This window comes from Balaenoptera acutorostrata, chromosome 3 (assembly GCF_949987535.1).
Source record: "Balaenoptera acutorostrata chromosome 3, mBalAcu1.1, whole genome shotgun sequence".
Lineage (NCBI taxonomy): Eukaryota > Metazoa > Chordata > Mammalia > Artiodactyla > Balaenopteridae > Balaenoptera > Balaenoptera acutorostrata.
Window position 1 is genome coordinate 155,302,719 of NC_080066.1, and position 269,957 is coordinate 155,572,675.

The 269,957-nt window shown below is 49.4% G+C and overlaps 6 protein-coding genes, 1 long non-coding RNA gene and 1 pseudogene across 14 annotated transcripts; 5 read left to right on the forward strand and 3 right to left on the reverse strand.

The window, feature by feature from the left end:
- Positions 1-19: 19 nt before the first annotated feature.
- Positions 20-3,706, forward strand: LOC130707510 (uncharacterized). The gene is made up of 3 exons (XR_009007405.1): positions 20-81; positions 426-530; positions 3,470-3,706. It is a non-coding gene; the product is annotated as an uncharacterized LOC130707510 (long non-coding RNA).
- Positions 3,707-37,580: 33,874 nt separating this feature from the next.
- On the forward strand, positions 37,581-55,656 carry CIPC (CLOCK interacting pacemaker). Of its 3 annotated transcripts, none has more exons than XM_007184522.2 (4): positions 37,581-38,276; positions 43,926-44,113; positions 48,539-48,708; positions 52,074-55,656. In XM_007184522.2, the coding sequence occupies exons 2-4, from the start codon at positions 43,978-43,980 to the stop codon at positions 52,965-52,967; spliced, it is 1,200 nt and encodes a 399-aa protein (XP_007184584.2). In that variant the 5' UTR covers positions 37,581-38,276; positions 43,926-43,977; the 3' UTR covers positions 52,968-55,656. The 3 variants fall into 3 exon arrangements, with proteins under 3 accessions (XP_007184584.2, XP_057399001.1, XP_007184585.2); XM_057543018.1 differs by lacking the exon at positions 37,581-38,276 and adding an exon at positions 38,348-38,370; XM_007184523.2 differs by lacking the exon at positions 37,581-38,276 and adding an exon at positions 40,168-40,316.
- On the forward strand, positions 55,141-191,003 carry TMEM63C (transmembrane protein 63C). Of its 3 annotated transcripts, none has more exons than XM_007184516.3 (23): positions 55,141-55,228; positions 155,148-155,310; positions 155,861-155,940; positions 156,353-156,434; positions 160,582-160,619; positions 165,472-165,614; positions 167,019-167,067; positions 168,883-168,991; positions 170,411-170,484; positions 171,098-171,178; positions 171,291-171,414; positions 172,169-172,302; positions 173,759-173,881; positions 174,325-174,478; positions 175,689-175,795; positions 176,803-176,889; positions 177,467-177,532; positions 180,032-180,194; positions 180,431-180,536; positions 180,902-181,069; positions 183,304-183,413; positions 184,800-184,868; positions 188,079-191,003. In XM_007184516.3, the coding sequence occupies exons 2-23, from the start codon at positions 155,161-155,163 to the stop codon at positions 188,277-188,279; spliced, it is 2,418 nt and encodes an 805-aa protein (XP_007184578.1). In that variant the 5' UTR covers positions 55,141-55,228; positions 155,148-155,160; the 3' UTR covers positions 188,280-191,003. The 3 variants fall into 3 exon arrangements, with proteins under 3 accessions (XP_007184578.1, XP_057398999.1, XP_007184582.1); XM_057543016.1 differs by lacking the exon at positions 55,141-55,228 and adding an exon at positions 132,584-132,669; XM_007184520.2 differs by lacking the exons at positions 55,141-55,228; positions 155,148-155,310; positions 160,582-160,619.
- On the reverse strand, positions 69,943-80,132 carry ZDHHC22 (zinc finger DHHC-type palmitoyltransferase 22). The gene is made up of 3 exons (XM_007184521.2): positions 79,977-80,132; positions 77,643-78,182; positions 69,943-72,283 (listed from the first exon to the last, which is right to left on the reverse strand). The coding sequence occupies exons 2-3, from the start codon at positions 78,166-78,168 to the stop codon at positions 72,018-72,020; spliced, it is 792 nt and encodes a 263-aa protein (XP_007184583.2). The 5' UTR covers positions 78,169-78,182; positions 79,977-80,132; the 3' UTR covers positions 69,943-72,017.
- Positions 108,548-109,208, forward strand: LOC103006301 (transmembrane protein 230-like; annotated as a pseudogene).
- A 5,936-nt stretch (positions 191,004-196,939) lies between the features above and the next one.
- NGB (neuroglobin) lies at positions 196,940-202,142 on the reverse strand. The gene is made up of 4 exons (XM_007184525.3): positions 201,865-202,142; positions 200,217-200,328; positions 199,473-199,592; positions 196,940-198,060 (listed from the first exon to the last, which is right to left on the reverse strand). Exons 1-4 carry the CDS (start codon positions 201,951-201,953, stop codon positions 197,926-197,928), a joined length of 456 nt encoding a protein of 151 aa, XP_007184587.1. The 5' UTR covers positions 201,954-202,142; the 3' UTR covers positions 196,940-197,925.
- Positions 202,143-206,604: 4,462 nt separating this feature from the next.
- POMT2 (protein O-mannosyltransferase 2) lies at positions 206,605-254,870 on the reverse strand. Of its 3 annotated transcripts, XM_057543064.1 has the most exons (22): positions 254,428-254,555; positions 253,953-254,181; positions 246,402-246,486; positions 241,446-241,550; positions 239,580-239,688; positions 237,304-237,412; positions 235,912-236,071; positions 234,441-234,547; positions 233,561-233,643; positions 231,387-231,496; positions 227,391-227,457; positions 220,572-220,641; positions 218,467-218,545; positions 217,161-217,312; positions 216,621-216,712; positions 215,475-215,551; positions 211,917-211,988; positions 211,575-211,634; positions 211,377-211,482; positions 210,379-210,519; positions 210,086-210,200; positions 206,605-209,240 (listed from the first exon to the last, which is right to left on the reverse strand). In XM_057543064.1, the coding sequence occupies exons 2-22, from the start codon at positions 253,976-253,978 to the stop codon at positions 209,135-209,137; spliced, it is 2,031 nt and encodes a 676-aa protein (XP_057399047.1). In that variant the 5' UTR covers positions 253,979-254,181; positions 254,428-254,555; the 3' UTR covers positions 206,605-209,134. The 3 variants fall into 3 exon arrangements, with proteins under 3 accessions (XP_057399047.1, XP_007184590.3, XP_028022887.2); XM_007184528.3 differs by lacking the exon at positions 253,953-254,181 and having other exon boundaries at positions 254,428-254,870; XM_028167086.2 differs by lacking the exons at positions 253,953-254,181; positions 254,428-254,555 and adding an exon at positions 248,031-249,505.
- Positions 254,871-255,019: 149 nt separating this feature from the next.
- GSTZ1 (glutathione S-transferase zeta 1) lies at positions 255,020-265,674 on the forward strand. 2 transcript variants are annotated; one of them, XM_007184527.3, is made up of 9 exons: positions 255,020-255,174; positions 258,186-258,237; positions 260,071-260,138; positions 260,685-260,765; positions 261,136-261,261; positions 262,243-262,321; positions 262,869-262,921; positions 263,683-263,732; positions 264,504-265,674. In XM_007184527.3, exons 1-9 carry the CDS (start codon positions 255,160-255,162, stop codon positions 264,628-264,630), a joined length of 651 nt encoding a protein of 216 aa, XP_007184589.1. In that variant the 5' UTR covers positions 255,020-255,159; the 3' UTR covers positions 264,631-265,674. The 2 variants fall into 2 exon arrangements, with proteins under 2 accessions (XP_007184589.1, XP_007184588.1); XM_007184526.3 differs by lacking the exon at positions 255,020-255,174 and adding an exon at positions 257,827-257,882.
- Positions 265,675-269,957: the final 4,283 nt, after the last annotated feature.

Here is a 269,957-nt window from a genome sequence, read left to right on the forward strand (position 1 = left end):
GAAAGTCCTTCTTTCTAAAGCCAGAGCTCAGGAATGAGTGGGGCCTCTGGTGTGAAAGCTTTCCAGATGGGGGAAGGAAGGGTAAGTTTTTGCCCTCTGGGTAGATTCCAAAAAATCGCTTTGGGGAGGCCAACTATTTTGAAAGTGCCTTTAAAGCAAACAGCACAAATGTTTATACTGACCTGGAAAACCCTTCCTTTTTCCTTTCCCTACAATCCAAGTCTGTTCCCTTGAATATTAATCAACAGGAACGTTTGCCCAAGCTTTTCTCCTCCCCCACCTCTTTTATTATTATTATTATTATCTTTGGTTCAAAAAACTTTTGGAAGCTTTTCCAGGCTGGAGCTATAGAATGCTTGCAGGAAAATGCATAAGGAGTGTCTGTATTCTGCGTTTCTCTGGAGGGGGTTAACCATGTTTTTCAGAGAGACTGAGCTGGGGGCAGCCAGGTCTTGTGCAAGAGGCCAGCCAAGCAAAAGGGCAGACGGTACCAGAAAGATCTGTGCACATCCAAAAGCACTGAAACGAAGGTACAGTTTAGCTGGCCCGCCTGTTCTCTTCTTTCAGTCTTTTATTACCGCAGCTGCCTCCATGTCAGTTTGTGCGAGAAGCACCCCATCTCCAGTAGATGACCTGAGAACAGCTGGGTGTCAGGGTTTGAACTGCATTCTCAAGTTAACAGCACTTGTAATTTCTGCCTAAAGAACACTTGGAAATTTAGCTGGAAAGGTGCAGGAGGTCAATACTCACCCAGCAGGCAGGGATCCCACCCAGGCATGGAATGTAATGGGCATAAGGTGTCCTGGGGCTCTTGCTGCCAAGGGTGGTGTCAACCTCCAGCCCATGCCAGCACAGCTCCCCTTGGGCCCAGAAACACAAACACAGCTGCATGCATGCATGTATCGGAAACATCTGTACACAAAACCAGAAAACGCGTACATGAGGCCCGAGGGGGATGGGGACTCACAGGACCCCTCACTGGTAGTCGCAGCTCTTGAAAGCAAAGGCAGCCGGGCTTTCCTGGAAATACACTCCATTTAGGCTGGTTCATGAGAAAAGGAGCAGAAATAGCTCCATAGGAGGGCCGCCCCAAATGAGGGCAGAGCTGCCCCAGCCACTCTCCAGTGCAAAGGCTGCTTCCTCCTGGGTCATCCCCTGTGGCTCTGAGGGCCCAGAGACCTCAGGAGAGGAAGAGGCAAGCAGGGGTCTGCAGTGCTGGAAGCTAGAGGACACAGCTTCGGGCTCTCCTCGGCCCATGAGCTTGAAGATTATTTACCAGTAACACTGTCATGGTTCCTGCAATAAAATCTCTTTCCTTTCTGCCCACGGGACACAGTGACTCCAGAAGGCATCCCACCCCGCAGCGGGTTGGGAAGGTGCTTAACAGCCCAGACTTTGGAATATTAATAACAACGATGATAGGCACAGCTAACATTCATTGGGAGCCTCTTCTGTGTCTGGCATTGTGCTGAGAGTTTTAATGCATTCTCTATTCTAATCCACACCTAATGAAGGGGTTCCGTTATTTTCCCCACTGTATAGATAAAGAAAAGGAAGCTCAGAGAGGTTAAGCAACCTGTCCCAGGACACACAGCTAGTAAGTGGTGGCTGCAGTTAGAACTCAGGGTTGCCTTACTCTAGAGCAGCGGTCCCCTACCTTTTTGGCACCAGGGACCAGTTTCCTGGAAGACAATTTTTCCACGGCCGGGGGGAGGGGTGAGGTGGTGGTTCCGGCGGTAATGCGAGCGATGGGGAGCGGCAGATGAAGCTTCACTTGCTGCCCGCCGCTCACCTCCTGCTGTGCGGCCCAGTTCCTAACAGGCCGCAGACCACTACCGGTCCGCGGCCCGGGGGTTGGGGACCCCTGCTCTAGAGTCCTTATCAGACAGACCTGAGTTTGAATCGTAAGTTGGCTTTGTGTGATTGTGTGACCCATGCCAACCTCCAGGTTCCTCCCCTGTTCTCATAAATTAAACACATCAAATACTGGCAATTTCATGTAATTTAGCCTAAACCTTCTTTATTAGATTGTTGTAAGAATTAAATAAGATAATGTATATAGAGTACTTAGCAGAGTGCCTAGAATATAGTAAACACTCAATGCTACCTTTTAGTAACAATCTCAGAGTCAGTATGTTTGTTCTGTATGGATACATTAATCAAGTTATTCATAGTCTCTGTGGGTTTTCTCAAGCCCTTGGAAGGTCCCGCACATCCCTGTGTGGCACATTGGGCCCCAAGAACAGCTGGACGCAGTGCTGATGAGGGGAGAACTCCTTCTCGTTCCTCCTCTGTGACTTAACTTGTGTCGGGATCCACACGTCTGGAGCACACATCTGTGTCTTACACGTTGATTCCTCTCTTCCACGTTGCCTACTCACGTTCACTTGGGTTCATTAGGGGTTCCAAGTCTTCAAAATCATTCAAATCTGATTGCTTTACTTTCCTGCTTAAAAATCTTCCAGGCGCCTAACAGAATCAAGACAAACTCCTTAGTTTGGAACGCGAGGCCCCTGGGAAACTGCCTCCCACCCGCCTTTCTATCTCTTCCTGCCCCGTGCCTTTGCAGGGCTCTTTTCTCTGCCTAGAAAGAATGCTTTCCCCTCTGCTTCTTTGAGCAAACTTCTGTGTATCTTTCAAAACCCAACTCAGTTTTTACCTTTCCTGTGAAACTGGTCTCCCACATTTCGCTGCTCTTACTTCAATGACAGTCTGCATGTATCACAAAGAACTGTAGTTATCTGTTCATACAACTCCCCCACTGGGGACTCATGAAGTTCAAGTCTAGGGCTTACCCTTCTATCCTCAAGTCACCTAGAAGGCCCTAAGTAAATGCTAATAAATACCTACCTTAATGTAAACTCTTATGACATAACTTTATTGTCAGTAAAATAATATATGAGTGTATCTGTATATTATTTATACCCTCCCTTGTTTCAGCAAGAATTTGAAGTAGATGTGCATATAACAGTCTTTCTTACTCACAAGCAGATGTAGAATAGTGCTTGGTGCATCCTACAGTAGAAAGAGCTAGGACTTTAGAGTCAAACAGTTCTGGGTTCAGATCCTAACTTGGCCTCTTACTGTGACTTTAAGTCATTGCTTCATCTCTCTTAGCTTCAGTTTTCCCATCTGTAAAATGGAGATAACAGTAATTATCTGTGTGGCAGACATTGTTGATTACCACCCAATAGTCACTCCTGCTTTCTTCCTTAGTGCCCTAAATTTTTTTTTCAGGAATCCACCCCTCTTCCTCATGCCCAGGGTGGGAAAGGGGGAAATCCTGATGAGTCTAAACAAATCTTGGTATAATATTCCCCTTGTCAGTGATTCTTTTTGGGATGGATCTGTGACTCAGTTCTGGTCAATGAGATGTAGGGAGGGATCTTTGAGGGGTTTGTCTAGAGAGTTGTTCTAGGAAATATTCCCCTCCTCTTGAAACATGAGAGAAACAGTTGTCCTTCTGCAGCTGGATGTCATGTCTGGAGTGATGGCTGGGGCCACAGCAGCCATCTTGTTGTGATGAAGGCAACTACTCAGAGAGTCAAGCCAACACACTAAAGACGACAGAATGGAACCGTGGAAAGAACTGGGGTCCTGGTGCCACATTCAGCACCTAGAGCCACCCATCTCTGGACTTTTTCCTGAGATCATCAGTTCCTTCACTGTTCAGTGAGGGACCCCTAGCTCAATCCAGTATTATTAAGGTAGCTGTTACTTGCAGCTAAAAGGATTCTAACAGATCAACTTCATGGAGTTGTGGTGATGACTAAATAAAATAAAGTTGATAAAGTACCTAACACAGTGCCTGGCATGTTTGGTTCTTAACAAAGATTAAAAAGCTTCCTGCTGAGACATTCCAAGGTGAATGCATGAATGACCCCAAAGACGTGGCAGATGGTAACGCAGTAAGGTTTAAAGCAGTGCAGAGGTGGGTGGGTACTGGAATGACAACGAAGATGACGATGACAGTGAAATTTAAACATTATGTTAGGAAGTGTCCTGATGGAGCTTCTTGGGGCTGTAACCGTGGTTTTCCTTTGTACTTCTCAGGCCTCCTCTTACTCTGGTCAGAGTTAAACACTGCACGACACAGGCTTTTCTAATTGTAGGCGACCACACTTGTGCAATCAGGGTGGTCCCTGATTACCCTGGGGCATGGAAGCCCTGCTCCGGGATGAAGGCTAGAGTGTAATTGGTAGCTCCAGGAGGAGCCGAGATTCGGAAGCAGAACTAACATACCCACACCGTGTAGAACATGGCCTACCACTGACAAAAGGCACACAACACCGCTCCCTCCAAGAATGTCCAGGGAGGCCCCACAGACTCCTGCAGCTCGAAAGGCCTGCCTTTGGGGGCCTTGGGGCCGGGTGTCCCACCTAGCTTTTGGCCGGCTGACCAGGCCAGAGTTTTCTTCCACACCAGTGTGTGGAGCGCTCAGCCGCACCAGTGTCTACCAGACTCATGTCCGCCCGTCTGCGTGGGCGGCCCTGGCAGCAGGGTACGGAGCAGGGTTTGTGCGAGGACACTGTGGCCCCTGCAGCAGGGTTATGGGGGAGGCAGTGTCACCTCAGGGGCAAGCCAAGAGGGAAACTGGAGGAGGCGGGGAGCAGAAAGCTGCAGACGCAAGGCATCCTCGGCCCCCTTTTCGAAGGCCCTCTTCCCCTTAGAGGCCAGTTCCAGGCCCCCTTTCCCTCCAGCTGCCCTCTGGCTGTTTTCTTCCTGCTGGGCCCCTCCCCTGCCCAGCCAGGTTCAGCACGGTCCTGCTTCCTGGCACTGACATTCATCCTGTCCACCAAATATTTATTTAGACTATTCTATGCAAGATGCCATATTCCTGCTAGCGACTGGGGGGTGAGAGAGATACAAAGAATAGCAAGATTAGACTAGAAAGGACCTCAAAATGGTTTTCACACTTCTCTTGGCCTCAGAACCTTCCCCCACTCCCCCTCACAAAAACCCAAGTATTTAAGAAAGAAATAAAAGCAAGATTGCTGCAGTTGAATCTGGGGCAGGGCCCCGTCCACTCTGGTCAGAGGCAGACTCCACGGACAGAGTCTGAGAAGTCCTGATCTAGACCAGAGGGGAAACTGAGGCCCAGGGAAGTGACCTCCCTGAGACACGCTGCAAGTTAGCAGCTCAGCCGAGTTCAAACTCAGGTGTCTGGGTGCCTGGCCCAGTGCCTTATCCACTGTACTGCCCTACCCCTTGGCACTTGTCTCAAAGATCCACTGCAGAGAAGAGGCAAGTCAACCCAGAATAGAATGCATGTGCCACAGGCCAGTTAAAGAGCGATGGTTCCAACACAGGGAGAGAAGCCCTCATGGCAGAGGGGCAGGAAGCCGGGCCTCGATCAAGATGGGCAGGGTTTGACATGCAACATGGCAGGGATGTGGTGGGCAGTTGGGTGGTGGGAAAGAGGCAATTCCAGGCCCCAAATAACATGGTCACCTAAAGCCTGAAGAAAGCCTAGCAGCTCAGAGACCTGGGTTCCAGCCCTGGCTCTGCCATTACAAGCTGGGTGACCTTGGGCCAGTGGCCTCCCCTCTCTGGGTTTGTTTCCTTGCATGTAAAATGGCAGAGGGGGTGAGCTAGCTTGTCCACTGTGACATGCTCTGATGCTTTCTCCCCTCCCATGAGGCTGGCCCTCCCCTCCCCACCATCACTACCAACGTCACCACCCAGGACACTCGCCAGTGTGTGCCAGGTGGCTGGAATTGACACCAAGAGGAAGTGTCCCTGGGTGCTCCATCAGAGCAGCACGGAGCTGGCAGCCCTGCTCAAGGGGCCCGCCCAGAGCTTTGGAGAACAGTGACAAAACACGAGGAGGCTGGAACCCAGGCAGATCTGGGGCAGGAACCATTCCTCTTCTGGGAAGAGTTCTTTCTAATCCAGTCCTCTCTGGAGGCCCAGGCCTCAGCCAGTGCCCCCCATCGCCACCCCACGCCCACCACCTTGGAGCAGAAAGGGGAGGTCTCAAGGGTAGCCACTTGGCCCCAAACCTCAGTATTCTTGCTTTTAAAATGAGGTAAAAATAGAGACTTAGTATTTTTTTTTAATAATTTTTTTAAACATTCTTTTTTAAAAAATTTATTTATTTTATTTATTTATTTTTGGTTGTGTTGGGTCTTCGTTGCTGCGTGCAGGCTTTCTCTAGTCGTGGCGAGCAGGGGCTACTCGTCGCTGCGGTGCACAGGCTTCTCATTGTGGTGGCTTCTCTTGTTGCGGAGCACGGGCTCTAGGTGCACAGGCTTCAGTAGTTGTGGCACGTGGGCTCAGTAGTTGTGGTGTGCAGGCTCTAGAGCGCAGGTTCAGTAGTCGTGGCACACGGGCTTAGTGGCTCTGCGGCATGTGGGATCTTCCCGGACCAGGGCTCGAACCCGTGTCCCCTGAATTGGCAGGCGGATTCTTAACCACTGCGCCACCAGGGAAATCCAAAACTTAGTATTCTTATTTGTAAAATTGATCATGCTTGTCAAGTGCCTAGCACGGTGCCTGGGGTAGGAACCACTCAGTAAATATTAGATCCTATGCATTGCCAGGGTGCTGCCTGCTGGGGACGACTGCACAATTTGAAGGCTCCTGACATTAAATAGGCTGCTTCAAGTAGGGCCCCTGTGTGTGCAACACACGCTCAATCACAGGAGGGGAGAACCGCAAAGGGCACCTGGGGAGGTTGGTGAGAAGCCCACTAGAAACAATGTGTGTGCGCCCCCTGCTGGCTGGGAGCAAAGGTGCATGCCTGCAGGCTCAGGGTGCTGGGGCCGTGAAGGGGGATCCTTGTTAGCACAGCGTGCTGCTGCCTGGTAGATTGAACCCAGTAGTCACAGAGCACCCATGAGGTGTCACCCACCTGGCAACGCGCCAGGTTGTTGGAAGGATGGCTGACAGTGAGTTACAAACAAAATGAGTGACAGGGAAGCTCGGTTTTTGGAGCCAATTAATTTTAGAGTCAACCAGGCATCAGTTCAAGCTCAGAGACCACCCCAGAAACCATCTGTGTTGGATACAGCAGTGAGCAAAATTCCTTGCATCTTGGACTTGTAGTGGGTGGAGTGACCTTGGACAGGCCACATAATCCCTCTGAGCTTCAGTTTCCTCATCTGTAACACAAGTCTTCTCTACCCCTTACCCCTATACCAGAGGGTAGGGACCCTAGGTGTGGATCTCAAGGACTCTGTCATTTGGGGGGAGTTGAAAGCCATCACCAACAGCCATGTCTTCTCAAGGAAAACCTCATCCCTTTGAACCTGGGCTGTGGCTCTGGTTCATTCGGAAGGGACCCTGTCACGCTCCTGTGGCATGCCAGGCTGCCCAGCTTCTCCCACCCACCAGGTACCCAGGCAGACCCCTAGCTCTAGACCTTTCCGCTCCAGGATAATGATGGGGCCCTAACCTCTAATGAGAGACCATCGGAGTGGATGTGGGAGGATCGTGGGCATGTTACTGGGATGGCAAGTCCCCACACTGCACGATCCAGGCCACAGCGGGTATTTCTCCTTGAGTTAATTGGGCTGCTTCACCTCACAGTGTCACCTGGTGGGGGCCTTTGCCTTCCCGGATCCCTGTTCTCTCCCAGACCACTGGGCGAATCTGGTCTCACGTGGTATGATTTTGAGGGCTTGAGGAGGATAGGGAAAGATGTTCTCAATGAATTTTTATTAAGATCCATCATCGCTACCACAATCAACAAGTTTCCATTCCCCGTGGCCTTTACTGTAGAAGTGCACAGATGCACACACATGTGCGCACGCACACACACAGAGCAAAGGTGAGGGCTGAAACCAAATGATACCAGAGGAATGTTTTAACACCCGTCTCAAAACTACCCAAGTTGGGTCCGGTTTATTTTTTAAGGGTGTCTGTAGTATCATCTCACACTCTGTGTGTATGTGTGCTTTTGCATTCATTCATGTAACAAGGTTTTATTGAGCTACTGCCAGGTATTGAAGCAATGGCAGTAAATAAAACAGACACAAATCCCACACAGAGCTTACATTCTACTATGTGTGTGTGTGTTGACAGAAAAATAAATAAGCAACTGGCACAAACATGACATTTGCTGGTAATATGTGCTATGGAGAAAACTAAAGCAAAAGAGGGGGTTTGGGTGCCCCAGAATAGGGGGGTAATTTTAAATGGAGTGGTCAGGGAAGACCTCATTAAAAAGGTGACATTTAAGTAAAGATCTAAAGGAGGTGAGAGAGTGGACCACGTAGTTATTTAGTAAAAGAGGCTTCCAGGCAGAGGAAATGGTGATGCAAAGGCCCTGACGCAAGAACATGCCTGATGACAGAGAAGCCGTCCTGGAGAGAACAAGGGAGGGGAATAGGACATGTGGTCAGAGAGGGAATGGGGAGGAGCAGGTGGTGTTGGGCTTTGAGGGCCATTGGGCGGGCACTGGTGTTTACTCTGAGTGAGGTGGAGCCATTGCAGGGTTTTCAGCAGACGGGTGACATCATCCGTCCTGCATTTGAGCAGGATCATTCTGTCAGGAGAATGGCGGGAGAGCTGGGGGACCAGGCTATTGGAGGGATAGAGGCAAAGGGATGGTGGCTGGAACCAGGCAGGTGGTAGCAAGGTTAGTGAGAAGGGATCCATTTCTGGATGCAGCCTGAAGGCAGGGCAGGTTGCACCAGTTAGACAAAAAATCATCTGTTTTGATTTCTATAAATATTTCTCTTGCATGTTTTGTTATTAGTCCCTAAGGTATGTGGGGAGAAGGATTAGTGTCCATACACACAAATACGCTTGACACAGCAACGAGCGAGTGTCCACTGCGAGGCCCCATCCAGCTCCTAAGGTAAGGACCCTCACAGCCCACAGGGGGAATGGTGACAATGGTCCTTCCCTCACAGGTGTGTTGTGAGGACAATACATGCAAACTACTTAGCAAACTCTTTGGACTTGATGAAGAGGGGTTATTTTTATTAATGAAGCATGCTCAAGGGTCCTCCACACCCTTTTTCCAACCTGTGTAGGTAATTTCATCCCTCTTCTGAAAGTTCAGAAATTAGCACCTGCCTTGTGTGTGACACGACAAAACACTACTTAGAGACATATGGTGGGGAGAGGTTAATCAGGGTAGGCTTCCTGGAGGAGGAGCTTGGCTGACTTCCTCTCTTTTCAGGCAAAGAAACTAAGGCTCAGTGACATTAAATAACTTGCCTGAGGTCACAAAGCTAGAAACTGGCAGAAAAGGACATCCATGCTTTTCTGGCTCAGAAGCCACTGCTCTTAGCCAGTGTGCTGCCATGGTGACAGGCCATTCCCATCAGAGGAGAATGATGGCCGTTCATGTGAGGACCTGGGACAAGAGGATCTGAATGGCCGTCGCTCAGTCTGGGTGGAGCAGAGGTATGGGAACCTTGGCACGGCTTCAGTAATAATCATAGATTATGATTATCTGGTGAGCAGAGCAGTGTGCCAGGCCCTGGGCACCAGGTTTGAGATGCATGATTTCATTTAACCCTCATTTTGCGGAGGAAGAAGCTGAGGTCTGACAAGTGTACTGGTCTCACCTATGGGTGTCAGAACTGAGACAAGAACCCAAGTTTTTCTTTTATCTACTGCTGTGTGACAGTGGACTTGAGATGTTAGTGGCTTTAAACAACAACGCACTTGTTCTTATGATTTTGTGAGTCAGGGATCTGGGCAGGGCTCAACTTGTCGGTTCTTCTGCTCCACGTGGCATTAGCTGGGATCATTCTGCATTGGCAGCTGGACTGGGAGGGAAGGGCCGAGAAGCCTTATTCACATGCCTGGCAGCTCAGCGCTCCTCAACCTGGCCTCCCCCATGTGGCCAGCATGGTGGCTTCAGGGTGGTTGGTTTCTTACATGGCAGCTGGCTTCCAAAGGATGAAAGCAGAAGCTGCCAGGCTCCTTAGAGGCCAGCTGTGGAGCTGGCATAGCGTCACTTGCACTGAATTCTACTGGTCAAAGCAAGTCATGTGGCCAGTCCAAGTTCAGGAGGAAGGGAAACAGATTTCTCCTCTAGATGGACACAGCAGCATGCTCACCCTGGAATGCGAGATGCTTGTGGCCATGGTGAGAGACTAACAAGCATCCCCAGCTTCCCCACTGGCAGTCTTCCTCCCGTGCCTAATCCCAGGAAGCTCTCATTTCCAGGGATTTGCTAAAGCCCACAAGGCCCCCACCACAAGGCACATGCCTATGTTTTGTCTTACCTGGCCCTCCAGCCCAATCACTGCTTCATGCTCTGTGCCTGGCTTTACAAGAATTTATCTTATCTTGTTTTCTGCAAGGCAGGCACCATTTTCCCCTGCTTCCCAGGGGCCCCATCACCTGAGTTAGCCTGAGCATGTCTTGTTCTCAAGACCCTAAAAGAACCGAACATGTGACTTGCAGTCAGCCGCCTGAACAAGAGTGGGATGGATTCATCTTTGCAGAGCCAGCACGAGCACTGAGCTTTCCCCAGAAGCAGAGCTCCGTAAACAGGACTTTCTGGCACCAAAATTCACACGCTTGGGCCTTGAACAAGGAAAAGAGAGTCTTACCTCTCCAGGACCATCATCATCATCATCACCTGGAAATGTGTCTAGGGTTGCGGCCCTCCCATCCCCACCTCCTGAACCAGGACTTGCATTTTAACAAAAGCCCAAGTGATTCATATGCGTGTTCAAGTTTGAGGCAATCGAGGTAGCAGTTCCCAAGGTAAAGAACAGGAACAGGCTGGGAAGACAGATGCCAGTTGAGCCCATCTGGAATGATACGGCATGGGTCTCACCCTTGGCTGATGGTTAAAATCACCTGTGGTCCTTTAAAAAAAAATCCTGATGCCCAGTGGGCACCCCAATCAATGAAGTCTTACATCCCTGGGGGTGGAGCCCAGGCAACAGAATTTTCTAAAATCTCCTTAAGTCTTCTCGTTGTGCAGTCAGGGTGGGGAGCCACTGGTTTAGGGTATCGCTTCTTTTTTTTTTTTTTAATATTTATTTATTTACGTATTTATTTACTTATTTTGGCTGTGCTGGGTCTTAGTTGAGGCATGTGGGATCTTTTAGTTGTGGCATGTGGACTCTTAGTTGCAGCATGCGTGCAGGATCTAGTTCCCCGACCAGGAAACGAACCTGGGCCCCCTGCATTGGGAGTGCAGAGTCTTACCCACTGGACCACCAGGGAAGTCCCTAGGGTATTGCTTCTTAAAGTGTAGTCTGCAGATCATCTATGCCCAAATCACTTGAGACACTGATTAAATATGTAGATTCCTGGGTCCCACAGCCGGTTCTTGAGTCTAAATATCCGGGAGCATGACGCAGGAATCCACATTTTTAACCATCTCCCTAGATGATTTGAATGTGCACTAAGTTAGAGACCATTGGTTTAGGGCCCTGACTAAGCGACAACAATGGCAATGGTGTTTCTAAATGCTACAAAGTATAATGTGCAAAAATTAGAAGATATAGGTAAGTAAAAGTAGGAAACAAAAAAATGTCTGTACTCCTTCTGCCTAGGGATAATTGGGGGCCCCCTCGGCACCCACTCTAGAGAAGGGAAGGAGCCTCCCTCCCCTAGAGAAGCTGCCATCCATCGCTGGGTGGGCTGTGATTTGGGCTCTGTTTTGCTGGCAGGGTGGATCCTGTTCTCTGGCCCGGACAGAATTATTGCCTCAAATTACATGGTTGATTATCAATTACTTGTGTCCGTGTGAGAGCATGTGTGTGTGTGTGTGTGTGTGTGTGTGTGTGTGTGTGTGTGTGTGTGTGCGCGCGTGCGCGCATAAGTGTCTTTGCAAATCATTAAGGGTCGTAATTCTGGATTATCGTTGATTAACGAGAGGGAGGCCTGGTACCTCCAGCAGCCGGGATGGCAGCCCCGCAATTATGTCCCAGCTGATCAGTAATTGGTGCATCACAAGATGATTTCTCTCTCTCTCGGCTGCTCCTCCCAGCCTCTCCTGCCGACTCCGCAATTAGCGCCATTGCTCATTCCCTTCCAGCCTGGGCTGAGCTCAGAGGCCTGCTTTCTGGCAAGTGGATGTGGTGGGGCTGGCTTTGAAGACCAGCACCCAAATGGGGCTCTGATGGTGATGTGCAGGGTGGTGGCAGAGGCTGCGTGGCAGGGGTGGGGCGGGTACGGAGCAGGCAGGAGCTCGAGCGTGCTACCTGGGCCCGCCTTATCGTTCATTATCCTTCCCAGGAAGCCCAGGGGCCATTCTCTGAGCTCCCTGCCTCTCCCCCACTGCATGGACTGCGAAACTGAGACCCAGAGAACGAAAATAGCAAATTAGGAAAAAAATATCCAAGACCACTAATTCAGAACAGCACGGTAACATGAATCCAGGCCCACAGAGCCAAGGAAAGAGCAAAGTTACAGAAGGAACTCCTCCCCACCATCACTCCCATCCTGGTGAGGCTGTCACCTTCCAAGCCACCACTGCTTGTCTCAGTTTCCCCGAGCAACGCAAGCTTTTGATACCCCAGCTCCCGGGGTTTCGGAGGAACTGCCCTGAGGAATGTGTGGTGTTAATTCAAGGCAGCAGTATCACCCACCTGGATTATGGCAATGGCCTCCTAACTGTTCCCCACACTTCTACATGGGGCCCCCAATATCCATCACGCTGGAGACAGAGGGATCGTTATAACGCCTGGTCTTACTGCTGATGAGATACCATCCCTCCACGCGATGTTACTCCCCATTGCCCTCAGGATAAAGTCTGGGTCCCCAGTCCCCTTTCTTGCTCCACCCCACCTGCTCTCTCTGCCCAGCACGGACCCCTCAGTGCTCTAGCTCCCTCCCACCACCTTGTCCTTCACCCAATCTGATCCCTCTACCTGGTACCCTTTCCCCTCCTCCCATCATATTTCACCTGGGCACACACCTGTGGGGGAGGCAATGAGGCTTACACTCATACTTGGGCTCCATTGCCCAGAAAGGGGTTCTGCCCTCACTGGGGACCAACAGTGACAGAAGCAGAAATTTTAAGGATGGCTTTAGTTAGTTTAGCAGGGGTGCGAGAGGATGGGGAAGGCGGGGCTGTTCCGGAAAACTTCCACATGAAAGACTCTCCCGTGGCTGCAGAGCCACCAGGCAGTTTGTTTCTGAGCCTTGCAGCTGTCTTGGCCATTTTCATTTTTATCTACTTAGGGTGGTCAGCAGGTCATGGCAAGCGGGAGATGCAATGCTAATGACTCTGGCTCCACGTGGCAACCATTCAGGAAAAAGCTGCAATGTTCTCTCTGCCACATTAATCAGAGGAACACATCAAGAGCTGTTGCGTGGAGACAGCTTTCCTCCCAGTACCTGCCCTGCATACTAATCACCACCCGCTCCTGGCGGTGAGTCAGCTCCATGCCAGGCAGGCAGTGAGGGAAGGTCAGAAACGCCCGCTCCAAGCACGTGGGGACAGGCAGAAGGGCGGCAGCCATGTCCCCACCCCCCAGACACACACTGCCCGCAACTATCATTGAGCCCGGGCAGGTGGGCACAGCAAATTCTGGGAAAGTCCATCCAAATGCAGACTCTGGGTTAATTCCTTCGTCTAGGTCTTACCCAAGTCTACCAGAGGGAACTCTCCAGAAGCTGATCCCTGGACAGAGTCTGATAAAAGCAAGAAGGGCCTCACTGCCAGGCACTTTGATAACAATAAGACATAACTTTAGATAGCACTTAACATGTGGCAGGCATACATGTAAGCATTCTAGATGGATTACTCAGTTAATCCTTATATAACCCTGTGAACTGGGTACCCTTACTAGTCCCATTGTATAGATGAGCAAGGCAACACACAGAGAGGTTAAGTGACCAACCCAAGGTCACACAGCTAATAACACCAGCTGGGTTTGAACCCCTGCAGCTGTGTTCCAAACCATTTCCCTCCGCTTCCCCTCACTGTGCTACTAGAGCCCAGAGTCGCCTGAGCCAGTGGTAACCACGACAAGCTTCTGAGTGTCTTTTGCATGTATTCATTCATTCACTCATTCATTCATACAGCAACTATTTGTTGAGCACCTACTATGTACAAGGCACTGTGCTGGGCACCAGGGAGACAAGGGGAAACAAAACAGACATACGCTTAAGAGGGAGACTGGCATCAATTTAACATTTTCACAAATTTATAGTAATTGCAAAATGTGATAAGTGCCATGAAGAGAAAGCACATGGTGGGGAACACTCATGTCTCTTGGAAAAGTCCAGGAAGGCTTCCCGAGGGAGTGACAGATGAGGGGATGGCTTACACCTGCAATTCTCAAAGGGTGGTGCCTGGCTGGGCAGCATGAGATCACCTGGGAACTTGTTAGAAATGCAGATTCTTGGGCCTCACCCCAGACTTACTGAATCGGGGACTCTGAGGGTGAGGCCGAGAAATCTTGAGTAATCCCTCGGGGGGATTCTGATGCCCACACAAGTTTGAGACCTACTGGCTTATGCAAAGGCCCCGAGGCAAGCAGGAGCAGGCATGCTGGAGCAACTGCACGTGGTGTCGGGGCAGGGGATGGAGTGCCTAAGATGAGCTGGACAGGGTTTGGGTCACCTTGGCCTTGTAGGCATCCTAAGTGGTGCAGCCCTGCATCAGCTCCCATCACCAAAAAGCCCAGTCAGAGGGTTCCTCGGCCCTGGGGACCCTCAGGAGTAGCAGGTCACCCAGGTGTCCAGTCTGGCTGAGGCGAGAGGACGGGAGTGGCTGCGTCATATGGCTTCTGACCAGTCACCTGACCTCTTGCCAATGTTTTAACTTTCAGGAAGCACTGGTGAGAAGGCGGATCCTGTGGCTGGGGAAGTACCTCCATCCTCAATGCCGGGAAAGGAACTTAGGATAGAAACTTCTCCTTATCCTCAAGAAGCATCCCAGTAAAACACCAGCAAAAGCAGGTGGCTATGACCCACTGAGTCGCGAGCTGGCTGGATGTCAACACTGCGAGCACCTGAAGCCATCACAGGAGAGGGACATCACAGGAGAGGGACAGGGTGAAGTTCCCTAGCTGAGCCTGGACGAACTGGATGTGGTCGCACCTGCTTGCAGAGGTGTCAGCATAGAATAGATCAGAGCTGGTGATGACCAAACAGCCTTGTTGGGCTCCTTCCCACGCACCTCCCCTGCTGCAGGCCGCCCCCCTCAGAGGGGCTTCACCCCACAGGTTGTCTCTGCAGGGTCTACTGGACAACCTGGCCACCAGAGCAGGGGATGCAGGTCAGAAGGCCAGGATGGATGCTGGGCTGTTATTGGTCCGCACCAATGTCACAGCGGCCTTTGATATGGATCCAGGTCACGTCCAGCTCTCCCAGCCAGGGTTCCTCCTTCAAAAGAAAAAACTAAGAGACCTTGGAGGAACTCACTGTCCCAAAAAGTACAGTAAGGAGTGGGAACTTGCAGAAGTCTCTGGTAGATGAGGGAGTTAGGCAAGGAGCACAGAGGAAAGGAGGGTACTTTTCTTTCTTTTTTTTTTTTAATATTTATTTATTTGGTTGCACCGGGTCTTAGTTGCGGCTCGTGGGCTCCTTAGCTGTGGCATGCAAACTCTTTAGTTGTGGTATGCATGTGGGATCTAGTTCCCTGACCAGGGATCGAACCCGGGCCCCCTGCATTGGGAGCATGGCATCTTATCCACTGTGCCACCAGGGAAGTCCCGGGTACTTTTCTTTACACTAGTTTTTTTCTCTCCATAAAAAAATGTGAACACAGAAGTAAAAAGAGAAAAAGTGAAAAGTTCCTTTTTTTCCCATCTCTCACCAATATCCCTGCTTCCTTAGCAGTAACCTATATTAGCAGTTGGCTGTATATCATCCCAGACCTTTTCTGGGCATTTACACACACACACACACACACACACACACACACACACACACACACTCATGTGTGTATGATGCCAGGATGTTTATTTTTCTTTGCTTTTACATAAATGGGATCAAGCCGACCATATTGTCCTGCAACGTCTCCCCCATAACAATATATCTTGGACATTTTTTTCATGACCACATATACGGAGTATCCTCGTCTGCTGTGGCTTTTTTTCTTTTTTCTAATTTCTGCTTAGTATTGCATGTGCGAATGTAACAGTTGATTCAACCACCCCCTTCCCACTCACTCCCTCACTCAGGGTCCCTGTTGCGGCCCGACTCTGGGGAGCACGGGTCAAAAGGCGATTGTGGTAAGTGGTACTGCTGCACAATCCAGGGGACCCCATCCACACTCAGACTGCAGCCGCCCCTCCCACCTCCCATGAACAGATTTTTTCCCATGCAAACAATTCTACAACCAGCATCCTTGCCCATGCCTCTTAGTGCACACATACAAGTATTTCTGTGGGTGCTGATACCTCGAGTGGGTAGAAGTGCGCGCCCTGCCAAGGAGTGGGAGGGTGCTCACAGCCTCCTCCGCCCCCGTCCCCCCAGCACATATCCAGCACTGGCTGCTGGCTGGGCCGCCGCTTCCAGGAAATCAATTGCACAGACTGAGGATTGTCAGCGGCTCACACACTGGGGGCCATCCAGGGAGTAGATGAAACTGTAGGAGAAAATCCTACCCGGCTCAAGACCGCTCGTAATGCAGACCCCTTGGTGACCTTTCTGGAGAAGGTAAAAGAACGCAGGCAGACACACTCACCCTCCATCATCCACCGTCAGTCCGCCTGCCGGGAGCACAGCCCTCTGCCCCTGGAGAAGCCGCTCCTCATTAGCAGGCCTGGTGGGAAGGGAGAGGCTGGTCCAGGGCCCAGGCCGCCGCTGTGCAGGCCAGGAGGCCAGCGGGGGCGCCTGCTTCCCTGGAGGGTGAACCCAGTGGACCACAGGGCCCTTAGCTGCTCAAGGTCAAGGTACCTGCCCCCTTCCGCCGCCCCCTAGAGAGACCATCTGGCAGCCAGGCAGCGATCCTCCAGGGATTCCCCTCCGCCCAGTCCCCAGGCCAACGGATCCTGCGGCTGCATTCAGCCCTCCTTCCTCCCTCTGTTCAGAGGCGCCGGCACCGCGGCCTCAGTTCTTATTATCCAGCTTGACACCCTTGCCCTGCACCTCCAGGAGGAGGGGGCCTCTGAGCGCAGTGCCGGTGAAGGAGGTGCCGGTGGACAAATCCAACATTTTCCTTACCCGGGAGGGCGACCTGAGCCTTTACCTGGCTTCACAGCAGCTAGGTTCATAATTCCTCACCCTCCACCCCTCACCCCCGTTCCTCCCCTTCTTGATTCCACCCACCCACACCCACACCTGGCCCCACACAGAAAACCCAGCCATAGCTGTGAACGTGGGGAAATATGCAATTGTTTTCTGTATGCAGCTGTCTCCCAGCTCTCCAGGCCTATTTACCTGATAATGACTTAAAAAATAACTCTAGCTACATCTATTGGGCAGTGTGCCAAGCGCTTTATGTATATATCTGACAATTTTCGCAAACTCTACATGGTAGATACTGCTAATGATTTACAGGTGGGGAAATGGAGGCTCAGAGAGGCTAACCGATTTGATCCAGGTCACACAGCTGGTGAATGCTCGAGCCAGGACTGGAAACCAGGTCCCCATCATTCTCCAAGGCTATGAGCTTAACCGTTGTGCTACCCTGGCTCCCACTTACTTGATTTCATTCCTTCTTCTGGGTTGTCCCAAAGACCGGGTTGAGCTGGCCAATTTCCCAGGCTGCCCCCCAGACTAGGTGGGGCTGCAGCTTCTGGTCCCTGGAGCTGTGTGGGTTCCTGGCAGAGGAAAGACTCTCACATCTCCTCCGTGTCCAGATTCTCCGACTCTCTTACGAGCACACCCAGGCCCCCTCCAGGCCAGTAAAAACTGACAGGCCACCCTGCCTGCCAGGAAACACTTTGGATGGCCTGGCCAGCTCAGCCTGAGGACGGTGGAACTTCCTCTGGGCAGCACCTCACCACCTGGACCCAGGTTGGGGCTGGTTTCAGGGCTGCCCATCCACAAGCAGGCTGGGAGGCAGGAGAGGGATGCAGCCCCCATTCCAGAGGGGCTTTTGCTGCCCTCGTGTGGCCTGGGCCCACAGCCCTGCATCTCCCTCCTCCCTCCTTCCTCCTTGCTGTTCTCCAGCCTTCCCAGCTGCCAGGGACCCACACCCAGTCCCGGTGCAAGTGTCCAGGTTATTTTGCGGCTGAGGAGAGGGAGGCACGAAGGCCAGGGAAATTCTCAACCACCAATTCGTACCCCAGAGCCAATAACATCGATGGAGGTGAAGTTTACATATCTGTTGACCTGAAAAGATGTCCTAGTATATTGCGCTGTTAAAAAAAAAGGGGTGGGGGAAGAAAGCAGGTTTTAAAGCTGTGTACAGTAAGAGAACATCTTATTAATTAAGCAAAAGTATTCTCTATGTATCTAATCATAGAAAGAGGATATTTGCCAAGATGTTAACAGATGATTTTTGTTTTCTTCTCTTGGCTTATCTGTTTTTTCTATTTTTTTCAATGAACATCAATTACCCAGATAATTTTAAAAAGCCATAAAAATAAACCAATCCCAGACTGATTGTACATCTTCCTGTCCTCCTCCCTACCCCCAACAGCTCTCCAAAAAAGAATCACAGATCCATATTCCCCGACCTTCCCTTCTCTCTCCTGGCATTTCCACATCTCAGTCGGCGTGTGTTGGTTGGAGGTGGGGGGAGGATTCCCACCTGCTCCAGGAAGCCTTCCCCTGATTTGCCCAGGGGGCTTTTTCTCACTGACCCAGCTCTGCCCAAATGCACAGTGCCTGGAGGCCCTCTTCCCTCCCTCTGGTGCCTTTTCACGGAGGAGGAGGAGGAAATGCTCTGCTTTCTACTGCATTGTTTGCTCCTGCAGGCTGAGCCGACTTCCCTGAGGCTGAGATTCTCAGAGGCAGCCCAACCCTCCATCACATGGACTGCAGCCCCAGGGCAAATGGTTCCACTGTCGAGAGGTGATTATGGCAAAATGAAGAGTGAGGGAAAAGAAGTGACAGAAGCTCCTGATCATCAGAAAAGAAAAGAGCAGTGCTTCAGGAGAGGGCTATGCTGCCCCTTCCAGAAGGATCTGAGGAAACTAGGAAGGAGATGGGAACGGAGATTCCTGAGCACTTACTATGTCCACACAGTGGACCCTCCAAAGACATGCCCTTGCCCCTCACTTTGTGTGGGTGAGGCCACCGAGGCAGAAAAGCGCCTAGGCCTTAGCTTCCTGCATCTCTGGTGCTTCACACCACTGTGTCTCACGACAGAGTAGGCTCCTGAAAAGGTCTCTGGATGGAGAAATTAGTGTTGGTGGGCAGTGTCTTCTCCCACCCACCCCTGCCATGTTAGCCACTGCCTAGGCTCCCCAAGAGCCACAGACACCCCTCTGCTCAGGAGCAGCAGCTGGGACCAAGCCCTGTCCTGAAGGGGCCGGCCCTCTGAGGGCCTTCTAGTTTAATGATGAAGGCTGCTAATGTCATTGTTCTGGCCATTAGAATAGCAGCCATCAGAAAGGCAGCCTAGAGGGCCCAGAGAGCTAGCCGGCAACCCAACAGAACCTAGGGTTCAAGGGAAAGGAGCAGAGGACCTTTAGTGTCACCCTGAACCCCCAGCCTTCAAATCACTTTCCCTGAGGTGGCCATCCCCAGAGACTCAGGAACCGGGCTCCCATCCCTGCCAAGCCTCCACACACAGGACAAATGTGGCAGTTTGAACACCTAATTGGGAGGCAGGAGACCCTCCCTGGTACTCTTTGAACTCTGTACCTAGCCACCTGGGTCACCTAGGCCAAGTCACTCCTCACCACCACACCTCCCCTTCTACCTACACGGTGTTGTGGCGTTAAGAAGGGCTTCTAAGGGTGCTGCTGAAGAATGCTCAGCCCCTGGCAGCGTCTCCTCCCTTAATGGGGGTCTGGTAATGAGTTCCATGCCCTGAGCCTCTCGGTTTGTGGACAGGTAGTCGAAGCGTGATTGATAGCGACACCCTGTGGACACAATGGGTAACTGCAGCCACCTGGACGGAAGCCACAGGAAGACATTCAACTTTCTTCATTATGTGGAGAGGAGCTGATTGCAATTAATCACACTCATCACCTTTCACAGGGAGCTGTCTTAGAGCTGAAAAAGAATCCTTCCCCAAACCAGAAAACAACCCTCCAGCCACACATTTCCATCAGCCTCCAGCTAAACACCTGTTTCGTTTCAACTTGTCCCTTTTCAAATATTGACCTGATAGAAGTATCTAGTGGCCATGGAGGGAGAGTAATGCCAAAAATAATATTAATAGAGGAAATATGTAAAGGGCTGTTTACTTGTGCCATGAATTTCATGCATTATCTCCTTTAATCTTCCCAGCAAACCGTGCAGGTATGTGCTCTTACCCCCAACATTCAGAGGAGGAATCAAGAGACTTGGAGCGTAAGGGGAAGCTAAGTTTCAAACCTGGGCAATCTGGCATTGGACCCCATTCTCTTTAACCACCAGCCTGTGCAACCTCACTTCCCCCAGTGTCTACCCACCATGGTAATCCCTCGAGGCTGGAGAAAAATCCCAATTCCTAGGGCACCGGCTTGAATCCTCAGACTGGATGCCCCTGAGTCACCCTCTGGGGCAGTGAGAGGCAGGTGGACATGAGGGGCTTTAGGGTTCAATAGGCCTGGGTTGGAGTCCCAGCTCTGTCCCTCATTAGCTATGTGACCTTGGGTTTATTCCTGAATTTCACTCTCCTGAACTGCCAAACGTGCGTAATAATCCCTCGTCTTGGAGGGTGCTGTGAAGGTTAGAGAAATCATTTGGTCCTTAGTGGATGCTCCAGAAATGGTGGCTACTCTTATCTGCAGGGTGTGCCCGTTGACCTTGGGAGGAGCCAGCCTGGAAGATTTCCGGAGGTGGCAAATTCTAATTCAGCCTCTTTAGAAAATACCACCACTAAGAAGGGCTAGGATGAAGGTGAGGGTCAGCTTTCTCACCCTTAGGCTTGTCCGATTTCAGAGGGAGCAGCTCATGGTCATGGTTCAAAGGATCCCCGAAGGGACTGACTTAACCAAGTTGGCAGAGCAGACACAAGATCCTGTGACCTTGGGCCCAATCTTTCCTCAGAGACCCCATTATGCAAAGAACAGCGTCCCGGCAGGATTCAGGTCCATGCCTCTAGGTATCTGCAGAGACTCTGGTGCCATGAACCAGCCAATGCCCCATTTGTGGTACTTTGTCACGGCAGCCCTAAGAAACTAACATGGTCATGAGAGAGACTGTGACTTCCCCCTTGCTCTCCCTTGAACCCCTCATCCTGGGGGAAGCCAGCTGCTATGCCATGAGGCTACTCAAGCAGACCTATGACAGGTCCACGTGGCAAGGATCTGAGGCCTTCTGCCAAAGCCAGCACCAGTTTGGCACCCTGTGGGTGAGCCTCCTTGGAAGCAGATCCAACAGCCCCAGTCAGTCCTTCAGATGACTGCAGCCCTCCTAAGAAGCCTGGAGCCTGGGACTTCCCTGGTGGTCCAGTGGTTAAGACTCTGCACTTCCACTGCAGGGAGCATGGGTTTGATCCCTGGTCAGGGAACTAAGATCCTGCATCCTGTGTGGTGCAGCCAAACAAAACAAAACAAAACAAACAAACAAACAAAAAAACCCCACAAAGGAAGCCTGGAGCCAGAACAGTCAGTTAAACCTTTCCCCAGTTCCTGGCCTACAGAAACTGTGAGATAATAGATGTTTATTATTGTTTGAAGCTACTAAGTATTGGAGTAATCTGTTACACAGCAAGAGCTAGCTAATACTCATATTTATCATATTGGGGCCCCAGTATAACCTGGAACAGAGAGAGCTTCATTTTTCAATCCTCATACATCACTTGAAATGGATCAGGGGCCCCAGCGCCATTCTCTCTGGGGATGTTTCCAACACTGGGCTCCACAGGTATACCTGTTATTCATTTCCCCGTGAGCACCTTCCATGTGCCAGACACTGTGTTACCGGCTGCGGCTATAGATGTGAACAGTCATGTTCATGGCCAGTGGCCATTATGGCCATAGGTCTGCTAGTAGACAGATATGTGAAGAAGGACAGCGCTCATCTGCAGAGGCAGGAGGAGGAGGGGGCGTTGAGACACTGAAAGGAGAAGCCTTCAGTGGTGTGACCCTGCAGAGGCAGGAAGAGAGCCAGGTTCAAGGGTCCACAAGAGCAGTGGGAGGTAGAGGGAACTAGAATCCAGACTCCCCACTTCACGGCCTTCTCCCCTGTGTCTGTCTGTTCTGTGTCTCTCTTATAAAGATACCAGTCATTGGATTTAGGGCCTGAGCTAATCCATTACAACCCGTAATTACATCTGCGAAGACCCTACTCCCAAATAAGGTCACGTTCACAGGTATGAGGCAGGGTTAGGACTTCAATATATACCTCCTGGGGTACACAGTTGGCCCACAACAATGACCTAGCCTTGGAAGTCACATACCATCATTTCTTCAGTAGCAAGTGGTTACAAGGGTCAGCCCTGTTCAGGGCAGGAGGAGACCACACAGAGGGTGAACATCAGGAGGTGAGGATAACGGGGGGCCACCTTGGAGGCTGGCTCCCAGGAGATCAGATGGCAATCTGAGCACAAGACCCACCCTCAGGTGCAGTATTCACAAAGGAAACAATGGAGAACCAGTTGCACAGCACTTAGGCCCCCCTATACAGTCAAGAATATACAAAGGGGCAGAGTGTGGGGAACAGAAGGGTCTGGAAATGGAAATCGTCCAAGAGAGTAAACCTATGTGTAGAGCTCCACCTCCATCTCAAGTCTTGTGATGGGGGCTTCCACAAAGCCATTCATAGCCATCGGCCCCCACGGGCCTGGCCAAGAGGATGGGCTGCACTGGGATTGGGCAGGGGTCCTGTGAGTGCTTCTCGGGGCCTCTGGGGAGAGAGGGCTGGCGTGGCATCATTTTAAGTCCTGTAGCGCTTCCTAATGGGCAGGATAGAAGGTGGAGGGGGATGCTGGATCCTTGGGGCTGAAGATGAAGTCACCAGCCATTACCCGGAAGGGAGACGAAGATCAGGAACCTCAGTGGACAGCCTCAGAGACGGGAACTTCTGTAGAACCCAGGGGAGCCCCTGGGAAATAGCGTTCACCATCTGTCAGGCCCAGAGGGCTGGCAATTTTGCAATCATATAAGAATTGCCCTATTCCTCTGTTCCCTCATTTCTTCTCCCCGCTCACCCCTCCCCCTTAGACCCTGCAAACATCAGCATGTGGGGAGCAGAGGTGGTCAGGTGAGAAAACAGACAAAAGCCTCCCACGGCCCAGTCCCTGAAGGCCGGCACCCCAACTCCAGACCTTGGAGCAGAAGGGGGAAGATTGGTCTCTGAAGGAAGATGAACGTGTCAGGTCATGTCTATAACCAGCTGCTTTAAACCTCTAAATCGATCGTGGATTTTATGACGTAGAATGACCATGCCTGAGCCTGACCAGAAGAGACATGGGGTCAGCTGGGCTTTCATCCAAGGGGGGTGAAGGGGAAATGCCTCCTTCATGGAAAAGTTCAAGTGGAGGGAATTCCCTGGCGGTCCAGTGATTAGGACTCCGCGCTCTCACTGCCGAGGGCTAAGATCCCACAAGTGGCGTGGCTTGGCCAAAAAAAAAAGTTCAAGTGGTCAGTGAGAGGCACAAACTGAGCTGCATTTTGATTACGTCCCACATTCGGGGATTGGTTTCACTGAGCTCGAGCTTTCTCAAGGCAAGTTGGGCCTTATATTCCCCACTCTTGTCACCCCCGGGGCATAGCCTTGATCCACAGGGAAGTTCCTGAAGAAAAGTCCGTCTCAGCTTTTGTCCAAAATTGAGGAATGTTTACTCATTTTTCCTTCCTATTGTCTGGAAATGACACCAAGAACAGGGGGGAAAATAAAAAAGGACAACTTGTCCCCATGCAAAACACCCACACCCTCTGAACTCTTCACCCTGCTGTGTTCTGACTTCACCCTGGGATGGGGAGGTGAGGTATGAGGTTGGCAGAAAGGCTCCTGGGAGGATACGCTTGGCTTGGGAACAAAAGCTGTTTTTCTGAAAGCTTTGTGCACTTCAACTAAGTGAGGGAGGGGTCTGAGCAAAGACAGGAGAGAGCATCAGGGGAGAAAGTTCTGCTAAAAAATTTAAATTCCCCAGGGATGTTGGAGCTGTGATCTGATCAGTCCTTTAAGTGTCTTGTTATTATTGAAAAAAAGGAGGTTGGGGCTTCCCTGGTGGCGCAGTGGTTAAGAATCCGCCTGCCAGTGCAGGGGACATGGATTCGAGCCCTGGTCCAGGAAGATCCCACATGCCGCGGAGCAACTAAGCCCGTGCGCCACAACTACTGCAGCCTGTGCGCCTAGATTCCGTGCCTCACAGCAAGAGAAGCCACCACAATGAGAAGCCCACGCACCGCAGCGAAGAGTAGCCCTTGCTCGCCGCAACTAGAGAAAGCCTGCACGCAGCAACGAAGACCCAATGCAGCCAAAGATAAAAAATAAATAAATAAATTTATAAAAATAAAAAAAAGAAGAAGATGGCGGCTGCTTGTGAATTTCCCCTCTCTCACTGTCCTTGCACCAAGCTTGGGACCAAAGCTTCCTTCCTTCTTTAGGAGTCAGGCTCTGAAAAGAAGGGCCCTCGAGATTAGGCACTAGGACCGGGCAGAAGCTGGGGCTCTGCAGCAAGAGTCCAAGGTCTTCAGCTCACAGGCCTGCAGATCAGACACCCACCAGGAAGGTTCCAGCTCCCAGCAAGGACCCAGCCGAGCAGAGGCATGGGCTGGAATACAAGTGGGGATGAAAGCCTGGAAAGCAGGGGCATTCCACAGTCAGCGATTCTAGAAGTCTGTCTTCCCCAGCACAGAGGCTGCAGGGAGTAGCGACTCTGGTTCTCTATATTTCAATAAAAAGCATTTATCGTGCTGATGATGTCAGTGATATTTCAGGACCTAAACAAGCCTAGTTTTTCACAGTCTGTTAGGACAGGGGGCTCCTAACACTCTTTAAAAGATGCTAGACCCTAAATAAAATCCCTTGTCACCAGGCCACCCATTTCTCTCTCCCCCGGGCCCTGGTGCCAAGAAACAGTCACAATCCCCCATCAGCCAATGGCAGCACTCTTGGATCAGTTTGCCGAAGAGCTTAATCATGAACAAATTGCTGTCACTTGGCCTGGAGCTGAGAAGCCCAGGAGAGTCTCAGGATGAGGCCTTCCCTGGTGAGAACACAGCCCTTCTGGGAGCCTCTCTTCCTCAGTGCATGTTTGCACTGGGGAGTAACTCCAGAGCACTGAGCGCCATGTGGGGTGAGCAGGGCTTTTCAACTTCGGCACTAATGGCATTTGGGCTGGATAGTTCTTTGTTGTGGAGGTGGTCCTGTGCCCTGTAGGATATTGAGGACTATGCCTGGCCTCCATCCACAAGATGACAGTAGCATCCCCTCCCCACTCCTCCTCCATCATGACAATCAAAACTGCCTCCAGACATTGCCAAATGTCCTCAGGGCCAAAATCATTCCTGGTTGAGAAGTACTGTCTAGGAGCAGTGCTCATTCCATGGCTAGACAGCTAAGGAGATCCAGGGTAGAGCTGGGCCACCCATATCTCAAGGGAATTTTCACTCCAGGAAAAAAGAGACCAAGTCTACACGCCCTTGTATCAGTTAGTGCTCTGTTGCATGCAACTCTAAATGACTTACCAAGGGTGAGGGGTGGATGCTGTCTCTTGTAACTGAGAAGACCAGGGATTTAGGCGCATTGCTGGCTCAGGCCCAGCTTGAACCAGGACTCAAGCAATATCACCAGGACTTGATCCTGGATTCTGCTTTTCTACAGCTTTGGAATTCTTGTAGGGGCAAGATGGCTGCCAGCGCTCCAGTCCTATATCTTCCTAGGTTGGCGGCTTGTGGAAGAAAAAATGGGAAGCGTTTTCCTTTCTGCGGTCCTAGTGGAAATGTCATTGCATTTTCTTGGCTCCAATTTGGTCAAGAGTCCGTCACCAAGCAAAAGCAAAACACCACGGCCAGGGAATGTGCTGGCCTAGTTGGCCAAGCTGTAGTCACATGCCCACCTCTGGATCTCGGAGTACAGTCAACTCTGCATACAGGACACCAAAGACGGAAATGTGAGGTTTCCCAAGAGGAAAATCAGGGTACAACTACCAGGGGACAGGTGAAAGGATTCCAGATGACAAAAAGCAACAGGTCGCTACCACAGTCTAGACCAAAAAGAAGTTCAGAAGCTCATCCATCAAGGTGAGAGGTAAGAGTGTAAGGACTTCAATGAATGGCAGTACAAAGGTTGTGCCATGACTGTCCAAGTCAACCTCCAGGTGACAAACAAAACCCTCTTAGGTGTCTCTAGGACAAACTAGCAACTGACATGATTCATTCAATTGCTGCCTGAAATGGAGACCACAAGAGTTTCACCAAGATCCTTCCCCCCTTCTTCTATAGTAACATATTTGCAGTTGGGCCCATAGCTGCCCAGCTGGGCACAGCATTTCCCAGCCTCCCTTCCAGTTAGGTGTGACCATGAGACTAAGTGAACATTACAGGAACAGAAGAGATGGTCAGACCTATGCGTTAAGATAGTGGGTGTCTCATCCACACTCTTTCTCCTTGCCTTGAACCAGAACATGAACTTTCCTGAGGCCCAGGGTTTGACCACACAAGAGAGAATGATGCCTTAAGGATGACAGAGGAAAATGCAGAGGAATCTGGATCCCTGAATAACCAGGTGGAGCAGAGCCTCCTGCTAGCCTGGAATGGGTACCTCAAGTGAAAAAGAAAGAAATGTCTGTCTTTTCTAAGCAACTAAATTGTTGCATTTCCTCTATTTTAAGATGCAAGTTTTTTTCATATTCTAATATCTCCAAAATCCATGACACCATTGGCCAGGCAGTGGCCACCCTTATGTCAGGCCCCAGGAAAATATTTTTGTGAGGCTCTTGTCTATATAAACAAATTAAAATTAACATAGTACAAAAATTCATAAGTCCATGTGAGATATAGTGATTTATCAATGAAGATTCAGAATAACAGGTAGAGAAGAGCTGCTTATGTATTTGTTTATTGTCTCATCAATGCACATGATTCTTCCTCCAGGCCAGACACCATCTCTTCCTGTTTAGATCCAGGAATCTATCTCCTCATAATTTCAGGTCTCCCACCAGGAGAAAATAGTAGTGACACATCATTATGTTGACTAAATACTGGACACATAATATTATTTTTTTCAGAACAGAGTGACAAAGTTCTATGTCAGCCTTTACTTGCCTTTGTTTCTGCCATTGACCATTTGATATTTATTGAGGTTTCGTCTCCATTCTGGAAATTGCATAATGTGTGGAAGTGATATTCTGTGCTCATTTGATAGAGATCCTATATGTTTCTGGTCCCTGATACCCTCGTTGGCCAACGCTAATGTTGAAAGGGATTTTTAAACAAGTAACAGTGATAACGGAACATTTGGGTTTTGAATTTAGAATACATTTAGACCATAAAAGCTAGTTTCTACAGTTTCTTTCACCACTTGAAGGTGTAAAGTGAGTTGCTTACTTGCTTTCCAGACCTTGGGCAGGTCCCGGCGCCGCAGAGTCCGGTTACTCTAGGTAGCAGAGAGCACGGGTCTGTGCCCAAGTCCTAAGGAGCACGGTGCTGTGCGCGCCTGCGCAGACGCAATCGGGACGCCCTGGCCCGCCACGCCCTTTCTCCGCACCCCTCTAGGTGCTCCGGGTACACGAGGCTCTTGGACTCGCACGTGCCGCGGACGGAGTGGTGAGGCGCCTAGGTGGCTGGGACTGACTGTGGGCCTGGGAGTTTGACCTTGGGGGTGGACATCAGGAAGAAGATGAGAAGAGCCTGGAGAGCAGGGGTGCGACTAGGGGCGCTAGAACGCAACCAGTTGGGGGAACCTGCAGGGCGACAGGACCCTTCCTCCGCGCTGGCTCTCCCCGGGGCTGAGACTTTCACCTTGGAGGCTGGTGCAAGACCAGCCAGGAGTCAGCAAAGGAGCCGTGAATGGGTGAGCCACAGGCCACATTATACAGAAACAGCATAAGGGACAATGTTCTGAGTGGGAAATGGCAGATAATGGGACAAGATCCTGTGTCAACAGAACCTTTGTATCAAAATAATGTAAGTCGAATCCTTTAGGAAAAAAAAAAAGCTAATCCATCTACTACTATAACTGCAGTCATCATCCAATGTCCAGAGCTTCACTTAGGTTCACAGATCTGGGCCAAAAGTTTGGGAGGTGCATGAGGGATGCCTAGACTTGCAGCAGCCTTTGCTGCTGGGGTTAGCTCTTTGGTGGAGGCCAGTCATGTCACAAAACCTTTGTTAATACCAAAGTCATGACCATTTAGTGACACAGGCTGGACTTTCCAAGGATATGATGCAATACAGCATTCCTTTTTTATCATAATAAATCTTTGTGCCAATGGTGAGTAGACTCCAGGCAAGGGCAGGGGCTCTGCTTTTCCTGGTACTGGTGTTAGTCACTATGCTGGATCCTTCTGGCAAGATCAAGAAAGTGTTAGCATCAAAACCCAAAGAGTGTCCCTACTTTGGAAAAAAATCCCCAAAGATAATAGTGAAATACTCTTTTAAGATAAGCAGCATCAATCACCAATGCTCTTGACGTGAAGAATGATGTTGGGGAAAATGCAGCAATGATTCTGAGATGGAAAGTGGTTCAGAAGAGTTGGCTTCTGATGGAGAAGAGGATCGGATGCTTGACGTCAGTGAGCACACACATTCACTAGTCACGGTCAGTTCCATCATCTCTGGTTCTAGGACTGGCCCTTTGGGGGCTTCCCTGGTGGTGCAGTGGTTGAGAATCTGCCTGCTAATGCAGAGGACACGGGTTCGAGCCCTGGTCTGGGAAGATCCCACATGCCGCAGAGCAACTAGGCCCGTGAGCCACAACTACTGAGCCTGCGCGTCTGGAGCCTGTGCTCCACAACAAGAGAGGCCGCGATAGTGAGAGGCCCGCACACCGCAATGAAGAGTGGGCCCCGCTTGCCGCAACTAGAGAAAGCCCTAGCACAGAAACGAAGACCCAACATAGCAATCAATCAATCAATAAATCTTTAAAAAAACAAAACAAAACAAGAAAACTTCTGGATTATTTCAAAAAAAAAAAAAATCCTGTCTTTAGTGAAGATGCCATGAAACGTGCTTACAGTACAGACTCCTTCCAAGGGCAATTCTCCCACTAGCTGATGGCCCTGCCTCCGCCCACCCTTCTACTGAGGGCCCTAATAAGGGGGAATCGTAGGGCAGCAGCTGGAGAAGTCTACCTGCAGAGTTTGGGGCTGGGAAGAAAAGAAATAACTCTTTTCTATGTTAAGGTAGAGCACCAGATATGATTTGCTAAAGGCTTCTGAGTGACGAGGTTATTAGGCAAAGATTTTTGCTATTTCAACTGAAGTTGGAATGAGAGGATCTGGGGGGTAGGCTGCAGCGTGAAGGATTTAGATTAGAGCAGTAAAGAATTTCCCAGCATCAAAGGGAACTGATTCTCTGCTCTAGGCCCATGTTTAAAGGTAAATAGAGAGGCCTCCCTTGTCTGTCAAACTTCCAGATCTTGAAATGGCTCTCTACATGTCTTTTCCTGAACTCCCACCCTCTTCCTGAGTTCACTGGTGTTCCATCTGTGTTCTACATCCTCATCACAGCACTTAACAACACTGAGCTGTGAACTTTCCAGGGGTAGAGACTGTGTCTTATTCTTTAATGTGTCCTTGACCCTTAGGAGTTACAGTAAATGTTGGTCTGATCATAAGGGAAAAGCTGCTAGGAGACTGGAGGATACGTCAGTACTCGTTAGAGCAGTATGTGTTCACACTTTTGAGCTTCACATGGGGAATGGGCCGTGAGGGGCTACTGGAAGCTGTCATGAGGACGCAATGAGGAAGCATCAGGAAAAACATCTCTACAATGCCTGGTCTCATACAGTCCCCTTCTCCCCTCTGTCCCCTTCCTTCTGCCTGACATTGGGTCTGGAAGCAAAGGTCAGGCGCTCTATGTGAAGATGGGAGGTCTGAATGATTTCTCAAGAATGGCAAAGGATCTGAGGGAACTGGATGGCAGAGAAGATGAGCAAGCTGCAGGTCCCGCCCTGGGATCTGGGACGGCAAGCAGAGAAGCCAAGTGTGCTAACAAAAATGGGGGAGGGGGGACAATTCTGGTGCCAGAGTACGGCTGCCCACAAGAGCTACCTCCTTCCTCTGTGATCCAGTCCACTCAGGAGGGGCAGTCAGTGAGTGTGCACAGGGTCGGGCACCAGTGTTGTCAGGAACAGATCCTTCACACCATGGCCTGGCACCTTCCTGAGGAAGAAAACATGCCAAACCAATCCCCCAGAGGAATCAACTCAAGGGAAAGGGGCTAGTCAAACCCCAGGCTCTGTCAAGCCATTGTCTCCCTAGTGGGAAAGAACTTAGCTCAAGGGATCAAAAGACTCCTTAATGCAAGATCTGGAACATTCCAAAGTCCCTCCTTAAATGGAGGGAGGCTGATGGCACTGCTGCAAAGTAGACAAAGAAAAGCAAGGGACTTCTTTTACACTGAAACGTGTAAAATAGAGGAGGGTGGGGGAGACTGTGAACACTGGGGCAGCAATTACGCAGAAAGAGTGCAGTACAGACACAGGGCAGTACCATCCTACCCGACAACACTGGCAGTGTCATACTCCAAAAGAGCTGTTTAAAAGCTGCTAATTACTGAGATTCCGATAAGAGCTCTGTCTTAAAAGTGATTTCAAACTGATTGCAGCTTTTTGAACTGATCGCAGCTGTAAGCTATAAAGGAAGGAATCTAAATAAAAGTGAAAAATCCTTTGATCAAACACAAAGGAACTCTTCCAAATAAAAATACCTTTATTTTACATACACATCATAGCTGTCTCACATGTGTAAACAAATGATTTATACACATCTATTAAACACATAAGTTCCCTGAGACAGGGACCATACTTGTTCATCCTTGTAACTCCTGACAGTATTTAGCATAGTATCTGGCACATGGAAGATGCTTACTGAATTGAATTTAATCAAAGCAATTGCTGTATTAATGATTTAATCAGATCATTGTCATTTTTTACAATAATGGGCTACTATAAAATGAATACTAGGGTAAAGCAGTACAAAAGGCCATTGTAATAGCCTCAAATCCAGGAAAAACATACCTATTTTTCCAGAAGACCAAAAGAAATATGCAAATACAGTCGTTCTCGAAAGGCAAGTCAACCACTCTACATTCCACAACAGAGACCGTGTTGATTGTGCTGTGTGAGTTGCTAGGCAACCACTTGGTAATTCCCCATGTAATAGAGATGAACCTGTCATCTGCTTTCTTGGCTATATGTGACATGAGGAGACAACAGGTAAAGGACAGCCAAGAACACCTACACCTGGATGACACAATCACTCCTGAAGTGTGATGACACTGGAGAAAATCCCCATGCCCTGCAGAAAGTGCTGGAGGGAGAATTTCATTAAACTATTAGCACAAGACATCCGGTGAATTTTCTTGGATTTACCCTGTGGGTAAATCATGCGGGTGATCCTGTTATCCCTGTCCACAAAGCCAGGGACCAAAAGCCCTGAAGTTCAGCATGTGGATGGCTGTCAATCCAATAAGGCCTCCAGATCAGCGGGTTCCATGACTCCAGCTGGGATGAAATTTTACCAGATAAAAGCATCCTTTTAAGTCTTAAAAGGGACACTCAACATCTCAAAGAAACCCAGGTTCTGGGTGAACAAACCATACTCTTTTATACCAGAAAATGCTCTTAGTAATTTCTTTGGACAAGATTTCCCAGACATTTTAGGCAAATGAGCTGCCTTGTAAAGACCCCACTCCACTGTACGTACTGACATCGCTGTCTTTGAAATAGGCTGAAAACCCAATAAAGCATTGGAGAATGAATGTATAAGGAATGTCTGAAAGCTTCTCTGACATTAAGAACTTAAATTTAAATGCCACTTCAAATTTGGAAGACTAAGAGTACTCATCTTTTTCATACGAATTTCAAAAGGACCACTCCCCACATTAAAAAAAATAGAAGGGCTTCCCTGGTGGCGCAGTGGTTAAGAATCCGACTGCCGGGACTTCCCTGGTGGTCCAGTGGTTAAGAATCTGCTTTCCAATGCAGGGGATGCAGGTTTGAACCCTGGTCGGGGAACTAAGATCCCACATGCCGTGGAGCAACTAAGCCCGTGCGCAGCAACTACTGAGCCTGCGCTCTAGAACCCTCGAGCCACAACTACTGAAGCCTGTGCACCTAGAGCCTGTGCTCCGCAACAAGAGAAGCCACCGTAGTGAGAAGCCCGCTCACCACAACGAAGAGTAGCCCCCGCTCGCTGCAACTAGAGAAAGCCTGCGTGCAGCAACGAAGACCCAACACAACCAAAAATAAAATAAATAAATAAATAAAACAGGAATATTTGCCCACAACCTATTCCCACAAATATCATATTTAAGTCTTTTCTGGAAATTACTTGCTTCCGTCTCTTGTTCGAGATTTAAGACCTTGGACCTGGGATCAGGCAATCAGTTGGAGATAAAATCACCAGTTTTGATGAACAACTGGTCAAGGCTTTTAACCTAACATCTGGTGCCAACCTGATTTATTCAACCTGTTGAGATGCTGACTGAAGCCCAACTGGCCAACCCTGCGGCGTGAAGGCTGTCAAAAGCACCAGCCCTGCCTCTCCAGCGCTGGAAAGGGGAGTGCTGGTTGCGAAGCTCCTGGGCACGTCTCCATCTGCAAAGGAAAGCCACGACATCCGTCATCTCTACTGACTACCAGGTTTTACAAGGGTCTTCATGGAATTCCGAATAGAATCAGCCATGAACCAAATCAAATGTGAGGAAGGAGGATTCAAGGGCATTCTTGAACAAATGCTCAAAAGACCCTCCAATGACTGGGCTTGGGGTGAGGTGACGTTGGAGGAGCAACAGAGACCCTGGAATTTCTTTGCCAGAATCACAAGTATGGAGAAAAACCTTTCGGCAGCTGCCTTCACTCCATCTTTTCAACATGACACATACAGTCGTGTGCAGAAGGCCTGGAGGTGGGAGAGAGCAGAGCGTGTCAGGGAACCGACAAAAGAAAAGGGGATGTCCATTCGTCCCTTGCACCAGTGGCCTCGGAAGCCACTCAACCTCCTGGTTGGTGGCATCTTCCTTCTCTGGAGTCCAGTCAGTGATGGGTAACCCCACTGTTAAATTTTCAGGAACCTGGGGTCCCACTGATGTCAGGTTGGTTGAACACTTACTACGTAGAACTTGCTTTGTGGGAGAAAAACATTCAATATAATCCCTGCCCTGAAGGAGCTTAAACTCCAGTGGGGGAGACAGATGGGTACCCAAGAAATTATAATGCAAACCAGTCTGGATTAAGGCACAAGAGGCGGAAAGTATTCAATTCGGGAATAATGAATGTCTGTGTGGAGGCTGCCCTTGATCTTGGACTCTGTAGCCAGCTTTCTATTACCGGAGTTGTAACAGGGAAGAGCTAAGTCAGACTCCATGTTCGATGTGTTTCTTTGACTTTAACCTTTGCTTTTCGTTGCTTTTGTTATTATAATCATACATAATGGTCTGCCTCAGGGAACCCTGCCCACCTGTGAATGGCTGCAAGAAAAAAGAAACTAACACATGCCCTCACCGAGGCTGATCATTCCAGGAGATATTTTGCAAGACTGATGGCCCTTTTACTTTACTTCCTCACCACCTCTCGCTCTCTATTCTGTCTTTTTACTTTAATTCTTCACCACCTCTCCCTCTCTGATTCTATAAAAGAAACTGGCATCCAGACCCAGGTAAGATGGTTTTTCAGAGACACTAGTCTGCCATCTTCTCTGTCTGCCAGCTTTCCGAATAAAGTCGTATTCCTTGCCTCAGCACCTCGTCTCTGATTCATTGGCCTGTCATTCGGCAAGCGGAGTCAGCCTGGACTCGGTAACAGAGCGTCAGGTTCCACTGAAAAGCCTCAGCTCCGTCTGGCTTTCTGCTGTGGTGGCCTGTATTTCTTGCCTTTGGGTGAGCCCGCGGTGGGGAAGTCAGCTGATCCAAAAGCTGTTTACAAATGGGACAGAAGCCCACTGGGCAAGATACGAGGCCAAGGAGAACCTCTGTCAAAAATCAAATGGTTCTACACAAAGGGACAACTGAACAGCTTTCTGAGTCATCTAGAGAAAGAAAAAAGTTGTGAGTTTAAATCAAAGACTTCACATTCAGTGGGGGGAGATGACACTTTAAAAATCTTTCCACTAAAAAGATTCTAGATAGGGGATCTAACAAGTAAAAGGCAGCTGCTGAGTGGTTTGGAAAGATATGTGGGTTGAAATCAGCATATACCCTGTCACACACAACAAAATATCTCTACCATGTGCAGAGTGAAAGAGAGGATCAGATGGAGGTGTTCTCTGCACTTTGCCTTTACGGTGCCCAGCCTCCATTCCTGGCAACCTTTCCCACACAAGTGCTTGTACCCAGTGCCTTCCAGCTCCACTCCCCTCTGGCCTCCTGCTCAGCACAGCAGGAAAGGGTGTGGCAGCACCATTTCCACTGAACACGCAGCCTAGCAGAGCGGCCAAAAGCAAGGATTCTGGAATTCAATTCCTGGCTCCACCACTTACCACCAGTCACCTTGGAAAGTGACATGGCCTCTTTACCTTAGTTTCCTCCTCTGTAAAACGAGGATAATGATACCACAACCATGTCACAGGACTGTGGGAGGATTAAATAAGTAAATCCGGGCAAATCACTTAGGACAGTGTCTGGAAATAGCACTCTGTGTCAGTTGTTATGAGAGAATTTGTCTTGGGTTCTGGAGTATTTGCACGTCGAGCAATTATTCTTAAAGGAATTTCAGGTTTGGGCAAGAAGATGGAGAGCTATTAGGGAGGGGTTTCCATTGTCCCTGAAATCAAACCTGTGCCCATATATCAACACCCTGACTGTCATCCAGATGCCTTTTTATTGTCTCTGCTCTTCTAGATAACCCTAAAAATATGAGCTAAGAACTAACCTGGCTGGTGGGTGCCCAGTCACTTGGCTGCTAAGGAAACAAGGAACATGCATCCTGCTATCACCCACCTCTGCCTCTGCCAGCCTGGGACCTGTAGGTCCCTCTCCCCACGCACAGGCTGGAGCTCCTTCCCTCTTGCTGGAACTCTGGGGCATACACATACCTACCATCCCATCAAATCATCTTAAAAAACTGTGAAGTGGTCAGCAGTAATGCTGGATGCCAGATTCAGACTAGAGGATAACTATGGTACAGACGGCCAAACTAAGGTTCAGGAAAAAAAGGTGGTTCTCAACTGTCACTCCAAGAACGGATGCCAGTCCTTGTGGTGACATTTTCACTGATCCTCGCCAAAATTGGAAAAATAAGAATAGCAATGAGTTTTTCATAAAGCAGAAATTATTCAATTTTTGAATTGTGAGATTACGGCCTATCGTCCTTCCTGTGTCTAAGTGAGAGAAGATGTTGAAATGCCCCATCTTTTATAAAATGATATCGATAGGAGCTGGGATTTGAAACTAGATCTTTTGCATACTTTCACTGTTATTATACTATTTTAATTACTTTAAAATTATTTAAAAATAACTTTAATTTTAAATTCAACTTTAAATGTTAAAATAAGTAGTAAAGAATTATTTATAAATATTGTAAATTATATACTAGATTGGATACTTGAAAATATCTTCAAATAAAACAGCACAGGGTTAACTCTTTGTGGCATCCTATGCAGGATTGAAAACTCAAATCGTCACATGGACAGGGCCGCGAAGAACTTAATGAAGTAGGCTGGGCAGAGGTGCAGTTTCTGACCTCCAGTCTGTGACACTCTGTGAGGGCAGAAAGGAAAAGAAGCCTACTTGCAATTCCCGAAGTGTAGCATTTAAAGGAGCAGGTCTCCCCCTGCTGGCAGCGGTGGTGGCAAAATGAGTCTTGAACCACAACTGGCAGTGAGGACTCAAACAGGAAAGAGTTCTACAGCAAGAAGCAATGGTGCTTGGAAAACCACTCTCCGCCACGGAAACCTTAGCCTAAACAAGAGTGTGACAGCAAAGACTGAAAGAACTCGCAGCACTCTGATAAGAAACTATCAACAGAGATGCTGATTTACAAACCCTGGTGAATTAGCAAAGAAAGAAAAATTTTTACATTCGTTTGGCTCTATAAAAAGATTCATTACCCATTTTCATGATTCATTACCCATTCATTACCCATTTTCATGAATTGCTGATTCTATGTATCTAATTTCATAGGACCGTACAGTAGCTCAATTAAAATTACGCCTATGAGTAAATTAGTCTGATTCATTTGGTCCCACTACCGCATTTGTCTTTGAAGTTCAAGTTTTTGATACAGCATGGCCGTCTGGTCATAAGATAGCTAAAATCAGGGAAGTTTGACTTATTTGCACTTTTGGAGGATTAAAATAATCCTTATGCCTTTGCTTATTTCATTTATTCTCTTTTGGCTGGTATGCATTCTGCTCTCACCCGCTTCCTTTACTGGATATCCTACTTTTACCTGTCCTTCTTACAGTTTTATTTCCTGGTCTCTTCCTCTTTCAACAACAAACAGAAAACAAGCAGAAGGTTATTTTTCACTCCCTTGATTTTATTAACTCGATTTTGTTCAGAATCCTCTGACATTTATCACATTCTCTCTCATACTATTTATTAGAACATGTCTTTTTCCCATATCGGATTCTAAGGTATTTGAGGGCAAAAACTGTTTTATTCTGCCTCAAAAAGATCCAGGGCTTAGCAGTTTTGTCATCATGGACATAAACTTCAGTGCCCTCATCTATAAAATGGAGACGTTAATAACAGCGACCTCATTAATTTGTACAGTCATCATAAGAGAATGCATGTAAAGCTGCCTGGCTCTTAATTACTAGATAATTGTTAACTATAGTTTTCACTCCCTCCATCCCCTAAACAAAAGCCTTACATGCTGCAGGCATTCAATTATTATTTGCTGGTAGAGCTTATGCTGATAAATACATTCATGCCGGGTAATGCATTAGCATTATCTGTGTCTGGAGGACTAATGTGATTACTTATGACCTAGCAGCACTTAGCAAGGCTTGGATTACCAACATAGGGAGAGTTTCCCCTGCCCCACCATCTAGATCCAATGTAATTCTCTGTGATGCTGGCAATGTGCTGTACCAATAAAGTAGCCATTAGCTACATATGGTTATTGAGGACTTGAAATGTGGACAGCGTGAATGAGAAACCCACTTTTCATCTTATTTAATCAGTTTCAATACCTCCTAGTGACTAGTGGCTAACCTACTGGACACGTCAGCTCTAGAACTTGCCTCTACCGGTGAGCAATCTTTACGTTCATCCGTGTCCTCTTTTCCACCTGTGAAGGAATTTTTCTAACCTAAGAAGTAACCTTCACTGATTCAACGCATCAGAACTTTAAATGATCCCAACCCCTTTTTTTCTTTAGTGTGTTCGTTGTGACACTTCAAGAACTGGCGTGAGAAACAGGATCCATGTGAAACTCAACATCTCGGTCAGTCGCACAGGACAAAGTGAGTCATACATCAAATGACATGAAATCATCCCACAAGAAATGCTGATTGCGTCCCTGCCTCGTGAAGCACCGTCTGGAGGGATGGTAGGGGACGCAAACCAACCGCCCCGACAGGCGTGGCAACAAAGTGAGCAGCGCGCCGGGCGGTCCGGGCAAGCCTCCTTCGGGCCGAGACAAGGCAAGGCTGCCAGCCTCCCCTCCCACGCCGGCCGCCTCCGCACGGGCTCGCGTGCAAGTGAGCATGGCCTGTCCCGGTCCCCAACCCTAACAACACTAACGGCGTGCCGGTGTACAAACTGAGAGAGCTGTTTCCCCCGACCGACTTCCACCCACGCCCCCGGGACAATTACTCCTCCTGCCTTGTCCGCTAGAAGCCGGCCCGCCGCGGCTTCTCCGGACCCCGCCTCTGAACCACGCCCCCCAGCAGCTCGTTGCTCAAGATCCCCGTACAAAATGGCGGCTGGGCCTGGAGAACCAACCATAGAGACGCCCACCTTCCGCGGAGAGCGCGCCGACCTCTTAAGGACGCCCGCGCCTCCCTGAGAGGCGTGCCGACGTCGTCTTCCGGCGGAGACGAAACAGCGGGCGCCGCCGAGGGCCCTTCTAGGAGAGCAGCGAGCAGTCTCGGTGGTGCCGGGTCATCCGAGCCGTGTCACGTGGCTGGCGAAAGCAGTCGCGGAGGCTGGGGGGAGGAGAAATGGGCGGGAGGACTGGGGGATAGCTTGAGACCCGACGACGACGGGGTTGTCATGGAGCCGCGGGGCCGGGCTCGCGCATGCGCCACTCTACTCGCGGGTCGTCCGGTCGCGGAGCGGCGACCCCGATCCTAGGTGAGAAAAGGAGGGCTGAGGGTGAAGGGGGAGGGTTTGGGCGAGGAGCGTGGGAAAAGGAAGTGGGAGTAGGGGAGAGAAGAAGGGAAGCAAGGTAGGCAAGAGGCAGAGCCGGGACTTTCGGGGGACAGAGGGCCAAATGATGGGAGCAGGGGGTGGTGCGTTCCTCCCCCATTTAGTTGGTCGGTTTTGCTGCGAGGGTCAGGACTGCGTGGCAGAGGAGGTCGCGGGTGAGGAGGGGGCTGTGTGTGGGGAGCAATCGGGGTAAGACTGTTAGGGCGGGTGAGCCCTGGTCTAGCCCTGGGGGCAGCAGTCGGCTGGGCATCCCGGCGGGGGAGCGCCTGGAGGCCCGCCGTGCTGGGAGCAGAGGGGCAGGGAATGGGCAGGTGAGTGGGCGCGGGTGCTGGTAACCCTGTGAGGGTCCTGGGCCTCCCGTTTGGGGATGAGGGGTAGTGCTCTGTCTGGGCCCGGGGCACAGGTGTGCTGTCTTTTTCAGAGACTTGCTGTCACCCACTTTACTGGTTCTTTCCCCTGGGTGACCAGCTTGCCAGGCGTGGTGCCAGGGGGTGGGGAGGTGGGAGAGAAGGTGGGCATTGCCAAGTAAGGAGTTAGTGGTTAGTGTGGGCGGGTTCAGAGGAGCTCTGATCCAGGCCCAGGGCACAGGCCGCAGCCAGGTTCCCTGTTATTGCCCAAGTCCTGGCAGTAAGCGTTGCCTGGGCGTTTGCCCTGGGAGGCTGGTGGTATGCCAGTCACAGCACAGTCCTAGGGTCTGCCCAGTTCTGCCCTGCTGAGCTGGCAGGCTGGTGGATGCCTGGAGGGCTCTCCTGCTGTCTGGCACAGATGTATCGTGGGCTGGTGCGAATGGGGGGTGGGTGGGCACTGTTAACTGTGAACCCTTCTCCAAGCAGGGGATTTGAGGAAGTTCTCTAATCTTATCTCCTCTTTGAAAGAGGAGAGTGGAGTTTGCCATACCAGGTTCCAAACAGAGGACATTGTATGTTCAGGATCTTTGACATGAATTTGCAGCCAAGCTGGAGCATGGAAATGGATGTGAAGGGGAAGATGAATATTAGAGATTTAGGTAGATGGGGTTTTTTTCCTCCTTTGTTAAAAAATCCACAGACATTCCCCCAGAATGGTATCTCCGAATATGCAGACCAAGAGAAAATGACTTCAGAGAAAACCTAGTAATGTATTTATAATTCCTAGTAATGTATTTATAATTCCAGCAATTACTCATGGCTTTCTGGGTGGTAAGGTCTTAATTTTCTATGGCCTTGTCACTTTACTGTATTTAAGCCTCTGCTTCGGCTTTCACCTCACACCTCTGTCCATGCATGCCTGTTAAACACATGACACATTTTTTTTTTTTTTTTAATTTACATTTATTTTTGGCTGTGTTGTGTCTTCGTTTCTGTGCGAGGACTTTCTCCAGTTGTGGCAAGCGGGGGCCACTCTTCATCGCGGTGCGCGGGCCTCTCACTATCGTGGCCTCCCTTGTTGTGGAGCACAGGCTCCAGACGCGCAGGCTCAGTAGTTGTGGCTCACGGGCCTAGTTGCTCCGCGGCATGTGGGATCTTCCCAGACCAGGGCTCGAACCCATGTCCCCTGCATTAGCAGGCAGATTCTCAACCACTGCGCCACCAGGGAAGCCCACATGACACATTTTTAAAAGAACTTGAGCTCTCAGGAAAGTTGCCAAGTATCTAAAAGGAGAGATCTGTGAGCAGCATTTCAGATCCTTCCCTTGTACACCTTGGGTCTCCTTTTTCTCGTAGGCCTAAATCTCCATAGAGATTGTGGATTAGACCAACCTCTAATTTGGTTGCTGGATTTACCCCTGAGGTTTCAGCTTAGAATAAGGGGTGGATGAGATACCTGTTTCCTGCAGGAGACCAGACCTGGACCCGAGGTGACCATGGTGTTTGGAAATGCAGACTCTTGACCTTCAAGGTGTTCAGGTATTTTGGTGACAGCTCAGCTGCTAGGGCTGTCAGCAAGACTCAGCACGACAGAAGAGTTGTTGGAATTTATTATTCTGTGAGTACCTCACACATTAATTGTTGGGCGCTGAGGTTGCAAAGATGAAAAGACAACCCTTGAGGTTGAAGAGACGAACAGATAATTAGACTCTAATGTAAGAAGTGCATAAATAGAAGAACCAAGTGCTGTGGAGCACTTGTTAGAATTTTATCTTATACCTATTTACGTAAACCTCTAGATTTATTGATTCACTTTCCATTGTGAGTTTTAGTGTATATTGTTCTCTGTGGGAACCTTTTGGACAGTGTGTTACATGTGTGCTTGTAAGAGGCCCATTTCGGGTCAGTCCAAGCTTAACTTGGAGTCCTAATGCAGAGTTAGGCTCGTGAGGATCTAAGATGTTTGTAAGGCAGTTGTAGTGGTTTCCAGTTTGTGCCAGGGAGCAGAGATGGCACAGTGGGTATGAGCTTGGTAACCCATTTTCAACCCCTGGTCAGCTTATGAGCATCCAACTTTATTGTAAAATAATACTGAAGAGGCAAAAAAAAATCTTGAGGTTTTCAAACTTCGCTATTGGTGTGGCCCTGGGTTTGAGAGCACCAGTAGTAAATGCCATCACTCTGCCTCTCTCTTGTCGAGGGCCTCGTCTGGTGCTGTGTATGAATGGGTCTGTTGTTCACTGGCTAATTGACGTCCTCAGCATCACTCCCAGGAGGGAAGTGCCTCTTTCAGGGAGAATAGGTCAAGTTGGCACGTAGCCCTTCATTCTCTTTCCCACTTGAACTTCCCTGGGACACTAAGACTATCTGCTGCTTGAAGAGAACTTTACTTAGGACAGAGGCTTCCACATCCAAAGCACTCAGTTTACTATTCTAAAGTAGATTATGTGCATTCTTTATTTCCAGTTGCCACCAATTCCCCAGGATCTAAAATTTTAGCATCTGTTCTCCTTTTAACGTCAACGTTTCAGCATTTTGATTCCACAACCAATATTGTCCTATTCTCAGATGAGCCAGATAAATTCCTGTGTATTTTCTGTAGCTCCATTGACTACACTTTAATAACAGTAGCAAGACCTTGTTCATTGTCTTGTCACAAGGATTGTAGAAGTTGGAGTGCTTTATCTAAAATGCCTGTGTAATAATCCATTTCATAAGATAATGTGAAACTTTGTCAAGGTCTTAATTAGTTGCAACTAACATGAGCTATCTTCCTAATCTAAGTCAATAGTAGGGTCAGACTTGAATTAAGTCTAATTGCCCGTCCACCACCGATGTTTGCTTCCATTTTTGAAAGAGCCCTCTATTCACTTTCAGACAGTATTATTTCAGGAAAATGAAGCTATGTACATTTGTTGGGTTTCATACAAAAGGATCCTGATTTAACTAGAGATAGTTTTACATTTTATTCTGCTTTTTAAACTGGATTGTCCATGCTGTCAAACTTCATAGCCGTCCAGTAGAGAGATGTGCTTTTGCATAGTGCCATGCAAGATGTGACAGGGCCATTGTTTATCTTTCGTGCACATCGTACTAAACGTGCTCTGTCAAAGAGTGCTTGGTTGACATGGGTTGAGTGGGGAAGCCAGTCCCCTTAAATGAGTTAGATATGGTACAAAATAATTTTTACTTGGAACTGAGTTTAAAATTCTGATCAGTGTGCATTCCCTTTAGTCCACTTCTACTGTATGCAAAAGTATGAGCAAGAGGGTTTCGCAGGGATGCCTGTAAACCTCCTTGTCTTCTGTTTAATTTTATATTGAATCCCTCCTCTGCTTCCGGAGTGGTTAATGTTCTTCCCTAGATCCTGTATTAGCAGCAATGTTCACACTCGGCATTTTCAGGGTATTTCAGATACAGTGCTGTTTGGCAGGGGGCCATGTTTCTCTCTACTCAGAAGGACAAATGGATGGAGTCGAGAATGGATTGTGAACAAAAACGCCACTCACTGGGTGTTGCTTAAACCTACTATCTTAGTCCATGTGGGCTGTCATAACAAAATACCGCAGACTGGGTAGCTTATACGCCACAGAAATTTATTTCTCACAGTTCTAGAGGTTGAAAGTCCAGTCTCAGGGTGCCAGCACGGTCCAGGGAAGGCCCTCTTCCAGGTCACAGACTTCTCACTGACTGCGGTGGAAGGCGCTGGGAGCCTCTCTGGAGCCTCTTGTAAAGCTCTAATCCCATGAGGTGAAGCCCTCATGACTTAAGCCCCACCTCCTAATACCATCATCTTTGGGGGTCAGGATTTCATATATGAATTTTGGGGGGACACAAACATTCAGACTATCGCACTTTGCAGTTCCATTATTATTACTGTTTTCCCTGTTGGTCCCCTGTTCTCTTTATCCCTGCAGTATCCTTACAGCTGGCATCCCTTGGCGATTCAGAGGGCCTTGTTAAAATATCTTGAAGGGCTCGTTGCTCCCATACTTTGCACTGTTAGCCTAGTTCTGGATCTACTTTGGACTAGCTGTGTGTCACTGGATCAAATCTAGGCTTCTTTCCAGGAAGTGGGCGACCAGGTCTGTTTGATTCACTCTAAACCCCCATTCCTAGCACGATGCCTGGTTCATAGCAGGCACTTGATAAATATTTTTATTTATTTATTTATTTTAAATTATTTATTTATTTATTTTTGGCTGCGTTGGGTCTTCGTTGCTGCGTACGGGCTTTCTCTAGTTGTGGCGAGCAGGGGCTACTCTTCGTCGCAGTGCGCGGGCTTCTCATTGTCGTGGCTTCTCTTGTTGCGGAGCACGGGCTCTAGGCGCACGGGCTTCAGTAGTTGTGGTGCATGGGCTCAGTAGTTGTGGCGCACGGGCTCAGTAGTTGTGGCTGACAGGCTCTAGAGTGCAGGCTCAGTAGTTGTGGTGCACGGGCTTAGTTGCTGTGCGTCATGTGGGATCTTCCTGGACCAGGTCTTGAACCCGTGACCCCTGCATTGGCAGGCGGATTCTTAACCACTGCACCACCAGGGAAGTCCAATAAATATTTTTAAATGACTGAATGTAACTTATCTGAGCCTCAACTTCCTCCTCTGAAAAATGGGATAGCAACTGAGGAGGACATTGTGAGGCTCAAGGAAAGAACCTTAACAGCAATAATGTTATGGGCGTTTGTGGAATCAAAGCACTATTATATATGGTCTTATGTGTGCATAGAAGTGCTTTTTAAGCCAAAATGTAGCATGCATATATAAGGAGTTGTTTTTACTCTGTTCACTACCTCATCCAAAGAAGTGGAAAGTTAATTTGAGAAACTACACTCTGGGAGGTGGCAGAAAGTCCGGGGCCTGCAGATGTATCCTGGGAAGCAAGCCTGGTCCGAGGTGGGCATCCCCTCTGCTTTCCTCCCTCAGGGAGCATTCCAGAAAGCCTAATCAAATGTGTCTTTGTTAGCAGTTTACAAAGCTTCCACTGAGAAAGTGGTTTGTGTGCTTTGCATTTGTAATGGAATTAGAGGGCAGTGAGAGGACAGTGAACCTCCTTTTGGGTGGAAACCATTCTACTGTTGAGTAAACTTGTAGCCTTTGTCAGCTGAGACCGCTGAGAAAGTGCACACACAGCAAGTGGGCGCACCGGTGTTCTTTGCCCTTAGTTTACTCACCATTTGCCTCACCTGTCTCAGCTCTTCAGGCAATGACTTCTTATGTGATTGTTTTTCACAGGGCAGTCCAGATGAAAAGAGTACTGATGAATGCACTTCCAGCCCAGTAAAACATGGAGAGGAAGAACCCATCCAGAGAGGGCTCTAGAAGGCTCTCAGCCAAACTAAGCAAAGGCCCAGAGATGAAAAAAGTGTCTCGTCAACTCGGCATGGCAGCTGCTGAATCAGATAAGGACTCTGGATTTTCAGGTTAAAAATACCTTATCATTTCTACATTGTAATGAATGATTTGCCTGAAAAACGTCCTCCGTAAAAACTCATTTGTGTGATAAGGATGGGAAGATTTCACCCACAGGAGAAATAGTTTTCTGATCTCTTCAAATGGTAATTCTGTTGCCATATGGCGGGGTACTCATCCCAGTCATGGTGGGGTTAGTTCTGAAGGAATGATTTGACATCTTTTTTCCACTTAGACTCTCAACTTTAAATCTTATATTTCCAACTGTGGCAAGTGGTTACTGGAAAAATATATTTAAATACTCATAATTCTATTGTCTTACCTCCTTTTTCATAGGAATAGTTACATTCTAGGGAAGAAAACCTGCATGTTGTCACCACATATAACAAATTAAACAAAAGTAGTATATAATTTGTTAAGATAACTTTTTTGCTGAGAAAGTATTTGCTGTGTTTAAAAACATTTCCCCCCATAACCCATCCCTGCCAGTATTTGTGCCTTTTGTATTTGGACTATGAGCCTCCTGGCCCAATTCCAAACTTGAGTATCTGTTAGAGACGAGAAAGCAAGACAGTTTTCCTTATTGGTTTGTCTTATACTTCATCTGAAAGGACTAGTTGCATACCCAGTAAATCTTTTAATTTTGTGCCGAGGCTTTTTTATTTCCAGGTCTGAGAGTAGTGGCTTAAATATGGCTCTAGTGTCAACATTTTGGCCCAGGGGATGCAGAGGGGTGATGCCGGGGGATTCTGGCTGGGTTAGCATCCTGAGAGTGGAGCCCTCTCCTGGAGAAAGGTTTATATTATCCAGCCCACAGAGACTTACCAGTCCACCGTGTTGATTTATTAATTTGTAGTGAGAAATGCAGCTGTTAGGAAAACTAGAACTCTATCATCCTTAGATTGGTGTATTTTCTCCCTGTAGGTATGCTGCACGGGAAGCCAAATTATAAATAGACTGTTGCTCAGAGGAACAGAGCACCGTCCTAGGGATTCGAATAAGGACAGTTAGGGAAGGGAGGGTAGGTTTATAGCCCTTTGGGTTTTTCTTCTCAATCTTTTTTTTTTTTTTTTTTTTAATTTATTTATGGCTGTGCTGGGTCTTCGTTTCTGTGCGAGGCCTTTCTCTAGTTGTGGCAAGCACGGGCCACTCTTCATCGCGGTGCGCGGGCCTCTCACTATCGCGGCCTCTCTTGTTGCGGAGAGCACAGGCTCCAGACGCGCAGGCTCAGTAATTGTGGCACACGGGCCCAGTTGCTCCGTGGCATGTGGGATCTTCCCGGACCAGGGCTCGAACCCGTGTCCCCTGCATTGGGAGGCAGACTCTCAACCACTGCACCACCAAGGAAGCCCCCTTTTCTCAATCTTCTAGCAATTGTTTCCCAAGCTTGCCTCATCATAAGGCTCATCTGAGGCATTTGTTAAAAATACTGATCACCAGACCCCTCTTCTGGAGACTGTGATATTGAGGGTCTGGGGGAGGACCTGGAATGTGAGTTTTATATTTTTACAAGTGTCTCTGGTGATTCCTGTGATCAGACAGGTTTGGGAAACTTTGCAGGCCTAGTGTCTTTTTTCTTCTTTCTTTTAATATCGTGTTTGGTTTTTGTCTGTTTTTCATATCATGAAGGTAATACATGCTCATGGTAGAAGCTTAGAAATTTAGGTACATGCAAAGAAGGAAACAAACATTAACCATAATCTCACCCCCTGTTATTCTCAATACTGTGGCCATTTTGGTACTTCTTCCAATAACTTCAGTTCTGTCAGGCCAGCTGTTCTGTAGCACGTCCCAAAGTCTGGATAGTTTTTCTGAAAGTTTCCTATTCTCTATGCAGAAGTGCCTTAAGAAGTATTGTGCTGTTCAGACATAAGGCAGTATCAAAATTCATACTCAAATTCACTATGCTCCAGAAAGTGGCCCGTGAATACCTTCAGCCACATCTGGGCCAGGTGCCAGTGGTTTCGTCACTGCCTGAGTTATCGTTCCAGTTACCTTGGGATGTGATGTAATTTGCAATTATTAATTAGCTGCAGTCCATATTGAGATTTTTCCCATTGTCCCAATAGTGGCCTTTATAATTGTTAGTCTTTTTGTATATTTGTTTGTTTTGGGTCCAGAACCCAGTTGAAGGCTGTGCATTTCATTTAATTGTCCTTGTCTTTTTTTTTTTTTAATTTTAAAATTTATTTATTTATTTAATTTTTGGCTGCGTTGGGTCTTTGCTGCGCTGGCTTTCTTTAGTTGTGACGAGCTGGGGCTACTCTTCGTTGTGGTGCGTGGGCTTCTCACTGCGGTGGCTTCTCTTGTTGCGGAGCACAGGCTCTAGGCGCATGGGCTTCAGTAGTTGTGGCACGTGGGCTCAGTAGTTGTGGCTCGCGGGCTCTAGAGCACAGGCTCAGTAGTTGTGGCGCACAGGCTTAGTTGGTCCACGGCATGTGGGATCTTCCCGGACCAGGGCTGGAACCAGTGTCCCCTGCCTTGGCAGGTGGATTTTTAACCACTGTGCCACCAGGGAAGCCCTGTCCCTGTCTTTTAAATCTTATTTAGTCTAGACCAGCTCCCTCGTCTTCCCGTTCTTTTTTTTGGAACATTGTCGTCTTTAAAGGAGTTAGGCCTGTTGTTTTGTAGAATGTTTCACACTGGATTTCTCTGATAGCTTCCCCATTATCAGAAATAGGCTAAACATTTTTTTAATAGAAAACTAAATTTTTGATGTTACATCCTTCTCATTGCAACACATAAGGTGACTCCTAAGTGTGTCTTATTCTTGGTGACACTCTGATTAAAGGAGTAGGTGTATACCAGATTTCTTTATTGCAAAAGTACTCTTTTCTCTTTGGAATTAATGAGCAATTTATGGGATGATACTTTGAGATCGTGTGACTATCCTGTTCCCCAACAAACTCTTGACTAGTGATTTTAGCATCCATTGATGATCCTTGCCTGAACCAATTACAACATTTGTGGTTTGAAAATGGTGATCTAATTCTATCATTCCTTGTACATTTTATTAGCTGACAGCCTTCTCTAAAGAAGTACTTCTCTCCTCTGCCCCCTTTTTTGAGCATCATTGTGGATTCACGGAATTTTTTTGTGATTTTGTTTGTCAATCCATTATCATTATTCTTTTTGATACTCAAATTGTCCCACATTTGGTCAGTGGGAGTCCCTTCTAGGTGGCGCCTGTGTCTTTGACATGTCCCCATTTGTGTTGGAGCACTTCCTTGCTTTCTGGGACAGTAAGATGTCCAGGCTCATCTTGCACCTTCCCTGCCAAAGATATCAGCCATTTCTCCAAGGAGCCCTGGTTTCCTTTTTGTGCAGAATGGCATTTAGAAACCAAGATACATGTACAAGGTACGCACTTTTCTTCTGAAGTCCTTTGTTTCTGGCCTAATAGTTCTTAACTAGAGGTGCACATTTGGATTACTTGTAGTGCTTTGTGAAAATAACACGTGCTTGGACACCAGATAAATCAATTCAGTAGAGTGAGGGGAAGACCCCAACACCAGTAATTTCTAAAAAGCATCTTTGGAGAATCTGATTAAATGCAAGTGTTGACAGTTGCTCTCTTCTAAATTATAGTCACATTCCAGTCCTGCCTCATCCAGACGACTCTGAGATTCTTGATGAGCATTTAGGGTATTCCCAGACTCCTCACTGGCAGGGTTACTGCAGTCTCTTGGCTTACTCCAGCAGGGAGCTAATTAAGCCCTTTCTGTATGGATTTCACTTAGAGCAGCCTTCTTTTCTTTGTGGCGGAGAGTATCTTTCCATCACCCATTGTGCAGAACCCCCAGTGGGCACACTCAGCATGCATTTAGGACACTAACAAAGGAGGTGCTTAACTGGGTGGAGGAGGAAAACAAAGAAAGACACATTGTAAACCTCATCTTGGTGAACTTATCCAGAATTTTACAATTAGAAAACTTAGGAGGAAGCTATTTTAATTTCAGCGTGGAGGTAAGTCTTGAGGTTTTATAGGTTGGTTTTGTTTTTGTTATTATTGTTACATCATGTAGTGCCCAGAGCCTCTAAAGGTCTTATTAATCTTGCCCCAAGTCACACGCACACTCCTCTTCCCTTTCAACAACAGATTCTTAAGAGTGATGAGCTAACTATGAAGGCTTTACCCACTTCTCCTGTAGACTGGTGACGGTTACTTTCTCATGAACCCAAATGGATGCAGGCTTTTGTCTGTAACAGAGTTAGAAGGGAAGTCAGCTGTCCTAGGGCAGTGATTCTCAATCTTTTGGGGTGGGAGGGATAATTATGGCTCCCATTGAGAATCCAGTGAAAGTTAAAGACCTACTCCTCAGAAAAATTCACAAAAACACGTATCGCAAATGTTCCATTCCGTTTCAAGGGGTCCATGGCTCCCCAGGAGGACTGGTTAAGAGCCTGAGTGAACTGACCATTTTTCTGCCCACCAGATGGGAGCTCTGAATGCCTGAGCTCGGCAGAGCAGATGGAGTCTGAGGACATGCTGAGCGCCTTAGGCTGGAGCCGAGAAGACAGGCCAAGGCCGAGCGCCAAGCCTGCGAGCGGTGCCTTCCCAACACTGGCCCCCATGGTTGTCATGAAGAACGTGCTGGTCAAACAGGTGAGGAGGACTGAGCTCTCGTAACTTCTTTGCACACTAGAGTTTCTGAGCTTCCTGTGCACAGAGCTTCTCCCTCTCTGCCAAGGAGAGATGTGAGAAGCAGACCACCGGCACCACACCAACACGTGCTTCTGTGCTGGGAAGAGGTTGTGTCCTTTCAACTACTGACGGTGTTTGAAAAAGGAATACAAGAGTCATCACATGTGTTCTCATTTTCCAGACAGTAAGACTATTTTATTTCTGTATCCCTAGTTTGTCCAAAGTGATCTGGAATACTTTAGTCATGTTTAAAGGAACCAAGCAGAAATGTCCTAACTTCTATAGTGCATTCTAAGATATGACAGAATTTAAGGTAGAAACAAGAGGATCTCTTTTTAATTTGACTGAGACTTTTAGAAATATTTTTTTGAGAAGTAGAGGCAATTTCCCTGTTTCTCGTGTTACATTCTGAGCACTTTCTTAGTAATCAGCCTAAGCTATGTCATTAGTGAGAAAGGAGCTCTTTGGGTTAGGTATGGCTATACCAGCAGACTCCACACAGCATTGTTGAGGAATTGAAAAATAACCCTGTTTCAGGCTTTCTTATATAACTATGCAAATTATGTGATTATTGTCTAGATAGGAAAGAAAAGAAGATGTAGATAAAAATCTAAGCTAAGCCCCAGTGTTTGAAACAAACAACTCAATCACATGAACTTAAAGAACATGTAACCTTACCCTACTTTGCTCTAAAGTAGATCAGTCCTCGAGTGGGCCCGTTGATGAGGTTACTCAAAGCTAGTGAAGTTTGAAATCTGGCTGCTGTATGTTGTTGACCTTCCCCCCTTAGGTAGAAGAACGTGGCTGTAGCCTGACAGGAGACCTTAATGTCTTAACTATTACCTAGTTATTGCTGAACAACACAAACTGATTTTCAACAAGGCAACCTGGTGAGTTGGGAAAAAGAATTTGCAGATATTTGCTTGGCAGATCACATCTCAGCTGGAAGCACAGCTCTCCTCACTGAAGTGAGGCGAGAGAATAAAGACATGAAATGGAGCCCAAATGAGATTGTCCAGGCCCCACCAGTGCTTCTCGGGGCTTCCTGTCTCCTGCTCTTTCCTCCCTGCCTTCCTCTCTGGCCCCCTGGTCACTCTTTCTTAGGCATCTTCGTTGATTGTTGTGGGCGAGGCTGGCAGCTCCAGAGGGCTGAGAACAGCCCGCAGTTGCAGGGTGAGTAGGTGGGCCCAGCAGAGCCATCTTCTTCAGGACAAAGGCCCACTGGGAAGGCTGCTGGGCTTGATCAGGAGACAGGAGGCTTGGGGGCAGACTGACCTGATGGAGGAGTCTAGGAGTTTTGTTTTCTCACATATGCTAGAATCCAGCACATTCCAAATTTAAAAGCATTATACACTTTTTAAAATCTCTGCTTATTGCATAATGTCTTAGTTATTGCTGCTTGGTTTTAGGATTTTTCTTTTGAGGCTCTGATTCCAGTTCTGTCACCAGACTGCGTGATCTTACACACAATTACTTACTTAATCACTGTGAACTTCATTTTCCTCATCTTTAACATGAGGCTAGGATTGATTCTAGAGATCCTATCCAAGACCCTATGATTCTGAGATCCTATCCAAGTCTAAAATCTTGTCTGGTATTCCCTCAGGTGATTTCAATAAGAATGGTACCTTGTAAAATCTAAATTAGAACAAATAAGCTAAGTATCTAAGTGGGCATAACAATAGCATTAGGAAGAATAATCCAGCGAAATCACCTTGGGAAAGCAACGAGTTAGGTATTTTCTGGATCCATTTGCCTTGTAGGTCAACCCTTATGGCATGAGTGAGCAGGGGGACAGCCTGAAGTTCTGCTCTTGACTGATCTGGACTAGGCTGATCTCTTCTTTGAAAGACCCCTGATTTTTGTATCTCCTCTGACGGGGGAGTGTGGTTGCTAGGCCCAGCATTGCTTGCTTATGGACATCCCAGAGTATATTTGAACACCAAGAGGGCTCCAGAATGGACTCTCCAGGTCATCCCAGCCTTTGCACAGGAGATGAACTGTAGTTGAACTTGGCCAAGAGTTCCTAAGCAGGTATCCAAGAAGCTGAAATGTATGCAAATCAGGTGCCGGTGTGGGAGCAGAGTCCATCGCTGTCCTCAGATAAATCACATGACTGCACTCAGGGTAAGAGCCTCTGTCAGGCTCTCTCTGCCTAGCCTCATCTACACTCATATCTTTGGGCCTGGGTTGGAATTGGACTGGCTTTTAAATATTAGAGACAAGTTCATGGAAAGTCCTTGTAATAAAGAGTCTGAGTCCATCTTTTAAATGAATAAATACATGAGAAAAGTAGCCATGCCCTTCTTTATTAGATTACTATCTGAATCAGTACTTTAATTAAAAAGTAAAATGTATAATTGAGGAGTAATAGAACAAAAGCAATGTAGCAGAACGGTTTGGATGGGTTTTAGAGTCAGAGGATGGAATCCTATCTGCACCACTTAGTAGCTTGGGGACTGAAAGCAAGTTATTTCAACTTCCTAAGCCTCAGTTTCCTGTTTGTGAAAGGAAATGATAACTACCTCATGGGATCATTATGGCGATTCAGTGAGACAACGCATGTGACACGTCACACACAGTGCTAGCCTGTGGTAAGCACCCGTACACGGTGGTTGTTCCTGCCTTGCAGAGCTTTGTGGTAGTCGGGCGTCATTGCCTTAAATACGGGGGCCCATGGACTCCTGACAATATGTAACTTTTTAATCAAAAGTTGTTTTCAGGTAAAAGAGGTTCCAGATGTAACTAAATGAAGGTAGACTGGTGTGAAGTCACTTTTATAGTATTGAGATTAGCACATTTTAACTTATGCCGGCAAATTGTACTATCCATTGTTTTTTTAAAAAAAAATTTTTTTTTTAATTAAAAAAATTTTTTTTAATTTTAATTAATTTATTAAAAAAATTTTTTTTGTCACATTGCACGATATGTGGGATCTTAGTTCCCCCTCCAGGGATCGAACCCGCGCCCCCTGCAGTGGAAGCGTGGGGTCTTAGCCACTGGACCACCAGGGAAGTCCCCTGTCCATACTTTTATTGCCTTCCTTGTGACCTTAACTATGTCACTACTTCACCTTCCTACAGTTTCTTTTTCTCGAGTGATAGCACTTGAATAAAGATAGCTATTTCCTCCAGTTTTCCCTTAAGCAAAAAAATACATGATGTCAGACCCAAATGTAGTTTTAAGCCACACCTCCAGTCATGTTAAGAAGGGCTACCCCGTGTGTGAGGGAAGCTCGGTACTTACATCTGAGCGTTTGCTTTGCCTCTTGGACAGCTGCAGGTGACACGTCGTGTGCTGCTCTTTTCCTTTGCTTTTTCCTTCAGGGCGGCAGCTCGCCGCAGCTCCAGTCGTGGTCTGTGCAGCCCTCCTTTGAAGTGATCTCAGCACAGCCCCAGCTCTTATTCCTTCATCCACCCGTACCGTCTCCTGTCAGCCCGTGTCACGCTGCTGAGAAAAAGTCGGACTCCAGGAACTACTTGCCCATTCTCAACTCTTACACCAAAATAGCCCCACACCCAGGCAAAAGGGGCCTTTCCCTCAGCCCAGAAGAAAGAGGAGAAGGTGGAATGCAGAAGAAGATCTGTCCTGAGAGACTTGGGCCAAGCCTGTCTTCTAGTGAGTCGACCAAGACTGGTGCTGGCCCATCCGGGCCCCCGACTCCAGCGCCCCCCAGCACCAAGCTTGCCGAGGACTCAGCTCTTCAGGGTGTGCCCTGCCTGGTGGCAGGTGGAAGTCCACAGACGCTTCAGCCAGTGTCCAGCAGCCATGTGGCTAAAGCTCCCAGCCTGACCTTTGCTTCCCCCGCCAGCCCTGTCTGTGCGTCAGACAGTACCCTGCATGGGATGGAGAGCAACTCCCCGCTGTCCCCGCTGTCAGCTAGTTACAGCTCCCCTCTGTGGGCTGCAGAGCACCTCTGCCGCAGTCCAGATAGCTTTTCAGAGCAGCAGCAGAGCAAGCACAGGCGCTTTCAGAATACCCTAGTAGTCCTACACAAATCTGGTTTGCTGGAGATCACTTTGAAAACCAAGGAGTTGATTCGTCAGAACCAGGCAACTCAGGTGGAACTAGACCAGCTAAAGGAGCAGACCCGGCTATTTATCGAGGCCGCCAAGAGCAAGGCTCCTCAGGCTTGGGCCAAGCTGCAGGCGTCTTTGACATCAGGGTCAGGTCATACTGGCAGTGACCTAGAAGCATTCTCCGATCAGCCAGACATATAACATAGAAGGCATATTTTCCTGTTACTTGAGTGGTTCTTTTTAACTCTTTTACCGTTATCTACTCCTGTTTCCCAAAGCTTATGTAAGAGCTTTCCTTTTAAACTTAAACTGTTCAGCGGTTCACTTACGAAGCCACGTGCCAATACCTGGCTGCTGTCTTAACCTGTGGTCTGTGCACAGTTTACCTTTGTCTCCGTTCCACTGAGGACCTCAGATTTGGGTGTCCACGAGTCCCTCTTCCTTAGCCTGCAGGCACTTCGATGGATCACGGGGCAAAGCGGGAAAGATGCTTGTGGGGGGCCCTTCTAGCTGTCACTTCCCACCATCCCACTCACCGCCATCAGGGATGCAGTGACACAGACAAGCATACAGAGTGACACCTGCCAAGCCAGGGAGTCGGTGACATGAGGAGCCCTTCGTGGATCTTCCCTTGAAGGTCTCAGTCACAGAGGAAAATACAAGAGGAGGGTGTTTGCATTCCACGAGGCATTGTGCCATTTGGGGGAAACCTAAAATGCTTTCAGATGCTTTGGGCACACATTGGTCCTCGGATGCAAGCACTTAATCACTTAAAGCTTTGTTTCTTTAAACTCGAAAGTCAAGGGGAAAGGGTAGTACCATTAACTCGTACACTTTAATCATAAGCCAGATTTCTGTTAAACTGGTAGGTGAAATATTTCAGATTTGAAAAGTATGGAATGGATTTAGGACCATCTGGAGCTACAGTTGATGAACTGCTTTTTTGACTCAGAGTGTAAAGAAAGGAGAAATGGCTAGCATCTCTTGGTTGAGAGCTGGAAGATTCTGATAATTTATGCTTTTTACTCTCTCTTTCTTCTTTTGAAACAATGCAAAAGAAGATTTTCTTATATGTGAAAATCCTGAAAGAGAGCTTCATGGTTCCCGATTGTGTAATGCAAGTCAGCCCTCTGCTACCATCTTTTTTCCCCCTTTTTTTTTTTACAAAAGAGGAAAGAAATGATTATTAAGCTTGATAAACTTTGAATTAAAATCATCATAAGGTTATGACATTAAGTCCACAAAAAATTGGGAAACGTTCTTACCCATTTTCTTTCCACATCCAGAGTTTTCATTTGTCTTATGTCACAGTGATGTGGAGCAGAGTCTTCTGTGTTTCTTTCGTGCATTGGATTTGGCTGCAAAGCCAAAGGTGTAGTGGGTTATGTGAAGTCCATCTAGAAATGGAGAGTGTTATGAGAACTTGCAGATGACGCACACTCTTTCAGCCTCACTGTAAACTAGATTTCTAAGTAGTAAAGTTGCCAGCTTTTTATCCTCCCATTTAAAAATTTCATCCTCTTGAAAATCTTTGTACCAGTTACTTTAGTAAGAAATTCTGTATGACCAACTTCATCTTTTCTGCAAGGAAAATGTTCTTGAAGTTCTACCAAGGCCAGAAGCTAATGCTCATGTTTGCTAGGTAGTTGTAACTTGTAACATAGTTTTAAAATTACAAGGCTTCAGATTGCCTGCATTTTGTTCTCAAACATGTACAATTCAGATATGACCAATTTAGAAGTAAACAACTCAGTAAAATCTTTAGACTCTCCTGGTAAATGCAGAATTATTACCTGCCATTTGCTTTCTGAAAGATTTCAAAAATCAGAGCAAATGTGTCTTTAAGCAGACTCTGCTGCTTTTAATATTTTTCTCTTGGCCCACACCCTTTGCCTCTCCTGAATCTGTGTGGTGCTGCAGGAGCTCTGCTCTGCATGCCATGCTAGGAAGCTTCCTTTTTGGCAGAGTATGTTTGGCAGCAAAGCTCTAGAAACAGGTGCCTTCAGAACAGCCTGGGCACCAGTCATGAGTCTTACTGAGTCAAAAATCTGAACACACTTGCTGAGAACCAAATTTATTCCTTCAGAAAAACCCTCTGTGGAGCTGTATGCGTCTTGGACTCTTCTTCCTAGATTAAGGTTTGCATTCCCTCCTGTCAGGTAAAAGACGATGAAAGCCGTCATTGATCCTCACTGCTGAGAGACAGGGAGAAGCAGCAATCCACCCCCCCCCCGCCCCCGCCCCCAGCTCTTCTCTGATGTTGTAACTCAGTGTGGAAGTCTCTCTGGGCTCTTAGCATGGGTGCTCTTTACCTAGTGGAGCAGTAAGCAGATGAAGCCACTTAGAGAAGCTGGTCGTGGAAGGAGAGACCCACTGAGGCTAGCAGACATGTGGAGCCAGAAGCCAGATCGGCAAATGGAGGAACCTCGGAGTTGAAGGATCTCCGTTGGTTTCACAAGGCTGTAAGTAGTAATGGTTTTAGTGATGCGTGATTTGATCTGGTATGAAGTTCTGTGGCAAAGCTGCTGTTTTCTAAAAGCCATTCTTGGCTCAAACCAACCCTTAAGAGAAGTTTTGGCAGATTGTGTTGGCAGTATTGAAACATCTAGAAAAAGCTGCTGATTGAATTGGTTATGGGAATGGAGTTTGGTGACATTTGTAATTTATTACACTCATTGCTTTTTATCGATTGTGGTATTGTCTGACTTTACTATGATTCCTTCAGCAGAAAAGTAACTCTCGTGCATATATTGAAGTGTTTTTCCAGCTATGAATTCTTTAGGGTAGAGATTTATTTACCAAATGTGAATTCTTTTGAGGAAGTATGAAGTTTTGTAGAAATTGACTGTGAAATGTCAGAGAAAAATAAAAGTCACTTACTTGAAAACTATTTGGCCTTTGGGCTTTATAACTGCTTAAAATGCTAAGTGAGATCAAGAGTAAATGTTTGATTGATTTAGGTTTCATACATATGTACTCGTGTCATTTGGGGATACTGGGATTAGTTACTGAACTTGTGGAAATTCATTGTTCAGACAGACTCTCACCAGTGTGAACTTAAAGGAGATGCAGGCACTCTTAAGGCAAATGGATAGTCCAACTTTCCCTAGAGTCATGGAGGTTTATATTGGGTAGGTTGGGAGGAGAGAGAGGAGAATACAATCCAATGATTTCTTCCATCTGATAACGACACTTCCACAAACAGAAATTTTAAGTGACAGAACCACTACAGTTGTCTCCTGGGATAAACTAAAGCCATATCAAGTGAAGTTCTTTCTACCACAGAGAGGTCCTTAGCAAGTTCATCTCCAAGGCTTTTCCTTCATGCTTCTCCGAGTTGATTCCTAAGGCTCTGCTCCTCATCAAGGTTCACCTACAGAGTCTCAACAGGGAGATGTGTAGTCTTCCCTGCTCTCCGAGGTCAGTCAGGACACCCCTCCTGGGGTTTTTAAGTCACTGGGAAAATAAAAAGCTTATCATCATTTAAAGGCCTGTAGGGTTGCCATAGTCTAATTCCTACAGCATTATTTCTGTTCTACACAATTTTCTAAGTAACTTTTTAAAAGATGGCTGTAAGACCACTAAAACGAACAAAAATGAGTAAAGATGGCTAGAAGAGGCCCCTCCTGAAATAGAGAACCGCCCTCCCATAAGAGATGGAATCTAGAGACGCGAGAGCCACAGAGTGGATCCTGCAAGGCTTAGGAGAGCACTGTTATTGTCGTCCCTGGCCCTTGGACATGATTCCTGTACGTGGAAATACCTGCCCGTTGCAAACATGTCTGTTTAATCCTCGTCTTTTATGACATCATTGCAGATTGTAGCCTGGTGCGGTGGGGTCTAAAGACCTCCATGCACCTGTCACATCTGTCACTCATTAACTTGGTGACTTTGGATAAGTCGCTGAACCTCTATAGGTATCACTCCTCTCAGTTGAATAATAAAGAATTGAAACTGGTTCTCTCTGTGGTGCTTCCCAACTCTAGCCATTTGTAAGATCTCTATCTGTGTTACAGGTAAGGCTTAAAATTACAGATCTTCCTCATTTTACAGTAGGGTTACATCCTGATAAACCCATCATAAGTTGAAAATATCCTAAGTCAAAAATGCATGTGGTACACCTGACCTACCGAACATCATAGCTTAGCCCAACCAACCTTAAACTTGCCCAGAACACTTACATTAGCCTACAGTTGGGCAAGATCATCTCACACAAAGCCTATTATATAATGATGTGTTGGATAGCTCATGTAATTTGTTGACTGCTGTACTGAAAGTGAAAACAGAACGGTTGTCTGAGTACAGAATGGCGGTAAGTATATCGGTTGTTGACCTTCGTGATCGCATGGCTGACTGGGGGCTGCCCAGCATCACGAGAGGATCCTACTGCACATCACTAGGCCGGGGAAGAGATCAAAATTCAAAATTTGAAGTAGGGTTTCTGCAGAATGCCTCTCTCTTTCTCACCATCATAAAGTCAAAAAATCCTAAGTCGGAGACTGTCAGTAATCAATTAAATTTTAAAGAAAACCCTGGGTGCCTACAGAGTAGGTTCCTAGTGCTCTGGTTAGTTGATTTTAAGGTGTTCTGTCAGATTTTAAACTTATTATATGTGACCCTAGGAGAAGCATTTTGCCAGCCTGCATTGATTTTGATTACCTAGTTGCAGCTAACATGGATTTACTAATTCCCAGATAAGAGACTGCCCTCGAATGAAGACTCATTCGCCCCAAAGGAGAATAATTGGGGATTAAATCAAATTATGTCCTTTCCTAGTCAGTCATCTGCCAATAGCTCTTTCATCTGAAATGAAGGACATAATGGGTCTTTATATTTTAGAGAATATGTCAGTTTGCTTTTATCTTGTTCCAGATTTCTCTCCCCATAACCTTTTAATATTCTTCTCTTGGCCCCACTCCCTTTGCCTCCCCGGAATCTGTGTGATGCTGCCTCAGCTCTGCTCTGTGCACCGTGGTAGGAAGCTTCCTTTTTGGCAGAGAAGATGTTTCTGCGTGTTTTCTAAGGAGGCTCTTAGGTTGGTTTAACATTATTTTAATGGTAAATAGTCATAGACCATGTAGATGTGGTGGTACTTTGTGAGGACTTTATTCAGGCCCCAGGCTCTGGGTATCATCTTTCATCCCCACCGGGAGCGAGGTAAGAGATGAGAAGAGGTCTGCCTGGGCGACACAGCACGAGCAGAGTGGCTGGAGGGAAAGAGGCAGCAGAAAGCAGCTTTATCTCAGTTCCCTTTATTATAAGACAAGGGGAGTAGTCCTTGCCGTCCACTTGACATCCTGGGATTATGGTGAAGTACAAAAAAATGATGTCTCTAAAGTACTTTGAAATTGCTCCACAGAGCAAGACAGCCTTCCTGCACAAAAGCCCAGCAATGGAATTCAAGTGATGGCCTTCCACCCCTTAAGGGTTGTCATTTGCTTGGAATAATTAACAGTATTTTCTACCAAAATCACACTGACAACTAATGGGAAGAGAGCAAATCTCAACCCAGCCTTTGACTGGTTTCCTGGAAGGAGATATTCTGTGGGTCCATGGACTCCTGTGACCACTTCGGCTTTTTCCTCTCTTCGTTCTTACGACACGTGGCTTTCCTATCTGTTTCTCTTTCTGAAGGATGGTTATGCAAGGCATGAGAGAATTGCTTGAAAGAACAGTCTGTGTGGTTCCTGCCTCACATTACAGCATCTGGAGGAGATGAGAAAGAAAGAGAAAAGCCTGTGGAGTAACAGTGAGTGGGTGGAAGCTGTTAGGAAATGAAAGGGAATAAAAACTGAAAGTAGGATCCCGAGGCCAGCCCGCGTGAGGGCCCAAGTCAGGTTGAATGATGAGCGTTTGGAGCAAGGCCTTCAGAGTGGCTTGAGAGCATGAGAGTAAAAATAGCTGCCTTTAATCTTCCTAAAGCCTCACTTTATCTCAGGAATTGCAGGGGCCTTGGAGGACTGCTTTCTAATTCTGGTAAATGTCTGTATTACAGAGGTGGGCCAGGGCCTCTGTTCTCCAGGGGTACCCACAAGCCTTTGGCCTCTGGCTGGGCAGATGGGGGTGCTTGGCTTGGAGCCTGTCCTCCGTCTGGGGCCGAGAGCATGGCAGCTCCTGAGCCCTGGCCAAAAAACCCAGACCTGCTCCCACTCGCAGATAGTAAAACCATAATACCCCTCCAGAGAGCTGGGCTGAAATCACCATCTTTTCTGCTCACCCCTGATACAAATTCATAAGTCGCCCCAGAGTCAGGGGAAGAGAAGAAGCTTAAAGATACCCACAAATAAAAAACTGCACCTTCAGTAGGCCATGCATCCTATTTAACAAATGCAGGAAAGTCTGGTTCTGGAGGTCAGGTGGTCCCCCTAGAGAATGATTAATTCTGACTCCCCTCTGTTCTCCAGCAAGGCTTCTCGCCTGTCACTGGGCTGCTCGGGAAATGCAGGTGTGTGTTCATTTAAGCAAAACACACGGAGGAAGGGCAGTGAACCATCAAAACCAACAGCCCAGGATGCCCACAGCTGACAGGGCAGTCCCAGGCCTGGTTTAGAGGGCGTGCTTTCACTGATGGTCCCGGAGATCCAGCAGGCCAGAGGCACCAGGGTAACTTAAGGTGAAAGCCTTTTTTTAAAGCCTCAAGCCGATGCTTGTCTAGTCAAGATGTATTTGGAAGTTTATGCTCCTTGCGTTCTTGAAGCATTTTCCAGGCTCAGTTACACTGCGAAGCCCCTAGCTAGTCAGTTACCGGAGTTGCCAGTTGTACTCGTCAGGTCGGGCCGCAGTGACAGGACTGGCCTCCTGACCCCGCCAACTGCAGGGCATAGGGAAACGTGGGAGGGCATGTACCCGGCCGTAAGTGTCTCTGTTGCACTGATCTTTTAATCGAGGGAAACAAGCATTCTGGGACCCACAGACTCAGAGGTGAGCAGGCATCTGACAGCACAGGTCAGCCCCATGGTAGGTCCCACTTTGGGGACCTTTAAAAATCCTCAGACGTGGTCCTCACTACTCAGATTTTTCACTCCCCCTACCCCCCCCTAAAATTTATACTATTCTCAAACCCTGATCATTTCCACTTCTGAAAGCTTTAATGTTTCCTGAAGCTTACCTGACCAAGACATTATCGTTGTTACTTCAGAGTAACAAATACATAAAATTGTCCATACATTTATGTCCCAGGTGCTGACCTAGTTGTAGGGTATGAAATGGTGAATGAAACAGACATGTTTCCTGCTTCTGTTCTAGTGGGAGGGTAGCAATGACCATCAGTTAGTCAGTCTTCCCTTTGATGGTTTGGGTCTCACCAGGTCTTGTACATCCAGAGTTGGGTGTGTGAGCCTGGGCAAGGTGATATGGCCTACTCACTTCTACTTTTATTTCAAAGATTAATGTTTTGATAATTTTTGGCTTTAGCATCCTTTGATTAGGGCAAGAGTCCTTCATGTTAAACTACTAGTTGAGAACAGAAGCGATGATAGAGGTGCAGTATATTAATTCGTTGATAAGTTCACTCCAACACCCAGCACACTAGGAGAGAGTTCTAGAAAGTGGATTATCCTGTCTGGTGACACCTTCAGACTTCTGGGCTCACCCACAAGAGAACCTGCGTCTGCTTTCCTCAGCACCACCACCCCCCCCCCCAGCTGCTGCCAGCAGAAGCATTCACACGACCCCAAGCAAGCCTGAGCACCTCCTTAAATTTTGCACCATAGGCACCTCACTTGCCTCACCCGAGGCCCAGCCCTGGCAGCACCAAACAGTTCCTGAGACCCAAGTCCTACAGAAAGACAAACGTGGTCTCCCACCTTGGGGCCCTCACAGCTGAGCCAGGAGATGTGACTCACTGGGAGAGTAGCAACGGCAAGGTAGTGTGGCTGGTGCCCAAGGTCAACTACAGACCAGAGTTGTAGGAGCTCTCCAAGGTCTCGAAAGGAACACAAGGCGAGTTGAGCTTTGAGCTCAGCCTTGGCGTGGGGTGGAGTTTAGATAAGCTGAGAGAAAGGGGAACAGCATTTTAGCCAAAGGAAAGAGTCTGAGTAGAGGCATCATGGTGAGATGGAAATACAACTTTGGATCTGGATCTGGTTTCTGTGTGATCCTGGCAAGTTACATACCCTCCCTGGGCCTCCTTTCCAAGTTTGTTAGATGACTGTCTCCTCTAAAGGGTTCCTGTGCCATAAGGTGTAAAGTGTCTGCTGCAGTGGCTCCACGTGGGGAGGGGGAGGGGTGCTCAAGAAGCGGTAATCATACAATCGATCGCTGCTGCAGGTAAAGCACGAAGTTCGAAGCTCGAGGGGGTAGGATGGAGCCAGCTGAGCTGGCCTCCGTCCAGGGTCAGCCTTTCACATAGTACTGAACGGGCAGTGAGCAGCCAGTCAGCCCAGCTCCCACACCCTGCTGCACCGAAAACAGAGCCCCTCCTTAGCACACACACTTGGCAAGCACGCTCTCCCAGCCTGTCCTAGGCCTCACCCCTCTTTAGGCCTATACAGCCAGGGGGCGGGGAGCTATTGAGGAATCCCTATTGATTGCAGGCCCCACCCTAGCCAGGATCCTAATCTCACACGTGGCCCAGAGTCCTAGCTGATGACTCAGCCTCCAGTCTCTGCACATTCTGTCCTCACACCTGTACGGGGTGAACTTCTTCAGACCCTCTTGCTCACATTACTGCCCTGCGCAGGCACCTCCAGGGCAGCGGGTCTAGCCTTGGCTGCATAGTGGAAGCCCTTGAAAATCCCGATGCCCAGGCCGTACCCCAGACCAATTCTGTCAGATTCTCTGGGAGGTAGGACCTCCCCTTCCCTATCCCCATCAGTAATTAAAGCTCCTCAGAGGACTGCGAATGTACAGACAAAACTGGGAACTCCCGCAATGGCTCCCCATCGTGGGCTTGGGTTTAGGGCTGGGGCCGAGGAGAAGGGACTAGCCCTGCACTGTGCAGTGTGATCGTAGCATCGCCATCCCCTGGAGCTTGTTAGAAATGCAGAATCAGAGGACTAGCTGATCGTGAATCTGCATTTTTACCAGGTTCCCGGGTGATTCCTGCACACTGTCAAGTTCGAGAAGCACTGGCACCAGCTTTTACTAGACGCTCACAGTGGTCCAAGTGCGTTGCCAGGTATTTACACATGCCATCTCATTTCAGCCTCACAGCCTCTCAGCTGTTAGCGCCCCCTCTGACAAACAAGGAGATACCTGCCATTCGTTCAACAAATCCTTCCTGAGTGCCTAATATGAGAGAAGCTCCGTACTAGGGACTGGGGATCAAAAAGGGAGCTCCTCTGCTGAACTAGTGCTCAGAGACCAATGGGGTATGATGTCAGCGTTATCACTTAACAGCTGTATGTTCATGGGTGACTTCCTTGGCTTCTCTGAGCTCCAGTTTCCTCTTCTGCAGATCTGGGCTGTGGTCATGATTCAGTGATTTCCCCTAGGCCAAGTACTCACCAGAAGGCTTGGATCTAGCGAGAGCTCAAGAATGGTTGCTATTGTTTATACTGGTAAAAATACTACCAGGTTGTGGGGAGGAGGGGGAGTGGGGTAGAGGGACACCAGGCCACAGTGGTGGCTGCGGAGAGGCGGCAGGGATGAGAGCGAGGTCGTGAACGCCAAGAACCTCCCAGGAGGTGATGCACGGGGGAGGAGCCGGGGTGTGGTCAAGGTTGCCCTGTCCTCGCACTGCCTGGCCTCATTTCTCTGGATCAGGCTGGTTCTTCCCACTTTTCTGACGAGTAGATGAATCAGACCACTAGAAGCAGCATGAGTCTGGGCCTAGATCTCGCCCTTGGCCCCTTGAAGCCCTTTGTGGTTCCTCGAGGCAAGACACCGAGCAGCCCCTCCAGACCCGGGCTTGATTCGCCCGAGGTCCTCTCCTGCGCCCCACCTTGGCCTGCGGAGCGCGGGCGCCCCCTTCCGGCGGAGCCGAGCCACGGCAGCGGGCCCTGGCGAGTCCCAGGCATGCCCAGGGCGACGGGGAGGCGCAGCCAACCCGGCTGAGACCCCGTCCCGCGCGGCCCTGATCCCACGGGGTGGGGCCCCGGCTGTGGAATTGCGGCCCGGGCCCGCGCAGGGGTCGGGTCTGCGGAATCGGTTTAGGGGTTTCGTGTTCCTCGGAGTCCCACCATTGTTTCCTGTAATTTAATTTTCTCTCCTGAAGGCGTTGCTAATTAAATCCTTTCTCCGAGCCGTCGTCCCCCTCCCCTGCTCCTCTGTTTATTAATTACCCAGCACTTGCGAGGGAGCTCTCGGCCCCAGCTGCCAGGCGCGCTCAGGTGGATGGGCCTAGCTGCTCGCTCTACTGGCCGCCTGCTCGGCTCCCTCCTCGGGTCTCCCAGGGCTCTTTCCACCTGGACCATGTGAGCAGTCCTTACAAGTCTGATTAAAAGTAGGAACAGCCCTTTTCCTGCTGCTGCTGACCTCTGCTGGCTTGGAATCCATCAAAATCCAATTCATGTCATTTCACCTCCCCTGTCTTTCCAACTCTGAAATCATACTCCTCACTGCTTTTTCCCCTAAGCACTCTTCCTGCCTTTCCCCCCACCGTCCATTGCACAACATGCTAGGCAGAGGTTTGCCACGCTGAGCCCAGTGGCTTGTGGAAGGTCTCACGGCTTATCTAAGGCACAACTGGGACTAGATCTCAGCTCTCCTGAAGCTTAGCCTCTCAGGGGTCACGAACTCAGAAGGCTGCAGGGGCCCTATGTGCCGCACAGTGGGGAGGGGTGGAGTCTGCGGCAAGGGAGAGCTGTGCTTGCCCCTGTGGGGGGGTTCATTCGGTGTGCCCCACTGAGGGCCGAGAATGTCCACTTCTTGATAAGTCTAAGAGTGAGTCCAAAGAGGGTGTGGAGAAAAGGGAAGCCTCCTACACTGTTGGTGGGAATGGAAATTGGTGCAGCCAAAAACAGTATGGAAGTCCCTTAAAAAACTAAAACTAAAGTTTAAGCAATTCCACTCCTAGGCATATAATCTGGAAATGGTGAAAACTCTAATTCAGAAACATACATTCACCCCAGTGTTCATAGCAGCACTATTTACAATAACCAAGACATGGAAGCAACCTAAATGTCCATCGACGGATGAACGGATAAAGAAGATGTGGCACATATATACCATGGAATATTACTCAGCCATAAAAAAGAAAGAAATAATGCCATTTGCAGCAACATAGATGGACCTAGAGATTATCATACTGAGCGAAGTAAGTCAGACAGAGAAAGACGAATATCATATGATATCACTTATACGTGGAATCTTAAAAAAATGATACAAATGAACTTATTTACAAAACAGAAACAGACTCACGGACATAGAAAAACTAATCATTACCAAAGTGGAAAGTAGAGGAGATGGATAAATTAGGAATTTGGGATTAACAGATACATACTACTCTATATAAAATAGGTAAACAACGAGGACCTACTGTATAGCACAGGGATCAATATCTTGTAATAAGCTATAATGGGAAAGAATCTGAAAAAGAATATCTATCGATAGGTAGATATACATATATATCTACGTACGTATATATGTACAACTGAATCATTTTGCTGTACACCTGAAACATTGTAAATCAACTATACTTCAGTAAAAAATTAATATTGCATATTTAACTATAAAAAAGAAAAGAGTGAATCCGATGTCCAAGGATGGCAGTGACCGGAACCACTGGGCACTTTGGACTCACCGGGTGGTGATCTTTCCAAGATGCCACTTACTGCTTAGGGGACATGTGAGCCCCACCCCCATGCCTGCCCATCCAAGGCCTAGTTCTGCCCATGCTGTGGAGAAGGTTCCCAGGCTGGCACCCCTCCCACCGCTCATGCAGGGCCCCCCTTCCCCTCAGGTCTCCCCATGTCTTGGACGCCACTCTCCCCTCCTCTCTAACTGAAATTCCCCATTCAGACCGCATCTGGCCCAACTCTCAGCCCTCTATCAGGCAGAAAAAGAAGGCAGCTCGAGCGGATCCCAGAATTTGGAAGGAGGAGTTGTGGCTGGGTGTGTGTGTGTGTGTGTGCTGTCTTTAAGGAGATACTGGTGGTGGGGATTTCAGGCATCAAAGGAGGCCAGAAAGGGGCATTTGGGGACCGGGACTCTGGGAAGGAGCCCACACACTGGACTGCCTCCCCTCTGGAAGCCTCCCAACTCTGGCTCTCGGCTGCCCTCGGCTCAGAGTTTCAGGTCAGTGCCCTGCTCCCTGCCTGCCAGCTTCTGGCTAAGGCTGCCTTCAGTGGGGAGGACATTAACATGGGATCTCGCTTCGCCAGCTATCCCTTTGGCCCCTCCGGAGGCTTCTCTTTTCGAATAGGTTGTAGATGAGCTTTGGTGTCTGTGTCTCTTCCTCCTCAGAGCCCACTCCATCTTAGGGTCTTTGGTGCCTCCCCTGCTCTGGTCTCTGTGGGAAGGGGTGTGAGAGGTGCCTGGCTGTGCTCGGCCTTCTGGAAGTGTCCCTCCTGCAGGTGCCCGGATACTGCCTGGGAGGGCAGCAGCCCGGAAATAACTCAGGCCTTTCCCCCTGGCTAGGCATTGTCCCTGAGCCCTGGAGGATGGCCTCAGCCCGGGCTGTTCTCAAACCCGCACAGTCAGTCTCTGGTAGAAGCTGCTTCATCCAGGGCAACTCGCCATCATCATCAGTCTGGGAGGAACCAGATACACCTCATAGTTCCTGAAATCAGCCTGTTTTCACCTGCACAGTCACCTTAAGCAGCTGACTGTCCGCTCTGTGAAGAGAGAGGCTGAGCCTTGTTCTTCTCTCTGTTCCCACCAGGGCCTATCACATAGTAGGTGCTCAATAAATGTGTTGGATGAATCAGTCAGTCAATGAATTGATGAATAAAAATGAGACTCCTTGTTACTTTTCAGCAGGGAATTTATTGGATGTCTACAACAGTCCACATAGAAAGACAATCTAGTGTCTGGGTTAAAAGGATAAAGTCAGGAGCAGGCAGCCTGGGTTTGAATCCCAGCTCTGCCACAAGGCTTTGGGCAAGTTATATAACCTCTCTGGGCCTCAGTTTCTTTATCTGGAAAATAGGGGTAGTAATAAATCATACCTCAAGGGGTTGCTATGAGGAATAAATAGTGCAGGTAAAGTGTGTGTACGACAAGGGCCTGCCATGCAGAGAATGCTCAGTAAGTGTTGGTCATTCTCACTCACGGTAGAATTACTGCGACAGTAGTGTCAGTGGACTGCACTCTACACTAGGAAGGGGGAAACCAGGGCACTCCATCATCTCCATTCCTGCCCTCTAAGGTTCACAGTAGAGTTGGGAGACGAAATCCACAAGGAGGGAGGAAGTTAGAGCTGCCAGGTGTAGGGGAAGATTGCCCCAGGGCTGGACTAGTTGAGGAGAGGCCCTGTGGGATGTAGTGGGGCTGGGAGAGGCCTAGGCTGATGGAAGAGGCATGTAGTTGTGGGGTGTGAGGTCACCCACGAGGGGGCAGAGGGCCACAAGGGGGATGGGGACCTTGCCAGTCAAGTCAGGAGATTGTACATCATGCAGGTCATCCCTACATTTCAGGGTTTTCAGCTTTTCAATTCTACTCTAGCTCCTGGAGGCCATCTTGGCAGAAACAGTTCCCTTCTAACCCCATTTGCTGAGTCTGGGTGGGAAGGAAAGAGTGATGGGGAGCTCCCAGAGGCCCCTCTTTGGGCCCAGGGTGAGGTCCAGGGATCTCCAATGGTCCCAATTGAGTTTTCCAGCAGCTTCAGGCTGAAACTCTGGGCAATAAACATGACCCCCTGCCTTTGGTCTCCAACCTGGAGAACCCTGCTGATCTAGACATCAGTTTGTGCCTGATGCACCCAAGCAGGACACCCTTGACCTAGGATGAGCCAAGGGTTTGTAAGAAGTGATCAGAGGGAGGAGACAGGGGGAGCGTGCCCTCAGGACTAAAGTCTTCTCTGACTGTGGTTGCATACTCATGCTCGCATCACTCCTAAATGGAGACTTGAAATTCCCAGAAATCAGCTGGCATCCCTGCCCCTGGATAGTCCTTCCCATCCCCACTTCCACCCACAGCTTTGCTTTTCTGCCTAGCCAACTCCTATTCATTCTCTGTGACCCAGATGTCACCTCCTCTGGGAAGTCTTCCAGCCTACCCACGGCTGAGTGAGTGCTCTCCTCCAGGCTTCCCTAGCACCCTGTCCTCCTCCTTCCATCAGCCCTCTCGTACCACAGGACCGTCTGTGATTGGTCCTCTTCCTTGTGACCTCCCCCAGGTCAGGCAATGGGTCTCATTCATCTTTGCCTTCCTGGTTTTTGGCACCATGCCTGGCATCGAGTCAGCATCAATGAATGTTTGAGGAATGAATGGAGAAGCTGGGCCAGCACCACCCAGAGAGAGAGGAATAGGGCAGAGGCAGAGGCCAACACCAAGAGCAGCTGAGCTACCCCAGACACCGCCTGCCCCACCAGCAGGCTCGCCTGGCTGGTAAGCAGGTCCAAGGTTCTGCCTCATCTCTAAGGCACCTGGGATAAGACAGGAGTCAGGCATCCTTGCTCTCTGCCCATCACCCCCTTTTCTCCCCAGCAGGAGGGGCTGCTTCCCAAGCATCCCTGAGAGCATGCCCAGAAGCAGGGCAGGAGGGACATGAGGGGGAACAATGAGGCCAGTTGGAGGACACAGGGTACAGAGAGGAGCCAGGGCATTTGGGGGACCGAATACATGGAGTGACGGGGACAACCATGTTCTTAGTGGAGGAGACTGGCTGAAAGATGGCTGCCAGGACCGAAGGACTGGGCTCCTCATTATAGTGGAGGGGGATGTGGTTTAGGTCTCCTCAAGTACATCCTTTCCCCAAAGCTCCTTTGGTTCCCGAGCGCCGGGGAGCCCAGTATCTCACTGTGTCTGACACTGGGTGTGGAGACCAGAGGACCTATGACCTCTATTGCCACAGGCAGATGGTTCCCCACGCCCCGGCTTTGGGAGTCAGAGCGCTGTGCATAAAAAAGCTCTGAACCCCTTCCTCCACTCAAGGTTGCAGAGTGGTTATTGAGAGTGACACCATCAACTGCCAACCAATGGGCCAATGACAGCGGCGAGCGCTGCGGGGGCCCTGCACCCTGCCCAGGGTCATGTTCTCCTCCCAATTCCAGTGCTCCTGATGGCCTGTCCTTTGAGGTCACACTGGTCACCCCACCTCAACCTTCAGGATCACCTTGGATCCTTTCGCCAGTGCCCCTTCCGCGTCTGTGAAGTGCCTCTGATATCTTCCCTTCCTTACCAGCCTACAGCCACTACTCCCCGCTAGACCCTGGTTACATCATACGCAGATCATAGCAAATGCCTCTTATCTGGTCCCTCCCACTTCCAGTCTACCTGCCAAGGCTCCATTTTCTGAACTCTAGCTCTAATCAGGTAATTCCCTTGCTCAAAACCTTCAGTGGTTCCCTATTACCGGTCAAATTTATTCCAGATCTCTTCTTAGCTTGGCATTCAAGGCCCCTCTGCTAAGGTCCCAACTCTTAGCCTTAACTCCCTCTGCCTCACTGTGATGTCCCCTATCCTAACTGTTCCACAATCATTCCAAGGCTCCAGGCCTGCTCCCTCCACCTGGACAGCCCTCTCCATCCCTCTCCACCTGCAGAGATCTCATCCCTCCTTCCAGGCTCTGCCCAAATGGAAGCTCCCTGCTCCCTACCTCTGGATGTGCTCTCTTCGTCCTCTGAGCCCTCCCAGGAACCTCTCCCAGGATGTGAACCCCTGGAGAACAGAGCTGCCTCATTTGTCTTCCAGCCCCACTGTGTGCACAGCCCAGTGCTGTGCACATCAGGGGAAGAAGAGGTATGGAGCGAGTGAATGAGCACTGATCTGTGCAATCATTGAGCACCTACTATGTGCCTGGTCCCTGCCAGGCATCCAGGGTACAGTGTGAACAAGGCAGGTGTGTCTGCCCTGTGGAGTATGGATAACTCACACTCTAGAATGTGCTGAGGATTAGCTGCAGCTCCATTCATCCCTTCCCGCCGGCCCCAGCATATCTCGGGGCTGCCTTGCTGGTTGCCCCTTGGTGTGTGTTCAGGGAATGCCGACCCATATACAACACTGGCCTTGGCTGAAGGTTCTTCAACAGCCCAAGTAGAATGAGCACTTTGCAGCTGTGTCCTCCATCAGTCCAGGCCTGCACATCTTTGGATGCATCAGAGGTTATGCCCATTCACCTGCTCAGGGACCACTCCCTCCCTGCAGGGCTCAACACCCTCCCAGCTACCAAGGTGTCCACGTATTATAGGAGCCAAGAGGGCAGGGGGCCCTGGCTGATCCTCAGTGGTGGTCAGTTCTGGCTGAGACGGAGGACGAGGTGGACTCCCCTCTTCATTCACTCCCCAGCTGTCATGGGAAGGAGTGGGAGAGGAGGATTGGGGGAGGGAGGAGGAGGCAAGTTCCCAGGTGGGACATTCCATCCCTGGTGCCTGTGGGTCCACAGATCCCAGCACGTAGACCTGCTACCAACCAGGGTTGGTACCCACACTTTTACCAACCACACAGCACAGTCCTGACCACTCAAAATGGACACTGGCTGATGGGCTGGAGCAGGACCCTGGGGGCCCCACACAGCTGCCAAGCGCTGCCCTTTTCATCGCTGGATGCGAGGTGAGCCCGGAATCCCAGGGAAGGAGCAGGAGCAGCTGGGACAGCAGGGCTGGATTGCTCAGGGAGTCTGGACAGTGGTTATTTACCTACTGGAACAGAAGCGTTTTGAATACTTACCTTAAATATTTTAGCAGCTAGTATGACTGTGTCAGTGTATTCCAGCCTTGCCAGCCCTGCTACCAACCACAGTGCCAAAACAATCACATCAAGTCCAATTTAAAACCACATATTTTATTGATGTTCTTCATCGACAGTATAGGGCCATGTGTACAAATATTTCTCAAGTCCTCCACCTGGCAACCTCCCCACTGTCACCCCCACTGACCAGTCAGCCAGGAGATGACTCCCGGCACATACCCCTTTTGCTCCCTCACAATGCTGGGCCTCCAGGAGACTGAGCGTGGCGGGGCTGGCTTCCAAGCTTGAGCTTCAGGGTCGGGAGTGAGCCAGGCCCTTTCCCTTCTCCATTTCCACTCCCACTGATTCAATATGGTCAGAACTGAGGGTGAGGAAGCCCCCCCCCCCGCCCCAATGACCCCTCCATCCAGGAAGCCTGGGCTCCCCTTCAACCCTCTCTGCCACATCCCTCCCCTCCAAGTGACCCATCCTGCTGACCAGCAAGAAGGCAAAGTGACTTTTTCAGGGGGTGGGGACATGGGGGCAGCAACAGGATGCTCTTGGTGGCAGGGATTTCATCTTGTTCACCACTGTATACCAGTGCCTGGTGGAGACTTGGCACATAGCTGGTGCTCAGTAAATACATGTAGGATGAATGAATGAATAATATAAGGGGGAGAAGGATGAGCAGGTGGCACCATTACTACATTAGTTCTCTAGGGGGCGTGAAGGCAGAACCAAGATAAAGTCCTCCCAAGCTTGCTCAAGAACTCGAGGTGTTGTGCAGTGTCGTGTGGCAATGGTTGGGGTCACTGTGGCCACCAGCTGGACACTGCAGAGTGTGGGCTCCAGCAGACTGGATGGCAGAATGGCCTTGGGACCCAGTCAGGAGGGGGCACTTGTATTGTCCCCACTCCCTCATATGCCCCAGGAGTCTGGTCTTCTGGGTCCCAGAATGCAGAGCAGTGCCCCCATCCAGAGCCAGTCAGGGCTGGTCTCCCAATTGCACCCCTATATTCTGGTGTCCCCATTCCTGAGCCTCAACTCTCCCAATCTCACTCCTCAGAGTTGAACATGATTTTCCAGCTTTGCTCTCCCCACCACTGCCCCGACACTGCTCCATCTCCCTGTTCTCAAAGGCCAACCTCCTCAACTAGCATTAATACCTAGTAGTCCCATCTCCCTGGTGGTCGCGTAGGGTCCTGAAAGTTTGCATCATGATTTTCAGACCACTCCATGCCCGCCCCATCCTCCACGAAAGCAAATAATTCACAGGTATCCCTGCAGATCTTGCCTCTGGATCTGGCAATCATGAAGAAGACACTGGCATCTTGGGGTGGGAAAGGATCTTCTTTTCCCTGACCCTGTGCAGAAATTCTTTCCACAGCATGCCTGCCAGATGACTGCCTAGCCCCTTCTGGAATACCTCCAGTTGTGAGGCACTCACTACCTTCCCAGGCAACTATTCAAACACTGAACAGCTTTAGCTGCTAGAATGTCCTTCAGAAATGAACCCATTTGCCCCTTTCATTCTCAGTCCCCAAATATCCCAATGCCCAATCTCTGTGTGACCTTCTCTCTTTCCATTCTTTCTCTATTTTCATAACAACATTCCTCACCACTTCTCTCTCTCTCTCTCTCTCTCTCTCTCTCTCTCTCTCTCTCACACACACACACACACGATCACATGCCCCCTTCTATATGGTTGTGCAATCACATACCACTCTCATTTATCAGTATCTCCCTTTCCTTCTCTCTTCTTCCTTGCCTTCCCAGCATCTAGCAAAGACCCAGAGGCTGGGGACCAATGGGAAAGGCTGGAAGAGTGCCAGGGAAAGGAAGCATCCAGCCAGGTCCTGGATTGGACTGGGTAGCCAGCTGGGGCGGGGTGGAGAGGGGACAGCAGCTAGAAATCCCAGGCCATTAGCTGCTGTCTCCCAGAGAAAGGGCCTTGCAACTTGAGGGCTGGGCAGCAAGCTACTGAGTTCTTTTTTCCTTCCACCGTTAAAAATTCCACAGAGGGGATGAGGACACACACCCCTCCCTTCCCAACCTCACTAGCAGCTGGCAGAGCTGACTTGGGTGCCTCTCGCACATGGTAATTTTAAACGTTTTTGCCAGACTCCAGGTCCTGGGGAGCTTCATACCAGCAGCAAGAATCCACTCCCCACTCCTAACACGGGGCTGAGAGGAAGCGCTCTAGCAGATAGCAGTGATGACAGGAGACTTGGTGGAGCGTGGGTGAACCAGGCAGAGGGGAAGAGCAGGCACCCCAATGGGGAAGAAACAAAAGCAGAGGCTCTGCACAGCTAGCAGCCACCAGGCTGGCTCATGGGGAACCTAGCAGTGCCTCGGTGGCCATTCTCCCTCCTCGTCATGATCCACCAGCCAACGCTGTTCTCTGTGTGTTACAGAGCAGGGGTGGATGCTAGGACCTTACCAGTCCAAAGTTGTAGTGGGCCATGGGTGGAGACGGGGTGTTGTGGTCTTCTGTTCACGAGGAGTCAATACACACACAGAGAGAAATGACGGGAGTGCCCGCTACTTGTCCCGCTGCTTGGAGCTCTCACTTCCAACATTGAACATGGGGACCAGCAGGCCCAGGAGCCACCTCTTTCCGAAGACCTCCTGTAAGTTCTTGCGCCAAGGCCGGGCCCTCACTGCCACCCCCTTCCGCGCCTGGTGGCGGGTCTGCCCCCGGAGGATCAACAGCAGCTGATGGCAGCAGAAGCCAGCGCAGGCCAGGCCGATGGCAAACCAGAGGTAGAGCATGAGGATGACGAACATTTCAGGACCAAGGACAGCTCCTGCAGGGGGCGGGAAAACAACAGAATCATTTTACAGCCAGGCCACGCACTGAACTGCCATCCAAGCAGGCGCTTTCCACTAGGGGGGGAGATTAATGAGATTGAAGCTACATCTCAGCTCTGCAGCGAGAGAGAGGAACAAGTTGTCCTAACTTTTTCTTAGTGCTGATGGCTCCTGAGGCGAGAGAGGAGAACTGAGGACGTGGAGGAGAAAGGAAAGGAAACTTCTATGGGCAGTGCCTAGATGCCAGCATTTCCTCAGGGTCAGTGATACCATCTCTCTCTCTCTCTCTCTGCCTTCTCTTTTGGGGCTAGAAACAGGGAGAAGGGTTTTTTTTTCAGGAGGAGAGAGGAGCGAGCTGAGGACCCTGGAGAGGGAGCTGGTGCCTGGGCAGCTGTCTAGACTGCAGTGCCTTCTCTTCGGAGCTGTGAGCACTGGCTGGGAGGACTCGGGAAAGTGACAGCATGATGGAGAACAGGGCCTAGTCATCAAGAAGAATAAATCACGAGTTTCAAGGCAGTGCAGAGGATAATTCAGTCATCAATGTTAAAAAGAGGACAGTATGGCCACTGGAACTTTCAGCCAGAGCCGTCCTGTCAGAGCTTGCTAAGGCTGGAAGAGGCCCCCAAGGTCATCAGTCTAGGTCCCTGCCTTGAGCTGGACCTTCCCTAAACCCCTCTACACCGGCACTCTCCATGGCTGGTTTAAACATCATTGAGTAAGAGATTCCCCACTCTTCCTCCGAGCTGGGGTGGTCGGTCCGTGCTAAGCTTGAATCTCCCAGCTCTGTGGTCTTGCAAAAGTTTCTTAACTTCTCTGAGCTGCAGTTTGCTCATAATGTAAAATGGGTATAACAACAATGATTCCATAGGGTTGCATGATTCAGAGAAATTGTGTGCGCAGTGGCCAGCATTCTGGTTCACACTCAGCGCGGCACTCCCTGCTGGGCATCCTTCACAGATAAGGAGACTACCTCCAAAAGGGGCTCAATTTAGCTCTTAAGACCATCACGCTTTCTCCTTCTCCTTTCCAGGGCTTGGAGATCTGGCTGGGCTACAACTTTAGCAGCCTTGACCTGCCCAGCAGCCAGGGCAGTGGGCCCTGGAGAGAACTCAAAAGCCCTCCTCAGCCCCTCTCCCCAGCAGGGCAAGCTCACCATCACTTCCTCCAGTGAGATGCGGGTACCTGCCAGAGACCCTACCTTACAACCTATTCAACCTCTGCAAATCTCAACCCTATTCCTCCCTTCTCCAGCTTCCCCTGGCGCCCATGGACCTCTTCTCATCTCCCCACGTTTCCATTCCCAGACCCCTGAGGGTTGGGCTTTTAAAACTTTTCCAGGGACTTCCCTGGTGGCGCAGCGGTTAAGACTTCACGCTCCCTATGCAGGGAGCCCGGGTTCAATCCCTGGTCAGGGAAGTAGATCCCACATGCATGCCACAACTAAGAGTTCACATGCCACAATTAAGCAGCCTGTGAGCCTCAACTAAGGAGCCGGCCTGTCGCAACTAAGACCCAGCGCAACCAAATAAATAAACTAAAAAAAAAACTTTTCCAATCTGAGCAGTGGTGGACTCAGTGGCCAGGAGGATGTGGATACGATTCAGGTTTGCTCATTAGCATCCCGCTCTTGCCCTCAGCCCTAGGAGCTTTGATAGCAGGTTTCTCTTTGCAAACTTGGGGACAAATAAAGTCCTGCTGCCCGGGGGATGGAAAGTTCAGTCCAGCTGGCTTGCACGGGGGGCAGGGGGCAGCAACGGGACAGGGCTCACCTTGGGCTGTGCCATGCCTCTGACCCACTTCTTCCTTGTCAGCACAGGTTAGCTCAGGCAGCCATGTGCGGGATGAAGGATCCTGGGGCCATGGTGCCCTCTGGGGTGTAGGAATGCTACAGGCAAAGATGGCCTTCAAGCTGGGATGTGCAAACATCAGAGCTGTCAAGCGCAAGCCTGCCTTGCAACTCAGCCTCAGGGACAAGCCTGGGCTGATGGAAGCTGTTTTCCACAGTCTCTTTTTTTCTGGCGCTAAATCAAGGCATGCAGAAAAGACCTTGTGGCCTTTCCCCGGCCCCTTGCAGCAGCTACAAAAGGCTATTCTGGGGACATGCTTTCTCTCAAAGTGTTTGAAGCTGCCTAGCCTGGCTGCCTCAGCTCCTCTGAACTATTTAATAATAGTTCTGCTTTTTTAGAAAATCACAGAATTTTCCTAATGGGCCTGAAGGGTCACACCATCCAATCATTCCACCCCGGCTTTCCACCAAGCACCTATAGCACCTCTGACAGATCATCACCCAGCATCTTTAATATACATCCTGGGATAAGAAGCTCTCTCTCTCCCAAAGTGGCTCATTCATCAAGAAGCAACTTCAGAGAGGCAGTATTGCGGGAAGAATGTGGGCTCTGGAGGCTAGCAGCTCTGAGTCCAAAGCTTGGGCTGGGCTCATACTAGCTGTGTGCTTTCAAAGCAACTTAACCTTGTTAAGCCTTTGGTTGCTGAGTCTTTCAAAATGATATAATAATACCTACCTCACAAACTTGTCCTGAGGATTGGATGAAATGAGACCTGCACAGTGGTTAGCACATAATATTTGCTCAACAAATATTAACCCCTTTTCCCTTCTACTGGACTTTCTGGCACCCACCACACTGGCGTACTTTTCCAAATGCCATGACACAGGTCAGATGGTGTCACCTCCATTTCCCAGATGAGAAGAATGAGGCTCAGAGAAGTGACACAACCTGTACTGGTCCCACGAAGCCAAAAGAAAGAACAGCTTCTAAAGTCTAACTGGCCAGTCTCCTTCCTCTCTGGCATCAATGGAGGGCATGTGGGTACAGCCGCCAGAAGACCCCTCCCACTTCTGGCTCCCGGGGCCCACACACAGCCATCCCGTGCTCTGGTGGCAGATCTGCCTTAGGGGCAGTGCCACAGTTGGGGACAGCTCAATCTAGCCAACGACTTGCCCCTTTTTACACCCTCCTGTGCACCTGGCCTCCGGAGCAGATGAGAGGGCGGTACCCTCAACCGTTTGGGTTGAGAAGAGAGGGAGAAGGGACAGGAAGGGAGAAGCTGAACAGGTGAGGTGTGTGTCAGGGCAGGCGAGAGAAGGGCTGCCAAGGGGAAAGATGAAAGGCCGGCAAAGGAGGAAGATGAGATGGGAGAGTTGGAGATTAGAAATCATGGCCTCGGGACTTCCCTGGTGGTCCAGTGGTTAGGCATCTGCCTTCCAGTGCAGGGGATGTGGGTTTGATCCCTGATCGGGGAACTAAGATCCCACATGCCATGGGGCAACTAAGCCCGTGCACTCTAGAGCCCGCGGGACAACTAGAGAGCCCCCGCACCACAACTACCGAGCCCGCGCGCCCTGGAGCCCGAGCACCACAAGTAGAGAGAAACTCGCGCGCCGCAGCGAAGAGCCCATGAACCGCAACAAAAGATCCCGCATGCGACAGTGAAGATCCTGCGTGCCGCAGCTAAGACCCAATGCAGCCAAATAATAAAAAGAAAAAGAAAAAGAAATCTTGGCCTCCTTTTCCTAGTGGGTCTGGTGAGGAGGTAAAAGATAGTGGGACTCATGTTTCTGCTAGAATAGGGACCTGGGCCCCAAGACAGGCACTGACTGGCTCTGTTCCCCCATCAGATCAAAGCAAGAGGTTCCTCTTCTTTACCTTCCTGTCTCCCACCCAAACCTAGCACATATGGACAGGCCTCAAGCCCAGGCTTAAATCAAACCATTTCAAGATCCTCTCTTTGGAAGCACCCATTTTTATGTGATGAAACTACTTGGAAAAGAAAGTGTAATCAGTCTCTCTGGCTCTCCTCGTCTCTCCACCTGCCGGTGTCACACTCCACCCGCTAGCCCGCCCACTTACCCTCCCCCGTCCTGGTTATTTCAGTCCCAGCAGCCTCCTATGCTGGCGCCAGGATCCAGAAGGTCCGAGAGCTCTGAGTTCCGGGCCCAGCTCAACCACCAGCCCTCAAGGCAACCCTCATAGCTGGGTCCTTCTTCCAGGGTCTCTGTGTTCCCACTGCCAAATGGCACAAAGTTTTACGCCTGCAAAGGACTGGGCTGAGGCCCCAACAAAGACCAAAACGATGGCTTCCCCCAGAGTGGGGCAGAATTTTATGAATGTCCAGCCCAGGCATATCAAGACAATTTGGGGTTCTCAGTGGAAGAAGCTGCACTCTGTCTTTTTTGTCCCTGAAAGGTCAACGGGGTATGAAACATGCTGCATTCCCTCTGCTGCTGTGCGTTGTCTAAAGACCTGGGAGGCAGGCCAGAGGCTGCTGCTAGGAAGTAGTAAGATCCTGGGCAGCCATTTAACCCCATCTGAGCCTCAGTTTCTTCATGAGAAATGGAGATAACATCACACACACACAGCTACGTGTCCATATGTGCAGGCTACTAATTGTAAGAGCCAAGTCAGTCAGAGTCAAAGGCCAGGGTAGGTGGAGTGAAGGAAATGAGGTAAGGGCAAGTTTCACGGCCAGGTAGGGTGGTTCCTGGCTGGTTTCAAGGGCTGGTTCCTGCCACCAGGAACCAGGCCCCTCTGGGCCTGGTACCCCATTCTCCTTGGGGTATGCTATATAAAGCACAATCCTCACCGGGGGGCATAGCTGAGCCCCAGTGTGAAGGTCTACATGCCTGGCTCCTGCAAGTGTAAGAGCCTCCTGGAGGGTCAGATCCCACACCAGTCCCGTGGCTCTGTGGTGTGAAGATGGAGTCCTTAAATATGGCTGCATCTCCAACCAGGACGTTCCTTGCTCTGAGCCACCTGCAGACCGGAGAACAACCTGGAGGGGGTCAAATATAGTGGGTAGGAGGGCGAGGGTTAGCCTTCTGCCGGGACTGGCCCGGCACCCTGGTCGACCTCACTGTGGTTGATCAGCAAGACCTTGGGAGGGCAAAGTCCTCGGAGGAATGTGTGAGCAGGATTGGGGTCCAGGCAGAGGAAGGCCATAGCATGGGGGTACCTCGCAGGCTGCACAGAGGGATGGCCAGCAATCAGCCCCTCCTGGCACAGGGCAGGTGTATTGCCTGGTTTGCCACCATTCTATGAGCAAATGGACAGTGGTGAGCAACGAGGAGAAGATGAATGAGGATGGGGGTGGGGAGGGAGGTTGCCAGGTGACATACAGCAAGCCCAGTTAGTCTGAATTTCAAATAGATAACTAAAAAAATTTAGTGTAAGTATGTCCCCTGCAATATTCAGGAAATACTTATATTAAATAGTTATGCATAGCTTATCTGAAATTACAATTTAATTGGGCATCCTGTATTTGCTAAACCTGGCCAACTTGGGGTTGAGGTAGGAGGTCCTTGCATAGGGCCCAACCTGCCTGCCAAGGCCCACTCACCGGAGAAGAACTGGCTGATGGAGGTGGGAAGGAGCGTGAGGAAGGCCAGGGGGTGGGCGAAGGAGATGGAGAGGACTGCGGAGATGTAGGCCACGCCGGCCACCATGGAGTAGAGGCAGGCCAGCGAGGTGTAGAGGCAGAACAGGATGAAGTTGCGCATGTTCCTGCTCCCGATGCAGTTGCCGGTGAAGAAACAGTGATGGTCGTGCCTCAGGGTGACTCTGGCGCACACTCGGCAGAAGTGGGTGCTGGGCGGAGGGCACAGGGCCCTCCTGGCTGCGGTCCCCTGGCAGGCGTCCAGGTCGTCTGGGGAGTTCTGGATGACCAGGACATAATTACCCAGGGCGTTGGTTGAGAGGAACAGGAAGAATGCCCCATGGAGCAGCGCAGGTGAGAAGAGCCGGGCGGCCGAGGGGTCCTCACGCATACTAGGCAGGAAGAGGAAGAGCTGCAGCACGAAGGTCACCAGGGAGATGCACAGGAAGTAGGCGGGGGCCACCAAGTTGAGCAGCCTCAGGGCCAGCATCCTCGATTACATTCCTAAGGGGCCCAGGGTGAGAGGAAGACTCACTGCAGCGTCCAGAGGGCTCCCTAGGGCGCTCCCCGGCGCTATCTGTCCGTCCTGCTCCACGCAAACCCATGTCCCTCGGATCACCCCTCCTCTCTTCCCTAACCCGTGACCAAGCAGGCGTGAGACCCCGAGATCATGACAGCCTCTGGGAGCCAAGCCCTACCTTCTGGTGCCCACCTCCTCCATTTTTGAGCCACCTCGGCTCCTTGACGCCCCGGGGGTCAGGTACAAGGAGGGCGAGGTGGGGACTTGTTCTCAGTCCGTAGGAGGTGGGTGCGGGTGGCGGAGCGGGGGCTGCCTAGGGCTCTGCTTTTTTATGGCAGTGGAGACGTACCCAGGTTTGGGATTCCTCCTTCAGACCCCCTAGGAGGAGAAAGCAGAAGATTTGGGGTGGGGGCAGATAGAAATGACCTACTGGAAGTACTGTTTCACCTCCCCTTTCTCCGTGCCATCCCCCATATTGGGCAATACTCAGGGACCCTACCCATAACGCAAAGAGCTTTGGGGATATGTGTGCTTGCCTGTGTGTGTGTGGGGGGGGGGGTGTTCCTTGTGTGTGACTTTGTATGTGTAATCTGTGTGCGCCTCGGTATCTGTGTTTGTGTATGTGTGTATCTGTGTGTACACACACGCAGCCGCTGCCACCTGGCTTTTTAGAAAAAATCAATTACAACAATCGATACATTCCCACAAGCACTTAGGCAATGGGTGGGCTGGGGGGCGCAGCAGGAATACCTGTGTCAGCCGGTTCCGGTCAGCCCATCTCTCCGAAGCTGGCTGCCCTAGCTATTTCTTGGCAAAGAGCGTTTTCATTTGAGGCGACGAAATTAAAATCCCCCCCTCCTCCACGCTTGCCTCCCGCCCTCCTGGAGCGAGAAACCCAAACAACCCCGATGGCGCTGAAACCCCTTCGATGCCAACAAGCTCTCCCTGGGCGCAGGCGTGTATGCTTGGCCAGGTTTCCACGGGATCGACCCCCGCCGCTGAGCGCAGCCCTACCACAAATTTATTCCACCCCGCCCCACAGCCCCGGTTCCTGTCCAGCTTCGGAAGCCACCTAAAAATAGGATTCCGGGCGCCCGCGAGAACTTTTCCAGGGGCTAAGGAGCAGGCGAGCCCGAGGCGCGAGAAAAGTTCTGGGAAGGCTGCTGCACCCAGGACGGGCGAATGCCACTAGGCCTCCGTCCAGGCTGTCCCGTCCCCACTGGGTGACTGATCACCTTGGAGTCCCCTTCGCAGGTGCCAGTGCCCCAGGAGACTCGCGGCCCCCGTGGGGACCGCGGGTCCCTCTCCGCCGCAGGGGCTCAGGGCAGGGCACGCCCGGGGATGGTCGCTGGGGGCTCCCGGGGGCTGCGGCGGCGCTGCCCACCCCAGAGAGCCCGCGGCCCGGGATCCGGCGAAGCAAGTGTCTTCCCGACGCTGGTCGCCAGGGGGGCCGCGGGAGCAGCCTCCAGATGCGCCGCGGCGCCTGGAAGGCGAAGGACGGGCTTGGGGAGTGCGGGGCGCACGGCGGGCGGCCGCACCGCAGCCCCGGCCCTGTGCGGGAGAAGGGACAGCGGAGACCGCCGGGGCGGCCCGGTGGCCGTTTAGCACTGGCGCCGGCCGCGTCCGCGGCGGCGGGCGGCACAGCCGGAGCCCTAGCGAGGCAGGCAGCGCGGGCGGCCGCCGGCTTCTCGGCCACCGCCTCCCGGACGCCCGGGAAGCCGCCCCCCGCGCGGCCGCCGCCGCCGCACCGCCGCAGAGCAGTGGGGAAATGAACTCACCAAGCTCTGGTCGCGGACAAGGGGAGCCTCGGACGCCGGCTCTCGCCCTCCCCGAGGCTGCAAAGTTGTGGGCTCGGCCCCGCCGGCTCGCAGCCTCCTCACGCTTCGCTTCGGGGACTGGGCAGGTAGCGGGGGTGTGGGGAGGAGGGAGCGGGCAGCTGCCGTCTTCCCACTGGGGCGCCAGCGAGTGGGGGCCCGGAGACGGCGGGGATGGCAGCTGGGCACCCCCGCCCCCAGCCCCGCCACCCCTCCCTCCCCTCCTAGGGGCGGTGCTCTGGCCACCCCTCTCGGCCTCGGGGACTTGCCCCCCTTCCTCCCCTCGCTCCTCTGGAGCGGGCTGCGGCTCCCCACCTGACTTCAGCCGCTGGTTCCAGCTGGGAGCTCTGGATTCCACCCTGATGTGATGCTCTAACCATCATCTGCTCCTTCCCTCCCCACTGTGGCTAACAGCCCTCCGCTGCTCTCCATTCTAGGAGCGAGGAAAACCTGGGGGTTTAGGAGTTCAGCTTGCCAGGGGCAACACGCCTAAAGATCAACGTCATTGTGCACAGAAGTGCTGAGAGCCCCGACTCTGGAGCCTGTCTGCCCGGGTCTGAATATCCATCATTCACTACTGTGTGATCTTCAGATTCCAGTTTCCCCATCTGTAAAACAGAGATGTGAGGGTTATATGACAACAATTTATGTAAAGCCCTTAAACAGGGCCTACCTGTGGTGAGCACTATTTGAGCATTAGTTTATAATCACTGACTCTATTTATTGGGTCCTTACTATGAACCAGGCACTGTGCTAATAAGCCTTTAGCATAAGGCAGCATTGTTAATCCTCTCAGCAGAAGCTCCATGATCCCCTTGTATGGATGAGGAGATTGAGGCACAGAGAAGCTAAGTCACATGCCCAAGGACATACAGCGGGTAAGTGACAGAGCCTGGATTTGAACTAATGGACCTGCTCTCAGCCTCTACACAACCCAGCATCACCCTGAGACCCAGGGGGAGCTCTGATTTGGGAGAAGGGAGGACAACTGAGTGGTTTATCCAGACACGGAGCTTGAACAGCTGAACCAGGAGCTTCTGCCTGGAGTCCTGCCCTCATCTCCCTGTTCCTATTTCCTTTCTTTTTCTGATCCCACTAGTCTGAGGTGGGTACCAAGAGGGTGGGGACAGTTGGCCAGTGCGTGTCAAATGGAGGTTGCAGGGAGCAGAGAGAGCTTTGAACCGCTGCAGGAATATTGACACCACCACTACCTCGGTTTCTTGGGCTGTCAGAGCTCACCTACCTGCCCTGTTCCACTCCTCTGGGTGAAGGCAAACATCATAAATAAATGATTATTTATTGCTTCCTCAACTGATTGATTAAAACAAGAACAATCCCTTAAAACGAGGACAATATGCTTATCAGCTCAGCCTGTATTTTTGAAACATCAGATACTGTTTTCTCTGGATTTCGACAGTGTGCATCAAAATAAAAGAGGGGACCAGGAAACCTTTTCATGTTCTGAAAGGATTTTACATACAAACAAAAGAACAGCTTGCCAGGTGTTGGCTCTGAGAATCTGGTAGCCCTGTGAGATCCAGTGGCCACAGGGCAGATAGAGAAAAGCACAAGTGGCCTTTTTTTCCTTTAGAGCTTCTTGGTGTCAAAATCAGGGCTGTCTGGACCCTTTTCACAAGCTCTGCCTGCCTCTCACCCTGGCTTGGGAGGGAGGGAATGGAGCACTTGGCTGTATTCATTGAAGATCTCCATTCCCTAAATACCTTGAGAGTTGGGGAGTATTTCTAATTTTATTTTGCATATGGGTGTGTGGTGGGAAGGTGTGCGTCTGAATTTCTGTGTGTGTGTGAGGGTAGGGAAGGAGAGAGAGAAAGGAGAAGCTAAAGGCACATGGGAAGATGTTGGTGGGGGAAGGGAGTATTCAGCCAGGAAAGAGACAGAGATCTGGCCTTGGAAACGCAAACGGACAAAAACAATGATTTATTTAGAAATATGGTTTATCAACAGAAAAGGACATTAAAGCTTCAGATCTAGAGCTAGTAGTTCCTCGGCACCCCGCTCCTAAGTGAACGGAGTAAGAGGAAGCACAGCCAAATGTTAGTTTGTTTTTCTAAAATTGGTGATTATCTCTGACGAAATCAATATAGAAGGCAATTTGAAAACTTCCCTTCAATTCTGGCCCCACCAGAATTAAGCAGACTAAGAATGGACACTTTATTGCACTAACCAGCTGTGGCACCTGGAGCAAGTCATCGAACCTCTCTGATCTCAGTATTCTCCTCCATAAAACGGGATGAAGATGTTACCTTGTGGTGGTGCTGATGATCAGATGGGATAACATAAGTGCCTCAGTCCCAGCAGGAGACTGGACAGCGTTAGCTTCTTTCTCCTCCTGTCTCTCTTCTGGGCTCTTATCTTTATCCACAAGAACGCCTTATCTTTCTAACTAAAATGAGAGCTCCTGGTCTATGTTGGAAATATTTGGGGGTCTCCTCCATATCGCCTAACATGATGATTTGTCCAGAAGGGACACTGAGTAAAAGTGTATCAATGATGAATTGATACTGGTCTTTGTCTGAGAGGAAAAGCTACATTCCAAGGTCTTTGAAATGTCTGCTGAGGACACATTTCCCATTGATCTTGCATCCCGCCACCACCCACCCCAACTACAGTCTCATCCTCCACAAACAGTGCCAGAAAATGATTTATAAGCCACACTCTCCATCACCCTTATCATATATTCTCATAGTCAAGCTATGACTGTACCTGCAGGCGATCCCAAGGGGTCAGGAACACAGACAGGCATCTGATTGCTTGTGAGCACTTTCCCAGAAATATGTGCCACAAATCTTGCTATTTGCTGAGGTTATCTGAATAAAATGAATTCCCTTCCCAGTGGCAATCATTCCATTTTGCCTCAAAATGTTGTGTACAAAGAGAAGAACTCTATGCAGTAAGCAGCTTCTCCCTTGGGTGGGGAAACCTACACATGTCTGTCTGGCCCTACAACTCCCCAAGTGTCTGGGACAGAGAACATTCCAAGATGCAAGGGCCACACTTAAGGAGGCAGTGGGGGTGGGTTTCCTTCATTCTCATGCTCTTATTTCAGATTGATCAGGGTGAAGATAGACTGGGGTCTCAAGGTTACCTTTTTTTTTTTCAATGTTCAGTTTCCTTTAATGACCCCCATTCTCCCTGAAGGCCAGGTGCAGGCAGCTAGGCGATGGCAAGAGATGTTTACTTGAAGATCTTGCCCTGATTGAAGGCTTTGCCTGGTGCCCTGAAATTAAGATTTTAATAGACATCCTCAGACAGGGTGCTCTTTACTGTCAATACCAAGTCATAGCCAGAGGCAACCACAAAACGCTCCCCAGGTCTCAGAAAGTTTAGTGAGACGCCATCCCTGCCTGCCTGGATTCAAAAAACATGCAAGTGTAATCTTTGTCTTAGCCAGCCGAATACATGAAAATTGGATTATCACAGAATTTCTATTTGGAGGTGATAATTTACTTGGCCAACTGCATCTTCATTTTAACAATAACATTACTTTGATGTAATAAACCGCTTTGCAGTTTACAAAGTACATCTACAAAGTTAAAATTTTATTCCACAAGCCTCTCAACAGCCCTGTAAGCTAGCTGGGGAAAAATTATTAAACCCATTTTTCTTATGAGGAAACTGAGGTTCAGAGATTTGCTGCACATTAATTTGCAAGCCTTGTCTATGTTCGATTTAAAATGTGACTTAACATGTAAAAATCTCATTGATAGTTAACTTTTCTGGAAGATGAATAAAGGATGCAGGTACAAACCATACTCCCTCAGAGTAAGAGATCTGCATAATATCTCTTTACATAAGATATTTGGGTAAAATTGCATAAATAAAGTAAGCCTGCAGCACATTAATCAAATGCTCTCTAACGCTCTGCTGTTTGTGGTGCTGGAGAGTGTGAATGTGATTGGGGCCAGTGATGTTCATCATCCAAGACCACATGCCAAGGTAGAAACAGCAGGTGTGAATGTCACCCTCTGGGTGACAGGTAACCTCAGCGGTCTCCCTAGTGATTGATGCATCGGGGTGGCAACCTTGCCTTGGCTTTGGCAGAGCCTCCTTTGAAGTGTTCAGGCTATGGAAAAAAACAAATGCGATCTTTTACCAATTAGCCATGGTTTCCAGGGACTGCTCAGGCAGTCGTGGTAGGAATGCTTATGCCTGTGGATCAGTACACAGCTTAGCGGACAGAGGTAGTGGCAGCAAGAGTAATTGGCCCTTTCGTCTCAAAGCATGCAGGAGGCAGAGGCAGAGAGAAAGAGGGAGGGAAAAGAAGAAGGAAGTAGAAGGCAGAAGGGGGAAGAAGGAAAAGGAGGGAGGAAAAGAAAGGAAAGGGGTGCTGAGAGAGCGGACATTCACCTGTCTGACGCAACCTCAGTTTATGTCTTCAGGATGGAGAAGCTCGGGAGGCACAGGAGGAGGTTAGCTGTCTCCGTGGAGAGCCCTGCAACGCCAGGTGTCCAAGATGCGAGGGTATGCGGCAGAAGGTTGACACCTTAACTAGAGGAGGAGGGAGGGGAGACCAGGAGAGTGAGGTCACTGCAGTGCGCTTGGCTGTCGTAGGGCTCTTGGCTATGCCCTCATGGCCACAGAGCAGCAGGCAGCCCAGACCTCACACCCCTGAGCCCCCGCTGCTCCAGCAGAGACGGCCCAGGGTCCGGTGTGATGTGATGGAAAAAGCACGAGCTTTTGGTGTGAGCTTTTGGTGTCTGCTGACTTGAGCTTGAAGCCTTGTTTTCCCATTCACTTGCTGTGTGACCTTGAGGAAGTTCCTTCCTTTGAGCCTCAAGTACCTTGCCCATTAAATGGAGATTTTAACTAACCTGCATCTTTGATTGTGAATTTTCAATGACAAGGATAGCACCTGCCTTTTCGACTGAAGTAATCCCCCAGCTACTAACTACCAAATAATCCTGCTTGCTGCATAGCATTTACTGCTTCTATGATGATCCTGTTTGTCTGTATGTTTATTTTCTTGTTTATTGTCCCCTTCCATCTAGTAAACTATAAACTTCCAAGGGCAGGGACTTACCTGTCAGCTTTGTTTCTGTAGCTTGGACCCAGTACAGAGCCTGGCACACAGTGGGTGCTCAATAAATATTAGAATGAGTAAGAAACAGTCTTGGGGACAAAGGAGGGAACAATTTGGGTGTGAAAATCTATACCTTGATTGTGGTGGTAGTTATATGACTATATGTTTGTCAAAACTTATAGATCTGTACCCTTCAAGAAGGTGGACGTTACTGTATCTCAATGTCTGACCTTTAAAAATAGGCTAGAGGGAGCAACAGATAAACAGAATCCCACTATATAAAGATCCATATTTACTGATACTTATTGTGCCCGGCTGATGGGGGCCAGGAGCCTTCACACTGGTTATTTCATTTAATCCTTACAGCACCCATGCCTAATGAAAGTCTGATTCTACCTATTTTGTAGAGGGGAAAATGGAGGCTCAGAGCGGTTATGAGATTTGCCAAGATTGCAAAGCTTGCTGGCAGCAGGTATAAAATTCACTTTACTTGATTCCCGTGCCCAAGCCTCACCCACTGTGGTTCCTTCTGTGTTTCTCACACCTAAACCCTCACACTGACATAGAAATAAAGAGCCTGCTTTTCTTATGGAGAGGGAACATATCATGCTGATGTTGGTCTCTTATGCTTTAGCCTGAGTTAGCCAGCCAGAATCTTTTCTCAGTGAAACAAGGTGTAGAGAGAATGGGCTTTTTGCTGGAGACAGGGAATGGGGTGGGATGGGGACTAGAGCTAACATAAAGAGGTCTGCAGTAGGGGATGGAAGTGTCAGCTGGGACCAGGAGCCAAAGGAGAGGGTCCAGAAGAGCAGTCAGAGGACAGCCTCTGGCGCCAGATGATCTAGGCTCAGATTTCAGTTCCACCAGTCACTTGTGTGACCCTGAGCAAGTTAATCAACCTCTCTGTGTCTCAGGTTCCTGATTTGTGAAACAAGGTTAGTTATAGTTCCCACCTCATAGAATTTTTATATGGATTAAACAAGGTAACACTTGTAAAGCACTTAGAATAGTGGCTGGGGTAGAAATATTAAGTAAGAGGTAGCTATTGTAATTAAGTAAGTTTAGGTTCTGTGACATGTGACAGAAACCCCAAGAGAACACTGGTTTAAACTAAGATGGAAGTTTACTTCACTCTCACATCAGTGAAGTTTAAAGGAGCTGGTCCAGGGCTGCTATGGAGGCTCAATGTTCATCTGCCCAGACTCTTTCTACTTTGTTGCTCCATCATCCCAAGCATGTTGCCTGATGGTCCAGAATGGTTGCTCCTGCCCCAACCATCATATCCATATTCCAACCAGCAAGAAGGGGACAAGGAGAAAGGACATGCCCCTCTCTTTAAGGATGTTTCCTGGAAGTTGCACACAACACATCCACTTACTTCTCATCACCCAGAACTTAGTCACGTGGCCACACCTAGCTACAGATAGCTAGGTAATCAGCTAAAATTTGTGAGTTGTACTGATAAAAAGGAAAAGTAAAATTAATTTGGGGGACACCTTGGAGTGCTTTCTTCTACTATGGAAAAGTTTAGGCATAGTCACGTTATTTATCCCCCAGGTCTCAGGACAGACACAAGATTTTCCTGGCACTTCCAGCCTCTCTGAGATTCCAGTTCCTCACTGGTCAAATGGAGCTACTACCCCCTGCCCTTCCCCCCACCCCCACTGACCTTTGCCTTCCTCTTGGCATCTCTCCTCACAGAAACAGGCCCAGGAAAGGCAGCTCCAGCCTGCCAAAGCCTTGACCTCAAGTGAACATGGACGGAGAGCACTACAGGCGGCTGTGGTCCGTATCCCAGACCATTCGGCCAGCTCCGCAAGCTTGAAATCTGGCCCCGGATGGAACAGAAAGAAGAGACAGAAAAGATGAATTCTGAATATTTTCTATTTTTAAAAATCATATGAGTAACATGTTTTATAAGAAAACACAAAAATTTTTATTAAAACAAAGCAGCAATCCTTTAATACTAAACCCAGAGATAATCATCATTAACATTTCATATGTGTCCTTCAATCCTCTATCTATTCAGACTTTTCCTCCTTAATTACAAATTTGGGCTCACACTTCATCCTCTCTTCTAACTAGTGTTTAAAATTCAGCAATAATAAAACAGTCCTTCCATGTTGATAAATACATTTCCCACATCATTTTCTCTTTTTTTTAAATTAATTAATTTATTTATTTATGGCTGTGTTGGGTCTTCGTTTCTGTGCGAGGGCTTTCTCTAGTCGTGGCAAGTGGGGGCCACTCTTCATCGCGGTGCGCGGGCCTCTCACTATCGCGGCCTCTCTTGTTGCGGAGCACAGGCTCCAGACGCTCAGGCTCAGTAGTTGTGGCTCACGGGCCCAGTTGCTCCGCGGCATGTGGGATCTTCCCAGACCAGGGCTCGAACCCGTGTTCCCTGCATTGGCAGGCAGATTCTCAACCACTGCGCCACCAGGGAAGCCCCCCACATCATTTTCAATGGACAATTTATATGTCTCTCTTACAGAAGGGACACAGTTTAGTAGGGATGCAATTTGGCTTTGACCTTGGTGTCCGGTCAGAATATGCTCTTCAGCTTCAGCTTCAGCCTTGGTCTTTGAAAGGCTGAATAGCTAAGTTCAGACTTCAGCATCATTTCTGGGTTCCCTGGACTTGTGTATGATCCATGAGCTACGACTGTGTTATATAACCTTTGCATCCAAGAAGCAAAATAATCTCCATTATATACACATGGCGTGTCATTTGGCTCTACTGCTAATAATCACTTTCTAATGTAGATCACCTTCTAGAAGTAACTTGTAATGAGTATCTTCTTTTGTGCTCTATTTGTTGAAATTCTATCAGTTAAAGAATAAATGTATATTTATTATTGCAAAAGTAAAATGCTATATCACTCATGATAATTATAAACACTGTCCCTTTTTTTGGGTACAGAAATCATTATTAAGCCTTTCAAATGTTTAAATATAGAAGGAAACATTGATAGCTAATACAAATATTGAGAAAGCATGTCAGCCAAATACTTTTAGAAGATACTTTTTGAGGCAACAACAATAAAACATTAAAATAATATGAAGCAGAATAATAGAGATTAGATTGTATCATAGTTCTAATCTTTGTAGAATTGTTTGTGACACTAGCATTTGCAACACTAAACAAAATAATCTTTTATTATTTTTTTTTAAATTTATTTATTTATTTTTGGCTTCACTGGGTCTTCGATGCTGCACGTGGGCTTTCTCTAGTTGCGGTGAGCGGGGGCTACTCTTCCGTGCGGTGCACAGGCTTCTCATTGTGGTGGCTTCTCTTGCTGCGGAGCACGGGCTCTAGGCACACGGGCTTCAGTAGTTGTGGCGTGTGGTCTCAGTAGTTGTGGCTCGCGGGCTCTAGAGCGCAGGCTCAGTAGTTGTGGCGCACGGGCTTAGTTGCTCCGCGGCCGGACCAGGGATCGAACCTGTGTCCCCTGCACTGGCAGGCGGATTCTTAACCACTGCACCACCAGGGAAGTCCCAATCTTTCAAAATGTAGTCAACTTTTAGTCACCTTATTCTATCTAGAGCATGAAACTTTAATAGAAAGCCCTATTTGTAATTATTTACACCTTGTAAAGATAAAGTAAAAACAGAATGTCAACCAACCTCCCAATTTCATGAGGAGGCAAACCTCTAAAATAATGTGTAACACTATCCATGGCAAATCATATTTGACCCAACATGGGAAGAAATATAAAGAATTTAAAGAAAAGTAGAAATTATTAGAACAAATGAGAATCACACTCCTCCACCATCCTCAGTTGAAAGTAAGCATCAATTTATTAACACAAATGTGCGTAGTATACAATACAGGAGCAAGCTCACTACTGCCAGCACTGGGGAAGTAAGTACTGTTCTTGCTCTAAGATGTTAAATGGTTAAGCACTGACAATGACATTCATTAATAATGAAATTATCGTCACAAGTAATCTCTGATAAAATTTTAGATGTACTCCTTTATCAAAGATGTTTGTTCCATAAAGGTCATATTAGACATTGACCTGGACTTCAGCTGAATACTACTGATCTTGGCCATTTGGCATTCAACCAAAGTGTGTGTTGAGTGCATCTCTGACTTTAGATTATTCCCAATTTCTCACTATTATTAGTAACATTGCAGTGAATGTCCTAGCACAAACAACTCTATGGGGCTCTATGATTATTTCCTTGGCTGAATTCCTAGAAGTGGAGTGGCTGAGTGGAAAGGATCCCTATTGCCAACTACCCACCCCCCAGAAAGTTTGTACCAGCTTCTCTCCCATAAGAGGAGTGGAGCAGGGTGAGATTGGCTCCTGGCTCCTCAACAGCTAGGGCACCTGCATTCTCAACCTCCCAAGGTGGTTGGCAGTTGGATGGTTGAGAGTAGCATCCTTCGCATAGCTCCAAACCCTCCTGGATCCCACCATTGTGATCATAGCTATACTTCCTTTTGGGTTTATCTTGTTTCTGGCATTGTGATAGACCCTTTAGTTACTCCTTGCATTTTAATCCTCACAATGATGGTCTTAGTAAATATTACTTGCCTCATCTTATACATGAGGAAACTGAAGCTCAAAGGTTGGGTGGCCCTGCTCCCAGCCCTAATGGAAGCCTCCAGAGGCTGGCCAAGCAGCAGAATGAAAGTCATTTCCTGCAAGTAAATGAAACTGTAAACTCCGAACCCCATTATGCCAACTATTCAGTCCCTGGAAGCTAACAGGCTCCCTGAGGCCTCCTACCTGCGTCCATTCCAGCCAGGGCTTGAAGGTAGAAGAAAGGTGAAAGGCAGTGCCGACCGAACCCAGCCCTGCTCTGGGCTGGGCTCTGTGCTGGGCACTTTACGAGCTTGCATGTCCATTGCTTCTTGGTTGTTTCTGAAGGAAACTGTGCCAGAGCCTCTGTTATCCCTGAGCAAGCCGCCCCTCTGCCTGGTGTGTGTGTGTGTGTGTGTGTGTGTGGTAACTCAGACTCTAACAGCACCAGGAGAAGGTCAAGATTGTTGGCCACTGAGTACCCCACCATAGCTAGTTGACAGTTGACTAGTTGGGGAGAAGTGTAAGTAATGACCACATGCCTGGGACTTTATATACACTATCTCATGCAGGTCTCAAACTGCCAGGTGAGATATTCACACCTTACTGGCGAAGAGCCAGAGGCTTAGGAAAATGTTCAAGAACTCACAGCTAGTAAGTGGCGAAGGACACACATAGTCCAGGATAGACGCTTACACTTTCTCTGATCCAGATGGGAAAATACACCCTAGTACATTTCTATCAATATTACCCTTGTAAGAGCCTGAAGCCTTGAGAGAGAAACAAGCAGTCTTCAGAAGCCCCATAAGAGCAGGAAGGCTGTTGTTCTGAGGTCTTGCAGAGGAAGAACGCATTGTCCCTGAGCTGAGGGGGACACACAAGGGGAGACCGCCTGGGGCGGGTGCTGAGCCCTGGCTTTCCAGGCTGGAGCAGAATTGCCTGGGCTGAATGAATGGTAGCAGTGGGGCGTTGTCCTCTCATATGAGGACCTACTCCCTTCCTTTCCTTTTCTAGGTCTGGGCCTCAGGAAGGGAGACCTGAAAGCTTAAAGGAGATGAGGATGGAAGTGGTCTCCTCTCCTCCCTGGCGTCCTTCAGCAGAGACACATACAAGACCCATGGGTGCCACTGCCAGAGCTTGGAGTCACAGATCTGAATCCAACCTGTCTTAGTTACGCTCCAGCTATGTGACCTTGAGCAAGTTACTTAACCTCTCTGAGTCTCAATTTAAGCCATAGAATGTGGGCGCACGAATAGTTCTTTACCAGTGGTTGTGCGGATTGAGGGAGCTGAAGCCTCAGCCCCATTGCCGCCTCAGCCCCATTGCCACCTCAGCCAGAAGCCAGCCCCCTGACTCACTGTCTCCAGTGCCCACCTGTGCAGGGAGCCTGCCCTGGGCAGTGACCTGGGACCCCTGGAGCTCCAAGGACCCACCTGAGGCCCTCCAGGATCGGACCCCAAAGCCTTGTAGGCTGCATGCTTACTCAGAGCCTTCAGGCCTTTGCATGTGCTATGGCCCCCACCTGAAACACACTCCCTGCCCCTCTGCCTGCCTTATTGAACTAGCCTTCAGGCTTGACATAGCTGCCCTTGTCTCCAGGAAACCTTCCCTAGCCCCCAAGTCTGCACCATATCACACCGAGTTTTAATGTCCTGTTCTCTATTGAACTGTGAGCTCCTGAAGTGTAGAGAATAGGTTCTGCCCGTGTTGTAACCACAGAGCCAAGCATGGAACTTGGCCCAGAGCAGATGCTCAGGACATGTGCACAAAGTAGAAGGAAGGATGAATAGAGTCTACAGGGGCCTGAGTAGCAAAACTATGGGAGACAGACTACAACAGAATCTCTGTTTGAGACAGGGAATCCCACGCAAGAAAGAGGAGGGCAGGGCTTTAGTTACCATGGTTTCAGGGAACCTGTCTTTTCAATCTGTCAGGCAAGAGAAGATGTATGTAGGGCCACCCAGTACAGTTGTTCAGGTTCTGCACTTTACAATTCCAGGGGGCATCATTTTCACACTTGAGTCATCCTAGATTTGCATGGTTATTATGACAATTTTCCAGTAGATGGCGGTAAAGCATCTTGAGTTAGGGGCACTTTTTCCCTGTTTGTGCAAATGCACTGTTTGGGTTCTCTAGTGCTGGGAGCACCTGTCTACCAGCCCTCCAAACTGCTGAGAGGTTGCCTAACGTCCCCAGCCTTGTCCCACCTCCTCTTCACTTCAGGGCTTTACAAACCACACCCAGGGCCTTAGTATTGGCCTGGGAATTTCAGGAGAGAGAGCCATTAGAGCCAGAAATCCCCAATTGCATCCTTTGTTCCAAAGAAGGTGATGTTTGTGATCAGAAGCCCCAGGTTCAAGTTCCAGCTGCTGCATTTCCTAGTGAGTGGTCTTGGGCAAGTGACTCTGCAGTTCTAGGACCTAGCTTTCTCTTCCAGAAAGAATGCAGTAATAATCCCTGCCCTTGAGGTTGTGAGGAACAAATGCTACCCTGAACTTGGTCATGCCATTGCTAGCTGTAAAGCACCTCTTCCTAGGAATATCCTGACAATAAAGTGCAGGACTTTCCCAGCTGACCCCAGGAGGATTGCACTATTTGAGCAGGGGCGTGCTACATACCACACGATTCCTATTTTATCACCGCCCCACCCCCCAGAGTCATCTTCTCTTCTCCTATGTTATCTCTTTCCTGGTCTCCACTACTATCCCATCCCCAGGGGTGCTTTGGTCCCCTTCAGTCTCTGCTCCAAACTCCTTAGTACAGTACAGAATAGTCAGTCTGCCAGTAAACAAATACTCAGCCAGCATCTTCTATGCGCTGGGTGCTGTGCTGGTCTCTACCTTTTAGTTTCTCATAGTCCCATGGGGGCATAAAGTTAACACAGTCACCATCTTGTTTCTGAGTCTTCAGACCTCATTCTCATTTTTAAAACACTTCTGAGTGTTGTTACATAAGGTGTTTTAAAGGGAAGGGATTATCTTTTTATAGGAAATAATTAGAGGCCAGAATATTTTTCAAATGTACTCTTTCTTTTAGATTTACTATTGCTCCTCTATTGAAGTTCATTAAATGAAGAACTGTCTTGTTTAAATGTGGCAGAGAATTCAGCTCAAAATTGTTAATAATGGAAATTATCCTTTCTGGAAGCTGTGTCTCTATTCCTCTTCTGCTGGCTGTCAGGTGGATTTTAGAACTGTATTTCCACATGTTCTGTTTCCATGATAGCTGGATGCTTCCATGAAGGGAAGATTACACACAGTTTTTCTGTTCCAACATATATGTGTCCACTCACCATCCAGTTCTGGAGGTCAGAAGTCTGTCCTGGGTCTCACGGGGCTAAAAATCAAGGTGTCTATCTGCTGGGACTCTGAGGAGAAAGAGGCCTTGCCCAGTCCCTCCCTTTCTGGCTCCTAGGCCACTTAATGACTGGACACTGTCTTTGGCCCCCATCATTAAATATCCTCCAAGGTCCAAACCAAGAGAGGCTTAGCTGGGGTCTTCCCTGCCCATCTCATACTGGCGAAAGCCTAGGTGAGGGAAGCAGAGAACAAACTCACTATGGGTTTCACTTAGAATTTGGTTTGGCTGTGAAGGGACAAGAAACTCAAAGTAGGATTGGCTTAAATGAGATAGCCTTGTATTGCCCTCTCATGTAAATCAAGTCTAGAGGCAGGCCATCCACAGCTCATATAGACACTCTACAGTGTCAGGAAGGACCCAATCCCTTTCCGGTACCCTGTTCTGTCATCCCTCAGGTGTAGTCCTCATCCTCATGGTGGAGGTGGCAGTTCAGGGCTGGCAAAGACCTTCATGATATCAGGACCCAGGCTCGCTCTTTCTTCCATCCTTCCTTCCTTCCTTTCTTTTTTCTTTCTTTTTATTTATTTATTTATTTAGGCTGCTCCAGGTCTTAGTTGTAGCATTTGGGATCTTTTTTTTCTTTAATTGCTGTGTATTTTATTTTATTTTTTATTTTTATACCTGTGTCGGGTCTTAGTTGTGGCACGTGGGCTTCTCTCTAGTTGTGGCATGTGGGTTTTCTCTTCTCTAGTTGTGGCATGCGGACCCCAGAGTGCATTGGCTCTGTAGTTTGCAGCACGCAGGCTCTCTAGTTGAGGCAGGAGAGCTCAGTAGTTGTGGTGCACAGGCTTAGTTGCCCCACGGCATTTGGGATCTTAGTTCCCCAACCAGGGATCAAACCTGCATCCCCTGCATTGGAAGGCAGATTCTTTACCACTGGACCACCAGGGAAGTCCCCAGGCTCCTTCTATATCATTTCCCCATCATTCTTAGTATGCATCTCATGGTCCAAAAAGGCTGCTCAATCTCCAGCCATCAAACCAACATTCCACAGGCAGGAAGTGTGAAAGAAGGCTGAGCAAGGACATACCCTCTCTACCTAAGGACACTCCTTGGAAGTTATTTGTGATACTTCCATTTTATCTCCCATTGGTTAGAACTTTGTCACATGATAATATCTAGGTGCAAAAAGGGCTAGGAAATGAATCTTTATTCCAGGGACATCCAATTCCTGGGCAAGAAAAGGAGAATGGTTATTGAGGAACCAGGAGAATTCTCTACCACATCTTGCCTATAAGGTATCATCCCCTGCCTACAGGAGGTGCCTCTACCTAGAAGTCTCCTCAGCATAAATTAATCTGGGAAATAACCAATAACCATAAGACCACAGAACAAGAATTATCCCAAGACAGCAATGGGGTTATTTCCTCTCCACATATAAATGACATTTGTTTTCTGTTGTAATTACCACCACTGCCAACACCGCCATGCTCTCAGCCGCCCACAGCCCTGTCCCTGCTGGTCCAGCTATGGCATCCCTTCCCCCACCCCTATGCACCCAACACTGCCCCCTCCCTTTCTAGAGTGGAGTCTGGCTGAAGTGACAGTGAGGGGAGCAGTGAGGGGGAGGCCCTGTGACAGCAGCTGCCTCACAGCAGAAGCAGCGGCAGTTGCCTGGGTGAGTTGGGCAAAGAGGTTTCCAGGATGCGGCCAAGTGTTTCTCCTGACCTGCTCACTACCCCCTTCTATTTCCTGCCTAGGAGACACCTCTTGGGGGCTGAGCCTCTTCAGTCCCACCTTGTTCTTTCCTCTGCCTCCTTTTAAAATACTCACTTGCCTGCTCATTACCTGTTCTTGTGAGAAGGGGTCTCAGGCACCCTAGGGTGTGGATGAGGGATGGACATTAACGTTGCTGTTCCATGCACCCTCACACCAGCCCTGCCCCTTAGGTACCCCATCCCCATTCGACAGATCAAGCCACTGAGAGCTGCCAGGCAGCTGGCCCAGTCACCCAGCTTGTAGGTGGCAGCCCTGTGACAGGAACCCGCTGACTCTAAAGCCCACGACACCTTCTTGAGTTCTCCATCCCAGGTAGGGTTCTGATGGCAGAGCTTTAAGCAGCCTGCCAGATAGTGGAGGTGACTCTGGGGGCAAGAGAATGTTCACAGCACTGACTGTCCTCACCAGCTTTTCAGGGATAAGTTTGGAGCAGGGAGAGAAAATAGGACCTTGCTGGTAGTGTTGGCAATAAGCCACATACCTGGCCTGCGGTTTGGCCATCACTTTGAGACCAAGAGCTGTGGGCAGCACTGGCTGCTTCGACTCCCCACAGCTTCCCAACTCCCTGACCCCTGATCTCCAGGGACACTGGCTCTGCCCTGTCTCCAACCCTGCCAAGCCGAGAAAAATCATCCCTCCACTCAGCAAGGGAGGTGCCTTCAGTTCCCCCATTCTTCCCCTTGGCTCTCGGCTTCTCTCTTTGCGTCTCAGTCTCAGGGCCACCAGATCAGGGTAGTGCCGGAATCCCCCAGAGGGCCCTGAAAGGGAGGTCCTCGCTGGGCAGCTCTCCTCGCCCACAGCCCCATTCAGCAATCAAGGAAGGAGGATGGGGAGAGGGCTGGGAGGGCAGTGAAGGGTTAAGACGTCTCAGCCCACCTCCTAGAAACGGGACTTGGGGACCAGGGGCTGGATGTTCTGAAAGTTTACACGCCGACACCTGCTCCTACATACAAACACATTCTCACTCACGCACACGAGTGCACACACACCCACACACCCAGACATTCACACGCACACACACACACCTCTGTCCAGTATACTCTCACGGTTCAGAGTCTGAGCTCTGAAGTCAGACAGACCCAGAGCTGGCTTCTACATATGTACGATAGTTTCTAAACGATGGTTTCTCATTTTCCGAAGGCACTGTGGGAGATTCAAGCCATACAGAGGTGCCCTGAGTGCCTGTCTTCCTTCTCCCCCTGCTCCCAGTTTCTTGTTCCCCTCCCCTGGGGGCAACTGTTGTCACCACTTCCTTGTCTCTGCTTCTAGAGCTGGTGTGTGGACGACAGCCTCTAGCTAAGTGTGCGTGCAACACATGTGCATGCACACACACACACACACACGGCAGCCCATGGGCACACTGCTCTGCACGCTGCTTTATTTCCTGTGTATGCAAAGGCTCCCCCTGGGCTCTCCACAGTGTCTACCAGCCCTCCGAGCTGCTGAGAGGTGGCCTGACACCATCTCCCAGCCTGGTAGCCGTAGCTGGGGCTGCTCCTGTCCACGTGCACGCAGAGCACCTCATCCTTTCTAATTACGGCCTGGGCCCGTCATGCACACGCACCGTGACTGATTTAACGTGCCCCGCCAGGTGAGCACGGATTGTTTCCAGCTGTTGCTTTGCTGTATTTGCTGCTCCCTTCGGTTCTTCAGCGGTGCGTGCTGGACACTAGCCCACATGGGCGTGAGGACCTGTCAGAGCGGAGTGTGAAGGAGTGACTCGGCCCAGTTGTTCGGCCTCTTGCACCTCACTTTCTGGCACTGTAGATGGCAACAATCAGAGCACTAACCTCGCTAGGTAAGGATGAGATGAGACCACGCGTGCTGAGCGCCCAGCACAGGGACCGGAAATGTTAGCCCCTGAGGGGACAGTGCAGGAATGGGGTGAGTGAGGGGCCCGCTGACGGGCAGGGGCTGCCCAGCTCCCGTCCTCCGGGCCATCAAGTGACATCATGGGGCCTCAGCCTGGGAAGCTCCCTGCCCTGGTGATCGATCGGGTCAGAGATCCAAGCCTCTGGCCAGCCAGTATGGGAGCCACAGGAAGGAGGGGCCCAGCAGGGAGCCGGTGGGTGGGGACCCAGCAGCTGTACTGGAGCCGGAGGGAGGAGCAGGCCTGGCTTATCTTGCTGAGTCATTCCCACCGGAGCTTTGAAAGAGGGGGCAGGCCTGTGTGAGGGAGAGGGAGAGAGAGGAGAGAGAGAGAAAGAGAGAGAGCTCTGGCACATCACACACACACACACACACACACACACACACACACACACACACACACACACACACACACACACACACACACACACACACACACACACACACACACACACACACACACACACACACACACACACACACACACACACACACACACACACACCCCTCCCAGCAGAGAGAGGCTTTGTTCCCCACAAGATGCAAAAGCCACGGAAACAAAAGAAAGGCAGCTCCCACTGCCCCTGTCCCTCAGCTGCCATTTCTGCCCCCTCTCTATCCTCACCCCATTTCCACCAGCCCTGCGATCCCTCCAACCCCGACCCTGCCCCTAGGGCGGTGATAGTTCCAGGGACAAGTTGTCACCTTATTTGCCCACCTCTATCCCCTCCTCATCGTGCACCCATCCCCCTGGCCCCATCCCCTGTGAATCGTGCCCACCTGGCCCCTCTCAGGTGATAGACGCTTTCCTGGCTCTGAGGCGGTGTTCTGATGTAGCAGACTTTTCCTGGCACTGTGGAAGACAGATGAGGGAGGCTGGGTCCCTGTGCCCAGAGGGGCTGTATATACCCTGTGGGGTGGGGAGGCTGAGGATGGAGTTCATCCCCCTCTACCCCAGAGCCGGCTGAGTGCTGGGCCCCCATGAGGTGGGGCTGCCTGTAAATCGTAGGATCTGGATGGGCTGGAGACTCAGAGGCAGGCTGGGTGGAGGACAGAATGCTTCCTTCATTAAAAATCGCTTTTTGTCTTCATACAAAATCCCCAAGCCCGACTATTATCTAATACCCAACTCTATACCCGTCCAGACATATTCCTATTCATATGGACCTGGTTTACGGAAAAGTCTGAATTTGACAGGATCAAACAGGACACATTTTTGCTTTGTCTCTCATCACAGCCTTCAACCATGCTCTGTCAAATCTCTTCTTCTGGCCTTGAACAATATTCCCGGCAGATTTCTAGTTTTCTGATCAAATTTCCTAGTTTTTTTTTCAATTATTAAAAATTCAGGTTAGTTTAGTCCAATTTAAAAGTTCAACATCATATGCAAATATAGGCTGATCCTACCCCCTCCTCCCCCAATGCCAAGCAAAGCTAGGAGTGGGGAGGGGGCTTCTCTTCCCTCTCTCCCCCATCAGAATGCTTTTACTCCCTGGGTTTGAGATTGGGGTACGATGGGGGTTGGGGGATAAGAGCTGGAAGGGGGCGGCCACAGGTCTTGTTCTCTCGGCCAACACTGCCTGATGACCAGTGCCTCCTCGGGGTGAAGTCTTCCAAGTGGGTTGAGCAGTCACATTCTCTGCGGAGAAGGGTCATCTGGCTAGACTTTTTTCAACACACCCTGTCAACACTCACCCCTGGATGCCAGTCATTGGAATTCCTCCTCAGTTACCTCCTTAGGAGGTACTGACCCACAGGAAACTCCTGCATTCTTGCCTAGCCAAAGGGGGGCATGCAGGCCCCTTCACTGCCCCAGCTCTGCCCTGCTGTCTCTGTCCATCCTCCTTTCCATCCCCCCTCACCATGGGCTGGCCAGTCAGCAGGCACTCAACTAAGAAATGGGGCGCCCAACTCTCCTCTCACAGGCACCCCTCCCTCTGGGACTAATCCCTAGCAGCCCTTTCTCTACAGCCAGAAAGTGGAGGGAAAACCAGAGCACTCCTGCCCTAGCCTGGGAACACTTGATCTGTGCAGTCATATAGAGCTCCACGCCCAGAAGTGCCCCTCAATTGGTCTGATGCTCTGCTGTCTTGAAATTCTTCATGATATTTGAACAAGGAGCCATTCATTTTCACTTTTCACTGGCCCTGGAAAATTATGCAGCTGGTCTCCCCTGGGACTGACTGCTCTGCCCATCCTCATCAGCTTGTAGAGTAGCAGGGCTTGTTCCAGAGGCTGTAAATGCCCTGGGAAGTGCTACCCCCCAGTGATTTCCACCTCTCTTTAGAGTGAGGGGGTGCTCCCCTCACCCTATTATCCTCCCCTTTGGGTTCCAGTCATCAGCTCCCAGGCAACAGGATATGAACTAACCAGCATCCTGTTAGGAATATAAGCATCCTTTCACACTATCCTTTGACATCAAACACACTATCCAAATTGTGAGTTGAATACGTTCAGATTAGGTGCTTTTTTGTGTTTCTTACAACAATGAAATCAGGTTGAATATATTTTTTTTATAGCCTGCTTTTTTCACTTAACAATACATTGAAAATATATTTTCATGGAGCAAATACCCATCTATAATCTAACTTTCAACATCTGTTTTAGTTACTTATTGCTGGATTACAAACCACCCCAAACCCAGGGCTTAAATCAACAGAGATTGATTGTTTCTCATTATTCTATGGTTTGACCAGACAGTCCTGATCATTCACAAGAAATACAAAAACTAGAGAGAGAAAAACTGGGTTCCAGTGTTAGCTGAGCCACTTCCTGCTTGTGTGACCTTGGTCAAGTAGTTGAACCTCATATTCCTCATCTGTAAATTGTTACAGATGATAACAGTGATGTCTCCCTTACCTGAGATATTTTGAAGATCAAATGAGAACTATAATAATAATATCTACCATGTACGGTTGTCATAAGGATTAGATGAGTTAATATGGCAAAAGTAACAAATGTTAGCTATTAACTATTATGCGTCTTGGTGAGGGGCCAGGCTACAGAGGGGATTGCTGGGGCAGGGAAGTAGCTGGTTCTCCAGCTCATTAGACTGAGACACAGGAGGGAGGGAGGATTTCTGCTGGGAAAAGAAGCATGTGAAAGGATGCAGTGAACACGGCTGAGAGTATTAAGCATTGCTCAGCCACAGGGGAAATGAGGGCTGGGGGGAAGAGTCATCTTGCTGCAGTTGAAAAATACTTACCTGTAGCCATATTTTCCTGCATACTGATAACATGCTGGTAATAAAGTCAGGATTAAAATATGCTGGAAAGCAGATAGTGCCAGCCTAGTGATACCAGACTCAAAGAATGACCCATGGGTATCCACTGCCTCTATCCCTGCTCTATCATAGGGACCTCTTCTTCAGGAAACAGAGAGAAGAGGACAAAAACCAAGGAAGTATCTTTGAAGGGCCAGAAAAACAGTATCAGGTAGTCAAAATCTAGGCCCCAAAGGCTTTCTGTGCCCCAAATGTCTCATTTCAACTCTTTCATTACACTTCCAGAGATTCTAACATGTTGAGATTCATGTCCTTGTGTCTCTTTAAAAATTATGCAATATTTACACCAAAAGGATGTAAAGAATAACACAACAAAACCCATGTTCTTGCTACCAGCTTAAGAAATAAAACATTGTCAACACAGTTAAATTTTCCTACCTTTACATAAGAGGTAACCACTATGCTGAACCCTGAGGTTGATTATGTCCTTGTCCTCTTTTTATTTTTCGAATACATGAATAAATCTGACAGAAAGGATAGGTTGTTTATAGAAATTTGTGTTCCAGTGAAGGACTTTTAGGTTCTCCAGCAGGATCTGGATGACTTCCAAAGAGGCTACAGGAGAAGCAGAGAGGGAAATAAAAGGCTATAAAAAGGAAGAGAGTCTCACTAGCCTGTGACAATATCAACTGGAATAATGTATGTAATTATTCCATATACTTGAGGGAGGCATATACTTGAAAAGATAATGGCTGTAAAATTTTCATATTTGATGAAAAATATAAACCCACAGATCCAAGAAACTGAATCAATGCCAAGCACAAGAACATGACACCAAGGCACATCATATTTAAATTGCTGATAAAAATAATTGCTGAAAATCAATGATAAAGAAATTTTTTTCAAGGAGCCAGAGGAAAAAAGAAACATTATATAAAGGAAGAAAAATACATGAATAATCTCTGACTTCTCATTAGAAATAATACAAGTCAGGAGACTACGGAACTATATCTTTAACATCCTACAAGAAAAAATGAAAAAACTGTCAACCTAGAATTCTGTTTCCAGTGATAAAGCTGAGGGAAATCATCACCTGCAGACCTGTTGAAGGCTTGAGGGAAATGATACCAGATGGAAACTCAAATCCCTGCAAGGAAATAAATAGAAAGAAATGAATATGGGAAATGGTAAAAGTAAAAGATGTTTTCTCTTCATTTTAAAATTTATGTTAAAGATAAGTAAAAGTTTAAACAAAAATAATGACAATTTACTGTGGAGCTTATAATAAATATAGAAGTAGAATGTATGACAAAAAAAGCACAAAGGACAGGAGAGGAAGAAAAGGAACTATAGTGTTGTAAGTTTCTTGTGTACTATGTGAAGTGGGATAATATTATTTAAAGGTAGAAATTAAAGATGCACATTGTAAGCTTTAGAGCAAACACTAAAAACAGAGAAAGGAATAACTAATAAGCCAACAGATAAAACGAACTCCTAAAAAATACTCCATCCGCAGAAGGCAGGGAAGGCAAAAAAGAACAAAGAACATATGGGAAAAATGGGAAAAAATAGCAAGATGGTAGATTTAAACCCAACCACAGAGATACTTACATTAAAAGTAAATGGACTGCATGGATGAACTGTGAAAATATGCTAAGTGAAAGAAGCCAGTCTTAAAAGACCACATATTGGATGATTCCATTTTTATGAAATGTCCAGAATAAGCACATTTATGAAAACAGAAAGCAGATGAGTGGTTTCCTACGGCTGGGGGAGGGATGTGGGAGGGAAATGGAAGTGACAGCTAATTGGTATGAGGTATCTTTTTGGGGTTACAAAAATGTTCTGAAATTAGATTGTGGTGATTATTGCACAACTCTATGAATATACTAAAAACCACTGAATTGTACATTTTAAATGAGTGATTTGTATGGCATGTGAATTATATCTCAATAAAGGTGTTTTCTTAAAAGTAAATGAACTAAACATTCTAAATTAAAGTCATCAAAGAGCTGATAAGAGGGTGAGGAAGCTGCTTTAGTTCTACAGACATTGCCAAACTAGAAGAGAAAGATGCAAACTTGGGCTGTGTTTCTGGCTGCTGGGCTACCCAAAATGATGAGTTTAAGAACTTCCCTACTTTAAGCTGGCACCCAAAAGGACAAGCCCTCCAGTGTAACAGTGAATTAGAAACAAATCAGTTCTTGCATAAGTTTTTAGTCAGGGTTCTTGTCACACCTGTGATCAAGAAAACCTCAATACTTTAACTTGACTTAAGGTAGTTCCAGTATGGTAGTCCTCAGCATTCAGCAAAAGCAAATGAAAATCCTCCCTGGGGAAAGTGCTATGATCCTAGGCCTCAAAGTATTTCAGCAAATGCTCTTCAAATGCAATGTCCATTCGTATAGCACACAATTAAGCAAAAGATGACCAAGCACACAAGGAAATAAGACACTATGAGCAAGAAACAGCAAAAACAACAACCAACAGAAACAGACTCATAGACTCAAAGCACTGGAATTCTTGATCACAGGATATGAAATATATGCTTACTGTTTTAAAAGAAATAAGTGCTTAAAATATGTGCATGGGAAAAAAGAATTAAAACAAAATCTATAAGAAGTGACAGCAGTCACTGTAAGTTGCCATGCTAACATTTCAAAGAGAAAAAAGTTATCATTTTATTGGATGCAGAAGAAGTGACTGATAAAATTTAACATTTATTCATGATATAAAAACTAAGAAAGAGGGATACTTCTTTAATCTGATAAAAGGTATCTATTAAAATTTTACCAAACATCATGCCTAATGGTGAAACAATAAAAGTTTTCCCTTGTGGTTGGAAACAGACAAATATACTATTATAGTTTATATTTTACATCCTAGCCAGCTCAGAAAGGAGAGAGAGAGAGAGAGAAGGAAGGGAAGGAGGGAGGGAGGGAGGAAGGCAGGAAAAAGAAGAAAGAAAGAAAAAGGTATAAGGGTATTATATTAGTCTGCTAGGGCTGCCATAACGGAATACCACAGACTGGGGGGTTTAAACAACAGAAATTAATTTTCTTACAGTTCTGGAGGCTAGAAGTTCAAGATCAAGGTGCAGAGTTACTTTCTGGTGAAGTGTCTCTCCTTCCTTGCAGATGGCCACCTTCTTGCTGTGTCTTCATCTGGCCTCTTCTCTGTGTGTGCATGGAGAGAGAGAGCTCCTGGTCTCTTCCTCTTCTTAAAAGGACACCAATCCTATTGGATTAGGGTTGCACCCTTATGACCTCAGTTAACCTTGATTACCTCCTTAAAGTCCTTTTCTTCAAATACAGTCACACTGGGGGTTGGGGCTTCAACATATGAATTTGGGGGGACACAATTCAGTTCATTACAGACAGGAAAGGAAGAAACAAAATTGTACAGATGATATGCTTATGTATATAGATTTAGAAAATCTAAAATAATCTAGGAATTATTAGGATTAATAGAGTTTAACAAAGTTGCTGAATACAAAAGTTAGTATATAAAGTCAATTATATTCCTATATAGCAAAAACAAATATTTTGAAAATGAGAAAATTTTAATGTATTACTTAAATAGTGGAAAAATATCAGAATTTGGAAATAAATCATTTTTTAAAAAGATGTGCAAGACCTCTATAGGAAAAATGATAAAACTATACTATATTCTTGGTATGATATACCATATTCTTGGATTGGAAGATTCAATAATTTAAAAATGTCAATCCACCCAAACTTATTTATAGGTTTGATCAAAACTGAGTCAGGGGCTTCCCTGGTGGCGCAGTGGTTGAGAATCTGCCTGCCAATGCAGGGGACACAGGTTCGAGCCCTGGTCTGGGAAGATCCCACATGCCACGGAGCAACTGGGCCCGTGAGCCACAATTACTGAGCCTGCGCGTCTGGAGCCTGTGCTCCGCAACAAGAGAGGCCGCGATGGTGAGAGGCCCGCGCACCGTGATGAAGAGTGGTCCCCACTTGCCGCAACTAGAGAAAGCCCTGGCACAGAAACGAAGACTCAACACAGTCATAAATAAATAAATAAATAAATAAAAGAACGTGAATTTCTTTAAAAAAAAAAAAAAAGCAAACTGGGCTATTCATTTAAAAAAAAAAAAAAACTGAGTCAGGGTACCACCAGGCTTGTTTTAGAACTTGAGAAGCTGAATCTAAATGTAAAGAGCCGAGAAAGGTCAATGATACTCTTGAAGTAAAAGGATACGGTAGGAGAAATTGCTCTATCATATTTTAAGTTTTACAATAAAGTTTTAGTAATGGTGGTTGCAGGGATAGACAGATAGCCCAGCAGAACAGCACAGAGAGCCCAGAAACAGGCCCCACCCACTTATTTGGATACTTGACATATGACAGAGCTGGTACTGCAGAGCAGTCTGGAAAGGTCAGGGTTTTTTCCTCAATAAATGACGATGGAATAATGAGTATCCATAGGTAAAAAATGAGATTGGACTCGTATTTTCCATACATACAAAAATCAACTACAGGTGGACTTTTTTTATTAAGATAAAATTAACATAAAATTCACCATTTTAAAGAGTAAAATTCAGTGGTTTTTAGTATATTCACAGAGTTGTGCAACCATCACCACTATTTAATTACAGAACATTTTAATTACAAGAAAACTTTTTCCCATTAAGCAGTCACTCTCCATTCTCTCCTAGCTAAAGGTTTGTCAATTTTGTTGATTTCTTAAGAAAGCACCAACTTTTCATCTTGTTGATTCTCTCTATTGTCTTTCTATTCTCTACTTCATTTATCTCCACTCTAATCTTTATAGTTTCCTTCTTTCTACTTGCTTTGAGTTTAGTTTGTTCTTTTTGTGGTTTCTTAAGTTGGAAGTATGGGTTATTGATTAGGAATGTAGGAATTTATAGGTATAAAATTAATGTTCTTTTTTAATGTAGGAATTTATAGGTATAAAATTCCCTCTGAGCATTGCTTTCACTATATCTCATAAGTTGTGGTATATTATATTTTCATTTTCATTCATCTCAAAGTCTTTTCTAATTTCTTGTGAGATTTCTTCTTTGACCTATTGGTTAAGCATGTGTTATTTAATTTCTACATTTTTGTGAGTTTCCCAGATTTCTTTCTATTATGGGTTTCTAATTTTATTCCACTGTGGTCAGAGAAGATATTTTGTATACTTTATATACTTAATGTATTGAGATTTGTTTCATGGCCTAACTTATGGTTTATACTGGAGAATGTTCAATACACATTGTGTTCTCAATACACATTGAGAAGAACGTGTATACTGTTATTGTTGGGTGGAGTGTTTCATTGCAGCCTGAAGCCTTTAGCATTTGTCATAGGGAAGGTCTACTAGTGGTGAACTATATCAGTTTTTGTTTATCTGGAAATGTCTTTATTTCTCTTTCTTTCTTGAAGAATAGTTTTGTTGGATATAGAATTCATGGTTGACATTTTTTTTCTTTCAGCCCTTTGAAAGGCCACTGCCTTCTGGCCTCTATGGCTTCTAATGATAAATCAGCTGTTAATCAAGCTTTTCTTGTACATGGTGTGTTGCTTCTCTCTTGCTACTTTCAAGATTCTTTGTCTTTCAACAATTTAATGTATATTTGTATGGATCTCTTTGGGTTTATCCTACTTGTAGTTCATTGAGTTTCTTGGGGGTGCAATGTTTTCCCTTGTACACACTCCCCTTGTGTACATATTGGTATGCTTGATGATGTCCACAGGTCTGTTAGCCTCCATTATTCTTTATTCTCCTTAGACTGGATAATCTCAATTGACCTACCTTCAGGTTTACTAATTCTTTCTTTTGTCTGCACATATCTGTTGAGCCCCTTTAGTAAATTTTTTATTTCAGTTATTGTACTTTCAACTCCAGAATTTCTATTTGATTCTTTATTTATAATTTCTATCTCTTTATTGATATTCTTTATTTGGTGAGGCATCCATTCTCATGGTTTCCTTTAGCTCTTTGCACTTGGTTTCCTTTAGCTCTTTGAGCATATTTTAAATGGTTGGTTTAAAGTCTTTTCAATTAAGTCCAATGTCTGGGCTTCCTCAAGAACAATTTCTATTAATTGCCTCTTTTCTTGTATATGGGCCATACTTTCTTGTTTCTTTTCATGCTTTATAATCTGTGTTGACAATTGGAAAATTTGAATATTATAATGTGGCTACTCTGGGAATCAGATTTTTCCCCTTCCCAGGGACTGTTGTTGCTGCTTGCTGCAGTAGTTGTTTATTTGTTTAATGTCTTTTCTGAACTAATTTTGTAAAATCTATGTTTTGTTGTGTGTGTCCACTGAAATCCCTATTCCATCAGCTTTGTGGTCGGCTAGTGATTGGACAGAGACTTCTTTAAATATCTGGAACAACAACAGCAAAAATATCCCCCAGTCTCTGCAGATGGGCTCTGTGTTTGTGTGGGCATGCTTTCAAAACTCAGACAGTAGTTCACAACTCTGCCTTAACCTTCACTTTCCACATGCACAGAGATTGAAGGTGAGCCAGAGGTGAAAGCTTAGGAACTTCTCAAGTCTTTCCAGAGCATGAGCCCAGCCCCGGGGGTGTGTTCACCCTCTAGATTCCCAGGTATACGTCAGAGCTTTTCACATACCTGGGAATCTACCTGGAGAAAAGGGAATCCTCCTACAGTGTTGGTAGGAATGTAAATTGGTGTAGCCACTATGGAGAACAGTATGGAGGTTTCTTAAGAAACTAAAAATAGAGCTACCATATGATCCAGCAATCCCACTCCTGGGCATATATCCAGAGAAAAACATGGTTCGAAAGCATACATGCACCTCAATATTCATTGCAGTCCTGTTTACAATAGCCAAGACATGGAAGCAGCCTAAATATCCATCGACAGATGAATGCATAAAGAAGATGTGGTACATATACACAATGTAATATTACTCAGCCATTAAAAAGAATAAAATGAAATAATGCCATTTGCAGCAATGTGGATGGACCTGGAGATGATCATATTAAGTGAAGTAAGTCAGACAGAGAAAGACAAAAATATGATATCGCTTATATGTGGAATCTGAAAAAAATGATACAAATGAACTTATTTACAAAATTAAAACAGACTCACAGACTTAGAGAATGAACTTATGGTTACCAGGGGGGAAGGGTGGGGAGGGAGGGATAGATTGGGAGTTTGGGATTGACATGTACACACTGCTGTATTTAAAATAGATAACCAAGGACCTACTGTATAGCACAGGGAACTCTGCTCAATACTCTGTAATAACCTAAATGGGAAAAGAATTTGAAAAAGAATAGATACATGTATATGTATAACTGAATCACTTTGCTGTACACCTGAAACTAACGTAACAATTGTTAATCAACTATACTCCAATATAAAATGAAAAAAATTTTTAAATCCTTATTCCCCAAAGGATCTCATTTCCCAGCTTTTCTTCCCAAGTTTTTGGTTAGCCTATTTTTTGCCCCTACTGTTATCCATTACCTCCAACTGTTGTCTAATACCCCCAACTGTTATCCAATACCCCAGGCAGTGGTGATTGATTCATTGGCCTTTAAATGTTTTCAGCAAATGCCTCCAAGTAGCCACCTCAGCAATGGGAGAATTCTGAGTTAGGTGAGATAAAGACAAGGCTTTTGAACCAGTCCTCCTGGAAGCTACCAAACGGTCGAAGTAAACAACTATAGCATTTTTTTAAAGAATGGGATCAGTACTGCTAACCTCTCAGTGCTGGTACTGGGAATGCAGGCTGTTGGCACCAGGATAAGTTAAAACACTGTAAAGCATGTACAAGATCTATATAAGGTTGTGACCACCTAGAGGGGTGGGATGGGGAGGGTGGGAGGGAGGGAGATGCAAGAGGGAAGAGAAATGGGAACATATTGTATATGTATAACTGATTCACTTTGTTATAAAGCAGAAGCTAACACACTATTGTAAGGCAATTATACTTCAATAAAGATGTTTAAAAAAAAAAGATCTATATAAGGAAAACTACAAAACTCTGATGAAAAAATTAAAAGAATAACTAAATAAATGGAGAGATATTCCATTTGTTCATGGATAAGAGGACTCAATATTGTCAAGATGTCAGTTCTTCCCAACTTGATGTATAGATTCAACTCAATCCCAATCAAAATCCCAGCAAGTTATTTTGTGGACATTGACAGAATGATTATAAACTTTATATGGAGAAACAAAAGACTGATAACAGCCAGTACAATATTAAAAGAAAAGAACAAAGTTAAAGAACTGAAACTACTGACTTAAAGATTTACTATAATATGATCAAGACAGTGTGGTATTGATGAAAGAAAAGACAGATCAACAGAACGGAATTAAAAGCCCAGAAATAGATCCACATTAATATAGTCAACTGATCTTTAATGAAGGAGCAAAGGTAATACAATAGAACACAGATAGTCTTTTCAACAAATGGTGCTGGAACAACTGGACATCCACATGCCAAAAAATGAACCTTATACCCTTCACAAAAAATTAACTCAAAATGCATCTTAGAGCTAACTGTAAAATTCAAAACTATAAAACTCCTAGAAGATAACACAGGAAAAAAGCTAGATTACCTTTGACATGATGACTTTTTGGATATAACACCAAAGGCCATAATTCATGGAAGGGAGACTTGTTAAGCTAATTGTTTTAATTAATTAAAAACCTCTGGGGTCGGGGGCGGGGAGGCAGTTGGGGGAGGCGTGCCATGAGGCCTCAGGCTCAGCCGCTGCAAACCGTGAGCTAGCTGTCGGCGCGCGGACGGCCTGGCGGGGCTCCGACTGTAGCTGTGTCAGCGTGTTATGATGCTGTCTCGTACCAACCTGGCTACTGGAATCCCCAGTAGTAAAGTGAAATACTCAAGGCCTCCAGTACAGACGATGGCTACATTGACCTTCAGGGAGAAACTAACTGCTCAAGCCAACAGACTGTGGGAATCTTCCTTCTTTCCTGATGTCATGAGATCCAATTTATTAAAGTTTAAGAAAGGCCCTCCTAAGATTCCATGTAAGGCCATTGCGCTCGCTACGGTGCTGTTTTTGATTGGCTCCTTTCTCATTATCATAGGCTCCCTCCTGCTGGCAGGCTATATCACCAAAGGGATTTTGTTCTCAGATAACAAGACATGTTTCCTCCTTTGAGCTTCAGCAAACTTCTCCCACAGTTCCTATGAGGGGGCAGACTGGGCCGTTCCCGTCCTGATCATTGGCATCCTGGTGTTCCTGCCGGGATTTTACCACCTGCGCATCGCCTGCTATGCACCCAAAGGCTACTGGGGATACTCCTACGATGACATGCCAGACTTTGATGACTAGCACACACCTCAGCCCTGAAGAAAAGAGTCACAGATGGGACTGAGCCCAGCTTTAAGACATTGAGCAGATACTATGGCTAAGGGCTAAGGGGTTCTGCAATTTGCAGATGTTTAACAAAACAGCGGCCAGATTTTATGGGTCCATCCTAAAGACGTTAACTGAGCTTACAGCTATCCATGTCGTTAGGACAGTCTCTATTTTTCATCTCCTGGCCCTGGCAAGAGCTCCTGACAAGTTTTTCCACATGAATATGTATCATGAAAAGTAGCAATGTTAATTGTATGGGAAAGTGGGAGGTTATTCTGTAGTGGAATGCGTTGCTGCCACCACCCTTTTTAGAGTTGAGCATTCTTTTAAATAGTCCTCATTGTCAATATCTTCTTGTGGCAAATGGAAGAATGCAGTAAGTCAGATTTCTTATTACTAAGTAATTTATTTTGAAAATATCTAAGTGTCTTATCCCCATACTCCAACTTTGTGTTCTAGTAGAAAACCTTGGCAAAATCAAATAATCAGTGTGGTGCATCTATAATATTTTTTACTTGCTTTCTTATTAAGAGCAACTAGGAATTTTTTAAACCTCAGAGCAAATTTTCAAACCATAAACACATTCTCTGTTCACCAGTCCTTGGCCAGCTCTGATACGGTTCACCGACAGGCTGGCCAGCGTATAATTTGGATAATTCTGTACTTTGTAGATCTAGATGTTCTGTATATCATGCCTTTAAGGACTGGACTTTTGGCTGTTTCCTAAGGAAAAAATGTAAATAAGTGGTTATTATCTATAGTTTTTAACCCTGTTGTTAGCACCTTGTATTATGATGTCATTCTGCTGAAGATTGTAAGAACGGGCCTGGATCTCTAGAGGACAAGACTGCCTTAGTTTGATTCTGTTTCCTAGCTTATAAAAAGTGACTTGTATTCAAAAGAAATTAAAATATCAAAATCTAAAAAAAAAAACCAAAAACCCCTCTGCTCTGTGAAAGACACTGTCAAGCGAATAAGATGATGAGCCACAAACTGGGAAAAAATATTTGCAAATGACACATCTGATAAAAGATTGTTATTCAAAATATATAAAGAATTCTGGGGCTTCCCTGGTGGTGCAATGGTTAAGAATCCACCTGCCAATGCAGGGGACATGGGTTCAAGCCCTGGTCCGGGAAGATCCCACATGCTGCTGATCAACTAAGCCCGTGAGCCATAACTACTGAGCCTGCGGGCCAAGAGCCTGTGCTCCGCAACAAGAGAAGCCACAGCAATGAGAAGCCCGCGCACCGCAATGAAGAGTAGCCCCCGCTCGCCGCAACTAGAGAAAGCCCGTGGGCAGCAACAAAGACCCAATGCAGCCATATATATATATATATATGTATATATATGTATATATATATGTATGTATATATATATATACACATATATACGTATATATATATATAAAGAATTTTTAAAACTCGAAAAGAAGAAAATGAGTAACCTCATTAAAAAATGGGCAAAAGGCCTGAACAGACACCTCATCAACGAAGATATATAGTTGGCAATAAGCACATGAAAAAATGCTCCACATTGTATGTTACCAGGGAATTGCAAATTATGACAGCAATGAGGTACCATAACACACCTATTAGAAATCCAGAACACTGACAAAATCAAATGCTGGCAAGGATGTGGAGCAACAGGAACTCTCATTCGTTGCTGGTGGGAATGCAAAATGGTATAGCACACGTTGTTACCATATAATCCAGAAACTGGACTCCTTAATATTCATCCAAATGAGCTGAAAACTTATGTCCACACAAAAACTTGCACATGGATGGTCAGAGAAGCTTTATTCGTAATTGCCAAAACTTGGAAGTAGCCAAGATGTCCTTTCATAGGTGAATGGATAAATGAGTTAAGGTACATCCAGACAATGGAATATTATTCAGCACAAAAAGAAATGAGCTATCATGCCATGAAAAGACATGTGGGAAACTTAAATGCATATATTACTAAGTGAAAGAAACATCTGAAAAGGCTACCTACTGTATTATTCCAACTATATGACATTCTGGAAAAGGCAAAATTATGGACACAGTAAAAGAATCAGTGGTGGAGGGGAGAGAGAGATGAAGAGGCAGAGAGGATTTTTAGGCCAGTAAACTACTCTGATGATATTAAAATTGTGGATATGTGTCTGTATACATTTGTCAAAACCCTTGGGATGTACAACTCCAGGAGGGAACCCTAACATAAATTATGGATTTTGTGTGATTCTGATATGTCAGTGGCGGTTCATTTTGATAGCAGGGAGGCTGAGCATATGTGGGGCCATGGGGAAATGTCTGCTCAATTTTGCTGTGAACCTAAAACTGCTCTAAGAAATAAAGTGTATTTTAAAAATACCGTAAAGCTTTCTTACTGAGATTCAGCTGCTTTTTCCCTTGATTAAGCATTCCCCGAGTGCTGCAAGCCTTCCGTTAGTTTCCAGAGTTCCAAAAAAGTTGACTCTGATAGTTTTTTTTGCCAGTTTATTCATTATTTTTGAGGAGAGACAGACTTTTGGAGTCACCTCCTCTGCCATTGTCACTGATGTACCTCCATATAGATTTTAGAGTTAAATGTAAAATGCAAAAAACTTCAAACTTTTAGAAGGTAGTACAGATGAATGTCTTTAAGTCCTCAGGGCCAGGAAATATTTCTTAAATATGATATAAAGAGATAGATAAATTTTGCTAAATTAAAATTTAAAACTCTTGTTAATCTGAGAACACCATAGACTGAAAAGGCAAGCCCCAAAACAGGAGCAGATAATTGTAAGGATATTTTTAATATCTTTCAAATCAATTAGAAAGACAACCCAACTTTTAAAAAAATGGGTCAAAGACTTGAACAGGTACCTCCAAAAAAAGAACTCCAAATAGCCAATAAATATTTGATCATGTACCTCATCTCATTAATAATTCATGAAATGCATATTAAAACCACAAGGAGACACTACTAAAACCCCACCAGGATGGTAACAAAGACCATCAATGTCAAATATTGAAAAGGATGTGGAGCATCAGGAATTCTCACCCACTGCTGGTGGAGGTACAAATTGATACAACTCTACTTTGGGAAACGTTTTAGCATTAATTAGTAAAGCCGACGATACACACCCCCAATGTGGATGATCATCCCCACAACTTTACCCTTGGTCTACAGAAACTCGAGCACACGTGTACCAGGCATAGTGGCATCATTTTAGAAAACAAGCTGATGAACAAAAAGTTGTTCGTGGGCTTCCCTGGTGGCGCAGTGGTTGAGAATCTGCCTGCCAATGCAGGGGACACGGGTTCGAGCCCTGGTCTGGGAAGATCCCACATGCTGCGGAGCAACTAGGCCCGTGAGCCACAATTACTGAGCCTGCACGTCTGGAGCCTGTGCTCCGCAACAAGAGAGGCCGCGATAGTGAGAGGCCCGCGCACCGCAATGAAGAGTGGCCCCCCTTCGCCACAACTAGAGAAAGCCCTCGCACAGAAACGAAGACCCAACACAGCCATTAAAAAATAAATAAATAAATAAATAAATAAAGTTGTTCGTAACCCCAATTTCCACCAACCAGGATAAATTAATTATGGCAGAGTCAAGCAATGGAGTGCCATACAGCAATAACAATGAATAAACTACAAGCGCATGCCACAACTTGAATGAATCTTTAAAATATAACGTTGAGTAAAAGAAGCCCTACATGAAGTATATACAGACTTGGATTCCATTAATATCCACTTAAAAAAAGAGACCCAACCAAACTCTCTTGATTAGGGGTGAATAATCAGGTGGTAAAGTATAAAGAAAAGGAAGTAAAGGTTACCATTAAGGTCAAGAGAGGGTTATCTCTGGGTGAGGGGCAGGTGGAGAAGAGAGGGGTGTGACTGGGTAGCAACACAGGAAAATGTCTGGTATAATGTTCTACTTCTTGACCTGGGTAGTGGTTACATAGTGTTTGCTTTATGATTATTCATTATAGCTCTCATTTCTGTTTTATATACTCTTCTCTTGTGTGTATTTTTTTTTTTTTTTGGCCATGCTGTGTGGCTTGCGGGATTCTTAGTTCCCTGACCGGGGATTGAACGCAGGCCCTCAGCAGTGAGAGCATGGAGTCCTAACCACTGGACCACCAGGGAATTCCCTGTCCGTGTATTATATTTCACAAGTTAATAAAGGTATAAAATAAAGAATGTGTTCATTACTGGAAACAAATGCCAACTCCCAGAGTACAGCAGAGCTGCTTTCAAGAGGCTGGCCATGGAGGCGGGATCCTCACTTTGTAGCCCAGAAGAAATCCAATAGGAAAACCATATTTCTGCCCTATGAGGATCTGCTTGAGGGGTGAGGGGTGGTCTATAGCCTCAATAAATATCAACATGAGGACCCAAGTATTTAATTAATTTATTTTTTATTGAGGTAACATTGGTTTATAACATTATATGTTTCATGTCTACATTATATTTCTACTTCAGTGTATACTACGGCATGCTCACCACTGACAATTTAGTTTCCAAGTATTCTTTAACAACCTAATCCTGCAGGCCATCAGCCAGGCTCAAGACAGAACTGAGGTGAGGTTGTGCGGGCTTCAAACCTCCAGATCTGCCCTGGAAATGTTCAGTTTAGCTCAGTCCTGGATGGGGAAACCCCCCCTCTTCAATGTGTCTCCAGAGTTCCAGCACACAGTGGTGCTTCCTTTGTGATGTCATCTGCATCTGCCTCTGACCCGGCCCCACCAGAAGTTTCCAATATTGATAACTGGCAGTGACTGTTGGAGGTAGATGACAGTGACCTCCCATTAGTCATGAATTTCCCTTCTTCCAGGACAGAAGTAAAAGAAGCTGCGGCTAGCTAAGAGCATCTACCTGGTGGGGCCTTGGTGAGTGGGGACCCAGCCTGAGGCCATGGGTGAGGGAGGGCAGGGAGGCCAGGGCTGTCCCAGCGGAGGGGAGGCTTAGATTCTCTGCCCTGAGGACCATGTGGTTAGAGGGCCCTGACTCCTCCACTCTGGCTCCACCAGCCTGGGGAGTGCCAGCTTAGTGAGGGGTCAGTGCTGTGTGTCTCTCAAAATCCACAACCCCATGTCTGATTAGACAGAGGACACTGAAAAAATAGTATTCAAACCCAGTACATTGTTTGCCTACTTTCTGAATAGGTAATCAAATTTCCTTCTGTTTGGAAAGGCAGATTAGAGTGTGTGACAAAAGCCTGAGCTCCCAAAATAGACCCACTTTCTTGGAGAGTCTTGATTGGGCTCTTGGGGATAGGGGATACCCTAGAGTATCTGGATTGTCACAAAGTGTGAATAGTGATGTGGTTCTGTCTTGAAAAATACTGTCCCTGTCAGTGGCATACGTTTACTTCTGGATCCTATAGCAAAGTCTGCAGACTCTCAGGACCTCCAGACCTGCCGCCCCCCTTCTTACCCCCTACTTAGCTAGGTGACTAGCACCGGGCTTTAGGATGATGGGGACACTAGTGTAGCTCTCTTGCCTCGAAGCCATCGAGATGATGTGAAATAAGCAGTGAGCACACCTAGCTGACTCTTTCCTGGACCTCCCACTTTTTTCCCTCTCATTTTGAATTTTCCTGAACATCTCCCCTGGACAGTGAAGAAAGGCCATGCACCGTTGTGTAGCCTGTGTACAGTTGTGTTTGTTTTTGGAATTACAACCAGTTCTGCAATGAAAATCCTGTGCATGTTGGTCTTGTGAGCTCAGGGGAGTGTTTCTGATGAAATGATTTCTAGACAACAGGGGTAGGGTCACCAGGGGCTCGTAACACTCTTGGCTGTGAGGGCTGTGGCCCTGCAGCTCTCCACCAGGGTGTTTTGGGACCTCAGGCAATTTCACTGCTCAATATTCCACATCAGCTGGTGGGACCCTACTAAGCTCTGGCATCTAAGGTAACACAGATTTCACCCCCTTAATTATTAAAAAATATTTATTTGAGTTAGCACTGTGCTTGACACTAGGAATAAAAAGAAAAAGGAGATACAATCTGATCTTAAAAGGATGTATAATCTAGTGGGAGGTGTATATCAATGAGTCAAAATCTCTACTTTCTGACCCATCAGGAAAGGTATTATTTTGAATGGATGCTGAAGGTTTCTACCCTTAAGCATACAAGTTTTATGTTAACCATTTTCAGACACATTAAACATATCATATAATTGCTTTCCTTTTAAAATATTCCATCAGAATTAACCTTCTCTTAATGATTCAAGATTGTTATTCTGAGCATTTCCAACATTATCTTGTAATACAATGGTGCCCCCAAGGCTTCTTGGCATGGCCCTGAACTCAATGACCCCAAACTCTGAGTTTGTTTTATATCCTTTTGTTTATATAAGTTGTTCTATATCCTCTTGCTCTAGGCTTTTGCTAATTTCACTGTGCTTGCTTTTTGTAAGTCCTTTCTCCTTCCAATATGCTCTTTTCCGTCTACTGTGGGCTTGAAAATCAGGAAACTAGGTTTATCAGGCTATCGGTTCAGCTGCTGTCATAGACAAAGGTGTCAATAGTTCAGGGCTCTTCTCCAGGTCATCATGAAACTCAGGTCTTGCAGATCGGCCAAACTCAGGTCCTCGTCAGCATCATCAAAGTTGTTCCCACCTCCACCCCCCTGTCCGTGGTCCAGTCTGCACAAGGGGAAAGAGGAACTGGAGAGCAGGCAGCTTCCTTTTAAGAATGTGGCCCAGGGCTTCCCTGGTGGCGCAGTGGTTGAGAATCTGCCTGCTAATGCAGGGGACACGGGTTCGAGCCCTGGTCTGGGAAGATCCCACATGCCACGGAGCAACTGGGCCTGTGAGCCACAGTTACTGAGCCTGCGCGTCTGGAGCCTGTGCTCCGCAACAAGAGAGGCCGCGATGGTGAGAGGCCCGCGCACCGCGATGAAGAGTGGCCCCCACTTGCCGCAACTAGAGAAAGCCCTCACACAGAAACGAAGACCCAACACAGCCATAAATAAATAAATAAACAAATACTTTAAAAAAAAAAAAAAAAAAAAAAAAAAAAGAATGTGGCCCAGAAATGAAACAGATCACTTCCACTCACATCTCATTGGTTATAGCTTAGTCCTATTGCTGCACCTGCCTGCAAGGGAGGCTGGGATATGTAGTCTCTAGTAGGGTAGCCATGTAACCAAGTTTTAACCTTGGAAGCTCTACTGCTAAAAGAGGGGAAAAAAGGACATAAGCGGATACTTAGCGGTCTCTGCCACACTGGATCTGTTTAAACTGTGCGTAGAATAAATGCAGGTGGGCTGTCATTGAAGACACAAGGTGCTCTCCTACAGAAAAAGCATCTGATTTTGACAGCAGTTCCTTCTATTTGGATTGCTCAGAGGACTTTTGCGTCTTTGTTGTTGTTCTGGATTATGATCCGAGACAAGACACTGGAGGTTAAGAAAGCAGTCACGAAGACAACACTCATCATCTTTCAGAGATCTCCCACCTTAATCCACATGAGTGAGAACATGAAAGATGTTCTCAGCACCCACAGGCCAGAAGCACCTTTTCTTTGAAAGCCTCTCAAGGCCACAGCTATTCACAAAAACCTCAGCTATTCATTCCCACACACCTTCACGCCTTGACAAAGCACCTTCTACCAGCCTGACGCTCGTCTAGGTCGTTGGTGTTCAGTTGGTTGGGACATGGGGTCATCTCTCTGATTGTCCCACCATACAGCCCACCCGGTATTCCCATGGATTTCCACCCCCCCCCCCTTTTCTGTATCTTCCTTTATTGTATATCCTTGATGCCTATCAGGTCTCGCCTCCAGGAATTGGAGTGGGTTGGGTGTTGGCTCAAAAATGTTATCCCGTGGCTGCTGTTCAAAAACTTTCCACAGCTCCCTTTGCCTGCTGAGCAAAGTCTAAACTCCTGAGCCCCGCGTGTGAGGCCTTTCAAGACCTGCTTTCAGCCTCCCATTCTGGTCTCAGCTCCCAGCAGAGGGCATGTTCAGGGATCAGGCTCATCCAGGGAGGCTGGTTCATAGGTTCTGTGTGGATGGCACCTTGGCAAAGGGGGTTGGAGAGCTGCTGATGCCAGCTCTGGCTCTGAGCTAGAATACCCACTACCCAGTCTTCTCACAGGACACTCAATCAAGGATGCCTAGAAATTTCAGCGCTAGGGTCTCCCCTCCATTCTATCTAGGTCCTTCCTGGAAGGGAGAGATTAATATTGACCAGCCTCTGTTTGTGAAAAACTGACCCAAGTAACTTACATGCATTTTATATTCACAGTGACTCTATGAGGTAGGTACTACTGTTGGACTCCTTTTATTTCCATCTCCATTTTATAGATGTGAAAATTAATCTCAGAGTGGCTAAGTAACTCGTACAAAGTCACCCAGCTAGTAAGAGGCAGAGCCCAGATTTGAACCAAGTTTCAACTGGATCCAAAGACCATGTTCTTTCCACTTAACACAGGGTCTTTCTAAAGGAACGGCTATCACCCTCATACATAAGAGGCTTAATCCTCCCACCCTGGAGTCAGACACTAGTTCTGTAGTGAGGAAGCAGAGAGGAGGACAAGCTGCTTTTGTCCAGGTTTTACTCTCTCCCGCCAGTACCACAACAACGACAGCAAAAGCAACAATTAATATTTATTGAGCATCTACTTTGTATATAGTATCTCATTTAATCCTCACAACTACCCTTTAAGGTTGTTATTATTATTCCCGCCATTTTGCATATGCAAAGAATGAAGCTCAGGGAGGTTAAGTTCCATATTTAGATGGCCCAGCTGGGATTGGAATCTGGGCAGCTAGAGTTCTTAAACATTACTTTTGTACTTACCTGGTTTATATTTGTTCCCACCAGACTTTATCCTAGAAGAGAGGAATAGAAATGTTAGGGCCAGAGGGGCCTTAAACCCCAGCTAGCCCAGCCCTCTCAGTATATTACAGATGGGAGGGAAAAACAAAGACAGAGAGATCAAGCAAGTTACCCAAGATTGCAAAGCACACTAGCAGCTGAGCCCAGGCTAGAACCCAGACCCTTGATACCCTGTTGCCATTCCATGATAGACATCCAAAAGCCTTCCTAGCCCTGGAACGAATGAATACACGAATGGGTGAGGGAGCGAAGCAATGGAAAGATCTCAGCAGAATGCCTAGTGGCTCACTTTGGGTTTTCATGACACCGCTGGGGTCAGAAGGACCAGGGGGTGAGGGGGCGGGGGCAGGTGCAGGGGAGGGAGAGACATGACCAGGGTGTGCCAGCCTGGAGGGAGCGCGGTGCTGCTGGTTATGGGGAACCAACCCCTGAAAGCCTAGCTACCCTTTGACCCTCCTGTCAGTGTCTCATGACCTTAGATTCACACTGATTACTCTGTGGCCTTCTTAGCACATTGCTAACAACTCCGTCACTATCTTACCATTATATAACTGTTAAAAGAGAGTCACTTTCAAAGATTGGTCAGCAGCCTGCCTCTCTCGTAAGGTCTGTTAAATAAACATGCTTAGGCCCCTTCCTGGGAGAGAGGAGAGTGGCTGTTTACTACTGCCCCTTAGTTTGTATACTGATCTTTGGGGGTTCAAACACTGGCACCTACCCTCAGGGTCAAAACTAGTGTCTCCAGCAGAGTAGCCAGGATTTTGAAGAAACTGGAGACCTACAGGACTGTGGCCCATGGCAAACTGGAAATGACCCAGCCCACCCTCTTGGGCCTCCTGGGCAGGGCTGTGGTCAATTTGTAGATCTTCCCTTTGCTGGGGAAGAAGGAACCAATCACTGGGCCGGTGCCAGGAGCTGGTCCCTGGGCGAGGCTAAGCGCTGTTACCTTTGGGCGGTTGTGTCTTTTCTTGCTTTGGCTGGCGGGGTTGGGTGGGTTGAAAGGCGCACGTGCCTCAAAGGAGAGCTTGAAGGGGGGCGGGGGGTGAAGGCTGTAGGGTGGGCAGAGAGCAGCAGGACGCCTGCGGGGGCCCAGAGCTTCGAAGGGTGCTGGAGTGTCTACAGCAAGGGACCGCCAGCTTTGTATATTTGCGATGGTAATTTGCTGATGGTTCCTGGTAGCTACAAAGTCTCTAAGGCGGAGTCTGGGGCTTTGCATATGAAAATCCAGCCTGGGTTCCCCCGCGGGTCAAGCAGCGTTGGGGCGGGGCCAAGGTTGGCTTCTGCCTGGGAGGAGCCGGGATGCCGCTCCCATGGTGATGCAGCGGGGAATTTGCTGACAGTCCCTTGCCAGGTGGGGCTGGCTTCACTAGGCCCGCGAGGAGGAGGACCGGCTGGCAGTCTCCTCCCAGGTAGGGAGCGTGTTGCCTGTCACCGCATCCCCGGCGGCCTGCGTACCTTGCCTGGCGCTGGGGCCGTGGCGCCGAGGGCGCAGACGTGGTGAGCAAGCGGCTGGTATCAGCTGGAACTGGTCTTCCCGGCTGGAAGAAGGGGCGCAGAATCCGGGTCCTGGACAGGGGAGGGGGTGGGGCAAGACTGCTTGCTCTACGCTTTCCGGGACCTCGGACTGGGAGGGATGGGGGCGGGGGAGACTGCGCCACACTCCCTGGCCTCGCCGGCTCTCCCCCAGCGTGGACCCAGGGCAGGGTGGAAGGAGCCGCCCACCAGGAAGGGCCGTGGCTTGGTCGACCGTATTCATTGGGTCGGGGGTGGGGGGTGGGCAGGAGGCTTGCCTGAGGGTGCCCCTCCGTCTGCCTGTCGGTTACCTCTCCTGGACCACCCCCATGCAGGGATTCCCTGGGGCTGTGCCTCCCACTCACTGGGCTGGCATGGGAGGGGCGCGCTCTCCCCCGCAGTCTGCAACACGGTTATGAGTTATGGCAGCGTCACGGCTGCGCTGCAGTTGCCGGGGCGGGGGGGGGGGGTCTCATTCTGTGCTGAGTGGGCTGGACTTCTGGGCATCAGGGGCAAAATATGCCACCTTTTCTCATATGCTTTCAAAGAAAGGTTCTTGCGTTCATCCTCACCTTGGCCTTTAGAGAGAAACTTTGGATCTGGATGACGGACCTGGGGAAACTGAGGCCCAGGGGTGCTGTGGCTTCACCAAGGTCACTCAGCAGGTCCTGCAGAGCTGGCCTCCCAGGCACTGCCTTGCCCTGATGCTCTCTGGAGGGGCAGGGCTGAGCTTACTCTGTAGGCCTCCGCTCCAATCTGGGTGGACTCCCCCCTCCCCCAGTGCCCCCTTTCCTCATTCCTGAGAATGGAGGGTGACATAACTTCGGTGGAGGCTTCAGAGTGTCATGGCTGTGAACATTGCAGCGATCAGAATTGTATGAGGACAGGGAAAAATTACTCATGAAAAACAGTCATCTAAGCAGAGGAGCTACGGGCCCCTGCTCTCCTTGTGGGCTCAGGGAGAGAATGAGAGTTGGCTTCCAGGAGAGGAAGGCCGGAAGGGGCAGCCCAGTTCTGGGCTTCAGTCTTGTGTACCAGCCTTGATGAAAGCCAATTGGAAGTTCCTAGGCTGCTGTGGCAAGGACGGGGGACAGGCAGATGGACTTTCTCCCTTAACAGCCTTCCTCTCCCTGGAGAAGAGGTGGGGGAACTGAGTCCACCTTCTCTCAGTGTCAACCCCACCGCCACCCCGTGGATCTCAGCCTTGCTCTCTCCCCAACTCCTGTCCCCCGGAGAAATGGACTGCATAGGATCTGTTGCCCTTGGAGGTGAACTTTTCCTGAATTCACCTTGTCCTCCTTCTCCCTGGTGCAGATGCCTTTCTCTGGGGGGAAACTGAGGCGGGCAGAGAGCTGTATTTTATTTTAGAGCCGGAGCCAGGCAGTGTCACTGTACAGGTGAGGAAGCTGAGGCACGGAGGGTGCAGTGAGTTAGTTGCTCCAGGGCTCTTGCCTGCACCCAGGTCTGCTGACTCCCCCGGCCCATTGCAGGGCAGACTGGATGAGGCCCCTTCCTCTCTCCTCCTCTGCACCCTCAGCCCCTGCGCCGGTGAGGTGAGGCTGTGAGAGCCTCCTGATGGGAGGTGGGTGTCAGTGGTAGGGGACAGCTCCAGCATCTTCTCCTCCATTAAGATGTGTTTTCAGGTTTCTTAGGAAAGAAGCAACTTGAAGAGGGGAGCCAAAGTCTCTTGGTTACCTTCCCATCGTGCACCCAGAGTGGACACACAATTTCTGTGGGCCTCTCAGAGCCAAGAGCAGCTATTTCTCCTGCCCTGGTGCCAGCAGCTGTGATCACAGCCACTGAGGGGGCCCACGGGCAGAGGGACTTCAGTTATCCCTCTGACAGCATCACAGGATGGGAGGTCCGTGATTCTGAGCAAAACAGTTACCATGTGCCTGGTGCATGAGTTGATGCTTTTCAGACACACCCTCTGAGCACAGAGCCCCTGAAAGCTGGCCCCTGGTGATTCCATCGCACGCCCTGGGCTACATGATGACCACGAGTAATCACTGGGGTGGCCTGTGGGAGGGGATGGGGTTCCCAGATCACAGCTAGCTGCCCGTGGAGTGACAGTACAATGCCAGAGAGAGGAGTACCCACCGTGTGTCTGGCTCCTCTGCCCCCCAAGGGTCCCTTCTAGCCCTTCTCCAGGAGGAAGGCCACTGCCCCATGACCCAGGGAAGCTGGTGGTGATCCCTGCTGGTTGGCAGAGGCAGAGGCAGAGTCAGGCCTTGGAGAGGCCCTCAGGTAGTGGGAGGAGAACCACTTACAGAACGTAGTACCTGCTTCTGGACCAGAGCCCCTATTAGCTGGCACTCTGCCCTCCAAGTTTCCCTACCTGAAAACATGAAAACACCTTCCCCTGATGGGTGCGAGGGCTTTGGACACATGTCAAGTGTTTATTGTAGATGGGAAATGTTATTCCTGGAGGCTCTGGTCTAGATTGAAGCCATCTGTTTCCAGCCTCGATGGGGGAAATGTGGCCAATCCATCTCCCTGCCATGGCCAGTCTAGAGCACCCTTCTAGGTTTGGCAGGCAGGCCATCCTTCCCCAGCCCAGTTCATGTTGTGTTTTGGCCCTTGAGGACTTCCTTTTCCCCTCCTCTACCACCTGTGACATTTAACATGATTTCCACGCCGTAAAATGTTGATGAGTGGCAGCACAGCAGACCTGCCTGCAGGCCTGGATCCTCCCCACTGACTCTCGAATCCCATGGACTCTCCACTCTGGTTCTTCCTGGGAAGGAGCTGGTGAAAGAACTGTAGAGATAATGGGCGTAAAGTGCTGGGAGCTCTTTGCACGGAGTGTCCAGGGTGCAGGGAGGCCGCAGAGCATTCAGGACCGTGGGCAGTCTCGCCTTGGGAAGGCTGTAATGTAAGCGCTTAGAGGAAGCACTCAGCTTCAAGTGAGAGCAGCAGCTTTTAGTGCACTGTTATGCGTGACGTGGGGCCCGGCATTCCCTCCTCTTCCCTCTCCGGGAGAGCAGTGGTTTTTGCAGCTCACTCACAGGTCAGCATGGGTGGTGTACAGCGGGCCCCTCGTTCTTGCCCACGAGGTGGCTGGTGCAACTTGTGCAAAACAGGGTAATGGGGGAGTTGAGATGAGAACATGACATGGGCAGCTCATGAGGTATGCTGTGTCCTCGTTCTAGATCTGTCTGGATTGCTCTGGACCAACCAAGGGTGGCTCTTTAGAAGAGCACCAGTGGCCAGAACTCTGCGTCCTGTGTTTCTAGGGCAGGGTAGGTACCCAAGCTGCCACGGTCCTTCCCAGCGTGCCTGGGGCTGGTACTGGAACCTGCAGAGGCAGGGGGAGGGGTTGTCCCACTGTCACCTCCTGCCTCCTCGTGATTAGTAATGCTCCGAAAGGAACCTGAAGCCTGGGCCCAATTAGAAAACCAGGATCCAAGTGTCCTGGGCTCCCTCCTTCTGCTTTTCTCACTTTCCACTCTGCTGTTTCGCACGAGCACCCGGAAGGCAGGCTCTGAAGAGCTGAGCTGGGGTGGCTGAGGTACGGCACAGCCCCGTGCCACCTGCAGACCCTTGTTGATGCCAAGTCGGGGCCTCTGGCAGCCTCAGAGGATCACAGGCAGAGGGGTCAGGCCAGCTTCCAGCCAGAAGCCAAGCCTGCCCTCCCCGTGACTGAGTGGCCTCCCCAAGGAAGGTGACCCCGGAGACAGGAGCCTTCGCCTCCCTCTGGCTGAGGCTTCTCAGAATTGTGCCCAGCCAGCGGGACACTGGCCCCAGGCCACGGGGTCCTGGCAAAAGAGCAAGGCATCCTGAGATCTGTGGAGATACCGATGAGCAAGGTGGACTTCTGGCCAGTTGGCCAGGGATATGGCTCTTTGTTAGGTTTTTGATGCGGAGGCCAAGCATGCTTGATGGAGGGCTTGGGAGCGTGGAGGCCAGCACACCAGACACACTGCCTGGGGGCACTTGGGAGCTGAGCTTCCACCTGCTTCATTAACGGCTCGCTTCACCTCTGTGAGTCTTCCATTCACAACATGGCAGAATAACCCCCACTGCAATGGGCCATTCGGAGGAAGAGTGGGAGGAAGCAGAAAGGTGTCTGGCATGTGATTGGTGACTGGGAGCCCCCTTCTTCCCAGTTGCTCACCCTTTTACCTGCCGAGTGGCCAGCTGTCCTGGGGTCTCTGGGCTGGCTGGCCACGCTTTGGTGGCAGTAGCTGACCAACGGTGTTGGTGGCCCTAGGCACTGTTGGAGCAGAGCTCTTCCCTTAAAAAGAGCTTCAGATCCCTGAGGACCTGGTAGAGGGGGACATCTCAGAGCCAGATTGGGGCATCCTTCAGTATAGCAAACAGGTTGGTACCAGGTCAGGTATCCCTCCTGGGCCAGGACCTAGTGTGCCCAGGCCTGCGAATTAGGCCAGACTTTGGGGAGACTTCCTCAGGCACCAGAAGAACAAGAGTCTGAACAGTGTCCCTGGCCTGAGATCCTGGTGCCACTCAGCGACCTCACATTCCTTGTCATTACTTTTTAGTCCTCTGCACACCCAGGAGAGGGGCAGAGCAGGTGTGAGTAGTCCACTCGATAGAAGAGAAAGCTGGGGCTCAGAGAGGTCATAATAGCTACAGCCACACCCACGCACAACAGTGGCGGAGCCTAAACTGGCCCAAGGCTGGTCCGTCTCCAGGGGAGGGTTCCTCCTCCCTGGAGCGCAGCTGACCCGTCCTCAGCTCACCTGCCGTTGCCGCTGCTGGTGGTTTTGCTGAAGTTGCTTAAGACGAAGTGAAGGTCATGCGTTTTCCCCTTCCCCTCCACTCTGGGCAGGGTGCCCAGAGCTGGGTTCTGCGGAAGGACAACAGGGAAAATGGAAGGGTAGGATTCCCACCCCACCCCACCCCATGCCCTGGGACACACTGAAGGCATGTTCAGGATGCCTGAGCCCAGGCAGAGGGAGGAGATGCTCTGCACTTCACAGAGGGACTCCTCAGAGCCCTGGTCCAGGCACCTGCGCGGAGCAGGGGGCGTGGAGGGGACAGGAAGTGATGTGCAAACCCCTGGCCTGGGCTCCCAGAGCTGCCAAGTGGAGGAGCAGGTAGAGCTCCCTCCCTTCTCTGGGTCTGGGGAGGAAACCCAGGCCCCACAGCCCTGATTTTTTCCCAGAGACAGAGGAGGAAAAGAGGTTGGGAGGAGCGGGCTCTCTGACATAGGCCTTATTCCAGGGGCCGAGCAGCTACCTTCCTGCTTATCGGATGAATTATCTTGGAGCCCAGCTCTGACCTGGTCCCTTCTTACTGGCTCCCCAGAGCCCGCCACTGAACGGTCATCTTGGATTAAGCCCCAAATACCTTTTCCAGTCTGCCCTCCTGCTTCCTTCACCCTTCCCTCGCACCCTGCTCCAGCTCAGAGGCTCTTCCTGCATGGGGACAGGGGAGGTATCGGATCCCCGTGAAGTTTTTACAAAATACACACACCCCACCCCCAGCTCGGCTAAGAACCATTACTCTGGCAAATCAGATGTACCCTGGATTGTCCCACCCACTTCCTCCTCCCAGCCCAGCCCTTGTCCTCATCCCCATCCTCATCTGTCCAGAGTCTCCCTGGTCTTCAAACCCCAATTTGAATGCCTTCTCCTCCATGAAGCCTTCCTTGGATCCCAGCCAGAGGAGGTCTCGTAGCCTTTAATGCGCTCGTCCCATTTGAGTCTGTCTCTCCTGCTAGACGGTGAGCTCATCCTTTCATTTATCGTGTTCACTGAGTGCCAGTCACATACATGCCCTCCAGTAATTCATGGGGAAGGGGCAGGTAGGCAAGTCACCAGATAATGACGACAGCTTCAGAAATGCTCCAATAATGGCAGTACAAACACCAGGGGACATTTGGGCAATGGCAGTTGAAGGTGAAAATGTACATACTTTATGACCAACAGTTTCACATCTGGCTGTATAATTATCCAGAGAAACTCACACATGTGCGTAAGGAGACGGTTCCATGGGTATCTAGGGCAGCAGTGTTCGAAACACAAAAAAAGATGTCTCGACCTCAATATCTACAATAATGGAGTAGACAAGTAAAAATGTGATGTTGCAGCAGCAGTTAAAATATAAATAATTGGAGAATTTTATGTTTTATAAATTATACCTCAAAAAAGTTGATATGTATATACACACACACACACACACACACACACACACATATCCTTTATTATCGTGCATCAGTCTCAAAAACAATATTGCAAAAAAAGGAAATTGCAGAATAGTACCATTAGTGAAAATTTAATTTTAATAAAAATCACAAAACAATATCTATGATTTATGGACATAAACATGTTGCAATGCTGTAATACCTACCGAGTTCATGCTTGTGCTGGTCTTTGGAGAAGCAGAGAGAGGGCACTGAGACTGAAAGGGGAAAAGAAAGGACTTCTAATTTGTAACACTTCTTTTAACAAAAAAGATTGGAAGCAAAAATGACAGAATGTTAACATTTGGGTATTTTTAAACTTTTTTTTGTTGAAGTAGAATTGATTTACAGTGTTGTGCCAATCTCTGCTGTACAGCAAAGTGACTCAGCTATACACACATAGACATGATTTTTTTAATATTCTTTTCCATTATGGTTTATCACAAGATATTGAATACAGTTCCCTGAGCTATACAGTAGGACCTTGCTGTTTATCCATCCTATATATAATAGTTTACATCTACTAATCCCACACTCCCAGTCCTCCCCTCCCCCTTGGCAACCACAAGTCTGTTCTCTATGTCTGTGAGTCTATTTCTGTTTTGTAGATTGGTTCATTTGTGCCACATTTTAGATTCCACGTATAAGTGATACCATACGCTATTTGTCTTTCTCCTTCTGACTTACTTCACTTAGTATGATAATCTCTAGTTGTTTCCATGTTGCTATGAATGGCATTATTTTGTTCTTTTTTAAGGCTGAGTACTATTCCATTGTGTATATGTGCCACATCTTCTTTATCCATTCATCTGTCGATAGACATTGTGGTTGTTTACATGACTTGGCTATTGTGAATAGTGCTGCTATGAACATAGGGGCGCATGTATCTTTTTAAATTATAGTTTTGTCTGGGTATATGCCCAGGAGTGGGATTGCTGGATCATATGGTAATTCTATTTTTAGTTTTCTGAGGAACCTCCATACTGTTTTCCATAGTGCTGCACCAACTTACATTCCCACCAGCAGTGTAGGAGGGTTCCCTTTTCTCCACACCCTCTCCAGTGTTTGTTATTTGTAGACTTTTTAATGATGGCCATTCTGACTGGTGTGAGGTGGTACCTCATTTGCATTTCTCTAATAATTAGTGATGTTGAGCATCTTTTCATGTGCTTACTGGCCATCTGTAGGTCTTCTTTGGAGAAATGTCTATTAAGGTCTTCTGCCCATTTTTCAATTGGGTTGTTTGTTCTTTTGTTGTTGAGTTGTATGAGCTGTTTGTATATTTTGGAGATTAAGCCCTTGTCTGTCACATCATTTGCAGATATTTTCTCCCATTCCATAGGTTGTCTTTTTGTTTTTTTTTATGGTTTCCTTTGCTGTGCAAAAGCTTGTAAGTTTGATTAGGTCCACAGAATATTAACATTTGTTAATTTTGTTGGTTTTATACTTTTAACTTTTTTGTGTCTAAAATTTTTCAAAATTAAAAAAAAAATTGAGTAATCTGGGATGTCAGAGGAAAGGTGCTAACTTTTCCCAGGGAAATCAGGAAAGGTTCCAAGAGGAGGTGACAGCTGGCTATTGAAGGAAGGGTGGGAGTTGGTGGGTTTAACTGGGTGGGGGGAGTTGGGGAAAGGAGATGTAGGGTGTTCAAGGCCAGGGAGTATGTGGGCAGGCTCTTTGCACTTTTCAAATGTTTATCAAGCTGCCCCTCCGCTGCTACTTTCCTCATCCTCATCCCTCATTCTAGCTCCTCTATTTTTGGGCTGTGCACATAGTAAATAGGCTCCTGGGAAAAAAAAATCATGTGTCACTTTATGATTTTTTTAAGTCCAGATAATCTAATGTGAGTTGGGGGAGGAATGAGCCAAATACATAAAATAGAACATTAAAATGGAGAAGTAGCCAGTGATACAGAGAAAACAGAAAGAATTCTTTAAGGATACTGTGCTCGACCACATGCAAGTTGAAAACCATCTGAAACTGAGAGTTTTCTAAGAAAATACAAATCATCAGTTTGACCCCAGAAGAACTAGAAAACCCCAACAGACCAATAATCATGGAAGAAAGTGATTTTTCATAAAATTCCACTTCAAAAAACCCAGGTTTAGACAGCTCTTAATTTCTATCAAACCTTCAAGGAAGAGATAATTCCAATGTTATTTAAACTGCACCAACTGTGCCAGATCACAGAGAAGGAAAGATTCCAAAGTAGTCTATGAAGCCAGCACAACACTGACAAAAACAGCACAAAAAAAAAGAGAAAAAGCACTACAAAAAATCTCATTTATGAATATTGGTGCAAAATTCATAAATTACTAGAAACAGACTCACACAACCTTATGTTTAAAAAATGAATATACCACAAGCAAGTGGGGTTATATTCCAGAGATGTAGATTCAATATTAGGAGAACTATTAATATCATTGAACAAACTAACAGTTCAAAAGAGATGAAAAATCATATAAGCAGCTCCATAAATGCTAAAAATACTTAAAAGGCATTTGATAAAGTTCAACATATGTCCCTGATTTTAGCTCTTACTTAATAGGAATAGATGGATATTGCTTAACATTTTATGTGTGTGTGTATGTATGTGTATATGTGTGTACAAAGACATACCTACAAGGAACAAGTAACCACCATTACCTTCATTCTTTAACACTTCCCTAGAAGTACATTAAAATGGAGAAGTAGCCGGTGATCAAGCACAGTATCCTTAATGTAATATGAGTTATAAAAGGAGGCCAGTTTATCAATTTAAATTGTAGATGATGAGATTGGCCATCTGCAGAAAAAAAGAAGATAGTCCACTGAAAAACTATTAGAAATAATAATGGAATATACTAAGATGACTGCTAATAAGTATTAAGAACAAAAATGTATAGCTTTCCTGTCTATAAACTTTAGCCTCTTTTAAAATATAATGAAAAAAATATTTTTTATATCAGTAAAAGTGCTACAAATAACTAGAAGTGAGTCTAACCAGAGGAGGGGGCAAAACAGCTCTTATTACTGCTGCTCACTCCTGGTTCCCAACACTTACTTAGAACAGGGTTTCACACATAATTATAGATATTTGTGGAGTGATGGAACTGCCTCACAGATCAATGAAACAGAAAAGTATATCTAGACAAAGACCCAAGCACATTTACTATGTGGTGATGATAATAGTAATCACCAACGTATAGTAATTCCCATGTGCCAGGCACTGTTCTATGGGCCTCACCTGTAGCCTAATATGTGATCTGTCATGGAGAATATTCTGTGTGCCCTTGAGAAGAACATGTATTCTGCTGCTGTTGGGTGGAGTGTTCTATATATGTCCGTTGGGTCCAGTTGGTCTGTAGTGTTGAACATATCCAAGTCCTCTGTTTCCTTATTCATCTTCTGTCTGGTTGTTCTACCCATTATTGAAAGAGGTTTATTGAAATCTCCTACTATTATTGTGTTACTATTCCTCCCTTCCATTCTGTCAATGCTTTCTTCATATATTTGGGTGCTCTGCTGTTAGGTGCATATATATTTATAATTGTTATTTCTTCCTGGGCAATTGACTTTTTATCATTATATAATATCCTTCTTTGTCTCTTGTGGCAGCTTTTGACCTAAAGTCTATTTTATCTGATATAAGTGTGGCCACCTCTGGTTTCTTTTGTTTACCATTTGCATGGAATATCTTCTTCCGTCCTTTCACTTATAGCCTGTGTGTGTCTTTACAGAGAAGGTGAGTCTCATAGTTTCATCTTTCTACATCCTTTTTCTGACATAACTCATTGAATTCTCATAATAACCCTAAGCAGGTGGTGCTATTGTTGTCCTTATTTCTTCCCAAAGTTATAAATATTTATTTATTTAGAATGAGAAATGAAATTATATCAAATAATGTGTCAGAAAGCTGACAAGTACCACAAATATCCTAAAATCCATAGAAATAATATAATATTTTTCTTAGTGAACTGCCTGAAAATCCCCACAATACTTTGTTTCCCTATATTTTCCCCTGCATAATTCAGTTAACCCCATTTTTATTTTTATTTTTTTATTTTATTTTATTTTTTTAAAGGATTTTCTTATTTATTTATTTATTTATTTATTTATTTTTGGCTGTGTTGGGTCTTCGGTTCGTGCGAGGGCTTTCTCCAGTTGCGGCAAGCGGGGGCCACTCTTCATCGCGGTGCGGGGACCGCTCTTCATCGCGGTGCGCGGGCCTTTCTCTATCGCGGCCCCTCCCGTCGCGGGGCACAGGCTCCAGATGCGCAGGCTCAGCAATTGTGGCTCACGGGCCCAGCTGCTCCGTGGCATGTGGGATCTTCCCAGACCAGGGCCCGAACCCGTGTCCCCTGCATTAGCAGGCAGATTCTCAACCACTGCGCCACCAGGGAAGAACCCCATTTTTAGACAAGGAGACTGAGGCACAGGAAGGTTAGGTAACATCTCCTAGGTCCAATGAAGGTGGCATTTGACTCAGCACTTGACTCTTTGTTATCTATCCTAATACAGAGTTAAATTGAGATTTTGAATGTAGAGGGGTGACGGGCAGAAAATGAGTTATTCAAACATGACTTTGAGATAATTAGCCCCTTGGAGAAAGAAATAAAGCTGGCCTACCACATTTCTAACACCAAAATAAATTCTAGAAAGAAAATTAAAAAGAAGGAAAGATTAAAAAGAAAAAAAAATCCTAATACTAGTGGAAAACATGGGCAAATATTTTTAAGATCCTCTAGTAGGAAATACTTTTTTTTTTTAATAAATTTATTTTGTTTTATTTATTTATTTTTGGCTGTGTTGGGTCTTCGTTGCTGCGCACGGGCTTTCTCTAGTTGCGGCGAGCGAGGGCCACTCTTCATTGTGGTGCACGGGCTCCTCATTGTAGTTGCTTCTCGTGTTGCAGAGCACAGGCTCTAGGCATGTGGGCTTCAGTAGTTGTGGCATGCGGGCTCGGTAGTTGTGGCGCACAGGCTTAGTTGCTCTGCGGCATGTGGGATCTTCTCGGACCAGGGGTCGAACCTGTGTCCCTTGCATTGGCAGGCGGATTCTTAACCACTGCGCCACCAGGGAAGCCCCAGGAAATACTTCTGACTACAGAAAAATCTGAAATTTCTGTAAGCAAAAGATGCCATAAATAAAGTTAAAAAAAGAGACGAATGACAATTTGTAATACACGTAAAAGTTAATTGCCTTAATTTAGAAAAACCTCTTAAAAATCAGTAAGATAAATTAGAAAGAACATAGTTCACTGGAAAATAAATGCAAAGGCCAGTCAGTCAATAAACATGAAAATAATGCCTGCCCTTTCTGATATTTAAAGAAGTACACATTGAAACAAGATGCCATTTTCAACTTGCATATTGGCAAAGTTTAAAAATTCAATAATTCACAGTGTTGTCAAGGGTAGGGAGGGTAACAGGCACTCTTCACGCTTGGCTGGGCAACGCAAACTGGTTCATCCTCTTTGGAGGACAATTTGGCAATATCAGAATTTTAGATCCACCTAACTTTTGACTCCTTATGCCTAGGGATTTATCCTACAGCTAACCTCACACTTATGCACAAAGATGTATAATCAAAGCTGTTCACTGCAGCTTTGTTTGTGCAGCAAAAATGTAGAAACAATCTAAACATCCACCAACAAGGATAGATTCATGTAAATCATAGTGCATCCTTCAGTGGAACATTATGAGCTGCTACAGGAATGAAGGATCTGTCTCTTGGTATACAGAGATGTGTGATGTATATTAACTAAGAAACAAAGATAGAGTACCGGGAATATGGTCCTGGTTGTGTTTAAAATAAAGATGCAGGCATAGATATATATTCATCAATATTTACGGAAAAATCCTTGAGGAAAACAAACAGGAAACTTAACAATGTTTATGTTTGGGAGTGGAACAGAGGTCTGGAATAGCAGGGAGACTTTTCATTCTGCATTATTTTGAATGGTTTGATTTGTCCCACTGTAAGTATGTTATTTTCAGAATTCAAAAAGTGAATTTAAGAAAAACTATTTATACAGGGAGAATACTACTTAAAATGCCTCCCTGAACTTTCTTTTTAAATTCACTTCTCAGTGGGTTCACCTGTCCTTACATTCATAATTTTACACCTGGAAGGGCCCAAGAGGTCATCTCCAATCTGCATTTTGTCCACGAGGAAAATGAGACCCAGAGAGGTTTTCAGGGGTTGCCCAGGACCCCTGGCTAGTCTGCTGCAGAGACTGGGCTCCTATGATGCTGCTTTTAGGGGAGGGACTGATGACCCCCTCATGCGTATGATCAAAGTTTCATCCTTGGACTTGTAGACCCTTTCCCAGCACATAGTGCAGTGAGTCCTAGTTCATTTGCACTCACGTGGGGAACCTGTTAAAATGCATGTTCCCAGGCACCTTCCTGGAGATGGGCTAGGATAGGGCCCTTAAACCTGCAGTTTAGCAAGACCTCCACCCCAAGATGATCCTGGTCTTACTTGAAGTCACCTGATGGCTACGGGTCCCTCTGATCTCCCCAGCTCAGCCCTGCAGGCAGTGTCTGTGTATCTAGCTGAAGCCTCCACCCCACTGAGGGAAAGTGGGGGTGCTCTAGCTCACCAGGGGGAAGTAGCAGAGCGGACCTAGGTGCCGGGACTCCAGTGCAGTGTTCCGTCCATGGTCCCCCTCCCTTTGGGCCCTTGCCCATCTGCGATGAAGGATGGCTCCCTGGCTCAGCCACCCCAGGGCTGGGCAGCTGGATGTGGAGGTGGGGGGCAGACTGGGGGTCATGGCTGCATCCGGGGTGTCCCTCACCCCATCAGAGCTCCCCTGAGTCAGGCCTCGTGGGAACATGCTGACAAGCATGTTGGACCTGGGAGGGGCCTGGCCTGCTTGGGCTGGGGGAGGAGCCACAGGGAGGCTCAGGGAGGACTGAAATCCATGCCTGCCTGCCCTGAGAATGCTTCTTTGTCCCTGTGCCACAGAGCCTTGGAGGACCCATCTTTGTGGTCAGGAATTAAGCAGGGATGCAGCCGGGATGCTTGGAAGCACCTGAGGACTGATTAAGAGGGGGGAAGGCCAGTGACAGCCCATCTCCTGAGTCCCCGACCTCACCTGCCGCTCCAGGTAGGTGCTCTTGCCATCATCCTACCCAGCAGGGCTAAGCCCCTACCACCAGCTCCTTCCTCAAGCCCATGGCCCGTGGCTGTCTAGTCAACGCTTGAGCAAAGGCCCTCCCCAGCCCTCCTAAATCCGTAGCCTAACAGGAGAGGCCAGGAAGGACACTGTCCCAGGTGACCCTGGCTCCTGAGACCTGGAAAAGGGGCCAAAGACTCCCTGGCTCTGGTTAGAATGCCCCCAGCCCGAGCTGCTAGCCGAGTCCCAAGTGGCTCCTGCCCAGCTGACTCCAGTTTGGGAACGGGCCTAGTCCCAGCCAGACAAGGCTCTTCTGAGAGTTCCCTGCCTCTTGACAATTTTTCCTTGGGAAAAGGTTAGGACAGATGGTATCTTCATAGACTGTTGGAGCTGGAAGGACTCTTAGTGATATGTTCCAACCTCAATTTCTTTTAACTTCTCAAGCATTACTTATATGAATAGTGTCATTTAAAATGGTGTAGGCCAACATCTCAGAGGAATCAAGCGTAATCTCGTTAAAACAGCACAGGAAGCCCTGGGTCTCAGGGCCCTTCCTGGGTGCAGCTGCCTCAAGTTAATACATAAAACCAAGAAAGGATTGGATAGTCAAGGGAGGCTATAACTGTGATAAGATTTCTTTGTCTGAGAGTCTCTAAAATTTCTTTTCCATGAAAGAAGTTATCCTGTATGGGCTCTTGGCCAAGAACATTGTGATTGTTGCTACTATCAATAAAAGTGATCTTAGCTATAGTTCTTTTCCGTTCAGATCAAAGTGCTTGATGTTCACATCTCCCTTATCCTTTCCTGGTCTGGCCTTGTGAGAGCCCTCCAAGGCAAGGAGTCTAAACCGCAGGCAGTGTTTCATTTCTCTTCCTTTGGCCCTGCCCACTGCCCAGACCATGCTGGACCCTTGTTCCCCCAATCCAGATCACTGCTAGAGGCAGCATCAAATAATAGTAAAGAAGTCAGGCTTGGGAGCCAGGTGAGTTCAGCTCCCAGCTCCACCACCTACTAGCCTTGTCATTTCTCTACACATCAGTCTTCTCATCTGTAAAATGGGAATAACAACGTACCCTAGGGTTACTATGAAGAGAAAAGTTGATATCTGTAAAGCACTTGAAACAACTCTAGCACTCAGTAAGTGAGTGCTTAACACATTAGCTCAGATCATTACGAAAGCCTGTTCTCCCCCAGCCATGCTTTGCTGCCTGATTCACCTCCCTAAACCACCGTGCAGTCATCTCACTCCCCTGCTCTAAAATCATCCATGGCTCCCCATTGCCTATTTAGTGACTGTGCTGAACGTTTGCTGAGAGAGAGCGTTTCTACCCTCAAGGTAGGTTAACTGCATTCCTCTGCTGGGAACCCACAGCTGGGGTTTTGATCGAAGTTCTTCGGCCTCCCCACTGGTGGGGAGCTAGATCTGTTGGGCGCTAGATCTGTACACAGGGGTAGGTTTGGTTTCCCTGCATCTGCTGGGGCTGCAAAGGCAGGGAGCCCTCTTTTGGACTCCAGCTCTCATGGTGCACACCGGAGTGAGGAGAGGACGCCTGGCCACAGGCCAGAACAGGCAGTGTTCACACTCTGATGAGCTCAGGCCAGGTGGCAGATGTGACATCATTATCCTCGTTCATCATTGGGACGTGGCCAAAGCTTCAGCTCCCATAGCTCAGGTGGGAAGCCCGAGGCCAGCAGAGACCACCCATGATGTGGCACCTTGGACAGAGAACTCAGGAAGCTCCGCTCCGCGCATCTCAGCTGCTTCTCTGGCAGAAGAGAGGCCGCGTGCCACGGAGGAGCAAGCACTGGGTTGGAGGAGGATAGATCCATGTTCAAAACGGGGCTCCTCATCTGGTGGGAAGAACTTGGCCTTATCGATTAGTGTCTCTGAGCCTCTATTTTTCCATCTGTAACATGGGAGGATAATACCCACTCCATAGGGTTGTTGGGAGGTCAGAATGGAACAAAATGCCTAGAGCCCCTGTATGGTGCTTGCAGTGGTGGAAGCTCGTTAATGTGCAGTTATTCTGATGAGTCCATCGGAGTTGTTCTTCCAGGCTACCGAGTGGGGTTGCCTCAGTCCTGCAAGCTTCTTGCTTCCCTTAACTGAAATTTGCCTCGACTGGCCCCCACTCCAAGATGAAGGGAAGTGGTGGCGTTTTGGGCAGCATAAGGAGGAAGGAACAGTCCAAATCTTCTCAGACTCCTGGCAAGGGTGAGAGGCGCAGCAGGGAAGAAGCAGAATTCTGTCTGATTTTCTCAGAGATTTTTCCACTCAGGCACTGCCAAGCTTAGGAAGCCAGGAGCGAAGTGACAGGGAGGAAACAAACCAGACTGTGCTGGTGCATGCAGGGTGGTGTTTTTCTCTTGAGGCGTTCCTCACATGAATGGATTTGTTGGGATTCCAGGCACTATGCTAGGCACTGGAACATTCAGCAGCAAGTAAAACAGACATGGACCCTGCCCTCAAGAGGCCTTCATTCTAATGAGGGTGGGGCAGACAGTAAACAGCATAAACCATGGATGAAGTATGTTAGAAGGCAATGAATGTGATGGGAAAACAAAGAAGGAAAAGGGGATGGGGAGTGCCGGGGAAATTGAGTTATTAAATAAGGTCATCAGGATAGGCCTCACCAAAAAGGTGACATTTGAGACACCAGTTGTCTGCTCCCCTTGGGAACCCCTGAGAAGTCTGTGGACTCAGAATCAGGGCCAGGTGCCTTTCAGGAGCTCCTAGCAGAGGAGCAAAATCTAGAATCCCTTCCAATCTCAGCCCAGATAATGTCATGCTCTTCCTCCAAAACCTTCAATAGCTCCCTACTGCCTGCACAATTAAGTGCAAATCATTCAGCCTGAAATTCAGGACGTCATGGTCCCCAACCTGCCTGTTATCTTACAAGATTCTTCTCACCCCACTGCTGCAGCCAAGCCAGTCTACCTGCTATTTCTGGAATATTCCATGCTATGCTTCCTTTCTCCACTCATTTGTCCCCTCTGCTTGAACTGCCCCTGCCACCACTGGTTTCTGCCAGCCTAGAAATCCCACCTGCCTTTCTCTGAAGCCTTCCCTGGCCCCTGAGGCTGTGGTCTCTCAGCCCCATCACCTTGGCTTGTACCTTTCTCCTTGCGTGGCCCTTACTCTGCCTTGGGTGTGGGCATTGGTTTAACTGTCTGATCTCCCACCTGACAGGCAGAGCCCAGCAGATATAGGGCTGAGTGAACACTGGCTGAGTTGAGTGTGCCCAGGCTCAAAGGCCCCCAGCAACACTGAGACAAGCTGAGAGAGCCTTTGCCTACTCAGACAAAGAAGGCAGAAATGGAAGGTCAGCAGGAAAGGAGAGAAGGAACTAAAATGTAGGTAAGATTTGATGGAGAAGCTAGTGAAGGAAGGGGAGAGAGAACTCCCCACCATATTTTTCCCAGACAGGCAGACTGTCAAAGACACAAGGTTAGGTCCCTCTTCTTCCCCAGAAGAAGGTCTCTCTTCTCTCTTGAGCATCCTAGGCCAGTGCTTCCTGGTTTCTAACTAGAATACCTCTTGCTGCGGCTGGAGTTCATTTCCTCTGGCTCCATCCTCTGGATTCAGGTCACTATTTGAGTACTCATTTAGCATGGCTCAGAGTGGCTTTCCTTACCCCTCACCCAAGGGGCAGGAGTAAGGTTGTAAGGAGGCTGGACCCTGGCTTGGGGGCTTGTGCTCTAGTTGAGAAGGTCAGGGACCCCTAGAGCCACACAGAGACTGCCTGGGGGCCACGCTAAGTCATGGAGGTTGTGCCAGCCAGTCACCCCTCAGCCTGTCTTCAGGGCTAAACTTCATCACAAACAAGTCTGTACATAGCGGGCCGCACCCCTGCAACACTGGGAGTCTCAGGCCCCTGTGTCCGCGCTTTGGCCCCGGCCAAGTGAAGCCATGTGAGGCAGACCTGCAGCCTCTGCCATCTGGCTCCCACCCTTCACTGGAGCAGCTGCACTCAGAGAGAGCACCCTCCCTCTGCCTCTCTCCAGCTCCTGCCCAAGGCAGAGCGGGGTGTCCCTCCCTAGTCTGCTGCCCCGAGGGAGGGGTGGTGCTTTTCCAGCAGGAAAGCCTGGACACAATCTGAGCCCACCTCCCTCTCTGTGGGGATGCACATGTGGTCTCCTCCTGGAATGTCCTGCCCTGGCCTCCACACCACAGCTCCTCTTCAGGTCAGGGTCCCCATAGATGCTCAAGGCTGGGAATGAGGCTGCAGATTGGGCTCAGATCTCCCTTCAGTGACAGTAGTTCCCATCTTGGGATTGTTGTGAGGATTGAAAGAGCTCATGCTTGCAAAGTCTTAGCACAGTGCCTGGCAGTAAGCCTTCAGTTAATGTGGCTACTGCTGTTCTTCCCTTAAGAGCTGCCTTGGCTGAAACCTCCCCCAGGCAGCCTTTCTGGATTGCCCCAGGCTCAGTCAGGGGCTCCTCCTCAATGCTCCCAGCACCCCTTCGGCAGGCCTCCTGAGTCCACTTAGGCAGACGTGTCGTGGTTTTTTGGGGGTCTGTGTACCCACCAGAATCTTGTGCCTAGACTGTAAGTGCCTTGAGTGCAGGGAACAGAGCCCATTATTTTGCTGAATAAATGATTTCCTGTGTGACAGGTGGGTAACTGTGAGAGACAGACTGTGAGAATAGGATTGAGCCTGCCAGCCCTGACTTTTCCAGGGCCTGTCCTAAAAGAGCTGGAAGCCTGCTGCAAGGCCTGCGGAAGGGGGAAAAGGAACCCCATCCCCTGTTGTATGGTCTAACGCAGTGATTCTCGAAACGAGGTCCCAGGTCCAGCGGTGTCGGCATCACCCAAGAATTTATTCGAGATGCAAATTCTCAGGCTCCACCCCAGACTTAGTGCATCAGACACTCTGGGGTGGGGCCCAACCATCTGTGGTGTAACAAGCCCTCCAGGTGATGCTGATGTACCAAAGTTTGAGAACCACTGCTCTAATGTTTCAAAGTAACTCAGAGTCATGGGAGGGGGTCTCTCTCTCAGGGGCCTCTGTTCTGCTGAAGGCTTCCAAGAAGGCTGTCAGGCTGGGCCCCCAGCGTATGGCTCCTGCTAGACCCACATCCCGACCTTGAAACCCTTATGCCGACAGGACAGGTGCACTGGAGGACACTCCCCCCACGGACCTCCCCTTTCCCAGGTGGCTCTAGACCAGATGGGATGATGCTCCAACCTAGCCTTGATGCTAGTTCCTCTCCACAACCACTGGCCTGCATCCTCTGGAGGCCAACCTCTACAGCAGGCGCCCCAGGGCAGATTTCTGGAATGTTAGGGCTGAGTGAGACCCTGGAGATAGATCATTGGCTGTATACACATATGCTCGCAAACACACCAAAACACACATACACACATACATAAATGCACACACATAACTCAACTACACATATATGAACACATAAACACGCATGCACCTCAAAACGCACACAAGCACCCAAAATTCAAATTATAGTCATAAGCACTTTCCCAAGCACATCCAAATACACCCCAAAACATACACAGATACACACACATTCAAAACCCATTGATACACACACCTCAAGATACACAAACACAAATGCATAGACCTATTGTATTCATTTCCTAGGGCCGCTGTAACAAATTACCATAAACAGGGTGACAACAGACATCTGTTCTCTCGTAGTTCTGGAGGCTGTAAGTCCAAAATCGAGCTGTTGGAAGGGCCACGCTCCCTCTGCAGGCTCTAGGGAAGAATCCTTCCGTGCCTCTTCCAGCTTCTGGTGGTTGCTGACAACCCTGGGTGTTCCTTTGCTTGTCTCTTCCTCTGTCTTCACATGGTTTTCTTCTCTGTGTGTCTCCATGTAGCCTTATTGTAAGGACACCAGTCATTGAATTTAGGGCCCACCCTAATCTAGTATGGCTTCATTTTAACTATCTCTGCAGAGATCCTACTTTTAAATAAGGGTGTATTCTTTTTCTTTAGTTGAGGTATAATTTTTTTTTAAATAAGTTTATTTATTTTATTTGTTTATTTTTGGCTGTGTTGGGTCTTCGTTGCTGCGCGCGGGCTTTCTCTAGTTGTGATGAGCGGGGGCTACTCTTCGTTGCAGTGCACAGGCTTCTTGTTATGGTGGCTTCTCTTGTTGCAGAGCACGGGCTCTAAGTGTGTGGGCTTCAGTACTTGCAGCACGCAGGCTCAGTAGTTGTGGCTCACGGGCTCTAGAGCACAGGCTCAGTAGTTGTGGTGCATGGGCTTAGTTGCTCCGCGGCATGTGGGATCTTCCCGGACCAGGGTTCGAACCCGTGTCCCCTGCATTGGTAGGCGGATTCTTAACCACTGAGCCACCAGGGAAGTCCCAGTTGTTGAGGTATAATTGATAACATTATATGAGTTTCAGATATACTACATAATGATGGGATATTTGCTTATATTGCAAAATGATCACCACGATAAGTCCAGTTAACATCCACTTAACATCCATCACCATATACAGTTACATAAATAAGGTCATATTGTGTGGTTCCAGGTGGACATGAACTTTGGAGGGACACTCTTCAACCCAGTAGGTCCACACATCCCAAACACACAGGTACAGAGACAGACCCACACAGATACACACACACACACCCCTTGCAGATGAGAACTTTGAGTCCCTTGATGTCAGAGCTGCGGGTTCCTCCTCCCCGAGCCCAGCACAAAGTTGCCACACCCTAGTGTAGTACGTGTCACGTGGTGCTTTTCATCTTCGTTTTGCTTTTTTTGGTTTGGTTTGGTTAGATGTGAACTTAGTACAAAATCCAAAAATTAAATTGAGAATATCATGAAAAGAAAGCCTTCCTCTCCCTGCCTCGGCCTCCACCCCCCAGGCGGTATTCCTCTCCCAGGAGACAACCACTGTCAAGAGTTTCTTGAGTCTCCTCCTGGAGAAAATCCAGACGCAGGCAGGCGCATGGGAGGTGGCATCTGCCTCTTGCTTTCTTCACTGACCAGAGCACCTGTTCCTCTTTGTTCTGATCGTGTGCCCTCGCCTGACTGTGAGCTCACTGAGGGCAGATCCGTCTGCTATGTATCTTTCCTCCCCACTTCCTAGTCCAGCGCCGGGCGCAGAGCAGGTGTTCAGTTAAGGCTGGCTCTGTCTGCACACCAGCGAATCACCAACAGCTGGCTGGTCTGCGTGGCCTAGGGCTCAGCCTCCCGGCTGCAGAGCCTTGGGTCTCTCTGTCTCCCCCAGCATGTAGCACCATCCACCAGAGCCCATCTGGCAGCAGACAGAGCTGGGGTAGGACGGCACCCGGTAGCATCCTGCCTGTTTGCTCCTGCTGCAGGCGCCTTCATCCCGGCTCTGACCGGGGCCGACTCTGGGATGGACTGGGGCCTTTGCGGTGGCTGCATCTCCCCTGCCCTCCTCTCCCAGTCCGCTCAGGACCCCTGCAGAGGAATCCATCAGGGAAGCGGCTGAAGGGAGAACAACACTGCTGGCATCTTAGGCTGGGGGACGGGGTCTTGCTGCTGACAAGCCTTTTGCCCAGCCTCCGCTAGCTGAAGGCTTAGCCTGGACTTGTTACCACGGAGACGGGAATTACGGCAATAACTCAGGTTGAATGGAAGCCTGCAGCTTCACAGGGCTGTGGTGGGCACGTATTTTTTTCCCACAACCCTCAGATATGAGATGGCGTGCCACTTTTTTTCCCCTAAATCGACAGAAATGGATGCCTCAGTCCAAGATTTCACCATGCCCTCAGTCCACTGAGTGAGCAGAGCGCAGGGGGAGAGGGAGTTGGGCAGGAGCCCTGTGAGACTGGAAGCCAGGGAACTGTTAGCCAGCAGCAACCTTCGCTCATCTGGGGAAGGAGGGGCTTAGGTTAGAGGATTTGTAAGAGCCTCTCCAGCCAAAACACTCTTGAGTTTGAGATCCGGGGGCCAAATGAGCCCCGCCCTAGCCCCACTGCCAATCGTCCCTTTCTTCAACAAATATTTGTAAAGCACTATGCTCTACCCAGCACAGCAGGGAAAATAATGAGCAAATACAGCCCTGGGCTGTGTCATCAAGGAGCTTTCCATCCACTGGGGGAGTCAGCCATTTGCTGTGTCATCCCATAAATAAAATCAGAGGTACTAGGTACTCACAAGGAAACAATACTTCACTGTATTGAGCCATGGCTATGTGCTAGGCACTGTTCTGAGTGTTTCTTGTGAATTGGTTCATGTACTCCTCACATCCACCCAGTAAGGTAGATGCTATTAACATTCTCATTTTACAAATAAGGAGACTGAGGCCTGGGAGGTTAAGACACTCACCAAAAGACATGAAGCTAGTAAATAGCAGAGGCAGGATTTGGACCCAAGGAATCTAGTTCTCCCTAGGGACCCACATCTAAATGCCACCTATGTCTGTCTCTCAGGATGGAATGTGTGGGCTTGACCTGGTCTGGAGTTCTTCCCTAAGAAAGCAAAAATTGAGCTGAGATTAACTAGTGGGAGAACGAGTTAACTCATGGGAAAGGGAACATTCCAGGTAGGAGGACGAGCACATGCAAAGGCCCTGTGGCAAGAGGGAAGGTGGCATGCTGCAGGCATTGAGGGACAGACAGAGGGGCCAGGGGGTGGAAATGAGGGGAGAGTTGGGTGAGACGAAGCTAGAGCCATAAGCAGGCCTTGTTGGCCAAGTTAAGGAGAGCTACAGGGAGCCCTTCCAGCAGATTCCATCATGACCTGCAGGACAACTTAGGCTCCCCTGATGCTGGAAGGGTCCCTAGACCCTCCAGATTGGGCTCAGCTCCCCTCACCGTGAGTCCTGCCCCTGTGGCAGCCCTTTTTACACACTATATGTTATAATTGCCTCTTAGCCAAGCAAGGCCTATGTCACGTCCCTTCTAGAATGAGGTTGATGAAGCAAGAAACACATCTCATTCTCTTCAGCACCTACTACCCTTAGAGAACTCAAGAAAGGATAAGTGAGGGCTCTAAGAGTCGAGGGGAGGATGAAATTGCTGAGACCCAGGGTGCCTGGAGGATGCGGAGCTGAGCTGGCTTGACAGGGGAGCATCCTGTTGTGGGGAGGCTCACGAGGCCTTTCCACAAAGCGGAAGAATGGAGGGAGCAGAGAAAGCCAAGGCCTTTGAGGGACAGGGGTCTACCCATCTGCTGGAACTGAGGCTTCTTAGAGGGAGATGGGGGAGTTAAGACTGGAGGAGTCCCTGGGGCCAAGGGGGCCTCCCCCTGGAGCAGGCCAGGAGTCTAGAGCTCAGATGTCAGAAGGAGCAGTGAGCTATGGAAAAGCTCAGGCGTTGGCTTCAGACCCCCACCTCCATCTGCTTTACCACTGCTGGCTGTGTGACCCTGGGCAGGCTCCTCACCCTCTCTGGGCCTCAGCATCCTCATTGGTAAGATGGGGACAGTCATCACTCCTGCCCCCACAGGGCTGTTGGGGGCCAGGTGGGATGATGGCTGTAAACACATTTCATAACCTGGAAGGGAGTGTGCACCAGAGCCTGTCAGGCACCTGAGAGACAGTCCAGAGGTCAGGCCCAGCCCAGGAGGCTCCTGTTTCTCTTTTGTTCCCTTCCCCATGGGAACCTAGGTTCAGACCACCCGCCAAGGGGGCTGTAGGGGCCTCAGTGGTCCCCATCTTCCACTGATTGCTTGGGGTGGGGTGGGGAGGAAGGGAGGGGCTGAGCAGGGCGGCAGGGCAGGCTGGCCCCCGCTTGCCCAGGTGAGAACTGTGCTGGGGAGCCACGGAGCCCCCTCCCTGATCACTGCACCTGGGTCTTCACGCTGCGGTCAGCACCACAGCTGCCAGAGGAGCTACTGATCTGCCTCGGCTTCCAGGCTGACCCCCAGGGGCCTGGCGGCTACGTTGGCCCACGTGGTGCAAGGTCAAGCCTTGACCTTCCTGCACCGGGCCAAGCCAGGCCCTGCGGTTGGAGGGAGGAGGAGGTGGCCTCAGATTCAGGCCTTGAATCTTCTTTCTGAGCAGGCAGCCTGCACAGGAACCCCTGGACCACATATCACCCCGAGGGCCAGGCCCCTGCACCCCGCACTACCCCCTCGACCCCCTGACAAGCTTGAGTGGTAGCTGGTCAAAATGAGGGCACTTGAGGGGGGAAGAAGAAGGATTTGATGCCGAAGGATGAAGGGAAGCTGATTGTATGTAGGCTTAGAAATATCAAGCCTGCCTTTTTAAATATGATTTTTTCTAGTTATAAATAATAATTCATGCTCATATTCAATAGTTTTTCAAATTCAGAAAAAAATTTTAAAGACCAGTGAAAGAACATAGTCTCACCACCCAGAGATAACTGGTCTTTTTTTCTACAGGTATTATTTTGGTTTTTTATTGTCCCCCCATCCCCCACCTTTCTTTTAGAATTGAAATCATCTAGTTTAACATCATTATATCCTGCTGTTTTTACTTCCTACTTTGTCTTTTTGGCACAAGTAGGCAGTTACCCCTCCACCTCCCAGTGTCCCCCTGTCACTGCCCAGCTCCCAGGGGCTGGTGTCGAAGACATCCCCACCACTGCCTCACCCCTGCCCCCAGCCCCATTTGGACATGATCATGGCTGCTCACCGACTTGGGGGCCATAGGCAAAAAGGCATGAGCCCTGGGTTGGGGCGCAGGGTCTGGAGGGCAAGGGAAGGAACCTTCCCAGCAAGAAGAGGGCTTCCTATGGAGGTCCCAGAGGTAAGACCCAGAGGTAAGAGTGAGGGGGAAGCCGGCGCACTCAGCCTCCAGCCAGGGACCAGATGGCTACCATCTCCCCTGGCTGTGCTGCAGCTCCCTCTGCCCACTGCAGCCTTTCCTCCCTGTTAGTGGAGAGTCCCTTGGATGTAGTACAGATCTGAGGGGGGGCCTGTCTTCCTGTACCCCAGGAATACAGCCCTCCTGGAATGGGCAAAGCAGCTCTCTCCCCGGTTGTGCCTTCAGAGGTCACATGATGTAGTAGAACCAGACCCTTAGATTCCAATCCTGCCTCTGTCTCTCTCCAGCTGTGTAGCTTTAGGCCCATTACTTGACCTCTTTGAGCCTCAGTTTCTCTACCTGTAAAATGGGGATACTGATGATACCTACCTTTTAGGCTGCTACCTCTTAGCTTGCTTGTGAGGTGTGAGTGATGGTCAGTGGGGTAACCATACGAAGGCACCAGTACCATGCCTGGCTCTTCACAAACATCTGTATCCTCTCCTTCCCCTTCTTCTTCTGAGAATTTGTCATGAGCTTTGTCCACTCGGGCCTGGAGTTCGTTGCCAGAATTCTCTGTCATCTTTTTCTTTTCTCCATTTAGCTTCTGTATTTAGCCTGGGGGCTTTATTCCTGTTTGCTGGGGTGTTTGCTGGTGTTCTCTGCCTTGGGGGTGGCGCATAGCAAAATGATTAGGAGGGGGCTGGGGAGGTGGATGTCCTGGGCTCAGGTCCCACTGCTCACTGGCTGCCTGAACTAGGCTAGTCACTTAACCTCTCTGTGCCTGAAATTCTCTGTGCCCAAGATGGGATAATAATAGTACCTACCTGTTGTTAGTATAGGAAGCAAAAACCACGTTAAGAACTTTAAGCTAACAGAGTTTAAACCGGAGAATTACATGCTCATAAAATCACCAGAAGGGTTAGAACCTGAGTCTTTAAAATAGAGCAGAACTGACCCACTAGACAAACTGCTCCTCAGCCACAGCCAGGATGGGACTCCTGGAGCCATGGATTCACATCCTCTCACCTGCAAGCCAGGACCAGGGAGCCTCTGCAGCCCGCACCATAGTTTCTTCTCACCCTCCCTTTCCCGGGAGCCAAAGACTGGGCATTGATCTGCTGCAGACAACTCCTTCCCCTCCTCAACATTGCTTGTCAGCTGAGCACAGCCGGAGCAGCAGGAAGATGGCCTCCGCCCCACTTCTGCCTTATAAATCTATCTCCAGTGCATCTAATCGACTGAACCTGACCTGTATTCAGAGCCCCAGCTGCAAAGGGGTGTTGTAAATGTAGTTTTCAGCTTTCCAGCTTCTGCAATAGAGGAAGGCACGCTAGAAAGAGGTGGGGATGGATGCCGAAGGCCATTGACCGTATCCGACAGGCAACCTGATAGGTTTGTTAACCCAGGTGATGCATTAAGAGACTTGGCACAGTGCCTGGCACATAGAACTCATTCAATAGCTGTTACCTGGCCTTCCTATTATTGGGCCAGGGGTATCAGCAAGCACTGCCCACAGAGCCCTGGCAGAGAGAAGCAGCAGCGGAAATGAGTTGCTCTGCGTGGCGCTGTCCGTGGTGCTGAGTGCCTTTCCGATTTTAGCTGGAGTCATGGCAAAATGGGACACCAACCCGCCCACCCCGTGCTGGGGCTGGCCACAGGGGTGGTTGAGGGGATCATTTAGGGCTATTCCCAATCCTAGGAAGAGGATAGCAGAGGTAGCCACCAATATTGGGGGTACTTACAGTTTATAAAAATGTCTCCACTTATTATCTCCTTTAAGCAATCTTCATAACACCCTGGTATAGGCAGGATGGACATAATTATGTCCATTTTATAAAAGAGAAAACTGAGCAGCAAGAGGTTAAGTAACAGCAAATAATAGAGCCAGATCCACACCCCATCTCCTGACCCCAAATCATACGTTCCCTTTCCTCTATGCTGTGACATGAGGCGCAAGACTTGTTAACCAACGATGTGCTGTGGAGAGGCGAAAATGAATGACTCAGGTGCTCTCTGCACACTATGCAAGCGTATGCAAATCACCCACATTTTATTTCCTGCCCCAAATGTGGCCCTAGATAAAGACCCTTCTATTTTATTGAGGCCTATAAATGTTGGTCATGGTGGGGGAACCACAATGACATAGGTCCTGCCATCAAGAAGCCCACAGATTTGTCAGGGAACTGGCCACTCTTGTGCATGAAAACCAGGAGAAGTGTGCCAGGTGGTGGTAGCAAAGGCCGGCTATGAAAAGAGGGTGGGGACAAGGTACAGACCGGGCTGCTCACTGGAGGAAGGCTTTGAGCTGGACGCAGGGGCTGTAAAGCTGCTGAGACCAAGCCTCCAGCCAAGGCCAGGAATAAGTGGTCAAGCTCAGTCAGGGCAGGAGGAGCAGCCCTGATAGATATGGGGACAGGACAGAGGGCAAGCATGGTGCGCCGTGATGAAGTGGCCAGGCCATTGATCTCTGACATAGGGAGAAATGCAAGAGTTTGGGGATTCAAGTGAAGAGGTGGTGTGGGCCTCTCTAGATTTCCAACCAACTTTCTGCAGACTCAAAATGAGCTGGGAAAGGGAGGGGAGCTCTCCGGAGAGAGGAATATAAGGACCGGTCTCATGAGCTGCCCCACAGTGGCATGATTTAAGGGGCACTGAGCTTCCATCCTTCATCCCCAAATCTCCTCATCCTCCCTGCTTATTTAGGAGGTGTCAGAAAACCTTTTGGATCTTCAAGAACTCCTTATCTAGATGCAAATAACCCTAGAAATCTTAAGCTGGTGTTTCTCTTTCTTGGCTGTATATAAGAATTGACTGGAGATTCTCATTCCTAAAGTCTGGAGTGGGGCGTGAGTATCTGGATCTACTAAACACCTTCCAGGTAATTCCAGTGTCCCCCACCGCAGGCTGAGGATCACTGGTCCAAGCCCAAGAGTGCTGAATGGGGAACCAGAAAACCCAAGTTCTGATCCCAAATCTACCACTTTTCCCAGCCTTAGGCAGATCTCTTAGCCTGCTGGTGACCCAGTTTCTTCATGTGTAAAGTTGGGCAAACCATCCTGTGAAGATATGAGGAGACCCAAGAGGAGTTTAGAGCAAGGAAGGGCTTACTGACACTTGGGGAAGAGTCATGACCAGCTTGCATGGCGGGTAGGGAAAGACATTAACCAGAACCCTCACGGCGGTTACACCCGCTTCCCCTCCTCCCTGTCCTCAAAGTCACTGCCCCCTAGTGGTGAGAGTGAACCTGAGCCCCTGAGCTTTTGTCCTGGAAAGGGTCGGTGTGGGAGCAGATCTGAGAGCAGAGGGCATGCAAAGGGGATTTAAGGAAAGACCCAGAGAGGAAAGGGAGATGGGAGGGGTGCCCATGGCCAGGAACGCTATTTTTTTAAGGTCCAGAACCATGGGAAATAATCTTTCTTGTTGTTAACAAGAGGTGATGAATTATTGAAGAGACTGAGAAGGCCAGATGGCAGGGGGTGCAGGGCAGGTGCTATAGCTTTGTGTACTCTGGCGGGGGGAGACTTGGGGGGGGATCGGGGTGACTTCCCGCCCACAGCTTCTTCTCCTAGGACATGGCTTGTGACTACAGTGATTTGCTTCTCCAAATCAAAATGCGGGCCCTATGGACCAGTTCCTGAGAGCTCATGGGGATGGTGGAGCAGAGTTGGCTCTGGCCAGTTCCAGGAGTATAGGCCGTGTGGCTGTAGGCTGTGTCTCTGGGACACCTGGAATCCTGGCTCCAGCCTGGACCTCGGAAGCCTCCTACGAAAACCCCAGCCCAGAGAAGGGAAGGCACCTGCCCAAGGTCACACAGGTGGCCTAGAGCCCAGCTCTCCCTCAGTCCACAGTACCTTCCACTGCACCACCCTGAGAGGCTGGGAAAGGTTCTATCCCTGGACTAGGGCTTGAGCGAGGTCATCCCCTCCCTCTGACTCCTGCCCAGTACTGCCAGCCCAGCAGAGGCCCAGAGGGTCTAGGAGGTATCAGAGCAGAGGGTTATGAACTGCCCAGGTTCAAGGCCCAGCTCTGCCACTTACCAGCACTGTGACTTTGTGCAAGTTATTTAACCTCTGTGAGCCTTAATTTTCTTTTTCATCTAGGGGAGATTCTAGTACCCTAGGGTACTTCTGAGGATTAAATGAGCTAGTACTTCAATAGGAAATATTTTCCTATAATAAATGCTCAATAAAGTGTTAGGGGTTAATAAGATTGGGCCCCTTCTAGGGCTTCTTGGACCACCTAAACTCTGGGATTTGGACTTGGCCTTGAGATGGCCAGCTCACCTGGAAGGGAAAGTGGGGAGCAAAGTGCTGGCCTGTCTAGTTAGAGCGGCAGTGGCTGAAGCCAGGCCAGGTCTGGAAGCCTGGAAGTGAACGATGAACCAGAGGAGTAATAAGGACAAAGCCAGTTCTTTCTGAAGCCTTTGCCCAGTTTCTGAGGAAAACTTTGGCCAGGCCTAGGGCTGCTGAGCCTCCAGCTTGTGCCGCAGGAGACTGATGGGGTAGAAATGGGAGAGGAGGAAGGCCTCACACTTCCCTATCAGATAAGATGTGCAAATGAGGGGACCTGAGAATCCTGACTCACCAATCAACCTTAACACCATCCCCCCTCCTTGGCCCAAAAAGCAAGGCTGGCATTTGCTTTTCATGTACAGGAAGAGCAGAAGCAGCGCCAGCCACAGGCTGCAGTTTGAGGATATCGTAAGGCCCTTCCCATACTCTGCACCTCTCCTTTTGCCTGTTCCAGAGCAGAGTAGGGGGAAGGATGCTAGGAATGGTCCAGTCTGGGCCCCTCACTGCCATCTCACAAAGAAGCTAATGATGATGATGACAGTGCTGGCTAATTTTGAACGCATATATTTCCAAGCACCATGTGAAGGGCTTTATGTGAATTATCTTACTTCATCTTCACAATAACCCTGAGAGGCAGTACTGTTGTTATCCCCACTTTCCAGATTTGGAAACTGAGGCTCAGAGAGGTGAAGTCACTGTCCATGGTCACACAGCTAGCAAGGGTGGATCTGGGACTTAAGCTCAGACACTCTGGGTCCAGAGAGCCTACTTTTCCCTGATGCTCCGAACAGCCTCCCTGTGCTCTGCTGTGAAATTCATGCCCAAAGAGAGGAGTTCCTTTATGCCCCCTGCACCAGGCAGTTTGGTGTCCCTGCTCTGTGTGCCTTTAGTACCCTCCAAATTTCAAGTTTTATTATTTCCAGGGCTGATACTCTGGTCTCCAGAAAGCTTTCTGTCCTCTTCTTCACACACAAGAGCTAGTTCCACCTCCAGAAAGCTCTCCTTCCGGGAAGAAGGGAGAAGGAAGGTCCAGGCATGGTTTAGGGGTGAGGAGAAAAGGCTGGGTGCTGCTCTGTGTTTCCATGGCAACGCAACAGCCTTCCTCATTACTGCTTTGTTTGCTGCTGAGAAACCTGAGGAGGGTGGTGAGGTGGGGGTGAGGCTCTCTTCTCTCGTTTCCTTCCTCACCACCCCTTCAGGCTGGGCAGCCAGGTGAGCTGAAAGCCTGCACCTGACACAACCTTGCTGGCTGGATGCCACCGGACTCCAAGCTTAGAGGCTGGGACCTTGTAGCTGGAGTCCTCCTGGGCAGAATGGCAGCCTGGGCCAGGCCTCTCAACAGCATTCCCCTCCCCAGATCCCAAAGGCTGTGAACTCCCTAAAGAGGACCTCATGTTTGTACTTCCAGGGTCTACACAGGGCCTGGCAAGAGTAGACACTCAATGAATTCTTATTGAATGAATGAATGAACAAATGAAAGAACAAACCAGCAATCCATCCTCTACTAGAGCTATAAGTATTCATTTTCACTTTCCCAAACCTCCATGCTCTGTCTCCCTTCTGGGTCTTTGCCAATACGGTTCCCTCTGCCCATGCTTCCCCACTGCACTGTGCTGATTCTGACACTTCATGTCTCAGCTTGGAGGTCACATTCCCACAGAAGGTTTCTGTGACTGCTTGATGGTGGGCCCTCCGCATGGCCCCTGGGCTATGGGAGTGTGCTGGAGTGCAGAGGCATGTGCCTTGTGTGCTTGTGTGTCTCCCCAATGAGTCTGGGAGCCTCATGCAGGTGGGAACCATGTCTGCCAGGCCCCTAGATCCTGACGTGATGCCTGGCTCATAGTAAGTGTGCAGCTCTTCTTTGTGAAAGGTCAGAAAGGACGGGGTGGTTCTTTTGGAATAAGAGAGAATGAGGGAGTGGGAGTTGATGAGTGAAAAGAGCAGCATCCAGAACTCAAACCTTCTTGGAGTCGGATGGAAGCCAGAGCTCTTCACAGCGCAGGACCCCCTCCCCTGCCCTCATCATGCATAGTGTTAACCAAATAATAGCAACAGTCCCAAGTCCTTGTGGTTGTGCAGCAGCTCACACCCTTGGCCTGGTTCCAGTCCCCAGACAGCCTTGAAAAGAGGGCCTTATGAATCGTTCCCCTCATTTTAAGGTGCTGGGCAACTGGATAGCCACGTGCCCAAAGATGAACTTAGACCCTTACCTCACACCATATGCAAAAATTAACTCAAAATGGATCATCAGCTTTACTGTAAGAGCTAAAACTATAAGGTTTTTAGAAACATTGAAGAAAATCTTTAAGACTTTAGGTTAGGCAAAGACTTCTTAGATAACAATACCAAAAACATGGTCCATGAAAGAAAATTTGATAAATTGGACTTTGTCAAAATTTATAACTTCGGTTATAACTTTGGCTTCAAAAGACACCACGAAGAAAATGAAAAGATAAGGAAAAGACTGCAAAAAAACTATTGGCAAAACACACACATGATAAAGGAAGAGCATTCCAAGCTTAAAGATGAGGAAAGGGGCCCTGAGGGATGATGCCGCCAGCAAAGACAGCCTGGGTTCCTAAGTCTCGTGGACTCTCCACTGCATTTGTTCTTCTGCAGCAGCCCTGTAGCTGAGTGGGGCCTCCAGGCCTGACTGGGACTCTCGCTGGAGAAGTGACTCAGGGAGGAAAAGTCTCTCCCGAGGCCTGCAGACTTACCAGATGCACCTTCCTCCTTTTTCCACCTGCTTCCTCAACAAGGGCTCCCCTGAGTGGCCACCAGCAGAACTGTAGCTTCCTGCCACAGCTGACCCAGAGCCTGGGATGGCTGAGATGCCTGGTCCATCTGCCAAGAGACCCCAGGAATGCCATCGCTGCTACTCTGACTCTCTGGCAGATGGCTTACTGTTAAAATATACTGTGTTCAATGTAAACTATTATAATTTTACATTTGGCTAAACATGTTAGTGTAAATGCGTGGAAACCAGTGACCTGGGGTAATTAAACTGTGGGCAACCTAGGCAGAAAGAGAGGGGAGCAGAAAGTAGGAAAACTTAAGAAGATAGGCAAGAGGCTCCCTGCTCCCGTTAGATGCTAATCCGGAGGCGGGTGTTGTTCTCCTTCCTTTTTCCAGGACTAATCTCATTACGCCCTTTTCCCCTATTTTTGTGAGTTAGCACAGGGAATCCAGACTCCCGGGCCCCCTCTTGTCTCCTGTACTCCAGTCCCTTTACCTTTATTCCCTTCTCCATCCCCAGCACCCAACCATCCCTAATACCTAGAACCATTCCACTGTGTCCCCTGGAACTCTGTGTCCACTTTTCATTTTACAAATATCTATGTGATACTTCCTGTGTTCCAGGCATTTTTCTCCATGACTGACAAACCTTAATCCACATATCCCTCTTAACAGCACTGTGAAGTGGGTACTAATTGATAGCACCATCCCCATTTTACAGATGAGTAAATGAGGCATGGATAAAGAGCTTGCTCCAGGTCGCTTGGCAAGTAGGAGTTGGAGCTGGGATTCAGTGCCAGAGCCCACAGTGCCCAGAAACACCCCCTCAGAGCATCACCTTTTCACTGGGAACTGAAACCCAAGACTCCCCAGGACCCTTACCACCCTCTCAGGGAGTGGTTTCTGTTTCTCTCCCAGCACCATGGACCTGGGGATGGGAGAGATGTATTTCTTGCTCTTCTTTGTAACTTTCAGACTATTCTTCCCTCCTCCCTGCAAAAGCAGGAGTGTCACCCACAGGTGTCAGCCTAGACATCCTGCTCCCCATCTTTGTCATAAGCATCTACTCCCCCCAACCCGGGTCACACCCCTCCTTCCTGGAAGAGTTCAGTTCCTGCCTCAATGTCATGACACTACTGCTCCTGTCTTCATTCTTGCTGATTTCAGTATCCACATATCCACAGAGATGATCCATCTAACAGTCTAGCCCCTCGGTTCTTTGACACTACTCAGCCTCTCACTCCATGGAAATGCCCTAGATCTTATCACTACTAATAACTGCAATCCCTTCTTAATCTCAACATCACCCAGATCATTTTCCAACAGCCAGTTCCTATCTGTCAACTCACACCCTCTAGGACTCAAAAATTCTACCCACTGGAGCTCCTACAGTTTTCACTGTTCCTCTCCCTTCTCATGTTTCATTTCTCTCCTTATGTGCCTTAAATTCCACGGCCAGTCATTAAAATTACTCCCTTGCACCTTCAATCCTCTTGTTTCATTCTCATACTTGCTTGGGAAAACCTCTACCCTGGTTAAAACTATGTGTGTGACTCTTTCACACCTGTAAGCACACAGATGAATACAGTTGAGGGAAATGCACAGTAAGTCTGGTTGCTCTTGTTGGAAATTCAAGACCGTCAACCTCAGTGGGCCTCTAGAGCTGCCCGTCAGTCCTGCTACATTCCCCTAACCCATTCACTCCTCTGGATTTCTGGTTCTACCTTTTTTCCTGTTCTCAAACAGCCCACATCTGCCTACCACCAGCATCACACACTCACCTGAGACCTTGTTCCCTCTTTTACTGAGAAAATAGAAACTGTAAGGAAAGCATGTCCGCAGTCTCCACCAGCACTCCTGCTACCGTGGGTCAGCCCTCCGCCCTCAGCTCTCAGCAGAGGCCAACTTCTCTCCTTGGGCACTAGTTCCCAACCCCTCCTACATCCTCGCTTTGCTCTGGTGACTCTGCATCTCCTACATCACCAGATTTTTATTTTCTATTGGATCGTTCCCATCAGCATACCATGTGCAGCTATTTCTCCCTTCCTAACCACTTCCGCCTCTCCATGCTCTTCGAAAGAGTTTCTGATGCCCCTGGCTACAAATCCTCTCCTGTCATTCTCTCTTGCAACTCTTCTAGTCTGGCCACCGGTAACCTCCGCCTTGCTTCAACTATGGCTCCTCCTCAGTTCTGCTCTTACTTGACCGCATCAGCACAACTGGTCCCTCCCTTCTCCGGGAAGCATTTTCTTTACCTGGCTTCCAAGACAGCACAGTTTCCTGCTGTTCCTCCATCCTCACTGCCTGCTCGTCTCAGTCTCTTTTTCTGTTTCCTCCTCATATGACCAACTTGTATATATTAGAGCAGCATCCCAAGGCTCAGAGCTTGACCCTCACTCTCCACTCCCTCCTTCAGTGATCCAGTCCTACGCCTCGAACCGTCATCTGTCTCCATGCTGGCAACTCCCATGTGTGTGTCCAGTCTCTCCTCTGAACTGCAGACACATATCCAGCCGCCTGCCTGGCATGTCCGCAACCCAGCTCCCGGTCCCCCCGCCGTCCTGCACTTTCCATCCAGCACTTCTTGTCTTTTTCATCCAATGGCAGCACCTCCAGTTGCTCAGTCCACAAGCCTTAATCATCCTGGACTCCTCTCTTTCATGCTCCCCGTTCAATCTATCAGCAAATCTGATTGGCTCCACCTTCAAAATACTTCCAGAATCTGACCATTTCTGACCACCTCACTGCTCTCAGCCCAGTCCAGGCTACCGCCGTCTCTTGCCTGGGTTGCCACAGAGTCCTCCCAAATGACCTCTCTGCTTGCCCTCACCCCCACTTATTCTCAGTGCCAGGGTCAAAGTGACCCCTTTAAAACATGAGTCACTTCATGTCACTCCTTTGCTCAGGTACCCCCCATGCCCTTCACTCTCCCCTGTCCAGCCACACCGGCCCATTAGCTTTTCCTCTGCTCCAGGCAAGCTTGCACCACTGCTACTACCGCCCCCAGGCTTTTGCTCTGCCTGCAGTATCCTTCCCCCACGGCTGTATGGTCTGCTGCCCTCTCTTCAAGTCTTTGCTCAGATGTCATCCTCTCAGTGAGGCCTTCCGCGATCACCCTCTTTACAATCCTAATCTCACCCCGACCCCTGCACTGCTTCTCCCCCCTAGAATCCCACGAGGGAGGGATTTTTTTGTCTCGTTCACTGATATACCACCAGCATTAGTCTAGCACAAAGCAGTCGCTCACCAAATACTTGTCGAATGAACAAGCCTACTTTTCTTGAATGGGAGTGAAGAATTTCTAGGGTGTGATGCAGTCTGGAGCCAAAACAAATGATCTTTTAAAATCAGAGCAACATTGCAGATAAGTCCAAGCAGCTGCTGGTCACATCCAGCTTTTGTTCGTACTTTGCGCTCTTACCCAGGCCTGAAGAATACAGATGCCCGTGACCATGAGTTCTGCATCTGAGTCTCCGACTCACTGCATTGGCTCACGACCCTGAACAGGTGTTGATCTCCCTGGTTCAAGTTCTAGGTGAAACGGAGTCATTGCTGTGTGTCAGGCACTCTGCATCCTTTCCTTACTTAGTTTTGGGAGCTATTGCCTTTCTTGGAAACTAGATCAGAGAACCGTAAGATGTTAAAGATGATCGTCAGTGGCCCTATCTGCGTGGGCACCCCGTGATGCAGTGGTCCCATCCTCTAAACTGAATCTTTCCTCTCTGAGACCTTTGTGAGGCTTGTTCATTTATATACAAGAAAAGCTTCACAAAGGTAAAAGTAGGAGGACCCACTGGATATGCATTTTACAACTCTTTTAGCAAAAGGAGCAAGTGGTACAAAATAAACACTCTCCCAGGGAATCTGGGCTATTCTGCCATCTTGGTCCTGGGTTTGAGGAAGTGGTTTCTTACAGCAGCGGTCCCCAACCTATTTGTCACAAGGGACTGGCTTCGTGGAAGACAATTTTTCCATGGACTGGGGGCAGGGGTGGGGGATGGTTTCGGGATGATTCAAGCACATTACATTTATTGTGCACTTTATTTCTGTTATTATTACATTGTAATATATAATGAAATAATTATACAGCTCAGCATAATGCAGAATCAGTGGGAGCCCTGAGCTTGTTTTCCTGCAACTAGATGGTCCCATCTGGGGGTGATGGGAGACAGTGACACCCAAAGTGTGTTGCTTATGTCCAGTCTGCTCTGTAAGATGCAGCTTAATTGTCACTTGCCACTCACTGATAGGGTTTTGATACGAGTCTGCCAGCAACTGATTTATTATGGTGTCTGTGCAGTCAAACCTCTCTGCTAATGATAATCTGTATTTGCAGCCGCTCCCCAGCACTAGCATCACCGCCTCAGCTCCACCTCGGATCATCAGGCATTAGATTCGCATAAGGAGCATGCAACCTAGATCCCTTGCATCTGCAGTTCACAATAGGGCTCCTGTTCCTATGAGAATCTAATGCCGTCCCTGATCTGATAGGAGGCGGAGCTCAGGTGCTAATGCAAGTGATGGGGAGCGGCTGTAAATACAGATGAAGCTTTGCTCACTCACCTGCTGCTCACCTCCTGCTGTGTGACCCCATCCCCCCAGGGGGTTGGGGACCCCTGTCTTACAGGACAGGGCTGCATGCCATCTCAGGGCTGAGCCTCCTGCCTTGACCATTTATAATCTCAGTGCACCCCTGCCAGCTCCCCGGCAGGCTTCTGCGTGTTGCATAATGCGGGGGGAGGGGGGCCTCATGTTTGACCTGGAAACCCCTCTGTTCACCAGGGAGCCTCCCAGGATGACTGTCTCGCCCGGCAACCTGAATATGGTGGAAAAGTCCCGGAACTTCTCGGCGGACGACTGCTTCCACTCTCGGAGCACCGTCCTGCAGGGGCAGCCCTTTGGGGGTATCCCCACTGTGCTGTTCCTCAACGTTATCTTGTGGGTGGTGAGTTCTGGGCACTGCAGTGGGCAGACAGAGAGGTCTCACCCAGGGTGGATGGTCCAGCTTTCACAAGTGATACAAGGGGCCCCAGCTGTCCGTGGATGCCAGCCACAGTGGTGGGAACTATCTGAATGTCAGTCCTGCCCAGGGCGGCCCAGGGTGGGTGGGCCTTGGAGAAGAGGAGGCTGCGGGAACAGTGGAATCCCTGACTCTCTTCCTTGCACCCTTGTCCAAATGTCCCCCTGGCCAGTGCCCTTGAGCCTCCTGTCTGTCCCCTTGATGATTTATTCAACGAATGCTCTGTCCATTGTTCTAAACATGCCACCAGCGCCTTCATTCAACCACTCTGAGCATCCACTCTGTGCTAGGATGCTGCTGGGCACTGGGAATCTAGAGCTGCAGAAGGCATGACCCCTACCCTGACAGAGCTGGCCACCTAGGGGGGAGCCCCTGGGCGCCTCAGGGACAGTCTTCCCCATGGGAATTCAGGGGTCAGTCGAGGGGAAGGCATCCATGAGCTCTCTTGCGCCATATTACTTTTCCTGGCCTATAGGTCATCGTCTTGGTATACTCCTTCCTCCGGAAAGCCGCGTGGGACTACGGACGCCTGGCTCTGCTGATACACAACGACAGGTGAGGAGAGGCTGGGCGTCGGGAGTGAGCTGCTTGCTTCATTGGGGGATGTGCTGCCGTGACCAGGACACGGCTCTGACCAGTGCCCAAACTGCACAGGTGTCTCGTCAGCAGGTGGCATCTCATTGCCACCCCTGCCCGTGCTCTAGCCCTCCCTGCATTAAGGTGACTTGGAGAGCAGCCACCTCTGGGCACGAGGCCACTTTTTTCTCAGATCTCAGCCTTTCTGGATCTCATGACTCCCAAGATGCATTGGCCACCTGTCTGTGCCCAGAGCTGTGTGCTCAGCAAACAAGTTGAGGCGTGTCTGCTACTGGGAAGGAGGGGACCACAACCCTCAGCCCAGGGAGCAAGGCAGGCACCTAAGAACGTTCTCCTTTTCCACCTCCCCACTACCTTTCCTGGCCGGCAGCCTGACCTCGCTGATCTATGGGGAGCAGAGCGAGAAGACGTCTCCCTCGGATATTTCCCTGGAGATGGAACACAGGGACAAGGTGGGTGCTGGGGTGGGCCTGGGCCTGGTGAGGGCGGGGGCAGGGGCCCGGGCATCTGCAGGAAGGAGTGGGCTCATCAGCAGGGGCTTTGCAATCAGCCACCCAACCACTCCTAGCAGCGTGACCTTGGACAAATGCCTCCGCCTTGCCAAGCCTGTTTCCCTGTCGGAAATATGGAGATATTGACCGTACCTGCCTCCTAGGGTGCCAAGAAGGTGGTGGCAGTAAGTGCACGAAGGAGAAAGGGAGCAAGGAAGGCCCTCCAGAGCGATGGAGTGGAGCTAAAGTGCTCTAGATGGCGCTTGGGGCTGGTCCAAGCTGAACTCCAGAAGAGAGGTCTGGCTTGCTGTCTCCACCTCCTCACCTCCCTCTCACTCCTCAACCCCCTCACACGTGGCTCCCACCCAGACAGCCCCAGGGTCACCAGCGGTCCCATGCGATGAAATCCAATGGGCTTTCCTGAGTTCTCATCTCTCAGAAACACCTGAGCCTGCAGATCATCTTCCCTTCTTGAATAGAGGGGAAGCACTTCCCGCTGCTTCCATAGCATCCCGCTCTCTGGGTCTTCCCTCTGTCGGTGCCTCCTCCACACCGGGAGTCCCCCCAGCAGATCCCAGACCCTCCCCATCTCTCTCCCAGGCAGTGTCATCCACACTCATGACTTCAGCTGCCCCCTCTACACAGATCCCTCCTAAATTCCTGGCTCCAGCTAAATTCCTCTGGGCTCCAGCCCCATTTATCCAATGGCCTTCAAAATATCTCCATGTGGATATTGTAAGGGCATTTTGGATTCAATTTGTCCAAAACATGCTGTGAACTCCCTCTGCCTCCACCCGTCCCTGGATCGCTGGTCTCAGACTTCCCACCATCCATTCAGGTGCACACGCCTTGCTCTTGCCCAGGCCCCTGGGCATGGCCAGTTCATTACGAAGTTGTGTTGCCTTTACCTTCCCAGTTTTGTTTCTCTCCACCTCTCCCACCATCCCCCTAGTCCAGCCTCCATCAGTCTCTTGTTTGGAGGAGCGTGGTAGCTTCTAACTGATCTCTTTAGGTCCACGCGTGCCCCCTACTCCATCCAGAGCGAGCTCCATGAACAGGGACACATGGCTGTGTAAGTGTAAGCTTTCAGTGGCTTCCTAATGCTCTTGGAGTCAGTTGTGGGTGCCTTGCCATGGTCTCGTGGTTTGGCCTCTTGCCCACCTGTCCAGTCTCTCTTTCTCCTCCCAACTGCCCCACCCTCCACCACGTTGGCCATCTTTTAGATCCTCAGAAGTGCCACCTCCTTCTCTCCCCAGGCCTTTCACCTGTTCTCCCCTCTCCCCCTTCCCCACTGGTTCCTCTCTGGCTAACACACCCAACCTTTGTTCAGATTTCAGCTCAAGTACCACTTCCCTGGGGATCCCTGCCCGCCCCCAAATCTGGGTCCAGATCTGTTGTTATACCCTCATGGAAAATGCATTCCTTTTCTTTTTAACTTTTTAAAATAACGTATATTAGTTTTATTTTTTTTAAACATTTATTTATTTATTGGCTGCATCGGGTCTTAGTTGCGGCACACGGGATCTTTTGTTGTGGCGCGCGGGCTTCTCTCTAGTTGTGGCATGCAGGCTTAGCTGCCCCACGGCATGTGGGATCTTAGTTCCCTGACCAGGGATCAAACCAGCATCCTCTGCATTGCAAGACGGATTCTCAACCACTGGACCACCAGTGAAGTCCCTGCATTCCTTTTCTTCAGCGCTCTTAACCCAGTCTGTGATGATTCCTCATCTACACAGTTAATCTAGTGTGCCCACTTCCCCCAGTGAGAGCTATACTGGTCTTACTCGCCACTGTTCCAGCACCCAGTCCAGCCTGTTGTGTAATTAGTATCTGATGTGTATTGGTTGGAAGCAAATTCTCATCCATTTTCATCCCTCCAAGAGACCTGGTCCCTTTACTTGCCAAGACCTGCCCCCGACAAGAATGGGAGCCTCGGACAGGTTCACGTCCTGGAGGTTTCCTCTGTCGAATAAGGACAGTAACACCTACCTTTCAAGGCAATTCTCAGATTTATCTTTAGAAACATCACTTCAGCTTTGTGCGTTTTTTTTCTGTACAATGACATTTTATTTTAAAAATATCTAGAAGATAAATCATGATGGCAGCAGTGGGGTAGTCAAACAGAAGAGGGTAGAAATTAGACACGGAGGAAGGGTGCGGTGAGGTAGCTCCTGCAGGGCCCCAGGCAGATGGCGAGGCCTCAACCAGGCTGAGTGGAGTGGGTGAAGTGAACAGGTCTCCTCATAGCACCCTGAGCAAGTCAGGGCAGATGTGGCGGGAGTGGGGAGGACAGAGCCACCGAGGTGGGTGCAGTGAAGTGACCGCTGTCACTCAGTCTTGTCAGCTGAGCTGGCTTCTGGGAGCCTGTGGCCATTTCCTCGGGGTGGGGAGAAGAAGGGAGATGTGTCTGATTCTCAGGCCCGCTGTTCAGCTGCTACGTTTTCTGAATGGTTTATGCCTTTCAGAGGTACAATATATATGCAGGAGAGTGTGTGTGTGTGTGTGTGTGTGTGTGTGTGTGTGTGTGTGCACGTGTGTGTGTGTGAGAGAGAGGGAGAGAGAAAGAGAGAATATGGGTCCATACCTGGTCACTCACACATCTGTGTCCATGTGCCTTTCATGGGTACATAGGCCACACTTCTCACTACCTCTGCCCTCCCACTGATACTCCTCCACTCTGCATATCCACTAGGGCCCGTCAGCAGACCTGCTTGCTCCCTTAATGAATTGCATGTTGGCCCAGAGGTGGGAGGTGAGGAAAGACTCTCCATGTAGGGAAGGGGTGGCCAGACGCTCAGCCCAAGTCTTGTCTAGCAATTCACCCCCTCCCTGGGACTTTCCCAGTCGCCACTGCCACCATCATGCCATTTCCCGTCATCACTCTGCCTCATACCCAGGCTTTTATCCCTACTTTAGTTCCCTAGGATATAGCTGGGGAAATGGTCCCCCCACAAGTGGCCATTCCTGATGGGCATTCCCACTGTCAACCCACCCAGCACAGGGAGGAGGCCTAGAAGGTGGGCCTTACACCTAAGGGAGCAAGGAACTTCCTTCTGTTTCATGTTTGCCTGCCCCTCATTTCTTCCTTTTGGGAAATACCCCTTCCCCAATCCATGCGGTTCTGGGGGACTGTCAACCAAGTGGGCCTGCCTGGGTCGCTGATGTGCTCGTGACCAAATCAAGAGCTGCAGCCTTTTCCAAGGTTTCGCCAGACCCTCTGGGATCCCAGAAGGAAGCATGCACCAGGGTAACTTAATCAGCTACCACATCTGGCAGCTTTTAGAGCTGTGGTTCTCTGCCTACCCTATGCGTACAGTTCCCGAGCTGACTGCCTCTCTAGCCCCTCCCAGCCCCCGGCTGAGGCCACCTTTTCCCACCACCCGGAAACTCCAGACAGCAAGACCCTGAGAGAAATGTATAATCGACAGGACCCTCAGATGCAGAAGAAGAAACCCAGCTCAAGTTAGCATTATAACAAAAGGGTGATGTGTGGCCTGAGTGCGGGGAAATCTAAGGGAAGCAGCTGCTTCAGGTACAACTAGATCCAGGAAGTCCAGCATTGCCACCAGGATCCCATCTGTGGTCCTCTCTCCTCTGAGCAGGCTTTTTATCTCAGACAAGCTCCTGCATGTGGCATCAAAGACTCACCAAGCCACTCGACTCCAGGATGCCTAGTGTTGACCGAGATGCAAGAACTCAGAGGAAGACCCTTCTCCCAACACCCATATCAATCCCCTTAAGAGCATTTTGATTGGCCCCTCTTGGGTCATGCTCCTGTTGGTCAACTGACCACTGGTGGCAGACACCTTCTTGACGGACAGTCCACCGGGCCACATGCATAGGGGAGGGGCACTTCCCAAAAGGAAGCAACGAGGCACAGACAGAAAGCACCTGACACCCACCCCAAAGTCCCTTCTCTCCCTCCAGTCTGAGGCCCACCCTCTAAGCCACCACTTGCTGTAACAGGATGCCCGACTTCTGAAAAGACATCTCCCTCAGCACCGATTCCAGTCCAGACCTTGCCGGGGAAGGAAGCCCCGGACACTGCCTCACTGCCTCAGACGCCCCAGTGCTGGGTTTTCTCACACTTTCTCTCCTTTTTCCCCAGGGCTTCTATTCCTGGTTTTTCAACACCATCACCATGAAGTAAGTGCCTGAGCTTCCTGAGCCTTATCTGGGGGAGGGTGGGGACAGGGTCTCCTGCCCTGCAGGACCAGGCCTTGGGCCTAAATTCTGTGCCCCAACGTCCACTCCCCACTCCCCCTGCCCACCGCAGCCCGGCCCTGGCAGAGGACGCCTTCCAGCGTTCCGTTGGTGAAATGGGAACTGGACGCTGCCCACAGCCCATTTTCCCTCTGCCACAGTTCTCAGGAAAGACCCCTCTCACATGCTTGTAAAAATGCTTTTATGAAGGCCACATGAGGAAAAAGAAATCCTTCCCGGGTACTCTTTGCTTTGCTTCTGTGAACATCATTCCTCATATTTGCCTAGATGGGAAAAACAAAAACCACCAGGCAGAAGGGCAGGCTTCCTCTCCCAGCCTCCATGCCCATTACGGAGGGACAGCCCCTGGCCCACCGCACCTTCTGGATCTCTTTAGTGTGAGACCCCACTTGGCAAGGAGAGAGACCCCGAGTCACCTGTCATCTCCTGATGGCCTCATACCAGCCAGATGCCTCCGCAGAGCAGACACCTGTCAGAGCTCCATGCCTCCACTGCATGTGTGGACACACATGCACACACACGTGCATACACACTTACATGTGTGCACACAGCTCTGTCTCCACCTCAGAGCGCTGTTCCTGGGCTCTTCCTAAATATCCCCCATCTGGCCTGCCCTGCCTGTCCTTCGAACCCCTCCTGCAGGGTCCATCCTTGCCTGGTGATGCCTGCCTTAAGGTGCAACCTCAGTGCTCCCCAGAGGCTGCCTGTGCCAGGGGCCTGCCTGGACCTGCACATCTGCTTCTTGGCCAAGGCCCTTAGGGCTTCTTCCTTCATGTACCTCCATGCCCACTCCATTCAAAGCATTCAGACATTGCCGCAAGATCCCATCCACCCGCAAGAGCTACACCAGGGCACCTCTCTTTCCCCAGACCTGTTGAAGGGCCTGGGACCCTTTGGGGGCACAAGATACCATGACTGGGCCTTGGGAATCCAGAGCTGGGCTTGGGACCAGCAGCCTCTGGGGTTTGAGCCCCAGCTCCACTGGTGGAGGACTCCCCATGGCCTTGGCCTCTTGTCTTCGTTCCTCATTCACCAGAGTCCCGAGGAAGTGATACAGCTAGTTTGTGCGTGGGTGGGAATCTTAGCCACATGTTGGGGGAGTGGAAGGGGGACTTTTATTTCTTGGCACCTTCTCTGGTTTTGCTTTGTTAATATTTAAAACATGCACAAGCTTGGATAAATACATTTTTATTAAGAGAAACCTATACCTCCAGTCTCTCATGCCCCTCTTCATGACCGCCCTTTCCTGCAGAAGCCAGAGTCCCAGCACACAAAGCCCACTCAGTCTAGTTAGAAAAACATGGGTTAACAAGACCCACTACACATAATTGATAATGGGGAGAGCATAATTGCTGTGCAAAGGGCATTTGGGAGAGCGAGAAATTAATTCCAATTTGGGGATTCAGAAGAAGCATAGTTTTGAGCGAGGCCTTGAGGAATGGGAAGAATTTTGACCCTTGTGATGTGGAGGGCCCATCAGAAATTAAGGACTGCATGAGCAAAGGTTTGGGGCAGAGATGGGCAGGGAGTGTCCAGAAATGGTAAATCTTCTAGTGTGGCTAGAAGCAAGAGTACATAGCAAGAGAGGGGATGAAAGATTGGGCCAGAAGGATCAGCTGGGATCTTGACTACCATACCGAGAATCTTGGCTTTTGATTTAGAGGCAGCAGGGAGCCAGTGACTACTTTTGAGCAGGACACTCAGGTGATGTCTGTTTGTAGGCAGGGACATGAGGGGTCAATGGCAGTAGGAAGAGTCCAAAGGCAACGCGAGCAGCTAAGAAGGTTTTTCCAGTGTCCAGGTGAGAGGTGGTGGTGACCAGGGAAACAATGCGGAGGAGCCATGGGGAGGAAGATGATGGGGCAACAACAGTCAGTGGGTTGTTGTTTCCACCTGGCTTCCACCCGGTTAGGAAAAAGGGAGAAATCGAGGTCTGGTTTCTGGGGAGGGTAATAATACCACCAGTTGGGAGATGAGGAGATATGATGAGTTGGGAAATTAATGACATAGGGCCAGGGTGAGCATGTGAGTTGACCAGCAAGCTGTTGAAAAACAGGATTAAAGCTTAGGAGAAAGGTCGGAGCTAGAGATTTAGACTTGGGATATGGGTGCACAGAGGTTGTAGTTGAAGTCATGGGAGCAGATGGGACACCCAAGGGAAAGGGCCCAAGGAAGAGAGTGGTTGGGACAAGAGGAAAAGGTGGCAACCTCCAGGGCACGGGCTCACTGAAGCCAGGCAGGCGCGAGGTCCAGACAGGGTGTGGTCTGCAGCCTCCAGCCCTACAAGGTTGAGTAGAATGAGCGCTCAGCAGAGGATGTCGACTTTGGAGATTTGAGTCTCCACTGGGAGGGCAGTTCCAGGATGAGGAGATGTCCAAGAAGTAGAGGCAGAGAATGGATGCTACCTTTTTCAAGAGGTGGGTGGGAGCAGGGAAGGAAGGATATTGGATGGAACTTGAAGGGAAACTGGTGAAGGAGTGGATGCTTAAGGAGTTTCTTGGGGTTTTTTTTTTAAGAGTAGCAAATGAGCACTTGAATCTGGCTGTAGTTGAAAGGGAAGAAGTGTGGGCGTCTGTAGAGACAGATGGATGTTAATTTAAAGATGAGACAGGTAGAACAAGTCGACAGCAAGAGGTAGAGGAGAGGAAGCGATTAGAGCAGAGATGAGAATTAATTGTGAGTAGGAGAAAGAGTGATGCCTGGAATGTCATGGGGCCGGCACTTTAAAGAGTGGTGAGAAGAGAACAGAATTGAGTAGAGGAATATGTATAGGCAGACTCAAAAATTCAGGCTTCCCTCAGAACTGTAAGATAGGCTGCTGAGTATAACCTGCGCTTCCGGTGCAGATGGAACAATGGGCCCAGTGGGGAGGTGGGAATTGTCAGCCCAGAAAGGAGATTCTTGTGTTCTTCGTCCCGTCCAGCCCTCTGTTCCCTCCACTTGGTTGGAAGCTCTCACCCTGCCTCGGGCACACTGTTTCTATCAGGTGAGCAGATCTTGGCACCCCAAGCCTGCAGGCGGACATTCCCCCATTCTCTCTTCTCACGAGTTCTCATCCACCCCATTCTTGGGATTTAATTCTCAAGTCCAAGGCAGGAAGTATTTTAACTGCTTGAAGTTAAAAAAAGGTTGAGAGCTCTAAATAATTACCTAAATGGTGATATTGAAAGCCTTGAAGATATGCTCTTTGTAATATTGTTGAAAAATAAATCTGAATCCTGGACTGAATGCTAGAAGTTGCATACAACCTTCAAGTCTGACCAGAGGGCAAAGGTGAGTAAACTATGGCGTGTCCACCAAAGGCGGGGGCGTGCAGCTTGGGGCTGGGTGTGAACCAATAATCCACAGACAGAGGCTATTGTCACCATGATTATTGGGCAGCCATAAAAATATTTAGACAAAATGTAAAACGGTCAGAAAAGACTTAAGATTAAATGCTAAGCAAAAGAGCAATCCATCAAATGCTGTTTATACTACAGTCACAAGTTAAACCAGCAATACAATAAGAAACTAAAGGAAATTGGCCAAAATGATGAATAGCCATTATCTTAGGTTTGATGAGATTGTAGGTGAATGATTTTCTTCTTTTGTGTTTTCCAAAGTTTCTATAATAAGCATGTATTGCTTTAAAATTTTTTAATTGAAGTATAGCACACGTACAGAAAAGTGCACAAAAAATGTGTCCAGCTCAGTCATCACAAGAAATGCCTATACAAGCACCATCCTGATAAAGAATTAGAACATTGCCAAGACCCCAGAAGCCCTCCTCCTTCTCCCTCCCAATCTCCTATCACCTCCCACCTCTCCAAAGGTAACCAGTATCCTGACTTCTAACTCTGTAGTTCAATATTGCCTATTTTTGAACTTTGTATTTGAAATGATAATGGTATGTATTGTTTGTGCCTGGCATCTTTCACTCAACGTTGCGTTTGTGGGGTTCAGCTATGGTCATTCATTTTTATCTCTGTATGGTATTTCATTACATACATATAATGTGATATATATAGCTCACTATATATATATTTCACTACATATATATTTCAATTCTTGTGTCCATTCTACCTCTGATAGACAATTAGGTTGTTTCCAGTTTGGGACTGTTACAAATAATGCGTCTGTGACATTCTTATACATGTCCCTTGGTGCCCATGTGCATGTATTTCTGTTGGGTATAAACCTAGGAGTGGAATTGCTAGGTCATAGGGTATACTTATAGTCAACTTCTGTAGATAATGTCCACTCTTATCCAAAGCTGTGTGCCAGAGTAAGTACCCATGAGTGTGAGAGAGCTCCCGGCATCCCACACCCTCGCCAGCACTTTCTCACCAACACTTTCCTCACCGACTTTCCAACTTTGGCCAGTCTGTCAGGGTGGAGTGATACCACATTGTGGCTTTAAGTACCCCTTTTTAATTTAAGGAACAACTTTTTGAAAAATAGGATGAATCCTGTTATCACTAATGGTTTATTCAGTGCCTATGCTATAGCAAGCACTCAAAATGTTTGAACAAGCAATAAAAGAGGAAATAAATGCCTGATTTAAGAGGGCTTCTGGATTCCCAGGAGTGTATCTGTAGCCTCTCTCTTTGATACGCCTGTGAAATTCAGTGAAATACATTTCAGGCATGACAAGTTTTGAGAAGGGTGATATTTCTAAAGATAAAAACTCGGGGGTAGGGTGGTCATCTTCTCTCCCTTTCCTCTATCTACCTCCGACTTCAGTTGTAGCCACGCTGGCTCCTGAGCAATGTCCTTGTCTCTGTGTCTCTTCCAGGAACGAAGATCTGATTAGCAAGTGTGGAGACGATGCCCGTATCTACATCATGTTCCAGTATCATCTCATCGTCTTTGTGCTTATCCTCTGCATCCCCTCCTTGGGCATCATTTTGCCCATCAACTACACTGGAAATGTTCTGGGTAGGCAGAGCTCAGCAGGTCCCGGGCCCGGCCCACTAGACCTAAGAGGCAGCCCAGTAGGCAGGACAGAGCTTGGGTCTTGAGCGTCTAGGAATCTAAATTTTAATTGCACTTCTCAAAATTAGTTATGTGACCTTAGGCAACCCACGCTTCAGTTCTCTCACATGGAAACCAGAGATGATACCTCTTTTGGTATAAATTTGGCCCAGGGCCTGGCACACAGAAGGCAGATAGTAGTAATTCAGTCTAAAACTGAATGTTTATTACCCCACACTGCACCTGTCCAGGTGTTCCTGGAGGCCTTGTTATGACATGTGACCCACTGCAAAGATCTCTGGACCTGATCTCTCTCTGTACCCACTCTGATGGACACAGCATGCAGAATTTCTCATAGGGAATCTATCCACACTCCTTATAACAGGGTAAACTTTCACACAATAATGTGGTGGGTGAGGGCTTGGGCTTCAAAGACAGAAAAATCATGGTTCCCCAACTTTTACCCACGTCTACTTCCCAAAAAATTATTTCATCTTATACAGTGTCCTCAGGCCTCAGTTTCCTCAACTGTCATAGGGATTGAGAGACAATGCGTGTCAAGTGGTTGGCACAGTGCCTGATAGTGGGCACTGTGAATTACAGCCAGGGTTTCACTAGGAAATGCAAACATAGAGCTGTGTGAGGGCCATACAACTAGGTGGTACAGGATAGCACCTTAAATGCCCAGGTGGCAGCCAGGTGTACCCTGATTGCTCAGGTTTCCACCTATTTCTCCTCGGCCAGAGGTAGACCTCAGTTACTTCAAGGTAACACCCATTTCTCATGCTACCAAATACCACCACCAGAGTAAATAACTACTGAGCCCTGCCTTCCCAGATTCTCATCCTAAGAGCTAGTGTGTTGGCAATGATAGTATGATAGTATGGCAATGATAGTATGATTTCATAAAACTTGGAGATGTCTAAACCAGCACACTAATACACTCAGCCAGAAGGATTTACTCTGTTAGAATGAGGCAGCAATGCATTTTCAGAAGTTCTGGGTTTTGTGATTGTTGCCAGTGGTAACAGTGTTGCTAATTTCATCATTCCGCTCATGGTGGGGCTGCTGGGTCCCTCCCACAAGCATTCACCGATGTCTGCCCTGAGTCAGTCATGCTCTGGGGTTGCCGCACCAACGCTCGGTCTCACTTCACAGCCAAGGAGCCCCAGTCAGCAGTCCCAGGGAGGAGAGGAGGCCTCTGCTGGGGTTGTTTGGAAGCTGGGGGCAAGCTCTGGGGAACTAGAAGGAAGACCAGGACGTAGGCAAGCATCTCTAGACCCCGGGCACTCACTCAGGAACCCTGAAGTCTGGCACCCAACCAGTCAAGGTGCCAGGCTTGAGGTCAGCAACTTTCTTCTCTTTCAGACTGGAATAGTCACTTTGGTCGGACCACCATTGTCAATGTCTCCACAGAGTAGGTACCTGATCCTCTTACCTCCCATTCTACTGGCTTGGGGGGGGTGGGTGTTAGCGTGGAGAGATGGTCCAATGCGTGGGTCCAAAACATGAGCACCACTCTGCTGATAAGAAAGGCCTGGTTTCCTTGGGAACCCAGGTTCCAAGTGGGATGCCAGAAGTTGCATCCTCTCGGTGGGGAAGCATTCTTGGTGCCTCAGTGTCCCCATCTCTGTAATGGATGGAACTACCTAAACTGGTCACTCCTGAAGATTTGGAAAGATGGTCCTATTTGCTTAATATGTCCAGCTCCCAACAGGATTACTGTAGTAAGCAGTGGTTTAAGGTATTGCTTCCCTGCCCACAAAATAGTTCAGGTCAACCCTCATATAACCGAGTGAAGCCCAGACCTGATTGCCACAGCAGCGAGACTAAGGAACCACAGGAGCTGGGTTCATGCCCCGGCTTTGCCATTAGCCGGCCCTGGGTCTGGGGCAGTGCACCCTCCCCCTCTGAGCTTCATCCCTAGTCCATGGTGGGGGAAGAGCTGTTGGACATGACCTCTAAGCCCCCTCCAGCCCTCATGGTCCAGGAACCTGTGGATTTTAACATCAGCCAACCCAGTTGGTGGCCAGATCAATCCGTACTGAGCCAGATGTGGCCCTGCTGGTCCAGGCTGAGATATCAGCCCCGCCTAGGTCTCATGGCCAGCCTTGGCCGACTTCCTGACAAAGCTGAAGCAGCATTTCCGGCAGGTGTGAGCGGGGTTTGCACACTCCTGCCCCACCTCCCCTTGCCCCACCCCTGATCCTCTGCCCCTGCACCCCTGCAAACTCCATCAAATTCCAAATCCATCAAAGTCCAAACTCAGCAGAATGGTTGGGCACCCTCTCGCCTCCACCTTCAACCAACTCTTTCCCGGGTACTGGCAACACCAAAGCAGAGCTTACCAGCCTCTCCCAGGCCGGCCACTGTTGTAAGTGTGGCACCTACAACTTCCCAACAAGAAGTGAATTTTAATAGGGCAACAAAGAGCCTTCAACGTTTGTAAATCCATACTGGCAGAGAGCTGGAATGTCCCTTAGGGACCGTGTCACCTTGTCCCCTCTGAGAACACTGAGGAGAGAAACATGTAAATAGCTGGGGAAGGTTAGGTGAAATGCCAGCACGGAGACAGTGATGAGGAGATATTTTGAAGCAAGGCAGCCTTTCTCTCCTCCAACTGCACCAAATAAGGCAGGCCCTATTTCTGAGCAGTCATCCTGGCTGGATGCCTTGGGACAGCATCATGTGAGCACAGAGCCCAAGGGCCAGCACTCGTCCTACCCCAGGGAGGCGGGCCGAATCTGCAGGCCCACCTTCCTCCAGGCCTGCGTGTGACCCCGGAGTCCCTTACCACAGAGGCTGGGTGGCCCCTCCTCTTGTCCTAACGGTCGGCGGGGGCGGCCTGAGCCACAGCCGCTGGCAGCACGACACGGCGTGAAGAGTGTAAGTGCTTCTGCAGCTCTGGGCTCACCTCCCGGCACTGCCACAGCTAGGAGTGACCTCGAGCAGTCACTCTAGCCCTTGTTTCCCTACGAGTAAAATGAAGACATTCACAGTACCACCTTCACGAGGTACAAGAGTCTAGTGAGAAAATGTACACAAAGCATCTAGTCCCACCCTGGGCCTGGCATATAGTAAACACTCAATGTTAGCCTCTATTAGTTGGAGTTACCCTTCTCCATTCCCTTCCAAGGTGCCTGAGTGTCTGGAGGCACCAGAGGGTGGCCCTGGGGAGACCGTGTCGGGTGGAAGTTGGGGTCTCACGCCTCCTGTGTCTTGTTCTTGGCAGGAGTAAGTTCCTGTGGCTGCACAGCTTCTTCGCTTTCTTATACTTTGTCACCAACTTCCTCTTCATGACTCATCACTGCTTAGGGTTTGTGCCCAAGAAGAGCTACAAGGTGAGTAAGTGAAAAGAGCTACTAGAACAACACCCTCTCGGCTAGAGGCTCTCCCCAGCTGGACACCATCCCACGCCCATACTTCAGAGGCATCCCAGCTTGGTGCGTTCTGCACACCTGGGGGAGGGGGCGGTCTCACCTGAGTAGGGCAAGCCTCCTCTGCTCCTCCCTGGGAATCGTCACCTGGCACATCTGTCTGGGCTGTTAAACCACTAATACACTTCCAAACCAGTTGGTAAATAGCTGCTCCCAGGTGCCTCCTCCCCCTGCACCCCTGCTGCCCTGGACCCTCTCCAAGGACCCCTGGACCTCCCCACCATCAGAAAACTAAAGGCTTAACTAAGCCCTGAACCTGCGGGGGGCCTCCATCCTCAGCGGCCCGTGCCCCCCGCTGACCCTCTGGGTAGATATTTTGACTACTTTGCCCACTCTTGCTGTGCCCAAGCTCCTTGCCCTTCCACCATCTCCCTGAGGTCAGAGACCCCATGTCCTGCCCCGGTGTTGTCCCCACTGTCTTGGTTTGTGTTTCCCCTATCCTACCTCCCAAGCAGACCCTGAGACAGGGATTTGAGTAACATTCACTTGTTTGGGAGGTGATCCCAGGAAGGACCACTAGGTGGGTAGGGTCTTCTGCGGGGGAAGATGGCAGGTAAGAGTGAAGATCAGCTCCTTCAAGCTGTCCATCCTGAAGGACGGATTCACTTTACCCCACCCCAGAATGCAAATGCACGTACCCCTGAAAGGTAATCCCGAATGTTTCAGCCTGCCAGTCATGGAGGCTTGGGCACCCCTGACCAGTCTGGACTCGGCCACTTCAGCTTTCCTTCTTGCCACCAGAAGCTTCTGCCCAGACTCCCCTCTCTTGCAGCACAGTTTACCAGACTGTTGCCTTGAGGCGATGGCTCAGGAAGACATTTCCCATCACAGAATAAAATGTGGACTTTGAGGGGCTTCCACATTCCCTCCCCAGAGTCTAGCTCACCTCCTAACTCCCCTGTGCAGTCTGATGAGAGGGACGACCCAGCGAGGTGGGACGTCACATCGAGCAGCGGAGGTGCAGGGAGACCATAAATCAGCAAGAGAGCATGCGCAGCCCTTGCAGGGCATGGAGCTGTGGTCCTTCCCCAGGCCCTGTCTGCAGCCTCTGGCTCTTCCTCCCTCGATCACAGCCGTCTATGGCAAGGGGTCCACGGGAGACACAAGATTAACAGAGGTGTAGCTTCCCTGGCTGCAGCTTCCCACGGCCTGCTGACCTCAGGGACACAGGCTGGGGAAGCTGACACTTGGCTTACCCAGCAAGGGGGCGGCCTGATGTGAGTAGAAGACCTACTCCAGGTGGTTCTGGGCCACCTGAAGACCCAGACTCCAGGAGTCCTGTGTGAGCACAGGCTTCTTTCTCCATTGACCTTCCCCACCTAGGTCACAAGGACACTAATGATCACCTATGTCCCCACGGACATCCAAGACCCAGAAATCATCATTAAGCATTTTCAGTAAGTGGGTCGGGTGGGCTGAGGCATGGATTGCCTCCTCCTGGTAACCCTGCCTGGGTCCTCATGTGGGTAGTGATGCACAGGATGGTGGAGTGGGGCTGTGGCTCACCCTAGATTCAGCTCAGGATCAACTTTTCAGAATGGGGGAGGCCCTAGTTGGGGCCAGAGCAGGGTTTCTGAAGTCAGGGAATTTCTGCATGGCATGGGTGTGATGGGGGATGCTAGTTTTCCTTTCCCTTGTACCTCCAACTGTGGAGCCCAGGGAGCTGCCAGACCGCAGTTATCTAGAGCAGGTCATCTTGAGGCAACTTTTGTGACCCGAGTTCCTAGCCACAGGAGCTAATTATCTCTCCATGAGCAGCAATTTCCAGCTCTGCTCCCTGGCCCTGTTCTGTGTCATCTGGGAAAGATGTGGCAACTCTCAGATTAACAGGGATCAACCCTGACGTTCAGCCTTAGGAGCAAGGGGTGGATTCTACCATCCAAGCACCAGGAACCATGGGTAGCTGAGGCCCCTAGCCCTGTAGGCTGTAGCTCTGGGTAGGGGGTGGTGGGGGAGGGGGGAGGTCCCCAGCCCTACAGAATGGCTCAACCTCCATGTTTGTGGCTTCAGTGAGGCCTATCCAGGGTGCGTAGTGACCAGAGTCCACTTCTGCTATGACGTCAGGACCCTGATTGACTTGGACGATCAGAGGTGAGGCTGTAGCGGGACCTGTCTGAATCTGGGGTGGGGAGAGAAGGAGAGGCTGTGGCTCTGCTGGCACCCTGACCACAAGATCCTTCTCCTGTTGCCCATTGGCTGACAGACGCCATGCAATGCGGGGCCGGCTCTATTACACTGCCAAGGCCAAGAAGAAGGGGAAGGTGATGATCAAGATCCACCCCTGCTCCCGGCTGTGCTTCTGCAAGTGCTGGGTCTGCTTCAAAGAGGTAACTGGCAAGGGCATCGGGGGACACAGCAGAGGGGCTAGGGCACCGGGTCTCCAGGCTTTGTCCAGGGCTCTGGGCAGTGCCCCTTGCCCACACCCTGGGGCCACAGGCCTCATTCAGGTCTGCTCTGTGCTGCGGCACCTGGCTCCTGCTTTCCTTTCCACCCGTCCTATCTCCCTGTTGAGAGGAGTCTTTCTTGGGGCCCCCTCCAGAGTGATCCAGGGAGGCTTGTTCTTGCCCCCTCCTGGGCTTGGATGGGAGGACCAGCGAGGACACAGCAGGCTGCTATAGGCTCCCAGGCCTCAGGCTTTCACAGAGCTAGGACAGGAATATTTGAAAGTAGTGGATTCAGTCTTATCGCCCAACCACCGTGGCTAGAAGGAGGTCTTGGCAGGACTGAACTCTAGCAAGTCCAGAAGAAGAATCATCCCCCTTCCTGAAAATGCTACAAACATATTCTGTCACTCCTCTGGGGGCTACTGCGAGTCCAAAGGCACCTCCTTACCCCCAGCGATGCCTCGCTTTCCCTAGATCTAAGAGCAGGGAGCTAATTTCAGAGTCATAGCCTCTTCCTCTTCTAGAGCTGGGATCTTGGAGCCCACCTGGGGTCCTGAGCTTTTTGCCAGGTTTCAAAGGGAGCTGGGGATGGAACCAAGACCTCGGGCCTGCCGCCTGAGTGGAGAGAGGCCCCACATCCAAGCGTGAGGCCTGGAACTCTGGCTGCTCCAGCTCTGAGGGCCACATCTCACCCCAGGTAGACGCAGAGCAATATTATAGTGAGCTGGAGGAGCAGCTGACTGATGAGTTCAACGCTGAGCTCAACCGCGTTCGGCTGAAGCGTCTGGACCTGATCTTTGTCACCTTCCAGGACTCCAGGATGACAAAGCAGTGAGTGCCAGGGCCAGCTGCTTGCTGTGCCCAGCCCAGCCCTGACAGTGGGCCTCTGCTTCTCTGAAACCATCCTCTTTCACCCCCATTCCAGCCAAGGGGAGGAGGAGAGAGAGCCTCCCTCCAGTTTTCCATATTCTGCCCTCCCCTCGACCCCTCCATGCTCCTCATGGGCATGGCAGCCGCCGTCATGTTTTCTAGAGCATGGCCACATCCGTCTTCCCCCAGCTGCCAGGCTCAGCTTGTCTCCAGAGATGCCCAGGCCCTGGGCTCCTCACTCCCATATGTTCTTGCTTCAGCACAGAAGTGGTCAGAGTAGCTGTTGACCTCTTGGTTCCTCTTCCAGGCCTTGACAAGAATGGTACCCATTTCTCCCTCATTGCAGATCACCCCTCCCCTCACCACGAGTGACAGAGTCAGGGTAGAGAAGCCCTGCTTGCCATTTCTCCTCTCCTGCTGCAAGCCTCCCCTAATTCATAGCCCTACTGCCTCCTCTCTCCTCCGCGCCAGCCTCTGGCAGCCCCACCTTGATAGGGAGTGGATGAGGGTCACTCTGGAATGTTCTGGAAGGAATCTTAGGACTGGGTCAAATAGATGGGAGCCTCAGAATCAGTCTTTTGAGGATTATGGGGCCCTCCTCTCCCCGAGGGAGCCTGAACACTCACAACATTTGTCCTCACCCACCCCAACCCTACCAAGGAGCAGGGGCACAGGCTAGAGTTTAGTCGCAAAAAATTGTGTACAAAATTGTGCAAGTCACTTACACCCTCAAACTTCTTATCTATCAAATTTGATTACTTATATCTTCCCTGTCCTCCTCCCAGAGGGTTAAGAAGGGATTTGTGTTCTAGTTAGTGTATGTGTTATATAAAACAGTACATCTACATAAGACAATAACTTTCTGAGAGCACTCTCCATAGAGAGGATCTAAGGTTTAATTACAGCAGATGTGTGAATTAGAAAACCAAAGATGAGGCTCCAGTGCCAGCACCCGCCCCTCTTTGGTTGTGTCTTCAGTAATCTGTGCAATTAAGACGATGTTAATCACCAATTAGCACAGCGTCATGCACTGTGTAGAACTCAATAGTCGGTAGCTATGGATACTAAGATGGGGCTGAAATGAGTACCTCTCCTGTCAACCTCACAGAAAGAGCGGGTCTTTGTGCTGCCACTACTGTTAAGGGGAAAAAACATGAACTGAGAACCGTGTGGCCCCCTTTTTTCCTGGGCAGTCCCTCCCTCAAATGCCCCTTTCCTTCAGTGACTAGGCCTTGGGGACTGCCCACTTACAAGGTCGAGAGAGACATATCCAAGTCTCCAAGAATTCCCAGAAAGTGGATGAGCCTCTACCTGTGGGATGGCCACAGCGGCCCCGGGCCCCTGGCATGAGCCCCCCCCCCAACCCCAGACCATCGTCCTCACCCCCGGACCTCTGTCTGTTCCCACATCTCCGCAGCATCCTGGAGGATTACAAGTTCATCCAGTGCGGTGTGTCGGCCCAACAGTCCTCGGTGACCACCATCGTCAAATCCGACCACTGGAGGGTTGTCCTTGCCCCACACCCCAAAGACATTATTTGGTAAGCCCTCTCCTTTGAGCTCCTCTGGGACTGAAGAAGGCCGTAGGACGGCAAAGGGAATCAGGGCCTGTCCTCCTGCTTCACTGCCCGCGCACGGCCCCCGCTGGGCTGTTTCTCTCGTGGGCGTCACAGCCTCCGCCCACCCCCAAACCCACCCCACCACAAGCGTGGAAGGCACCCAACCTTTGGGGAAAGAGTTTTTTCCTGCAGAAAGAATTCGGATCGTTCCTTTGGCTCACCTATGGGATATATTCAGAGCCTTTACAAGTGGTGTGACTGAGGGGAAGGCCCAGGGCTGTCTCATGCAGGTATGGGTGGGCGCACGGGGTTGAATTAGACCAGGGCAGCCCGGTCCACAGCTGGCATGCAGGAAACAGCACGGGCTGTGTCTGAGGGCTGAGACCCGGGGTCCTAAGTGCGTCTCCCTCCTCCGTCCTGCCCAGGAAACACCTGTCTGTCCGCCGCTTCCATTGGTGGGCCCGCTTCATCGCAATCAACACCTTCCTCTTCTTCCTCTTCTTCTTCCTCACCACGCCTGCCATCATCATCAACACCATCGACATGTACAACGTCACCCGCCCCATCGAGAAGCTGAAGGTGCCTCCTCTGCTCAGGCCAGGCGCGGGGGCCCCAGGGAGATGAAGGAGGAACTCAGGCGAGGAGGGGGTGGGAGGCCCACTGGGACGTGACTCCGATGCCCACTCACTTGTGGCAGCGGTGTAAATGGTGGCACAGCGCTTCCCGTGCTCTAAAGGGCATGAATGTGGGTCGTTGCCCATCTTAGGGACCGGGGCTGAAGAGTGGGGGAGCCCCAGGCAAGTTCTGGGGTGAGTTTGGGGGGATGGGCTTGGAGGGCTCCTTTACATTGGGCCAAGCTAGAGGTACAAAAGGGGCAGCAGAAGGTGTGGCGAGCGTGACAGCTCTGTTCTCCCCACGTTCTCTAGAGCTGGGCTCCCTGCTCTGAAGACAGGGTTGAGGGCGGGGCAGGCAGAGGTTAGTTCCAAGGCAGCCCTTCTAGAGGAGAAGGCCCTCCAGCTTTGTCTCCGCTTCCCGCACTTCCAGACACACCCACACCTGGCTGGGCGTGCGCAGCAGCTCACAGGAGTCGTCCCTGGAGGGAAGGGCTGCTTCCTATGGACAGAGGTGTTCCGAGGAACTGGACTGGCTCGTTTCCAAGTTCTATAGCCTCAAGGCTGTTGTAGTGATCCTAGAAGGCCCCTCCTTTCCTGTTATCCCTGTGCCTGTTCCAGCAAAACACACGCAACCACACGCGCACACACGTGCATGCAGTCAAGCCAGGCACTCCTGCTGCTGCTGCTTAACTTTGCCCTCCTTTGTCAACTTCGCAATAGGCCCCAGGCAAGGGGACCACAGCTCTCCCTGGGAATTCTTGCTCCATACCCTCCCCCTCTTCGCCACTTCTCACACAACATCACAACAAAAGCAGCGTCTCCTCCCTGAGGTCTGAGACATGAGTGACAGCAGCTGGCTGTGGCCTTAGGGCCAAGTCACTAGGGGCCGCCTAGGGCACCCCTCCGGTGACCTCAGCGTCGAAGGCCTGCACTCCTTGGGGATGTCACTTGACCTTGGGGTGTCAGCCTCTGGCCGCCCCAGCCGGGCAGAACCCTGACCAGGAAGGCGGGTCAGAAAGGCCAGGCACACTGTGCAGCCTCGGGGACACCAGGCCTGCTCTGGGACTGAGCTGGAGAAGAGGCCAGGGATGTGGGAGAAGGTGAGGGAAGCCTGCAAGGAGAATGGGGCTTGTTGCGTTGACGTCTCTCTGCCCTCCTCCGCTCCACCCCTACAGAGCCCCATCGTGACCCAGTTCTTCCCCTCCCTGTTGCTCTGGGCCTTTACGGTGATAATGCCCCTGATCGTCTACCTCTCCGCCTTCCTTGAAGCCCACTGGACCAGGTGAGCTGGGGGCTTCCCTCCTAGCCCTGCTCTTGGCACCAGCTTCTTCCTCTGCCCCCCCAAACCCCACCAGCTTAGTACTCTGGCTTCCTGTCTGGCCTAAGGAATGGAATAGATATGGGGTGGCTTTGATGCCTGAAACCATCCCAAAACACTAAGGGATATTTTTTTCTTTGGAAAGAGGGGACCGGTTTGCCTCTGGGCCTCTGGCCTCAGGGATGCTGAGATAGGGCCACCATACCAGGCATATGGGGCCAAAACCCAGCCCTCCTCGGGCTGCTCCCTCAGCCTCCAGCCACGCACCGAGGGTCTGGAGCTGCGGGCAGAGATAGGCAGTGCCAGGAATTCCAGGCAGAGGGCAGAGGATGAGAGTGAGAGAGCAGGACTTGTTTGGAAAATGTCAGAAGAGCTGCTATGGCCATAGCAGAGGAGCCCCTGCACTCAGTCTGACTGTAGACCCATGTAGCCTACACAGTGCCCACATCTTAAACAATTAAGAGCTATTTCCTATTTATTAGCACTAATAGTTCTATGGTAGGAGCTAATTAGTTAGAAAGGATTTACCGTATGCTGGGGCAGGTGGACCTGCTTTGGCCTGAAGGCTGCGTGGGTCTCAAAAGTTATTTCCGGCACCAAAAGTTTCTATCATCCTATCAGGCAGTAAGCCAGTAGGTTTATCTTAACAGAAATCCTTACTGGTCTTTCCTCTGGCAAGAACAGGGCTCATGTTGCTTATTGAAATTCTGCAAGAATTCTGAGTATCATTAGTAATGTCCCTTGAACAGAGATGTCAAGTATATGGTATGTGTGTGTCTTCCCTTCCTTTTCTTATGCCCAAGGCAGACATCACTAGTTGATCATGCTATTCTTTCCTGCTGCTCTCCGTGGAGATGGCACTGGTATGCACTATGAAACCATTTTCTAGGCCAGGTAGCCATCTCTCTCTCTCTCTTCATTCTGTAGTAAGGCGATTGGTTCTTATCATGTCTCTCTTTGTTTCCTTCTAGATCAACTCAGAATCTGATCATAGTGCACAAGTGCTACATCTTTCTGGTGTTTATGGTGGTCATTCTGCCCTCTATGGGACTGACCAGGTACCTCACCTCCAATTATCTCTCCTCTGTCAGCCAGGCTCACCCTAGAGTTGGAACTTCCTCTTTCAGATACTGTAGGCCCACCTCTGGTTGCTGCAAATCCATTCCTCAAATGACAGTCCAGTGCCTGTCATGAGCCTAGCATGAGTCAGGTATCACGTGAACTCTAGGCTGCCAGCCATGAACTCTGCCCTCAAAGAGCTTATCCTCCAGCTGGGGAAACAAGCCTTACCTATCAGCTAACTGACAGCCCAAGGTGGGAAGAATGTGCAGTAGAAATTCAGAAGAGGGAGAGAACATTGTGGGAGCAATGGCTGGCGAAGGTTTGCTAGAGGGGAGGCCTTGAGCTGAAAGGCCAAAGGGTTAGGGCCCAGCATTAAGAAGAGAGGCAGTGTGGATTGGCCAGCTAGAATATTAAGATGCAAGAGTCTTTGGGGATTGGGCAAGGGAGGTTGAAAGGAAGGAAGCCAGCCCAAGAGGAACTGAACCCCAGGCCTAGGTCATAGATTCATTAACTGAAGGGTCTGCTTTATTCTTGTTCTTTTTCTTGTGCTTTATTCTTTATTCTTTATTCTAGTTTGGATGTCTTTTTACGCTGGCTCTTTGACATCTACTATCTGGAACAAGCATCCATCAGGTTCCAGTGAGTACTAGAGTGCATGTTTCAGGTGTACTCCCAATGTGCATTGGGGCTTCACACCAGGTGGATATGTGTATCCTTTATTTGCTCATACAGGTAGAGATGAATGCATGTTAACACTCTCATTAGGCAGCCTCTTAACATTTCCTGTGCCATGGACCCCTTTGGGGGTAAAGCCCAGGGACTCCTTCTCTGAATGAAGTTTTTGAAATAATTGTAGATTCAAAGCAAATTGCCCCCCAAAATGTCGTATGTACCCTTTATCCAGTTTCCCCCAATGGTAACATCTTGCATAACTATAGTACAATATCACAACCAGGAAATTGATGTTGAAACAATCCACAGAGCTTGTTCAGATTTTGGCAGTTTTACATGTACTCTGAGTAGATTTCCTTAAATGTACAAAATACCTGGGTTATAACAAAAACCAATTATGCTGAAACATAGTTATCAAAATATTTTAAAATTCAAATTTGTAATGCAATCTCTATTAACACATTTAATAATAGGCCGATGCATTCTAAAGGTAGGCAAGCAAAAGTTACATTTTATTGTTTTAAAGGCATCGGTGTGAAAGCTGATGTTACTTAGCTAGAAGAAGAATATTAAATTGGGCAAAGGAGTGGATTTTTGACAAGGCAACATGCAGGTCGTGTTAGATATCCAGCCAATTTCTTTTTTGTTTTGTTTTGTTTTTAGGGTTCCAAATGTTGAAAGTCCCAATTTTCAAAGGTATATTATTGCAAATGACATGCAAGCTTTCATAGCTTGCTTTATAAGGCAAGGACCAGAATTCTCCAAGCTTTCTACAATTAAACTATAACTGTAATAAGCTGATTTTTTTCCAAGATGAGTGAGTTCATCTTTGGCTAGGTCATTATCTTCAGTACAGTTTGTATATGAGAAAGAAAAGAATTGTGAGTTCATGACTCAACTCTGATGCCCTCAAGAAAGAATAGCTTTTGAAGGAGTTCTGAAATGTGTCCAGGGGCTTACAGATTTCTCTTTTCAAGGAAGGTGACAGAATTGTGTAGATGGAGACACTGGAAAGCAACAGAGATGCCTGGGTCACCAACGTGAGAACAGGCAGTGTGACCATCCATTCAGGTGGCTGAATGACTACTAGTTGAAGTCGGCCAGCTAGCTATGTCAAACACGCGTGTGCAGACAGAAAAATCTCAATCATGTGAATTTAGCATGTCTAATTTAGCGGCCTGACTAATAACTAGCATCATTTTGAAATGATGATGAGCACAAATGGTATCGTAAGAGCTCAGCAATAAGTACAACACGATATGAAAATACCTCATTTCAACTGGTGACAGACTCATGGCTATGGCTGACATCGCTGTGACTTGTTGCCCACGCTCTTAATGGAAGGAGGTGCTAAATCGGAGAAAGTAAAGACGTAATCTTTTCCCTATTCAAGGTCACAGACCCCCAAAATTCTACTTGTGGACTCTCCAGGGTCTGTGGATCCAAGTCAAACAGTCCTTCTTTATTATTATTTTTTTGAATTTTATTTTAATTTATTTTTTACACAGCAGGTTCTTATTAGTTATCTATTTTATACATATTAGTGTATATATGTCAATCCCAATCTCCCAATTCATCCCACCACCACCACCCACCCCCGACTTCCCCCCTTGGTGCCTGTACATTTGTTCTCTACATCTGTGTCTCTATTTCTGCCTTGCAAATCGGTTCATCTGTACCATTTTTCTAGATTCCAGATATATGTGTTAATATACGATATTTTTTTTTCTCTTTCTGACTTACTTCACTCTGTATGACAGTCTCTAGGTCCATCCACGTCTCTACAAATGACCCAATTTCGTTCCTTTTCATGGCTGAGTAATATTCCTTTGTATACATGTACCACATCTTCTTTATCCATTCGTCAAACAGCCCTTCTTTAGAGCAAGCCAGTGCATGTATCTCCTAACCCATCCACAAATGCCATAGACCACCCCCAGCCCTGCTCAGAAGGGCCCTTGTTAACTTAAATTGGTCTGAGAACACATGTATACAGTCAGCCCTCCATATCCATGGGTTCCACCTCTTCGGATTTGACCTACTGCAGATCAAAAATATTCAGGAAAAGAATTCCAGAAAGTTCCCAAAAGCAAAACTTGAATTTGCTGTGTGCAGGCAGCTACTTGCACAGCATGTACGTTGTATTTACAGCTGTTTACACTGTGTTAGGCATTATAGATGATCTAGAGATGATTTAGAGTATACAGGAGGATGTGCCTAGGTTATATGCAAATATTATGCCAGTTTATATGAGGGACTTGAGCATCCCTGGATTTGGTATCCACAGGGGCTCCTAGAACCAATCCCTCACGGATACCGAGGGATGACTGTATTTGAAAGCTGTTCTCCCCATCTCTACCTCCACCCCATCCCCACTTCCTCAATTCGTTTCCTCTCTCTCCTCCTTCTTCCCAATATCTCTGCCCTTTCCCTCTTGCCCGGCTTCTGTGGCTGTCTTCCACCCAGGTGTGTGTTCCTGCCAGACAATGGCGCCTTCTTTGTCAACTACGTGATCACGTCAGCTTTGATTGGCACAGGCATGGAGCTGTTGCGCCTGGGGTCACTCTTTCTGTACACCACCCGCCTCTTCTTCTCCAGGTCGGAGCCAGAGAGAGTCCACATCAGAATGGTGAGGGCCAGGCCCTTCCCTTAGTACAGCCCTCACAGTTTCCCTTGGGCGGGTGTCAGGAAGGGGGCCTGTAAGAAGCACGAAGGGACCAGAGGTGGGAGGCATGGTGAGGTGGGGCGAGGTGCTTCTCAGACACCAGGGTTGGAAGGGAGGTTGCCATCCCGGACAAGGAGCACAGAAGCAGCCAAGCCAAGTGGACCGGGCCACCTCAGGAGGACCCCTGCCTTCTGCCCCAGAACCAGGCCATGGACTTCCAGTATGGGCGCGAGTATGCGTGGATGTTGAACGTCTTCAGCGTGGTGATGGCGTACAGCATTACCTGCCCCATCGTTGTCCCTTTTGGTGAGTCATCCCTGAAGCTCACTGGGGACTGCACACCCTCGGACTGGGAGCCCCACAGCATCCAGCTCCCTCCTGGATCAGGAGGAGACCTGGGACAGCCTGTCGGAAGGGTGGGGAGGGGCCGGGTCAGAGCCAAGCCAGTCAGGCAGCCAAGGTTGGGTGGCTGTTTACATAGGATGTTTGTTGGCAGAATAGGTTCTAGGGGCTCCAGGGAAGCTGCTGGTCCCAGAGGTCAGCACCATGGAGCTCCCACAGCCTGTTCTTGGCCCTTGCCACTCTGACAGACCTGAATCTAGCATCTCAGGCCTGGCGGGGGGGGAGCCTTGGGACGGCCGCTGAGTGTGCCGCCGTCTCCCGGCCCCCAGGGCTACTCTACCTGTGCATGAAGCACGTTACGGACCGCTATAACATGTACTACTCCTACGCACCCACCAAACTCAACGAGCAGATCCACATGGCTGCCGTCCACCAGGCCGTCTTCGCACCGCTCCTGGGTCTGTTCTGGATGCTCTTCTTCTCCATCCTGCGATTAGGTAGGTGCCAAGCCCGCCCCACCATCCCGCCTCTGCCTGTTCCCCATTGCTCCGTCACCCCTCAACAACAACTGTGTAGGAGCAGAAAAAGCCTGGGAAGAGCAAGGTGTTACTCGTGGAACAGGGCAAAGCCCAGTGCCTTCTCTAGGCCTAGGGGGCTCGTGTTAAGAGTCCCGGCAGACCTTGGAAGCTAAGCAGAGGACCAACGTGGTCCAAATCATATACATTTTGGTTTACAACTTTCAGGGCAATACCAAAGCAAAACAAACAAACAAAAAATTAAAAAAACATCCTATTCCTTCATTCTAACTCAAGGCTGGCAGGAAATAAAATATTAGCTATCGGGCTCCATTCGCAAGACATTCCCTCCGGGATCCTAGAAGATGCTTGGTCTTATGTGTTGTCAAAAACCTGGAGGAGGATTCAGAGCCTGCCCCAGCAGCCAGCTTGGCTACACAAAGCTGCTGTCCCCGCCCAGGTGAGCTCAGAGATACCCTCACAGAGGGAGTCCCCACAGGCCACAAACTGGAACCCCCAGTTCTCTGCCCTCAGAGTCACCCATGCCCCAGGCAGCAGTCTCTGCCAGCCCCTTCCCAGTCTCAGAAAAGGCTCATGCTGACCTCCCCGTCCTCCTTCTCCCCCCACCCCCACATTTGCCTTCCCTCAAGACACTTGACCGTAACCTTCTCAGTGGTGTGGAGAAGGGAAAGTCCATGTTTTTTCACTGCCTGTCACAGTGGCGTCAGTCAACATTCGGCTCAGTTATTTATGTGCGTTGTCCATTTGTTGTCGCCCCCGAAGCCTTTCCTGCCCCAGCAGACTTCATTTTTTTTAACAATGCTTTTTTTCTAAGTATAAAGAGCTACATGTTTATTATCAAAAACAGAGAAAATTGAAAGATCAAAATTTGAATGACCTACCAGCTCACCTACAGCCTCATGTCTATCGCTCCCACACCTCACTCTGTGCATACGTTTTGGGGGACAGGGCAAAGTGGAGGGAGTTTATTGGCTTACTCTTAACTTTACAAAATTGTGATATCCATTTTATACTATTCAGACTTGTATCCTGAGTTTCTTCACTGAACGTTATGTTCTGAGCAATTTCTTACATTATCAAAATACTGTTGAGTACATGCCTTTTAACGTCTGCGTTAAATTCTGTCACTTTTAGTCAGTTCTCCATTGTTGGGATATTGAAGTTGTTTATCATTTTTTGCTTTTATAAAAACACAATAAACATCATTATGCAATAACTTCTGACTGTAAAGACTGATTTTCAATATTTATGTAGTTAGAAAACTGCTGCCATAAAAAAGTTACCAAACATCCCCAAACAAAAATTCTGAATTGCTTTTCCATGCCATTAGCACATGTAACTGAGCACACTCACTTCAAAAGGGCTTACAAGGGCCAGACAGAGAAAGACAGATATCATATGATATCATTTATATGTGGAATCTAAAAAAGAAAATGATAACAAATGAACTTATCTGCAAAACAGAAACAGACTCACAGACTTAGAGAAGGAACTTATGGTTACCAGGGCAGAAGGGGGGTAGGGATAGATTGGGAGTTTGGGATTGACATGTACACACTGCTATATTTAAAACAGATAACCAACAAGGACCTACTGTATAGCACAGGGAACTCTGCTCAATATCCTGTAATAACCTAAATGGGAAAAGAACTTGAAACAAGAATAGATATATGTATATGTATAACTGAGTCACTTTGCTGTACACCTGAAACTAACACAACATTGTTAATCAACTATACTCCAATATGAAATTTAAAAAAAATTTTTTAAAAACAGGCTTACAAGAAAAGGTGTGGGTCTGAGACTGACTGTATTTTGGGGCAGTGGCATAGATGAGTGACTCAGAGATACTTCCCAGGGACTGTGAGGTGGAAGGTAACTGACATCGAGGAGGACGTTTAATGGGCACCTAAATGGATATTTAAGTCAATTAATTTTTTTCATGGAATCCACCGGATGCCAAGTCGTAAACTGGCCAAATAGCACAGAGGGTTGATGTCCCTGTGTCGGGCTCATTGATCAAGTTGTTAAGGGGAGAACTGGGCAGGGACATCTCTGCCCCAGGCTCCAAACTCCTACAGGGGTGCTGAGCTGGGCCCCAGGCATCTGTCAGCCTGGGCGGCATCTCAGCCGGCACCCCTGCCCACAGCTCTGGTCCTCAAGCACCACGCCCATGCCTTTCCTTCTCCTTGCAGGGCCGCTACACGCCATCACCTTCTTTTCCCTCTCCACCCTTATTGTTTCCATGATACTGGCCTGCGTTGGCACTTTTCTGGGGAAGCTTCGGAAAGCATCTGACTATGAGGTGAGTCGCCAGCCTGGCTTTCCTCCACAGGTTCTCCTGGTCCCAGGGCACACAGCTCTCGGACGCCCACCTGAAGCACCACAATGACGAAAGGCTCTTGCCTTTCCCTCTGATGACGGGATGTGCAGACTCAGTGCCAGGTGTACGTGCTGCATGTGTCCTTGCACTGGCCCCAGAATCATGCCTCCCGGGGCGGGGAGATCCAGAAGACAGCTGTCCTCTCCTCTTCTCCCCTCTGACACCTCCTCCGAACCACAGGCTGCTGGCCCATCCCTCCTATGATGTGAGCCTATTCAGCCACTGAGCTGCGAGGACCATTCCAAGGCACGGAGGGTTGAGAGAGAGGATGGAGTGAAGGAGTAAAAGAGGGGGTGGTAAAGTATGATAACCTGGGGAAGGGGGACAGTCATCTCACTTTTAAGAATCTCAGGATATTGAACTTGCCTGGAAGGGAGGCCTGGCTCTCTGGGCCCCATGACTCTTTCGGCTCTTTGCCAGTGGGGCCCAGCCAATTATTAGAGAAGGGATCTAATCCATGCCAACAGAACTGTGTGCTCTAGATCAGCACTTCCTAAAGTAGGGTGACTGTAGAGGTGTACTGGAATGATTTTCAGTGGACTAAAACATTTTATATTTTTCATGGTTACACATTTATTTTTCTAGTTAACCTTGCTTACGGCAACTGACACAGGATTTCTGTTTATAATCGTGAATTGTTTCCTTTTCAAATGAATTTAAATAAGAAAGGAAGTTGATTTAAAGCACTAGCATCCTGCTGAGTCAGAGGAAGGAGCCTCTGAGAAGAGAATCTTCTTGCTTCCAGTGGTCCTGTATCTGTGGCCCTGGGCACAGGTGCCTGCTGCCCTTTCTACCTGGACCCTCCTCCATCCCCTGGCCCGAGTCCACGCTAGTGAAGGACCAGAGCGAACGACGCTTCTGGCTCTGTCTTCCCAATGCAACGATGTCCTGGGATCTGGTTGCTTAAGGGTCCATTCTAGAGACAGAAGGTGACAGGGGACCTAACCCCTCATCTCATTACAGAGATGGGAAATTCTGGCAGGAGAAGAGGTATTATGGAAGTCAAGGCTTCTCCTAGGGTCAAAGCAGTCTCATCTTTGAACCACAGCCTCCACTCTGCTTACTCTCTCCCACCATGGTCCTTGCGAATGGAATATTTCAGAAGGGTCTCCCCAGCTTCCCAGTCCACTCTCTGTCCCGCTGGGCTTCAGCCCTGCCAGCTGGGCTGCGGGTCTGGAAAAATAGAAGATGAGTTGAGTTTAAGGGGAGCAGTAGGCCCCTTAAGCCTGAGTTTAAGGTCCAGGCTTCTCTGGACGTGGGGAGGGCGGGGGCACCCCATGACCCTCCTTGTCTCTCCCGCCGCTGCAGCCCGAGGAGGAGATGGAGACCGTGTTTGACCTGGAGCCCAGCAGCACCTCCTCCACGCCAACTTCCCTTGTGAGTCAGTGCCTTTGCCCTGGGGCATGTCAGGGGGCGGGTGCTCACAGGGGTGGGCTACTCCAGCAGCACTGCGGGGACACCAGCAGTTAGTGGCCACGCTGGGTACTGGGGAGGAGCCGGGTGTCCCTGGACCCCCTCCTCTGACGCAGCAGGACTTGGCCCAGGTCAAATTGCTGCCGTGGCCCTGGCTGAAGAGCCTTCAGAAAGATAGAAGATCCAGGATTTACTCCAGGACATTCTCTAGGAGCTCAGAGAGGACAAGAACGGTCAGGGCGAACCCAGCCACAGCGAGCTCAGTCGTGTAGACGCAGGGCCGTGCTGGGGCTCGGCTTCAGGACCGAAGGCTGACCTCCAAGGGCGCAGGGGCCAGGCAGAGCGGCGCAGAGCCGCAGCAAGCTATTGGAGGTCTGCACCGCATGGTAAGGCAGGGGCTGCGCCAGATGAATGAGCCCGTCCCCTTGTGAAGAGACGAGGCCGGACTCAGAGTGCAGGGGTCCAGCAGGCTGGGCGTTGGCTCCCACACCGTGGCTCAGCCTGGAGGGGCGTGAGCGCTTGCCCGCAGCCCGGCCACAAGTGTGGCTGCAGGGCCACTGATGCATGCACCGAGCAGGGTACCGGGTCAGCCTGTGCCCCGATGCCAGGGTGCCTTGGGGAGAACTGAAGAAGGGTACCAGCCAGCCTGGGCACTCAGGGAAGGCTTCCCGGAGGAGGGAACATCTAATCCGACCCCAGGAATGGGACAGTAGGTGTTACCAGGTGGAAGAGTGTGTGTGGGGGAAGAGCATTCAAGGAAGAGGATCAGCCTGTGCAAAGACCCCAAAGAGAGAATCTGGAGAACCGGGGAACCTAAGACAGTTTGGGGCCTGGTGCAAATGCAGAGTGGGTGGCAGGGACCGGTGGGAGGGGAAGCCCTTTAGTTACGGCAGCGTTGGGTGAAAGCTCACAGACACAACAGTGGGCGGATGTGCCCATGCCGGGTGCACAGAACTACAGGTCTGCCTCACTCTGAAACGAACCCTACAGATAGGGCCCGATGAGCTCTGGGAGGTGCAGGCAAGAGGGAGCTCCAGTACCAGAGAGACAACAAAGGTTTCGAAGCAGGAAAGTCTCTTTTCACATAGCATCTCCCCTGGGGCCCTTCCAAGATGACCTCTCTGGAATATTGTCATTAATCAGTTATTGAAACCTTACAAACTAGACGCTTCACCGTTCTTGCTCTTGATCTTTATGATAAACCTGCACAGTAGGGGTTTTTATCCTCATTTTACAGATGGGGAAACTGAGGCTCAAAAAGGTGAATTAGTTTAGACCCTAGAGTACTACTATGCAAGGAAGTGGCAGAACAAGGTTTGAACCAGGTCTGTCAGACTCTAGAGTTTGAGCTTTAAAAAAAAAATTACTGGAATTGATTTTTTTTAATCTTTCATTATTATAACCGAGGGGTCTGAGCGTTGTAGATAATTATGGGGAAAAAACAGAGAAGCAAAAATAAGAAAATAGGGCTTCCCTGGTGGCGCAGTGGTTGAGAATCTGCCTGCCAATGCAGGGCACACGGGTTCGAGCCCTGGTCTGGGAAGATCCCACATGCCGCGGAGCAACTGGGCCCGTGAGCCACAACTACTGAGCCTGCGCGTCTGGAGCCTGTGCTCCGCAACAAGAGAGGCCGTGATAGTGAGAGGCCCGCGCACCGCGATGAAGAGTGGCCCCCGCTTGCCACAGCTGGAGAAAGCCCTGGCACAGAAACGAAGACCCAACACAGCCATAAATAAAATTAAAAAAAAAAAAAAAAACAGAGGCTCTTTAAAATAAATAAATAAATAAATAAGAAAATAAAAAGTCCATGTTTCTACCGCCTAGAGATGACCACTGATACCTTAATGTATATTTTTTCAGATATATAGTTTTTTTTAATGACATAATACTGTACACTATTTTATAACCTGCATTTTAAAAGACAATCTCTGTCTTTCTACATATATACATTTTTACCTCTTCAAATACCCAGTCCATATTCAACTTGCCCTACATGTTCCAGAAATATCTTTTACAGCTTGTCCAGACCAAGATCCAATCCAGTCTCTGTGCTAGATTAATCTGGCACCTGTGCATGTCCCTTTTATTTTAGCACCGTCTCTGTTTTATGACTTGTTGGAGAGACCAAACCAGTAGTCCTGCAGAATGTCCCAACTTCTGGCTTTTTCTGGCTGTTCTTCATGGTATCTTACAGGAGGTTACACTATCTCCTGTATTTCCTGAAAACTAGAAATTAGATCCAAAGGCTTGATAGATTCAAGTTCAACACTAGGGGCTAGATAGAACACATTACAGGCAGTGCTGTGAGTCACACCAGGCAATATATAATATCCCATTTATTGCCATTAATGATGCTGAAGTGACTCCCTGATTCAGGGATGACTGCTGGCTTCTTCCATTGTTCAGTTACCATTTTTCTCCTAGGACCCAAAAGTCATCTATGGGATTTACTTTGACCTTATGAAAATACCTAAATTCTTCTGTAGAAAGAGTGTTCTCTCATCAACTAGGGCTGTTTAGTTTCACTGAAATAAATTCCCACAGGAAAGGTTTAATTCTATCCAATAATTACCTATTTTCAAAATAAGGAGTTGGTTTAAAAGTCCCTTCAAAGGATGACAAACAGCTCTGACCCTAGTACTTCTTGTGCTTTTCTATTCTGCTGCCATCCCAGGCATTCCTGGGCCCATGCCTGGATTTCACAGGTCACATGACCAAGACCTCAGCTAGCAGCCTCAGTTTCAAATCCTGATTCACAGGCCAACCAATGACACAGCCCGAGGGAGTTGGATACGCCTCTGAAGCTGTGTTAGAAAATGCGCTAGCTCAGGAATGGGGGGGGGTCCCTCCAGACCCCAGTGTAAGGGAGACTCATGTCATCTCCCCCTGGGTTCAGCCTGACCTGGAACCAAGAATGAATGGCACGTGTGCTGAAGGAAGCGTGGACTAGGAGTAGGAGACTCGCACTAAGTAGCCCGGGGAGCACGTAGATGCTCGATAGATGATCGAGAGCAACTGGGCAGATAGCCAGGGACTTGGGCTGCGGGGGAAGAAGGAAGGAGCCATGGCTTAGAGGGGCAGAGGCTCTGCGGGTCAAGTGTGAGGGGGAAGCGTGTGCCCAGGGCCCTGCCCCAGATGTGACCTCACCCCATCTCCCCTCTCTGTCCCGAGCAGCTGTATGTGGCCACTGTGCTGCAAGAGCCGGAGATGAACCTGACCCCAGCCTCCTCCCCCGCCCGGCACACCTACGGCACCATGAACGGACAGCCGGAAGAGGGAGAAGAGGAGAGTGGTGTGAGGGGCTTTGCAAGGGAGCTGGACTCGGCCCAGTTCCAGGAAGGGCTGGAACTGGAGGGCCAGAGCCAGTACCACTGACCAGGACCCAAGGCCTCCACCTGGCGACGCCAGCCGGGAGTGGCGGCCAGGGGAGAGCCCAGCAGGGGGAGGCAGGAGGGTGGCCTGGACCGCCCCGCTACCTCCTGCAGACTTCGGGAAGGCCCCAACGGAGCCCTGGCTATCTGTCAGCCACGTGGAGGCCCCGACCTACTGACCAGCTAGAACGGGAGACGACAGGCAGTGTAGAGGGACCCCAGGATGGGATGGAGGATACCGGCGAGCACCATGTCTTGGGAGCAGGGGCTGGAGCCCTGAGCACAGAGACTGAAGGCTGGGGGACTTTCCTGGTGTCACGGTGGAGAAGGTTTGCGTCAGGGAAGAGGCAGGAGGAAGCCCACTGAAGACTCTCTGGGGTCTTCGCCACCCTTCCACCAGCTGCCCTGCCCAAGGAGCTTCTGCTGCTGTCCTACCCTCACCCTCACTCCCAGCCCACCCCGCTCCTGCAGTCTGAGGAAGCAAAGGTATGTATGCTGGGCCTCGCCAGCAAGACACAGACAGCCACCTCCTCCGGGTTTCCCTGCCTGGGGATCTGTAAAGAGAAAGTCTCTGCACCCACCCGCAGGAAGGGGCAGCTGAGACCATAGACTTAAAGGAGGCAACTGAGCCCCTTCCTATTCCTCTGCCCCTCATCAGATGTCCCCAGGAGCAGCAGGGTAGAGAGCCTTCTCCTTTCTATTCCTGCAAGAGTAGCTGGGGTGTGGTCACTCAGGGCTCATTAAATGGGACCTGTGTGCATTTTGATGAAGGCTGCTGGTTACTGTAAGGTGGGCGGGGCAGAGGCAGAATTCATAGAAGGTCTTCTCCCAAAACGCTGAGTGATGAGAAACCAGAAATACCTCCCCAAGCCCCCGGGCCTAATGAGAGGACCCCCAAGGTCGAGGATGTGGCCACTGAGAGCTGCTCCGGCCGCATGCCCATCTGAGTGCCTGGGCCCCCAGGGTGACCAAGGTGGGGGGTAGCTGAGGGTGAGAAGCCCATGCTGCAAACTGAAGGCACTGGCCTCTCCCCAGCCTCCGAGCAGGACCCTTCCTCTCCTCTCGGGGCCGCCCTGCACTCTGCACTGAAGAGCAGTCCAGTGGCCTCCAGTGTGGTCCTGGCTCAGACACTGCGGATGCCCTGCGGGGGATTGAGGGGCACGGGCGGGGGCTGCGTCCTCCGTGGACAGGCATGCCCTCCCGGGGCGGCCCCCACCCGAGGCCTGGAGGAGCCGAATCCTGAGTGGGAACAACGCTGGTGACACCACTGCTGCAGGCCGGGGGGGTGCAGGCCTCTGGGGACAGGCCCCCATCAGGACCACCAGGCAGCCAGCGGGGGGAGACACGAAGAAGGGCTGGCTAGGGCCTGGGTGGACCAGAATGAGCCAAGTCAAATGGGGTCTGCGTGCTCTAGAGCTCTCCTGAGCTCCCTCCTCCAAAGGTCTGGGCCCCTGCAGCCAACCTACTGAGGGTGGGCGTTCAGGTTCACCTCACCTGGGTGTTTCCCACCGGCTGCCGGGCACACAGATGCGCCTGAGCTCAGATCACCTGAGCCTCACTTCTGCTCCACCCGTGCCCACATCCCGGCTCCAGAAGCTGCAAGCTTGACCCCAGAGGAGAAATAGCACTTGAGGGGCAAATATTGCTCTCCCGCGAGAGCTCAGCCCAGACCTTGGCATGAGGGATCTTTCCAGAGATCCTGGCTCATCTGGGAGGAGGCCGTGTCTCCTCGTCCAGGTAGGAATAAGGAGGGAATTATACCCAGCTGGTCCCTCGTAAACCCAGGCCCCGCGGGGCTATCTCCCCCAAGCATTTCACCAGCCAACAGGGGGAAGTGGTCCTTTCCAAAACAGTCCAGCACAGAGCCCTGCCCACCATGCGGAGGTGGCAGCTCCAGGCCCTGCCCCACCCCCAGGTGTGTGGCGAGGGCCGTCCTGCCAGAAGCTGGCCTGAGGGCTCTCCTTCACTTGGCACTACTTGCTGGCATCCGCCCCGGCCTCCGCAGCCCCTGCGGGACTGTTCCTGCTGCTTGTCTCGCCTCCCACTGCCCAGCTGGCAGCCTGTGGAAGCTACATATGGAAAGGTCCCAGCAGATGCTATGGCAGCATGGCTGGGGCTTCCCCCTCTGAATCTGGGTCAAGTGCAGTCTGGTTCTGAGAGAAGACGGTGAGGATGTTGGGAAAGTTGCTGCGTCTACTCGCTTCTCTACTCTTCCCGGAGACCCCGGCCACAGCCGCTCGACCTCCCGTGGTCACCGCTACGGGTGCGGGCGTACTTTGGCTCTTTACACGCCACATCCAGGCCCTCCTCAAGCATCTCCCCTCCAACCTGCTCTCTCGGCCCACACGCTTCTCACCCATTGGCCTCCGCCTACCACCACCCACCCCATCCCACTGCCCACTTCCCAGCTGCCCCCGCCCCATCTGTTCCCCCAAGCCCCGCCTCTCAGACCTGATCCTCTCTGGAGGGAGCTGCCTCGGGGGACCAGGTATTGCCTAGAGCCTTTGAGAAGTGCCCCTCCCGGGGCCTAGGGCAGCTCCATGCTTGCCTGCCTCTTCCTCAGACACTTCTGGAAGCAAAGTGCCTATCAGCAGCATTGCATCCTCTGGGGACCCCGGTGGGGAGTGTGGACTTCCCTTGGCCATCACCACTAAAGGAATGTGCCAGAACGCCGAACCTTCTTGTTATTAACGCTATGACCGTGCCTTGAATAAACAAGTCCTCCCAACCTCTGCTGGCCTGTGCCTCTGCATCTGAACCAGCCCAGCAGGGCTTTCCCTCCATCTAGAAGGAGCGAGAGCTCCCGGAGGTGGCCAGGCTGGAGCACCACATCTTGCTTTGTGGCTTTGGCCCCTGGGGCCAGAGCTGCCACTCTGGGACCCTTGACCCCTGAGGCCTTCCCTGGCCCCTGTCCTCACAGGGGAAGGCCTGGCAAATGCTACCTCGTCTGCTGGAGAAACAGGAAGTGAATCTGCCTCTTTCCACCGTGGATGCTCTGAGAGTCCCCTGAGCAGTAGGGGAGAACTTTCCGGTCCATGAGCTACCCAGGAAGCCACCAGGGCAGCCTTTCCTGGGCAGCAGAAGCCCTGGGGTGAGTGCTGGGCCCTGAGGGCGGGCCCTCGGCCAGATGAGCAGCGGGCTTGACAAGACGAGGACTTCAGGTGGGAGCCCGCAGGGAGCAGCACGCTGGGCTCAGGTCTGCGCCAGCCTCCACCAGCAGCATGAGGGCAGGGGCAGGTCAGGGAGAGGCTGGGCATTGGGGTATGTGGGGCTGTCACAGCAGGCCTGCACAGGATAAGAAAACCCTCTAGCAGAGGGTAGTTATGTCTGCTGTCACACCTGTGGCAAGGGGGGTACATTCCCTGCCCTGGGGGACATGTGTCCTGGCCCTTCCTCTAGCCAGCTCGCTGACCCTGGGCCGGTCACCTCATCCTGAAAGCAGGAGAGCAGGAGACTGACCACTCTGTCTCATTACTGAATAGAGCAGATTCAGCCACAGGGACAGAGGGAACAGGGTGTGGAGGGGGGCTTCCTCCCCCGCTGCTCCCTGTGAGGGCAGAGGCCACTCTCAGGGGCACGGTGCCCAAGGGAGGCTCCTGAGCTCCCCTCACTGGACCTTCTCCTCAAGCTTTCATAGTCCACCCATGGGCAAGGGCTCAAAGCCCCCCATGGTGTGAACCTGGGCAGGGGGCCAGGGCCCATCCCCTTGACCCCTCTCCCCTCAAAGCAATTATCTTCCAAGTCGGGTCAGATGAAATCCACAAGAGATGCTTCAGTGGGGAGAGGGATAGGAAGAACACCCTGGCCGGGTGGGAGGGGCTAAGTCCTGCTGCCTGGGAATGGGGATCAGGGGGTTGAGGAGGGGGGGGAGTGGGCAGATGGCCAAGACGGAGGCCTGGTGCCAGGGAGGTCCAGGATGCCAGTTCCATGGGGCTCCGCCCAAGAGGGCATTGGTGCACCAGACTGAGTGCCGGGTTGGGCTCTGTGGGACTGGGGAGGAAGCAGAAGGGCCCTGGGCTCCAGGAGGCTGTGCCTGGAGGCCAAGCTTGGGGCAGCTCCCTGCCACCCTCTCAAAGCCATCATGCTCGGGAAGCTCCATGCTGGCCGACTCTGGGTTTCTGAGCTCGCTCTGTGAAGGGCCCGGGGAAGTGTGGCAGAGCCTGGCTTATGGGAAGACAGTTCACAGGTTTTTTCAACAGAGGCTGTTTTTTGAACATCTGAGGTCCCACCTTGACAACCAGTAGCCCAGCATCTCTCAAGCTTCAAGTGCTGGGTCTCTAGCCCAGCTGCAAATTGGAGTATCCTGGGAGATTTTAAACAATCCCAACATCCAGGCCCCCTTCGCGAACAAGCCAGAATTTCTGGTGTGGGGCCCGGACGTTTCTATTTTACGAAATCCCCCCGGTGACTCTGGTGTGTAGGAGGGTTGAGTGAGCAAGGCTCTTCTGGAGCCGTAAGGAAAACCATCCCAGCCTCATGGCCCTGGAACCGCGCAAGCTGGTCTCAGCACCTCACACTGCCTCTCACCTCAGGGAGGGGGTGGCCCTGTAGCTTGTCTGTAGTTACAAATCCATAGGCTGGGAAACCTCTTCTCCCTTCACTCTGCCTCCAGAGAGCTCAGAAGGCAGGTGCCTGGTAGGTAATCAAAGATTAGACCCAAACAAGCATTTTCCTTTGGGCTTACAAGCAGTTAATGCCTAGCGTGGGCACAACTTCTGTTGTAATCATCTTACTTTGCAGTAAGTACTACTGTTGGGCCAGAGAGACACACACACCAGCTTCAGGGGTCATTTCTGCCTGTCTGGTCACCTTCAGCAATGGTTTGAAGCCTCTCCTCTTCCATCCAAACATAGAGCCCAAAGTGGCTTTCCTGACAGCCTTCCCATGTGGAATGCAATAGATTATAAGTACAGTAAACAAATTTACATAGTGGGAGGTCAGGATAGGTGCTTTGAAGAAAAAATAAAGCAGGATGGGAGGTGCTGTCTAGAGATGGGGAGGATGGGGGACGAGCTCTGTGGGAACGCGACATGAGACACGTGAGCCAGTGGAGGCTGCATGAAGGGAGTGGGGACTAAATGTGGGGCCCGAGGACCAGTGAGGAGGCCAGAGTGGCCGGAGCAGAGTGAGCGAGGGGAAGAGAGGAAGGAGGCGAGGTCTGAGGGGGCCATGGGGCTCCGTGGGCTAAGCTACTGGAGGGTTCTGAGCAGGGGAGAGACATGATCCCCTTACTAGCCACTGGGTGGGGACAAGACGGAAGCAGAAAGCCCCGTTGGGGACTCTGTTGAGGCTTCCAGGGGCGACAGTACAGTAGCTCAGCCAAGGACAGGGCAGTGAAAGAGGAGAGAGGGAGTGAAATTCGGAATAGGGCCTGGGGATCCCTGGATAGATTCGATGGGGGTTCTAAGAGAAAGCAAGGAGGTAAGGATGACTCCCAGTTCTTCAGCCTAAACAACTGGGTAAGCTGGTTTACCAAAGCAGAGAACGCTGGGAAGGAGCAGGTCTGGGAAAAAGCCCAAGTGTTCGTTTTGGTGTGTTACGTCTGAGATGGTGCCTTGTGTGGACGTTGGGCAGGTGGCTGGATACGGAGTCTGGAGTAAGGGAGAGTTGGGCTGGAGGTGTAAACTCCAGAGTCATCAGCGTCCGGATGGTGTTGAAAGCATGGGACTGGCTGCGATCTCTATAGGCGCAAGCGTAGGTTGGAGAGAGATGGGAAGGAGAATCTGTAAGGGAGACTGAAAAGGAGTGGCAGAGGGGAAGGAGGGAAACCAGGAAAGCCTGGTGTCCTGGAAGCCAAGGGAAGAAAGGGACTCAAAGGGGAAGGGGGACCCCAGCTCTAATCACACTCGACAACAAATACGGGGCAGAGAGGAATGAGCTCAAAGACGCCACCAAGAAGCATCAGCCAAGTCAAATGCTGGACATGCCACTGAACAAATAACCAGGTTTCACCCACAAATCAATAGCCTGGGGGAGGAGGCGAGAGGCTGGTAGAGAATGAGAGGTTTAGGAGACACAACCAGATACAGTGCGTGGCCCTTGATTGCATCTTGAATTGAACAAACCAGCTGCAGAAAGACATCTTTGAGATACCAGGGAAATTTGAATATGAACTGGGTGTTATTAGGTGATGTTGAGGAGATAACTGTTCATCTTGGTAGGTATGTTGATAGCATGAGTTAAAAGGTAAAAAAAAAAAAAAAAAAAAAATCAGCTAGAAATTCATATGGAAGACTTTACGAGTGAAAGAACATGATGTCAGGAATTAGCTTTGAAACTGTCCAGCAAAAGAAAAGGGCAGGGGGAGGTCCTGAGTTGCTTCACTGCTGATTCTGGGTGAAGGGTACACGGAGATCTGTTAGGCTCTGATTTTTGTGTATGTTAACATAAGATAGAAGAAGGGGTGATCAACTCTTCCAAGTGCTGCTGAGCAGAAGAGGACGATGAACGCTAAGACATGGCCCCTGAGTTTGGCAGGATAGAGACAGTTGGTGACCTTAACGGTAAGACTGGTGGGTGGATGAAAGCCTGGTTGAAATGGTTACCATCCTCTCACAGGAGTGAGGACGTGAGAACGGCGAGGAAAGACAACTCTTCTGAAGAGTTTTGCTATCAAAGGAAGTAAAGAAATAGGGTGGTAGCTGGAGAGGGAAGGGGGCGGTGAGGGAGGGGAGGTTCTTTGTGTAGAACGGGAGTTGTGGGCTGATGGAATGAAGAGAAGAGAGAGAGGATTCCAGGGCTGAGACCTGGAATGGAGGAGGAAGGAACTACCCGCCCCACCCCACACACACACACACTCACACTCACGCTCTCACACGCACGTACATGCAGACACGCACAAGTGGAAGAGAGGCCTTCAAGAGAGGTGAAAGCACCCATGCTTAGGATGGCTTAAGACACATCAGAGGAGGCTGTTTGGCCTCTCCAGAGCCAGGTCACCCCAGGCTCCTGGGCGGGTGTCAAGCATTCAGGAGCCCTAGGCCAGGCTTGGCCACCAGATCCTGAGCCGCTGTTTGGTCACATAGCAGAGGAGGCCTCCTCACTGGAGCCTGTGTGGGCACAAGAAAAAGATACTTTTGATGCCCCAGCGGGAAAAGCACTCCTAACACGCTCCAGACCCAACGTCTGCAGTCACACAGCCTGGCAGGCCTGGCCCCCTGAGCTCAGCAAAAATGAGGCCCCAGCTGGAGCTAGGGAGGCTCTGCTGGTGCCAGTGGCATTGGTCTGGGCTGAGAAAACCGGACCTCGGGGTGTGGGTAGCTGGCCCGGGTGCAGTCCCTCCAGCCATTCACAGCCCAGCTCCAGGACCCCACACCTAGGAGGCCAGGAGCACGTGGCGGGTTAAGCCCAAGCCTGCTCGGAGGAAGCCCGCTCTTAAAGTCACTCGCTCCCCATGCCCCTGGCTATGTCTCTGCTGTTGTCTGCATGCTCCTCATAACCACACCCCCCCACACACACTCACACTCACACCTGCTCTTCGACTCCAATGTGCACCCCAGGTTATCACGTTTAGTCTCCTTAAAAAGACCACCCTGGGGCTTCCCTGGTGGCGCAGTGGCTGAGAATCTGCCTACCAATGCAGGGGACACGGGTTCGAGCCCTGGTCTGGGAAGATCCCACATGCCGCGGAGCAGCTGGGCCCGTGAGCCAAAATTACTGAGCCTGCGCGTCTGGAGCTTGTGCTCCGCAACAAGAGAGGCCACGATAGAGAGAGGCCCGCGCACCGCGATGAAGAGTGGCCCCCACTTGCCGCAACTAGAGAAAGCCCTCGCACAGAAATGAAGATCCAACGCAGCCAAAAATAAATAAATAAAATTAAAAGACCACCCTGGGATTGGCACCTACCCCTGCCAAGAGGATCTAGAAGCTTTCCTCAGAAACACTGCAAGATTTGGTGCTGCTGTCCTGGCATCTAGTCCATTCAATCCCTGGCCTCACCTTGTCCACCAGCAGGTGGGCTCCCAGACCCCTGAGCAGTGAACTGCTTCAGACTCTGGACTAGTGTGGGTAAATGTTGTAACAAACCAACCCCCAAATGTACAATGGCACAAACACAGTAGAAGTTTATGTCTCTTTCCTGTAAAATTCAAAATCGGTGAGCCCCTGCTCTACATGCTGGAGAAGTACTTGGACCCTGCAAGGCACTTCTGATTAGTGGGTGCTCTCCTCCAAGCAGTGATTCAGGGACCCAGCTCCTTCCACCTGTGACTCTGCCACGTTCAATGCATGGCCCTCAAGGTCACTGTGAGGTCTGCATCAGGCTGCTGGAAAGATGACAGAGCACAGAGGGGCATGCAGGAGTTTGTGGGGACCAGGTCTGGAAGTGGTATACATGTCCACACATTCCATTGGCCAGAACTCAGTCACATGCCCCACGTAAATGCAAGGGACGCTGGGAAATGTAGTCCAGTTGTGTGCCCTGCCAGCCAGTTTCCACCACAGACCCCTGGCTCCATCTCGGCCACTGGCTTCCCCACACCTTTCCCTACTTTTCCACCCACTCTGGCCTTGGCCCTGCCGAACCCATCCTCCCACCCTGTCCTACATCCACCGCCCTGCATCTTCATCTGGCCACAAGCCAACACCAAAGAAAAGACCAGTCCCAGCGGATCAGAGGGGCACACAAAATAGGTTTATTTCTCATAAGTTTATACAACCACAGCACGCAGCAGAAGATAAAAGTGGAGACAGCTCGGGGCGAGGGCAGGGGGCCTCTCCTGCAGCTTTCTCTTCTATCCATCCAGGTAAGTACAGGCACACGGCAGGTATTAAATATGGGGAGCTGTGGACCCGCCGTCGGTATGGGCAGAGGCAGAAAGGGTGGTGAGGGAAATGAGACTCAGGGTCTGACGGAGTGCGGGGTGAGCAAGAGCCACTGGGAGTCAGGTCTCTTGGGAATGAAGCCCTCCTCCTTCCTTGCCGTTCCGCAGCCTCGCCGCACCCTGGCCGGCTGGCTGGTTCTTACAGAGCAATAATAGGGGAGCTCCCACCAGACACTACAAAAGAAAAACTACTCTGTCGGGTGGCATCTGAGTGGGCCCCCAAGACCCAGATAAGCCCCATCAGGGAGCCAGGTCTCCCTTCCTCAGCAGCTCTCCTGGTCCCCTGCTCCTGCTGCCCGTGATTCCACCATGAAGGCTGAAGCTATCCCACCTCTTTCCTTGTGAAAAGCAAACACCCCTGGGAGAGAAAAGCACTGAGGGCAGGCAAGCTGGGAAGGTGCCCGAAGCTCAGCCTCCCCACTGCCCCGCTTGGCCCAGGCTCGCCTGGGAAGGGAGGGTCACAGAAGAGCCCATTCCCTCAAAGCCCCATACCCTCTGGGTCCATGCCACCTCTGCTACCAAAACGCTGCTCCTCCTCCTGGAAGAAGAGGGGAGGCCACAGAGGAAAGAAGGCCGGCAGGGAGGAAGCTATTGGAAATTCAAGGAAATCCGAAGGCCCCTTTCTAAGGAAAAGCCACCCTGTCTGCCGTTGGGGGTGAGGGAGACTGAGACGCAGCCCTGCTCCATCACCTCTCCGGCATGGCCAAGGGGACAAGGACCATGATGCAGGGAGGCCTAGGGGAGCCTGGGCTACAATGGACACAGACCAACAGATAGACACAGACCGTCAGGGGCCACCAGGCAGAGGCCGCTGGGCAGGGCCGCCTCTTAATCGCCATCCCAGCCACGACTCATGGCCTGTACCACGGCTCCGTAGAGCTGGCTCCAGGCAGCCCGCATGGCTGGTGTGAAGGCAGGGCCCAGGCACTTCTCCAGCATGTAGAGCAGGGACTCACCCACCGTCTGCAGAGGCAAGGGGCACCTGTCATTCCCAAAGGCAGGAAGGCGTGCCCTCATTCCACAGGTGAGAAAACTGAGGCTTGGGGCTGGTAAGGACTCCTGGGCTTTTCTTCTCTCCTGCACGGGGGTCCATGCTTCCTGAGCAGGATTCTGCCCCAATCCTTGTGTACACCTTAAAGGTGAGGCTTTAAAGTGAACAAAGCATTTCACTCCACTCCCAGCCTCACAACCACCCCATGAGTGGAGCCGAGGCATTGCCTGGGACCTCCAGCTCAGACCAAGCAAAGTCATTGCCTCCAGGCCTGTTTCCTCCTCTGCAAGACAGCAGTCATGATGTTAAGAGTCCAGGCTCTGCAACCTGAGATGAACCTGAGTTCACTTTCTGACTCTACTACTTACGAGCTGTGTGACCTTGAGCAAGTTAGGTAACCTCTCTGAGCCTCAGATGCTTCATCAGTAAAACAGGGAATGTAAAACTTCCAACTCATCAGATTGTTGGGATGATTAAATGAGATCATCTATGAAAAGCTCTTAGCACAGCATCTACACACAGTAAGTCTTCAACAATAATAACGGTTCTCATGTTTTATTAGTAATTATAAAATACAGTTTATTTATTCCACAAATATTTACTGAATATGCACTAAATACCAGATACTGTGCTAGTGCTGGGGATGGAGAAAATGACAAGACAAACTCAGTGCCTTCCTCAAGGTGCATATGTCTGGCAAGGTGACTTTGTGATAGGCTGTCAGGTCAGGGTCCCCAGTGAGCCACACCTCAAGGATTCACACCCTTGACACTGGGCTCATCCATGTGACTGGCTTTGGCCGATGGGACATTAGCAAGAGTGATGCATGCAGAGGCTGGCTTGTCCTCTTGAAACACGTCCTCTCGGAACTCAGGTGCCACTCCGTAAAGAATCTCAGCTAGACTATTGAGCAATAAGAGGCCACAGGGAGAGAGATCCCAAAGGATGACAGGCCATCTTGGACATTCCAGCCCCAGCCGAGCTCCCAGCTGAGTGCAGTGCACGCGTGGCTCCAGCCACAGCACGTGGAACAGAAGAACCGCTCAACTGAGCCCAGAGAAATCAGAAACCATTGTTTCAAGCCAGGTTGTTCTGGGATGGTTTTATACACAGCAATATAAAACTGAGCATACCAGCTAATCCCAAAGGCTCCTTCACTTCCTATGGTTCTAAGGGAAACCATACCAGAGAAGAAAAATTGGAGGCTCAGAGAGGTCAAGGCAGTGCCAGGGTCACACAGCAAGTACACAACAATGCATGCCCCAGCCCCGGTCATCTGAGGGTATAGGAGTGGGAAGGATGAACAGGTGGATAGGAGAGGCCTGAGAGAGAGTGGTGGCCTCAGACCAGGAGCTTTGGAGAGAGAAAGAGCCCCTTTACCCACCGAGAAGGAGCTGAGCTTCACACCCACCGCCCGGTGCTTCCTGCCCAGGCTGGCAAGGTACTCCTCCAGCGAGGACAGGTCCTCCACGTTGGTCACCGCAGCATCGATCACGAGCATCACCTGCCAAGGCCAAGGTGGCGGTGAAACAGAGACCAGAGCAACTCCCCATCCCCACTCACAGCCATAATCCAGAACCTGGGGGTCCCAACCAGAAGGAAGAGAGGACCCTCAGTTTTCCAGTATCAGAGACGAAAGGCAGCCTGCGTCTGCATACAGTAGGCGCTCAACATATGGTGGCCAAACTACTCATGTTACACCATGGAGGAAGCTGCTCTCTTCTGAGGGGCTCAAAGCCCTAAACACACCTGCTGGACAGTGTTGTCCTCCTGGGACGAGGGGACACTGAGGCCCTGTGAGAGTCGCCAGCCTCTAAGAAAACCCCAGCTTGGTTTTCACAGGCAGATGGCCCCTGATGGATCAGCGCCAACACCACCTACAGGAGCCAGGGGACAAGGCCAAGGGCAAATGGCAGAGCTGGGAGCAGCTGGCTGAGAGCAGGGTGGGGGAGAAGGCTGACTCGGGTGCCCCAGACTCGGCCCAGCTCAGCGCAAAGGGAAAGGGGCAGATGCCTCTGAGAGGAGGCAGCAGAAGGAGGGGCCTAAGACCAGGGCTGGGGCAGGAAACGGAAGTAAGTCTCCCGAGTTCCTCGTTCTCTCCCAGGAAGGTGCTCCACCTTCCCCTCACCTTCCTGATGTGGTCCAGGAACTCAGGGGAAGAGAGGCAGTCCTCCGAGCTGGAGAACTGGCGGCAGTTGTACTGGAAGAGGGGCAGCAGGTCCGGCTCCAGGTCAAACAGCCTGTGGGTGGAGGCCCGGTGTCAGCCCTGGGGTGTTGCCCCTGCAGGCTCCATGGGCCCTGGCTGCCCAGCAGCAGGAGAGGGTGGGCAGAGCCTTGGCTGTGAACTAAGCACACCCTCCAACCTAGCACGCACCCCTTGGCCAGCTTTGCCGGTGTCCCTCTCTCACCTCTTCCGCAACCTGGAAGTGGCATCCTGGAAAAAACAATGTGTCCCCAGGCCTCTCATACGACCTGGCATAGGGTAGCCCCTCCATAAACCACTGAGGGTTGGGGACTGGGACAGGAAGGGGTTCTCAAACAGGAAGCCTGGAGTCCATGGTGGAGAAAAGAAAACCTCTCTCTCCCCACCCACCCCCCTCTCTGCCTCTATCCCTCTCCCTCTCTCCCATTCTTGGGTCAGAACCTCCCAATGTCATCATGCCCAAGGGGGCTTGGGCCAGCAATGATAATTATAGTATTCAGAATCCCTTACACTTACTGAGAATTGAGTACTTTACACGTGGTTAACTCATGTATTCCTCACAATCCTAAGCCGTGGGTATAACTGTTATCCCAGTTATACAGAAGAGGAAACAGAAGCCCAGAGAGGTTAAGTAACTTGCCTAAGGTCACACAGCTTAGGAGTAGCAGAGCCACAGAGGGTGCCTGAGAAAACAGTGGGTTTGGGGAAAGCTGGGCGGCACAAGCAGAAGCTCTCAGCCACATCTGGGAAAGCCACTGGGGTTTTGTGTAACTCTGCAAATTTATTCCCTTTTTGTTTGGGGTAGGTTTTGTGAAAGCCTCTTCAGAATTTCTGGGCTGGCTTAGGGAGCCAAGGCTCCTGAAAAACCATGGTGAGGTAGCATTGCCTCTTTGGTGATGGCAGAGGGGTTACCTAGACACCCTCAAGCTGAGGTTGAAGACTGGCCTCCCCTTCCCCTTTGGGGTCTGCACACCCTCTTAACCCTCTCTCCAGTGGTGAGAATTGGGCATCTGTCATCCCTTCCCTGGCAGTCCTCTGGTCCTAGCCCAGTCCTTTCCTCAGAAAGGTTTATTCTTCTGTTGGTTGCTGGAAGCTCACACTTCTGGGGCCCAGACCCTGTGCTCCGCAGGCCAGGCGCCCAGTACGCCCTCCCCACACAAGCTCTCGGGACAACCCAGTCTACCTGTATGGGCAGCGGTGGGCACCCCTGCAGTCACCACCCAAGAAAAGACCACTCAGGAGGCACACAGCCAGGGAGGGGGCGCAGCGTGGGGACCAGAGGCCGCTGGCCCAAGTGTAAGGAGGTCCGCTGGAGCGGACCCTGGCCGGCACCCAGAGAGCCCCATAGAGAGCGGGGCGTGCTGGCTCGCAAGACGGGCCACCGTCGCGGGAAGAGCAGCAGGGGCTGCGCCACCCGTCGCCCTGCGCCGCTCCTCTGGCGCACATCTGGAGGCGCCCCAGCGCCCCGGCAGCGGGCCGGTTTCCCTCCTCTAGCGCCAGCTCAGCCTCCTCGAACCCATTCCTGGCGAGGCACCCCACTACCGCACCCCGGGGGCGCTCGGGCCGCCCTCACCTGGCGAACAGGACGGTGCCATGCTCCAGCGGGCTGCGGCTCACCTCCCGCCAGCTCTGCCGGATCAGCTCGGGCTCCGGGCGCTCCATGCTCGCCCGGGGACGCGGGGCGCTAGGCTGGGACCCTCGGGGCGCGGGCACCGTCACCGCACATGCCGCGACATCTCTGCGGCGACGCGGCCAGTCGGCACCTCCTACGGCCCCCGCGCCTCGGCCGGGCGGGGTCCTGCAACCGCTCCTTCCCCGCCCAGGTGGAGGAGCCCCCGCCGGGCCGGCCCCGCTGGCGCTTCCGGGGACCCCGCTCCGGCCGCTGCGCCCTGCACCCCACGGCTCCGAGAGCGCCCCGCCCCGCGCCGCCCGGGCTGGGGCGCTTTAAAGCAACCGCGGCCCCCGCCCTCCTCTCGTCCGTAAGGACGCGCATCTCTGGGCAACTGGCTCCGGCCGGGGACGACCCGGTGGCCTGGGAAACGACCGGGCTTCAGAGCTTCGCAGAAATCGTCGAGCCTCTCGGGATCTCAGTTTCTCATCTGGTGACAATCCCTAGTTAGGGCAAGGAGTTCAATTTGATCGTCTTAGGTAAGCTCTGCGAGAGCCACCTCTCCAAGAGCCCCACTCAAACACTGCCTGGAGGCATCTGACCCCTGGGTACAGGGTCCCCTTCCTTATGCCCCAAGGTGGGCCAGAGAATGCCAGGGCGCCTACCTGTGTGACAAGGCGGAAGCCAGGGAAGAGGGGGAGGAGGTCTGCCCTAGTTCTGGGTCTGAGGCACCCCGTGACATTTGGGGACCACCAGGACTCTCAGCTTTAGGGACAGGGCCAAGACCACAGCCATTTCCAGCCAGGCCTGGGTTTTCTTGAGAAATCTGTCAGCTGCCATTTTTAGGAATTTGTCAGCTCAGGGTCTAAACCCAGCTCTGCTTGGCCAGGGCGGGGTCTTGGGTGCAGCAGCTGTGAGCATTCCACTACTTGGACATTAAGGGAGTTACGCTAGAACATTCTACTATTCAGCGATTTTTAATAGACTTTTGTAAATGTTCAGATAGAAGTACTATTTATTTCTTTAATTTGAAGTTCAGGATACAGAATCTCATGTTTGCCATTCAGGGTGTGAAGTCAATTAGACCTAAACCTTTCTCTTTCTTTTTTTTAAATATAAATTTATTTATTTATTTATTTTGGCTGCGTTGGGTCTTTGTTGCTGCACACGGGCTTTCTCTAGTCGCGGCAAGCAGGGTCTACTCTTCGTTGTGGTGCACGGGCTTCTCACGGCGGTGGCTTCTCTTGTTGTGGAGCACGGGCTCTAGGCGCGCAGGCTCAGTAGTTGTGGCATGCGGGCTCAGTAGTTGTGGCACACGGGCTCAGTAGTTGTGGCTCGTGGGTTCTAGAGCACAGGCTCAGTAGCTGTGGCGCACGGGCTTAGTTGCTCCACGGCATGTGGGATCTTCCGGGACCAGGGATCGAACATATGTCCCCTGCACTGACAGGCGGAGTCTTAACCACTGTGCCACAGGGGAAGTCCTAAACCTTTCTCTTTCAAGCATGAAAGTTCCTCAGGCCCCGGCCCAGTTCCAGTGGCCCAGGTTTTGAAGACCAAGACCCGCATTTATCTTTCATTATGTCAAGTCTCCGAGCCTGTCTCCTCTCAGTCTGCCCACCTCTCTTTTTCCGTTTCCTAAGCTGTATGGAGGGGGTTGGTAGCGAGGTCTCCAGGAGCCTCTCAGCCCACCTCCTTCGGTCCCTGGGTACAAGGTGGGTGTGCTGGGGCCTTGGGTCATGAACAGGCTGAGGCTCTGTGCCCAACCCTGTGCTAGGCCTGGAGTGTTGAATCTTTGCCTTCTAGAACTTCTCCTGCTGGCCCTCACTCAGGACTGAGGACCTCAGCAGAACTCCTCTTTCTTGCTCCCAGCCGAGCCCGGAGAAACCATCTCGCTGCCCTCCCTCTTCCGGGGACTTGAGAGTTTAGAGCATACCCTATTCCTCTCTTCCCCATCCCTCCCCGCATCTCGGGGGGCTCTGGGCTGGAACAGGGGAGCAGAGCTGTAAGGCAGCCTGGCTTGTGTCCTGAGGAGTCCAGAAGGTCCCCAAGTGAGAACACCAAGGGCCTGGGGGCTGAAGGGAGAAGGCCAGGGTGCTCAGGGATTGGACTCCCAGGTGGGTGTCCCATGGCCCTGCAGCCAGGTCAGCAGGTCACAGGGGAAAACCACGTATACCTCCGGCGACCTTTACCTTTCAGTGCCCAGATGCCCAGTGCTCCAGGCCACCTGGCTTGTCTAAGGCTTCCCACGACACCCAGTTTGCACTTCCTGGCAACAGTCTACACTCAGGACCCTCCTTGCCTGTTTTCTCCTTTGGGCAGGGTCTGGAGTCTGATAGGTTAATGAGTTGATGGCCTTAGCTAGTAAGTGGTGAAGCCAGCACTCACTCTGCCTTTCTAGAGCCAGGAGGTAGGAGGAGAGAGTTGAGTACCCTCTAGTCTCCGCTTCCCTTAGTGAAAAGGCCCAAGAACCTGGCTGGGCCTAAGCAGTCAGGGTGGTGTATTCCAACCAGGAGACAGAGGATCTGACTCCACATTTGAGGGGCTGGGAGAAAGTCACCAGAGCTCCCCTCCCTGGCATCTGCCCACAACTTGGGCAGGAGGTTCTAATCGAGGAGAGGGTTCAAGTACTGTCCTAGAGCCAGTGCTGTCACTGAGGCCGATTTATCACCCACAGTAAAGAGTTAGCATTTACTGAGCATCCATGTCCAGACACTGTGCAAGGGACTTTGCATCATTAACTTTTTTCATTCTCATAATAACTCTGTGAAGTAGATCCTATTTGTTATAGCCTGTTCTACTGTTGAGGAAATGGAGGAGGCAACGAAGTTAAGTAACTGGCCCGAGGTCACATAGCTAATCAGCGGTAGGGCCAGGATTTGACCTCTGGACTGACCCTGCACCTCCACTAGGCCTCCGTGCTCCACTGCCTTCCTCACTCTAATGAACTGTGACCAAGAGCTGTGTCCAAAGTTCAGACCAAGCCAGGACCACTGGGGCTGGGTCAGAGGCATGTCAGAGCTGGCTCTCAGATGGCTTGTGACAGCCAACTGTGCTCATCTTTCCAGCTTCTCATTCAGGAGCATCAGGCCGGTAGCCTGAAATAGGCCATGGTGGAGTACAGACACCATGAAAATTGGCATATACTACAAATCAGGGCTTTTTTCCTCCCAGAAAACCACTGGTCTGGGCGCACCAGGAAACACTGGGCCCTGGATGAGCTATCGATGCTTTAGGCAGAAGGTACAACGGAACGTGCTAACCTGAGTCTAAGCCTCTTCCGCAGGGGATCCAGGCTGTCCTGGGCGGGTGCTCCTAGCCCCAGGACCAGGCTGGAGAAGCAGAAAAAGCCCAACTCGGCACCTAGTCCTGGCTCTACTATCTACTCATCAGGCAACTAATTGAATCTCTCCTGGGGAGAACGGGGACAAAAACAGCACTGACTTCACTGGGCCTTTATGAGGATTCAGTGTCACAGATGCATCATGAGTTGGTAAACTAAGGTGTGCCAGTCAAGAAGTGTTTGGTCCTTTTCTAATCTGCCTATCCTCGGCAGTTCCACCTCCTGAGGATCTGCAGGATCCCCTCTCTCTCACCTCCAGCTCCTCTTGGTCCTAAGAAGGAGGTCGCTCAGACAGCCCAGAAGATCCCCAGTTTCACAGTGCAGTGGACTCTCCTCCCTCAGCTTCTGTCCAAAACATGTCAGCTCTTACCTCCTTTGGACCCTTACCATGACTCCTGATAACAGATGACCCCTGTCAAGATGGGGGCCTCTGGGACTTCCCTGGCGGTCCAGTGGCTAGGACTCCGTGCTTCCAATGCAGGGGGCACGGGTTCGATCCCTGGTCAGGGAACTAAGATCCTGCAGGCCGCATGCTGCGGCCAAAAAACAAACAAACGAAAAAACCAAACCAAAATAAAACAAAACAAAAAAGATGGGGGCCTCTTTGTAAGCAGAATGGACATTGCTGCTACCATGCTGGGCCACTCAGCTGTCTCAGAAGTGGACAACCGTTTCTCTCTCTCGCATTCCTTTCTATACTTGTGAGAGGAGGTTAAAAGAGAAAAAGTAAGGTCCAGCTTCCTACTTATTTTAGAATAAGTTTAAATAAATCAAAATAACAACCGGGCTTCCCTGGTGGCGCAGTGGTTGAGAATCTGCCTGCTAATGCAGGGGACACGGGTTCGAGCCCTGGTCTGGGAAGATCCCACATGCCACGGAGCAGCTGGGCCCGTGAGCCACAATTGCTGAGCCTGCGCGTCTGGAGCCTGTGCCCCGCGACGGGAGGGGCCGCGATAGAGAAAGGCCCGCGCACCGCGATGAAGAGCGGTCCCCGCACCGCGATGAAGAGTGGCCCCCACTTGCCGCAACTGGAGAAAGCCCTCGCACGAACCGAAGACCCAACACAGCCAAAAATAGATAAATAAATAAATAAAGAAAGAAAGAAAGAAAGAAAAAAAAAAATCCTTTAAAAAAAAAAAAAAATAACAACCAACATTACTCAAGTAACCTTATCCATGAGAGGGCCTACATGTTCCCTGGTGCAATCAGGCTCACCTGCCTAGCCCAGGGCCTCTGCTGGAATCAGAATGGCCTTCGACTCCAGACACAATGGAATGGTTCCTGCACTCAAAACATTCTTCTCTTCTTTCTGGGAGCCAGAGGGCAAGTCAGGTTCAATTAAGTACAACAAGAACAACGTGGCATTCAAAATAAGCGCTATTTATTACAAAAGTAAACGGCCTCTGATTATCTGTGGAAAGTTTTTTTTAACATAAAACGTGGTTCAAGAAGCCGGCTGGAGGTTGAGCTACCAAACGTCTCCTTCCTCCGCCAGCAAGTCTGTGGGGCGTGTCACATTCTGCCTGCTCCTGGGGGCTGGAGCCCATATTCAGAGCACCACCACGACAGCCCTTCTCCCCTGCATCTTCCAACAACAGAACCTGAGTACCTGAAGCTGCATCAACCCATGCGGCCTTGTCCCCAGAGGAGTGTCTGCCAGTCTGGGCGAGAAAGAAGAGGAGGGAGTGGGCGGACAGTTCTTCTCCATCTTTGGAAAGCAGTGTAAGAGACAAAGGAAACTTTTGTCCCCAGTGTGGCCGAATTAGGAGGGAGGGACGGGCAGGAAGCTGGCTGAGCTTTCTCCTTCCTCACCCTCACTCAGAGTGGCTGCCTTCAGAGCACCTCCCTTCCAGCAAGTTCCTATTAGGAAATAAGGCACGAGGGAACATCAGCCACCTTCCAGTTGTCATCGTGGGGCCGTTGTTCTTTGCTAAAAGCCAAGCACAGGTTCCTGAATTCCACCTCCAGGAGAGCCCACCAAGATGGCTGCCCCCACCCAGCTCAGAAGAAACGAAATTGGCCTGGGGGAGAGAAAGGGAGAAGCAGGGGAGGAGGGGAGAGCGGGAGATTCTCCACCCCAGTTCTCCTTCCCTTCCAGAAATGCAATTAAGCAAGCAGCCCAGACTCAGCACCCGGCAGCGCTTCCTGCTGGGGGAAGTCAAAAGGGCTGCAGCCCTGGGAAAGGGAGGTCATCAGGCCCCAGATCTAATTAACAAACCTGCCTTGCTTTTGACATTGCTGCATTTCCTCTATTAACGTTAATGATGGTTGGTCTGAACGTCCGAGCATGGCCAGAAGCTTCCCTCCCCACCACCCAGTAAGTAGCACAGCCTGTCCTTGGGACCAATTTCCAGTCTCCGTGGCAACCGCCTAGCAAAGATGCTCTAAAGAGCTCTGACCCTGTCAGAGCTGGTGGGGGCTCCAGAGGAGGGACGATGGAGTGTGGCAGAGATGCATCATTAAACCTTGAAGCGTCACAGCCCTCTGAGACAAAACAATATTTTGTCATGCACCAGGAGGACGGAGGATGGCTGAAGGATTGGCCTTGGGTCTGTTCAGTTCTAACCCAAGGGTTTTCTTTATCTCTTTCATATGGGGAGGAAGTAAAAGGAACAGCTCTGAGCTTCTTGCTTGGGCTTCAAAGTGGTAGGGAGGAGAAGCTCCAAGGCATTTCTTGGTGCTCTGGGTCTTTGGGGAAAGAGATTGGTGAGACAGTGACACAGAGTAAGGGAAATGAAATGAAGTGAAAGGGAGGGGGGCTGTCAGCAGGGGAGGACTAGAGAAGTAAAAATGGGGAAAGCTTAGTGAGTGACAGGAACACCAGCCCAGAAAGGCCAAGGCAGCCCACACCCCAATGCCCCGCTGGGACCCCAGCCCAGCACCATACACATCCCTGCTCTGCCACACATCCGCCTCAGCTGCTAAGAGAGGGGCCCCAAAGGTCCTCCCTGCAATCAGGAGAATGCATCGGGCCCACCCTCACAGTCAGGCTGGATGCAGAGAGTAAGGGATGGGCAGCCAGAAACCACCTCTGGCTCACAGGGCCTGAGAACACACAGTAGCCAAGGACAGGGTGCCGTCCCTCCCACCAACCTCGTGATGTGACGTTCTCAGACAGCGAGGAACCGAGGGCTGAGGAGGGCCAACAGGGCTGGTGAGTCCTCAGCTGCCTCGCTCTGGGGCCCCGTCCTCTGCGCACATTGCAGGCGGAAGTCCAGCCGCCTGCGGCCACAGAGACTTCCCGGCAGCAGCCACGCGGGGAAGCAGCTGGGAGGCGGGCCCTCCAGCTCAGGGGCCTCAGCTGTATTTGCTTATTTGTGGGAAGGAGGGCAGCACAGCCGTGACAATACCATCTGCTCTGCCCTTGGTGACATCCCAAGGTGGGGTCAGTGCTTTCAGCCTTCTTGGAGGTCTGAGAATTTCTGATGAATCTTACAAACCAAATCCAGTGTGGAAAAAAAAACCCAGAGTATACTACTGTAGCCCTGGACGATTTCTTAGAGTTTATGACACTCAGCTGTCCACAGTCACGGTCTATATTCCACAGGGATACGGACACACGTACCCTCACATGCACACTCCCCCACACACTCACACCCTCTCGCACACTCATCCCTCCTCATGCTGCACACTCGGGGAAACGGGCCTGAGAGATGTTGTCGCCTGTTGCTGAGCCAGCCCCAGCGGAGGAACCTCTGCAGTTAGGGCAGCGCCATGGCCCTCTCCAGTGGCTTAAACTCCGGGTATGCTCCCAGGGCGTGGTCCTGGCAGGTGGCAGAATTCCGCAGGCTCCTCAGGCAGCTTCCTCCACAGCTGGGAGGGTCCAGGGACTGGCTCCACGGCTGGCTGTCCCCAGGAAGTTCCTGGACCCAGGCTGGAGTCCTTGCAGTGGCCTCAAAAGTCCCAAGATTCCAGCCACCTTAGTCCTGCCATCGGACTTCGGGGGTCCTGGGCTAGCGGACCAACCATCCCATAAGCCAGAGGATGGAAGAGGTAGAAGCTGAGGGAGAGAATCCGGGGGGAGGCCGTTGGCACCCTAGTGTCTCCGCGGAGGCGAGGAGCCCTACAGACCTCTGAAATTCAGCTCCTCCTGCCGGAGCTCATCGGACCCTCTCTACCTACAAGGCCCACCCCTTTTTGTCACCATGTCTGCGTGAGTTTGCCACCTGGCCATACCATAGTCTGCGAACCTGGAGGAGGCTGACTTAATGCCAGTGAGGGAAAGGGCTCTTCCCAAGAGGCCCAGGAGACAGAGCAGTCCAGGGTCTGGTCATGGACTGTTTGGCCCAGATTATTTGTTAAGATGTGGAAATGCTCTTGGGCCTCAGGCCCCCGATTCCCTGCTCAGGCTTTTACGTTGCCCCGCCGCCCCTAAAGGCCAGTGATTCTCAGAGCGGATCCGTGAGACCTGCGAGGTGGGGAAGAGGGCGGCTTTCCAAACGACACCCTCCTCCTAGTCATTCGGAGCCGGACCGCAACCCCGGCGCCCCTCCACCACCCGCTCCCTCACCCCCCTGAGAGCTGTTCTGGTTGAGAGCCACATGACTGAAGAGGGGCGCCCTCCCACGTGGGCTGGAGTGGTCCATAAGCTGGGAGCCACCGGCAAGAGGAAAGAATGCAGAGAGGTAGCCCGTGCTTTGCCCATCTGGCTGCACATTCGGGTCACGTGGGGAGTTTTTAAAACTGTGGCTGACAGGATCCAAACTGGGCTCAACTGAATCACAACCCCTGGAGACGGAGCCGGGCACCAGTGTGCTTCAAAGCATGCCAGGGGGTTCTAAAATGCACCCGGGACCGAGGCCTCAGTGCTGGGGGGCAGCCGTGCAAGGTGCAGGGGCTGCTCACCTGTAGGCAATTCCCAGGAGAAGGCTCAGGATTCCCAGCGCGTGTACGTGCCCAGCCAGAGAAAAGGAGGCCAGGCTCCAGGCACAGAGCCGCAAGAGCGTGTCCCACAGAAGGCCTATGGAAGGAAGAGAAACCTCGCACCAGTCTGGCAGAGGATGCCTTCTGGGCAGGCAGCAGACGGAGCCCCCCAGGTCAGGGAAGCAGAGGGCTCTCCCTCAGCGCTGGTGCTCCATGGTGGCCTCCCCCCGCCCCGCCCCACCCTTATTACCCAGGTCCAGGAGGGCAGCACTGACCTGTCAGCATGCTGGAGAAGAGCATGGCGGGGAAGTAGTGGTGGAAGTAGAGGATCCGGCCCATCAGGAAGAACGGGAAGTAATGGATCATCCAGCCCAACAGGAGCTGCCCACCTCCTTGCAGCAGGACCTGGGACAGCCCTGGGCCCCAAGCAGCACAGCCCGGTCAGCCGACAGGGAGAGGGCAGAGAGCCTGGTCTAGCCCAGCTCTGCCCCTTCCTTGCTGTGTGACTTGCATAAGCCACATCACCTCGTTGGGCCTTCCTTCCCTCCTCTGCCCAAGCTGAACAATCCTACAGCAGCTGGCAGGAGAGGAGCAACTGCTTGCTACACGGCCCAGGGAGGCCTCGGCACCCACGGCAGGGGCGCCAAACCCCAGCAGCAGGCAGCCTGGCCTCCAGCTCCAGCTCCCACATCTCTGCTGTCACACAGGTCTTTGCAGCAGCAGACGGGGCGGAGGTACGGGCAGAGGTAAGGACGGAGGTGGGAGAGGGGGTTGTCTGGGACTATGTCTGTTCAGATGCGGAGCTGCAGAGGCAGAGAGAGCCTGTGTGAATGCCTCAGATGCTGTGGCCCACGGCCTGGGGGCTGCTCTCTACATGACTAGAGGACAGGGCCATGGGACGAGGAAGGGGCAGAAGAGAAAAGGTGGGCAGCTCTGCATAGAGCATAGAGGTCAAAAGTGAAGGCTCTGAACTCAGTCCGCTTGGGTGTGAACCTCAGTTCTATCCCTTACTGGGACAAGTTTCTTAACCTCTTTGTGCCTTGATTTCCTAATCCATAAAGCAGGAGTAACAAACTCTACTTTATAGGGTTGTTGGGAGGATGTAGTGTTTAACACAGCACTGGGCATTTGATGACTGAGTTCTAAAAAGCAGAAGAGAAGGGAAGAAGGGGAGGGAAAGGCAAAGGATGGCCCAACAGCAGGCGGGCCCTCCCCGAGTGCAGGCGCCCTCCTGACTGGTAGGTGGGGGGGCGGGAGAGCCCAGGGACCTGACCTTCAACCTCGGCAGGCAGACGTGCCCCCCTCTGCACAGCCACAGCAAAGATGCTCCCTGAGAGGAGGTAGAGGGCGATGCTCAGCAGATTCAGCCACCAAACCACCTGCAGGGAAACGAGAACAGGAGCGTGAGAGAAAGCAGCAGCTCTCCACGGGCACAGCTCAGGGCCCAAAGCGCCGTGCGCGGGGCACTCACCGGGTTGCCGAGCAGATACACTCGGAAGTCCGTGTCATTGATCCCCGAGAAGCGCAGGCCCTGTGGAGCAGAGGACACGCTGCTGGCCCAGAGCTCAGCCCCTCCCAGCCGCACGAGTTCCAGGAGGAGGAAGACGGGTCACCCTTCATAGACAGGGAGCCCTGACGGGAGGCTCCGAGTGGGCGCATTCTACGGGAGCTCCCTGGGAAGGCGGATCCGAATCGGGGCAGAAGACAGAGCCCGCCTCTGGCCACCCCGAGCCAGGCGAGGCCACGCCCTGCCCCCCCAGCGCACCCCACGTCCACCAAATCTCAACACCCTCTTTCTTGCCTCGGGCCCTACCTGATAGTTGATAGGCCAGTGCCAGGGTTTGGACGTGAACTCGTTGTCTTTGGGTTTGAGGCCACTGTTCCCCTGCAGGAAAGTGGCAAAGAAAAGCTAGTCAAAGCAGAGCTCTAGAAGGCCGACAGGAACAGGAGGGACGGGGATCTGATGTGTGGCCAGGTGTCAAGAGAACCCCTCTCTCCTCTCCCCTCTCCTTCCCTTGCAGGGAACAATCAGGTGCTCATTCTCAGTCACTGCCCACCTGCTTACAAAAACTGACTGACTTTTCCCAACAAGCAAGCCTCCATGTCCCAGCAAAGACAGTCCGTTCAGACCCTCTCTGCTTGAGAGAAAGAGGAATGAGAGACTTGTTTCCCATGGGCACAAAATACATACCCATCTCCAGGCCAAGGATAAGGTGTCAAGAGGATGAGGAGGGGCATATAAAATCAGGGCTGACTTACTTGTTCCCTTGGAAGGCCAATTTCAAACACAAACCCAGAAACTCTAAGTTCCTGGACTTTGAAAAAGTTACTTTAGCCTAGTGTTTCTCAGCGTTTTTTCCCATTATTGCCTGCCCCCACTCAACCTTTTTAAGACATCTATTCCCTAAACACTCCCCCACTGTGACATTTTAAAGAAATTTTTATTGAGGTATAATTGATATATAACATATTAGTTTCAGATATACAACATAATGATTTAATATTTGTATATATTGCAAAACAATCACCACAATAAGTCCCCTCATGACATTTTAATATCATAGCTATTCTGTATATCTGTTTACATAATGCAGGAATACCTGTGCTTTATACATTAAAAAGTTAAGGGTTTTTTGGGTTTTTTTTTTCCCACCCTCCAAGAATACATTTTACCCCCTGGGAGCAATATCGCTCTGGTTGAGAATGCACACTTTAGCCTGAAGGACCCAGATACAGCCCATTTAGTCCAACAGCCAAGAATATCCAACAACTTGTCTCTAAATGGCAAAATCAGGCCTTTGCTAAAACAAGAAGGAAAAGGAGCAGGATCCTGGATCCTACCCAGCAGGATGGCGTCAGCCTCATCATCAGGACAGACTGAGAAGTCATTCCCAAGAAGGGAAGTGAGGTGCTAGGAGTTAGGCTGGGGTTTCTCCACCTCAGCACTATTGACATTTGGGGCTGGAGAAGTCTCTGGTGTGGGCTGGCCTGTGCAGTGTAGGGTGTTTAGCACCCCTGGTCTCTACTCACTAGATGCCTGAAGCATTCCTACCCCTCCATGATGCCAGCCAAAAATGTCTCCAGACATTGTTAAATATCCCCTCAGAGGCAAAAATCGCCCTCTGTTGAGAACCACTGGCCTAGCCCAAGAAAGATCCAGGTCTGGTTCAGTGAACCACCACGCAGTGCCTTACTAACCCAACTCCTTGAGGTCTTGGGAATCATTTGCAGGCCTCGCTATGGTGGCTGGATTGATCCTCCAGGGTCAAAAGTGCCAGTGGGGTGTCACACCCCAAGGGGTCAGCTGCACAGCCCCTGAACCATTACAGCCATCTGAAGGGCCTTGGAATGAAGAATGAATCATTCTGGACCCCAGAGAAGCTGCTGAGGGAAATCAATTCCTTCAAACCAGTATAGTCCAGTCCCAAACCCAGAGACTCCAGCCAGAGCTATAACAAGCCAAGGGCATCCTACACATTAAACTCTTAAGAAATCCAGCTCCTTTAGTAAACCAACAAATGGAAGGAAGGAAAATCTGTAACCATTATAGGCATGTGTATCTGTACATTGTTCTCTATGCTTAACGCCTAGGGGGCTTGTTCCAGCTAACCTCAGCAGGCTGGGCAGCCTTCTCCGCCCAGGCCTTAGGCCCTCTGCTCAGCTAGCAGAAGCCCTGTCCCCTGCAGTTTCTATAGTCTGGACAATTTTGATCTCTCTCCCCATCCTGACTCTGCATCAGTTGACTAAGAAAGGTTCCTTATGTCCCTTTTCTTCTTTGACTCTACCTCTTAGATAATGAAAGAAAAAATGAGACTATTTATTTACACTTAGTCTTAAAATTCTACCCAGATCTAAAACGATATATTGACTGACAGGCACATATTCAAAAGAACTATGTTATCAGGCCAGAGTGACAGCTACAAGCAGAGAGTCAGAGAAGAAGGGACCCAGAGATTGCTTATTGTCAACTCATCACCTCCCAATGTGCAGAAATGACAAAATTTGAATTTTTAAATTTAATCTGTTGAAATAAGTCAACTATATTTACTGAGTACTGCTTACGTAATCACTTCCAGGAAAGACCAATTGACAATGGCTCACCAGGGGAAAAATAACAACTGCTACACCTCTCTGCAACCCTGCAGAGATACACGAACCTGGCTTGAGATACCGTGATTCTTAAACATCGTTCCTGCAGAACACCGGTTTTCCAGAAGCCAAAGTAAAGAGGTTTCCCCCTCAACATCAAAACCGCATCAGGGGGGGCTTCCCTGGTGGCGCAGTGGTTGAGAATCTGCCTGCCAATGCAGGGGACACGGGTTCGAGCCCTGGTCTGGGAGGATCCCACATGCCGCGGAGCAACTGGGCCCATGAGCCACAATTACTGAGCCTGCGCGTCTGGAGCCTGTGCTCCGCAACGAGAGAGGCCGCGATAGTGAGAGGCCTGCGCACCGCGATGAAGAGTGGCCCCCGCTTGCCACAACTAGAGAAAGCCCTCGCAGAAAAACGAAGACCCAAGAGAGCCATAAATAAATTAATTAATTAATTTAAAAAAAACAAAAAAAACACATCAGGGTTTTTCCAATTCACAGGGGAAACTTTAAGCTACTAGGTAGAATTTTCTCAATTTAAAGATTTCTTCTCTCAATTGTTCTTAAACCTTTGATATCCGATGTCAGCTACTAACGATAGAGAATACAAATGACGAGTCTTTAAAACCTTAAAAAGAATCAACCATGCTCCCTAAACAGTTTGTTTCTGTTTGGGAACTTGAGTGGGCTCTTGGTTGGGATTTTATGCTGCATATAAACAACACACTCAAATTAGCTGTTCATCCTAACTAATCCTAATTTCATATGATGGAATCACCTATCAGTGTCTCATGATTTTCAACCAAGGGCACTATGATTTTCAGGAGCTCTGCCACTTCAACAGATGTGAGAATCACTTAGAGGCAGAGGAGTGTAGTGGTAACTAGCACTGACTCTGAAGGCCTGGAGCCACCTCTTACATTTAGCTGTGTGACCCTGGGCAAGTTCCTTAACCTCTGTGCCTCAATTCCCTCATCTGTAAACTGGGAACGATAATCTCTGGAGGACTGTAATAAGTATTAAGTTAATATATGTGCAGTGCTTCGAGTAGTGCCTGGCACATAAGAGCTACATAAGTGTTCATCATCATTACTGTCACCATCATCACCACCACCATTCAATGCCTTTGAAGACCAAGTAAGCCAGTATAGGTGAAGACACTTCCTAAGTCCTCCACAAGGGGGCAGTGGGTCTATACCATGGTTACTGATCCATGATCCAGATTTGTGGATGCCCAAGAGCTCTTAGAGAAGCCACCAAATGGGAAGGGGCCACAGTACCCGGATCATCACCATGTGGGCCTCCAGCATTATCTCAGGAAAACTGGGCTGCAGCACGTCCAGGCTGATGTTTGGCACTAGAAAAAGAAATGACAGAGGCGTAAACCTTTCCCACACACCCCCTCCTCATGGCTGTCTGTCCATGGTATCCACACTGCTGTCAGGGTCTGAGTGTAGCCTTCCTGACAAGCTAACAAGCAGGTGAGAGCGTTGAGGAGACAGAAGGATTCTCGATCATTCGTTCAGCATGTATTAAGCACTCAGCAGATATTCTGAGGGAGGCAATGGCAACAGACGAAAAGCCCTGGCCCCCGGAGCTGGCACAGCCCTCGGCACCGTCAGCCTTCATGACGCCGCTCCCCCCGCGAGGCAGGGCCGTGAGGACAGGGGCCGAGCCTGTCTCATTCACCAAGGCATCCCCAGGGCCCCACACGGCTCCCAGCAGCTAAACAAAGAGCTGTTTAATTACTTAGTTAATTAGCTGGTTGGTTAAATTAGGTGGTAAAAAGAATGAAATGGGAAGCATGAAGAGGAGAAATCAAGCAGAAGCGTGAAGGGGGTAGCTTAAGAGGACAGATGATGAATCCAGACACTCGTTGAGTTGAAGATGACACGGGAGTGGAAATGTCAATTGGAGCCTGGTAGTATAAATATGGGGATCAGATCAAGGGCTGCACCATCGCTTTCTGTAAAAGCCTTGGCTGGATGTGGGGAGGGGAGGAGCCTACAAAGGGGCAGAAAGGGAAAGCGCCGGCCTGCTCTAAGCCTTGAGGGTGGGGAGGTAACCACAGAGGGGATAGAACAGCCCAGGAGGCAAGCAGATGGACCTGCATTACAGGCGGCAAGAGAGTCATATCCAGCAGGAGGCAAGGAAAGTGACCAGAGACAGCCAGCTCTGGCCCCGAGTGAGGTCGTTGGTCACTTTAGGGAGAGGAGTTTAAAGAGGATGGGAAGTTTAAGTGGATGGGGAGAAAAAAGGAGCTCCCTATCTAGACAATTCATATGAAGAGATTAGGTTTAAAAAAGGAAGAAAATGGCAACAGTAAGATAAAGTGGCAGCAGAGTCTGTAAAGGTTTCTTTTCCTAAGATGAGAGTTACTTAGAAATGTTCACTTTAGAGCCAGCCCAGGACATGGCCTCACTCACATTTGGGATTGATATGGTCTTCCACATTCCAGATGGAGTTGAGGGTTTCCTTTAGGTATGGAGTGCAGGTGACTTCCAACTGCTCCCAGCCCCTGTGAAAAGTAGTCACAGATGTCTCTCAGAAGACCTGAAACCCACCGGAGAGTAACACTGCCAACTGCTCTTCAGTCTACGGTGTCCCTCTCTTTCCAGCCCAGTGGTCATGCTTTTTTGAGCCTCACACTTTTATATTACACAACTATCCTAAGAGGAGTCTAGCACACAACATTCCCATTTTAGAAAGAGACAAAGATCCAGAGAGTTATCACAAGCCAGACGAACAAATGCTCAACTATTACAACACACGAAACACCAAAGGAACTCTGGAGCTCTGGGCTCCATGAAACTCCTGATGCCTTTCCTCCCTCCATCCACCACAAAGAAAAAGCAAACCTGAGGTGAACATCGACCACTGTGAAATGGAAGTTTTTGGTATACTCCTTGTAGTGTGAAAGGAAAAGCATGAGCCACTAATAGGACATCAAAACCCCAGAGACTCACCACTTGGGCAGGACCTTTCCCGAGGAGCCCAGGACACAACCTGTCACCAGATGGATGAGGCGAATTCGACTTCTCAGCACTTTGATTCGGTTTCCAAATTTTCTGTTTACAACCTCAATCCGCCAGAAGTCATTTGAGTCTCCTGTCCCATTCTGCCACATAAATCAAGAAAAAAATACAAAGGAAGTAAGATGACTTTAGAGAAGACGTATCAGAAAAGGGAGATGGTCACCCTTTCAGATGCCATCATGTTACAATTTGGTCAAAGACCAAACTGGCCTAAATGATTGAGGTGGGAAAGGGAACAAGAGGGCCATAGAAATATACCAAGTGACTGCCATTGCCCCAGCACTCGCGATTACAACCAAGAAAAGTAGTATAATTCCTGGAACCTGAAGTCTAATTCTTCACTCTATAGAACTAGAGTTTAAGTTCTAAATAAATGTTTTTGCCCTTAAACCAAACTCAAGACATCACCGTGTGCCAACAGAAATAAATTTGGGCTATTTGCATCCATTACTGTGGCCATGGGGACACTCACTCATCGGAGAAAGGTCTGGCCTAGATATCGTACTGTGGAAATTAAGACAGTTGTGTCTAATTCTCCTCAGGAAATGCCCACCAGAGAAAGATGAAGTTCAGAGTCTTGGCTCTAGTATAACATGGGATGAGCAAATAGAAACAGGGTTGGGAATTCCACCTTAAGGAACCCAGAATCTTTACTGAAGCACCAAAGCCCTTGGAAGGGAATGTAACTGATAGTCATAAATCTACTTTCCCACTAGTTGTTTCTGTTTCCAAATTACTCCCCAAGCCATAAATACTCATAGAGCTTCCTCTATTAACTGCATCACCCCAAGGCAGTAAAAATCCAAAGCAATGTGGACAATATCCCTCTGTGGAACAGGGAAGTAATCCTTAAAAATAAAGCCAATGAGAATTTGGGATCTGGCAAAGGATAAACTTGTATATTCATCTGGGGTCATATTGTGGCCCTGTGGCTTCTAAGTATAATATGATTTTAAAAGAGACCCTTACAGTATTCATATTTGACGTTTATTAAGTGTCAGAACATAAAAATGGCATGGTAATTATGGGAGGCAAGAGATGGAAACAAATAGACTTCATAGGCTGCCTTTCCCACAGCAAAAAGCCTAGCCAGAAAGTTCCTAAATGTTAAGAGTCCCTGTGCAGCCAATCGTTAGGAACATTCCAGAATTCTGGGGAGGATGTGTTCCGCCACATGGCCCTGAGCCAGGCCCCACAGTTTTTTGACATGCTGCTCACACTCGAGTGGCTCACTTACTATGCCATAGCCTGTGACCTGATAGTGCTTCCGGGTCAGGGGGGCCTCATGATAGTGACTGTGCAAGTTCCGAGAAGTCCTAGAAATTAAGAGAGAGAAGTGCCACTATCCTGAAGAAAAGAAATGTGCAATGTTTCTTCTTTTACCAAGGCTACTCAGAGTCATCTGTTCGGATAAGAAAAATTAGAATCCAAACCATTAAATCCAACATATCGGGAGGGACAGATGGTAGGAGTACTGGACCATATGCCAAGAAAGGGGCTTCACTTCCTGTTCACCCCACAACTTCCGGTGGGGGGCAGGGGGATGACTGAACACATTGGTGGCTTTGAGGCAAGCTAGCCTGACTTATGAGGCAGGTTTAGGGAGAAGAAAATTAAAATTTGTAATCTACGTATGCCTGAGATAGGTAAACTGCCTCCCTACCATCTATGCTTTCTACTCCTATCACCAGTTTTACAAAGTGGGGATCTGTGGGGGAAGTGGAGGGTTTAATTTAGATTTTATTTACTTTGTGCTTTTTGTAATAATCCTTACTTTTATCCATAATAAGTAATCAATGTTCATTATAAAAATATTGGAAATTAGCAAAAATAAAATTTAGTTAATAAATTTTAATTTATTTTAAAAAATAAAATTTTTTTAATAATAATAAAATTAAAATTCTAAGTATCCATAATCTTACTGACTAGGGAAAAAACACTGCTCATAGCTTTTCTATATGTATATTAAAAAATCCCTGATTTAAAAAAAAAAATCTGTATCTGACAAATCATATGAAATGTTTGCAGGGCTGCTTCTGTTGCCTATTTTTCCTGTTCATTCTTGCACATGGTGCCCTATTTCCTTGTGTGCTTAGTTATTTTTTACTGTGTACTATTCACTGCCACTGAAAAACTATTTATAGGAATGGATAACCACGTCTTTCCCAAAAGAGCATTAACGTTTGCTTTTAGCCAGGCACCTAGGGAACATTACCACAGTCTTAGGACCATGTTCATTTAAATTCATGGGCTGAAGATTTTGAGACCATCCAGGTGAAATGAATTTGGGTTGCAAATCCATGTGAAGATCAACTGGTAATGACAACTTCTCAGGAACCAGATTTAGTGTCCCCACCAACCTCACCCACCACCCTGCTCTCCCAAACACACTCTGGATATAGGTAGATAGGGCGGATTTATCCTAACCCTAAGCCTTTGGAGGTTACAAATTTGGGGGAAGATCACAATAATTTACCACTTTGGGTGAGCCTAGAGCTTTGACTTTAAAACTTCTTCTCTCTAGAGGCAGTCAAAACCCAAAAATCAAAACTCAAGATTGTGGGTTCAAGGCAGAAGTGGCCACAGTGTCCCACTTTTTCTCTGGATTCCCCCTTTCACTGAGATTTTGACCTAGTAACTCCTTACTATCTTGTCAGTTCTTTATGCTTTTTTTTTTTTAATTTATTTATGGCTGTGTTGGGTCTTCATTTCTGTGCTAGGGCTTTCTCTAGTTGTGGCAAGCAGGGGCCACTCTTCATCACGGTGCGCGGGCCTCTCACTATCGCGGCCTCTCTCGTTGCGGAGCACAGGCTCCAGAAGCGCATGCTCAGCAGTTGTGGCTCACGGGCCTAGTTGCTCCGCGGCATGTGGGATCTTCCCAGACCAGGGCTCGAACCCGTGTCCCCTGCATTGGCAGGCAGATATTCAACCACTGCACCACCAGGGAAGCCCAGTTCTTTATGCTTTTAAGTAGATGTTTCTACATTTTCCAGCATTTTTAGTCGTTTTCAGTGAGAACACTGGTTAAATGAACTAGTTTGCCATATTCAGAAACAGACTCCTATACCTTTCTAAAGGCAGCCCCTTAAGAAGAAGCTTTGGGCAACTCAATTTTTTTCTTTCTTCCCCCTAGGAAAAGGGCAGTTGAAAGGTACCTTCAACATCCAAAGCTTCCCAAAGCCAAAATAGGCAAAGTAATCATTCCCCCATTCTAGCACAGCAGCCTTGTTCCATTTACTAGAGCCTCATCCACATTTGACTTCTGTTTATTTCCAGCTTAAAAGAGCTCTGTACCTTTGATGCTCATGCCACTCATTTATCCCAAACAGCAAATTTACTTACTCTTTGTGTTCTAGTCGAATGATGTCTCCATGTCTTACAAACTCCACTGGGAGTGAAGGGTCTAGGAGATCTGTCAAGAAGAAACAAGCATTGATGTCTGAAACCGTTCACTCATTAAGCTAGCATTAATCAAGGGCCTACCGGTAAAGAGTAATAGTACAACGTGGTATGCGCATGAGGTACTGACAGAGTGCTGTGGGACCAAAGCGAACTGTCTCAGAGGATGAGGGAAGGGTGTCCCAGAGATAATGACTGAAAAGACTCTCAAAGGAGAGGGAGAACTTGTCAGGTGAACAAGTGGGGAAAAGCCACAGAGATATGAAAGAGCAAAACTCATCTGAATCAGTGGCAAATGAATTCACTTGGTTAGGGAGGGTGGGCAGGAAGGAGAGTGGGAATAGGTGAGGGTGTGGACAAGTGGGGCCAGACTGTGTATGCCAGGCTAGGAAATGTGGCCTTTATCTGACAAGCACTGAAGCCCCCACTAGAGGATTTTTAAGCTGGGAAGCTAAATAATAAGATTTTCCTTTTAGAAGTAAAAATATAGTCTTCCAAATATTAATGCCATGCAAAAGACCATTTGCCCAGCTCTCTTCAAAAGGACAAATCACTGGCTCTCAAGAGAATTAGAGAACTCAACTGCAGAAATGCCCATTCCTGCACTGCCTTCTAAGGTCTCTTAAGAAGAATAATCAGGACTTCCCTGGTGGCGCAGTGGTTAAGAATCCGCCTGCCAATGCAGGGGACGCAGGTTTGATCCCTGGTCCGGGAAGATCCCACATGCCACGGAGCAACTAAGCCCGTGCACCACAACTACTGAGCCTGCGCTCTAGAGCACACGAGCCACAACCACTGAGCCTGCAAGCTGCAACTACTGAGCCTGCGTGCCACAACTACTGAAGCCCACGCTCCCTAGAGTCCGTGCGCCACAACAAAAGAAGCCACTGCAATGAGAAGCCCATGCACCGCAACCAAGAGTAGCCCCTGCTCGCCGCAACTAGAGAAAGCCTGCGCGCAGCAATGAAGACCCAACACAGCCAAAAATAAATTAATAAATTTATTAAAAAAAAGAACAAGAAGAAGAATCAGCAAGATGACAAATCAAATAAGTCAAAGGGGAGGGAAGTTTTACTTAATATGGATCTGTGGGGGAGGGGCACTTAAGGCCATCAAGAACACAAAGACCTTTGTCTAGACAGTTCCCACTTCCCAGAATGCCTGTAGTGATCTGCCTTCACACGAATCCTTAGTCACCGGAGTGATATGCAGCCACCTTAACCTGGAAGCCACAGTGGAATAACAGAACAGGGACATTCAAAGACTTGGTCTGTGCCCACGTGACTTTAGAAGGAAAGCTGGTCTTCCCTCAGAACCCCTCATTGCAATAGACCACTTATGTTTGGCCTGTTGAATCAAAACACAATCTATAACAGTACTATAAGGGACAGAAATAGATCCTGCCCAATGGTGTCATAATTTATATTACCGAGGAGTAGGATGCAAAGACAGTGGTCATGTAGGCCACGTTTCAAGCCTAAAAACCATGGCAATAAGGGGAGGTGGGGAAAGGAACAGAGAAGGTAAATTTAGATGAGCAGCTGCCCACTTCCCCACAAAGGCCAGGAGCAGCTGACTCGAGACAGGCTGAGCCAGGTGGTGTTTGCTGAGGAGAGAACACCTGTGGCATAAAACAATCAGAAGGTGAGCGGGAGATGCCCTCTGTTCTGTTCTCTTCTCGGCTGCAGCAAAAGGCACAGTCTGCAGGTAGTCAGCTGTCTGACCAAAAAAACAGAAGATCCAGACATAGCCCTTGTCACAAAGCCCTCCGAGCCCGATAGATGTGCTTCAGAGCAGCTTCACGCTAGCCTGTCAGAGGCAGATGTGCAGGCATTGAGGGAGGTCCCAGGCACCAGCCTAGACGAGCCCAGTCACAGGGCTGGCAGGCCCGCAGATCTCCAACAGACTGGCCCAGGCCTGGGATGACCAGTGGGCAGCAGCCCTCTATCACATCCAGACAACCTGAGCTGTACCACATGCTGGGGTCTGCAAGACTTGGTGTGCTCTAAATCAGAAATGAAAGCAGCCACAGTGTGCCCCAGGCACATGTCCAGGTAACCTCTTCTGGATTAAGTCTGAGCCTCAGCTGTCTGAGTCCCATATATATGCTGTCTACAAGAGACCCACTTCAGACCTACAGACACATACAGACTGAAAGTGAAGGGATGGAAAAAGATATTCCATGCAAATGGAAATCAGAAGAAAGCTGGAGTAGCAATACTCATATCAGATAAAATAGACTTTAAAATAAAGAATGTTACAAGAGACAAGGAAGGACACTACATAATGATCAAGGGATCAATCTAAGAAGAAGATATAACAATTATGAATATATATGCATGCAACATAGGAGCACCTCAATACATAAGGAAACTGCTAACAGCTATAAAAGAGGAAATCGACAGTAACACGATAATAGTGGGGGACTTTAACACCTCACTTACACCAATGGACAGATCATCCAAACAGAAAATTAATAAGGAAACACAAGCTTTAAATGACACAATAGACCAGATAGATTTAATTGATATTTATAGGACATTCCATCCAAAAACAGCACATTACACTCTCTTATCAAGAGCACACGGATAGCACACATCTCAAGGATAGATCACATCTTGGGTCACAAATCAAGCCTCAGTAAATTTAAGAAAATTGAAATCATATCAAGCATCTTTTCTGACCACAATGCTATGAGATTAGAAATCCATTACAGGGAAAAAAACGTAAAAAATGCAAACACATGGAGGCTAAACAGTATGTTACTAAATAACCAAGAGATCACTGAAGAAATCAAAGAGGAAATCAAAAAATACCTAGAGACAAATGACAACGAAAAGACTAAGATCCAAAACCAATGGGATGCAGCAAAAGCAGTTCTAAGAGGGAAGTTTATAGCAATACAAGCCTACCTGAAGAAACAAGAAAAATCTCAAATAAACAATCTAACCTTACACCTAAAGAAACTAGAGAAAGAAGAAGAAAACAGAACCCAAAGTTAGTAGAAGGAAAGAAATAAAGATCAGAGCAGAAATAAATGAAATAGAAACAAAGAAAACAATAGCAAAGATCAATAAAACTAAAAGCTGGTTCTTTGAGAAGATAAACAAAATTGATAAACCATTAGCCAGACTCATCAAGAAAAAGAGGGGGGGCTTCCCTGGTGGCGCAGTGGTTGAGAGTCTGCCTGCTAATGCAGGGGACGCGGGTTCGGGCCCTGGTCTGGGAAGATCCCGCATGCCGCGGAGCGGCTGGGCCCGTGAGCCACAGCTGCTGAGCCTGTGCGTCTGGAGCCTGTGCCCCGCAACGGGAGGGGCCGCGATGGTGAAGGGCCCGCGCACCGCGATGAGGAGCGGTCCCCGCACCGCGATGGAGAGTGGCCCCCACTTGCCGTAACCAGAGAAAGCCCTCGCACGAACCGAAGACCCAACACAGCCAAAAATAAATAAATAAATAAATAAAAGTAGCTATAAAAAAAAAAAAAAAATTAAAAAAAAAAAAAAAAATTAAAAAAAAAAAAAAAAATTAAAAAAAAATAAAAAATAAAAAAAAAAAAGATGTGAAAAAAAAAAAGTTTCCATAAAAAAAAAAAAAAAAAAAAAAAAAAAAAAAAAGAAAAAGAGGGAGAGGACTCAAATCAATAAAATTAGAAATGAAAAAGGAGAAGCTACAACAGACACCACAGAAATACAAAGCATCCTAAGAGGCTACTACAAGCAACTCTATGCCTATAAAATGGACAATGTGGAAGAAATGGACAAATTCTTAGAAACATATAACCTTCCAAGACTGAACCAGGAAGAAATAGAAAATATGAACAGACCAATCACAAGTAATGAAATTGAAACTGTGATTAAAAATCTTCCAACAAACAAAAGTCCAGGACCAGATGCCTTCACAGGCGAATTCTATCAAACATTTAGAGAAGAGCTAACACTCATCCTTCTCAAACTCTTCCAAAAAATTGTGGAGGAAGGAACACTCCCAAACTCATTCTATGAGGCCACCATCACCCTGATACCAAAACCAGACAAAGATACTACAAAAAAAGAAAATTACAGTCCAGTATCACTCATGAATATGATGCAAAAATCCTCAACAAAATACTAGCAAATGGAATCCAACAACACATTGAAAGGATCATACACCATGATCAAGCGGGATTTATCCCAGGGATGCAAGGATTCTTCAATATACTCAAATCAATCAATGTGATACACCATATTAACAAACTGAAGGAGAAAAACCATATGATCATCTCAATAGATGCAGAAAAAGCTTTTGACAAAATTCAACAGCCTTTTATGATAAAAAACTCTCCAGAAAGTGGGCATAGAGGGAACCTACCTCAACATAATAAAGGCCACATACAACAAACCCACAGCAAACATCATTCTCAATGGTGAAAAGCTGAAAGCATTTCCTCTAAGATCAGGAACAAGACAAGGATGTCCACTCTCACCACTATTATTCAACATGGTCTTGGAAGTCCTAGCCACGGCAATCAGAGAAGAAAAAGAAATAAAAGGAATACAAATTGGAAAAGAAGAAGTAAAACTGTCACTGTTTGCAGGTGACATGGTACTATACATAGAGAATCCTAAAGATGCCACCAGAAAACTACTAGAGCTAATCAATGAATTTGGTAAAGTTGCAGGATACAAAATTAATGCACAGAAATCTCTTGCATTTCTATACACTAATGATGAAAAATCTGAAAGAGAAATTAAGGAAACACTCCCATTTACCATTGCAACAAAAAGAATAAAATACCTAGGAATAAACCTACCTAGGGAGACACAAGACCTGTATGCAGAAAACTATAAGACACTGATGAAAGAAATTAAAGATGATACAAACAGATGGAGAGATATATACCATGTTCTTGGGTTGGAAGAATCAATATTGTGAAAATGACTATACTACCCAAAGCAATCTACAGATTCAATGCAATCCCTATCAAATTACCAATGGCATTTTTTACAGAACTAGAACAAAAAATCTTAAAATTTGTATGGAGACACTAAAGACCCCGAATAGCCAAAGCAATCTTGAGAAAGAAAAACATAGCTGGAGGAATCAGGCTCCTGGACTTCAGACTATACTACAAAGCTACAGTAATCAAGACAGTATGGTACTGGCACAAAACCAGAAATATAGATCAATGGAACAGGATAGAAAGCACAGAGATGAACCCACACACCTATGGTCATCTAATCTATGACAAAGGAGGCAAGGATATACAACAGAGAAAAGACAGTCTCTTCAATAAGTGGTGCTGGGAAAACTGGACAGCTACATGTAAAAGAATGAAATTAGAACACTCCCTAACACCATACACAAAAATAAACTCAAAATGGACTAGAGACCTAAATGTAAGATTGGACACTATAAAACTCTTAGAGGAAAATAGAGGAAGAACATTCTTTGACATAAATCACAGCAAGATCCTTTTTGATCCACCTCCTAGAGTAATGGAAATAAAAACAAAAATAAACAAATGGGACCTAATGAAACTTAAAAGCTTTTGCAAAGCAAAGGAAACTACAAACAAGACAAAAAGACAACCCTCAGAATGGGAGAAAATATTTGCAAACAAATCAATGGACAAAGGATTAATCTCCAAAATATATAAACAGCTCATGCAGCTCAATATTAAAAAAACAAAAAACCCAATCCAAAAATGGGCAGAAGACCTAAATAGACATTTCTCCAAAGAAGACATACAGATGGCCAAGAAGCACATGAAAAGCTGCTCAACATCACTAATTATTAGAGAAATGCAAATCAAAACTACAATGAGGTATCGCCTCACACCAGTTAGAAAGGGCATCATCAGAAAATCTACAAACAACAAATGCTGGAGAGGGTATGGAGAAAAGGGAACCCCCTTGCACAATTGGTGGGAATGTAAATTGATACAGCCACTATGGAGAACAGTATGGAGGTTCCTTAAAAAACTAAAAATAGAATTACCATATGATCCTGCAATCCCACTACTGGGAATATACCCAGAGAAAACCATAATTCAAAAAGACACATGCACCCCAATGTTCACTGCAGCACTATTTACAATAGCCAGGTCATGGAAGCAACCTAAATGCCCATCGACAGACGAATGGATAAAGAAGATGTGGTACATATATACAATGGAATATTACTCAGCCATAAAAAGGAACAAAATTGGGTCATTTGTAGAGACATGGATGGATCTAGAGACTGTCACAGAGAGTGAAGTAAGTGAGAAAGAGAAAAACAAATATCGTATATTAACCCATATATGTGGAACCTAGAAAAATGGTACAGATGAACCGGTTTGCAGGGCAGAAATTGAGACACAGACGTAGAGAACAAACGTATGGACACCAAGGGGGGAAAGCGGTGGGGGGTGGTGGTGGTGGTGGTGTGATGAATTGGGAGATTGGGATTGACATGTATACACTGATGTCTATAAAATGGATGATTAATAAGAACCTACTGTATAAATAAATAAATAAAATTAAATTTAAAAATTAAAAAGAAAAAGCTCTAAGAGTGAGATCTTATCTGTCTTGCTCACTGCTTATCCTTATGCCAACAACAGTCCTTGGAACGTAGCAGGGGCTCAATAAATAACTGTTGAAAGGATAACTGAGATCAGTAAAGATGGCAAAGAATGCTCAGGAAAGCCCATCCCAGTACCATTCTTTTAGAGGCATGAGAACTGTTAAGGAGGGCTCAGAGTAAGTAAATACAAGAAGCGCCAGTTCCCTACCGCATTACCTGAGTTTGTATTATGTTTCTTGATAATCCACAGGTTGTTGTAGTCCTTGTGCAAATAGGTGGTGACCTGGGTGGGGTGGGTGAGGGAGGAGGAGGTGGGAGGGAGAAGACAGTCACTATCACCACAGCCGGCCACAGGACAATCAATAGCAAGCCAATGTTGCTTAAGCCTTTTTCAGAATCCTCAGCCACCAACCCGAGGGGCTGTGTTTCCCGACAGGGCTCAGAAGTAGCATTTGGTGAATGCTACTTTCTCTCCTTCCTTCTGCATTTAGAGGTCTTTTCCCACAAAAGCCTTTTTGATTTGTCTCTATGTACCCCTCTGCATCCTATCTTTCAACTTCCCACCTCCTAGAGGGAGGAACCATAACACCTTGTGTAACACAGTCTCCAGCACACAAAGAGGATTTAGTGCATTTTTAAAAAGTCATCAAGACCATGTCTCAAACTTTCTAAATGAAAAATTCATGCTATGATATTTTCTAGAATATGGCCAAATATTTTCTCGAATATGGCCAAATTAAACGAAAAAAGCTCTATTAATATCTTATCCTAGAAGCCTGAAGTTTTAGACATAGCCATTTTGTATACACTGATTTTTTAAAAATTGTATGTGTGTGCGTGTGTGTACACATATGTAATGCTGCAATTAAACTACCAGCAAAAATCCTGGGAACAATATAAATGTCCAATACTAAAGGAAGAGTTACGTGCTGGTTATGTCCACAGGATAGAATATTATACAGCCGCAGAAAATGTTTCAGGGCATTTCTACCCAGCCCAGGAGAAGGCGTATAACATGCTGCTGTTGAAAATGGTTACCATTTATCACTAGACACTGCTCTAAGCACTGGACACGTCTTATCTCTAGGTTGTAGGTACTATGGTTACCCCCACCTTACTTACAAGCAAACTGAGGGCAAGTAATTCGCTGAGGTTAAGTAAAGGTCTCACAGCTTGTCAGCTGGAGAGACAGGATTCAAACGGAGGGAGCTAGCTCCAAAGCTCCCAGGATAGAGACTGCATACATACAATTATGCTAATTATGTATAAAAGCACGTAAATACCCAGAAGCAACGGAAACAAAGGCATCTCTCTCACAACGTGAGTTTTAATAACTCCAATTGGACAAAACATGACTTATTTACTTGCAAAGAGATTTGGAATTAGCGTGTAGGAAAATAATTTTGCGTGTATTATGGCTGCTTTGTTTCAATGGCTTTTGCTTTCTCAGAAACAATTAGGGATAATGGTATTAAGAACATACAAGTTAAAAGCTGTGGCAGCCATAGAGAAATTAAGTCCACACTCCTGAACAAAAGCTGCATACATCAAGTTCACCCAACTTGATTTTGCTCAAGGATGTTAAGCTTTTGTGGTGCTCGTGTGTGCACTCTGTGCTGCCATTTTGTTTTTGTTTTTGTTTTTTTACAAAAATCATTATTATTAAAATTCCTATTAGAAAAATCACTTATTTATTGTGAATACAGTCCATGGCCTCTTTTTCCCCTTGAAACATTTATTTTTACAATGGAGTTTTTTATAATATGAGGTCTCCTAGGGACACAGGTATGCTATTACAGCAGAATGTTGTACATCAAACTACGTGGATAAACATTGATCCTTGGATTATGTGTAACTTTGGGGTTTTTTTTAATACTTTTCTACACTTTCCAATTTTACTTTATAAACGTTATGCTTTAAAAACATTTAAAAATCGAGACCTAGAGTTGTTAACAAGACATTAAACGACAGGCCAGGGAGGGCTACTAGAGGTTATTTAGTGCGGTCCCCGCAATTTACAGATGAAGACACAGGCTGAGAAAGGCTCAGTGACTCAGTCAGTGACAAAGGCAGACTCTCTGTCCCTTGGCCTCATGTGCTCTCTCTAGATGACTGTCACAACTTCATGCCTCCACCCATGGGCTTCAAGTGTGTAACACTAAGACCAGCTTAATAGGGCCGTTCAGAACGTGGCTCTTCTCTCCCTTTGCACAGTATAGATGTTCCTGGTCACCACATCTGTAACTTTATCTCCTGCGTGACACCAGTAGCAAGGTATCACTATGGAAGGGCTAGCAGTACATTAGACTCTTCTGGAGAGCTTCAAACCAAAACAAAAATGCACAATGCATGGGCCCCATCCTCGATCAATTAAGTCAGAATCTCTGGGGTGGACCTCAGGCATCAGAATTCTTTAAAAGCTCTCCAGTGCACTCTAAAGCGCAGCCAGGGTTGAGAACCACTGTGCTAGAGAAAAGCGGAGAGTCAAGAATGGGAAACTGATACCAAAACCCAATACTCTGGGTCAACTTTCTAGTAAGTAAGGAAATAATAACAATAAAATATTTTGAGAAGCAAAAGTTTTTCACAAAGTAAAGATTCTGGTCATTTTGCAGGAAGAGAAACTTCACTTCAAGCTTCTCAGAGCGGCAGCCAGCCCCGAAGCCCCGACCTCCTCACTCTCCTCTCCTCGGGTCACTGCATCCGAGACCTCCGCCCTGCCCACGCCATGGAAGCCATCCTTGTCAGAGCTGCCAGGCCTCCCACGTTGCCCTTCGAAGGCCTCTTGCTCTGTGCTCCCCTTCTCCGCGGTCTCTGCAGCACCTGAACTGCTGGCGTCTCCTCCCACTGGAGGCTCCCTCTGCTCGGCACTCTCCTCGCGCCTCCCCGTCCACCCCTTCCTTCTCAGCCGCTTCTACCAGTGCCGCTCTGAGCGCCTTTAGTGCTGCCTTACCTGCCGCTGCTCCCCAGGGCTCCTCTGCTGGCCCTCTTCCCTCTGCACACCCCTTCAGGGCAATGTCACCCATCCCACTGTGTCACTGACACCTGTATGCTACACACTCACGTCTCTTTCCTGAGACAAGCCCCAGACCTAAAATACACAAAGAAAACTCATCTCCAAAGCCATGCTTCCTCCTCCATTGCTGATTATGGTGAAACAGCACTATCACACAAACACCTTGACCTCCGGACTACAGACCTGGACATGGCTCATCCCTGACATCTCTCAGTTACCAGGCCCTGACATTCAACCTGTGAAGAGTTTCCTGAATCACTTCCCACCTCTCTCCCTGTGGTCTCTGCCTCCGTTCACCACCCTTTGTCATGATTATTGCCTCTAGTCTCCTCCTCCTTCCAATCCATCATACTCCTGCTAGAGCTGTCCTTCTAAACTAGAAATCTAAGCACATCTTATCCCTTAATAAGTTTCAATGCCTCCCCAGCGTCTACTGAACAAAATTAAATCTACTGTAACACGTAAGGCCGCTCCATAATCTGGCCCCACGGACCTCTCCAACCCCCTCCTTCTCCCTCTCAGGCATCGTCCACCACAGCCACATCCACCACTCCTTAACGTGGACGCGGGCAGTGTCGCTCACTCGTTCAGATGATACTCACGGCTAATCCTCCAGCGTGCACATCACACGGATTATCTCACTTAATCCTCACAACAACCTTATGATGGAGAGAAGTACTACTTATTTTCCCCAATTTAAAGATGAGCCCACTGAAGCACAGAAAGGTTAAGGAATTTGTTCAAAGTCACACTCTAGTGGAACCAGGATTCGAACCCAGCTAAACTAGTCTGGTTCCCAGGTCTGTGTTTATAACCATTACGCTCTACCCATCATCCACTTCGTGCCAGGCACTGAGCCTTCCAGGAGCCAGCAATCAAACAGCAAAGAGACAGGAGGAAGGAAGCACTCACAATTCAATGCGAAGAGGGTTACCACACAGGCTCGTAAAGGTGCCGAGAAAGCCGCCCACACCAGACGCACCTAACCCAGGAGCAGGCAGAGGTAGGACATGGTGGTCAGAGGGGAACTCCCCAGCTGAAGCCTAAGGAAGCTGGAGTTAGGCAGAGGAAAAGGATGTTTCAAGCCGGGGAAACAGTGCGGGTAAAGGAGGGGAAGCCAGAAAGAGAACGGAGGGTTCAGTCATGGCAAGCAGCTTAGTGCTGCCGCAGCACACGCGCACAAAGGGTTCACTGACCTGCTGCTGGTGGGCGCCGATGCCCTCGGGATAGAGGTGCCCGTGCGAGTGGAGGTAGCCAACGGCCATCCGCGCGCTCTTCACGGTGATCACAGAGCCATAGGCCAGGTCTGCGGGCAGACGGCGACGGCGTGAGCTGGTGCAGCGCTAGACCTGCCCCTGACTGCAGGGGCTGCCGAAGCCACAGGCCTCCCCAACCCCTAACAGACTCCACTGGGCCCCGGACTGCCGAAAGGAAGGTGCGCGGCTGCCTTCTCACCCCAGTGGAGTCAACTCAAGAGGAGTTCACCAAATAGTCTCGCCTGTCCCCTCCCCTCCCTCCTAAGGACTTCAAAAGACTAGGAACAACTTGTCCTTCAGTCAAGGTCTATCATATACATTCCATGGAATAAAGAAGGAAGAAGCATCTTATATCTTCATCTGGAATGTTCTCCAAGATATAGTGTTACTATAGACTGTTAAGAGAGACTTTTCATATATCCTTTTGTGCCTTTTGAATCTAGTACCACATGTAGTAACTGTTCAATGGTGTTTGGGGTTTTTACTCTGAATTTAAAAAAACCAAAACCCAAACCCAGAGTAAACAGCTTACCCAAGAGCATCCATCCCCTCCCCACACAGGCCCGGCTTATGGAGGAGCCTCTTTGCCTTCTTACTGCCCCTCTTCTCCACGCCCTGCAATCTGGCTGCCCGCCATTCCCCACTCCACCGAAACAGGTCTCACTGCACCAGTGCTGGCTGCTCCTGTCTCCCTTCGTTCATTCATTTCGTCGCTAGACCGTATCGATTACATGGTGGATCCAAAGGTGGAGGAGGCCTGGCTGCAGACCTAGTGGAGCCCAGTCTTGGGGACGACGGCCTCACACACTGAGCAGCACAGGATGATCAGCAAACGCTCCAGCAAAGGTGCGACAATGTGTGACATGGTGGGAGCCCAGAGTAGGGTAGAACAAATTCTTGCCCAAAGAGTAAAAAGAGGATGGCTTGATGGAAGAGAATAGAGCTGAGCTAGGCCTTTTAAATAACGAGTAGAAATTTGCTAACCCCACCGCTCCATCCTTCTAAGTCCTCGTGCTGGTCAACACACGCAGCCCCGCACGCTGCCGACCGCAGCTGCTTCTCGATTATGCTCTGTCCCCCATCTCAACCCCACACTCCCTCACGGACTGCTCCTGAGCAGCCCCTTCCTCCTGCATCCCCAGTGGCCTGACCGCACCCTGTCGTCTTCCTCTTTCTACAGTTTCCTCACAGACCACAGCCACTGCACAGCATCGACTATCCCTTACTTGGCTAGTCCTCCTTTGAAAGCCTCAGCCCCAAGCCCACTGGCCCCGCTGCGTGGATTTCCTCAAGCATCTCAAAGCTGACTTCTCCAATGTGGAATCCAGTGTCTGCCTTTCCGAATCAACTTTTGCCTGCTTTCCTATTTTTCATTCTTTCCACACTCTGGGCAGGCCCAGAGTCTTGTCAATCTTATCTTCCAGTATTTTTCTGCATATAACCTATGCCTTAAATTTTGCCCTGTTCTTCGCTTTGATCATGCTCTTCCTTCTGCCTGATACGCCCTCTCCCCCGTCTCCCTCTGTTGAAATCTACCCATTTTTCCAGGCCTGACTCCAAGGCAACTCACTCACTCTGATCACCCCCCAACCCCCTAACAGAAGTGATCTCTTACACCTTTGATCCCCACAGCTCTGCGTTCCCTCTTTCTATACTTAACACATACGGTCACATCATGTAGAGGTCCTCTACTGCAGACTCTACTCCAGGCTCTCTACTCTGGAGGGCATCCACCTACAGCCTCCGACGTGGCTAACACTTGCTCAGTTACCTGGTGTGAATAGTGAAGGGATGCGAGTAGCAGGATACTCTGGTGGGAGCTGACCTCTAGCCCTGAAGGGCCTTGTTCCTTCACCAGATTCTCTCTGTTGGTCTTCCCACAGCCATGACGGACAAGTTATTCTTTAGGGTCAAAGAGCTCGTTGCTCAGGACGTCTTCCTCTGCATTTCCTGTGTTCCTATTCACTCTCTTGAGTGCTCGGACCAGATTTAACTGGATCTTTCTCCCACTTCGCCCATCTAAAATAACTCAGGCTGTCATATCATCTTTTCCAATTCAACTCCCAGGAATCCCTTCTGCCCTTCTACCTTTGTAAAGGACAAGAGACACTCACGTTCAGGGATGGAAGCATTGTGAAGGTTGTTTCCTGAAAGCCGGGCCTGGAAGGCAGAACTGAAGAAGCCATCACCAGGACCACTGTGGGGAAAGGCAGAGGGAAGACAGCCAAATTAATGGAGTGAAACTGTGATTTCCCAGGAGCCCTAGGAAGAGCTGTGCACAGCTGGTTTAAAAGATGTACAAGGGAGTGGCAGTGTGGTATTGTGGACAGACATGGGGGATACAGTCAGAGAAACTGGGGTCCAAATTACAACTCAGCCACTTACTAGCTAGGTGAACTCTGGAAGATACCTGGCCTTGTTCAGCCTCAATTCTTCATTTATAAATCAGGGATTTAAAAAAAAAATCAAAAGAATTATTATGGGACTTCCCTGGTGGTCCCGTGGTTAAGACCCTGTGCTTACAATGCAAGGGATGTGGGTTCGATCCCTGGTCGCGGAACTAAGATCCCACATGCCGTGTGGCACGGCCAAAATTTTTTTTAAAAAAAGAATTATTATGACTAAATGAGATAATGTATATAAAATGCTGACCACAGTTCCTGACACGTAGTCGCTACCTGTTAAATGGGAGCTGCTGCTGGTGTTATTGTTATTATTATCCTCACTCCAACTGCACATGCTTATGGTGGCCCATCCCTGTTAAGCACAAGGAACTGTGTTTAGGGATAAGGGGCAGTTTGGCTATTAGGACATTCTCTTCTTCCTTCAGGCCAGGGTACCCAAAAGATAGAACATAGGAGGAAACCAACAGGAAAAAAACCCTGGGTCCCCTCCGAGCATCCCAACCAGACCCAGGAAATCACAGGGCCCCTCCATGGGCTTAGAGGCAAGAGGAAGACCAGAAGCGAGACACTGGAAAGGCTCTGGCTGTACCTTTTATTCAGCACCATGAAGTGAACAGCGTAGGTGGCCGTGTAGAGAGCCAGCGGCAGCACTATGAGGCACAGGACGCGAGCGGTCAGGTGTTTTCCCACAGTCACCTGCAAACCAAGCCAGTGCAGGGTGCTGGGCATATGAGGCATTATTATGCTTATGCCTGACATGTGTGTTATTTGTAAGTTTTTATGTGTAAGTCATAATCAGAAACAATTGAAAAACTAATGGCTATCAAGAAAGAAAGATATGGGGAAACCCTAAGCCTTCCCATAACACCCCACCAACCAAGCACTGCAGGGGGCTGAACCTGGGCCAGCCCTCTGCTGCCTGTCCAGACCCTCACCCAGGACCCCGGGCTGCCCCCACGTTACTGCCAAGGTGTGGCCTGCATCTTCAGCATCGTCACTCATCACTCCCTCTCCATCTTAGTCACACTGACGCCCTGCACTTTCCCCATGCTTCTTGCACTGTACCAGCCCCACCCATCACACTGATAACTGCTCCTTATCTTAACTTTGGGCCTCAGCTTCCTCCTAGAAGCCTTCCTGGATTGCCCGAGACTGGGCTCGTGCTCTCCTCTGCTTTCACAGCACTTGTTGGCTGGACCATGACTTATTTTTTCTTTTCTTTCTTTCTTATTTCTCTCTCTCCATTGTCTCTAGAGGGCAGGAATCTTGTCTTAATCATCTGCATATTCTGTGTCTCACACTTAGCGGATGGTCTGTCTATATGTTCTGAATGAATAAATGAACTTGTTGAGACTTTGGTTCAGAGGTGCATTACAGCAAAGTATCAATAGTTCAGGCCTGGAGTCAGCCTCGCCTGTTTGAATCCTAGATCTACCTCTTACTACTTGTATGACTTTGGGAACGTTATTACCTCTCTAGGTCTCAATCTCCTCATTTGTCAAGAGGGTAATAACTACCTGCCTCATGGGTTTCTTATGAGGAGGAAATGAGATGATGAAGGTAAAGCATTTTGCATACTGCCTGACACAGAGTCAGCTCTTAATAAATAATATTGTAATAAACCATAAGGCCCTTACCGGCCTCCAGATCCAGAGACTCTGGGTCAGGAGAAGAAAATTTTAAGTTCAGAAAGTCAGTCCACCGATTTTACCTCAAGTCCCAGGCAGTCAGTGTCTGTCACACATTTGGCAAGAGCCCAGATGGACAGAATCCCCTGGCTGGGTTGTTTGCAAAGCATTTAAAAACAAATGCAGGAACAAATGCCAAAAGGGAATCCCAAGGATATCAGTCCATCCTCTCTCTTTATACCTCTCCAGCCTGTCAGCCATGGCCCACTCCCTGCTGCCCTGCTCCCTACAGAGGGCAGCCGGATGCAGCCCACCTCGGGCCCAGAACACAGCTGTTCTGCCACCTGCAGCAGAAGCGGAGAAAGACCACTGGCTCTGCTGAGCGAGGAGGGGGGCGAGCAAAGACATTTCTACAAGCACTTGGGTTCTCACCATTGAAAGACTGAGGTCTCCAAACAGGTGCCAAAGGTCTGAAAGGGTGTTCCACCCCACTTGCAGGATGATAAAGAGGCCAACAAACTTGACCCCCAGAGCACCAGCTAGATTAACGCCAGTCAGGCTGAGCCAGAGCCACCAGGGGGCAGAGAAGGGCCTGAAAATCAACAAGGCACAGAGTTCAGTTTGGCAGCTGGAACCAAACTCAAAGGCAAGAGCAGCAATGGGGAAGGCAGAGGTCCTCTGACTCTGGGAGGCTGCACTGTGGCCTCTCTCTTGAGGGCTCCCACCCTCAGGGACCATGCATGGCTCCGAGCAGGATGTGGTCTGTGAAACCCCTGAAACTGCAGGAAGCACAGTGTGAGAGTGAGTAGGTGATTCTTCTGAGAAGGGCCATCACTTTCCTCGCTAAGTACAGGGCTTCAAGTAAGCAAGAGGCTTATTCTTCAGTGGTGACCAATGAAATGGAAGGAAAAGGAAAATCCAGAGAAGCCTGATGGATTCAGTCAGCCCTGTCCTTTGTGCCACCTCTGGACCCTGTAAAAGCCAGCAATTACTGAGTGCCTACTATGTGTCAGGCATTGTTGCAAGCACTTTACACGTATTAACTCTTTAGCCTTCACTACAACCCCCTGAAGGCAGACCCTGTCATCAGCCTCTTCTTGCACACGAGGACTCGAGGTACAGAGAGGTTAGGTAATACAGCCAGCCAGCAGGGGAGCACAGCGCTAAGCCCAGCAGTCGGTTCCCAAGCTCGCTGCACGTAGATCACCTGGCGCTCTGAGCTGCAGTCTCCTCATCCCCTGGCTGACCCCCTGCCAGAGCAAATGCTCCTGAACAGCCAAGACCTACGTGTTCCTGTACCTCTAGCTCCTGGCACAGTACCTGGCACATAGTATGTATTCAAGAAGTGGCAGGTGGGAGGGGATGTGGTGCAAGCAGAAGATAACCCAAGTCCGGAGAGAGCTGGTGGTCACTGCTTGGTTGTGGTGAAACCAAGGTGACTTCTGAAAAAGCCTTGGCAGAGCCAGCTCTTTTGGTTTGAATAAAATGAATGACCTACTCTACTCTCTCAGAGGCAGAAGGATGATCTGGAAGGGACTATTCTGGAAGAAGGCCAGGCCCTCCAGAACAGCTTTAGAATTGACCAGGGCCTGCAGGGATCCTCTTGACTGATGTAGACACTTCAAGCCAACCTTTATATACCTTATTCCCATCACCAAGTCAGGACTGGCTGCAACCACTGAGGGCAGGGAGACAAACAGTTCCCAGGCGATATCTATTCTGGTGCCCACCCCCCACCCCAACCACCACACCCACCCTGCCATTATAGAAATTCTAGAGCTGCCACAGCTTCTGACACCCCCTCCCAAAGGTGGTGTTTCTGACCTGTTGGCACAGGAGTTGTACTTGACCATGCTCAGCATGGCAGCCATGATGAAGAACATCAAGATGGGGTCAAGGAGGATGTACTGGGACAGAGTGAGGCATCCTGTGTCTGAAAAACATGAGCTCAGTGGTCAAAAAGTGGAATCAGGGATGGGCCCCCCTGAGAACCAAACACCCCAGTGGTAAGAAACAGTCCCCCTTGTGCTTAATTGCATGTAAGCATTTGTGCAGTCAAGATTAGATGCGCAACTGAGTCATCTGGAAGGTGGAAGGCCACAGCTTTGGGGTACACCAAAGCCCAATGATATGAAAGAATATCTCACACTGCTTCCAGGCCCTTGACCCACAAAGGGATCATGTCATTCATTCAGATACAGTGATCCTGAGATGAGGGCTCCTGCTAATTTCCACCATCAGAAAGGGAGTTCTGCTACCATGCTTATGCAGCCACAATCTACATACACTCAGGAAAGAATCTTACCATTTCATATGAAGTCTCTGTTGGGAGTTGATTCTCCATGCAAGTGCTGAAGTGATTGTTTTTTTAAACAAAATTTCATTACATCATGGCCTGGCCTAAGTCCTCCAATGTCTTCCCATCTCATTCAGACTAACAAGCTCCTTCAGACAGCCTCAAGACGGCCACCAAAGCCTTCATGGTCTCCCCACCTATCCAGCCTCCTATCCCAACACACTCTGCCTCACTCACTCTACTCTGGCCTCACTGGTCTTCTTGCTGTTCCCTGAATCCACCAAGTGCTGCCTTGCACCAGGACCACTGCACATGCTATTTCCTCTGCCTGAGCACTCTTCCCTCAGATCTCTGCATGGCTTAATCTTTGGCTTCACTCAGGTCTCTGCTCAAGGCCACCTCCTCAGGGGGCTCTTCACAGACCACCTGCCTAAAACAGAATCACTCCCCATTTCTCTATCCCTTACCCTACCCTATTTTCTACATTGTACTTATTGCTTAAGGTGCTACATTACAGACTTAATTTACTTGCTTATTTATCATCTGCCCCACTAATGAGCAAGCTCCATGATAGCAGTGTCTCATCAGCGTATCCTCTGAGGCCAAGAAAGTGGCTTAGCACAGAGTAGATGCTTGAAAATAGTTGTGGAATGAAAAATGAATAAACGAATAACTGAAGAGGGAAATTAAAGACCCAAGGAAAAAGCCACCAGTCCTCTAGAAAGAGATCCTGTAATTTTGCAACATTATCTGTCAAAGCAAAGCCAGAGGGACTTCCCTGGTGGTACAGTGGTTAAGAATCCGCCTGCCAATGCAGGGGACATGGGTTTGTTCCCTGGTCCGGGAAGATCCCACATGCCGCAGAGCAGCTGAGCCTGTGCACCACAACTACTGAAGCCCACGCACCCTAGAGCCCGCGAGCCATAACTACTGAGCCCACACACCGCAACTACTGAAGCCCACACACTCTAAGGCCTGTGTGCTGCAACTACTGAAGCCCGCATGCCTAAAGCCCGTGCTCTGCAACAAGAGAAGCCACCGCAATGAGAAGCGCGCACACCACAACAAAGAGTAGCCCCCACTCACCGCAACTAGAGAAAGCCCGCGCACAGCAACGAAAACCCAACGAAGACAAAGAAAAAAAAAGCAAAGCCAGAATCGCCCTTAAATTAACCACCTAAACTGGTCTGGACTTCTTCAAATGTTAAGCTGTATGAGGTCATGAATTCACTTTCATATGAGCAAGGCTAGAAACAGGATCAATTTCTACGGATCAACTCTCAATTAGCCATGTGAGAATTATCCACAGAAATAAAGTTCCCATTTTGTTATCCTCTGCCACCCAGCTACTTCTGCGGCATCTACCTTTGCATTCAGTTGCATTAGCTTAAGGAATGCAAACTAATCTTGACAGTAACCTAAGAGAAGCAGAATTAGAACTGTAAGCCTCCTTCAAACACACACACACACACACACACACACACACACACACACACACTTACACACAAGCACACATAAACTTATTATCCATTCCAAACTCAAATGTGGATAACTTGGAGATAATCTATTCCTTGGGATTACCCATACCAACTCACCACTCCAATAATATAAAGGCTTGCTACGTATAAGTATTTATATATGTAAGTATTACTAGTGAACAAAAGGAGACTTGTAATACATTTACCCAATCCTAAAGTTACTTAAGAACTGGGCCCGTAGACAGGATCTTTAAGCATATTGATTTCCAGCTACATTCATAGTGTGGCAGTCAATATCCCAAGAAACGTGGTCTAGGACAACTTACCAAAGGTGAGGAGGGCAGCCGTGAGCAGCGCTGCCGGGAGGGACTGGGACAGCTCCAGTACAGTGAGGTAGGCAAAGGGGATCAGCAAAGCGCCGAGGAACGCACAGAACTGTGGAAGGACAGGAGAAGCAGTCAAGTAACTAACTAAGCAAAGCATCAGGGACCGACTTGGCTTGGTACAAACTAATCTTTTAAGATGGAGGGCCCTGATGATGGCATGACTTGGTGACCTAAAATCACCTGCAATATGTTTAAATATGAAAGGGGTGGTGTAACAGTGAAGCATCAAATCAAGCAACATTTACGTTCCCATTTAGCACCAACCTGTGCACTGACAAGAAATCAGCAAAGTTCAGCCAGGGAGGTGTGGGCAAGACGGCCCACAATTTCAAGCGGGAGACTCCGGCAATGGACCGTCCCATCATTGCTAGCTGTGACCTTGACAAAGTCACGTCTCTGTATCTCAGCCTCTCCTTCTGTGTAATGTGAAACTTAACAGTTCCTACCTCATAGGGTTTACTTTTTAGATTAAATGAGCTAAAGTTTATTACCACACAGAAAGTTCTTGATAAACACTAGCTTCTGTTACGAAAGTGGGTGCAAGTTGACAAATACCTCTCTGAAGGTGTTTTAATATTTTAGAGAACTTTAATGTTATTTCCGTTATTTCTCCCTTGGTCCTTTTCTTCAATCACACCAGGAATCACTCTTTAATCTATAGGCTGTATTTTGATTTTAGAAAAAAGATTGCTTGACACTTCAGCATCTGGAGGGTTGTTTTTCAGTTTTGTTTTGTTTTTAACCACCAGTGTTCTCCCCATCCCCCTACCCTGTCCATCAAAAGTAATCAGACAAACCCAGGGGAATGGAAATTCTCCCATTTGGGTTGTCACTTTTTGTTAGCAGAAAGCAATGTGCTCTAGTGTGAAAGGGAACAGGGCTGATATATTTGGCCTTCTCATTTCCATAGCAAGTTCACAGTGAGTCAGGCCTATATCCAATTATGTATGCTATGTGGTATTCAAACATCATTAGGAAGACACAGAATCACTTAAGAATATGAACTTGAGGGTAGTGGACACTTCTTGTTTAATATGGAATGATATGACCACACAAACAAGTCAGTGATTAGCCCAAGTAATCACACGGCATTTATCTAAACTGCTTTGATAAAGCAGTTTCCTTGAGGAAAGGGGCTTGTAAATGCAACCTGCTCTGAGAGCTCCACATTGGAGGACAGTTTCCACAGGTCTTATTAGCTCCAGGTACAAGGTCCCCAGACATTTGGGTGTTTAGGTCCTGCCATGCCCCATCAAGGCTGGTGCTGGGAATCAGAGCACAGAGGGACCAGGCAAACACACACTTCCCTTAAAAGACTGGAAAACCCCTTGTGCGCCTGAAACCTTCGTGGGGAAAGAGAGAAGAACCTGGTGACAGGGGTGTGGGGATGCTGAAATGTTAATAAAGGCCCTCAGAGGTAGGCAACACTCTAGCAATTGTGGCCGCAGGGGAAGGATGCGTAGCCTGCCAATGTGCTGAGGCCGATGTTGGGACTGCAGGAGATTCCTGGCTGCCTGAGTCCCGGGCTGCCCTCTGATCTGAAATCTGATGCCTCACGTGGGCAGGAGAACAGGTGACGGGGTGCGCTTGCTCCTGTCTGTCATGGCTGTATTATCTGTGGCCTCCCTCTCCCTTCCTGCCCACCCCAGCTCTGAATCTCTACTACAGGGTGCAGGTCCAATCATCCTGCCCCACCAAAGTCCCTTTATCTACACCTGCCACCGCTCCAGGGCTTCCAACTGTAACATTTCTGACTGAGGGTGGCCCCAGGGTTGAGTCGGGCAATAGCAAGTCAGGAAGCCTTACTCCTCTCATTCCCAAGTAGCTGTGATGCTCGTATTTGTCCCCAGGCTTCTGGAACAAAAAGGTGCCATCATACCCACTCAGGTAGCCAGCAAGACCTACCAGCATCTGCGGAGAGAAGGAGGACAGACACACAGATGAGAGACCTCAGAGGGAAGGTTCCTCCGCCCCCTGAACTTCCCTCCAGCTGCACCCAGACCTTGGCTTCCCTTGACTACTGTCCATAGAAGGAGCTACCACTGTGACATTTTCTCCGGCAGCTGTTGCAGAGCAAAGAATCTTTTGTCTACAGAGCTCGTCGCTGGAAACAAATCCTCCCTTGTGTTAAGGCCAAGTTCTTGGGAACAGTGCAGACTGAGTATTCAGGAAGAAAAAAAATCCCACAATTCGAAGGGCAGGGCCAGTGAGGGGCTCTCTCATTCAGCCTTCTTTCATTTGCTATGAAATAAAACACAACAGCTCATGGGGGAGGCCATGGGCAGGGGCTGATTCCTGGGAGACTGGGCCACTGAAAAGAAAATGAGGTTCCAAGTCAGAATGAGGAGGGAGGAAAGTGGCCAAGTTGCTACACACCAGGAATAGAGAGAAGGGAAGAAAATGGGAAAGCGGAATGCAAAGACAGATGCATTTCCCCAGAGGGGAAGAGAGAAGTCCCAGTGCAAACAATGCCAAAAGGCCAGGGACTGGTTTCTCCCACCGCCGGTATTGCAAAGGGAGGCCACCCTGGCACACCCCAGAACAGAACAAATCAACTGTAAACTAAGACTGGGAGCTGTAAATCCTTCAGAACGTTCGAGAGGATCAGCCTCTTCATTTCTGTCTTTCCTTGACCGTCAACAGTGTAAAATTTTCTTTTCCACACACGTAATCAGAAGCAGCTAAAACATAAAAACTGTCAGCAAATATCAAGCATCTGTAACAGCCCCAGGCTGCCTCGGCCTGACCCCCGTGCTCGGGTTCGGCTGTGTGGAAGGGCAGAATACACTGGCTGTGTGGAGGGAAAGCCCTTCCCAGCGATGCTGCTTGTGGGGGCTTGGATTTCGACCACTAACCAGCTCACTTTTTTCTCTAAGTAGTTCTAAACACAGTTAGTCACTCTCTGTAGTTCTGTGTCAAGGTACAGAAGCCAAAGTTCAGCAGTAAATTATTATGAAGCCTTATTTAAAAAAAAAAAAAAAAAAAGGAATCCCAGGGTCCAGAAGTTAATTTAATATTAATTAATTTAATGTAAAGTAATATAAGGTATTGAGAAGACAGAGCCATCCGAATACCCAGGTGAACTTAAACTGACAAATGACAATCAAATGAATGTCCCTTCCCCCCTGGGATCTCAGAGGACAGACCCGCCTGGTGCTGGCATAAATTCCCAGACTTCTTGGCTGGCCTGGTAGAGTGAAGAAATGCACAAATGGTTTGGATCTCAGAGCCCCCCATACTAGCTCTCTGATCATAGACAATACTTAATAATCTCTTAACTACAGGTAATAAAACCTTCCTTGCAGATGGTTGTGAGGCTTAGAGGTAATGTTGTAGGTAAAATACCTAGCACTCTGACAAGCATTTAACAAGCACTCAAAATTCAGTTCCCGGGGCTTCCCTGGTGGCGCAGTGGTTGAGAATCTGCCTGCCAATGCAGGGGACACGGGTTCGAGCCCTGGTCTGGGAAGATCCCACATGCCGCGGAGCAACTGGGCCCGTGACCCACAACTACTGAGCCTGAGCGTCTGGAGCCTGTGCTCCGCAACAAGAGAGGCCGCGATAGTGAGAGGCCCACGCACCGCGATGAAGAGTGGCCCCCACTCGCCGCAACTGGAGAAAGCCCTCACACAGAAACGAAGACCCAACACAGCCAAAAATTTAAAAATAAATAAATAAATAAATAATAAATTAAAAAATTAAAAAAAAAAAAAATTCAGTTCCCTCTCAGTTTCCATAAGGTTAAAAGTAGCCCTGAGCTAATTTCCTAACTAAAGAACTCATTCAAATCAATAAGAATAAGAGCAACTTACTAGAAAAATGTTTCCATAGAAAACAAAACACAGATGGCTAATAAACATATGGAAAAATGTTCAACGTAATTCAGAAAGACATGCAAATGAAAACAGTGATATACCATTTTTTACTCTCAAATTTGCAAAATTTTGGAAGTATGATCATACCAGTGCTGGCAACGATGTGAGGGAAGCAAGCACCCTCATACACTGTTGGTGGGAGTACATATTATCACAGCATTTTTGCAGGAAAACTTAACAATGTCTAACACAAATCTAAATGTGCATATTATTTGACTCTTTAGTTCAGCCGCTGAGGCTGTTTTAGCTACACCTGCAGAACTATGAAAAGATAAATGTACAAGGATGTTCATTGCACTACCTTTTGTAATGGCTAAAAACTGGAAACAACATAAATGCCCAGCAGCTGAAGAGAGGCAAAACAAGTTATGGCACAACTGTATAACGGAATGATCTATAATCCACAGCCATGAAGAAGAATGGGGTACATTTTATGTACTGATGTGGAAAGAAGTTAAGATACATTATGTTTAAAATACAAGTTGCTCAGCAATTTTAGTCTGATCCCATTTGCATACATAATGTGCTGTTCACGTGTACTAATATATGTGTGTGTAGAGATGCATACACACATATTTGTATAAAGTTTCTGAGAGGATCTATAAGAAACTGTTAATAAAGGTGACCCTGGCTGCCTCTGAGGAATAAAAATGTGAGGGAAGGTAGCTTTTGACCTTTTATTTCCTTCTGTACTGATCAAATTTTTTGCTATGTGCAGGTATTTTTATTTCTTTTAAAAGTACCTATTTCCTTAGATCCCCTGGAGCCCCTGGCACCCAGGGCTGGGACCAGTGTGAAGGGGCAGGTACCGGGGTCAGCACTGTAGGAGAAAACGTTCTACTCACCACTTCAAGGGGCTTTTTGATTCTTTGGCTGACTTGGCCTCAGAACCTATGAAAGCTACTTTGCTTATCACTCTCTTTCACCCAGGTAGAGCACAGGACCATCAGGAGATAAATTAGAGGGGCAGACGGACCACACTCTCTGGCGGCAGCCTTAGAGAGAAGCCTCACATTTCTCCCTTCACACAGGAGCCACATGTGAGGAAGGGAAGGCTTCAGCAAAAACAAATCAGCAAGTGTTTTCCACATGCCTTCACTGTGCTGAGCACTAGCAGACTCCAAAAACAGACAGGCAGTCCCCAGCTGAAAGACTGGGCTAGGTTTCCTATGGAAATCTCCTCTACTGGCGGGCTGGTTCCCAGGCTAGCCCAGTGCAAATATTCAGCACGTTCTGTGGCTTAATTCTACAGCGGTAACAGATGTACTTGCCCGAATGCTGGGGCAAGGCAAGTTCATCAGGCAGTGGTATCATGGTTAAGAGAGCAGACTCTAACCCAGTCTGAACCTTGACTCTGCCACTTACTAGCTTTAATCCCTATGGCAAACTACTTATCGTCTCTGAGTCCCAGTTTCCCCTTCCGTAAAATGAGGATACAACAGTACCTACACTTCATAAGGTTGTTCTGAGCATTATATAAGTTAATGCATCTAAAGTGACTAAAAGAGACTGTTCAATTGCTCCTATCTTATTGTTGTTATCTTATAAAGGAGACAGAAAGAGGCATGACATTTTTTGCTCCTTCTCTGGGCTCGGAGCTAATTTTGAAATAGGCCACCTAGGAACTCCCCTGGTGGTCCAGCGGTTAAGACTCAACGCTCTCAATGCAGGGGGCCCGGATTTGATCCCTGGTCATAGAACTAGATCCTGCATGCCGCAACTAAGAGCCCGCATGCCGCAACTAAAGATCACACGTGCCACAACTGAGACCCAGTGCAGCCAAATAAATAAATTAAATATTAAAAAAAGAAAGAAAGAAAGAAATAGGCCACCTATCCCACCTTCCTCTCCACCCCTCCCACCTGCAGGGCCTTGTCCCTGGTCCCTACCCCATGCTCTGGTGCTTTCCCCCTAAGCCCAGCTGTCACAGATCACCACCACTGCCATCCCTCACCCCCTGCCTTCATCCCCAAGCACTCCATGCTCCAAGAACACTCCCCATCTTCATACCAGGCAAATTCCTGTCCCCTTAGTACCAAAGAGCTCAGCCTCCAGTTAGGAAGAAAGGACTGAGCGAAATGCCAGGGCTAATCCATTAGCCTTCTCGGGGGTGTTTGTTTTTAAGAGAGTAAAATGAATTCTGATTGGTGGAATTTCTAATTGTACATCATGTGAAAGGAACAAGCCAAACAACGTGCACGCTGGGAGCGGGGAGTGGAAAGGAGTTTCAGGCCCTTGTGGACAATCAGCTCCCCTAAGCTATTTCTGCTTTATGCAACAGATTCCTTCTCTCCATCTCTTTTTTTTTTTTTCAATTAAGATAAAATTCATATACATAAAATTCACCATTTTAAGGTGTACAATTCAGTGGCTTTTAGTTTATTCACAAGGTTGTGCGACCATCACCACTACCTAATTCCAGACTATTTCATCACCCCAAAAAGAAATTCCACACCCATTTGCAGTCACTCCCCAATCCTCCCTCCCCCCCAAGACCCTGGCAACTGCTAATCTAGTTTCTGTCTCTGTGGATTTGCCAATTCTGGAAACATATAATATGTGGCCCTTTATGTCTGACTTCTTCCTCTTAATATAATGTTTATGAGACTCATCCATGTTGCAGCATGTGTCAATATTTCACTCCTTTTTATGGCTCAATAGTATTCCACTGTATAGATAATACCACATTTTGTTTATCCATCCATCAGTTGATGGAATCTCTCTCCATTTCTGAGCCCAGAGGACTCCTAAAAACACCAAAGGTTTCCCAGGAAAGCAGCTGTTCTGGAATGTCAGGGAATTCTTTCTACAAGCCCAAGAATTAAATCTAAATCTAAGACTTGGCTCCAACTCTTAGGAGAGTGCTGTCATTCACCACACTGCTCACCTTTCCCAGAGGCGGGTGCACATCAAAGAAAAAGGTGCGGTTGATATAGTAACTTCCCATTTTTCCAAAGTGAGTTTCATCCCAACTAAAAAGAAAACAGAAAGAGAAGTGAAATTCTTAAAATTATCATACAACCCAAACAGCCTTAATAAAGCATGGTTAAAATTACAGTTAAAACCAAAGGTTATAAGTTTCAAGCAATTAATGAGAAAATCTGGATTAAAAAAAAAAAAAAAGCTTTGACACAAGTGATTTGAGGAAGCAAGACATCAGGCTGGTCCTTAATCTTCATTTAGACAGATGAGAAAGGCTAGCAAATACTTGCCAACCAGTTATCATAAATTTAAGTTAAATCTATACTTATTCTGTATCTTGAGTTTCTATTTATTCTAAAAAGGCAAAGAGTTTCCTATACTATAAAAAGTTTTGCAATTAGAGTTTTCTTCCAAGTCTGCTAACTTCTTTTTTTTTAAATAAATTTATTTATTTATTAATTATTTATTTTTGGCTGCATTGGGTGTTTGTGGCTGTGCACGGGCTTTCTCTAGTTGTGGGCGCTACTCTTGGTTGTGGTGCGAGGGCTCCTCATTGCAGTGGCTTCTCTTGTTGCGGAGCACGGGTTCTAGGTGCATGGGCTTCCGTAGTTGTGGTACATGGGCTCAGTAGTTGTGGCTCGCGGGCTCTAGAGCGCAGGCTCAGTCGTTGTGGCGCACGGGCTTAGTTGCTCCACGGCATGTGGGATCTTCCTGGACCAGGGCTCGAACCCATGTCCCCTGCCTTGGCAGGTGGATTCTTAACCACTGCGCCACCAGGGAAGCCCCAAGTCTGCTAACTTCTAACCCTAAGACTATTTTTGCTACTAGAAACTATATTACTCTTGCTGCTACAAACTACACTGTGGGCTACTGATCAGTAAGAGCCTATAGACCATGGTTGTGCCTGGAGTCTGATTTTGCTCCCAACCTTGTGATAATTAACCTGCTAACTATGAACTCACTGACCTTATTATAATGAACTAACCAGTATATGAAAAGTGAGGGCTTTCTTACTAAGTTAACAACCAGTCTAAAAACCTATCCTCATTATTTACAAATTATTTAAAAATTATCTTGCAAGTAAATAAGTGATTCTAATACACTAGCTTTTAAACACAATGCAAAAATCTTGTTCTTCTACACAACCACAGTAAACCTTTCACACCCTACGCGGGGGCTTCACAGTGGCAGGCTAGTAATCCAGCAGAACCTGACCATTTCTGTTTGTCAAGCTCTCCCTGCAGCTCAGAAGAACAGTTGCTTTCTAGTGACTATCCATCCCCAGGTCAGCTTCTATAAGCAGTTATCACTGTCCTACAAAATAAGGGGCAAAACATGCTCTTACCAAAAATGTAGGCTTCTTTTTTTTGTTTGTGTGTTTTACACACTGGGTCTAATAAATAGGCAGAAGGGTAAATCTACTTCTGCGTCTGCTAAGCACATTGCTTGACATGAAATGAGGACGGTGACACGGCGATGTCAAACAGAAAAATAACTTCCAAGCAGTGTGACAAAATACATTTGCAGAAAAAAGAGAGACCCGGTCCCAGCTCCGCCACCCACTGTGGGAGCGTGACCCGGCAAAATCACTCACCCTCTCCGGATCCCTTTTCTCATCTACGTGATGAAGACAACAGTACCTGCCGGTCCACCTCGCAGGGAGGTATCAGGTAACACATGGGAAAGAACTTTGCAGACTGTAAAGTCCCACACGTGCTGGGCACTATTTAAACTGTCCCAACATTTGTGGTTAGTTTTGAAGTCTGTTTGGAAACATATTGATAAAGGGGTATAAGATTTTTACTTCAAGTAAAACTAGTAGCAATAGTCACACTACCTCTTGGCTTACTGCGTGTTTGTGGTGGGACGTACGGTCTTCTCTGGCTCTCTCTTGCTCTACAGACCTTGCAGGGTATGCCAAGAACGTAAGGTCCTGGCTGCTCTTTACTCAGGCCACTTCTCAGGGTTATGCTTGCAGCAACCTTGAGGAAGACATCACGCCTCCCTCTGGGACACAGAGCAGTCTTGTTTACTGCTTATTATAAAACAGCGGATTCCCCAAGATCAACACTCCTCAGCTGTGATTCAACCCCCTGCATGTGCAGGCATTCATCCAGACCCAGGGTATCACACGGGACACTGGGGGCAAGGGGAACTGATGCCAACATACTGATGCTCATCCTGCTTGCTGTGCTGTGAGAAATAAAGGCCTTTGTCTCTGACCCAGGACTTTGTCTCCTGCCAGCATCCATAAAACACTGACAGGCTAACTCATTAGTTGGCAAGTAGCATAAAAATAAAACCCCAAACCCTTACAGTTTTGGTGACAAGCATAGGATGCTGAGTCATAGCTTTCCTTAAGAGAAAGGACAAGGGCCACGATGGACTGGGTTTGGGGATAAGAGAAGACTCCCTGGAATCTGGTAGCGAATGCTCTTGCCCAAGTGGTGGGGAAGGCAGGTAGTAAGAATCCCCCACTGTCCTGCCTATGAATGAGGTTGAGTGGAGAGAGGCAGGATTGAAACAAACCGTCTGAATGCTGCCTTGGTTACTGCCCACGGCCTTCTGGGCAAAAGGAGGAAAGGATATAATCACAACCCTGGGGCAATAAGCTAAGCAGCCCCAGCCAAAAGGCAAGATGGACACGGCTGATGAATCTAGGAGGCCCCAAAGCTTACATAAATGATGCCAGCAGTAAGGACCTTGCTGTTCAATGCAGAACTCTGGGTAAAATGAAAACATTGAAAGGTTCCTGGGTGAGCTGTGTGCTCAAGCTGAAGGTGTGCCTTGCTTAGAGGCTCAGAGCCACTCCGTCCCTCCGTGTCCCATGATTCCTCGCCCTCTGCCACAATCTCAGCTGCTTTATTTTTTTTTATTTTTTATTTTTTAAAGGCATGTTTTTCTTTTTTTTTTTTTTTTTAATTTTTTTATTTATTTATGGCTGTGTTGGGTCTTCGTCTCTGTGCGAGGGCTTTCTCTAGTTGTGGCAAGCGGGGGCCACTCTTCATCGCGGTGCGCAGGCCTCTCACTATTGCGGCCTCTCTTGTTGTGGAGCACAGGTTTCAGATGCGCAGGCTCAGTAATTGTGGCTCACGGGCCCAGCCGCTCTGCGGCATGTGGGATCTTCCCAGACCAGGGCTCGAACCCGTGTGCCCTGCATTGGCAGGCAGATTCTCAACCACTGCGCCACCAGGGAAGCCCTCAGCTGCTTTAAAGAGTAAGATGATTACAGGTGGGGCTAAGGTCTCCCTGTCCCTAAAGGGGACTAAAGGCCATACACACCCATCCTCGTGTGGTGGGGAACTCTGGGGAGGAGAGGGACTCAAGCTCACAGTTGTACTGGATACAGGAGCACCTACTCAATCTCTTGGAGTAGGAGGATTTGCTAGGTGCAGGGATTACCAAAGGTGCCGAGGACTGCAGGGAGGACCATAGCAGTGTGCACAGGGACTGAAAGAAAAAGCCCCTAAGCCCAGGTGCTCACCAGACACAGGAAAGCAGGCTGGGAAGAAGTGGTGCCAAGCCTGTCGAGGGGCTGAAGGAGCAAAAAGGCCTCCTCCTGCGCCCTGCATCCAGCACTCGCCACACCTCCCACCTGGGAATGGCATAACCTCTAGGTGGCTGTCATTATAGCTCCTGATGCAGGCCTATTAGACTTATTAGTTGAAAGGGGAAAAAGCACCGAAATTCAACTGATAGGGTCTGAGCCAAGTTCCCAGCGGGGAAGGGAAGGGAAAGTGGCCTTGTGGGTAGGGCCCTTGCAACAACCGTTGTGTCTCCCACTGCTGAAGGCATAGTCATATTTATCCCATATGTGTCCAAGATTATCCCATTGACAGACTGCTACATTAGTGAGAGGTGATCCTGTCCCCTCCCAAGTGGTCCTACAGAAATAATATAAATCACAAGACGAGAAAGGGACATTACAGCTTTAAAGATGGAATTTCGGGGCAGGGGGGTTGGGGAGGGGGGCTTGGAGTGCTCCATGATAACAGCGCCATCTTCTGGACATAGGCACCAAGTACACACCCTTTTAAAGAGGCAACTGTCAACCTACTACTAAGCTCTTGTTGAACTTGAGGGCCTGAACCATGAAGACCTTAGGACTCTTTGGCCTGATACTGTCACTTTGGAGTGGGTCAACTTGAAATCTATGGCTAACGACGGAAGGGCTCAACAAGCCTCGCTGGTGAAATGGAAGTGGTATATTCAAGAGTATAGCCGGCCTGGCCCTAGAGGCAGCTTGGGTTTTTCAAGAAGAGGTGGCAGCTGCCCCTTTGGAAGAAACTATCTTCCACTCCACCACCTGAAGCAAAGCCGCTGACTCAGTGGGGTCCTGATTCCCAGAGGTTCCTCCTAATATTAGTGCCTGGTTCACTGATGGTTAGGCTAAATTAAAAGCACATAGTGTCCACAGGGCAGTAGCTATCATCCAGCCCTACTGACATTTCTGGAAGACCGACTGCAATAAGGGTTGATTGGCACAACGCACTGAATTGAAAGTCATCACCCTTGCCTTAAACAATACTCCTAAGGAACAGACAAGTTATATTTTTATTTACCCTTAGGCTTTTGCCATTGGCCTAATCATCTGGTGTGTCACTTGTAAGGCTATATACTAAGAAATGTAAAACACCCCTCTTCGGAGCCAAGAACTGTGGAAAAAAATCATGGCTGCCTGCCAATGGGACAATCTGGATCACTCATGTAGATGCCCCCAGTAAGGGCCAGTATTCTGATAAGACTGATTAGAATCAAGCTGCTGATCAAACCTGCACCACCCAGACTGCTGCATTGCCACCTGGATACATCAATACACCAGGCATGGAAACACATCTACCACCACAGACTGGACACAAAGTAAAGGACTATATGCCTCCAAAGCAGAAGCCATCGCTACATTGTGGTAACTTGTGACTCCTGCCAAAGGTTGGCGTGTTTGCCTTGCAGTAAAGGAAGCCACATTGCGTGGGGTATTGACCACTCCAAGGAAACTGACTGTATAAGGACTTTGCTCCGCGTTCCAGGCTGTCACTGGTGCCCCACTGCTGTTGACACCGTTTCGGGTTAGTGTTGATGATGCTATTCCAGTCCAATCATCTGACTCTAAATATATCACTGCGGCCCTTGGAACTAAACTGTGTTGTGTTTTCAGCTTTCCAAACCATCTACAGTCTGACAATGGTACACCTTTTTTTTTTTTTGCAATGGCTGAATAGCCAAAAATCTGATGACATTCCACACTCCAGACCATCCACAGGTATCTGATATTGCCAAGCACTGAACAGTCTTCTCAAAAAGATTTCTGAGTCAACTTCCCTCACCCTCCTCCTTGTTCACACACCTTAGTCAAGTAGTTTGGTCACCTAACTAGGTGTTCATCTCCTCTTGGCCACCAACTGGGTAATGATCAGAACAAAAGGGGTGGAAGGTTATAAAAACCTATTTTGAAAATTTGAGATTCTTCCTTGACTATTCCTGGGCTCGACTGGTCTCCCCTAACAGCAATTCTGGATCAGCCTGGGGGTGCGGTTGGGGATTTATGGGTTCAAACTTAATTCTAGTTCAGTCACTTGGGTTTTCCTGCTGGAGTGACGTGGTTTTAGTGCATAAAGCTCACCTGGTTGAGCACACTGCTTGTGAAGTCCTGCTACAGTGGCTCACATGGGCCAAGGTGGGAGACATAATAAGTCTCTGTCAAGTTTCTGACAGTGCCCATGACAGAAAGGTCTGGATATTAGTAGTACGCAATAACTGGAGTAAAGGTGAATTACTAGAGTGGGACACACTGATTATATGGCAGTGGGAGGAAAGAAACCACCTTTCCACCTGGGGAAGGAACATCTTAGGCCCCTGGAAATGTAAAGAGAAGGGAAACAATTAATGCTCTCTTTGCCTCCTAGGCCCAGCACCCAGCCTGGCAAAATACTAACACGATTCAACTAAGTCAAGTGGCAGCTGTAGCTAGCAATCTGACCTATTGCTGACTCTGTTATTCCACTATGAAATCAGAAAAACTCATGCGGACATGGCCGGTCTTGAACTATCCTCATATCCCTGACGACATCAACATTAACTCCCAAACACGGACCTCCCTCGCATGTGCGCAAAAGCACAGACTGGCACAACCTTCTGTTAGTATGACTGATATAAATTCATAAGCTTCTCCTGACACCCTAGGGACCCTAGGTTATGCCTTGTATAGTGATTGAGGCTGCAACTACGCAGTGACTCTCACTGCCCATTGGGCTTAACCAAATCACTGTAATGATGATCTAAATCAAATCTGATGGAAATCCAAATAAAATTTAACAAAAAATCCTGAACTGGAGTGATCTGCACCCCTTCAGGTAATATATTAGAATGCAGGAAAGAATGGGCTGTGGAATGTCTTTCCACTGGGCATGGGAGTTGCTTCTTAAATGGTAGAACTCATTGTAATTATTGGCAATGACATCAAAAATCAGAGGTCAGTCTAAACACCTGTGTACAGACTATAATGGATAACAGACTGGCCTTAGACTAATCTCAGCTATCTGAAATAAGACTTCCTGGTCCCTGCCCACCCCACTCCACCCTGCAACACACACAATTATTAACAGGGGGCTGGATCCAGCACCCCGGAGGGCACAGGTTAACACCACAGGTTGGCCTCACCCTGCTGCTTTGACTCCTGGTGAGAGCAGCCTGAATTAAATGTTGTACGAGACAAACTATACAGACTGGGTCCTGCCTCAGCCAGGTTAATCTGAGTAGCCAATGGAGTTGCACATTCATGTGAAAATTTGCTAGAAGCCAAGAGAGTATAAAATCAAGGAGTGAGACTGTTGGGAGAGACAGTCCTCCACGGGTCTCTTGTACTTCCACACATCTTGCTGGGTATGCGGAGAATGCAGGGCCTTGACTGCGCTTTACCAGGGCCATTTCCCAAAGTTGTGTTTGCACCAAGCAGCCTTGAGAGATGAGGTAACATCTCTCTCCAGGACAAAAAGTACGCTTGCTTTTTGTAAATTCCCCAAGCTTGTTGCTCCTTAGCTGCAAGGCAACGCACAGTGTGTGCAGTCATCCATCTGAGCCCATAGTGTCACCCCGTGGGACTTCGGAGCCATGAGAAACTGAATCCAATATGCCGATGTTCACCCTGCTTCCTCTGCTACGAGTAATAATCTTTTGACTCTGACCCAGGAGTCTCACATCTTCCGCCAGCACTCATGAAATAGTAACAAGCTAATTCATTAACTTCCAAGTAGGGTAACCCTGATAGTTTGTTAGCCTGCTTGCTTTTTAGTCAAGGAGTTCCATTTCTAACAAGCTCTACACTAACTTTCTCAGTGATACTGAGAAAACATGGTATCACGTCTTGGCCAAACAAATTAACCATTTTCAAACTGTATAAAAATTTTCCTCCTTCGAACTGGAGACTTTTTAAGCTTTTTTAACGAAATTTGACTCCTGCACCTTAGTTCTACAAAATAAAGCCTTTAAGAAAATACATCCTCACAGGATGACCCCAGACCTGCTTCTTGGAACCCTTGTTATCATCCGTGGACACACACGTTGTTCCGGCTCCCGAGAATGCGGTACTCAGATAGGAATGTTCCCCTCCGCGGAGGTCTGGAAATCCTGCAGATTAGGAACTCAGGCCTTAGGAAATTCTGTACTAAGAATTTCCAATTCTCCTGGGTCAGTTCAAAGCACCTTTAAAAGCTACCATTTGAGAGCCAGGTGAGACGCTGCAACATAACCTGCAAGACATGAAGACTGCTTCCTCAGATCCTAAGGAATCCCACCGCCACACACCGGAGCAAAAAGATTTCTCTAACGGAGACTGCACCTGGGCACAGGCAACCACCAGAAACCTGTTTCCCTTCCAGCGCGGCCCCGCCCCTCCGCCTGTGAATCCCGCCCGCTCTGTGCCTCCGGACCAGTGAGAAGGCGCGCCCCTCCCTCCCAGTTGCCATGGTGCCTTCCCAGTCCCTCCCATCACTCACCAGATGTGCGGCGGCTGGTCCAGACGATGGAAGCGGGTGGCGAAGGACATCAGCGTCACCAGGGCCAGCAGAGCCCACCGGCCGGGCGCCTCGAAGCGCCGCGAGCTCGGAGCAGGCCGTTTGGGGCTCCACACTGTAGCCTCGGTGGCCACGTCTGGGCCCACGGCCCTAGCAGCCTGGGACCCACAGCGGCCCCTCCGGGGACGCAGCTCGGACCCTGCCAGGCCTCCGCCTACGGCCGGCGGCATCCTTCTCCTCCTCAGGATGGCCCTCCGGCCCGCAAGCACGCTGGGTCTTGCGAGCCGCCCCGCCAAGAAGTCACCAAGGGGCGGCTCGGGGTGCCCTGGGAAATGTAGTTCCCTGCGCCGGCAGCGGGGGGCCGTGGGAAATGTAGTTCCCTGCCCCGGCCTCTGGGATGGAAGGGGAGCGCGGTCGCCGCCCGGGCCGCTAGGAGGCGGCTAGTGGCGCAGAGCATGACGTCCGGGCGGGCCGGGGAGAAAGCGGGCTCACGGAACTGCAATTCCCAGCAGCGCCAGGAGTGGGGGCGTGGCGGCAGGGCGGGGCAAGCTAGAAGAGACCTTAAATCTCATTCTAGTCCAAACCCTAGCTTTACCGAGACGAAAACGTACGTTCTGACGTGTCGGGGTCTCACTGGGCCTGAGTTGTCGACGACTCGGAGAGTCGCAGGCGCGAAGTTTCCTGGCCTGGAAGAGGGGTCGCCCAGAGTGCGAGATGCAAGTGGGGAAGGTCTGTGTCACGCATCCGGGGAGAGAGGTTGTACTTAGAAACACGGAGAAATCTTGGGGGGTGGGGTCAAAGGTGAGCCGCTCGGCCCCGCCCACAGCTCCTACGGCGACTCCCAGCATGCCATGCGCCGCGCTGGCACCGCTCTGCACCTGCGCGCTACCCGCTGTGGCCTGTGGTCCCGAGAGTATTGGGCGCGAAGTGCTGGGCCCTCGTGGAGAGTACCCGGCTTGGTTTGGTGGCTGTACCCTTGCTCTTCATCTGTCTCTCCACCCACCCCCAACCCCACCCGACCTGCTAGGACTTCCAAGCGTCGTCCCTTGTCTCCCTGTTCCGCACAGCCCTGCCGGTCGGCCCGGCAGGTCTTAACAGTTAACAAATGGCCTTTCAGGGTTGTTTGCGTTTTGAGAGAGCGCCAGGGGCGAGGGGAGGCTGTGGCACTTATAGTCATCACAGTCACTTGGGGACCTTATTACCAGTTTTAATTTGCATTTCCCAGGACCGCCCCAGAACCACTGTTATCAATCTCTTTATTAAAGATTGAGAACAGCTATTGTAGCTCAAAGGAAGGTGGCAGGCCCATCAGGTGGGATATAGTATCACTTTAACAGTGTATAACCCTCCCACTCCCAAATGGGAGTTTAGGAGTCTTTTTCGAAAATCATGTGTAAGAGATGGTTTTAAAATAAAATCTGCTAGAGGGGTGAGAATCCATATTTGAATTAAAAATAATTCCTCCAGGAGTGGTGATGAAATGGATATTTTACTTGGGCTTAAAATTTAATCCTACAAATGCAAAAAGGAACATGGGATGGTTTATGCAGTTATCATTGGTAAGAGAAAGATCAGAAACCGCCCTGCATTACATCTCCTGATGGCCCATAAGTAAGAAACCTGAGGGCAGGGCATTTACAGTGATTCTGTGGTCACCCTTAGTCCAGGTCAAAGGTGTAACATTTAGTAACTAGGTAAGGCATTTCTTTAAGGATTCTAAGCTGATGTCTGCAGCTCTCTAGTGATTCCATTCTGTTTCGGTGTCGCTGCCTCTTGGCCCCAGGGGCCCCTCCAGCCTAACCAAATAAGGAAAGGGATGCACTGGAACAGGGTACATCCAGTTGTAGCCAACGAACTCTTCTCCTTCCAAGGATGCCTGCTGCCTATCATTTGACCTTTGTGCCAGAACTATGTATCTTCACTTTCCCCTCGAAAATTGCCTTCAGGATAGACTGGAACTCCCAGGCTCAGGAACTAACTTGGGAGGGACTGGGTTCCCACTTGTGCCCTTGCCCATGTAGAAGATGGAGTAGAAGATGGAGTTGGTGATGAAAGCAAGGTCAGGTAGCAGCTTGATGAGCTGGGGCATACAGAAGGGAGAGCGAACTTGGTTGAAATGTCTGTAGTCAGAGGGATGGTAGACAAGGGTGATCTAAGAAATTCTATTGCGTTCTCCCTCATCCAAAAGGCTACATATGTGTCTGCCAAAAGATTCCTGAGTGCTAATTACTGGTAACTCTGTTCTGGGTTCTGCTTTGAAATGCTGGTGACCAAGAAGCACCAGAGAAATTAACTTTGAGTCCCCTAAACTTTAGAGGAGCGGTCACACACCCTGCTGCCTTCAGGGGCCTGAGAGTTACAAAAATGAGAGAAGTGGGCCAGGTGGGGGCCATGGAAGATCTGAGAGGGCACACCCTCTCTAAAGGGGGCCATTAATTGGCTCTGATCAATTTTGCTCCTCAGGAAACTGAGTTCACTATCTCCAGATTTTTTTTTTTTTAAGAAAAAACGGACAACAGGATTTGTATATGAAACAATGTGACTTTTAATGTTAGCAATGAATTGAAACATTTTTAAATACAATATAGACCAAACAGAACACTGTGGGCTGCTAGCTTATGACCTCAGCTTTGGAGTCAGTGAGCATATTCCCCAGCTATTTTTTTTTAATAGATTTTTTTTTTTTTTGATGTGTACCATTTTTAAAGTCTTTATTGAATTTGTTACAATATTGCTTCTGGTTTTCTTTAATGTTTTTTGGTTTTTTGGCTGCAAGGCATGTGGGATCTTAGCTTCCTGACCAGGGATCGGACCCACACCCCCTGCATTGGAAGGCAAAGTCTTAACCTCTGGACCGCCAGGAAAGTTACCCCCTCTGAGTCTGGCCTGAGTTTTCCAGATGCTATTTTTATGAGATCAGCTGAGAGTCTGGAGGACTGGTGGGTGGAATGTTGAAAGAGATGGGCACCAAAGCGCAGAAAACTAGGTTTCCTGGTCTTTCTGCCACTGTTGGAAGGAAATAAGCTATCATTTTAGGGCAACCCTTCATTTTACAGATGAGGGAGCTGAAGACTAGAGAAGGCAGGGATTTGTCCCCAGTCATGCGGGGCTAGTTCCTGCACTGGGACCAGACTCCTGATATGCCAGCTCCCAGCCCACTGCACCACATGAACTACTGCTTCAAAACCAGGCCTCGCTGTCTGCCCAGGACACCAGACCTGGCTCCACCAGGAGCATAAAAAGCTTCCCCCAGGTTAGAAAGAGATGCCGTTTCTGACCAGAGTCAAAGTTCTCCTGATGCCTGTTTAGCCCAGCTTCCCCACTGGCTCATGGGATCCACCCCTTTAGGGTTCCTCCCCCTGCCCCGCAGTTCTGTGGGAGGGGACATTCCCTGAGAGGCCAAGGGTCACCACATCATCATGGCTGAGTCTAGCAAGGTAAGGAGGGCACTTGCAGTCTGGCTGCCCCTTTGGGGGCCCCCCGGACATCAGGAATGCATGACAGCACAGTTTGGAGCTGAGGGACCCCACATGACTCCCAAGGCCTCTAACCCAGAGAGCTCTGAGTCTGGCCTGAGTTTTCCAGACACAGGCCTGAGGAAGGAGGCCTAGCAGGCTGGGAAGAAACAGTGCTGGCTTGGAGCCCCCTGTCTGGGAGCTGTTGCCTCCCCTCCAGTGGGCTCCTGGGGCTGAGAACCCACCAAGCATGGGTTAACATGCATCCTCGTCTTCTGTCCTCAGCCCATCCTCTATTCCTATTTCCGAAGCTCCTGCTCATGGAGAGTTCGAATCGGTAAGAGCTGTACCTCCACTGAGAGCCGGAGTGGGGTGGTGTTGGGTGGAGGGAGGCCTGGGTGAAAAGCCTCTGTCAGACAGGGCACCAGCCACAGCATCCCCAGTCTCCTGGAGCCCTCAGCCTTGAATGGCATGTCCACCTCGGAAGTCCACCTCGAGGAAGGGGGGGAGGGGTGTTTTTTCTCCTGGGCCTGCCACCCCTCCCACTCTGCTCTCCAAAGCCCCTTAGCAGCCATGCTTCAGGCAGGCTCACAGAATCCAGAGATCCTTGGTAACTGGCAGGCAACAGCTGGCCTTCCTCAGTTCTTATCTTATTTGATCTGGCAAATTAAACAGAGCAGAGCTGGCCAGTGTCGCCCCCAGAGGCTTCAGGGAAGGAGAAACTGGGCCCTCTGGTTTAGTCCTGGTTTGAACTTTCTCTCCCTCAGCTTAAGTCAGCCTCGGCCAAGGTCATAGTCATAGCAGCTCATACAGAAAGAGGACGGTGCTGAGTGTTTTTGTGTACGTGATTCCATTTAAACCGCAACAACCCTGGGAGGGAGGTATTATTATTGTCACCATTGTACAGGTGGGAAAACTGGGGCACAGGGAGGTTAGATAACTTGCCCAAGATCATGTAGCTAGTAAGAGGCAGGGCTGGAATCTGAACCAGCTAGCCTAGCTGCAGCTATTCCATGCTCTTTACTACGCTATGGTGCCTGTCAGATGGGGAGACAGGCACAGAGGCTGACGTTACTTGCCCAGAGCCACACAGCTAGCAAGTGAATGTGATGACATTTAAACCCAGGTAGCCTGCTGCCAGGAACCTGGTCCCAACTCGGAAGCCATCCTCATGACCCTCCCCCTCCCACAGTCACTTGGTATTTGCTAGAATCAGTAGGCAAGAGCACTGGGGTGCCCGAGGACACATTTCTCCAAGAAGACGCCCTCCCTGGGCCCAGAGCCTCTGCCCTGACTGGGCCAGACCAGCAGCGTGGGCACTGTCTCTGCAGGGCCACCATGCATTGGCCTCCTGCCTGGCCCCGACCGCTTCCACTCTCCAGGGTGGAGCTGACCAGCGCTGAGGAGGAGCCCCGCGTCTCCTGGGCTGTCTGCAGGCTGTGACATGTCTTGCCCTCCTCCCCTCGCTCGTTTGCCTGATACCGGCCATCACCATATTTTAATGCACAAGTGTGCACACTTACACACACAGTCTCCTCCACTAGGGTTGACCGAGTGTTTTGCCCTCACCTTGCTGGGAGGAAAGCATCAAAGGAGAAGGAGAGGAAATCCAGCCACTGGGAGTCACAGCAGATGTGCTGAGGTCACCAGAGAGCCCTGATGCCTTGGAATCTGTAGTGAACAGCCCTGAGAACAGAGAGAATGGATTAGAAAGGGGTTCTCCTCTAAACAGAACAAGAGTGCCCTCTGCCTGTGTGGGCCCTGTGTAGTCACTGAGCACCTTCCCTTGGCCCTCAGATGACCTTTATGGGGGAATGATTGCATGTCTCCAACAAATAAGCCCTGCTTGCCACTGGGTAAGGCCCTGCCGGGGGCAGAGATGAAGGGGACATATCCCTGCTGTCCTCCAGGAGCCCTCAGCGGGCCAGGGCACACACCCTCATAGCACCACCTAGGGGCATGAGAGGTCCGCTGGGGATACGGAGAGTCCAGGGGCAAGAGAGGCAGAGCATCATGGCCCTGGGGTAGGGGAGCAGGTGGTGATCCAGGAAGCTGGGAAGAAGGCGACAGGGCTACCCAGCAGTGCGGAGAAAGAAGCCTCCTTCCCTCTCGTCACCCTGGGAAGTGTGGTCAGAGGCTGTCACCGACTGTTGTCTGCTGTCTCTCCTAGCTCTGGCCTTGAAAAACATGGACTATGAGATGATAACCATCAACCTCACAAAGGATGGGGGGCAGCAGGTAAGGAGGCTGCCCCCAGGCCACAATGTAGGAGTTAGAGGCCTCGGAGAGGGACCCGGCAGGGGGTGCAGACTTCTGCAGGCAAGAGATGAACATGCGCCCTGTGGTCCCCATGGCCAGAGGAGGCTGCTGGCTCTCCCTTGTGGGACAGGGCGGCCAGCTGTGCAGCAAGAGGAGCCATGGGAAGGACCCAGGTTCCAGGCTCCGTGCCACAGCCTGGCTTCTCCACATCTGACTCCAGAAGTGTGGGTGGTGAGCGGGTCCTTGCCCCATGCCAGGCCCTCTGGATGTGCCTTGGTGACCACATATAAGGTGCAGGGACAAGCACATAGCCAGGCCGTTGGGATGAAACCTGTATCTCAGCAGCCACTGGGGTTCAGGATACTTCACAGATCCCCCAGGTATCACCCTGGGCCTGGGAGCCAGGGCCTTTCCCAGGGGAGGGAGGTACAGGTGGGCAGTAGGCTAGGGGCTTCCTGCTTGCCAGACTCTGCTTTAGCCAGCTCAGGCCAGGCTGCCCAGTCCACCAGGGCCTTGTCTCCACAGTTCTCTGAAGAATTCCAGGCCCTGAATCCCATGAAGCAGGTGCCAGCCCTGAAGATTGACGGAATCACCATTGGCCAGTCAGTGAGTGGCGGCTTTGGGAGGCCCCCCATGAGCGTGGTGCCCTGAGCAAGAGGACCTCACCGCTCTTCCTTGCCTGTGTCTGCCCCAGGCACCCAGCTCATAGCAGGGACGAGGGAGGGAGGGAGGAAGGTTGCTTGCTTGCTTTGGGAAGTGAAGGGAGACTCAAGCATATGGGGGACTAAGTTCTGTAGGGCAAGGGTCCAAAATGATCTCATCCTCCTGGGGGGCCTCTTGGCTTCACAGGGCTCAAGGGGAGGATGGTAAGAAGGGTAAGAAGTGGGGTGATGACGATGGTGGTGTTGGAAGTGGGGGAGGAAGAGGAGTTTACAGTCCCCCCATGGTCCCTGCCTCACTGCTCCCCTCCGGACAGCTGGCCATCATTGAGTACCTGGAGGAAACCCGGCCCACGCCGCGACTCCTGCCTCAGGACCCAAAGAAGAGGGCCCACGTGCGCATGATTTCCCACCTCCTGGCCAGCGGCATCCAGCCCCTGCAGGTGCGGCTCCCGTGCGCTTTCTCCCTCACGCGCCTCTCACCCTCGTATCCCCACACGCACGCGCTCTCCACGTGCGCCTTGGCCAGCCCACCGTGAGGTGCCCAGCTTGCGGGGTGGCAGGAGGACAGAGGGGATTCTCAGGGGCTTGGCCCTGGCCCCTGTGGCAGAGGGAGGAGGGAGGCCAGAAAGCATCCACTCCCTGGGACCCCAACCGCCTTCCGGGAAGCCCCAGGTTTCCAAGGACACGTCCGGAGTTGCCGAGGTGGGGAAAGGGCCAGGTGGCAGGGAGAGGCTGAGCAGCACATGTCCCGGCCTCCCGCCTTTAACTAGAGCAGCCTTCCTTTCACCTGTTCTGTGTCATAGATTGGGACTCTCCTAAGATTTTTTTGGTAAGTTTTCACTGGTAAAACAAAAAAGTATTAAAACAATTCATCTGTGCTAATCCCTGACTTTGCAAATAAGGAAATAGCCCCAGAAGGGTGGAGTGACTGCAGAGTCACTCTAAGTGTGACAGACCCCCTGACTGTGTACCTGTGCCCCCCCCGCCCCGCCCCATGTCACTTTTTTTTTTTTTTAACAGAGGAGGTTGAAGCAGACAGACATCCAAATCTCATGAAAGCCAATCCTATGTGCCTCCCCCGTGCTGCCCTCCCCAACCCTGTGTCACACTCCCTCTCCTCACAAGGGACCATGTCAGGGAGAAGCATTGGGTGCAAGGGAGAGAGGCCTTGGGTTGTGCCTCCACCCTTACACCTCTCTGCCAGAGGGATAGGGGCCACGGGGGCAGCCAGAGAAGGTGGCCTCTGGGATCATCACCTCCCTTCCACCTCAGGGCCCAGATGGGAGCTCACAGGGTCCAGGGTAGGACAGGGGTACAGCCAGGGACACATGGGAACCAAGCTCGCCTGAGGGGACTTGGCTGAGTGGGTGGGCTCAGCCTGGCTCCCAAAGCTCATCCCAGATTTTTCTTGGGCTGCACAGAACCTGTCTGTCCTGAAGCAAGTGGGACAGGAGAACCAGCTGACCTGGGCCCAGCAGGCCATCAGTTCTGGCTTTAACGGTGAGTCCCTGCCCCTGTGAGCTGCCCCCTGGTGACCTCTTAGAGAAATGGCCCTCACACCCGGGGCCCTGGCATCTGGCAGCCTCCCAGGCTCTTTGGCCTTGACAGTGGCATGGATGAGGGTGGGGGGGGGGCAGGGCCGAGGAGGCAGTGGGCTGGGCAGAATCCAACCTGGCCTCAACCCCTGGCACTTCTGGGAAACTCATGCCTGAGGCCTTTTGGAGACGGATGGCCCAACTTCCGCTCCATTGCCCACTCCAGGCAGGAAGGCAAGGCCAGCAAAGCGCCAGCACATCAGCGTGAGAACTGCTGCCTTGGCCAGTGGCAGCCTTGTCCCCTCAGGGGAGGGAATGGTAGCTGAGCTTGCAGAGCATAGGGAGGCATCATCTTATCCCCATGTGCCCATCACCTCTCTCCAGATCTGACTGCCATGTTCCCTCCAGCACACACTCCAGCCTGCCACTCAGATAGCTGCCATGTCATAGCTATGCACCAAGACCCAGAAAGGCTGCTCTCCCCTTAGCGTATTCATGTTGCTTCCCTCCAGCTCTGGAGCAGATCCTGCAGAGCACAGCGGGCAAGTACTGTGTAGGAGACGAGGTAAGCTCTCCCCAGGCCCATGGGGGTGGCCTCCTCCCTCAGGCTGCCACTGTCTTCCACTTAGACTCAGCCGCCTCCCTCCAGCCCAGGGCAGGCACAGCTCGGAGAGCTTCCTGAGGGGGCAGCTGTAGCACGGGTGGGGAGTCAGCAACCCAAGGTCGTCCTCTCTGCGTTAAGCAGAAGTTAGCTCACGGGGAGCTTCTCAGCTCCTTCCTGATCAGCTGCCTCAAGAGGGAGTGAGTTTCTCATTGCTGGAGGTATTCAAGTTGAAGACCTCATCTCTGAGATGAGGAGGTGGTCCAGCCATCAGATGAGGGATTAGACTAGGTGATGTCTCCATTCCCTTCCAATGCTAAGATTCTAGGATTCAGGTGCCCTTGACTCCTACAGGCTAAGGCCCTGGCTCTATGGTAATTCTGGTTCCAGAGCCCCCCACCTGCACCCAGAGGCTTTCCCTCCCTGCTGGGAGCCCTCACTAAGTGCCTGTGGTGGCAATTTTGAACAAGCACAGTAACATCCACTAAGGCAATCGAGCCTTCTCTGGCTACCCACAGAGTTGGTTGTCAGCGCAACTGCAGTGTAGCCTGGGAGAAGCACTTCAGCTGCAGGGACAGACCCAGCCAGGCCCGGGGAGATGAGGACGGGGTGGGGTAGAAGAGCCAGAAGCAGAGGGGAATGCCAGGGGCCAGCACCCCAGTACTGTCACCGGTGGGAGTCTGCGGTGCGCACCCTGATGCAAGCCCACCCGACCCTCTTTGCAGGTGTCCATGGCTGATCTGTGCTTAGCGCCTCAGGTGGCAAATGCCGACAGGTAAGAGAGAGTCCTGCCACCCTCCCTCTTCCTCCTGGCTGCTCCCCTCAAAATGCCCAGCTCTCTCCTACAGTCAGGCCCTGACTTCATCTGCTGAGGTAGCATCTCATGCAGACTCTCCCCCACTGCCCCCAGCAGCCACTGTGGCCGTAAGAGACGGGCAGAAGCCGGTGTAACACCCTTCCCATGCCCACTGCAGCCCAGGTGACACCGCATAGCCCCCGCTCCTAAGAGGAGGTGTCTCACCTGGTGGACGCCCCTGCAAGAGTCCACTCCAAGAGCCTGCTCTCCCCAGACATGGTGTGTCTGTGCCCGGCAGTGAGCTCTGCCTCTGCTTTGCTCCATCAGCCCTTTTGGAAAGCACGGATGAGAACCTCTCTGTGGAAGGCATCGTGCTGGGCACTGTTAGGGGTATGGAAATGTGTGACACATTCCCTGCCCCTGAGAAGCTTATGACATGGGTGGGGAGATAATCTGTATATAAATGCCCAGCACTGGCCGTACACATAGTAGGTTGTATAGATAGCCATGGCCTGGAATAGGAGCAGTAGGAAACTGAGATGCCAGACGATACTGCACAAGACCTTTCCCTCCCCAGAGAGCTACCTGTGAACAAGGATCCCCCACCTGGCAGGGCTGCCTTCCTAGGCCTTCCCTGGCCAGCTCCAGGGACCTCATCCAGCCCTGCCTCTGTGCTTCCCCCATCGCCTGCAGGGCAGTCTCCCTGTGCCCCTGCAGACCTTGGCTTAGGTGGATGTTTCTCTGCCACAGGTTCAAGGTGGATCTCACTCCCTACCCTACCATCAGCCGTATCAACAAGTCACTGCTGGCCTTGGAGGCCTTCCAAGTGTCTCACCCCTGCCGGCAGCCAGATACACCCCCTGAGCTGAGGGCTTAGCTCTCAAACCGTGCCCCACTGGTGCAGGGTCAGGGAGCGGGTGCAGGAGCAGAAGCTGCATGGGCTGAAGAGGCCTGGAAACGAGCGAGCCTTAACTGGGGAGGCGGAAGACCTGAACTCCTAGCCCTTGAACTTGAACTCTAGCCCTGGATTTGCCTTCCCACTGAAACTCCTCCTGCCTCAGCCCCTTCATCTGTCACATGCGGGCAGAATGGGGTGGGAGAATGCCGGGAGGCAGGTAGGCAGGAAGTCTTCATGACTGTGTCGCGGGCAGTCATGAAGATGAAGTGAACGTAGACTAAAACGTATGGCGAGTTTACCAGAGAGCCATGAGGAAGTCTGAGCGCCTTTTCCCGTCCCCTCGACTGCACCTGACTCCAAAGAATGCCCACACTGAAATCTGATAATTAAACTAAAGCCCAGGCCTCCAGGTTGTTCACTTAAAGCTGAGCTGGGTTCCAGAAGGTGAACACTCTTCCTAGCTGGAATCCCTCTGCATCTGGACCAGGAGAGAAAGCCAGCCAGCCACTTGCCCACCCTGTGGTTGGCCTGGCCCCTGGGACCTAAGGGCAAGGAAGAGAAATAAGCCCAAAAGCCTGCCTGAGAAAATCAGACAAGTTCCAGAAGAGAACAGGTATAAGAAGCAGGAAAGAAAGCCTCTTGTGACCAGCTGAGTGCCCAGGCCTGGGAGTGGTCCCGTTGTTCACTGCCATGGCAGCACTGAGGAGACGCTGGCCCTCTCAACCCAGTCCCTCATCTTCAGGGGCAGCGTCCTCTGGACCAGCCTCAGGATTAGGTGCTTAGGATACATCCACTTGTGAGCGGTCCTGGGAGCTGGAGGCAGGCTCCTCCGTGGGCAGTATGGACAGCTACTGACCAAGCTAGCAGGAGGCCAGCCGGGTAACGGCTTACCTTGGGCTGCCCTGGAGGGAGCAGGTCCCCATGCCTGGCAGTGCTCAGCCAGAACCAGGATCACCTGGGGCAGAGGTACTGTAGGGAGATGCGGGTCACTTCTGGGAGTGAAACAAGATGACTTTTATGTTCCATACGTGAGATTTCATTTCCCCTGTGTGGCTGAGGTTTAAACAGGGAATTAAGATAGATGTGTCTGGTCCACATGGAAGCCACCTTTCTCGGCCATGAGTCCCTTTTCTTTAGCTCCAATCCCAAGGCACCTAGTTCTCCCCTCTCATCCTGGGCTCCTTAGTGGCCTCTCCTCCTCTCTTAGATGGCCTGGGTTCCAGGCTCTAGAATGACCAAGGTGGGCCACTTTTGTTCCCAAAGTGAGTTTGTCCTGGCAGAGCCAAGAGAGAAGCCCAGGAAGGTAGAGGGGACACAGCAATGGTGAGGGAGACTGTGCCTGCCCTGCCTTGCTGCCATCTGGACCTTTTCCTCAGATTACTCCAGACCTGCCTGGCTGCATAAGGCTCACCTGGGCTCTCGCCAAGAAACCTTGACTTGAGATAAGAGACTAATCTCCTCAGCTCAGGGATCAGTAACCAGTCACCTGACTTGGACTTTTGACATTGAAGGTGATTCAAGCTCCTGTGGATTTTAAAGAGAAAATTAACTCAGGGGAAAGGAGGGTGGTCCCATACTTCAGGCTGTGCTCCTGCAACTCCCACGGCAGTGTGCTCCCTGGCCCTGGAGAGACAATGGGGCCAGCAAGGAGCAGCGGGCAAGCTGCAGGGGCTAGGCTTGGCCAAATGGGGTGCTGCCACCACTTTCCCAGATTAAGGAGGTAGTTGGCTCTGCCTGTCACTAACAGGTGCCTTTGGGAGCCCAAATGATCCAAAACAATTTCCAGTACTGCTGAGGTTACCAGGTTCCCCTACTCCTCCCTCCTCCCAGTCTCGTTCCTAGGCAACAGAGGAGCACAGAGACTTCTGGGAAGTACAGGCAGTAGATAGAATCCACATCTAGGACAAGGTACAGGCGCAGACACAACCTGAGACCACTCCCCAGCCCTGAATGAGTCTATGGGGAACTAGGTATAACGAGCGGGCGGACTGGGGTTCTTCGTAGAAGGAAACTATCTGGTGGCTGTCCTGCTCCAGCTGGTAATGCACGTCCCACGTCCCCCCACTCAGCATGCAGTGAGCCCTCCCAGGGGACTCCCCGCGCTGGGAGCTGGGGGGTGTGACTGGGGATATGGCAGACATGGCCCCTGCTCTTACTGAGCTTATGTCCCTCCACTTATTCCTGGAAATTTATCTGAGATAGCATCCAAGAGTTGACTCAGGTCTCCTCCTGGACGGTCTCAAAATATTAATTTGGTTAACCTGAGGCTCTATCAGCCATCCTAAAACTGGTGGCCAAAACTGAGTTGGCCACCTTAAAATTTAGATTTTAAGGAAATCTAAATCAGGTAAAGAGGCGATACAGCCTCCGTTATCAAGCATTTATAAAAACCATCCTCATTTAATGCACAAAACTCATTTTAATATTTTTCTCATAGTTCCGGTCCTCTAGTTCAACAGGAGTTTTGAGATACGTGTCTGAGTGTGAGGTGAAAACCAGCCGTGGGTAGGGGAGGGTAGAGATCAAATGCTGTGGCTTTTCCTCTGGGCTCAGTGAGATCCTTGGAGTCCATGACATTTCTGAGGCCCTCCTTTATCATCTGGTTTTCCCCAAACCCAGACAAAGCTGTCCTTCCTCACAAAAACAGATGTGTCTAAGCCAAAGAAACTCACTCCAGCCTCCTCTGAGCTGCCTCACCTGGGAAGTGCTGGGTTCTTCAAGTGTCCTTACATCCATGACCTGAGCCACCCAGAGACACGGCGGACTAACCTTTGTGGTTCTCAGCTGTAGGAGAACCATAGTCCTCCTTGTTTCATGATGCTTTTGTGAAGGAGATTTTTGTATTTTAAAGCTAGAACCATGGGAATTCCCTGGCGGTCCAGCAGTTAGGACTCCGCGCTTCCACTGCAGGGGGCCCGGGTTTGATCCCTGGTTGGGAAACTAAGACCCCGCCATGCGGTTCGGCCAAAAAAAAAAAAAAAAAAAAAAAGCTAGAACCTAAGCCATAGAGCTCTCCACACAGTCTGTAGCAACACAAGCTGGTCTCCAGGCCAGGGCTGGGAACCATCCTTGCTGCCTTCTTCACCTGGAGCCAAGGAGACTAATGCAGGACCAACTCAGCTCCCAAGGGCCTGCCAGAACTTCCTGGAGTCTCCTTTGGCCTTTGGGGGCTGGGGCTGTAGAGGTGAGGGGACCTGGGGGGATGGATTCAGAAGGGCTGCCAAGAGAAGGCAGGCCCAGGGGAGCCACCGGCTCAGGACCCCCTGAGGGATGGGAAAGGACTGGGGGTGCGGGGGGGCAGTGGGATGAGTAGAGTTGAGGCCTCACTGAATGACCACAGCTCATGAGAAAGAAGAGCCTCTGTGGATTTCTGGGCCTGCAGTTTTATGTCAGAGAGACTATCACGTGTTCCAGGCCCAGGGCCTCCGTGGGGTCCAGGTCATCGACATGCGTAGCTGCCCTGCTGCTCAGGAACGTGGAGACCTGAGATTTGGCCGACTGCAGCCCCTCCCCTTAGGGAACCATCCTCCCAGGACCTGGGGCTGGATACATGGGAGAGAAGGGAAGCCTCTTCTCTATTCCCAGAGGAACTTAGCTGTGCTCTGAGGAGTAAGAGAATGCAGCGTTACTAAGCCTTCTTCCCTGCATGAAAGCAGAGCTCCCTCAAGCTCCTCTAGGGCTACACTCCTGACCGCTCTTGCCCCAGTACCAAGCAAGATGACTAGCCCTGCTCCATGAATGCATGTGAAACTGAGACATATCCTTCCCGTACAACCGTGGCTGGCTACCCCCACCCTCCCTGAATGTCTCTCTCCTCTTTCAGGGCCCTGGAAGATCATGAAGGAGCAAATATTTCCCCAAGTGCATAGACTTTTCTCTAGAGGTCAGACAATGGCTCCAAGGCTTAGCAATAATTAAGCTTCTATAAAGGGTTTTTAAAAACTACCCCCCCTTCAATTCCCTCAAGTCTGCAAATAAATTGTTATTTTGGGGGGTCAGGTGTATCTCTCAAACCAAAAGCCATCACCTATTCAGAAGATGTTTTCCAGGAGGGGTTTCTCCCCAAAGGCTGACTGAATGGTGAAAAGTCAGGTCCTTCTTCATTTCCACATCAGTTGTTAGATCTGTGAAGAACGATCCGCAGACACCTGATCTTGGGACGCCAGGGACCGCAGGGAGATCTGATCTGCCATCTTCCCGCAGTGGGTGTGGCCACAGCGGATGAAGAACAGACGTTGGAGTGGCCTGATGCTGGTAATTAGATGTGGAGGATCTTCCAACTCTATGGAAGTAGTAAGTCCTGGCAAATACTTTAGAAGGATGAAAGCAGGAAGGGGGTGCTGCCAGGAAATCTTTGAGAACAAAGCAAAATATATACGATTTTATTCCAAAGCAATTTTATATAACCATTAAGGAAAGTAGTAAACTTACTGGACAAGCAGGTAGATACACATATTCATAAGATAAGTACTCACTCTACTGGCTCCTCCTAACTTTTAAAGATAAGCTATTTAGCTCTTGATTCCAAGGTCGTAAGCAGGTGTCATCCCATTTGGGCGAATACGTGAACTAAGGTGGCTGCTGAGTGTAGCCAGAACCTCATGGGCTAAGGAACATCAGGCTGGATGTCAAGGCTGCAATGTGTGGCCTGCACAAATTTATATGATCCTGAACTATGTCAGGGTCAATGATATGGCAGATATGAGTGCCTTTAAAAGTTGGAAAATAATCTCCAATATGTTCTGTGTCAGCAGTGACATACTACATTTGGCTCACCCAAACACAACGCTTTAAAGATCCCCAGCTATGTGTAGTCTGCCTGGGCTTTTTATTATTGCTTGTGGTGTAGTTTGGTGGGAAGATTATACTCATCTAACTCGCAATTAGTTCAGATCTCTTCCTCCTTTATACATCAGCCTCTAAAATATGTGGCAGAGGAAGGCAGGGAAAGATCTAACAGGCTCATCTTAGACCACAGATATCACCGAAGAAAATATTTAAACAGCACCCCTCTCTGCTCAGATGTGAGTCCTTCCTGTTCTGTAATAGGCACCAAGGATGTGCAGAGGCAGCATTTTGAGAGATGTCAAAGATATCTTATGGTGTCATTTCTGTAAATCAAAGTAGGCTGGATTAATATCACCTAGACTATGTTAAATGGTTACCGTGGTGTCCAAACTACTGATTCCAAATTTGAATAGAGTAAGTCAGTCCACTGGAAAATGAACATCACTGGGGACCAAATACTAACAAAATTCAGTAATATTCTATTAAGTAATCATTACTCTAAACCCAATTTTTCTGCC

Excerpts from the sequence above, each read along its gene's own strand:
- GSTZ1 (XM_007184526.3), top strand. Across the intron at positions 260,139-260,684 it reads CAAAGGATGGGGGGCAGCAG|TTCTCTGAAGAATTCCAGGC; the intron begins GTAAGGAGGCTG and ends TTGTCTCCACAG. Across the intron at positions 262,922-263,682 it reads AGTACTGTGTAGGAGACGAG|GTGTCCATGGCTGATCTGTG; the intron begins GTAAGCTCTCCC and ends CCCTCTTTGCAG.
- ZDHHC22 (XM_007184521.2), bottom strand. The coding sequence starts at position 78,168 with ATGCTGGCCCTGAGGCTGCTCAACTTGGTGGCCCCCGCCTACTTCCTG. Across the intron at positions 72,284-77,642 it reads CATCAGCCAGTTCTTCTCCG|GAGCTGTCCTTGGTCCTGAA; the intron begins GTGAGTGGGCCT and ends CGCCCCCTGCAG.
- CIPC (XM_007184522.2), top strand. The coding sequence starts at position 43,978 with ATGGAGAGGAAGAACCCATCCAGAGAGGGCTCTAGAAGGCTCTCAGCC. Across the intron at positions 44,114-48,538 it reads TAAGGACTCTGGATTTTCAG|ATGGGAGCTCTGAATGCCTG; the intron begins GTTAAAAATACC and ends TCTGCCCACCAG. Across the intron at positions 48,709-52,073 it reads AGAACGTGCTGGTCAAACAG|GGCGGCAGCTCGCCGCAGCT; the intron begins GTGAGGAGGACT and ends TTTTTCCTTCAG.
- POMT2 (XM_007184528.3), bottom strand. The coding sequence starts at position 254,675 with ATGCCGCCGGCCGTAGGCGGAGGCCTGGCAGGGTCCGAGCTGCGTCCC. Across the intron at positions 220,642-227,390 it reads GAAACATAATACAAACTCAG|ATCTCCTAGACCCTTCACTC; the intron begins GTAATGCGGTAG and ends TCTTCTTGACAG. Across the intron at positions 210,520-211,376 it reads TCTGCCTGCCGAGGTTGAAG|GGCTGTCCCAGGTCCTGCTG; the intron begins GTCAGGTCCCTG and ends CTTGGGGCCCAG.
- TMEM63C (XM_007184516.3), top strand. The coding sequence starts at position 155,161 with ATGACTGTCTCGCCCGGCAACCTGAATATGGTGGAAAAGTCCCGGAAC. Across the intron at positions 155,311-155,860 it reads TCAACGTTATCTTGTGGGTG|GTCATCGTCTTGGTATACTC; the intron begins GTGAGTTCTGGG and ends CCTGGCCTATAG. Across the intron at positions 165,615-167,018 it reads CTACACTGGAAATGTTCTGG|ACTGGAATAGTCACTTTGGT; the intron begins GTAGGCAGAGCT and ends CTTCTCTTTCAG.
- NGB (XM_007184525.3), bottom strand. The coding sequence starts at position 201,953 with ATGGAGCGCCCGGAGCCCGAGCTGATCCGGCAGAGCTGGCGGGAGGTG. Across the intron at positions 200,329-201,864 it reads GGCACCGTCCTGTTCGCCAG|GCTGTTTGACCTGGAGCCGG; the intron begins GTGAGGGCGGCC and ends CTCCACCCACAG. Across the intron at positions 199,593-200,216 it reads TCCTGGACCACATCAGGAAG|GTGATGCTCGTGATCGATGC; the intron begins GTGAGGGGAAGG and ends TGGCCTTGGCAG.